This window comes from Strix uralensis, chromosome Z (assembly GCF_047716275.1).
Source record: "Strix uralensis isolate ZFMK-TIS-50842 chromosome Z, bStrUra1, whole genome shotgun sequence".
Lineage (NCBI taxonomy): Eukaryota > Metazoa > Chordata > Aves > Strigiformes > Strigidae > Strix > Strix uralensis.
The window spans coordinates 70,367,343-70,655,700 of NC_134012.1; the positions used below are offsets into that span (position 1 = coordinate 70,367,343).

Consider the following 288,358-nt stretch of genomic DNA (forward strand, 5'->3'; position numbering starts at 1 on the left):
GGTCTAAGTACAAGGCTAAAATTTTTGTGATGCCCTAATTCTCAGCATTAATTTGACCCAAAATAGGTTTTCTTGGATTTCAAACTTTCAAAACCATATCCTCTGTAGCAGTGTCACCAAAAATTAAACATATTTTAGAAAAACAGAAACGTTTGAAAATAAAAAAGAATAAAAATGAGGAGACTGCTTTTGCTGGTTGTAAGTAAAAAATGATGATGTAAATAAAATGATGATGAAAATACCAAATCTCAGAATAGATGAAGGGACTGAGACTACACCATTCAAGTCAGTAGGAGTTTTTTCCATTCACTTGAACAGGAGGAGAATCAATTCCCTGAAAACTTCTGTTATCAGTTACTTGAAACAAACTAATATTTCCGAGGGTCAAGAAGAATTTACTGTGAAAGAAATCCCTGAACCTGAAGAAGTGCATGTCATAGCTGTCGTGGTAAATGGTACTGATCCACACAGCACAATGGAACCTCTTAGTACTGACACAGAAGAGGAGGACTTGCCTTGCACTGGGAGCTGCTTCTAATTTTCTGGGGGAAAAAAGCTTACTTTGAAGTATTGTAAGCCTGACGTTTTTGGCAACTCACTTGAGGAAGTGCTGGTATGCATTTAAGTGTCTCATGCATCTACTCACTGCTACTCTGTTAGCTTTAATGAGCACATATGTATCTATCAAAATAGACCTTGACCTTGAAAACTTAAGCTAGGCACTTACAGAAACATGTCCTGTCTGCTCTGCCACTTCTAAACAATCTTTTATCATTGGTAGATGATATAAGTGAGCCTGACACCAAACAGGGTCAGATACAGTTTCAGGAAACTGTCGTATCCTTCTTCACGTCATTAATAATAGAAGGAGCATGCACAGCCAGGAAGCAGGAGCTGGGGCTGTTTTCATTATTACTCTACAGGACAGAAACATGGACTTCTCCGTTTTGCCAAACAACAACCATCCAGACAAATTCCTGCAACTGGAGGTGAAGTCTTTAGTGAAAAACTCTGCCTTTCTACAAGCCAGCCTGGCAAAATTCCCAGGAGCAGCTTTACCTGGAGTGCAGCAGTGGCACAACAGGGTCTATTTACAGGTAGGTAAGGTCTAAAAGAGGCTGACATTTTTCCTGACTTTTCTACCTTCTTTTTGGGATCAGGAGACAAATGACATGAGGTTGAGACTTCAGCTGTGGGTTCAGCTTCCTGCATCTCTGAATCTGCATCACTAATATCCTTGCAAGTTTTCGCATTGATTTCAGTGAGGATCAGGCTCTAAGAGAAGAGGCATTCTCTTCAGGGCAGTCTGCTGACTTTATTTCAGTATGTTAGGCATTCTACTGCTCACGGTAACATTTTCATAGCATTTCCCTGAAAGTCTATTGATGTCAAATACCAATTAATTTCACTAAAGAGGTGAATGGAACATGCTCTCTGAAGAAGTAAGAAATAAACCCAGATTTAAATATGAAAGCCAGGTCATTTCCCTCAAACTCGATGAAAAGGCACATTAGAGAGAGCATTAGAGATTCTTGCTAGTGTCTCGCAAGCTGTCTACGTAGTTCATCATAGCTTCCTCTTTATTTTGCCTTGTTTTTCTCATTTTCTCATTCTACCTTGACCTTCCTGTTATCCTGACAGACAGCTGTTGAAAGTGTGAAACGCACTGACTGTACAGGTTATTAAACAGAATATAATAGCAGCAGAGTATAATACAGAATATAGTAGCAGCAGTTTCTCGGTAAAAATGTAAATGTGCGCTGCCTAGTAGAGGCCCTGAAGCCAGCAGAGAAGTTCATGTCTGGACCAGCAGCAGTACAGCTGCATCAGCTCACACCCCTCTGGGCCCCACTTGCTGCTCCACAGCACTCCTTTCCTGTTGCCCGGGGAGCCCCTTGCCTTTCCCCACCCCTAGAATGAGCAAAAGCTTCAAGGTCTGGTTCTTGTCAAGGGATGGAGACGCACATATGCAGTTGGGGGCGGGGGGATGGAGAAGGATCTGCATCCTGAGGATCCTTAGGGTAGGGGTCCAACTCCCCAGGGGAATGAGGGGTGAGAGCCAAAAAACCATCACCCTGTGGGAGAGAAAGATCCTTAAAGTCTCCCACAGCTACTTCCAGTTGCACTTCTCTCTCAGATATTCTCTCCATCAGCTCCCCAAACCACTTAGCTCCCTCCTGGAGTCCATTCCAGTCCTCATTCACACGCAAAAGTCCTCTCCTTCCTGACAACTGCTTCCATGACACCCCCTTACCTTCCCTAGACTCTTCCCCACCCTGGACACCCTTCCCTCTGCCTACCCTAATGCCTCCAGCTGCCTCAGCTGGTATTGTATAATCTTCACTGGCAATTCCCCAAGGAGAGCTGGGAGGGGGGGGGCACACAGTCGCCTGTTGTCTCCCACGCAAAGAGCCCTAACCAGGGGAAGAAGACTGTGGGATCCCAAACAATGGGATATGGTGCAATGCTGGCCTCGCTCCCCACCCCACCTAAGCCCCTCTTTTGTGCAGGAGGGAGGCAGCCACACACAGAGCCTCCTCCACAGCAGGGATCCTTCTCCCCATTGTTGTTAAACAGGATGCACTGTCACTGAGCCAGGGCTGCAGAGCTGTGGAAGGATTAAGAATGTGTGGGGAGCCCTGTGCATTTTCGACTTGTGCTCTGCCCTTTGCCACCAGTGAGAGAGTTTTCCTGGAACTCTGTTCTCAGACCCAGGATGGCCATTTCAAAGGAAATGTCTGTGCTCACCATGTGTCCAGAAATGCAACTTGAAATGCAGTATGTTTTATAAATTTTAAACCTAGGGCACAACCTACAGGTTTAAGTGCAGTCATTAGTGAAATCAAGCTGTCCAGATAAAATTCAGTGTGCCTTATTCCCTCTCCCTTATGAGCTTGCCTCCTTTTTTTCCTTTTGCTGACAATCAAATAAAGGGAAAAGAACTGATGAGTTCCAGACATTAGAATAAACACGATGGCACAGTGGAGAACTAATGGCGCAGGAATAACATGTTTTGCTTTAAGATGAGACAGCTAATGGGGTTAAGGGTTAGTTAATTCAGAAACGGAAATGGGGCGGGCGGGCGAGGGAGGAGAATTCATTTCAGAACATATGTGCGTGACCTACAGACTCCCAAAGTCATTAAACCTTTAGAGAAGCCTAAATTCCCTCTTCAGAAATTCATTTTAAGAAACTGTTGCTACTCAGGGCTCCCTGTGTAAAGTGACTTCTCAAGTGGTTTGTGGTCTCTTCCAGACCTTTATTATGAGATCACTTAAATTCAAGTGCACTTAAGTGCTTATGTGTTTTCTCCACCTATAAGTTTTTTAATTTATTTCCATTATAAAAAGCAGCTTGACATAATGACAATTCCTATTGCTAACCAAAAAGTTTCTGCTCTTTCTCCTTACTTTCCTATTCCGTATCAGGCAAACTGAACAGCTTTTCTGCTTAGCATATATTTTCATTGTGTACTTTGAAGAAAATAAACCATAAAGCAGTCCAGGAATCATAGCCCTTCCTTGTGGAAAGCAGCATAAAAAGTACAGACTGTTTCTCCTGTAAATGACTAGCTACTGACTGCTTTCTGATTGCCCTGAAAATTTCCAGTCCCACTGGACTCTCTGCCTCACAATATGTTTTACTTCTCAGCATACATCAGATGATTAATTCCCTCTATCTGCTTCTGATAGCCAGGGTGCGTGTCTCCCCTATATTCTACCTGGTCATTTTCTGCAGTTCTTGGACTTCTCTTTTAGCTTGTATTTCCCTTTTTTCCTTATTTCTGGAAGAGAGCAGAGAGCATTTGGTCTTTGAATACCATGCTACTCCTTGCCATGATTTCTTGCTTAGGAATTCACAACTCCAAACAGATTTTGGCCTGCAGTTATTACAGTTATCATACTAACTGCACTCCCACCTGGTCTCTCATCTGACCTAATGCCTGTGTCCTGCCTTTGTTTGTTTCTCAGTGTACCAGGACAAGAGATTTTTTTTTTACCTATAAGTTAGGTGCTGCTTTACAGTCACTTGTTTGTCCCCTGTCTCATAGGTGCATTACATCTACTCTTTCCCTTATTCTTACCTAGACATCTGAAACTGGCCACAATCAGAGCCAGATGCAAGGCTGACAGGAGCTCTGGTCTGACACCATACATAAGTTTTTATATAATGCATTCAGAACCCTGCAGAACTCCATTACCAATGAGAGATAAATCACCTTTCTTTAAATAAACAATTCATTATGAGGACAGAAGTACTCTCAGCGCTGCACAATTAAAATAGTCCATATGAATGCCTACTTTTCTCTAAATATTCCTGTTACTTCAGCTTAAGTGTTTATAACCATCTACTGATCTCCTTCCTATCCATGTCAGGTAGCTTCCCAGGTTGCTTTGTAGCACCTGATGCTACTTATGTCTCTGACAAGCAATTCCGATGCTCTTCAGTTCCTTTGATAAGAAAACTTGCATTCTTAGGAATCCTTGAGGTGAGTTGTCTGCCCTACTGTCTTTCAGATCTGCTTACCTACCCTCAGTTACTCCTTGCCTTCCTGATTGCTTTTCCACAGCATCCCCTATGAGATCAGATTTGTTCAGGAAATTCTAAAGAGCTAGTAATTATTTATCCTGATAAATTAGTGCTTTTTATTGACCAAATGCCTAACAATACCTATACAGTTGTTAAAACTATCACAGGGATTCTTGGGTTACTACCTAGCAGATTTTTGTCTGTCAGACCTTTTGTCTGTCTTAGAAACAGGTCCCTACATCAGAAAAACACCCTTTCAAGTGCTGGGAGAGTCCTCCAGGGTGTGTTACAAGGCTTTTGCACAACAGAGGTTTATAGTCTTAAATAAATTACATGTAAATATAATAATCACCCTGCTTCCCACTTTCATTAGGATTGAGGAGGTTGTTACAAAACAAATCCTGCAGTATCTGGTGGCCCTAGGTTTCTTAAATACTCCCTTGGTTAAAATTTTTAGGTGTAGCTGCCCATCAACAGCATTTGTCACTTTCACTGAATATCTCTCCTGGAGGCAGCTGGAGACCATGGCTGGCCATGGAACAAGAGGAACTAACTCTCTTTGAGGAAGAATAAAGAAAAATTTGACTTCCAGGAAGTCAATTTCCTTAATTTTTTAGCCGTTTCTTTGATCTCTTCTTGCAGGTAAATGGGCTTGAGACCAAGGCCTAGCCTTAATTGTTGATGTCCTGGTTTTGGTGGGTGATTAGCTCGGTGTCTCACACCACAGTCTGAGGAAAGAACACCTAGACTCTCAGGTTGTTTCAGTGCTAACAACAACAGCGGGAACAAAAGGATAAAAATGGGATTAAAATGTTTTCTTGCAATATAGATTAAATCATAATTTTAATTATATATATTATATATTTTTATTTTATTTTATTATATATATTTATTTAATTATATATATTATAATATACCTATATCTATAATTTGCATTATGAAATAATCAGCAAGAAAAAACTGTGGAGTAAGCACATTTGACCCAGGGTTGGAGTTAACATAGACTCTATAGATCTTCAGGCTTTTTACAGAATCCTCTTTTTGTATGTGTCAAAGAGGGACAAACTGTTCTCAGTGAAACACAAGGTATAAACCATAACAGCTTTCTTGCTCATGAGCTATATGTAGATCCAACACAGTTATGGGTTTGCAGAGTTGAGCATTTTTCATCTTGTTAAACGAGTATTTTGTCAACACAGTTCATCTAGTTTCTTAGAGTTCTTTATAACTATTGCTGCTTTGAGTATTTGCTGTTCCCTCCTTCAATTCAGTGAATAATAACATAAATTGCCTGTGATTTGATCTGTTCCACCCTCATTCACACTGGCTTCTTAGATGCAGTGTATATCATATAAATTCAGTAATGCATATGGATACCTAAATTTATAATACTTTCCTCTATCTTTGAACATTTGCTTCATTAATCAGAATCAAAACATAGAAGTCTGTGAAAAATATTTTCAATCTTAAAAGAAAAAATACGTAGTTTTTGCTAGAATTAAAGCTAGCAGGCATATTTTTATTATCTAATCTCCTTCTGTTTCTTTGTTTCTATAAAAGCATATGTTTCACGCAATCTCCATATTTCTCTGTATAATTTCTTGGACCTAAACCTTTTTTTTTATGTGCTTCTGTCCTTCCTTTTCCCTAAATAGTCTCTAGGACATATCTACTGCAGAAGTTTCACAATCAAGCATTTGCCTGCACTCAAGTATATTCTCCCAATTATCTTGGCACTTCAATGTCTGTTCTCTAGAACTTTTGCAAACTATATCCTACCCCAAATTCCAGTCCAGTTTTCATGGTAAAATCCTGTTGCCCCTCCCATCCTATTCCCTCTCTATCTCTGCTCCATGCTACCACATTGTCCTGTTCTCATGACCGTGAAAAGGAAGGTACTCCAGACAGAAGGGACAAAAAGTTTTGCCACGAAGCACTCCCTTTATAAACAAATTTTGCATCATGCCATTTATTCCAAGTTTTGTAGCATTTTATTTAAAACAGCTTTAGAAATTACTGTCAAGTCACATTCTTTTCACAACATTTTAAGCCTAGGGAGACTGAGCATCCCCTGGTGAGACAGTTCGCATTCTTCAACAAAATGTTCTCCAAGTTCAACTATCTAGCAAGCCTGAGGGAAACATCATTAAAGTCAATGAAAATTTTAAGTAAGAAATAAAATAAAATAAAATAAAATAAAATAAAATAAAATAAAATAAAATAAAATAAAATAAAATAAAATATGCAGTCAGAAAGAAACTACAGTTAAAAGCACCAGCTCAGCTGAAATCTGTCCAGTACAAGCCAAAGAACTTCAGTGCCAGCTGTAACTGCAATGCAAAGAGTAATATTGTCAGGGGATACATCAAGGCTAAGGAATGACATATGGAAATTATGAACTAATTAGATGGACTGGGAGGGCACTGAGGATCCACCCACCTACTAATGGTAATTATTGATGGAAAACATGCTTAGTCACTTGTGCACGATTTAGTGATAAGAATGCCAGCACAACGCTTCCTCCTAGGGTTTCTTAGACAAAGGCTGTTGTTTTCTCTTCTCCACCTTTCCTTTCTGAAGTAAACCAGTCCTCCTGCTTCCTTCTACACCTGCCTACCCAGACCAACTTGCAGATGTCTATGGGCATGCACAGGCACCGAGGCATAGAATAGATGATGACATGTAGCACCTGACTTCCACTGAAAGTGGATTCACCAGCCCATGAAGGGGGCAGAAAATTACTCAAGCAAAAGAAGCCAACAGTTTGCTTAGGGACTTGCCCTGTCTGATGTGGGATCCAAGCAACTCCCAGAGCCACTGTGTGGGAGGTGGTGGGATCCCCTGGGCTCCCACCAGAAAGGTGGAAGGAGAAGCAAGATGTGCCCCTAGCAGCAGCGAGCCCTTTGGCTGCTGAAGTCCACCCAGCCTGTGGCACCTTAACAGCTAGAGATGTCAATACAAGCAAAATATCCTGGGAAAGACATCCTTCCATGGAAGGAAGTTTCTCAAGTCCCAGCCTCTTCATTGTCTGTTTATGATGTGCACTCATTTTATGGGAGTCTGGCAGCAGATGCTGCCCACACCTTTGTGATTTCTGAGGCTGGGAGAGGGCTGGGATGTGCTCCTCTCCCAGCACGCCTGTCACAGAGACACAGGGTCAGGTCAAGGCTCCCCTTGTCTCAGCATAAAGTTCCTAAGGACAAAGGTGCTAATGGGGAAGTGGTGTTTGCTAATGAGGAAAGCTGAATTTGCACTGTGATGTTTCTGTAGAAGCAATCCTGAGACATGGGAGAGCTGTTAGTGTGAGGCAAGGTCTCTGCCAGAAGCAGATCTCTCAGGAAGCCGACGCACTGCTGGAACCTCAGATCATTGACAGATTAATTCAGTGTCAGTGACACAAGGTTGTGGTGAACCAAAATTTTTAACAGCTTGACCTGGAGAGTTTGATTGCATTCCTCCATGAAATTACAGATCAAAAAATATGGTAATTACCATCTTACCAGCTCTTGAAGAGACTCTTAGTGTTGTGTTAAGCAGCAGCTTGTGAGTTCTCCAAAAATGTGACCCCACCAGGTTTGTTTGTCCTCCTTTCTTGCCACCCTCCTGTTCTAAAAGGTCTGATTTAATGATTGCTGTTGCTGGGAGACTGCTCAGATATATAATTACATTTGAGTTCTGACATTGCCTGAATTAAGGACTCTGCCTCAGTAGAATGAAGGGCCTCTTTGACATCCTGACATGGGTCTAGCATTCAACAGCGTGAACAGAACTGCTAATCACACCCTTGCTGTCAGAGGTGCAGCTCCAGTCAAGGCAGTCACTTACACACCATTACCCCTGTGCTTCATTCTGCTTTGTCCTTACAGCTCTGCTTCTGCATCACATGCCCCTGGCTTTCATCAGAACCGCATCTTCTACCACAGTGCTCCATGGCAATGTTTTGCTAAAGCAGAGGCTTTCTTTCAGCAGGCATTATAATGTCAGTTCACATTTGGAGAAGAGTTTAATGTTCAGATTGTACCCACATGCTTTCCCCAGGGAAGAAATCTGCCCAGAATGAACAGTCAGGCTTCCTTACTGCACTGTAGATGTTCACCAGAATGAGAAAAATTGTTGGATGTGTAATTTTAAAAATGATTCTGTTGTATTACAAATGATGATTCTGGAAGGAGGCCTGCATCATAGGTAAATGAAGATGAAAGCCAACTTCTAATCTAACTTGTGCCTTACAGAGAGAAAAGAGAAATGTCACTGAGCTGCCAGGCTTGGACTCGAATGGGGTCAGTCAAGAAATGATAGACAAAGCCCTTGGGAAACACATTACACCCATCACCCTGAAATCCACAATCAAAAGCAACCCCTTGTATAGTGATATCCAGGTGGATGATGACTGGGAAGAGAAGAAAAAGAGCCCTTCCTGGACTGTGCAAGACTATGACAGACACTCGCTACATTCTAACTTGGCCAGCCACATAAAGGTAGCGTACCGTTGCACTGTGTTTGAGCAAAGTGAATTGCTATAGCTGTGTGGTGTGTGCATGAACCATTGTGCAGCTCGCTTTTTCTTTTGGTGGCATTCCAGAAGTAAATATGGACGCATTTTCTGGTACAGAGATGACACTAACATAAGTCTGATCAGGAAAAGAAATTTACATATCTGGTTAGACTCCAGGAATTTCAGTTCTGCAGAACACGACCTCTGTGACTAGAGAAAGTCTTAAACCACAACACTCCGCAATTCAGCTTCCCCGTTTATATAGGGAAGATTTATAAATGAGGCACTTAAAAACCATATACCCACTTTAATAACTGCTGATAACATCATTCTGTTACCAAATACCATCCATTTTCTCAGTCTCATCCACACTATGCAGGATTCTGCCTGCCTACGGTTTGACACAAATCACTTTTAGGGTTACTTTTGTGAGTTTTTTTCTGCTGTTCCCTTTGGACTCAGATTTGCGTTTATAAATTGACATCTCTCCTTAAGAAGACAACATGGTGTCTTCTGGGTTTTTTAATCACATTTCAATGGCTGGTGTCCTACATTTGGTTCCTGGCTGAAAAGTGTGGGTTTAATTTTCCCCAGTGCAAGCTTTTCAGCATCTGGCAAGTAGCACAACCTATGTTCAAGTGAAAGTTTCTTGCATTTGTGTTGTGATGCCTTAAATTCATTAATCACTATCTGATGATAGCCAAAATACTTCTGGCTATGTTCTAATGACTTTATGTGCGAGAGGAACTGAGTTCATTTTCTGATTTTTCTTTTAGGAAAATCCCAATGATCTACAGTTCTGGATGGGGGATATTTATACTCCTGGGTATGATACCTTGTTAAAAAAGAAAGAGAGAGAAAAAAAGCATTCCAAATGTTGCCGAATCATACTGCTCATGGTACTAGCTGTTTGCATCCTGATTACCATAGTCACTCTCAGCGTTTTACTTACATAGTACAGCCAAATGATGTTGATGGGAATTTTTTCAATAAATATTTTTATTAAGCAATCCCCCTCCCTTGTTTTATTTGAATTCCATTTTTTGTCACAAATACAATTTGTTTGACATCATTATTTTACAATGTTCCTGTGCAGCATGATGAATTCTGCACTGCATTCTGCACTTCGGCCACAACAACCCCCAGCAGGGCTACAGGCTTGGGGAGGAGTGGCTGGAGAGCTGCCAGTCAGAGAGAGACCTGGGGGTGTTGATTGACAGCCGGCTGAACATGAGCCAGCAGTGTGCCCAGGTGGCCAAGAAGGCCAATGGTCTCCTGGCTTGTATCAGAAATAGCGTGGCCAGCAGGGACAGGGAAGTGATCTTCCCCCTGTACTCGGCACTGCTGAGGCCGCACCTCGATTCCTGGGTTCAGTTTTGGGCCCCTCACTACAAAAAGGACATTGAATTACTCGAGCGTGTCCAGAGAAGGGCAACGAAGCTGGTGAAGGGTCTGGAGCACAGGTCATACGAGGAGCGGCTGAGGGAACTGGGGTTGTTTAGTGTGGAGAAGAGGAGGCTGAGGGGAGACCTCATCGCCCTCTACAACTCCCTGACAGGAGGTTGCAGAGAGCTGGGGATGAGTCTCTTTAACCAAGTAATAAGTGATAGGACAAGAGGGAATGGCCTCAAGTTGCACCAGTGCAGGTTTAGACTGGATATTAGGAAGCATTTCTTTACAGAACGGGTTGTTGGGCGTTGGAATGGGCTGCCCAGGGCAGTGGTGGAGTCCCCATCCCTGGAGGTGTTTAACAGTCGGGTCGACGTAGCGCTGAGGGATATGGTGTAGTTGGGAACTGTTAATGTTGGATTGATGGTTGAACTGGGTGATCTTCAAGGTCTTTTCCAACCTAGACGATTTTGTGATTCTGTGATTCTGTGAATTGATCCTGAAAAGAGACAATTGCTCTGAGCACAGCACAATGTCTCCTTATGGGTATAATTTAAAAAGAAAACTATTAATATGCTACTTTTCTTAGTCCAGCCTTCTTTGGACTAGTGATTTGGGTCAACATGTGTGGTATCGTACATATAGTATGTACAGACAACCAGCTGACTATTCGTTCCAATAAACATCTACCACCCTCTTCATTTTTTTATGATAGCTATTATGGGAATATAGAAAAGTATGATAAAGTGGCATTCAAGATATCCCAAAGAATTCTAAACCAAAAATGTATACATTACTTGGTGACTGAATGCATTGCTGCAATGATGCAGGACTTAGTAAAAAGCTAGCCTAAATGCGTAAATGTTTTCTTATGTTTTTTCAGAGAAAAAAAAAACCAAAACAAAACCAAAAAATAGAAAACAAAAAATAGACTGCTGAGCTTCTATCAAAAGAATTCCCTGAGACAGGGATTCTTCATCCCTGTGTCATGTTCTTTGAACATGTAGCATCTCTGTCACCCCAAAAGATGGAGTGCCAATGTTTTTTTAATCTGACACATCAAAAACCGGCACAAAATTGGTAGAGTACTAGAGTCTAAACTAGAATTAGAACGCACCTTAAAAAGTTTAAAGTTATATAGCCATGCTGTGAAAATGGGTCTTTGTAAATGAAAGGACCAAAATTCAATATTAAGAGCACTCAAGCAATTAAGTTCATACACCTCAGAATAATTCAGGAGAGTTAAAACATGAGATAAAATGACAAAATAAAAAGTGAGTGAACAACTGCATACCTCTATATTAGGGTAAGGGTCTATGACTACTATTGAGATGGGGATCTCCCTCAGTCACCCAAGAGAACCTCACAGATGCATGAAAGCTGGAAAGTTGGGGTTATACTAGATCTACCTCTCTTCACACAAAAAAAATGCTTTGGAATAGGTCAGGAATTGGATCAAGGTAGAGGGTGTGTATTGCCCCCTCTGAATTATAGCACATGCCCTACTTACAGCAGCTTTGCAGTGCTTTAACACAGGTCAATATGAATTCAACTTCAACTACAGTGTAACAGGAAGAGAAGAGCATTTAATTCCTTCCTTCCTCACCTGGCCTCTCACCTGTTTGAATCTCATTTGTGCCGTTAACTACTCTAGCTTGTACCTTAGCTGGGTCAAAGACCCAAGCTAAAAGACCTTACTGCTTTAATCTGGTTTGCCAACAGCAAAAGTGTAGCAGCATTTTAATGCATTGGCATAAAATTAGTAACCCTGTCACAAAATTGAACACTGTTGTGAATATACAGGGGAACTCGGTCTCCTGGCTGGCTGCAGTTTCAATACAGACGGGTGTTCTTGTCTGAAAGATCAGGTCCATTCAGCTTATGAAAGTAAGAACTTGGGAGTATTTTACAGGACTAATAGCTGACATTATGACATAATTATTCACATTAAAACAACAATACTTAATTGTTTTTTCCAGCCTGAGTACATTTGTTTTAAGTGCATTGCATACAAAGCAGAGACGTATTTTTCTAAATTATTGAAGCCTGCAGGCGGGAAGCCTAAAAGCAAACGGCTCTGTAATTTCCAGGAAAACAGCCAATAATGTGAGTTTCTTAACTGCATTGCTCTCTGAAGGGTTTAGTAGTAAGGATAAAATCGTTTCGTCCGCAGGTCCATTAAGCCCATGAATCCGGCTGTTTCAATCTGTTTGCGCTGCTGACATCTAGCGGGGAGTCGGAAGACCGACAACGTTTCAGGCACGGAGGTCCCGGGTTGGAGTAACTTGCCTTCCCCCCCGCCCCCCCCCCCCCCCCTTCTTTTTTTCCTTTTTTTGAGGCGTGGGGGTGGGGTGGATTTCTTTTTATTTTCTGCTCGCGCCGTCGCGATGCGGACTCCTTTGCTGACATCTGGTGGCAGAGCGCGGCGGGCGGACGGGCGCAGAGATGTCTCGCCGCCCCGCGGCGATCAGAGTTGCGGCGAGTTGCTGCTGCGAAGTGCCGCTGGGAAGGGGGAGGGAGGAAAAGGCCCGTTCGTGCCCGGCGGGAGCCCCCGCCTGGCTTTGGGGGAAGGGGGCTCCCACCGCCGCCGCGCACTTGGGAGAGCGTTCACAGGACAGCTCGCTGTCTGCCGAAGTGTGAGCCGTGTTCTACGGTTTGAGAAAATAAACCGTCGAATACTTTGAGTGGGAGGAAAAAAAACCAAAACCCCAAACCCAGCAGATTGACAGACGAAGCCCTCTCTTCAAGGGGGCGTGGTGGAGCCTCGGGAACCTTTGTACGATGTGCTTAGTCTAAAAACAGTTCAGGAGACACCCTTTCTTTAATCACTTGATGCCACATTAGGTTACATGTGTTGTACAAGAACAGCTCTAAATTTTGGTTGGTAAGATTGCTTTGTGTTGCCTTTCCACGGTGAAATTTTTTAATTTTTTTAAATTCATGAGTGACAGGGACTGAAGAAAGGTCATCACGTAACGTTTATAAACTAGGATCAGTGTTGGAGTTTGGAGAACAGTATGTTCAGTGTATTTGAAAAGTGCTTTTAAAACTGGAGGAATAAAACTACTAGGTAATAACATTAAAACGGGACATAGGGCATTTTTTCTTGGTAGGTAAGCTCTGAGATCTACATTCATTGATCTCTTCCTGGCCTGAGAGAATGCTTATGCACACACTTCCTTTGACTTCAGTAAGATTTAAGCAGGTGCTTAAAGATAAGAAAGTCAAACCTGGATCAGAACAGAAACAAAGCTTAGCATGGGATTAAACTTTTTATTCCAGTGATAATCAGCTCAAATAGCAGCAAAGTCTCCTACTTAATAGTAAAAATCTTAACATACAACACCATGTTGATACACCAACATTTTACCAGCACCTACTCATAGTACAGGTATGTAACTATGGTAGAATACTACCTTTGAGTGGGAAGACTGGCATTTGTAATGACATGTAGCAGGAATTAGCTCTTAGAAACTGTACAGCTGCAACCTGAAAGCAAGTAAGAGCACTTGTTCACACAGATTCTGCCAATTTATAATTGCGTTGACAGTTACTGTATTTCACAAGTGATTTGAGGAAAATTAACTGCCTTCTTTCCAGCAAATCAGGATTAACTTTCAAAACTACCTGAACAATTGTACGTTATTTTTTATTGGCTTTCAGTACAGCTGCTTTCCCAAATCACTAGAGCATCTTGGAAAATTCTGATGAGGAAATTCCCAACCTTCCTCTTCCTTTTCCTTTGCTACATTCTTCTCTTCCCAGAAGTGTCCATAAATATGCAACTGAGTTCTCATGTTATTTGCCTTCAGCCTGTGAAGTTGCTGAACGTGGTCTCCTGCTTGGTGCTGGTGCGCCAACAGACACTATTTGGGGAAGTTAGGGCTAGCACTCCAGTAAAGTACAAGGCTGGCCTGTGGAGAGGATCTTCCAGGGCTTGTTGCTTTAGCAGGGTACGTGTTTTCACAACTTCCAGCCTGGTTTTTTTTCTTCTGCCAATGCACTCATTAAACAAGTTCTGAAAGAGTAAAAGGAGATGGAAAAAGACATTTTTGAGTTTATCAGGGGTAAAGTTGCCTTGGTCACATCAGGATTTGAAAAATGAAGATGCAGTGTGAGTTGTGAGATATTGTATATTACTAATTTCTCTGGGCAGGGCAGAAGTTACTCCTTCAGTTATGATGTGTGAGTGCTGAATTAATATTTATTTGAACAATAAAGAACCATAACAGCAGAACCTGTGTGGATGCTAAACATCTCTGCTGCCTATCGCTAAAAGATCCAGATGGTCCCGCAAAATTCCCCTACCCAAGAAAAGTGTCCCACTGGTTAGTTCAGAGATGTTTTGAAACAGATCAGACTACAGAATCCACTCTAAGAACCTAGTTCTGCATGGTTATGCTCTTGGAATAATTCACTGAAATACAAATTTATGGGGATACTAGTCACATGAACTAAGCATCAGACAACTTTCCAGCACAACAACTGTGACTATTGTCAACTATTTTCTTATGTGATTTTACTGGCTAAAAGATGCTTCTAGATTTAAAAAGCTAGAACAGCAGTTAGACAAGCAGCAGGTGTAACATAAGGCATACCATCATTTTGTTGCACAAAATTTTAAAAGATTTTAGCACCCAGTATTTTAGGTGTATTACACTTTTTGGTTTAACAACAGCACTTTCCTCCTATATAGGATCCTTTATAAAAACTGCTTTTTGCACTGTTTATTGATTTTTTTTTTAGGATGTCCTAGAAAGCTTTACCATGTGGTCAAAGAAGGATTCAAAGCCAGAGCACTTCTATGGATTCACAGTTCTGCTGTGACCTTACCTGTACAGCCATAACCTGATTATTTCATTGCGTAGGAATGCATTAATAAATACAGGAGAAAATCTTGGTCTGTAAGCTCCTGTTTATATTGAAAGGCTTTCTCAGTTGCAACTCTTACCTCCCATGACATTGGTTCAGACTCAAGCCACTGCTACATGCAGACTCAGGGTACTTGAATTCATGGGTAAGAACATGACATGTGTCATGGTTCAACTCATTTCTCAGTAGCCTGGCAGCACTGCAAAGCCAGAATTGTAAGTCAAGTTTGAAGGCCTTTGGCCATTTCCAGTCTGTTGGCTGGAAGGAGAACAACAGAAAAATGGCTTAGAGAAAAATAAATCTCTTAATGAAATATTTGTCTTTAAATCTGTGAATCTAATTCTACAAAAGATCTAGCTTGCAAGATGCAGGGTTTGGGGGCATTCTTCCTTTCTCTTTTATTTCTATTTTCTCTTGTTCTTTTTCTTTCCTTTCCTCTCCTTTCCTCTCCTTTACCAATGAGTTTTATTTGCAATCTTTCATTTAAGTTCCCTAGAACTGGGATTTGTGTTTCTGACGGGTACATGACCTATGCCATTGAGCTAGGCTTAAACCATAATCTTACTGAGCTAAATCTTGAAAATAGTCAGCTGCCTAGGTTTGCAGGTGCTCAGCTTCTCCGGCCATATCCAACTGCAAACAGCAATAGGTGATGACTACAGCTATCCACGTATAATCATTACAGGACTGCCCCTAGATGGATACTTCCCAAACACAAACACAATCCAGGCAAATTTCTAGTGGAGTACAGATGTAGTTCAAGTCTGAACTGAGGTGGAGTCTGAGTGTGTATGTGGTTCAGGTAAAGAGCTTTTAACCAGATCCCTCAGACAGTGTGACACTGATTTGTCCTTTTTGCAGCTGCTTTCCAGTGGACTTCTCCCTGGGAGCAACCACTCTGGTCAGTGATGGTGGTGCACGGTGACAGGCAGCCCCTCTTCCTGCCAGAGTGACTTGTCAGGATTTTCTTGTTGTGGAGACTGACTTTGTGAGTCTCTCAGCTAGACATGCTTTGCAATGATCCCAATACAGCTCTAATGCCTATCATAACACACTGAATCCAGGAGTCGGAATATTCAGTTATGAATTACATATTGTTAAGGGTTTTTTTCCCTCACCAGACCCAATATAAATCATCTGGTTGTGGAAAATAAACACTGGACATTCTCTCCTCTGATATATTCCATTCTGTTAAGGCAACGTGGCAGCAAAATTCCTGTACACAGTTATATTTTCAATGCATTACTGAAACAAGCCGGCAGACAGTGTTTGGGTTACATTGAGAGCAGGGAATAGTTAATTTGTAGCAGTATGACATGCTGTATTTTCAGAAGAACATGCAAATCCCAAGTTGGTGTGTGTTATTTTTTCCACCCACATATTTAGCTTCACAGACAACCCCACATATCAACCAGCCTTCCCAAAGAGGGCTTGTTTCCCTTTGGGGTTTCCTCTGTGCCATTTGTGCTCTTCTTGGAAATTATCCAAAAGGCCACTTTCAACTCAGAAATCAATTTGCTGCAGCTGCTGCAGTAAATTGAAACTCTTGTAGCTGTTAAGTGGTTCATCTGTGGGGACTCTTGTGTGTGGTAAGATTAGTCTACTTGGAGAAAGTGCTGTGTAGGCAAGGTGGAAGGCAGAGTTTTATGACAGCACACAGTTGTACTACAAGCACAAACCTGCTGTGTATCAGGCCTATTTGGTTCACATTTGGTGGACTTCTGTTTTTAAATACCTGTGGGTGTATGGTCTATGAAGTAAATGTTCAGCCTTTAAAGCTTCTCTCCAGGCACAACTAAGTATTGAAAACACACATAAAAATGTGCAGGCTGAAGCAGTATTTTGTGTTCAGCTGTTTGGTCTCTCCTAAATAACTTAGTGCTTCCTCAGAAAGGGTAGTGATAAAGATGATCCATAGTGAAGATGAGGGATGGTTTTGTTGTGGAAGATGCTTGCTTTTGTTCCAAGTCTGATTTCTCTTTTTCACAGCATTACCTGCTTTTTTGTTTTCTGAACTGGAAGCATGATAACCTTTTGAAAGTGCTTCATATATAAGACAATCTGCAGTTACAGATACAGAAGCTGTAAGTGAATAAGGTCCTGTGTGTGGCTAGCACTGTTAGTGGTAAATTGCTAAGGGAAAGACTGTATGCCATATAAAGTAGCTGTTAGGGTAAAATAAGCACAGGGTCTTCAACCTTAAAATTTGCATTAATTCTCTTTCTTTTTAATGAGCAATTACATAAATGCTGCCTCAGCTCAGTGAGAAGTGAGCTGAACCAAGTACTAGAAAATTGACATGTAGGTAATCTACGTAGTCAGGAGCCAAAAGTGCTGTTTCTTTTTAATTTTTTTTTTTAAGGCTGTTTCTTAAAATTAACTACACTGAATTTCAGAACCATTTGTGCTAGGTATGTGGGAAAAAATTCAAATCAGGAATCTGAAAGCTCTATTTTGTTATGAAATGGTCTGTATTGCTCTAAAGGTCTGACAAGTTATTCACCCCATATTCACCCCATTGCACCTTCACTGCATCCCATAAAAACTTCTGAGATACCTGCAATATCAAGTTACCATATAGCACAGTTTTCAGAACAATATAATGAGAGAGTCCTAATTTGTTAAGATTAAGCTGAGGATAAAGAGACAGCCATGACATTAAATCAGGCTTTGTCCCTGATTGAAATGTGACACAGAAAGAGATCTATACTTAGAACAAGAATAAATCCTGAACAAGTCATTTAGAATTGAAAGAACTGATACAACAGCAGCTCTGGCTTTGTGCATATATGGGTAAAAACATAAAACGTTAGAAGTAATTAGGTCTGAAGTACAAGATTATGCAAAGCTCAAAGCCAGAGAAGAGTGGGCTCTTCTAGCAAATGGAGTAAAGATACTGTTTGCAGCCTGGATGCCAGTGCATTAAATTGTAAAGTTGTCAAATCCCCAGGGAGTAGAAAACAAATGAGTAAAACCTAGGGTTTATAGCAATAATGTTGTGTGTAAATGAATGTTGCAATGCATAACACACTGCAGAGGGAGAGAAGAATTCGCTAAGGAGCTAAATGCATGTCTGACCTTGAAGTGAGAAATCAACTTCCTTGGGGTTTTCTTGACAAAGAAAAATAAAGTTATGTGATGGTAGGATCTATATATGTGATGCCTATTAAATTTTACCTTACTGACTACATTTAACTGTATGTGCCTTGGTCAGCTACTTTCCCCAGTGCTGGGTCCATACCCCTGTGACAAACAAGCGAGAAATCACTGGCATTGTTTTCCCAAGGTAACTCTACCACCAAAAAACCTGCTTCCATTTTGAGTGAGATCTCCTTCCATCAAGGTGAATTGTTCTCCTCTCCCCTCAGTTTAGACATAGCGATTGTTAGAAGCTGTGAATGTGCCTGGCCTTCCTCTCTGCATCCTGGCAGCAGGGAGCCACCAGCAACCTTTCCCTTTGTTTAACGCCTGTAACATTTCTCGAAGTCTCAGTCATGTATACCTCTGGCTTAAGGCATGCTGTCCAGTGCATTCCCAGCTGCTTTTCTGTTTGGTTTGTTTTTTTCCTTTAGGAGTGATCCCATGGCGTATTCAGACACATAACCAGTTTGTCTAGCCATGGATGTAGGGGCAAGCTTCACGTTCACTACTACCCAGAACAAGTGTCTGAACTTCCCAGGTTACAGTGCATTTTCCAATGAAGTTTGGTGATACATATGAACACATGAGTGTATATATATGTAGTTATGTGTATGTATACATATGTATCTATGATAGATACTTGTGTGTGTGTGTATACATGCTTGAAAAAAACATCAGTCCTGTGAAGCTGTTACCTCCTAAAAGGAACAGGTGATGTGTTTTTCCCAGTATCCAAAGCAGAAAATCTCCAGTGTCGAGAACAATTTTGTTTAAGAAGTTCTGAAGCAATAATAGGGTATACTAAGATAGACAAGACCCAGAGCGTAATACTTGTGAAACAGATGGCAATAGTCCCTTGTTACGCATTGCAACTGCTACTGGTCCTTCTTTGAGGAAGGTTGGTGATCAAGCAGCAAGGGAAGGCAACTAGGGTACCAGCTGGAGACCATCACATGACTTCAATTTGCTTGTTATGGATCTGTGATGAACATCCCTTTCCACTGGTAAGCCCATGGGGGAAAGAAGCTGTGAGAAAGTGGCCTTTTGAGATGTTGTACAGTATAACTCATTGGCAGCTGCAAACGAATCTGTGAATTACACAGGGGTCTGTGAAGCTGCATTTCCCACGCAGCTGCAAGTTGGGGCTGTCCAGGACACATGGGGGTGCAGGCACCCTGCCTGTCGGACAGGCAGCTTGGAGAAGGAGCTGGGCTGCTGGACATTGCAGCAGCTTGGCAGGCAGTACCAGCTGCCTCGGGAGTGGGGCAGCCCCTCAGCTGGCAGCCAGGGCCTGCTTGACTGGGGGGAACTGGGCAGGCAGCATTGGCCATCTAGTGGGATCAGCTCACTCCATAGGGATGGCATCCTGTCTCTTAAACAATGAAAAAGCCCCCTCAATTTCTCACCTGCAAATGTTTTTACAAGTTATGACTGGACACTGCATGCTTGCTGAAAAAACAACTTCCTTTTGCTGTTGTTTTCTTAATCCATCTTGCCTTCATTATTTAGCACAGTGATGTGGATGATAAGGGTGAGAGACAGTGTAAACTCACCAAAACCAAAATGGTATGTAGTTCTGTGAATTATCAGGAGTTATTTAGTGTTCAAAATCAGTTTCGTATCTAGTAATTAAGTAAACTGCTGATGAACACATGCTTATGAAATAGTGAAGAATAAGCTGTTACTGATCGTATCAGCAGAATCCATTTGAGGAAGCTGTTGATCAAATAGATGATGAGGAAGGCATCTATTATAAAGTTACACAAACTGAAAAGAGCTGAATTCTGTCCTTAATAGCACAGTGGTATACTAAACTTAATCAACAAAATTTACTAAAGCCCAGGAAGCCTTCCCTGCCTGCTGCCTGCTTTTCCCCTCTATTAGGAGTCATGCTTCTAGCTATGCCTTTAAAACTTGGTAAATTGGGGCATGTGTTGAGGATTCCTCCTAATGAATCAGAATAATGCCCTTCTCATAAAAATGTTCAGTGGTTTGTTTATTTTTCCTTTCATACATGATGTTCAGAGAGGATGTCAGGATGCCCAGGAAGTTGTTCATAACTTCAGCAGAGCTGTTTTTAGATAAGTCATCCTTTTGTAGTGTAGTTACAGGATTCTTCTCAAATTTCTTTTCTGTCACAAAGTTAGCTTCATCCTTACTGATTCATCCTGGTTATATCTGAATATGCAAACAGTGTATTTGGTTACCTGCAAAAGTTCAAGGTACAAAGACAGCCTACCACCACAGCCTGCTTCTAGCGCAAGCCAGTTTGCATTCATGCTGCACATTGGCAGTATGCAAGTTTGGCAAGCATGCTTAAGCTTCAAAATCATTCAGTATATTTTTGCAGCTCCCTCTGTTACCGTCTTCTCAGTGTACTGTATTCACACCACTGGCGACTCAATATTCTCCAATAACTGGCTTGCTACATTGAACTACTTCAGCCAGTCTTGCCAGCTCTTGTAGCTGTTGGTACATCTTACCTGCAGCTGAAAATTATCTACAGCTTTGTGTTTGGGCCAGAGACCTCAAAAAGTGATCATTATGTCTTTAAATAAACAGACTCCAAAATAAAGGAGTAAAGGCTGATGAAAATAGATAGACTCTGAAACACGATGTTGTCAGAGGCAGGATGCAGGTGGCCAGGTGCTGTTAAGCAACGGTCCAGGGCCACTTTGAGAAGCAGTGAGCTAGGACTCCTTGGGAGCTGGTGGCTCTGGCTCTTGCTAAATCCTCACTGAGCTCCTGAGTGAGCAGATCCTGCTCCTGAGCAATTGTAGGAATGCAGCGAGAGCTGAGAGCTGCCTGGCACTGAGACACTGCCTTAATTACCACTGTGCTGCTTCTGACAAGAAAGCAGTAGGTGTTTGTGTATTTGGGTGGGTTTTTTTTTTCCTTACACTCTGTAAAGAGGTGAATAATTTTGACTGCTTTTGCACTTGTCACTTTATGTGTGCGGTAATGCTAAAGCACAAAACACCTTACTATCCAATCCAGAAAAAGAAAAGAGTTCTGAGTAATTCAGCGTGATATTCATAAACAAGGATTTTGTTCTGCTTTAATTAGGTTGGCAGAATATGCCAAAAACCTAGATACTCCTATTTTTTTTCAGCAAGTGGCAGTGACTGTTCTGCATGGTTCTGCCTTCTAAGGCCTCTGGCTTTGGAGTTCCAAAAGAAAAGAAAAGGAAAGAAAAAATTATCTGAAGAATATACCAGTTGGTTTTATAAAGTAATTGACTGTAACTGCTATGCATTATAATTGCAGGGTTGGGTTCTAATTTACATCCGCGTTTTTCTTCCAGAAGAATATTAACACACCAAACAAGGCAATAAGATCTGTTATATTGGAAAAGGATTTTTCTGATGATGTAACATAAATATGCTTTCCACTTAGTATAATCTCTCCATCTAAGCTAGAATTCTCAGATGATAATTTATGTTAAAATGAAAAGTGAAGTCTTAAGTAAACAGCTATTCCCTTGATAAAAATACTGGCAGCAAACCAGGGAATATATGTGTGATTTCTATTATATTGTATAGTTTCTTAAAGTTTCTTAAATCCTTAAGCTTTCCTACAAAGCTTAAGTTGATGCCTTTTTTGGAGGTAGAAATAACAGAAGAACCAGGAAGAAGAATGTTAATCTCTAATTTTAGAAGGCTGATCTTTGATTTTATCTTTCCATTCTTTATATGAAAAAAGAAAAACAAAACAACCCTTAACAAGATAATTTAACTTTGTTATTGTAAATTAAACTTTTTTTTTATGAAATGCACCCTGACAAAACTTACTGCTAGTAAAACCTGCCTATATAAAACCAGTCCTTTCTCCTAAGACATCATGACATTGCACACCTCAAATAAAAATTTCAAAACCCCAGAACTTATTAATGGCTTTACTTTTAGAGACTGCTGTTAAAATATATTATCGCGAGCACTGTGCTTGTGACCTAGATAGGGAAATGGCAGACAAGGAAGATAACTTTTTGGAAATAATTCATTACTGTCAATGAAGCAGCAAATGCTTGCCAGAAATGAGCACAAGCACGTTTTATTGCACAGGCTCAGAGAGTGGCATGTACAGCATTGACATGGCAGAAAGTCACTTGCTCTGGCAGGGCATTAGGCCCTTCATATAGAGACCTCAACAGAAATCTTTGGAAAAATTCATCCAAGTTCAGGAGAGTGTAGAAGTACTACAGAGGTGCCCAGTGGAACTAGAAGGAGAAACTGAGGTGCCTTGAGCTTAGACAGAGAGCAGATGGAAGCTCCTGAGCAGAAATAAGGTGGAGGGCTTTTAAAGTAAAAACATCAGTGTAAACTCTAAGTTTTCAATGTCAGCCTCAGTAAAGGACCTGAAAAATCTGAATGGAGCCACAGAATTGGTGCTAAGAATAATATCTTGAATTCCCCCTGCTCTAATAGGATTTTTGAGTGATAGAACCAGAGACATCTTTGAGAAATGCTGATTTGATTATATGAAGCACCTTAATGTTTCAGGACATGTTTTTGTTGTTGTCAAGAACAAACAGAGATGGGGCAAGCACAGCCTCCTGTGCTCAGGAAAGCCCCCCGACCAGGAGAGCTTTCCACTCTCAGCTCTTGTTACATTTTTACATAAAAAGAAATTTGTGGTTTTGCTTCAGATTATTCTCTCTAGAAGCCATAGTTAGGCAAATTGATCAATTTTTAAACATCGAAGTTATATTGGTCCTGTTCCATTCTCTTAGTGTCCCACCAAACTCACTATTCTGAGATAAATTCTGGCTTTAGAGCTGCTTCCCAGTTCTCCAAGCATCCTAAGATGAAGCTTTTCAGTTTCAGCTGACCTTAGCAACACCTGACCTCTGTAAGGGCTGTCTCTGGTTCTTCCTTCCCTATTCTAAACTGAATTCTTATGTCTTTGGTGCTGATAGATTCTGTGTTATCAACCAGTTCACAAATAGCCTCTTCAGTGAAAATTAACAAAAAAGATAAATACGATGGTATTTTAAAGGAAAGAGAGATATAATGAGTGCTCGCATGCCCTCTGGCCTGCTCAGCTTCATTGCTTTCCTGACACACACTTTCTGTGTGCCTACAGGATAAGTTCTTGTTACCTCTGATACCTGCTGTTATCTTGCATCCTGGATGTTTGATGACATTTTCATCCTCGTATTTAGTAATTTTTCACTTTCTGCATGCTTCCTTCTTTTATTTGGGGCCATAAAGAATGCGCAATTAAGTCAGGCTGGTCTGTTATTGCATGTAATAGTGTGTGTACCAGAAAGACACATAACAGGAATTTCTTTCTCTTAGTCCTGGCACTGTTTCTTCAAGAAACTGCTTCTTCACTTCCTTTGCCTCCCAAGGGATTTTTGCCTGGCAGCACTCTGAGCTTATTCAAGCCTGCCAATTCTGTAACATGTCACTCTGCTGAAAACAGGTGTCAGTGGTGGGCTCTCTTCTAATTCAGAAAAATAAAGAACACTCCCCATGCTAATGTCAGCTCACTGGAAAGGAAACTCTTTTCCTATGTTGAATCTGTCAGCTAGTGTTTAAGCATAAATTAGCACACTGAGCACTCTTCGGTGTGAAGAGGCTCTCAAATATAACTCTGAAAACAGAAGAGATGAATCACTGAGTGTATTGAAGATGATGAGATGACTCTTCCCCCTATCCCTAAGAGTGAAGCTAAATAAATGAAAGAGAATGGTAAATCTTAAATCTTCAACAGAATCTATAATTTCCTGTCTGACATTGCAAGGGAGAGATAAGGAATCCTTTGCCTCCCCTCTGCTTAGGAAATCACACTTCAGGAAAAAAATGGAGTATGCAAAGTGTTGAGATCAGTACCTTTACATCAGAATAAGGAGGTCTACTTCTAGAAGGCAATCTTCTCCAGCAAATAAACTGTGTAGCCATATGTTGTTTAGAGAATGCTACTCTCAAGGTAGTAGCAGGGATCTTGATGTGTGCTAGATTGGTCTAAGGAAAAGTATTTATGAGTTATACTTACTGATTTATGTATCAATTGTTTTTGCATGTTAATCACCTTTCTTACTATGGCAGCAGCTAAAGGCTGCAAATGACAGGGAATGTTTTATTTGATGCGGACTTAGATTGCACTAGCTGCTGAATAGCTGAAATCTGTTTAAAATATTAGTAAGAGGAAAAAGTTGTTAGCTGACAAATATAAGCTCTAGCCTTGAAATTCCTAGTAGTGATTACCTGAATGAAAGAAGCCAGAAATAAGGAATAGTGATATAGACACAACAAGGGCAAAGGAATCCTGATTCCTTGCTTTCTTATTTACTATTACTAATGAAATAAAGACAAATATAACTAATAATAGACTTGAACCAGTAACTTTCACATAAAAATATCTTTAGGAGATGATAACAAGTGTTGTTTACTGTCCATGTCCCAGGAATAGGGAGGAAAGGGTTGTCTCTCCTCCTTTAATATTTTCTCCTTGTACTGCACAGCTGTGCCTTCAGGTGTATCTCCACTCCTACAAAGTTTGGTTTGGTTGGTTGTTGGTTTATTTTTTTTCCCTCTTGTTTTTTAAAAGAATTGATCGAGGAAAATAACAGAGGGTTACCAGATCCTTCAGAGCTCCAGCTAAACAGCATTAAACAGCACTTAAATCACTCTTCATGCAGTTCTGACCAAGACACTAACTTGGCTCAGAGTAAACCAGTCTTTTTGAACTGCCCTGCATTGAGGCAGAATGTTGGGGTATTATTTTAGGCAAAATAGACAGCATTCAGGGTCCACAAAGAAGGCAGTGAGCATACTTTTTGGTGTCTCCTGTGAGCTATGTAGGCTATAAAATTCAATTTTTAAAAAGGGAAACAAAGAGGACCTGGGGAACTACAGGCCAGTCAGGCTCACCTCTGTGCCCGGCAAGATCATGGAGCAGATCCTCCTGGAAACTATGCTAGGGCACATGGAAAATCAGGAAGTGATGGGTGACAGCCAACATGGCTTCACTAAGGGCAAATTGTGCGTGACAAATTTGGTGGCCTTCTATGACTGGGTTACAGTGTTGGTGGATAATGGAAGAGCAACTGATGTCATCTACCTAGACTTGTGCAAAACATTTGACACTGTCTTGCCCGACATCCTTTTCTCTAAATTGGAGAGACATGGATTTGTCGGATGGACCACTTGGTGGATAAGAAATTGGCTGTATGGTCACACTCAAAGACTTATGGTCAACAGCTTGATGTCCAAGTAGAGATCAGTGACGAGTGGTGTTCTTCAGGGGTTGGTGTTGGGACCGGTACTGTTTAACATCTTTGTCAGTGACATGGAGAGTGGAGTTGAGTGCACCCTCAGCAAGTTCACTGATGACACCAAGCTGTGTGGTGTGGTCAACATGCTGGAGGGAAGGGATGTGCCATCCAGAGGGACCCTGACAGGCTTCAGTGGTGGGCCCATGCAAACCTCATGAAGTTCAACAAGGCCAAGTGCAAGGTCCTGCACATGGGTCGAGGCAATACCAAGCACAAATACAGGCTGGGCGATGAGTGGATTGAGAGCAGTCCTGCAGAGAAGGACTTGAGGATATTAGTGGGTGGAAAACTGACCATAAGCCAGCAATGTGTGCTTGCAGCCCAGAAAGCCAACCATATCCTGGGCCACATCAAGAGAAGTGTGGCCAGCAGGTCGAGGGAGGTGATTCTCCCCCTCTACTCCACTCTCATGAGACCCCAAGTGGAGTACTGTGTCCAGCTCTGGGGCTCACAGCATAAGAAGGACATGGACCTGCTTGACCAGGTCCAGAGGAGGCCACAAAGATGATCAGGGGCAGGCTGAGAGTTGGGGTTGTTCAGCCTGGAGGATAGAAGGCTTCCAGCAGACCTTATAGCAGCCTTCTAGTACTTAAAGGGGACCTACAGGAAAGGTGAGGAGGGACTCTTTATTGGGAAAGGTAGTGATAAGATGAAGGGCAGAGGTTTTAAACTGAAAGAGGGTGGATTTGTATTAGACATAAGGAAGAAATTCTTTACTGTGAGGGTGGTGAGACACTGGAACAGGTTGCCCAGAGAAGTTGTGGCTGCCCCCTCCCTGGAAGTGTTTAAGGCCAGGTTGGACGGGGCTTTGAGCAATCTGATCTAGTGGAAAGTGTCCCTGCCCATGGCAGAGGGGTGGGCATAGATGATCTTTAAAGTCCCTTCCAACCTAAACCATTCTATGATTCATTCTATGATTCTATGATTTTGAGCTATATTTAAATATATTTAGGCTTAAGAAAATTTTCTTATTAAAAAACAAGTTAAAAGGGACATAATTTCAAACACATGCTTTCCATAATCATGACAAGCTTAATACCCATATTAGTGATTTGAAACTGGTGCTGCTAAATGTAAACCAGCACTTTGTAGCACCTCTAACATTTTCAAATGAAAGCCATTATAAAGCAAAATTTTGTGGCGTCTTCTGAATTTTATGCACAAAATGAACTTTCTACTACTATTACTACTTTTACTTTTAGATCTCTAGAATCTAATGTTCTATTAGGATTGATTCTATGCTAAAAATAATATATTCTCCTGAATTTGGGCCACTATGTGCTGGGTAACTGAGTAGCCAAAATACGCCACAAATTACTCATTAATCAAATTAAGGGAGGAAAGGAAATATGGAATAATTCTTTCTTTAACTGTTGTGTTCTCTTCAGCCAAATGCAGGTTTCAAACATTGCTAATCGAATCTCCTATTCCTGTTATAGGTAAATAATAGTAAAAGTCATGTGTGGTGGTGCAATTCTTACCCCCCCCCTCCCGCCCCTCTTTGTTGGGCTGCTTGGTGCTAGGTGCGATTCCACCCACATCCCCCGAGCTATACACCAATCTGTGGACATAAGGACTGATAATGTTAACGAGCCTGGCTCCTGCCCATCCCGATTGCTCGGAAATGGTTAAAATGGCCCATCAACTCCTAAGGGCCTGGCACACCTGTGCCTGGGATGTGGTCAAATGGGAACAATAACAGAGTTGCACATTAATCAAATTCTTTTGTAACTGCTGGAAGGCACCAGAAGGTATCTGACAAAAGTCAATTATGTTGGACCCTATAAATGGCGACCACCAGGGAGACCCTTTGAGCTCTCCTGGATCGCAGCGGGCCTGTGACCAGCATCTCCCCTGAGCTGGGACGCCTCTCAGGTACCAAACCCTTAAGGTGTTGTTTGCTCCAGACGGAAGGCCAGGGCGAAGTCCCCCGCTCGAGTCTCAATTATCGCCCGTTGAGGAATGCCAAGGCATTGTGAGTATTTGCTCTAAACTCGAGAGGGAAATTTTCTTTGAGCTAGCTTCTCTTTACTCTGTGTGTGTGTGTGTGGGTACGTACCCTTGCGTCTGTGTGTGTATGTCCGTTCTGTGTTCATTCTACTGAATCTAAACACCTTTGTTTCTGTATGTTTGTCCATTTTGTTATGTGCATGCATGTGTATATAAAGGTACCGTTAAGTAAGTTAGTGTGAATCTTGTCATTTTAGAATCTGAATAAGTCGCTTTTTTTTCTTTTAGTATTTCTATTATTATTTTATAATAATAAATTGCTGTTAGTTATTAATAAACCTAGATTTCTTACTAAATATTACCATGTCAATACTTTCATCCGTGACATCATGATGTATTTATTTCATATGATGTACTTTTAAAATAGAGCAACTTCCCTTGTAGAAGTTTGCTGAACTGATTTAATGGTTGATATTTCATGCACATACTTTTACTCACACAAACATCATACCTTTTCAACCAAAAACATTTTTTTCAAGTTGCTTTGAAATTTTTTTTTTCTTGATTGCAATTATAAAATGATAAAAATTCCCTATGCCTCTACAATATTTGGTTGATTGGCTGGCTGGTTGGTTGGTTGCTTTTTCCTCTCAAAATTCTAGACACTTTACATAAATTCGTTTATATTTTTGCCAAAGATACAATTATTTTGAAAAAACTTCTTCTATCAATAGCTATCTGCTCTTTGCGCAACTTATTCCAGCTACATATGGCAGGAAATCAGCAGGTAAAAGATAATGTTTTCAAAACTTTCAAAATTTTCAGCAAATAATTCAGAAAGCAAGCAGAGAAGCAGCTTCTTCTAAAGTATTTTCTAATAAAAGGTATAAAATGAAATGGGGTAATAATAACTTGGTCCTGAAGATAATTGCTTGATGGTTTGGATTACAATGAAATGCAGCCAGAAACCATCAGACTGCAACCACAGTATTGTTTCACAAGGTGGCACAATTACTCTTCATATTGTGCATGTATATTTTTCCTGAACTACCAATGAAGTGGTTAATATCTAACCAGCCTCCCAGCGTAGCTGTAAAAGGGCCTACCTGTATTCAAAGGCAGAAGGTGTAAGCAAGGTCTTACGTGTAAGCAAGCCTTCAGGCCCAGTCTAAGGCTTGTTGAAATCAATAAGCAGCTTTCCAGTGTCTTCAATGGGAATTTAATAGTTTATCCACAGCATGTTTAAACTCTCCTGCCAGGCTTTCTAATCCTGTGTGTGATTATCTACAGCAGACAACTTATTAAACTTCTCAGAAAAAATAAGCTCATAATGCTTAGCTCTCGTCTGGCTTTTTAGAAATCTTAGTACGATTACTAATAAATTCAGTTAGTAATAAGAACTAGAAGCTGAATTGACACATCCATAATCCTATCAAATTCAATGAGACTGCTTCTACATGCTGCAAAAGTGGGTTCTAATTAGAATTCTTGATATTTTGCTCTCTTAATATTTCAGTACAATTCTTAACATTCTCAATTCAAATTCTCAATTCAATTTTTCTTTTTAAATGACTTTAACAACCTTAAGAGTTTTTGGCATCCACTTCTCAAGCAGTGCCCTCTGCCTTCACAAAACAACACAACAAAGTATATGCCACACAGCCTCCTCACGTGTGTTGCATCAGCCTTCAGATTAACCAGTAAAGTATTTGTGTACAGAAAAAGATATGGCTATTGCTATTAGAAATTAATCTTGTATTTTACCTTCTTTTGTTTCCAAGAAAAAAAAAAAAAACAAACTTCTTGTGGCCAGGTTGATCAAATGGCAGTGTTACCTTTGATATTACAACAATTAGTAAAAGCTATTACAACAAGAACTTATTCTGCCTTATGAACACATTTTAAAATTTTGGAAGAAAGCACTACACAGGTTCTTTTCCTACTGTAGGTATTGTAGGGAAGTTATGTTAAGCAAGAAAGGTTTTTACTTTCAATATTAATCTTTCTCCTTATAGTCTGTTCTCAGAGTACATTGAGAACCAGTGTTTCTGCTGAGGTCTTGAGAGAATTTCTGTTGTGCTCCTTATGATTGTAGCTACCTCTTTACCAGGACTGATATACACGGCCTTCTGTCTATCCTAAGTGCATATGGAGGTGCAGCACATTGCTGACTTTCTTTCAAAGGGCAGAAATTACTCCGCTTATTCCTTGTATCTGCCACTAGAGTACTAGGCAATAAGTGTTAGTACAGGAAACAACACTGCATTCTCTAGTATCAGAAATGTGCAACAACCTATGAAAAACAGATTTCTTCTGCCAACAGTTTCCCTGGGATGAACAGGTCCTCAATTCCTCTAGAACCTTATTGAGATTCCCCTGCTTGGAATTCTTTCAGGAACATTATCCCAAGCCACTCATGTAAGGCCAAAGCACACTTCTTGGGACAACAGTTGCAGAACATGGTCCAAATTTGGAAACTTCCAGGTTTTGCAGGATTTTGGAAGAGTCTTTCTGCCTACAGCCTCTACCAGTGCATGCTTACTGTGGCTCCAGAGAATGCTTCCCTGCTTCCAGGTGAGAGTGTCTCTCTTGGCACAGGACTTGCCCATGCACTGTACCATCTCATCCTGTGGCTTCAAATGAGAAGATGCTGTGCCTGTGGTCTGGAAGGATGCCACAGTGCTCTTCAGACATGTGCTTGATCTGGTGTCAGGATCAAAGACTGTGCATTGTGTTACAAAACTATGCCTGCATTACAGGTTAGATGGTATGCTAGTGCAATGAACGTGCAATGCCTGGAAAGATGTACCTTTCCTAACTTACCTGAGTATTTCCTATGTAGGTCAACCCCTGTGGAGAGAAATTATATACAATCTCCCAAAGACATTAAAACCACTAGAGACTATACCTTCCATACAAGTGCAAGGCTACTGCAGCACCTGAGGAGGAAGAGAGTAAACGCTGCTGTCCACCACATAGGACTGTTTAATGTATCCTACATAGAGGTGGGAGCTGTGTATGGATGTCTCCTATACATATGACAGGGTGATTTAGTCTCATTTATTTTATTCTAAGATGAAAGGAAAAGTACTACAAAATACAGAAAAAAAAAAATAATTTGAAAGAGGAGCAAAATAAACCAGGTTAAATAAAATTTACATATAAATTGCCAGTGTAAACTTAAGTGTCATAATAATTCTTAATAAATAAATGTCACAAACATTAAATCTGAAAGGATTTTCATAAATATGGATTTCACAGCCTAGCCTATCATGCATATTATTTCAATATGGTTTCAATAAAAAAATAAATGACAGGAGTATGGAGTTCCATGTTTATCTTTCATTAAATTGCAGATTAAGTACATTTGTTTCACAAGTAAAAGATGGCTTTGGTAATAGTTGATGTTGCAAACTCATCTGGAATCTAAAATTCAAGTTATTGATGGATTTTCAGAACGGCATATAATTCTGGAAGATACAAAGGTTTTGCTTTCAGGAATGCCTGTTGCACTTCACTGATCTCAGTCTGAAGAAGGACTGAGTACATGGAGCTTTATAAGTCTGGAGCAGAAATGAGTACATGGAGCTTCAGAAATGTCTCTGTGGACAGTGGCGAAGGAGCGAGATACTGCAGTCAAATTCCTACTCCAGTATCTGTCATTGCTCTGCAAGTAAAAGGTCCAAAGGACCATAAGTGTGCGGATGTGACTGAATATACACAAGGAGCTGATCTCTCTTGAAAGAAAGGGCTATATTTATCCAAGATCTGGCTGGGTCCAGTGCCCAGTAAAATCAACAGAAAAGGCTTTAATTGAATTCTGTCAGATGGCTATGAGGGTTAATAGATTGGACCTAGAATTACTTTCCAAAATCAAACTGTATGTAGAAATGCAAATGGATATAGAATCAGATGTTACGATAATGCAGGCACAACATAACAATTCCAAGTTGTGAGAGACTGAAATGTCAAATGATTGTCTCAAAGATTGCTTGTGCGTGTGCTTTGAGTCCAAGGGTGGTGTAAGTAATGCCTTGAACATTCATCAAGGACCACCTGAGGCCTTTGTAGTTAGTCTAAGGAATGTCACCCAAGGATGCAGGAGTGTATTGAAGGATGCACCCTCCCACTCCCTTGCAGTTGTATTGACAAACTCCTTAGATAAGCCTCAAAGAGGGGGAAACATGGACCGGGTGTTTCCCATCAAGCACAAGAACCGCTGGTCACTGGCTCCATTGTGTAAGTCCGATACTTTGTGGCTCTATTGTGTACGCCAGATGCCATGCATGCCTTGCAAAGGACTTTGTGATTCCACCAGTGAGGAGGTGATAACAACTGATAAGAGGTGATCATTTTTGCCCCAGAAGCCAGATGATTGCTTAAGAATGAAGTCAGCAGATCTGTGGGAACTGAGGCAAAAACAAAGGTGGGCAGGGCGAGCACGACCACCTACGCAACTGGACAATGGGTGGTGCAACTCCATTGCCCCTCAGTGTATGCACAGAACCCATGCTCCACACTTTACCTTGTCTCTCATGGAAGTGAGTTCGTGGAATACTTGCTTCACTTTGCCTAGTACGCAAATCAGATGATAAGATGAGCTTAAAAGGTGACAGAGAACTTTGCTGTGTGTGCACCTACCACCGAAGAACTGAAGACTGAGGATCAACAGGATGCTGCTGGATACATGGTGGTGACTATTCTTGCGATTCTATTCTGGATGCTTGCTTGATTTCTGTCTTTTCCTTCCATTCTGTCCTATTGTTACCACTCTTCACTTTTAATAGTAAAAACTGTTTGGGGTGTACGGCATTAGACCTCATTTGTGTCTTAATCTCACTCTTAGGATCATATCAAAACCTCCCCCAACATTAGATTGGGACACAAGTTCAGCATAAACACCCTGGAGCTTTGGAACATAATAATAAAGACAATATAATTTTTTCTTAGTTAATATACTACTAATGCATATGATTACCCAGATGTATCAATGAATAAATATATGCTTATAAAAATGTTAAAGGATAGTTCGCAGTTACAACTACTGCTCCGTAAGTGATGTGTATATGCCTCCAAAATAATATTGAATGCCCAAGCGGAATTTCAAGCTTAATGTTTTCAAAAGTTTGCTCTACAAGACAATTGAAATTTCTTTGTCTTTTGCAGATCGCCATGCTAGTTCTGATGTGAGCCATTTTTGTGGGGTGGGCACATTACGATCTATCACTTAGACGCTATAAATTTTCTGTAACCTCACACAACGAAGAGGGAGCTAATCACTGCTTCCTGGTGATGTTTTAAAGAAAAAAAGTGAAAAAGCTGTGAAAAAAGTTTTGTTTAGGCCTCGAAGACTGAGACCCTACTGCAAAATTTTCAGACCTGTCTGATTAGAAACCAGAGGGAGCCTCCATCCCCTGCTAGTCGCAGGAGGAAACATGGTAACAAGCGATGAGGAAAAGGCTGAGGTGCTTAATGCCTTCTTTGCCTCAGTCTTTAATAACAAGACTAGTTGTACTGAGGGAATCCAGCCTCCTCAGCCAGAAGACAGAGACTGGGAGAACGACCCCCCCACAATCCAGGAGGAGATAGTCAGTGAACTACTGCATCACACAGACACACACAAGTCTATGGGATCGGAGGGGATACACCCGAGGGTGCTGAAGGAGCTGGCTGGGGTGCTCTCCAAGCCGCTTTCCATCATTTACCAGCAATCCTGGCTGACTGGGGAGGTCCTGACAGATTGGAAATTGGCCAATGTGACGCCCATCAAAAGAAGGGTCAGAAGGATGATCCGGGAAATTACAGGCCTGTCAGCTTGACTTCGGTGCCCGGGAAGCTGATGGAGCAGCTCATCCTGAGTACCATCACACAACACATGCGGGACAACCAGATGATCAGGCCCAGTCAGCATGGGTTTATGAAAGGCAGGTCCTGCTTGACAAACCTGATCTCCTTCTACGACAGGGTGACCTGCTTATTGGATGAGGGAAAGGCTGTGGATGTTGTCTTCCGTGACTTCAGTAAGGCCTTTGACACCATTTCCCACAGCATTCTCCTGGCAAAACTGGCTGCTCGTGGCTTGGATGGGCACACGCTTTGCTGGGTAAAAAACTGGCTGGATGGCCGGGCCCAAAGAGTTGTGGTGAATGGAGTTAAATCCAGTTGGCGGCCGGTCACGAGGGGTGTCCCCCAGGGCTCGGTTTTGGGGCCTCTCCTGTTTAACATCTTTATTGATGATCTAGACGAGGGGATCGAGTGCACCCTCAGTAAGTTTGCAGATGACACCAAGTTGGGTGGGAGTGTTGATCTGCTCGAGGGTAGGGAGGCTCTGCAGAGAGATCTGGACAGGCTGGAGCGATGGGCTCAGGCCAACTGGAGGAGTTTCAATAAGGCCAAATACCGGGTGCTGCACGTCGGCCACAACAACCCCCAGCAGGGCTACAGGCTTGGGGAGGAGTGGCTGGAGAGCTGCCAGTCAGAGAGGGACCTGGGGGTGTTGATTGACAGCCCGCTGAACATGAGCCAGCAGTGTGCCCAGGTGGCCAAGAAGGCCAATGGCATCCTGGCTTGTATCAGAAATAGCGTGGCCAGCAGGGACAGGGAAGTGATCTTACCCCTGTACTCAGCACCGGTGAGGCCGCACCTCAATAACTGTGTTCAGTTTTGGGCCCCTCACTACAAAAAGGACATTGAATTGCTCGAGCGTGTCCAGAGAAGGGCAACAAAGCTGGTGAAGGGTCTGGAGCACAGGTCGTACGAGGAGCGGCTGAGGGAACTGGGGTTGTTTAGTGTGGAGAAGAGGAGGCTGAGGGGAGACCTCATCGCCCTCTACAACTACCTGACAGGAGGTCGCAGAGAGCTGGGGATGAGTCTCTTTAACCAAGTAATAAGCGATAGGACAAGAGGGAATGTCCTCAAGTTGCGCCAAGGAAGGTTTAGGCTGGATATCAGGAAGCATTTCTTTACAGAACGGGTTGTTAGGTGTTGGAATGGGCTTCCCAGGGAGGTGGTGGAGTCCCCATCCCTGGAGGTGTTTAAGAGTCAGGTCGACATAGCGCTGAGGGATATGGTGTAGTTGGGAACTGTTAATGTTGGATTGATGGTTGGACTGGATAATCTTCAAGGTCTTTTCCAACCTAGATGATTCTGTGTGATTCTGTGATTAGTGATAGTAATAGCTCCAGTCCTTTCAATAATGAATATTTCAGTCTTGAGTTTCCCCTTTCTTGAATCAAGCAGATCCATATCTCACCATTTTTTTAGGCTGTTTTGTTTTGTTTTGAAAATGGCATTCATTGCTATTACTGTCTCTTAACTTCCTAAGAGAGCTAGAGTTGTTTGTAGTAGTTGCTACAACACAAATTGAAGCCATCCTTAAGGCTGGTTTTTGAATTCACACAATACGTTACCAACGTCCTCTTAAACAGAACTTAAAATAGAGATCTGAAATTGTTTTCCATTTCTGAAATTCTCTGAACCCGTCCTTAATACCTCGAAAGCTAAATAAAAAACCTAATTACACGTTAAAGTTGATTTTGGTCTGCCTTGGGGGAACTGTGCATCATATGACTTCTCTACCAACACACATACAAACAAAACTCATATGGAAAGCTGAGAGACTCATCATACTGAGAATCCCAAGTAAATGGTCTCTTAGCTGGAATGGCACTAAGCTGCTTTATCAACAAATACCATAACAGCTACTTGATCTTTGACATGTGTGCCTGTATTTATGTATATATTTAATCTTACTATTCCATAAAGCTCTCTTTAGAGCAAAACTTAGCACAGTTAAGGGTCAGGAGTTCTATCTGAAGTGACATCTCTAATACAACTGGAGCAATTAATTTCTCCTCACAATCACGCTTCAGTTTTCTTTTACAGCTGACATATTGCATGCTTTAGCAACTGTTTACTAATGAAGAAAAGAAATCTCACTGTTCTAACAGACCTATTTGTTTATGTAGGATATCTAGGGTTAAGCGAAATAAAGCTGGAACAGAATTCAGTTCAGTGAGCTCCTTTCTGAGGGTGGAATTAAATTGGATGCTTTTTCTTCCCTGTTCAGCTCTAATCTTCTCCTGGGCAATAGACAAAATATTCATCATGCACACTGTGCTACACCCTTGTGCTGTCAGAAAAATGAGATGAAATATCATTAGTTTATGATGCTTATTGAAGATAAAGGATGAGAGAGAGAGAAGAAGACAAAGGAAAATTTCCCTGCAGTCAATCTGTTTTTCAGAACTCTGGTTCTGTGATTTGTCCTCTCACTTCAGCATTTTAGGACCATAAGTAGGTATACTAGAGTTGAAAGAGATGTGGCAAATTTCCACCACTAGCATTACAGAATGCACAGCTAAACGTTTCCCCAAAGTAGTTACTCCAGCCACTGGCATGACATTATTTCAGGTCTGTCTTGTAATCACGCAATAACGTCTTCAACACATCTGTCTGCTTAGCTCCAGGACCTTAGATTAGGGACCTTCAGTGCAATGCTGTTGATGAACAGATGATGGCAGGAGGATCGTGCTTTTCATATGAGTCTATAACGATCTGTTTCAGCTGATCAACCTACACTGTTAAAGCATCCTTTCTTGAGATGACTGACATAGGACATGGGACCAGCAGGATCAAAGACTGTGCCCAAAGATATTTTCTCAACTTACCCTCAGCGTCACTTAAAGTGCAGCTATCTTTAGTCAGTGTTTTTCACCTACAGCTGCTGAGAAGAGATTGTGAATGGTGTGATCACTATCTTGGTTTAGATGCCCTTTACATGATAGGTACAATCCATAAACCGCAGCTCAAGTGTCAGCGTCATATTCAGATATCTTGGCAAGCTAGTTGAGTGAAAACATCCAAGAATGCACTTGAGATTTATCTTCCTTTATTTTCTGTCCAGTATGGAATTTGAACACTACCAGTAATTCCTAGCAATTTTTTCACTGGTGGCTTTGGACTTGCACCTGAGAAAAAAAGTAGTAAGACTACTACTAAGGCATAGGAAAAAAAGTTGGGGAAAAAACAGCTCTGTTCCTCTCTGACACTGTAGAAGTGTTGACCACCCCTTCAGTCTGGGGCTTTGTGCTTGTTGAAGACAAAATGGCTGGGTTCTGTGTGGCCAGAATGACTTTCAAAAAAGTAAAGTAAGAGTGGGAAGTTGATATCCACACATTTGAACTCTGGCTTCTGCTGGCATCGTTGTGTAAGAAAGATTGGCCACTTCTTCTAGAGTTAAAAAATATTATTTTAGTTTAAAAATATTACTAAGGGCAAGGATACACCTATGGTTCTGCTGTTCCTTCATTAAAGGACATGTGTGTAAAATGTGATTAGAGAGTGCAAAACTATGGGAATGAAATGGGAGATTGCATTTTTCACCTTTTTTTGCAAAAGAAAAATGAAAACTGTTAAGAGACTCCACTGAGATTATAATTAGAAACACATGGTATGGTGGACAGAGGGCAGATTTTCTAATTTCTAATCGAATTTTTGTTACTAAATTATCTTCCAAATTTTTGAAGCTATCACCTTGCCCTGGCCTCTCCCATTCCCTCCAAACACATTCAGTGTGACATTGATGTAATATTCTTGTCAAATGAATTATAACATGTAACAAGCCATCTAGTCATGAACTCACAGTACCAAGCTTGACAAGTTATTATAGCAACTATTTATTTTAATTGGAAAGGCATTCTGGGTTTCACTCCTTTACTGAACGCAGGTATTAACCACTAGATGCCACCGTTGCTCCTATAAAATACGTCCAGTCTGTGTCTTGGTCGGTCCATAAAAACCCACAAACCTTCAACAGATTTCCCCACGGTGTATGGAAATACTGATATAGTGTTGAACAAAAAGTATAAATGCAGGTAAATCCTTGTACTCAAATCCTTTATAAACTATCTTGATAACACACAACACCTTAAATTCCTTTTCCATCTTGGAAGTACGTAAAAGGCTTTATGGTCACCTCTCATGGGTCCAGCTGCTCTTTTTGTGACAAAAATAAGCCCTGTCAGACCTGCGGAGTTGGCATAGCTGACACTGACTGGAGGTGTTTCAGTGTGTGCATAAGCAATGGAAGGTGCTTAGTGTCACACATTGTACCTCTGCAACCCCAGCAAAAATTTTTCTGAAAATTTAGGGCATGGTAATGGTGGCGTTTTGTAGATGTAAAGGAGCCCTCACTGCTTGAGGTTGTACTGTCCATGACTTTCTGGAACCCAGCAACCCCCAACTGTTTGCAAGGAGCTGGGGGAGAAGAAGTGGGAGATAACATTTTTAAGTGGAAGACTCATATGGAAAGCTGAGGCACTCATAATACTGATCATTTCTAGCGCCACGGCAAAGGCTTTCTCACAGCCTTCCTGCTTAGCTTGCTGCCTGTTAGCTTGGTGAATACAGACCCATGATCTGCCACCTTGTTGCTCACAGAACATCTCCGGTGGTGTTTATGTGCCTGGACACATTGCCAGGGCTGTTGTTTTTAGTGGTGACAGCTGGAGTGAATACACATATGTGCCTGTTCCTAGTGCCTCGCTGCTTGGCCATTATAAATGCTCCAGCTTGGGTGTGCATAGGGAGGAAATTAACGATGGGCTGCTTTGGAAAGGATGCTCAGCCCTGGGGAAGCTAGAGGGTATGTTTCCTGAGCCTGATGCTCACACATCTCAAAACCACAAAGAGCACACAGCCTGCCTGCTGCATGTGATGGAGGCACAAGGAAAAACTGAAATTTACTTCAGTAAGTGACCTCTTCATAGCTAAAGACCATGCAGGGCAAGCTTTTTTCTTTGTTACGTGGGCAAAGTAATTTCTGGGTTTTTTTTGGAAAAAGGCTTGAATTTTATCTCTCGCTGTTCCCTTACTTTTGCTAGCATCACACAATACCAGCTTCCACACTCCTCCTCTCGCCTTGACATATGTGTCTGACAATTGATAAACTCATGTAAAGTGATAGACAATCGCACAGACTTAGCTACAAAAATGGGTGGTTTTGCTGACAAACAATTAAACGTATGCTACTGGATCTTCACTGACTTGGATGTATTTCAGTGAAATGACAAATGGATATGAGGAACAATTTATGGCTTTTGCTGGAGATGAGCATCTTGCACAATTAAATTAGGAATGCATATAAGTGTGGAGGATATGAGGGAGATCTTCAACTTCAGAATTAAAGCTGTCCCTATAGGCACAGTGGCCTGGACGTTTAATTTCCTCGTCGGTCATCCTTGGCTGTGAACAGCGCAGTTTCCCTGAGGTCGGGAGGATAAGGAGGCAATGGCCCAGCATCTTGGAGCTCGTGATAGTAGTAATACACTCAGGCTGTGGGAATCCATGCCACAGGAAAAGACATGGTCAGGTAGGGCTACAGGTCTTGGCTGCGAAGTTGTTAGCTGTGCGGGGCCGGTGAGCAGAGGGTAGAACAGGGGCAGAGGAGACGGCTTCCCTCCTCCTAGAACTGCACCCCTGACCTGCCTTTCCATGACCACCCGTCGGATCAGAAACCAGGGCATGACGGTCCCACCCGGCGTCCCCTGGCCGCCCCCGGGCGATGTGAAGCAGCGGCCGCAGAGGAGCCTCCGGTTTCTCCCGACGAGGCGGCGGCAGCGGGGCGCACCAGGGCCAAGCGGCGCGACCAGGCAACACCGCCCCACCGTCCGGCGGGCGGGCGGCCCCGGCCCTGGCCCCGGCCCCGGCCCCGGCCCCGGCGGGTGGAGCGGGGCGCCGGAGCATGGCGGGGCCGCGGCGCGGGGGATCCGCGAGCAGCACCGAAAAAAATCGTTTCCTTCCGGAGCGGCGGCGGCGGTGGCCGCCACTTCCCCGGCGCGGCTCGGGCACCGGCGGCGGCGCCCTCCGGGGTGAGGCGCTCGGAAGCCACGGAGGGAGCCGGCTGAGCGGCGAGAGCGGAGCGGGGGCCGCCGCCGCCGCTGCCGTGTGGAGGAGGCAGAGCGGTGGGAGGGGCGGGGAGGGACCAGCCGCCGCGGTGACAAGGTGCCAGCGGAGCGGAGGGGCTGCCGCTAGTGCTCCGCCGCCCTCCCGCCCGGAGAAGTTTGGCTCGGGGGCAGCGCAGCCGCCCGGGCCACCGCGGCGGGGCACGGAGGCGCGCCGGCAGTCGCCGCTCCCGGGGCCTCCGCGGGACGGGGGTCGCCTCCAGCGGGAGGCGGCGGGGGACGCCGGTGGCGGCGGCGGCAGCGGCGCTCCGGGAGCCGCCCCGCCCGCGCCATGGCAGCGCGGCCCCGAAGACCTTGGCTGAGCGTGGTGCTGGGGCTGGTGTTGGGCTTTACCGCCGCCTCCTGGCTCATCGCCCCCAGAGTGGCCGAGCTGAGCGAGAAGAAGAGGCGCGGCGCCAGCTTCTGTTCCTACTACGGCCGTTCGGCAGGGCCGGGGGCGGCCGGGGACGCGGCGGCTCCGGGGGAGCAGCAGGCGGAGGCAGCGGCGGTGCTGGGCGGCACGAGTTTCAGGAGCAACCCCTGGGAGCTGCCGCCGGCGGCGGAGGAGGGCACGGTTTCCAACCCCGCCGCCGGTGGGGACGGGGAGCCGGAGGAAGAGGAGGAAGGCGGCGAGAAGCGGAGCGGCCGGCCAGGCAGCAGCCACAACGGGAGCGGGGACTGGGGGGGGGGCCCGGGCTGCGCCAAGCCCCGCAACTTCCTCTACGTGGGGGTGATGACGGCCCAGAAGTACCTGGGCAGCCGGGCGGTGGCGGCGCAGCGGACGTGGGCGCCCTCGGTGCCGGGCCGCGTGGAGTTCTTCTCCAGCCAGGGCTCCGCCGCGCCCCCCGGGCTGCCCCCGCTGCCCGTCGTCGCCCTGCCCGGCGTGGACGACTCCTACCCGCCGCAGAAGAAGTCCTTCATGATGATCAAGTACATGCATGACCACTACCTGGACAAGTACGAGTGGTTCATGCGGGCGGACGACGACGTCTACATTAAAGGTGACTGGGAAGCGCCCCGCCGCTGGCGGGAGGGAGGGGAGCGGTGGCCGAGGGACCCGGCGGGCTCCCCCGGAGGTGGGGAGAGTCGGTTCCCGGCCGGGGTGGGGGGGGGGGGGTGGCGCAGAGGCTACCTCGATCCATCCCCCGCCCCGGCGGCGTTTGCTGCCAGCCCCCGTCGCGGGGCGTGGGGTGTCGTCCCGGCGCTGCGGCCCTGGCGACTGCTCCGATGTGCCCCAGCGGGGCCGGGCCGCCTCTGGGGAGGCCGAGGCGCGTTGAAGGCATGAGGCGGCGGGTTGGACCGCGGCGGGAAAGGTGAGCGGCCCCTGCGTGGGCGCGGGGTCCCGGTGCTGCGGCCCTCCGGGGCAGGTTCAGCCGTGGGCCGGCGGAGAGGGTCCGGCCCGGCCCGGCCCGGCGGGTGGCGGGGCTGGGCGTGGGCAGGGAGCGGCGGGGTGGTGACGACCCCGCGTCCCACCGCGATCGGCTGCGCGGCGTGAGGGTCTCGGTACCGCCCTGTCCCGCCGCCCGTACGCAGGCGGCGGGCGGGAGCGGTGGGGAACGCGGCCGGCGGCGGCTCAGCCCGGAGGCTTCGGTTCGGCGCTCCTCGGAAATGGTGTTTTCAGCGCTAGCAGTTCTGCGCTGGCTCGCCGACGCTTGGGCTGAGGAAACGCAGCTTCCGAAGACCACTTGGAAAGCTGCTTGTTCGCCTTTGCAGAGTGTGTCCCTGGAACGTCCTCGCCCTATTTCCATGCGAGTTGTATAGCACGTTAGGGAATGGTGTTCTGCAACCCTCTTTCCTCTGGCCCGCGCTTGTTGCAGCTGTTACCCGTGCAGTGTCCTGTTCTTAGGAAAGAAAGAGAGGCTGAAGATGTAAGGCTGTGAGCGTGGTTGCTCACACTGTTGCAGGCACTTTAAGTGGAGGTAACTGTGGACATCCCTATTTGTCACTTGATTTTGAGTCGTTTAATGGGCTGCTTGCTTGTCAGCTGTCTGTGAAATATGCGCACGCACACACGTGTGTATATATGTGTATGTATTCGGTTGCAGACATAAAAGTTGTCAGTGTTTTCTTTGGGCGCATTTTTGAGTTGTAATGAACCTGTCTTTAAGTGGATCCAAGGTTCTGAGCTAAACCTATCCAGAAACTTTTAATTTCAAGTAGATAGGAAATCACGATTTCTTAAATAGGTAGGAAGTTTGAAGAAGTGTGTAGACATTGTAGCATTGGAAATACTTTGGAAGGAGCCCGAATTTTACCTTGTTCCTGCAATGACTCTGTAATCAAACATATTTGTCTTGATTAATTTAGATTTGCTCAGGACTTTTCAAAAATTAATCCTATTAAAATAATACCCCCCCCCCCCAGCCTGGAACTATATTGTCAGATTGTCCTAGCAAGGGAGTGCTTTCCATCACTAAGGGCTGAGCAGAACAAGGTTCACTGGTAGAATGAAGTTGTTACCATATTCTGGCTTTTGGCTGAATGAAAATGTCCTTGTAATATTAATTAATTAAAAAAAAAATCTGATGAAGGTAAACTTGTCCAAGGATATTTTCAATTAGGTTTAGGATACTGCTTTGGAAGTGATTTCCTGTGATAGTCTCAGCTGCCTGTGTTATGTTTTAAAAAAGCTTGAGGTACAGGAAGAGAGATGGCTGGCAAACTAGCCAGAGAAATAACAGTAATCTTTTCTCTTTTTCAGGTGAAAAATTGGAGGAGTTTCTTCGCTCACTGAACAGCAGTAAACCTCTGTATTTGGGACAGACTGGTCTGGGTAATATTGAAGAACTTGGAAAACTCGGGCTGGAGCCTGGAGAGAATTTCTGCATGGGAGGGCCGGGAATGATCTTCAGCCGGGAGGTTCTCAGGAGAATGGTGCCACATATAGGTGAATGCCTTCAAGAAATGTACACCACTCATGAGGACGTGGAGGTGGGTAGGTGTGTCCGAAGGTTTGGAGGAACTCAGTGTGTTTGGTCTTATGAGGTAAGTGACAGTGTAAATTGCAATGTGCAGTTTGTTTACAGAGTTTTACATCTTGCAACCTAAGTGCAATCTCTTTCCACCATAATTACGTTTTATTGTGTGCATCAGAATGTAAACTGCAGAGTGTAAGGGAGATGAAAACATTCATGGTGTGTTGCTGCAAGCATATTTATTTCTACTTGTGTCTTTTAATTTTCATTGATGACAATTACTGCAGCCATGTTGTCAGTACTGCTATGCTATAAGTTGCTAAAGCATTACCTTGAGCATTTCTACATACAGTCCTTGACAGGATGCTGCTGTGTTTGACGTAAGCTCTTCAGGCTGGATCTTTTTAAGAACTTGGTTTTGACTAAGGATGTGGCATATCTTTTTGTTCTGCCTTTCAGGTTCTTAAAATATGTTGTGATATTTGAAGAAGAATCGCTTGTATTTTCTTATTTACTCAGATGTATTTTAATGGAGATCATTACTGGCAAAAGCAGAAATAGGGGTGGATTTTTTTTTCTTGTACAGAAATGAGATTTGTTACACTGCCTGTGACTGTGATACACCTTTAACAGTGGTTTTCTTAGTGTATAACATACAGTGTACACATACAGTGTAACAAATCTTCCTACGCTGAAGTCATTTTAGGAGCAAAGGACTTCATTCAGTAGTAGCGTTTTCTAAAGTAATGAAGATGTGTTGCAATACCCAAAAAGTCTGCTTGCAATGCCGTAACTAAAATTCAGGCCTATTCCTCTGGAAGTATTGTGGTTAGTGGCAAAACTATCTTTGTAGATAAAAATAGACTAAGCATGCAACTGCCAGGAAGGGTAAAGGGTGATAGCTAATATGATGGATATGATTTTAGTTATTTTCACTGGTTCTTTAATATTAATATACTCTTGCCCTTATGGCACTCCCTCATTAAGCAGGAAAAAAACATTTAAATGGGCCACTGAAAGAGGTTATGTGCTATTAACGACAAAAAGACAGGAAAAATAATTAATTTTGTGGATTAGTGTTTTTCTGAATGTCCTGGGGAAAGGTATCCATTTTAAAAATGGGTTTGGTAGGCTACAGTGCATGTAAACACATGAATGAAAGTAAATACTGAATAGTTGACACTAACTAGAAATCTTAGAGGTGAAAATCTTATCCTTTACTTCACAATAGAAAGGTACTTTTAGAGACTGTTTCAATAAACGTTGTAAATACCAACGTAAAATAATACACCCATTGCACTGGTAGAGCAGGGAAGGCTTTTATCATGCAGATGGGTATCAATGTAGGACTAGTTGTTCTTAATCAGACTTCCAAACTGCACACTACATTGGCAGCTTAATTTTACACTTGATGGGTTTGGGCTGTGTCTGTACAAGGTCGTTTTCAAATCCTTATGGGCGTGTGATGCCTGCTGAACTGTATCAGGTAGCAGAATTATGTCTCTGCCTTGACAGTCGTATCTTGGAAGGGGTTTTGATTTTGTTTTTCTGGTTTGTCTTGTTGGGAGGAAATCTGGGTAAGGGAAGAAAACTGATAATAGATAACATTATCACTATGGTTATAATTTATTTTGATGTTGAATGTCAGGAAATTCTGGCTCCAGGCACTGAACATAAGTGGTACAGAGCAAAAAAATCTTCTTCAGTTTTGGAGACTGAGTTATGTGACTGCCCAGAAGCTCAACTTTTCATGGTAGGATTGGGGCCTGAAAACATAAACTTTTTGGAAAAAAAGTATGTTTTTATGGGATCTGGAATAGAGTGACACCAGTCTTGACTGTTAGTTCCTCTTGAACTCCCTAGGTCTATATAATAAAGAATGGAAGAAAGAAAAAAATGTGTTAGGCACTGCAATAGCAGCTGCTCTTTTCTGACCAGTATTTCTGTCTGTTAGAAGAATCTCTGACTGTTGCCAGTACAGGAGATGTTTCAGAAGATGCAGATGACTGTTAAGATAAAGCATCTTGGGATGCTACCCCAGCGTTAAATCTGTGTGGAAGGGAAGGAGCAAAACAGGGTGTCCAGAGAGAGAGTTGCATTCGTGCTTTGGCATAGTTTGTGCTGTATAGCTGGTTGTTTCAAGCAGTCTGATATTGCATCTGAACAGATTGGTATGTTACGGACTGGTAAATTAGTTGGTGGCAAGGGGGCACTGAAACTGTTACTGTGTGCTTTTTCATTCCTGCCTTAGATCATCAACACTCTCTGTGTGCTAGAAGGGGAATCACTGTCTCGGATACATGCATGCAAAACCTAAGACTGGGGCCAGGACTTTATGCATACCCAGTTTAACTTTTGTCCTGAAGTCCTCTTGTTGTATGTAAGTATTAAACTGAGTCCTGCTCTGCTACAAGGTTTTTATGAACTTTGTTGCTTTTGGGAAGATGCATGACTTGTATTTAATATCTGTTGCTGAAGACTAATACAAACTGGAAACTATTCCATTAAAATTCATGGAAGCAGAAAAGCTCTAGAAGAGTTGAACCACTGCTGCATCATTTTTTACTGGATTTCTCCACTGCTGCATCATTTTTTACTGGATTTCTTTTCTAAGAAGTGTATCAGAAGGTCTTTTTTTGGTGAGGATGAAAGAAGTCAAAGAACAGAAAACCTAAAATGCTTGATCTTTCAAGCTTGTCTGGCATGGGTAAGACTGGCTGCCCGACAGGGTTTATCCTGCTACCATTTAGAGTTAGCTAGTAAGCTGTGCTAGTTTATATACATAGTATGCTTGCTGGCAAGGAGAGGGTTACAGCTTTGAGTTTTGGCGGGGGGGGGGAGGGGGTGGGTGTGCAATATTGTGGTGGGGTTTTTTGTTAGAATGAATGAGAAAAGAAGAGGTGTACCAGCCTGCAATGAGCCACTCTTATTCTTGGGGCTTTCTAGAGTTTAATTCTTGCTCTGCCAGATTTGAAATGAGGGCTCCCACATACCAAATGACTTAAGGCTGATGTGATGAGTCTCTCTCTGTCTCTGCTGATGGAGCTCCTCCACTTTAAATAAAGAATTAGTCATTGGGTTGCTGAGAGGGTGAATCTAATAACAGTTTTTAGGGCACTTCTGGAGGAGACATGGAGGAGACAAAAACCTACCCTCGGACTGCAGTTTGACAGTTGCTCTAAGCTAACCTAAATAGTGGCTTTCATCACTGAAGGGGGTTGCTCCTTTCTGTTGCTGTCCTGTTCTGCAGGACTTGTGCAGCCCAGTGGTGAGCTGGAGCAGGGGTGGGATCCACTTGAAACCTGAACCTGACCAAAAGTGTTTTCTTCAGCTGCATCAGTACTCAACAGCTCTTTTACCTGGGGAGTTTGGGCTGACTGCCCAGGGGTGTTGCCTCCCTTGGGATCATCTATCCTGGGAACACGTTGTCTTCTTGCTGCTTCTTGATCCAGCTTGACTGGGACTTGAGGAAGTTCATGGTGAGAAAACAGAGTCATCCCTGCTACTTGCATGTTATTGAGGGTCTTAAGCATTTCCCCAGGTGGCTCAGCAGGACTGCAAGAGTTGGATACCTTTCTTGGGGGTCTTTATTGTGAAGGATTGTCCTGGTTTCAACTGGGATCGAGTTGATTTTCTTCATAGTAGCTGGTAAACTGTTGTGGTTTGGATTTAGTATGAGAATAATGTTGATAACACACTGATGTTTTTAGCTGTTGCTAAGTAGTTTTTGTACTAAGTCAAGGACTTTTCAGCTTCTCATGCCCTGCCAGCGAGAAGGCTGGAGGGGTGTAGGAGGTGGGCGAGGACACAGCCAGGAGAGCCGACCCAAACTGGTCAAAGGCATGTTCCATACCATATGATGTCATGCCCAGTATATAAACTGGGGGAAAGCTGGCCAGGGACTGCTGCTCGGGAACTGACTGGGCATTGGTCGGCAAGTGGCAAGCAATTGCATTGTGCATCACTTGTTTTGTATATTCTAATTCTATTATTATTATTATCATCATCATCATCATTATTATCATCATCATTATTATTTTCTTCCTTTTTCTGTTCTATTAAACCGTGTTTATCTCAACCCATGAGTTTTACTTTTTTTTTCCGATTCTCTGCACCATCCCACTGGGTGGGGGGGCGTGAGCTATGGGTGCTTAGTTGCCAGGTGGGGTTAAACTACAACAGAAAATTAACTCTATCCCAGCTGAAACAGGGACAAGAACTCAGATGATATTACCACAGCTATCATGAAGGTCTGTGCCAGTGCACACAAGCCCATGGCAGTGGTCCACTGTGTGATGTCATATTAGCTGTAGAGCCAAGAGCTAAGGGGGCTGTTTCTCAGCCTGGTTAAGAGTTAGTTTCTCTTAGGTTTCTGCTTGTTTGCAGATTGGGGGCTGTGCTCCAAGAGGAAATACTGCTTGTGCCTTTTTTGAGTTTGACAGCTGTGTAATTCTGAGTCCTGGTGCTGAGTTACCAAGGCGCTGGAGGACTCTGGGAGTGTGTTTTCATGTCCATGATGTGAAAAATAGCGTGGACATACCTTCTTAATATATTTTCTTCTAAGATGCCAGCAGATACTTAAGTGCAGGACTATGTGGGCTAGCTAACAGCTTTCTAGTCTGTTTTGAATGTTTGTACATTCTTAAAGGAAATATTTCCAAGGTTTTCCTCTAAGAATAAGCTCTTGTTTGAATTACCAAAGCATCCCACAGACAAACAAAACAAAAACATTAGGAAAAATTCTTAAATGATTAAAAATGTGTCTTTAGTTCTGCATATGGGTATCTCGAATCATCTCTCAACCCATATGAAAATTAAATTTAAACATGTTCAACTTTTTTCTGATGTTTGCTCTTATTTTACTGGAAGCGTTTTCTCAAGATTTGTGCAATTGATATATTGGAGGTGGTATTTTCACAGAAGTCTAGTGCAGAAGTTTGTGCAAGTGTGTTTAAAAATAGCTTTCAACATAAGATGATGCAGTTGTGGCACAACTCTTGTTTAAGAGTCATCTCATTTACACCCATCACATTATCACTCTTGACAGTGCCTATCACATTATACAAGGAATAAGCTTGGTTTTTAAAGGGACTTACAGATGAAGACCTTGTCTGCTTTAGGGTCAACAGTGGATTCAGTGCTTTAAGTGAGTCCATGAAACAAAGCACAGTGAAACCCTGATGGTTTTACTTTTTACACTGAAATAGCTTTCTGTACTTTACTTTAAGTAAACCAAACCACATGGGAAGCATTAGTTTCTATAGATATTCCCAGAATTATTTTTATTTTTAAAATTTTGTCTTTCCTAGGTGTTTTGAAATAAATTTCCCTTTCACAGATTCGATTGTGGTTATTGGACATATTTTGACAAAGAGTTTTGTTAAACTGTCCTGCTTGAGCCTTTTTGAAGTGTTCATTGCAGATTGCCAGGTGAATCAAATAGTCTAGAGTTTCTCAACGTGTGTAGTCTTCTCGAAGACACTGATAGTCCACAGGTTGTCTCCTCCTGCTCCCTCCCAACCCCAGAGTTGATGGGTTTTACTTTTTCTGGACTGTTCTTGTATCTCTTGTCCCGACTTAGAAAATTTCCCAGAGGTTAACTTTTTCCTGACTTTCACTTTACAATTTCCCATCTTTTGATGAGATCAAAAGATGTGTTTCTAGTGAAATAGAAAATGTTCACAAAGAGGGAAGATGGATGCTGTAAACAAGGAGCATTACAGAAATTATTTGAAATAAGTGCTAATTAAATGTACTTATATTTACTGTGGTATTTCATTAGGTATCAAAACCAGAATATGTTTCTATTTTTAGAATAATCTTTCAAGCTAGTCTTCCAGTTCTGTATGTTTCTTGGGAGTTTTTTGCAATTAGATAAATAGGTATAAAGTGTAGCTGGATCATTTTAGGTCTTCAGACTATTTATTCTGTGGTGCTCATGAGCAAACTGATTTCCACCTATTTTCAGTTCTTATGTGAGAAGGTATGTATTAAGTCATTGTCAGTATATGCTGCTGTAACATATTCTCTAAAATATGTTTGATTTAGTTATTTGATTTCATTATATAACATGAAATATTCAAAGAATACATATGTTATTTACAAGAACTGCTACACTTTGAGGAGTTTATTCCATCTGACCAGTGCTGGCTAATGATTTAAGCTCAAGATGAGTGCACAAGTTGGTTACTCTTTAGTAGGTGTTTGGAACTGGACAGCAATAAATGTGTAGTTCCACCCTGGCTGCATTTCCACCATCTGCAATATTTTTGGCTTTCTGGGTATCACACTAAGAAAAGATTTTTGACCTGCTTTTAAGAATTCTTTTAAAGCATATATATACTTTAGGAAACAAATAACATCTTAAATTAGAGGTATAATTTTAGGAAATTCTGGAGGAGGTTAAGCAGCCTGGTAATGATACAGACTTCTTGAATGCTATTTTGTGTATGATTTAGTATTGAAACGAACCTAGGAAAAGGACAGTTACCTTTTCATTTATTTTTTATTGGTGCTTTCAAGACACATTTTCCACAGTTATTTTCCACACTGATTGAAGTTTTACCTTTAGTAAACTAACCTTTGTGGAAAAAAAAAAAAAGCCTAAAATAAGTCACCTCTGGAATGTGCTGGTTTAACCAGGCAGTTAGAATACTGAAGATTAAAACCAGAGGTACTGACTGAACAGATTGTTTATTTGTTTTTGTTTTTGGTGTTTTGGGGTTTTTTTTGTTTGGGTTTTTTTTTTAATTTTTAGTTTGTGATAAAATATTTGATTTAGAAACCTGGAAGTATTCCTTTTAATAATTTTCAGACAAGATTGTTATTTTGTGCCTTGTTTGTTTGTGCACTTCATAGTTCGAAGGATTTTGTGTTTTCAAGATTGCTTTAAAGTGCATTTGAGCCCCTAAACTTTTATGCTTTTTTGTTTCTTTATTATTACTTTTTTAATAACCATTCAAGGACAAATTAACATCTGAAGGACAATCATTTGATCGCCAGGGACGATGCTCCTTTTGGCAGCATTTGCTGGTATCAGAGGAGGTGTTTGTTCATGGGGCCCTTTCTGGGTGCAGCATTTGTGAACAAGCTCCTTATGCGTGGAAGCAGATGAACTAAAGAAATGCAGCAGTTGTTTAGTTGTATACGTGGCTCAATGCAGTGGAAGTATATGTGACCTTAACTACTACATGAGGCATACACTGTAAATCTGCGTGCATGGAAATGGGCATTTGTACGTACATATGCATATATTTAAAGCTTGTGCCTAGTTGATAACCAGGCTCCTAGGGCCATAAGTGAAGGTCCTTTGGAGCTTTTAAACTGTGCTTCTAGGTATTTATTGCAGTTTCTCTACTGTAAAGCTTAAGAATTTAGCTTTCAGCTTGTTTTTCATTTCTCTTCATAGCTATATCTGTGTCCTGCTGTTCTGTATATATGTGTATTTTGGTTTCCAGCTTCTAATTTAACATAGCTTTTTGGCTTTCCGTTTTCCTTGAAAGCTTTTTCTTTCCAGCTACAAACTGTAGCATACCTGTTATCATAATAACTTTTCATCACCAAAGGGGACTATCTTATGGACCAGCTCCTATCCTGCCAGAATTGCACAGCTTCCTATTACTGATCGTGATAAAACACAGTGACTTTTTCTGTCACTTTTTATCAGTTTTGGGAAAACTTTTCTCAAGTGGATGAGTCTCAGTTCCAGAAGTCAGGGAATTTAACTAGAACAGATGTAGCTGATGATAAAGTTTTTAGGAAAGTGCTTAACTCAGCAAATGAAACACTTCTGTTATAGGCTATTGATATTTTTAATTGCTGTTTTAAAATAATTTGTTAGGTATAAATCTGTCCTGCTAGAATGAATGAAAGCAGGTGCTAGTGTTTTGGATTCTTCTTTTCTGCTACTCAGAATTTTTGTGATTGAAGATATTTTTCTTGACGTGGTAGGGGGAAATAATTGCACCTGAGGGTAGTTGACTGTAATAGAAAATACTGTCAAATAGTAAAAAGTGTTTTTTCTTAATATGTGGCTGTAGTAATTTTGGGAAATGCAGTATTAGTGTATCCAAGAGGATCATGCAAGTCTATATACATTGCTTTTGTGGCATTTGATGCTTGAGGTTTGCTTAGAGTAGCAGAGCGTGTCTGTTACATCTTTGCAAAAATTGATTATTGTTTGTACCTTTAAGAAAAAATTCTGTACCGAAACTATGTATTGGGCATTCCTCTATCCTGGCCGTGGTAAGTTGGTGCTCACTTCCCTTTTCCAAATCTGTTAGCCTTAGTTCTTACTGTACTAAATTCCTATCCATGCTGTGCTGTTGGCATGTATACTCATGGGAGAGAGATGTAAGAGAGGTATGGTCTTTATGGGCAGAGAGCCTTGGATGAGTAAGGGCTGGTCTCCTTTCTTCAGTATGCTTATCAACTATCGCAACCCAGCCTGAGCTTCCTAACTCATCACTGGAAAAATGTTTTGAACAGCAGCGGCTTTATTATTTTAGCTGCACATAATGCTAGAAGCAGGAGAGGGAAATGCTGGAAGAAGGTAGGCTGGAATAACAGACTTGACGTGCCTTTGTTGAGTTTGGCATGTTAGAACACAGCTACTGCGAATCAGCTGCTCATGACTGGGAGTTGCATCCTCGCAAGTAAGACTTCGTTCATGAGTTTTTGTCTTAAAGTATGATGTGGTTCTGCTGTTCCCTGTGTATGTGTGTGTAGATGTGTATATATGTGTGTGTGGGAAGGGTGTATGAATATTTTTGGGAGTAATGCAGTGTATTGCCATTTGCCTTTTTGCTCCACTTTGAGCACTGAATATTCATAAAGATTGTTAAATGTATGTCATTTAACTTGTTACCAGCTGTTTCCGGAGACTGATGATTTTTATAACAATTCTTGTGCCTAGACCTATCTGGGACTGTAGGAACCTCACCCCCATGTGAGAATCCAGTGTTACAGTGTTGTTTTGTGTCTATTAAACATGTCAGTTATCTTCTATAGTATTCCTGTCAGTTATCTTCTATAGTATTCACCTACTGACTGTATTTTGCTAGTGCATTGCTCCCACATTGATCTGAATAGAATTTTCATTAACTGTGTATGCTGTTGATAAAATGCTGATAAACGTTCATTAATTCAAAAGGGGAGAAATCTGAGGGCCTCAGAAAAAAAAAACAAACATGTTAAAATATGTTCCTGAGTGTAGCTTAGTTATTGACGTGATTAAATAGGACCTCTCAAATGTTTTATATTTCTGGACATTGTGATATCTACCTCACTACTAGCATCCCTGCAGATAAGTCCAGAACTGCAGGAGCTTCCCACTCATCTCAGTTTAAAAGCACTTCGCTGTTGCTAATTGGAATGTTTAGTTTAGTACTAAACTCATAATTTTAGTAAATTACTTCATTGTTAATTTTCCATTGCTAAATGTCATTTGGAGAGCTACTGTTTTCCTTTGAAATGGCCTTTAAAAAGATTTATTTGGAGGTTCTGCTGTAAATCTGTGGAATGGCCAATGAAGACAAACTAGCTGATGGTTTTACCAGTTTTCATATCCATGTTACCTTCAATGTAGGTACAAGAAAATAAAATTCAATGCCCTGGGTTGGGGGAGGAAGGGATTTGTGCTTTTCTTGTTGATTTTTAGTATAGTTGTTTCTGTTTAGCCATAATTACATTAATCAGCTTGATTGAAATAAGTCTGTCTCTGCAGACTAGATACTACCCTGTAAAAATAAAGTAACTTTTCGTCTTTATCACTTCCATTATGATCATGTAGGTAGGTAATAAAAACAGTTGCTGGATTAAGTATTTCAGTTATATGGGAAGAGAAGCTTTAATGACTAGTACAAGGATAAAATCATACATTGTTGCTCTGTTGTTTTTTAAACAGTTTCAAATTTATTATGTCTTTTATAGTATCATTATTCTTTATTCACTGGGGATAAATAGTAATGAGAAATGATCACTAGAGTTTTTGGCATCTGTTCATCATTACAAATAATAAAACAGCAACACTATTGTATTTAGCAGGTTGATAATTTCCATTCATTCACACTTGAAGGAGGTATTTAAGGTACCTTTCACGCTTCCCATCATTCCTTTTTATAAATGTATTGAGCTCCATCTAAAACACTGGAGTTTTCCACTTTACCCGTTCTGTGCCACTGCAATACTGTTATAAAAATGCAACTGCTGAAATAAGTAGCTTCTTTACTTGTGCTTTTAACTTGTTTGAGGCAAATGTGCAGCCATTTGTTCTTCTATGAGTTGTTAATATTTACTTTAGAAAGCTCCTGTTTTGTTCCTTGTACTTACCCATCCATATGGATAAATACTACAGACCTTTTATTTGGGGAGGTACAAGAATCCATGCTTTCTGTTCCTCTTGTTCTCTTATTCACCCTTCTTTTATTTTTTTTTTTTTTTTTTTTTAATGGGTGATCAGGATTAGGTATGGCACTATCTATGGGATCTCATCTGTAAATTCTACAGGCCCTTAATGTTCAGCTTCACTACTGCAGCTCAGGATTACATTTACCATTTTTAAGGCTTCATCACACTGTAAATTCATCACTGTTTTGCAGTTGGTTAGTACTACTAGGTCAGTGTCATCTTCAGCCATTTTCACCTATTGAGCTTCTGGCTGGAAGAATATTTCACTTGTGTTAAAATTTACTAGTACAGTAGTTGCGTGTTTAATCCTGTGGCTATTGGAAAACTGTGCTGTCCTAAACATGATGTTGCAATATCAGATAAAAATTGCCTTTTCCTGTGTAAAGGCAATATTCCTCGTTAGCACAGTGACCTCCACAGCAAGGGCAGATGCTGTGGTAGTAGGAGAGGGAATGTGCTGTATTGCATGATCACGTCCCATGTGGAATGCTAGCTGTTGTTCCAAGTGTACCTGTACCTCTTAGCAGGCAAATGATCAGTGAATAAGAAAGATTTCATCTCGCAAAGAGCTTAATCACACATAATGTTAATTGTTGAGGGCTTTCATTCCAACTAAAGGAAGCAATTCAGTGCATCTTAGAGGAAAGTTGCCTTTTGGTCTTTCAACTTTATACTCTGTGATTTGACATTTTCTTTTTTGATGTTCAGTATGAAAGTACTGCAAATAAACATGTAGATTATCAGAAACCCCCAAAGGAGCTCAAAGGACTATCTTTGAACATTGGACTTTCTTTTTCAAGTCAGTTACTTGAATCCAAAGCTGAACATCTGTGGAAGACAAACACGCAGTAGTTTCCAGTTTTGCGCTACCACCATTGTAGCCAAGACAAATACTGAATGAATACTGGAGTCTGCTGTAGAGTTGATGTTTCTGGTTGAAGTGTGTTGACCTTGTGGTGCAGATCTTTTCATGCTATGACTTCATACCTAAGTTGGAAAAAAATAAAAATCCTGTGTGTACTGTTTATGAATGCTTTAATTCATGAAGAATTAAAATGGAAGTCTCCCATTAATTGTTTAAGGAACTAAAGCTTGAAAAAGCTTGTGTGTATATGTGTACATACACACACATGTACGTATATATATATGTGTGTGTGTGTGTGTACGTATACATACAAGAAACTTCTAGGAGAGCATGCCAGTACTTTTTAATGTGACAGCTTGGGCAATTCCCTTGAAATACCTACAATGAAATACAGTCTTTTAAAAGACGTTTTTGGATAGGTTGGAAAATGTGTTCCCATGAAAACAAGGTTTGCATAAATGCAAGGATTATTTCCAGCATTAATCTTCAGCAATAAGTAGTAAATTTATGTGTATTAAATCTTACATATATCTTTATTCCTTAGGCAGTTTAGATCATGTCTGTGTCTTGAGGTTGGCACCAGTCCTGCAACTAATATGAAACAAACAGCTCAGTCTTTCCATCATACAAGCAGTCTGCTCCTGGCAGCTCTGGGAGCTTTCTTGGAAGAGAGATGTCAGCTTTTGCAGAACTGAGGTAAAATTCCTAGGTAAATAAATTAATGCAAGTTGTAGACCTAAAACTGCCTCTGGAGGCTACTTGCAGTGACCTGTGTTACATGCTGCTACATCCTTAGGTATGAAAAAATCTGGTTTTGGTGCCCTTTTGGCATTTTAATGATGAGAAGAGGAGCCATAAAACTTCTTGAGGAAGCTCTGGGGGAACAGAGCACACACAGGCATTAAAGCTACTGTTTGTGACGGTGTGAGCTGAGGTGGAATCAGTCTACCTTCTCTCTGCACTGATCAGAATCCCTATTTTTTTATATCGTTTTCTAATAGCTGTAATGGGAAACCCGTGGCTTGTAGGAGAGATGCCACCCTTAAGTTTGGCATAGGCTGTAGCAGCTTTTTTGTGTTTCGCTTTTGGCGAACACAAAGTCATGTGCTAGCAGGAAACTTCACCAAAGTGTGTGGTTAAGGGCAGTCAGTCTTCACTCAGGGAAAGTTTGTCACCTCTCCTATATTAGTCCATTTGCTGTCTTTATACAGGGAGGGAACAGTGTTCATTCCTACATCTGATCTCTTTAGCCTGCTGTCCCGATCCAGTGTTGGGGCAGGTTTCGATATGATCCCAAGAGTGAGATTAAGACGCAAACGAGATCAAATGCCATATACCTAAAACAGGTTTTTATTATTAAAAAAAAATGTGAAGAGGGGTAGCGATAAGACAGAATGGAAGGAAAAGACAGAAATAAAGCAAGGATGCGGGATAGGGCTGCAAGAACAGTCACCACCATGGATCCAGCGGCGTTCTGTTGGTCCTCAGTCTTCAGTTCTTCGTTGGTGGGTGCACAGGGATCTGGCTTTGATGGTGGGTGCACACCGAGCAAAATTTTCTGGTGCCTTTTTAAGTTCATCGTATCTGCTGATTAGCATATCTGCCCACCTTTATTTTTTTTTTCTCTGTTCCCACAGGATTTGTTGCATCTGGCTTCAGGGCAGGAATGTTTGCCTCTTGTCAGTTCACTGGCAATGCATGCATGGGGTCTGGCCTACACAATAGAGCCACAAATGGCTACAGGATGGGGCCAACTCAGCACACCTCTGCCCCTTGGAGGCTTGTCTAAAGAGTCCAACAATGCAACCTCAAAGAAGTCGGGGGGTGCATCCTTCAATACACTCCCGCTTCTCTGGGAGACACTCCCCAGACCAATTCACAGGCCGCAGCAGCTTCTCTTGGAGGTTTGCACAGACACAAGCAAGCTTTGAGACAGGCATATGACATTTCAGTCTCTCACACCTGCTTTGTGGGAAGTCTCTTCAATTTAAAGTTCAATTAAATGTATGTCACATACTGAATATGGTGACTGACTTTTTGCCATAAAATTGCCTTCTTGCTCAGGGCTCACTCTCTCCATCTTCTGTCCTTTTCTGTGGCTTTGCCCTTCCTGTTCTGTTGCCACCATGTCCCGTTTACAGTAAAATTTTTTGCTCTGGCTCTTGTTTCTGCTTTTGAAGTGACATGAAAGCCTATAGAACCATGAAGAATTGCTCTGTGTTACTGTGGGATTTAAACTGTTTCAGTAAAAGCTACAATCTGTCTATAAAAAGAAAAAAATCTTGTTAATGAAATAGATGTGCAAGGCAAGCATTAAAGGAATGATGTGGGCTGTTAGAGTTTCATTCAGTAGTTTGAACATAACCTAGAAAGGGGAGATGTCATTTTCAGTGCATGAAACATTAATAACTTTTGGAGGTTACTGAGGAGGAAGTACATTTTTTCTAGTTATTTTTGAACTTTTTTTTCCTGAATTCTCAGAAAAGTAGCTCTACTTTCCTTTGCTTGATTAAATCAAGAAATACATGCATAGACACTTTGCAACTACATGCTCTTCATCAAATCTTCAGTTGAAAAAGCTTTTCTTTTAATCAATATGCACATTTTCCTAAGATACAGTTTCTATAGTCTTATCTTTCCAGAGAAAATCTTACAATTCCTTTACAGGGTTTTTAGTTTTGCTGTTGTAGGTGGTGACAACTGGGACATCATTCTCTGAGGCTGGGTGGGGAATATGTTACTGCTGTGTTGATCTGCAGTGCAGTCCATTCTGGAGTGGAAGAGTGTGAATCACCAGCTTTGTGTTCCTCACACAGTGATGAAGGCGTGAAAGATAGTGCTTGTCCTTCTTCCTTCTGTGTTACCCCATAGTTTTGACACCAAGACATATTTTGAGATAAACTCAGTTTTCTTGGGGCTTCCTGTACACCTCTGTCTTGACTAATTTTTTATTATTAATTATTATTTTTATTATTGGTTTTTATTATTACTATTTTTTACTATTAGTTTTATTATTAGTTTCAGTTCTGTTGCACAAAGTCATACAAACTGCTGGTGAACTCTTGAGGCCACATTGTTTATATGCACCCTTTCTGTTCATTCGTTATCAAAAGTTCTTCAGCTATTAAATATTCATGATACATAGCATTCTTCATCACAGATTTCCAAAAGCTAAAAAATGTGATCATCAGGGGGCATGTCTGCAAGGTTTTGCCTAAACTGAGAGAAGGAATAGCTTTTAGAAAGCATTTTTAGTGTTCAGTAATTTCATATGCATTAATACTGTAATGTTCTTTAGATTATGAAATCGCCCAGCAATAAAAATGCTTTCAACGTGATAATATGTGTTTTCTTAGAGTTTCTCCTTGAATGCCTGCAGCCATGTTCTATGTTCTAAATCTTTCAGATTTAATGAGTTAAATGTAGTTAGTTCTCAACATTATTTGGATGGGAGACTTATGGAAGATCTTAGATGTTTGAAAGAAATTATCATGCCAATACCTGGTGCAGTTCTTACTTTCCTGAAGCCACACTCAGTGAATGCCTCCAGACTGTAGTGAAGAGTGGAGTTCTTGGGCTAGTGCTTGTGGAGATGCTGTCTTGATAAAAGATACCAAGCTGTGGTCCTGGCAACTAATGACTCAAAGAGATCCCATGTTAATCTACTCCACAGCCTCTGTCTAACTTTTGTTGGTTTATGGTCAGCGTACATAAATCTCTTTGCAAAATGTTACAGTATTGCCACATGTTATTAGACAGCTCATTAATGTCATTTTTTTTAGCTAGATGAATTCTTGCCCTGTAGAGGAGCTGAACTCCTTGGACTTGTATCCAATACAAGTAATTACAAAATCTTTCCATTTTCAAATGGTTTACGACCTTCATGCAGGTGACTTTTCTTTCACTACGTGTGTGCTCAGTGAGCAGGTTAAGTAATCAGTGGTATGCAAAGCTGAACCAGTTATTTGGATTGTGAATTGCTAGGGCATGCCATTGGGTTGGCTGCAGAGTTTCTGTAACAGTATTGTAAAGGAGTCCTGAAATGTAGTTACAGAAAAAAATACATTAAAATGTTTATTTTAAAGCTTTAAGAGGATGTACACTCTCAAAGGATGAACAAACCCAATAAATTGCCTTTGAATAAACATCATATAAGTTAATATATGTATGTATATTTATGTACATTCACGAATGTATGTATATGTACATAATAAACTTTTCCTGAGAAAAAGAATATTTAAAGTAAACTTTTATGCTAAAACCTATGCAATATGTAATTAAATAATAATTATTTTACCAAAGTGATGGGTTTAGAAATAGTCATTAAACTGACAGGCACTTGGGTGATTTAGAAGCTTGTAGAGGAATCACAGTCTTCAGACCAAAAACTGTCTTTGCATATGTATTTACCAATAGTAGAGGTTATTCTCTATGCTGCTGAAAAATTGCAGGTAAGATGCAAGGAATGCTGTTGTTCCCGAAGAGTTCACAAGACAAGGCTGTGACCCAGGAGGTCACTTGGTGCTAGCAAAGCCCTGCAGCGGTGAAGAGCTGGGAGGGGTGGGAGCATCACATGCATGATCAGCACAGAAGACAGAAGTCAAGAAGGCAAGAAGATGGAAGACAAGATTGTGAGATGCTGTTAGTAGGCAGAATGAGGATAACTGAGCAGATGTTCCCTTGAAAAGTTTTCTACAAGCTCTTGAGAGACAAAAAGGAGAACCCCATGCAAAAGTCTCATCATCTTCTCTTGTGCAGGGCGTGAAGGATGTGAGAGCTTGAAAGAGGAAAGCAGAATAAGGAAAAAATGTGGTCATCTGGGAAGGGATAAAAGCAAGTATGTCTAGTCTAGGGCAACATGTATAGCTTTGGGGCAAGAGTTGGAAACAGAGGGAGGCTTTCTGTGACTGCAAGTCTTGTTTCCAGCAAAGGAGATCCATTTGTGGCTCTTGTAAGTAGGTGAAGAAAGGATAAATTGAAAGAACTACTAAATGCTAGTAACGTCAAAAGGCAGTCAGTTTAAAACAGTGGTAAAGGTGATAGGATGTTCTGAGTGAAATTAAAATTTCACTAGTTAAGACATGGTACGTGTTTGACAGAAGCAGCTAATGCGCTGTCTGTCATTCTTGAAAAGAGCCAGTTTATTAAGGGTTTATACCTAACATAAATAAAACTTGAATGAAGGGTTTAGTCAATTGTAGTTTTAATAACAAAAAGCCTCTCCCTGAGTAGCTTTAACAAATTGGAAATTTCTTTACAGCTCCCCAGGTTGTCAGTTTAGTTTATTTTCTTTTTTTCTTTTTACAGCAGAGATGGTAGGCACCCCAATCAAAGCAAATGAATAAAGCTGTACAAAAAAGCAATGATTCGCAAATGAAAGTAAAGTCTGGGAGCAAGTTTAAATGTATGAAGGTATGTTTTATAGTGGTTTTCCACTATTGCTGTTTTCTTTCTGTTGTTCTTTTTCTTTTTTTCCAGTTTAATGGATTAGTGTTGTCACTCAGGTATTCTTGGGACTATAAATCTCCAGCCTTTCACTATTATCATCAACAACAAGAAGTCATATCAGAGTCTGTGCAGTAGGCTGATGATGTTCATTTTCTTCCCTTTCGGAATGCACATGTGTATCTTGTGTACTTGTCGAGTGCTGGATTGAAACACCCTGTTGTAGCACCTGGTTACTTCACCAGTTAGGACAGACAGGACTGAGGGTGTTCATCTTACTAGGTCTGCCTCCAGTTAGGAACCTGATTTTTAGTTCTGTAAAATTTCATGCTGTGGGTCCAGTCTAAATAGGCAGCAGGGGGAAAAAACAAGTATTAAATTGCAGCTTTAGTGATTCCTAATCAACTTACGGCAGCCATTTCTAGTTAGAAGTTCTACTGTGTAGCCCCAATTTAATACCTGATAGGCTCATGTCTTCCTTCAGTTGTTGCTTTTCAGGCAACAGCAGACCTCTTTTTCCATAGTGCAAATGCACAGTCCAAGTCAAGAGCATCTCTCAGTCCAGAGCCTCCAGTTCCTGCCATTTCAAACAGGCTTCCCAGGCTATAGGGAGCAATATGGGGTTTGAGCCCAGGATTTTCAAAGTCACAGGTTTTTTTTCTCTCTACTTATTGGATGCTTCCCATCTTGTGTGCAGTAATTTTGTGTTTTCAGCCAATTTATTCTCTTCCTGTGAAAAATCAGAATAGAAAAAGAACTGGAAAATGTGTTCCTGTGTTTTCTGTCAATTTTACTGTTTTGCCTCATTGGCAGTCTCATTATGAAATTTCAGTAAATTTTTGACTCGGTGATATTTTGGGACACTGTGTTATTTTTAACCCAGTATATATTTTACGCTGCATACTGTCCTTTTATACATATTTTCAGTGGAAAATGTATACTTTGACTTCATTTCTGTCAACCGTTCAGTAAGCTTATAGAAAAGCAGCTCAGATTTGAATATGCTTCAGTGCAGAGCAACTTCTCTAAGTGAGAGCTGATGGTAAAATTCTGTCATCTTGGCAAGTTGTCAGTTTTTGTAGACTGTGTCCTGTGTGGTACAGAAGTAGAAAAGCAAACTAACTTCAGAACAGCTTTTCTGTAGAAATAGGTTAATAAGAACATAGTTGATCCCTGTCCCAGCACAGTTTACAGACTTGCAGGGTTTTTAGTAGGTTGTCTAAAGACAGTAGCTTTAAATAGTATGTAAATTATGTAGTGACTTATCTTAACCAATTTTTGCAATTCTTCTTTGCTTACAGGTAACAAAATGTGATTTCTTTCAAATGTTTGATAGCCAGATGGAGTTAATTTTTCTGTTTTCCCTCCCAACACCATTTCAAGGGAGTTATACTGAAGGTAGGAATCCAGAATGAAAGCAAATGATCATCTCATCCAAAATGAAAGCAAATATCCATCAAATGGCCTATAAGCCAAGGGAAGGCAGATGAATTCTGAATGTTCTGATTTTTCTCTTTTGCAGTAGTCCACAACACTCCATTACTGCTGTCATCTGTCAAAAAAAATCTCTTTGTAAGGAAACACTGTGAGAAAATTCTCCAACAGTGCATTTGTTACAGTGAGGAAGTGGTGGGAGACAAAGAGAGGGGATGGTGAAATACTGCCATCAGTACTTCTGCTGTCTGAGCATTGCAAAAGAAAAAACATGAGCCTTCCTTCATTTTGGCAGACAGAGAAGGGCAGGAACATGTTTTGCCTTTCTGGGTGCAACCAGCCAGGAACTGGTATATGGGAGGTACAGTTCAAGTAGTCTTTCTTCCCTTCAGCCCACTTACCGGCATTCTCTGAGACCCTCTGTATGCATGGGAGGGTCCTCACGTTCTGGGTGGTCCTTCACTTGCCATAACATAGGAGAAAAATAATATGTCCCTGTGTGAAGGAAGTGGGGAGGATCATAAATCGGGGCTTTTCTGAAAGCATTTTTTTTTTATTCTCTGACATTTGCCACTCCCAAGATTTGTCCTGTAAAGATAAGGCAGGTTTGAGATGGTGTGATTTGCCATGTGAAATGCCACCTCTGTAAGAATTAGGATTTTTTTAATTCTTAATTTTAATCTCTGAATATTTCAAAGTAGCTAGGATATATATGACACAACATGACCTTGCTGTCCCTGGCTGACTCTCAAGCAAATATTTTTATGGACATTCATTGGGCCTTTTTGTCCCACAAAGTTAAAAAGAAGGAGGCTTTTCTTAAATTGCAGAACATGCATGTTTCCCTTTCCTGGACTTTTCTTCTGTGCAGATCTGCCTGAGAAATACAGAAGGAAAAAGAAATGCAATTATTTGATCAATTGTAAATTGTGATGGCACATTTAATACTTTGAGCACTTTTCTGCTTCTTGATTAAATTATCAAGACTGTTTCATTCAAGGTTTTATTTGTATGTTTTATTTAAAGTTCATACTAATTGTAACCATGTCAGCATCATACTTACGAGTTCCTCCGACAAGTAAGCCAATGTCATTTACAAGATGCAGGATTTCTATACCAAAGAATGGCATCTATTTTATTTTGTGCAGGTGCAGGAGGGATATATATATTATATATATATATTTACTGTTTATGGAAAAGTGCTGCTGTAACTGCATGTATGAATACCTATTCTGTCATTTCTTCATCCAACTTTTTGCTCCAAAATTCCTTTCCACAGATTTTGTCTTGAACAAGTGTCATGAGATTTCAGATTGTTCTTCATTAAAAGTTGTAGTCCAACACTGTCCCTTAGCTAGTGAGATGCATTTAAAAAATAATCTGTATGGATGACAGGCTATATTGAAGAGTTTGTTACCACGTGAATAGTGTCTTGATTTCAGCAACATTATTGATAGATGAAACTTTACTATGTAGTTATCTGCTACTTTTAGAAAAAAGAATTGTTAAGCCTTTTATTAAAAACTAAACTAATATACTTTGTTCAAAGACAAGTGACGTGTGTTAACTGCTCTAGCTCATAGCCATAGCATTCATGAGTTGTACTACAGGGAAATGACATTGCCCCTGCTTCATACATTTTTTTTATTACTTCTATTGATCCTTGGGATAAAGTGTTGCAACTTTCCCTCTCTGCTGTTGTTAAGTGTTCCTTTTAGTTCTTAAATTCTAGATGTTCGCCCACTATGCTTAATGGTTTTGTTAGTTATCCAACAGCTTCCTAAGACTTTTTAAATGTTTGACTTAGAATCTATCAGAATAACAATTCAGGCAAGAATGAATACCAAGTAAGACTTGTCAGGTTTCACTTTTTACTAAATATTCCAAGGATTTATCAATATTTTATTTTTCCAGATGTTGATTTTTTAACTTGGTCAAAAATGAGGGATAAAATTTATTATTAAAATAAAAATAAGAGATTAGTTGACTAAAAGCAATATTTAGGCAATATAGTAATTGAAGTATGCATTAATTCACTTTTTTAGCTTTGCTGGAGAGACAACACATAGTCTTGAGCGTTCACCTTGTTGGTTAATAAACCTCGTCGTTTGGCTAGTATGTAGGGGATGAACTGGTAGTAAATTCTGTTGAACACTCAGAAGAGATGGAGATAGACTTTTTCAGTGATGATACATCTTCAGTGATGGTATCTCCTGATTTCTAACAGACTTCCTTAAATGGTCAGATTAATTCACTGGCAGTGTCTTAGCTGTTGTAATTAGATAGTTTGTTTCTGGTGCACTCAGTTCATAATTGATAAGTACCACGTGCCTTTTTTTCCTCTGCCTTCTCTGAAACAGTTGATGTTATGATGATGTTCTCTAAAAAGGATGATAAACAAAAGTAGTCTCTTACTATTTTGACTTACACAATCAAATACAGTTGAATAAAAAAGACTGATTAGAAGTAAAAACCTATTTAAGAAACTTGTATATCATTCTAGTCTCAGCTTCCCACCTTCTTGATACTTCACTGTACTCACGTGTTTCAAGACATGCTGTTCTATGTAGATGCTTATGTTCTGTTTGCAAGCACTTGTGTTGTATGAGCTCTGCTTCCTGTTGTTAGTTGTGCAAAGAAACCAGCTTTTTAATGAATATTTTTAAAGAAATACTTAAATACATGCACTACTGAAAAAGATGGAAACACGCTATGAGAATTTCAAAAGTGTTGAAAAAATTTGGCAAGATCTCCAATACAGACTGAAAGTGCCCTTTATGTCAGTATTCTCTGTGTTCAGAATGTAATTACAAGTGCAAATAATTTGCTTTCTCTACACCAGCGAAGGAAAAAAAAAAAGACCAAAGCTGGGGAGAGGCCCTCTTTCTTCCCAAAAGTCAATTAATGTTTAAATTGTTACCAAAGCATGTTATTTATAATGCCTTCTAACCTCTCGGCTGTACCTTTGTTGCATTCATTTGCTTATACGAAGCGAGTTTTATTTCAGTTCATTAGTATAGCACAACAGCAGGATGTATCAGAAAAAACTCCACTTTAAGTATTTGGTTTCAAGTGAGACAATTCTTACTTGTTGAAGGAAATACAGTAAAAACACAGGACAAAATCAATAGCAAGGACAATCTGTGTATTGTAAGTGGTGAAATTCATTCCAGTGGTGAAATAGTTTCAGGCAATCCTAATACAGACTGCAAAAACTGCTTTTCTGCTTTGAGTTCTGTGAAAAAGGCATTTGGTTCCATAATGCTATTAATTTGTCCGGTTTGCAAATTTAGTTTTGTTGACATTTTGGTTTTCTTGATTTCTTTCTTTTTTAATTGCTCATGGCACATTTAAATGGCACCTGTAGCTCAGGTATATGCTAATGAAAATGCCATTGTAAGGAGCACACACTCAGAAAGATGTCACCACCATTCTAGTAATAATTTTTAATTTTTGTACTCTGTATCTTATGTGGAAATCATTACTTTTTTGAAAGTGAGCCTGAAATGTTTTCCCTGGGGGAGTTATTTTTCCTTTCCTTTAGCCTTAAGTAGTTTTTTGTGGCTTTGAGTATTCTCTTTACTTACATACTAGGTTTAAATGTGCTAAATGTAAAAGGTACAATAAAAGGGAGATGACTGAATTTACCAAGGTGTGCAGAGCAGGAAGGAGTTCTCCAGTTGTGCTGGGATAAGCAGATGTTGCACGCTACTCAGCTCAAATCATCAGGAATGACTGCAGTATTTTCCGTACAACAGGCAAATAGCAAGGAGAACATGCAAAGGGAAAGAAGGTAATCAAGAAAAGTTAATGCTACTAAGGCAAGCAGTGCTTGAGCAGCCTTATTGCCTCTATGATGAAATGGCAGGCTTTGTGGATAAGGGGAGAGTGGTGGACTGAGTATGCTTTCACTTTAGAAGACTTTGATGCTCCCTTGTTATTCTGATTTGTAAGCTGAAAGTACAAGCTGGACAAACAGAGCACTAGGTGGGCTGAAGAATGCCTGGACTGCTGGACCTAATGGGTGTAAGTGATGGTTCAGTGTCCAGTTAGTGTCTCATGAAAAGTGGTGTACCCTCAGTGTCAAGTTCGGGGTGCAGTATTGTTCAGTATCTCTATGAAGACCCTGGTCACTGAGATGGAAAGGAAGACTGTACCCTCAACGTTAAACTGGGGGAGTGACACAGGTGGAAGAGGTGGGGTACAGTACAGAGGGACCTTGAGAAACCTGAGGATTTGGCCTTCAGAAACCTCATCAGCTAAACAGGAAATACTGCAGAATTCTACAGATGGAGGGAAATAGCCCCATGCTCTCTACAGTCTGGGAGGGGACTGACTGAGGAGCAGATGTGCTGAAGAGGACTTGAGGTTTCCAGTGGATGCCAGGTTCAGTCAAAAGTATGCTCACATTGCAAATAAAGCAAGCCACATGTTGGTCTGCATGGTCTGTAGTCTGAGGGAAGATTTGTTACACTCTGTTTGTTGCTGGAAGGAATATGTTGAATTCTAAGGGAAATGGAATAGTGGCCTTTTAAAATACTAGGACAGTTGCAAAGGTGATAGACCTGAGCTCTTCGCAATAGATCTAGACAGTATAAGAAGGGGATAGTTGTCACAAGCTGTGGCTTGGGAGGTTCATGCTGCACATTAGGAACTTTTCCACAAAGAGGACAGGGTAGTAATGGAACAGGTTACCTAGGGGGTTGTGCAGTCTAGATGGAGGAAGGCTTGGAAGCTGCACTTCAAGCCAGAGGCTGGTCTGGGTGATCCCCTAGACCCCTGCAAATCAACATGTCTGTGAAGACAGGATGCTCTGAAGAATGGGGAAGAAACAAGGCATGTTGGATGATGGTGAGATCTCAGCAAAGCTCACTTGGGTTACAAGTCTCTAATGCAACACAGTCTTAAGGTAGCTCTGAAGCAGAACATAGTAGTCTTTGAGCCAGTTCTGCTTGTGTAGTATCTAAAGTAGTCAGCCTCTAAAGAGTGACTATGAGATGCATTGAAAATTGCAGTCTTGTTTTTATATTTGCTGCTTCTAACATAAAAGAATAACAAGTTCATTATACATCTGCAAAATCAGAGCAGAAGCTAATTCAAACACCTACTAGTCTTAGTACATCAGTGCAATGAGATGGTTTCTTTTTCTCTGGAACTGTGTGTATGAGGAAAATGCTAACCTAATTTTTGGATAAAACTGAATCTTAATTCTGTGTTTTTCTCAATATTAAAATACTGTTAAGATCAGTTTGAAATTAAACTTCAGGCTAGAAACTGAAACAGGTTATGATAACTTATCTCTTAGTTTATAAGAATTTCTTTGTTTTATTTTTCAAGCCTCTATCAAAGGTGACTTTTTTGTCAGTGCTTGACAAAACTTACATGCTTGAAGTATTGAACTGCATAATTAATTGCAAGTATTTTTAGAATATGGTTTTGTGTTAATCTGCTGTGCTTGTGCTTCATGAGCTCTCAAGCTACAGCAGATTATATAGTTCACATGATGATAAATTATAGTTTGCATTCTTTGAATAAGAATTGTAATGCTTGTATTTGATAACGATAATGTAATATAGTTTCTCTGCATTCCCAGGAAGCCCATTTCTTCTGAAATCTCTGATAAAAATGGTTTTGATATTGTAACAGCAATTTCCAGTCTCTGACAAATATCTAAAGGAAGATGGATTTATTAGGCCAGTGGATTTCAACATGGTAATTTAGGTCTGTATGTAGAAGGCAACTTAATCCAATGCATTGTCCATTAGTTTCCTTGACCACAAAATTGCTGTAAAATACTGCTCTGGTTGGTTAAGGGATTGAGACTTGGTGAAGGGTCTGCAGGTCTGGTGGTCTAGAGAGGCAAAATGTTGAAAATGGAAAAAAATGTGTTATCGTTATCAGCTAGATTCCTGAGTAATGATATGGCTGTAGGAAGTAAATTAATCTGGTAAGAAGTGATTTTGGCTGTATGTGAAAGTAGGCTTGCTGCATATGCCTGAGGTAGATGGATGGGGAGAACAACAAAATAGTAAGAAAAAAACTGGAGAATGCTTGTATTGTAATCCTGTTTGAATGGAAATACTCTGGGTTAAAGAATATGCAGAAAAAGAGAGCAAAAATATGTACTTTTTTTTCCTTAATAGAAAATAGTAAGTAGATGGAAAAGATCTATTCTGTAGGTTGCAAATGCAGGCTTAGTATTTGCTATTTAACCAGTAAGAACTAGGAACTGAGTATTGTAGGTCACTGATGTTTGTTTTTATAGTCTCTGGGTACCAACTCTTTAATCCTTGACAGAGGAAAGACATGTGCTCTGGTTGATTGCTTACTGGCTTAACAATGTGTATTTCTCTGGTTTATTTACTGTGACCATACCTTTAGGGAAGGCAAATGAAATATTTTATATTTGTAATTTGAACAATTTGACACTAATCCTATTTAGTAATTTTATTTCTTTAATAATAAAAATAATATAATACCTTTTTTCCTATTCTTTTAAATATTATGGGCAGTAGTAGTGTTAAGTCTGTACATCTCAGCAGAGCATTGTCACCTCTGCAGTGTGTTCATTTCTTCCCCATTAAATGCTCAAGAATACTGTTTTTTAATTTGATGTCATGTCAATCTCCAGTTTTAGAATTTGTGGGATTGTGCTGACTGGACAACAGATTGTGTGTAGGAACTAATTTGATTTGTACCAAAAGGACACTTAAGATGATGACCCTTGACAGTAATTATGAATTGTTTGAGGGAAGTGTCATCACACCAATTTTATCTTTTGCAAGTTTGGATGACTCTGCTTTACAAACACAGCATACTATACAAATATCTGTGCAATAACAGGCATGTTTCCTTAATTAAGTACATTTACCCTTACAAAAAATAACTATGGACCAAGACAGGAATTACTTGAAGAGAAAACTATTGGAAAAAATGGATTGTTTTCATAATTTCAAGCACTTTATAACAATAAAGTTATGGCACCGGAATTTCCCAAGGCATTTAGAAGAAGTTTTTAGCATTCATATGCCAAAAGTAGAGAGAAAAAATAAGTGTGACATAAGTTTGAGAAGGGCAAAATTATGTAAGTCAGTAGTTTAAATACTGTTTTTAATCAGAGTGGAACCTTGTAAAAAACACAAATGGCATACATTGTGCAGTTGTATTGATTGGCCATTTCATTTTAATTTTCATAAATGAGTCAGGCATAAAGCAGGATTCTAGTACCTTTCCAATGCTCATATACCCACTGAGCCTCCTTGCTTCATATTTTTATCTCAAATTTGCTAATTTTCACTAAGGAAAAAGTAGTGTTAGTTGTATAAACTCTTCAACTTGCACATTTTGATAATACCAAATTGCAGCAATATTCTGTCTTTAAGGACAGTCCTTTAACAAGGACTTTTCTTTGTCAGATTGACCTTAAGGCATGGAGACTTGGGTTCACTTTTCTGCCCCTTACTTAGCCTTTTTTTCCTCATAGTGTAGAGAAGAAGCTTATTTAATTTATGAGATTATTAAGGTGGAACATGTTGTATAATACATTTAGCAAAACCAATTGTCAATATATGCAGTGAACCCAAATGTATTAAAATATGAAAATGCAGTTGTCATCAGAATAAAATTCTTTCTGTAATGACAGTTGGTAGTAACATGTACTGACAGTTAAGGTTTGTGGACTTGTAGTATCAATGATCACAAATTAGACTAACAGCTGCTGTTTCTTTTTTTAAAGACATGCAAGTTCTCTTTCCTGCAGATTGCAACAGAGTGTTGAGGGTAGTCAGAGACTTTCTCTAAGTGGGCCAGAAACTTGGCTGCATTTAAAACAAGAAAAAACGCAAACTCACAATTTTATAACAGAAATAGTTATCCTTCCTTTCTTTCTTTCCGATTATAGGAAGCATAATTCTTAACAGTTCTGTTAAGTATTAAAAAACTATGGCAGATGTTACATTAGTTTATGATAGAATTACAATCCACTTCTAAAGCTCATTTCCGCAAGTTTTTCGGTGATGTCTGTGTCCGCATCCTGTGTCCCATCTCCATCCTGTCCCCTCTCACCAGCTACATTCTTAAATCCTGTTGACATGATGCCAAGTGCATGATTTCTGTATGAATATTTCCTTGGCTCCTGTCACAAGGGATGTGTGTATACCATGTACCTTTATTAAAGTTTTGCACACTAATACTCAGAGAAATAATAATGTTGATAATATAAGTGAAAACTTCAAGAAAGATGTCTGCATATTTGTAATTGTATCTAGTACATAATATGAACAACCAAAAATACATGAACTGGACAGGTCAGTAGAAAAATGTTTTTCTTGTTACAGGAGCAAAATCTCCAAACATTAAATAATGTGTATACTTTGTTTCATGTGTATGTAGAAAAACCTCACCTGCCTGTTCTGGTTCTCCAAATGTAGTTGTTTTTCCTCTTTGAAGGAGAGGGGAAAAAAAAACCTAAACAAGCAGAAAACCAATTTTCAGGCATAATTTATAGCAATATTTAAGTTGAAATCTGTTACAGCATGATTTCAGACACTTATAAGCCTTGTGAGGGGTGAGTGAGCAAGAAAGCTGACTTTGTGGATGAGTCAGATTGCCTCCTTATGGAAATTTCTGTGTTACTTAGGTTTATTTATGCATTTTACAAATTAGCTGAGGAAGCAAAGACTAAGAAGGGCTTTAAATACAGAAAACAGCAATTTTAATGAAAATGTGAGTTATGTATATTTAGTATGTTGCTAGAAAATATTAATTAGTTGGAATCAGATTACTGCAGAAGCTTATGCTTGAAGCTCTTTCAAGGAGCACATCAAATCAGGTTTATCTTTTTTAGAACTGAACTCCTCTTAAACTGTTTGAAGCTGCTTATCTGTTACAGACATAAATATATGCCCCAGGTGGATATTGTAAATTCCAACTGTTGATTTTTTAAGTATAGGTGGCTGATACAGCCTCTTCACCATAGGATATTTTTCAAAGTTACTGAATGTTTGAGTAATACATTCTCTGTCATAAATTCTCTATTTTTTTATAAACCTTCACATTGTCCTCCATTGTCCTTTGGTGACCGGTTGGCTGTCTGGGACTTGTATGAACAAAGCTGCTAACCTGTTTGGCCACCATGCAGTGAGATGTTGGCCATCATCAGCTGGTGCCAAAGTCCTGAAGCTCCCTGGGATGGGCCTGATTCAGTGGTTTGGCCAGGTTCTGCGCAGTGTTAGCACACCATCTTTGTCTTATGTCTTTGTAGAAATTTTGGTCTGGCAAAGCTAGAACAGAACTGAATGCCCTCAGAACAAAAAAGTATGGCAATACTGGCCTGTATTTTAAAAATGAAATAAATGTAAATGTATGTATATCTATTATTGATTATAAGTTCCTGTCTGTATGAAATTTACAGTAAGTAACCTTAAGTGCAAATACACACGGAAGCAGAGATGTGATTCTTGTACTTAGTGCTGCTACGTATTTCAAACTTCAAGAAGTTTTAACACTCAAATGTTTTAAGAGCTGACTCTACTGAAGAAACGGAATGTATTTTTTTAAGCTTCTTGCAAATTGGAAGTTGTTTGGAAGTTACTGAAAGTTGTTTTATCCATTCTGATCACTTTCTGATCAGAAATGCAAAAATATGTTCAAATAAAATAGTATTTTAAATTGTTTCATAAAGGATGTTAGTAGTCTGTTACAACGACCCTGTTGCCTAAATATAGTCTAGTTACTGAGGATAACTCTGGTTAATTCCATTTTTGTTAGATCTGCTATGCGACAGGGATATACGTAATCTCTTGAATTAAGCAGACAGTACAATAGCTGTACAAACTACTGTAACTGTAATAGTAACCTCTCTCTAGAGTGTGGTGACAGAAGAATGAAATGGAGACTCTGCTGTGAAGCAACACACTTCTGAGGACAGTAAAAATATTAATAGGTTTTCTCCCTTATTATGGATTGCCTCTCCTATACATAGATCAATTAAAATAATCCTTCAGCATAAATGACATTAAGAAAAAAGACCATTTAATGAAATATGGTCAAGCAATATGACAACAATAAAAGTTACCTCATATGAAAACATAGAAGGAATGCAAAAATGTTTCAAAACTCTATGGTAGTTTATTTTTGCATTTGTATATTAAATTATAAAATCTGGGATCTTTTTAGGAAAGATACATCCTCAAGTATCCTGTTTAAAAAACTGCCATTTGCCATTAAGCAAGCCAATTATATGTCACTTTATGGGTCTAAAAGAGCAATAGGGTGATATGACTTGAATAGTCATTCATAAGAGGAATTCATAATTAAATTTGTGATACATCTTACCACCATGATCCAGCTCAGGGCTAGACAGTTCTGTCACCTGCTGATAAAAGTCTATAAAAGATGTCTTTCACATTGGTGTTTTGCTCTTGAGACAAATCTGTGTGACAAGGCTTGTGTTGTGTTGTGTTGTTGTGTTGTGTTTTGTTTTGTCCTGGGTTTTTTAAGCTCTGCACTAGATTCAGTTATCATGGTATATTTTTTAATTAGTGTCAGTAAAATGAAAGGAAACAACTAAGTGTACTTAATTGGACATCCTTCTGAAACTGTTCTGCGAACCTTGATTCTGGAAGCTGCTGAATTAGTTTTCTTTTTAAAATGATTTTCCATTTGGCAGTGAAATAAAAGCCTAGCTACAAAGCAAACAAAATCACAGAATCACAGAATCAACTAGGTTGGAAAGGACCTTGAAGATCATCTAGTCCAACCATTAACCTAACATTGACAGTTCCCATCTACACCATATCTCTCAGCGCTATGTCGACCCTACTCTTATACACCTCCAGGGATGGGGACTCCACCACCTCCCTGGGCAATCCATTCCACTGCCTAACAACCCGTTCTGTAAAGAAATGCTTCCTGACATCCAGTCTAAACCTTCCCTGGCGCAACTTGAGGCCATTCCCTCTTGTCGTATCGCCTATTACTTGGTTAAAGAGACTCATCCCCAGCTCTCTACAACCTCCTTTCAGGTAGTTGTAGAGGGTGATGAGGTCTCCCCTCAGCCTCCTCTTCTCCACATTAAACAACCCCAGTTCCCTCAGCCGCTCCTCGTACGACCTGTGCTCCAGACCCTTCACCAGCTTCGTTGCCCTTCTCTGGACGCGCTCAAGCAATTCAATGTCCTTTTTGTAGTGAGGGGCCCAAAACTGAACACAGTAATCGAGGTGCGGCCTCACCAGTGCTGAGTACAGGGGTAAGATCACTTCCCTGTCCCTGCTGGCCACGCTATTTCTGATAAAGGCCAGGATGCCATTGGCCTTCTTGGCCACCTGGGCACACTGCTGGCTCATGTTCAGCGGGCTGTCAGTCAACACCCCCAGGTCCCTCTCTGACTGGCAGCTCTCCAGCCACTCCTCCCCAAGCCTGTAGCACTGCTGGGGGTTGTTGTGGCCCAAGTGCAGCACCCGGCATTTGACCTTAATGAAACTCCTCCAGTTGGCCTGAGCCCATTGCTCCAGCCTGTCCAGATCTCTCTGCAGAGCCTCCCTACCCTCAAGCAGATCAACACTCCCACCCAGCTTGGTGTCATCTGCAAACTTACTGAGGGTGCACTCGATCCCCTTGTCTAGATCATCAAGAAAGATGTTAAACAGGAGAGGCCCCAAAACTGAGCCCTGGGGGACACCACTCGTGACCGGCCGCCAACGGGATTTAACTCCATTCACCACAACTCTTTGGGCCCGGCCATCCAGCCAGTCTTTTACCCAGCAAAGCGTGCGATCATTTAAGCCACGAGCAGCCAGTTTCGCCAGGAGAATGCTGTGGGAAACGGTGTCAAAGGCCTTGCTGAAGTCAAGGTAAACTACATCCACAGCCTTTCCCTCATCCAATAAGCAGGTCGCCCTGTCGTAGAAGGAGATCAGGTTTGTCAAGCAGGACCTGCCTTTCATAAACCCATGCTGACTGGGTCTGATCATCTGGTTGTCCCGCATGTGTTGTGTGATGGTGCTCAGGATGAGCTGCTTCATCAACTTCCTGGGTACTGAAGTCAAGCTGACAGGCCTGTAATTTCCCGGATCATCCTTCTGACCCTTCTTATAGATGGGCATCACACTGGCCAATTTGCAATCTGTCAGGACCTCTCTGGTCAGCCAGGACTGCTGGTAAATGATGGAAAGTGGCTTGGCGAGCACCCCAGCCAGCTCCTTCAGCACCCTCGGGTGTATCCCATCCGGTCCCATAGACTTGTGTGTGTCTATGTAATGCAGTAGGTCACCAACTATCTCCTTCTGGATTGCGGGGGGGTCGTTTTCCCAGTCTCTATCATCTGGCTGAGGAGGCTGGATTCCCTCAATATAACTAGTCTTGTTATTAAAGACTGAGGCAAAGAAGGCATTAAGTACCTCAGCCTTCTCCTCATCACTTGCTACCAAGTTTCCTTCAGCATCTAGCAGGGGATGGAGACTCTCCCTGGTCTTTCTTTTGCTATTGACATACTTATAGAAACATTTCTTGTTATCTTTGATTGCTGAAGCCAGATTAATTTCCAGCTGGGCTTTGGACCTCCTGATTTCTGCCCTGCAGAGCCTCACAGCGTCTTTGTAATCACTGTGAGTGGGTAGCCCCTTCCTCCAAAGGCTGTAAACTCTCCTTTTCTCCTTGAGTTGCAGCCAAAGGTCCCTGTTTAGCCAGGGTGGTCTTCTCTGCTGCCTGCTCCTCTTAGAGCACCTGGGGACAGCCTGCTCCTGAGCCATTAACACTTCCTTCTTAAAGAGCGCCCAGCCTTCCTGAACCCCTATACCCTTCAGGACCATCTCCCAAGGGATCCTGTCAAGCTGGTGCCTAAACAAGACGAAGTCAGCCCTTTGGAAGTCCAGAATGTCAGTTCTGCTGCCCCCTCTCCTGGTCTCTCTAAGAATAGAGAACTCTATTATTTCATGATCGCTGTGCCCTAGTCGTCCTCCAACTGCCACATCATCCACCAGTCCTTCTCTGTTCACAAGGAGGAGATCTCGCAGGGCACCTTCTCTGGTTGGTTCTCTCACCAGCTGTGTTAGGAAGTTGTCCCCCACACATTCCAGGAATCTTTGGGACTGGTCCCGCTCTGCTGTGTTGTATTTCCAGCAGATGTCTGGGAAGTTGAAGTCCCCCACAAGAACAAGGGCAAGCGATCGTGAGATTTCACCCAAGTGCCTATAGAATATTTCATCCACCTCTCTGTCCTGGGTGGGTGGCCTATAGTAGACTCCTACTACAACATCTGCCCTGTTGGCCTTCCCCCTGATTCTAACACAAAGACACTCCACCCTGTCTTCAGTGCACTTGTATTCAAGGCAATCATAACAGTCCCTAACATACAGTGCTACTCCACGGCCTCTCCTACCTTGTCTATCCCTTCTGAAGAGCTTGTAGCTATCAACTGGCGCGCTCCAGTCATGGGAGGCATCCCACCACGTTTCTGTGATAGCCACAACATCATAATTTTCCTGTTTCATCATGGCTTCAAGTTCCTCCTGTTTGTTACCCATGCTGTGTGCATTGGTATACATGCACTTCAGATGGGCTGGTGTTTTGCCCCCTTCCCCCTTCAAATCTAGTTTAAAGCTCTGTCAATGAGCCCAGCTAACTCCTGCCCCAAGATCCTCTTCCCCTTCTGGGACAAGTGCATCCCATCTAACGCCCAGATATCTGGTGCCCTGTATACCAACCCATGATCGAAAAAAACAAAGCCCTGATGGTGACACCAGTCTTGAAGCCACGAATTCATCTGCTGTGTTGTTTGGTGTTCATCCTCATCCATTCCCCCAACTGAAGGGATGGAGGAGAACACAACCTGTGCCCCCGACCCCTTGATCAGTTTCCCCAAGGCCCTGAAATCTCTCTTCATTGCTTTAGGACTTCTCCTGCTAATGTCGTCGCTACCTACCTGAAAAACCAGAAGAGGGTAATAGTCCTTGGGTTTGACTAGAGCGGGGAGTCTTCTTGTGAGGTCCTTGACGCGGGCCCCAGGGAGGCAGCAGACTTCCCTATGATGCGGGTCTGGTCTGCATATGGGGCCTTCGACACCCCTCAGAATTGAGTCCCCCACAATGACTCTTCTGGGGTTCCTTTCACAGCTGGTTTTAATACCTTTTCTAGAGTGACCTGGCCTTGGTGGTCCTTGGTCTTCCTCATTGTTTGTCTCATTCTCTTCCTCCATGTCTTCATTCAAAAGTTCCAGGGCCCCGAATCTATTGTGAAGGGGCACCATGGAGGGTGAGGGAGGTTGGGAGAGAATTTTCTTGCCTCCCTGAGCAGGGACCTGTTTCCAGTCTCCCTCATCTCTTAGGTCCCCTCCTTCTGCCTGGTAGCATGAGGGTGAGGGATCACCTGCCTTGCCTGGAACCTCTATTTGCTCCATCCAGTTAAAAGCATTAAGGTTGCTTTGTGAAGCACTTAAAACTTGAATCACCAGGATGCAATTTAAATACATCTTACTTGTGTTAAAATAGAATTTCTAGTTATAGACATGCATGTAGGTGTTCTTTCAGTGGATACATGTAAAATTTTGCTTTAAACGATAAATCATAGACAGGTGGAACAGTCATTGCTGTACAGTAGAATATACTGAACTTGATAAGGTGGCAGATTATGATTTCTCTTGTCTCTAATACACATCACAAATTATGACAAGCATCTAAATGGGGTAGTATGATGAATAATGAATTCTTTCTGATGCATATTCCTAATCCTTACAAATGTGTTTTGCAGCCTATAAAAACAGGCTTTAATAACATAGCTGCATACTGTAGCTTGCATTTTATACACAAGAGAGCAAAAAATTGGTAAGGTAGCCTTGTACTTTGTTTCAGCATGTGTGTGAAGTCAGAAGTATATCCTGATTTGACAGCATGCTAGACAGTTTCATAGTTTTTTAGTTAAATGATTGGGTGCATTTCTTCCAGCTCCCCGCTGTGTTGTGATATTAAGTTTCTAATAAGATTTATTTTGAAAGTCCTTAAGTTATTTCACTGAAACTTTAATAAAAGGAATAAAGGAATAGAAGGAGAGGCAGAGTGTGGCATGGGGCATTTTAATGAGACTATTAAAAAAAAGTTATGAGTGCAGCATGTGGAGGTGTGTCTGTGCTAACATCACCTAGTTCCCTGTGTAGCTGGCAGTGCAGATGCGAAGTGGCATGGAGCCCCATGCTTTTTGTGTGATCTGATATGTTAGATGGAGATGCATGATCTTGTACAAAACAGACCTTGCTCTGATTGATATTAGCTGGCACACTAATGAATCTGTAGTGAGTTCCTGGGTGGGTTTGAGCAGCTCAGGTTGCCTCTGACTTGATTATCAAGAGGAGAATATTGAGGTAGGTTAGAAAAGCCATCTGAGGAATGCTTCTGATCTAGTATAAACACAGTTAAAATTTTGGATGATTATTAGTAGGTAGTGGCTGACAATACTTCATGCTTGATGCCTTCTGAATGGGTTTTAGTAACTTAAGAGTCCTTTTGTGTAGGAAAATGTTCCTACTTCCCATCTACTTACTATATCTAACCTTTAATGGTGTTTTAAATGGGAGAAATTTAGGCCTATCAGCCCTGTTTTGTGGACCATTGGTTATTTTGTAGTCAACTGCATCTTTGAATAAAATAGAGAATTTGTGTAGTATTTCCTAAATATGTCCTGTTAATTGCCTGTTTGTTTCATTTGTTGTGTGATGAATCTGCACATTCTGTATTTCTTGGCTTTGAGCTTTCAAAAACATTATAGCTTTGGCAGGTTGATAAATGCAAAATTACATCTGTAGAAGTAAAACAGGCAATGCTTGCTGGCAGTGTAAAACTGAAGTGCTGTAGGTCTCTACATCTCAAATATGTTTGACTGCACTCTGCTTTGTCATTTCAGTTTACATTCAGTTCTACTGAGCTGCTCAAGATAATGCTTTAAAAGTTAGAGGAAAATAAGTATTGATTGTGACAGTAGAGTATTCTCAAGTGGCTGGAATCATCACTTCAAAAAACAGTATCTTCAGATATGTACAAATTTATTTATTTCATTTCAGAGTTCTGTCTGTGTCCGACTTGGAACTATAAAATGATAAACTTTTTGAATGAGGTTATAAGACAAGCATTATTCAGAAGAGTTCAACAAGATGAAAATACATTCTACCGTTTCTTTGCATGTGAGGTAAATTTAAAGATAATTGGCAAGGTTGGTTTTAATTTTGTCCTACTTTTAAGAGGTACTCTCAGCAGCCTTTAAAAACACGCAATTCTAAAGGAGAAAGTTGCTGTTATTAACACTCTTCTATGGAGGACTGTACAATGACTCTTCCACCTGGCTGATGTGACATGTGTTGCAGTGTTAAAACAAATCAGAACAGATAGCCAGCCATAAGGTACTTTTGAGGAATTAACAATTTCTCTGTTACTGGATGGTAGTTTAGGTATGAATCTTTCATTTAAGTAGGTTTCATCTTCAGTACAGCTGAATCACTTACTTTGGTTGTCTTTGGGACTGCATTAGTAAAATGAATTAAGAAAGTAGTACGAGCTAACACTACTGCCTTTAAGTGAAAAAATTTGTGTATCTTTTCAGCTGTGTTTTTATTGTTTTGAATAGCCTTGAATATATAATTTATACTTCTTAAAAAAAAAAAAATCTTTACCGTGAGCTGAAATCAATAAATTTTAAAGCTGTGCCTTCTATCCGTACAATATTTAAGACACTCGTGTTTGTGTCTAAGCATGCATGTTTAAGGATTAGTCCCCTGATTTCTTGTTTACTAAACCAGTAAGCGGTAATCATCCTGGGAATACTTTCATGTTCTTGTGAGACGGTAGTATGTCTATTTTATTACTTGAGATGTTTTTTTTCCTTCATGCCCTCACAGTGGTGCAGCTTTTTAAAGGATTATTTTGGCTACAGTTAAGAATTTAAATTTTTTTAAGGTTGATTCCACAAAAGCAAACTACTTTATCATAGAATTGTAAAATAGTTTGAGTTGGAAGGCACCTTTGAAGGTCATCTAGTCCAACCCCACTACAGTGAGCAGGGACATCTTCAACTAGATCAGGTTGCTCAGAGCCCTGTCCAACCTGACTTTGAGTGTTTCCAGGGGTGGGGCATCTACCACTTCTGTGGGCAACCTGTTCCAGTGTTTCACCACCCTCATGGTAAAAAATTTCTCCCTTATATATAGTCTAGATGTACCCTCTTTTAGTTTGAAACTCTTACCCCTTGTCTTATTGCAACAGAGCCTGCTAAAAGGTTACAGAATCACAGAATCATCTAGGTTGGAAGGGACCTTGAAGATCATCTAGTCCAACAGTTAACCTAGCACTGACAGATCCCAACTACACCATATCACTCAGCGCTATGTCAGCCCGCCTCTTGAACACCTCCAGGGATGGGGACTCCACCACTTCCCTGGGCAGCCCATTCCAACGCCCAACAACCCATTCTGTAAAGGAATACTTCCTAATATCCAGTCTAAACCTTCCCTGGCGCAACTTGAGGCCATTCCCTCTTGTCCTATCACTTATTACTTGGTTAAAGAGACTCATCCCCAGCTCTCTGCAACCTCCTTTCAGGTAGTTGTAGAGGGTGATGAGGTCTCCCCTCAGCCGTCTCTTCTCCAGACTAAACAACCCCAGTTCTCTCAGCTGCTCCCCATACGACCTGTGCTCCAGACCCTTCATCAGCTTCGTTGCCCTTCTCTGGACACACTCGAGCAATTCAATGTCCTTTTTGTAGTGAGGGGCCCAAAACTGAACACAGGAATCGAGGTGCGGCCTCACCAGTGCTGAGTACAGGGGTAAGATCACTTCCCTGTCCCTGCTGGCCACAGTATTTCTGATACAGGCCAGGATACCATTGGCCTTCTTGGCCACCTGGGCACACTGCTGGCTCATGTTCAGCGGGCTGTCAATCAACACCCCCAGGTCCCTCTCTGACTGGCAGCTCTCCAGCCACTCCTCCCCAAGCCTGTAGCACTGCTGGGGGTTGTTGTGGCCCAAGTGCAGCACCCGGCATTTGACCTTAATGAAACTCCTCCAGTTGGCCTGAGCCCATCGCTCCAGCCTGTCCAGATCTCTCTGCAGAGCCTCCCTACCCTCGAGCAGATCAACACTCCCACCCAGCTTGGTGTCATCTGCAAACTTACTGAGGGTGCACTCAATCCCCTTGTCTAGATCATCAAGAAAGATGTTAAACAGGAGTGGCCCCAAAACCGAGCCCTGAGGGACACCACTTGTGAGCAGCCTCCGACTGGATTTAACTCCATTCACCGCAACTCTTTGGGCCCAGCCATCCAGCCAGTTTTTTACCCAGCAAAGCGTGCGATCATGTAAGCCTCAAGCAGCCAGTTTCGCCAGGAGAATGCTGTGGGAAAAGGTGTCAAAGGCCTTACTGAAATTGAGCTAGACAACATCCACAGCCTTTCCCTCATCTAATAAGCAGGTTGCCCTGTCGTAGAAGGAGATCAGGTTTGTCAAGCAGGACCTGCCTTTCATAAACCCATGCTGACTGGGTCTGATCATCTGGTTGTCCCGCATGTGTTGTGTGATGGTACTCAGGATGAGCTGCTCCATCAGCTTCCCGGGCACCGAAGTCAAGCTGACAGGCTTGTAATTTTCAGATCATCCTTCTGACCCTTCTTATAGATAGACGTCACATTGGCCAGTTTCCAATCTGTCGGGACCTCTCCGGTCAGCCAGGACTGCTGGTAAATGATGGAAAGTGGCTTGGCGAGCACCCCAGCCAGCTCCTTCAGCACCCTCGGGTGTATCTCATCCGGTCCCATAGACTTGTGTGTGTCTGTGTGATGCAGTAGTTCACTGACTATCTCCTCCTGGATTGCGTAGAGGTCGTTCTCCCAGTCTCTGTCTTCTGGCTGAGGAGGCTGGATGCCCTTAATACAACTAGTCTTGTTATTAAAGACTGAGGCAAAGAAGGCTTTCAGCCTTCTCCTCATCGCTTGTTACCATGTTTCCTCTTGGATCTAGCAAGGGATGGATACTTGTTTGTCCCCATCTTTCTTATAAGCTCCCTTTAAGTACTGAAAGGCCACAGTAGAGTATCGCTGGAGCCTTCTCTTCTCCAGGCTGAACAACCCCAACTCTCTCAGCCTGTCCTCATAAGAGAGGTGCTCCAGCCCCCTGATTGTTTTTGTGGCCCTTGTCTGCACCCACTCTAACAGGTCCATGTCTTTCCTGTGCTGAGGACCCCATAATTGGATGCAGTATTCCGGGTGGGGTCTCACCAGAGTAGAGTAGGAGGGCAGAATCACCTCCCTTCAACCTGCTGCACACACTTCTTTTGATGCAGCCCAGGATATGGTTGGTTTTCTCGGCCGCAAGTGCGCATTGCTGGCTCATGTCCAGGTTTTCATCCACCAGTACCCCTAAGTCCTTCTCTGCAGGGCTGCTCTCAATCTGTTCATTGCCCAGCCTGTATCTGTGTATAGGATTGCCTCGACCCATGTGCAGGACCTTGCACTTGGCCTTGTTGAACCTGGTGACGGTCACATGGGCCCACTTCTCAAGCTTGTCCAGGTCCCTCTGGATGGCAATCCGTCCCTCAGGCTTGTCAACCGCACCACTCAGCTTGGTGTTATCTGCAAACTTGCCTGAGGATGAACTTGATCCTGCTGTCTATATCACTGAAGAAGATACTAAACAGTACTGGTCCCAATATGGACCCCTGAGGGACACCCTTTGTCACCAATCTCCATCTGGATGTTGAGCTGTTGACCACTACCCTCTGGATGCAACCATCCAACCAATTTCTCATCCACTGAAGAGTCCACCCATCAAATCCATATCTCTCCAATTTAGAGAGAAGGATGTTGTGGGGGACCATGTCAAAGGCCTTACAGAAGTCCAGATAGACAACATCCATAGGTCCATTGTCCGTTGGTGTAGTCACTCCGTCACAGAAGGCCACTAGGTTGGTCAGGCAGGACTTGCCCTTGGTGAAGCCATGTTGGCTGTCTCAAATCACCTCCCTGTCCTCCATGTGCCTTAGCATAACTTCTAGGAGAATCTGTTCCATGATCTTCCCAGGCACAGAGGTGAAGCTGACAGGTCAGTAGTTACCAGAATCCTCTCCTTTCTACCCTTTTTAAAAATGGGTGCAATGTTTCCCTTTTTCCAGTCACCAGGGACTTCACTTGACTGCCATGACTTTTCAAGTATCATGGAGAGTGGCTTAGTAACTACATCAGTCAATTCCCTCAGGATGCTGGGATGCATCTTGTCAGGTTCCTTAGGCTTATGTATGTTCAGGTTCCTCAGGTGGTCACAAACCTGATCTTCTCTTGCTCCCCTAGTCCCTGTCTTGGGGTCCATCCACTCAAGAGGTGTGGGAAGAGAGGTTGCCAGTGAAGACTGAGGCAAAAATGTTGCTGAGTACCTCAGCCTTCTTCTCATATGTTGTTACCAGTTTGTCAGTCTTGTTCTCATCAGTTTTCTTTCTTTTTTTTTACAATGACACCTTACTTGCAGCCCAAGTCCTGTGAAACAGTAAAATTTTGGGCATGTCCCTCTCTTAGGTGTTTCATTTGGCTGTCTTAATCAGCATACTGAGGCAGGGAGAGATTTTTAGATATTACCTGCAGGGATATTTTAGATGTTACAGTTCTTAATTTTTTTTTTCTTAAACTCTGTGCCCTTTTGATGAAGGGAATTTCACAGGGTAATTTGGTAAAACTTGTACTTTAAGATGGCAGAAGCCCAAGAGTTAGGCACTTCTATGCTGTATATCATTATGTGTTAATATTCTTTTTTTGCATCTAATTTGGAAAGTGTATTTCTGGAAACCTGGTGACTAAAGCCTGATGTGAAAACAATTCCTCCAAGTACATCCCTTGTCCTTCCTGTGTACATTATTCATTGGCACAGATTGCTGTACAGCTATGTTGTCCAAGGGTAAGGGATCACCGAGATGGAAGGTGACAACTTCTGGCATTGGAATGCAAGTCCTAAAGAAAAGAGCAGTTAAAAAAGACAGAGAACACTGCAACAGCCTTCTGCAAGGTATGAGACAGAAAACTCCTGGGTAGTTTTTCCAGTAGGGTAAGAGACGGAAGAAGCTATTCAAAATGACAAGATGACTAGGCAGGTTCAGCATGACATGGACTTTTAAACCTGGCCCTTGATGCTGCTCATCAAGTCTTGCAGAAGTCATATTTGTTTGTAACATACTTGTTTTTCCTCCAAAACTTTTATTTTGTTGCTCTTCTAGCAGTGTGTTTTAGTCTGTTGTCTGTTATCTAGATTGTAGTTACTGTTATTTTAAACACTTTTTAAATGTGAAAGTTTACTGAAGATTGTGAAACATAGGCTTTTGGTTTTCCACATTTACAGCTACTCCTGATGGTGCTTCCACAGTTAGTCATGTATTTTGTTGGGAAGACTTACATTTCTCATTTGCACCTCTTCCATGATGCGTTTTACGAAGTTCTTAATACCTGGATGTGTCAACTAGATACAGTCTTTTAGATAAGCAGGCTCTAAAGCATTGACTTTTTAAATGGCAGTCTTACAGCTATGTCTTGTGACCAGTGCAATTACTGATTGCTTGTGTGATGTTAAAAAGTGGTGTGTGTATATCAGAAATACAGGAGGAACTGGCAAAAACCACTGAAAGAACATTAAAGTTGGTTCATGATACTTGAAGGCAACTATTGAGTAACAGTGAATGAAAAGTGTCAAATTTTAGCTGTTCCTAAATTGTTAGTGTAGAAATGCTGACACAGGGGAAAGGAGGAGCAATTGAAATGAGTTTCTTCTGTTGATGGCTACTTCCTGGATGTGATTTTGCCCTGAAATACTAAGAATTTTTTATTAAATGAAAAATTTTTTACTCGAGTTTTGAACTACTGTGTGATTTTTTTTTTCCATTGAAGCCTTGTGCTTGCACAGGATTAATTTCTTGTAACATATGTTTGTGCTCTCACTCTCGGGATGACATTGGATACCCATAAATAGTGCAGGGCTTCTGCCAGAAGACCATGAAACTTGGCCAGAAAACATAGGTCCAAAGCAGACTATTTTTCAAAAATCCATTACATCCTTGGATAAAGGATAGAGGAAATTTGCATAGGCCAAAATTATTTTAATCTTGAAAACTGGAGACTCTTTGGACTAGAGGAGACACTTTAAATTGGAAAAATAAAATATTTTGTCTTTTACTAAGTACCATTTGCCTTGATGTTAAAATAGAAGTATTTGTGGTGTGATTTTGTAATCACAGTAGTACAACAGAGTGCATAGCTGGTACTGTTAATTCTACTTATATTTTTTAAAATAAAATTTCATCATGGAAGGAGGTTTAGAAATGTGGATTTTTTGGTAACCTTTAATTTTAGTCCATGCTAGATAGTGGGGTATTAGAGCACACAAATTTTAAGTCTAGCTGAAGACTTTGGCAAATTAGATTAGTATACAGTTATGGTAGATGAAAATTGAGTTTTTCATTTAGCTCAAGAAAATAAAAATTCAAACCTTAAATTCTGCTCTGGGTGTATTAGCTTTTTTTTTTTTTAATAAGACTAAATTAACTTCTGTTTAATTAAAGATAAATATATTTAATGGAGATTGAAGATGTTTCTGAGTTTTCGTGTAGGGGTAGGATTTTTTATTTTAACAGGAGTAACAGATCACTCTTCTGCTTGGATTATGGTAAAGCATAGCTGTCGACATAAAGGGATCACAAGTGTGATCCTCCTGTATCCTTTTTCACAGCATATGATGTAATTTTAATTCAACATGTTGTTCCATCTTGTGATACAGTAACAAATTAGTAATGATTGTCAATTTTTCAGAAAACTGCATGACTTTTAAAATCAAGATTTCATTTCCAAAATACAACTTTTTTTCAAGGCTTGGCACTTCAAGTGTAAGAAGTAAAACTTACTGAGATCAGTTTTGTAGTTGGGGTGAAGGCATAGGTCAATGATAGATTCTGCATCCTTTATTTAGTGCTTTTATCCATGTAAGAAGCACTGCAGTGTGGCTATTGAGAATACAGAAAAAACTAAAATGAGGGGGTTTTTGTTCAAGCATTAAGGCAGAAATTTATGTAATGCTGTATTAGAAATATAGTTTATAGAATCAGAATATAGATGTGAATTGATTTGCAAAACAGGTTTTCTTATTTTAGCTCTCATGCTGGCTTTCAGCATTTGTAGAGATATGAGTTAACTGTCCCAGATGAAAGGATAGAAGCATGAATAGAAGATCTCTGAATATTTGTCTGACAGCAAACCCGCACAGAAAACACTGGTACTAAGTCTGTCTAGCTTTTCTCAGAATTTGTTAAGCCATCTCCCTTGTCTGTCCCTGAAGTACAGGTTTTCTAATTCCCACTTGGTTAAATAGAAAGTTTTGTTTAGATACTAAGAGTAATAATGACTAACACAGGAATTGGTGTTTGGTCTGTTTCAAAATTTTATTGTTTGCTTTCCCTTGAACTTTATTTTGCAATTATAATCTTGCCTGCTGCTGTTGATGTATAAACAATTATGCTACAGCTATGCCTATGGCATTTCTCTGAGCAGTGTGTCAGTGTCATCTAAGACAAACTGTCCTTGCTTTAGTCTTACAAATAGTTGCATAGAAATAAAGAGGTTAATTGTTATTAGGCATTTCCTTGATTGAAATAATTTCCCTTTTATTGTAATTAGTCATTACATTCATTAAGGGATTGCTTTGAATTTTAACAAGCATTAGTAGCGTTTGTAGCAAATTTTATTACTAAAACTTGTGTGAATGACTGCAGCATTTATTATGAATGTGAAAAATAGCATCATTTTTCAAAAGCATAAACCATGTTAGTAATAGGTTCTATTATTTGATGTAATTGTTTACTTGACATAATTGTTTATGTGAATATCTTTGCAGTGCTATTTTTTTTTTTTTTTGGTATTACTAGATATAAGACAGTTATCATTTCTGCATTTGGAGATGAAAAATGGAAGTGTTGTCCAAAAAGTAGATTTGTCACCCGATGTGCAGTAGGTCAATAATCACACACTCAGGAGAGACATTGCTTCTTTATTTTAGGGTTGCACAAGCCTGGGTGTTCAGTGGTTTCCCACAAATCAAGCACACCAGTGGGACTTTTTGCACTCTGTTTATACACAAAACTAGCAGAGTTAGTTATTTTTCAAGTCCATCCTCTCTACGATGATTAGTTAGTAATTTACATACAATTATAATACTGCTGACACCATACTTCTATGCATGCTCAGGGGAAGGGTCTTCACCTGGGCAAGGGTCTTCTTGACCTATAGGTATGATTTTTAGTATTATAATGAGGGTAGTTCAGCTAAGGATACATGGGCCTTGAGTTTGTTTGCCAAGGTGGCAGTGTACCCTGTCCAAGGTCTAATTGCTCTGGGATGTCCTTGCTCAAAGAAGGATATCAACTTGTTCTTCTGATCAGGGATGCCTTTGGCTTTAACATATACAAATAACATCTTTCTTGGCCTAAGCATAATATTGCTACGTTGTTCTAAAATTTTAACCCTCAACAATAGAACTGAAGACTAACCAGAATGAATGCTATTACATTCTCTTTTGTATAGAAGTGTAGTATATAAAGGCTGGTAAAGAGTTAGTTCTCTTCATTATTTATTTATTCCCTTTGTCAATGTGTTATGCTAAAGAATGGTTGGGTTTTTTTTCTTGTGATGTTTTATCCTTTGGGATGGGGTTGGATTGGATTATGAGAAAGTATTTTTCTTTCTTCTGCACTATTCTCTGTTATTCAGAAGAGAATTTTGAGTGACTGTAATGACTTTGCTGCAAAGGATCCCCTGCAGTGGCAGCTCACTGTACATCAGTAGTCTGTGTGTTTGGAAGGTAATGAGAAGGTTAGTGTTTTGAAAGGTCCCTAGGCAGTGCTTGTAATCAGGTACTGAAGAGGTGAATTCCTGTCTTACTCCTCCTCACTTTGCTGTCTGGAAGGCAACCTGAGGGTATTGTCTACACCTCCTAGGCTTAACTCTCTGATCTTCTGCTCCCCATTTTTTCAGCCTTCTGACTCCGTACTTTTCTCTCCTGCACTGTCTTTCTTGAGAGAATCTGGTTAAAAAGAAGTCCATTGCTTTCTCTAGCCTGCTGCATCTCTTTAAACAGGGAACTTCAGGTCTCTTCTAGCCTGTGTTGGGTAGCTTTGAGTTATCACTGGTCACCTGTATTCAGGAGAATGGAGCATATCTTTCAGCCAGTACACTAACCACATCTTAATTTCTTCTGTTCTCTTCCCATGTGTAGAAATGATTCAGCTGTTTTTATCCTCATGAGCCTTTACCTTTTAACTGTGTGTTGTATTTAGAGTGGAGAAGTGAATATTCCCTGGGTATTTATGTGTTTATTTTTATTAAGTAGCTACTGCAGATTCTTTAAAGGAACTAGACCTTCCCAGCATCTTAATGTTACCCGTTGGTCACGGCGTTTCCAGTTTCAGTTGTCTCATGGATTAAATGATTCTGTAGCTAAGTAGTCTTTTCTTAAAGAGCAACGAGAGATATACACATATGTATAATATTTATGTTTTTTCATTCCTTCTAAAGTTTCTCTCTTTTGGCTGTCTTTCCCTCCTTTTTTGTCCCAGTGATCAGCCCAGCACTTGGAGTGCTCTCTAAAATTTGATCAGATGTATTTTAGGTCTGGGAATGTGGGATGATGTTGTCTGAATAGTCTTCATACTTATTCCATTAGATGCATACATGAAGTTTCTTTTGCAACTCCATTGTGTGTATTTGATACGTACATTTGGATTTTGCAAACTCTATCAGTTGTATTTTCAGGAATCCTAAACACACCTGAGCTGCTCTCATTCATTGGTTATGTGATCTGCATCTTTTTCTGCTGCAAGAATGGTATTCTCCTTTCCCTTTAATGGCCTTTTACAGATTCCCCTGTGATTGTTATGTACAGTCCTTGTATCCAGAGTTATCCTGCTTTAAATTATATCAAGGGAAGCTGGTGTTTCCTTTGATTTTCCAAATTATAAAGGGTATAGATGTGGCACGTTTTGATTGTTAGTAGTATAGTAACTATTACATGTTACTTCTCTGTTGGGTTTTTTTTCCTTTTTTTATTTCCTTTGAATGCTCCCTAGATGGGTTAAAGAATCTGGTTATTTTAACCAATCAGAAAATAATTTAATTTTAATTACATTTCATAATTTTGAAATATTGTTTCCTGAATATTAGTGGCTTAATTCCTATTTGGGTAACTCATCAGTAAGGGAAATATTTAACAGAAAAATGTATGAAAACATTGTTAAATATAACTAAGTAATGCTATAAATATAATTAAGTAATGCTCTTATTTAATCTTACTGCAGGTTAAACATGATGTGGAGCTCCCTTCTGACACAACTGTACAATTGCTCTTTTTTGAGCATCTGAAGATTTAGATCAGTACAAAACTGTATTTCTTGCAGAGCAATGTAGTATATATTGCAAAATTATGGTAATGACATTCCTATTCCATTCAAGTACATTGGTATATGGGTTTTTCTGTACTGCAGACTTCAGGATAATAAAAGAGTTACATGAAATAGCTTAGATAAGTTGCAGAAGGCATGGCAACATGGAGTTTGCATGCAGTCACATAGCCTGCATCACTTGCGTTTCAGTAAATTATTGGAGGATAGCATACAGCATACTGTAACTGTGGAGCTCTAAGCTACAGAAAGCCTGGTGCAAGGTCTAAGTAGATTTATAGTAAAATAGGATAAGAACATGAGCCCTTGAGAAAAAATAGGATAAGTATTTTTTATTCTTTATTCCTGTGATGATTAGTATTTAACTTCTGTCACCTTCTTTCACAGGCAGTTTCAGGACAGGGAGGAGAAGGAATTGAGATTCCTTCCCTGTGTTGTCAGCAGTAGTGAAAGGTGTGGTAAACTACAATTTACAAGCCGTTATGTCTGTAATGATACTGGTTCATCTATAATTGAAGGCATGAAACTCACTACAGTTTAAAAACAATCCTGGTAGACCTTGTGGACAAGTCACTGACAAGGGATCCCCTAAATCTTTGGTTTGTTGCAGGGTATGGGGTTGCAGTTGCACAGAAATGCGTAATGATTTGTCTCCAAAACTATTAGATCCAAAGCAAGATTAGACTTTATTAACTTACTACAAGTTGTGAGAAATTTTTAATCTTGGTAACAAGTTCTTAAGGTGTAATTGTATTGTTCAGAATTCAAGCGTAGTGTTTGGACGGGTTTTTTAAGTTCAGCTTTAAGAATGGAAGTCATCATCACTGAAGTCCTTTTATCCTCAAGAAGCTGCTGATTCTGGTAGCCTCTAAACCTGACTTAAATTTGTTCTCAGTAGGTTCATGTTGGAAACGGGGTATCACATCTTGCAAACATTTACTGTTCCATCAAGATTGACTAAAGTGAGGCTGTTTTAGTAACACTTTGTATGTTTCTTTTTCCTTGAGCAAGTTTTAAAGTTTTTTTCCTTGGTGAACTCATCTGTCACTTTCTAAAGCTGCAGCTCAATGTAATGTTTTTGGAAACAGAAGACTTCAGAGAAGCCTTAGAGTTAAGAACTGACAGTCTGATCTATTTCTGCTTCCTCTAAAAAATGTGTATCATGGATTGGAGCTTCTGCATCTAAAACCGATGCTCTCATCTGTCACTTCTGTAATTGCTTCCAGAAGGTGAAGTTTAAAACTGCAGGCTATCAGTGCCTTCTTCTGTGCCTTTTTACAGACTGCCTGGAATTTAATCCTCTTAAATATGTACCATCAGCACAGCCCAACAGTATTTTCTGCTTAGACTGTAGCAATAACCTCTTGGAGCCTTCTTCATTATTGTATAAACAATATACTATTAAACATGACTAACTAGAAGTTTCAGTCTCTCCTTTGTGGTCTTCACTGAACATAAAATGAATTTTTTTGTAGAATATTTCTCTGCTGGTCATATAAGTTGCCTATATTTATTCCAAATGTGTTGCACACAGAAGGGAAAAACATTTGCTAACATTACTTTGCCCTCTTTTGAGTCAAAATCCTAACACATGGGAAATAAGGAATATCTTGTTCAGGATAAACATAAACTTTCTGGAAACATGCTAACTTTTTATTGCTGTTACCTTAATTATTGTTTTATGGTACTCGATTTCTTTTTCTATCCAAGCACCCATATTATTATCTGTTTCCCATGATACCACTCAATCTGTTCACATAGATATTTAGAATGGGAATAATGTACATACATATTTATACTGTTATATGATAGAGACAGTGTGAAGCATATGATGGTGTTTCTTTCGGGAAAGTATTATTTACAGAATTAGGTTTGATACCTTTTGTATCCTTCAGGAGATGTAATTTAGTCTGTAATACATTTATTTGAGAGCAGAGACAGTAAAGGTCATGCTTTTTTCCCCTTGAGCCAGAATTATTCTATTTTTTGTACTATAACAAATCTAGGGAATTTTGTTCTGTTCAGTGTATTAGTTTCATGCAAATATTTTTGTTCAAATTACTTTTAAGTTGTTTGGATGTTTAAGTGCTTGTTTTATCCAATAGCTTTTGGAGTCAGTAAGATGATCTGCAGGCTGCCCATGAAAAGTAGTTCACAAGAGCTATGTAAGGATGCCCTTTTTAGCGACCTTCCACAGACTATTCAGTGGTCAGTGTAATTTCCAGGGAGAGGAAAAACAATTTTTCCATGGACATACTGCATAAGCATTTTAGGGAGACCATGTCACTGTTATAAACATGCAGCACTTCAGAATATTCTCATATTGAACAGAGTTGTTTGGCACTTGACACCTCATTCTTTTTTTGTAGTATACCTCTTTGTGACACAAGCTTTGTTCTGTGGAAAAGTAATGGAAGGTAAATGTACTTTTACAGCTGCTCTTCTTCACTGACAATGCTAAGGAACCATTAATTTTTTTCTATTTCTTTAGTAATGTGTGTTACTAAAAAGAATAATCCACTCTACAGCAATTGTTGGCAAAGTTAAGGAAAAAATATATGTGGGTACCTATGGCATAATGTAAAATCTTCATTGGATTATTGCCATGGCACCTAGTCATCCAGTATACATAGATGTCTATATTATTGGCCAGGCTGCAGGTGTCAGAGAAAGGATTATGTCACTCTGTGATGTAAGCCAGGAAAGCTTCTGCAAGGAGTCAATCACATGCTGCACTGTACTGCCATAAAAGTAAGTTCCTCTGAAGACAGATAAGCAAACAAAGGCCTCATCTGCTAAGGTCTGGGACAGTAATCAGATATTCTGAACAGAACAGAAACTGACAGTTTTCTGAAGCTTAGCCCTTTTTGACTGAAGAACTGCTTACAAGAATGGCTAAATTTGTTGCTATTGATGTGATAAGGCAGTAAGCTGTACAAGATTTCTGCAAGCAAGTAACTAGCCCCCTGGTCAGGTTCCTTATTTGTGGACAAAACAAGATGAGCTAGAGATTTGCTTGAGCTACTAAAGAAAGTTACTTATTTTTGTAAAAATACTGAATTCTGAAGGAGGTATAGGTTGAACAGGAGAGCTAATTCTTAGTTGTGAATTTGTCTTTTCCCCCAACCTTCCAGTTCTTACTTTTTCTGTTTTCTCAAGTAATGTCACTGAAGTCTACAACTCAGTGTTGTCATCATCTGCTTCAGCATTTGGTTGTACAGTGTTAGGGTGTACCATACATACTAACTTGAGCAACAGTATAAGGATTGTAACAATTATCAACCCAAACTTAATTAAGGATAGCCTTTGTTAGATTGGGTGCCTTAAAATTTAGATCAAAGGTATGTAATTTTACCTTAGTTTACATTTGCATAAGGAAAGTGTGTAGGTAAATAATATTTTGTACAATATTTTGTATTTTCCATATTTTATGTATTATATAATACAATCCTATGTCAGAATGTTGTCTGCTTTGTAGTTTACTGACACTAGTATTTGTATATAAATATTTGCATATGTAGTGTAAAGTGTGGCATACAACAATATTGACCTTAAATTATATGAAGCCTGTGGGGCTGAACATTTACTTTAGAGCTGTTTAGATCTACAAGGATGGAGACTCTGCCGCCTCCCTGGGCACTCTGTTCAAGTGCTCAGTAACCCTCACAGCAAAGAAGTATTGCCCAATGTTCATACGGAACCTCTTGTGTTTCAGTTTGTACCCGCTGCTTCTGGTCCTGTCACTGGGCACCAGTGAAAAGAGCCTGCCTGTTTTCTTTCACCCTCCCTTCAGGTAGAGCTTCACACCCTCTTTTCAGGTATACACGTTGATGAGGTCCCCCCTGAGCCTTCTCTTCTCCAGGCTGAACAGTCCCAGCTTGGTCGGTTTTTCCTCATAGGAGAGATGCTCCAGTCTCATAATCATCTTCATGGCCCTTCACTGGACTCTCTCCAGTAGCTCCATCTCTCTCTTGTACTGAGGAGCCCCAAACTGGGCACAGTACTCCAGTAGTGGTGCATTAACAGTGATGAGGAGGGGAAGGATCACCTCCCTCGATCTACTGGCAACACTCATGTTAATGCATCCTTGAACACCACTGGCCTTCTTTGACACAAGGACACAGTGCTGGCCTATGTTCAACTTGCTGTCTGCCAGGCCCCCTGAGTCCTTTTCTGCAAAGCTGCTTCCTGGATGGACAGCCCTGGGCATGTACTGGTGGCCACTAGTTAGCAGCCTCCAACTAGGCTCTGTGCCGTGGATCATGACTCTCTGAGCTCTGCTGTGCAGCCAGTTTTCAGTCCACCTCACTGCTCACCAAGCCCATACTTCAACAGCTCCTCTGTGAGGACCTTATGGGAGACAGTGTCAAAAAGCCTTAATGAAGTCAAGGTAGACCATATCCACTTCTTTCCCCTCGCCTACCAAGACAGTCATGGTACAAAGTTACTGGGTTTGTCAAGCATGACTTCCCCTTGGTGAATCCATGCTGACTACTCCCGATCCCTCTTTTGTCCTTCATGTGCCGGGAAACAGTTTCCTGCATTAGTTGTTTGAGCACCTTCTCAGGGATTCAGAAGCACCTCTCCCAATTACCATGATTATTCAGAGATTATCAAAATTTGCTGCACAATGACATCAGCAACTCCTGAGTTGTTTTAGGGTCATCCTTAAATATATGATAAAGTTATTTCCTTAAGTTAAAGAGATTAAGTTTATTTTTCCTTAAAAAATGCAGGAATACTGTATTTCTATTTTTCCACTAGAATTAGGTTGAAGCCATTAAAAACAGTCTTGTGTTTTATACCATTACAGACGTAAGTATGTGGTTGCACATTTGCACAGCTTGAGTTGAATGGTCAACTCCCTGTCACCGTAACAGGACAGCAGTGCCATCCCCTCCTGGTCCAGCTCATGTTCCTCTGAGTCAGAAGCTGCATCTGCTTACTGAAGCAGTGAAGTAATAACCCCAGAAACACAAATATTTTGAAATGGCATAGTGGAGTTCAGTTGGCTTACCTTCTGCTTGGAAGGACATCAGAATTGGGCCAAGGTAAATGGTGGGTACAACAGTCAAGAGGTGAGACTGAGTTGTGGAGGGGAAAAGAAAGAAAGAGCCTTTATGTTTGATGGCAGAAAACTGTTAATTCGGTTCAGTAGTATGAGTGACAGGATCAAAACAGTTAAATTTAGGAAAGAAGAAGAATATGTATGATTCAGAGAAGAAAAACAAATTTTAAAATCAGTAAGTGAATTACCTTGACAGTTCATTGAATATCTTTTAACTTATTTGTGTCTTAATAAAATATAAGACAAGTATGTGAGTATTTGAGCACAGTAATAGTTTCAGGTACATTTCGGTTAGTTTTGCTCGGAAGTCTGTATTTAATTTTATTTTGACAGTGTTTAAGCATTGCTGAGATATGTTATAAGCGTATAATTTACTATTTAATGAAGATTAAATAAGTTTTTTTTGTTTAATATTAAGCCAGTTTTCAGGGTTACTGCTTTAAAAGCCGCTTGTTGTTCACTGTCTACACAGTGCATCATAAATTATTGGCACATTCTGGATATGCAAATCTTCATGGCTGTGCTTGAATTTGCATCAGAACTTGAAGTAGCAGCTCTCGCAAGTATTCTGGTTTTGTAATGAGATACTGGTTCACTTTGTTGTCATTCAGTTTTACAGAGCATTGCTTTGTTCATTCAGCGGTTTAGTCTCTTGCCTGCCAAGAAGATCCTGATGAGTTCCAGTTTTCCTTTTGAAGAACAGAAGCACTTGAACACTGCAAAACAAACATGCTTTCGAAATGATTACCACTGACTGCTGTCAGGGAGTTTGTCTTCCTTTGTCTGTTTCACTGCAAAATAGAGGGTGTTTATACAGAAGGTTTTTTTATGGTAGCTTTGTTAATACCAAAGATGCAGGTAATGTTTAATAAATGGCTTCTCCATTTTGCCACACCTGTGAACCTCTGTTTTGAAGAGAGGAGTGCTTAGATCTCTCAGAGCACTGTCACCTCGGACAGTATTTCAGGCAAATTCTGCAGCTCATGGAGCACATACATAGTACTAAAGATACTCAGTTCTAACAATACAAAATCATTGTATTGGTCATGAAGTCATGAAGATTTCATACTTTTTGTGTTGTAGTGTTGCTGGAGAGGATTTTGTACAAACATGAGATTACATAACAAGATAAATCTACTGTGAAACTTGAGACTTTGGCAATTGTAAGACAATGTAGCATTTGTGTTATTGCTTTACCACATAGTGAGGTTTTATATAAATGAGCAGTAAACACAGAACTTGGTGTTATTAAAGGTGATCAAGTCAGTGCCACCATTGGGCAAATATATGTAAAGGTCAGTGTAACATTAGTTTAAATGAACCTTATTTTACAGTCCTTTAGGTTATTTGCACAAGCACACTTACTTCCTTACTTGTGTTATGCAATAGTATTTGATTTATGAAGGATTTTAAGGTTTTGATTATATTAGGCACACTGGGATTCTTTGGTGTGTATACTGTCAAAAGGAGCTGGCACTAGACGATAAAATAGATCCAACTAAAATTACAGAAACAATGGTGTTGGGTTTTTTTTTCTATTTCTCCAAACTAAAAAACTGTAGTGAGGTCTATAACACCAGGTTATGGTGACTTTCTTGACCAGTGCTTCCAACTGTTGCTTTAGGAAGGAGTTCGTGAACCGCTTTAGTCTCACAGTAATCATGAACACAGGGAGCTCATTCTCCATCATATCACAAACAGAAATATGGCTCTGTGTCTGGAGGCAACACTGTATTTTGAAAACAACAAGATATTTGTGCATTCCCTTGAAGAAGAATGCAGTTGTGTATGAAATAATTATGACAATTATATTGCAGTTTGTTTTCAACGTTGAGTTTCTTGGTAATGCTGTTTCCCATATAATCTGTAGAAGCATATATTATTCCTTTAATTTCATCACCATGGGATGTCACATGCCACAAGAAAAATAAAAAAGGTAAACTTTAAGTAGTTTCTGTTGTGTTTTATTTCTCCAAATGGTATTTAAAAATAGCCATATACTTAGACACAGAATTGTGGTAGTTTTGCAGTTTCATAATTCTGAGATTATAGGTGCCTGCTATGTATTTGAAGTGATAGGTGATCTGATTTAATTGATAATGCTTTCTCTTTTGAAGCTATGCTTATATTCTTTTTTATGCATTATGTTTATTTCAGTCTGCTCATTTATTAACATTTCTGTCTAAGACAGAGGCCAACACTTTTATTTCTATAGCATATGTTCTTTCTTCATCCATTTCTGTCATGTAAGCTAAGTGTGTTTCTCTTACCTAATACCATTTTCTAACCCTTTCATTTTTTGTCTGTGTTCAGCTGTGGTATAATAACTATGTCCATGCTGACTTCTGATACTATTCTTCTGTTTTAACATATTTGGAGGTCTCTTTAGGTCCTCTATGTATCCTCCTTTACATTCTAGTTCTGCAGGTTGCTTTGGGACTTTATGCCCCTCTCCGTTTTCACTCTCAGTGTTCATCAAGTCATACTTGCTATCCATCTCTAAATGATCCTTATTGTTTACGTCATTGTTTTACAATGATGGATTGTTTTTGTCCATTATTGCTTTCTTCTACGTAAAAACATAACCTTTTTTTTTTTCATTTGGAGAAAGCAATCCTTTTCCTGGACCTTTTTTTTTGATGGTGATTCGTTACTGCAATCGCAAGTGCATTTGGTATTGCATTTGTCACACTCTACTGTTTTTTTCAGAGACTGATGTCTGGGAAGAGCTGTTCAAAAAAATTTTGCAGGTGTCCTTTCTCCAGTCACTTTCACATTTGTATTAGGTATTACTTTCCCTATTAGTCTGTGTTTATTCTTTCGCTATTATTTTTTCTGTAATTTTGTTTTTCTTATTCTTTCATATTCTGTCAGCCTTTGTTAAAAAACCTTGTCAGTATACAGTGTCTTCTAATTTTTCCTCTCATCTTTCTTTATGTTGTGTTTTGGTATATTTTATTTCTTTTGAGTTAAAAAAATTGCCATTTCGTATTATGGCGCTGTTTCTGGTGGTCTCCATTAGCATACATTCTGTTCAGTTCACATTCTAGAAGGTGTGAGTCTTCTCTGATGGTGTCTGTATATACACCTCTAATTCTGAGCCAGGGAGCAAAAATGAAGCAAAGATCTGTTCCATCTGTGATTTTTTTCCTTTCCTTTTTTCCCGTTTCATAAAAGGAGAAGATTTTCGATAACTATTTAATACAATTTTCATTCGGTATACTGACTTGAGACAACACATATTCTTAGGCTATTTTTTATTCCGTGTTTTCCTAAATCCTGTGTACTCTCAAGAGTCTTCTTTCAGTTCCTTTCATATTATTTGTTAAGATCTATTCTAATTGTGATTATTTTATCCTTCTATCAAGGTCCTTATTTCTACCTATGATTCCTCTTATTGATGAAGTCATCAAAGTCCCTTCTGGAATCAGGGGCTATCTTGTCTTCCACCTGTTATGTCCTGCAAAGTGTGTGCTTCTTTTTGACAACTGTTTTTTATTATGTGCTTTTTTGAGTAACTATCTCTAGGAAGACATTTTTCTTTTTCTTTTTTTTTTTTTTTCCTCTGGGAAAATAACCTCTCCACTAAGTCTGCTTCTGGATGTTGTCCACTCTAATAATATTCCTTCCATAAAGTTAATGCGATCAGGAAGTGATTGTAGGTTTTTCACACCTCTCTTGCAAACCTTTAATAATGTATTTATTGTGTGACACTGACTGAGATTTAATAACGTGTTTAAAACAAATTCTAATCGCTAGTTGTTTATCCACGTGCTTTTTCCAACAGGAACTGGAATTTTAGTTAAGGCTCTGTAGTAGGTTGTTGCAGGGCTGCTTCTTTTGGGGTTTTGTTTTTAGTTTTTTGGTTTTTTAAGCTGTGCTTCATACATAATAGTAATTTCAAGTGTTGAATGTTTTTAGTTTTGCTGCCTTCCTTGTGGTGATTATCACTGTTGGTTGCAGACACTATCTTACCATCTGTAAAATGTTTGTGCAAAAGTGTAAATTACAATGAAATGGTATTTTTACCCAAAATATATTTTGATTATTCTTTAAAAAAATCCCTAGAGTTCACACTGTAGCTATGCAGGTATTTTGGGTTAGTGTGTTGATTTTTTTTTTAAATCTTAGCTCTGACTCGTTAGAAAAATATCATCTGGCTGGCTCTTTCTTTTAAAATGTAGCTATGAGACTATTCATGGTCCTGGTCATATGTGAGAGACAGAGTGATTTAGTTTTTAGGCAGCCCCATTAAGCATTCCATTCCACCTCCTTCTTGAGTTGTCCCTTTAATCAGCTCTGGCAAACTGCTGTTTAAGGGAACTGAATCACAAAAATGTTGGCAGTTTTTCTTCCAGGGGCTTAATCAGGGTCATGTTCTTCCCAACTAGCTCATGTCAGAGGAACCAGACAAGAAATTTAATAAAGATCAGGCTCAAAGTTGGTTGCACAGATGCTTATTGAACAGGACCACTCCCAAGGATTTTAAAGGAGCTCTGAAAAGCTCCTCAGTCTGAACAACACACAACAGGAAAGTCATGGGTTTTTAAGAGTAGTTTCTAAATATTCAAATAAGTTGTTAACAGTGATTCTACAGACTCTTAACACAGTCTTCTATCATACATGATCTAGTTTATTACCCTGTGCAAGATAATGTAATTATACAAAAATTCTGTCACTAGCCTAGGAAAAATATATGTACATATAAAATACATACATATAAAAATTAAACCCATTACTAACAATATGTGGTTTATTGAGAACTGTAGTAAATCAGAACTGCTGAAAACTTTGTGGATGTGAGCAAAAAGCAAAAGTTTCCTACTGTTTCCTATTCTCTCCATCAAGTTTGGATTGCTGAAATATTTTGATACTTAATGCACAATATAGTATTATATTGCTCAGGTATTGTTTAAGTAGAAAAAAGAATCAAAATTGTAAAGATATACTCGAAATCTCTTTAATTAGAAATGTATTAAAAATTTGAATGTTCCACTGAAATGTTTTGAATTTGATTTCGTATAATTTAGTGAAAGCTATATTATAAAAGTGTTTTTTAAAGGTTTTTTTCTAACTGCCAATAGCCTTGAGTTTTAGCAGCAAAGGGCTTTATACTGAGGCTTTTATTGAATGGAAAAGACTCCCATAGATGTATTTCAGGGAGGAAGTTTTTTTAAAGTTTACTTTGTACATGTGTTTTACACAAATGTAATTTTGAGTGCTATGTCTAGTGGAAGTCAGATTTTTACTTAATTTTCATTGCTGGATATTAAGATACAGCTAGATATATTTTTTTCTTCCCACTATATTTGGTTGGTTGGTTATTTTGTAATGATTATTATAGAGTAGCTTAATTGGCAGCTGTGAGATGTGAGATGGCAGGCATGAGGGTCAGTGCTAAAACAAGCGCCACATTGTTCAGGTAGGTAAACACCATCAAGGGAGATGCCTACTCAGAATTCTCCTTAAACAGTGTGTAATTCATTTCATGGAGTTGTGAGAGTGAGCCTCTAAGCTGGGTTGGGGTGCTCCTGAATAGCTGCAGTTAGTCATCTAATATGGTTTCAAATCTTAAGAAATATTATGCTTAAGGTAAAATTAAGGAACTCTTTCTACTGAAGAGTCTTCTGAACAGTATATGTCAACATTTGTATTTGTACCTATTCTAAAATTTGTGGTGCCTGAAGATTCTGTGCTTCTTTTTTTCAGCTATCAGAGCAGAGCGGAAACTGCAATTACTGTTAGGTCATGGCAAACATCTAGTCTTTTGGCTTCATTTTAAGATATGCTTATACCTTGAACAAATGGTGAGAGTATACTAGTCCTGGTTTTTTTTAAAAAAAATTTTAATTTTCATGGTATCTTTTAAATCATGTGACAGGAAGAGGAAACAGAGAATTAGAAAATGTTTTAGAACAAATGAAGTATCTGTTTGAATCCAGAAGAAATAGTTTTGAATGTTAAGAATGCTCTGCTTAAAATTGGGAAATTTCAGAAAAAAAAAATTCTCACTAGTTTGTTGGAAACGTTGAAACAGAGGTGGTTTTGTTGTTTTGATACAGTGTGACAAAATCCCGATGAACTCAGAAATTGATTTGCCGTAACTTTTCTTATTTTTGATTGCTGAAATAGTTTTACTGGGAAATTTCCTGGAATTCTACTGAAAGTCAAAGGCTATTCCTTGGTTTACTTTTCTTGACTTGAAGCTTTGTTGAAAGCACATCCACATCTTTGATAAGTGTATTGGAATGTCCGCTAACAGTTGTCTTGTTTGTGTGGACTCCAGTATTACTTCTGAAATAGTTTGAAGATTTTTTATTTCTCACACTATATTTGATTAATTATTGCAGGATTTTTTAAAGGGCTTTTTTTCAAGGTACTTGTTACTTGTTACTAAAGATGAATTGAATCTTCCCATTTAGCCTGATACGTTACATTTTGAGAACCAGCTTGGCTCTTTACATGGGTTGCAAAATTACAAGGTTGAGGTCTGGGCTCTGTTCCATACCTCCTTCTGTCTAGTATATTGCTTTAGTCAGATCATCTCATTTCTTCTAATTAAGGTACTTCCTCTCTGGAGAATTATGTTTCATTGTAAAGGGTTTCACATTTTCTCTCTGTATAAAACAGTTGAAGTATGACTAAATTAATTTTTACGGTATTTAATAATTTTAATTTCCTTTGCATCTTAAGACAGTATTTTAGTTCCAAAACGAACAGGGCTTGAAAGTGAAGCTTGTCAGAAAGTGTGTGGTTTTGGTTCACAGTTCCTGGAATATGTGTGATGTTACCAATAAGAAAATACCGAAACTTGAAACTTAATATGCTATTGCTAATATTTGGTTTTACATACTTACACCAGTTCTGGACAGAAAATACCAGTTGGGGTAAGTGAGACTTTTTATATGGTTAAATAATAAGCTTTGAATAAGAATATGGTTGTGCAACTGAAGTCTTTGATAACAGAGCTATGAAGCCAGAGCCTATAGAGACTATTGTTGCCAGCAGTCAATGATAAATAGAAGGATTCACTGCACTGTATGCTGGAAAACTGAATATGGACTTCATTATTTGGGATAATTATCAATCAGCAATCCGTTTCTAATACTAATAGTACTACTAATATCAATCAGTCAGTATCTAATACTGGAGCTTGTTCTGTGCAGTCTTACAAAACCAAAACCAACCAACCAAAAACTATTTTATACTTGATCTATGAAAACAGTGACAAATCTTTAAATCAAATATGTGACGTAATAAAAGTTATTTCTACAGAGATTATAGAAAAAGTTGCATTTTGCCACATAATTTGTTTCACTGTTCTTTGCCAATGTACCCTGCATAGATTTGCCAACAATTTGCATTTCATAGCCTTTCATTGCATGGCTTTATTTGTTCATGGTTAGCTACAGAACAAAATTACATATATTTCATTATTTAGAATTAGTTTGGAGAAATTAACTCCTCTCCAGGAAATCAGAAGTTTCCTAACAGTTGTATGACTGTGAATGCTATTAAAAAACTGTCTCGTTTTGTGTTTGCATTCATTTAAAGTATAAAATAAGCAGCTAGTGCTACCGTTGTTATTTTGGTGTTCTCTTTAGGGGTGCAGTGTTTAGTGCATGGGCCTCTGGTTAGCTATGACAGGCTGCACAGATATTTAGGATTTCTGCTATTCCACATTTCCATACAGCCAGTATAGATGAGCACATATGCACAGAATCAATTTAAGGACAAAATATTCAGAGGCAGATCCAAAATCTAATAAAGCGTATAAAATACGTTCACCTCCTTTTGGTGAGATCCAAATTAAATAAGCAATATTAGAAAAAAAAAGAAATACCTTCACAATATTTCTTTTTCATATCTTCTGTTAGTTTGGCTGGTATGTTAAATAAAAAGCAATTTATAAAGCTCTCAAATCTATGTTATTACTTGGTTCTGGTCTGTTGAAGAATAATAAGCAGAAGTACATGAATTTGTTTCAGGGCAACTGAAGAAGTCTGTAAAGTGTTGGTTCATGCTTTGAAGAAGTTCTGAAACTTCAATTTAAATACACATTTTAGAGAAAAATAAGGAGAAGTTATTTCTTTCCTTTTTAAACAATTATTACAGTATTTTTGCAAGTTAATAACTATCCAGGTAAGAAAATATTTTCCTATTCTTTCTCCTATCAGTTTATTTTTGTTACAGTCAATTTCCCTCCAGTTTCCGCTGTCACTTCTGTTGATTTTAGCATGTGGTGAAATCTGAAACCCTTTCTTCATGCCATTATGTGAAATTAATTTTAAAATTTGTATTAAGATTTCTCTATTTTTCAAATGCAGCCCACGAGTTTGGTCAAACAATTATTTAAAGCTTGCAACCCGATTCACTGTGACACTGGGAAAACCTTAATGAATAGCAAGTCAGTGACCCTGAGAAACTTAATGTTAGCTGCATACTGCTTTCCACAGGAAATGTCCTCAGCAAACAGGTGTTCTTTCTGTCTTTATTATCATCATCATTAAGTTATTAACTTAAAAATAGGTGCTTGGTTTTGCAGAGGCAAAACAGATTGAATTTACTGAACAGTTCTGTTTAAAAGTCTGGGATGGAGCAAAAAACTGTTAAACGTACATGTCGTCTCTGTCAGTATGGCTGTACTGTAAACGAGAAATGAACTTTAACTTGGAAAAATCCATGTATCATGGATGTCAATAAATAGGAAGTTTCTCTGTGTGAAGCTCTCTAATTATTGTCTTACTATCCATTAAAAAGTAGTATACGTAAAAACCTTTTGACCGTATCTCTTACATCACAAAACTCCTATTCAGTGATACTTGTAGCTTAATTTTGTTTTGGGTTGTGGTAGCTTAGTCCTTCATGTTAACTGTGTGGAAGATACAGTAAAGTAAGAATTTGCATTTTCATTTTCTTAAAAGAAAATGTGTGAATTACATAGATCAAAGTTGGAACTCTGGATGCTTGGTGGAAAGGGGAAGGGGCAGCTGCTAGATACTAACTATTTGAGCAGGGTGTGTAGCCTCAGGCTTTAAGAGCTGCTTTATCCTGATTGTCTCCAAATAATGTGTCAGGAAATGTATACCAGAAGTTTTTAAAGATTGTATAATTTATTTACTTGCCTGGATTTATTTTTTTTCCCCTGAAAACTGTAGTTAGCCTCCTGAGCTCTTACCCTGCAGATCATTCCACATCAACTTGGCAGACTCTTTACACTGACAGAGCTGCATAAGCTGCACAGTTGCATTTATTGAATTATATTGTACCTTCCAAATGTTTCTGGGGTTTTTTGAGGAGTGAGTATTATTGAGTTAGGGTTTGTGGTTTTTTTAGTGTGGATAGAATTTCAGAACATTATCTCTGAAATAGTTTCTTTAATTAAGTTCCATTAGGAGTTGGACTGCACATTTTGCATTTGAATTATGCTTGAATTCTATTCTGCAGAATATTGAGCATGAGTTTAAACAGTTCCTATGCATAATACTCTTTGACAATTTTGCCAGTTTAATTTGGAAACAAAGATATGATTCCTAATTGACAGCATTTGTAAAAACCTTAAAGATGATGAAAGATAGTGCATCTGCTAGTGAAATCTTAGAAAAGCAATGCAGTAAGAAATGAACATAATCAGAATCAGATGATAAGGACTATACTAGTAGTAGGGTAGGTATATAGAAATATATTGTATATTAGCCCACCTTGAATCTCACTAGCTATTCATACTCTTATCTGCTTCTAGTTGTGGAAAAAGATACTGTCTCGTTAAAAAATTAGTTCTGGTTGTTTTAGAATTGGGCATGGCCACACTACTGAACTTCCCATGGCCACACCAATGGCAATATTTTCTACTGAACTTTCTATAAATAAAAAGATAAAAAGGAAACTCTGAACAATTATTTTAAATTTAGCTTTTATATTTTAGCTTTTCCTTGATACAGTACTAGTTTAGAAGATTAACTGATGTGTATTTAGTGATCCCTCAGCCCAACAGTTAATAAACTTTAAACTTTATAATTCTGTCTTGGATTTGACAGACTTCCAGATAAATACAAATCAACAGTTTCACTTTTAACAGAAGAAAAGAAGCTCCTCTTCTCTGACTTATACTTCTGAAAGTAAACCCAGGTTTTCTTACCTATTTCTGACCTTGTTCGGAATTTCGAACCATGAGTTAGGTAACGCTGATTATATCAATCTGTCTTTGGAAGAAGAATACGGATGTTCATTATCCATGTATATGGCAACTGTAGAGGGTTGACCTGAAGAGAGGGAGACTTGATGGTGGGGGTAGAAAAATTCAGTATCTGAAGGTATGGTTGCCCTCTATTGCCCTGACAAGCACTGTACACCAACCTTCTTTTTTTTTTTTTTTTTTACTTTTCTTGGTGTGCATGGAATTTCTCACTACTGAGACTTTAAGCAACACATTATCTCTGAAACTGTTTAAACCTCCTGTACACACCACACCCTCTTGCTGTGGCAAGGGCAAGCCCCAGCACAGTGAGCAGAAGGACAGGTGAACGAACCATCACGAGATGTCTGGACTCTGCTGGGCCCTGGTTTCCTCCCTTGGCCACCTTACAGAAGAGTACAGGTTGTGAGCAGTCCACCACTGTTCTTGAAATCTCAAGGGAGTATAACTCGGTTTTGACAAAGAAAAAGCCCAGCAAAAAATCGGTTCTTGCAGTAAGGTAACAGAAAGAAATGGGTGAGTCCTTTTAAAGTACACAGATTCATTCATATGATCAAGGCTTCCCCCCCCCCCAGCACATACACAGCATCAGCCCCATACATAAAATAATGTTAAATAGTTAAATTCTTTCTCCCATAGGCCAAATGAGAGTGAAAAAAATGTTCTTTATGTTAAATACTTCCTAGGTGCCCTTGTAGATGCACAGGGGCCATACAGGTATATTGGTTCACAGTTCTTGCTGTGTCTACATTGTGTACTGTGTAAGGAAGGGATAAGCTGTTTCTTAAACATTGTCATTTTCAGCAGTGAAACTGTCCTCATGTTCCCAACAGGAAACAAAACATTTCCATCCTACTTGTATTTTAATTAAGGGTGTTTTAATATTAACGCCAGTAATTTTTATTCAAGCCATGTTTTATTTTTAAGAATGGCCTGCATTTTTTCAGTAGTCTGGTTTTGTCACACTTTTCTTTCCCACAGAATGAGAAGTGAATGTGGAGACTGAATGGAATCTTTTTAAAAAATACTCATAGCTCTGTGGAAATGAGTTAAAAAATCAAAAAGAAAGTTTCTAGAAAGAAAAAGGAAAGGAACCAAAACATTAAGATACTAGAGGAAAAAGGAAAGTTAAAAAAAAAAAGCCACAAAGCTACACCCAAACCCAGTATTCAACTGAGGAGAATTAAATTACTTCTTATGATTCATTTCAATGGTAAAAACCAAGAGTGCTAATGAAAAAAAGAGGAATTTGCAGTATTTTATTCTAAAAGGGGTAACTAAGTATCAGTTTGGATCTTCATAGCAGTTGTCTTATTCAAAGGAATAGTAAATCTTTTTGATAATTACACATATATGTAAGCTACAAATATTAAAACAGACGATTTGTTCATAATAACTTTGATAGTGATGTATAGTTTTTCATAGCTTATTTTAGGAGAAAAATGCTTTTTTAAAAAATATTTTTGTTTCAGCTTGATTGACTTGAATAATTTAGCTGCTTCAAGATATCTGAAAAAGGTTTGTTCTGTGAAACAATATTCTTTAGGAATCAGCAGGAAGCTGAAGCAAGGCTTTGATTCTGTCAAACAGTCTGGAGGATGTTGCTCAGAACTACTTTGGGGAACAAGTTGGGATCCAGCATTTGACAGAAAAAAAATAAAAACCTTGACAGCAACCTTCAAATGCTGCTCACCCAGAGAGAGAAAATTTTTGTATTGGATCATGAACTTTTATCTTTTTTAGGAAGTGTGTTTTGCAGTTTCTGCCTCTTAAGTTCTTGGCCAATGTGCACAGAGTCAAACATTACAGCAGGTTTTTTCTGCTTCCTTCTGTCACTGTAGCTGTCACAGACAAAGTTCTCACTTCTACAGAACAACAGAGACTTTTAAATATCTGTGTAGGAGTATGTCATAAATAGGATGTTTAAATAGTTTTTACAAATGTGATGGAATAAGTTGTTTCAAAAAAAAATATTTTCTTGAGTCTTAGCATTGTTGTCTTGTAAAGAGTCTCAGCTCTAACGGAACGTATGAAAAAAGAGAGATAGAAAACCTTCATCTTCAGATAGAGAAATCACATTTAGAAAAGCCTTACTTGTTTTACCTCTCCAAGTGTTGATGTTCATTACCAGTCCCTGTGTTGAGACCTGCTAGAAAAATGGAATTTTATTTCCAAATTTACATTTCATTAATGCTTTGTTCTGCAGCTTTTAATTGGAAGAATCTTAAAAAACTGAATTATAATATTCAAATGAGTTTTTTTATAAATAGTATTTATAACCATTGATTTTAAAAGACACTTAGCAGCTATCTCTGGTTTAATTCTGGAATGAAAAATCAGATTCTGTGTTTTATTATTGCTAGTGACAATCTATCCTGCATAAAAGGTGTTATAATATGAAGCAGAGTCATGACAGAAAAAGTATAGCAGTACAGTAAAGCATATTGTTCTGATCAATGATACCTTGAAAGTTTAATTTATCTCTCTTCAAAACTCAGATTTGAGGGTTCAGCTAGCTTTTGCAGCTTTGACAGATTCCCCTCTTTTATTTTCCAGCTCAGAAACATTAAAATTTTATTTCCAACTTTATAAATATTTGTATTTGAAATGCTCGATGATGCCAGCTGCTAGGGTTTGTTCAGTTTCTAGGTTACCTTATTCTGTAATACTGTTGAAAAGATTTAACAATAACTGTGAAAAAAAGTCATAACTTCCAGTGTGTTTGGACAGTGCCCAGTTCAGTGGAGTTCCAATCTTGAAGGAGATCTCTGTGTGTTACCAAAAATTACGCAGTCACAGGTCTAGTTTCAGAGTGTATGGGGGTGCTTCATAGAACTGCTGTCTCCTGCTGAGTTTCAGTGAGTGTGGGTGGTAATAAACAGGGAGGAGGGTGGCACCTGTTAGCCTGCATATGTTTTTAAAAGTTCAGTGCCTCACTGTAGGGGTAAGAAAAAGATATTTTGTAACCTTACTCTGGAAATCCTGGTTAGCTGCAAAATGAACAAAACTCCTTTGTCTTAACTGTCAACAGCTAGACTAAGAAATAGAGCTTTTGATTGCACTCTTTGTTGCCGGATTGCTAAAAGTAAGACGGTAAGGATTTTGGTATGAGGAGAATTATTAGAGTCAGATGTGAAAGAAACCAAGGCTCTTCTTAAAGTTCAAGAAAAGAGGCCTGTCAGACAATCAGAATAATACAGTTACAGAAACTAACAATCAAACGTGAAGATTTTGATTGTGCCATGTCGTATTCTTAGTGTTCATTCAGCAGACTAGCAATTTCAGTTTTCCAGCATTTAGAATCATAAAATATTTACCATCCTAACTTATTTGCTTGACTGTTCAAACTTGCATTATACTGACCTCAGCCATTCATATTATCAGTATGCAAGACAATCTGTTTTTTATTATGCTTTAATCTCTCTATCCCCAGAAGTTAATATTTTTTTCTTTTTATTTTCAGGAATGCTATTTTTAATTAACATTTTAAAATCTTTATTTTCTGATTTGTGATAAAAGTTTTAATTTTATTTTTGGCTCCAAAATGATTCAGTGAACAAATTGTAAGGAATGTGTTCATATACGTGTTGTGCATATATATATATGTATATGTATATGCACTAGTTTACCAGCTTCTAGAATGAGGTTGGTTGTTAGTGTACCACACAGATACTTAGGACTGGAAATGGAAAAACAACTTTCCATTTAAAAAGGAAGGCTGTCTGGTGCTACAGCCTGTCTTGGTACTACTTGGGAGCTGGGACTAGGGTGCTAGGTTTGTTAGATTTAAAAGAGAGATGGCATGAAAGGAGAGAATCTACCTTTTCATTAAATCTGCTCTGTAGTTGGATCAGACACACCATAGATATACAGACATACACAATGTAGAAATTGAATATTAGAATTCAATTTGAACATAACCTTGAATGATGCTTACTGTTGATACAATTTAGTCAGGCTTTAGTGGCATACTTGAGTCTTAATTCCTGACTTTGACATCTGTTCATAGATGATATGTGATTTCATTATTTTTCTGTTGTAGCCAGTTTTTGCCACACGAGTATTAACTGAAGAAGGCTTGATGGTGAGAAGGAATCCTTACATTGTGGATATATGTATCTCCTTATCCTCTTACTAAAAATGCTTTGGACCTTCCTCCAGAGAAAGTGAGATTTTCAGGATTCAGATTCAGGTTCACAGTTAGTAATGCAATAAGAGAAGCAGCAAAATGGAGTTCTCTAAAGAACTTAATAATATTGTGTGTACATCTGTGTGTATATATATACACATTAATTAAAATTAATTAACAATTTTTTATAATCCATCCAAGCCAATTCCTGCATCTTAAAACTGATTCTTTCATTCCTTGTTGTATACATCCTTATTGTTTAAAAAAAAAAAAAATCAGGTGTTCAGTTTTTACCTTTTAATATAATTTGTGAGTGAAGATGATGCTTAGGTACGAAATATTTAGCACAGAAATGACAAGCATTTGCTGGTGCGGAAGGAGCATAGGGAACAACTTATTATCAAAGCAAGAACCTATATTCAATGAAGCTAAATCTCAGGCTTCACCATTTTTAAAAGAAAAACCTGAAGTAGTTCTTTCTCTTTCAAACAAGTATCCGATGTATGTCAATGAGAAAGGATCATTAGCACAGACAATTCAACAGTTACACTGTTGTTTGTAAGTGTAGAATGAAGATTCTTCCAGACATACTGTGAAACTGACCTTGGAAGTCAACAAACAGGATACTGAGCAATTTCTGTGAAGCTCAATTGCCTCAAGCTACTATTGTGTTGCTTCTGTTGAGCCATTCTGTAGAGATTCATGCAAAGTATAGATACTTCTGTGAAATTTGATGAGTGTTTGCCGAACTGTGTGGAAACGTTGCAGTCTCCTATGAATAGTCTGTAAGGAAAAGCAGTTTGCATAAAATGTAGGCTGGAGTTAACTGCATTTTAGAGAGTAATCTGCAAGATCTTTCCTCTGAGGGCCAGGGCTGTGACTCTGTGAAATCAGCACTGGTTTATACGTTAGCTCATGACAAAAATAGCTGGCAGTCTGCTGTAAGATAGTAAAGCTTTTGCTGCTTTTCTGGCCTTGGGGTTCGTCTCTGCTGTTTTTCCAGAAAAGCAAGTGCCTGCCTGTGCTCCCGCTGTAGTTAATGCCCTGTGAGTTTCTCCCTTCGAGGTGAAGAGCTGGGTCAGTGCTGCTGGTCCCTCAGCAGTGTGAGGGAGTTACGGAAACCCTCTGCCACATCAAGTGAGGCTTGCAGACCTAGCAGAAGCCTTCTCTGCCTCTAGCTTCAAGAAGTGATACCAAAGTGAAGCACAAAACCGCCTCCTTCAGATAAGTGGTAGCATTTCTTCTATGTATCAATTGGATCCCATGCTTTTTATTACATAGGACCCATTTCAGCAACCCTGCTGCATAAGCCTGTTCGATGCTTTGTTGTCTCAGGGTGAGTGCATTGCCCCAGAGATGACTGAAGAAACTGTCTGCTATCCCAGGCATCATATAGCAATAGCTGACACAGGAGTATTGCTGATTCTCCATCCTTGAAATGCTGAAATGTGGTGTGTCCATGTTCCTAACACAGCGACTGAGGAATTTCAGAGGGAAGTGATAGAAAACTCCTGGGTATTTTCTGTGTAGAGAAGTGTGAAATGATAGGGTGTGTCTGTGTTTTAAGTCTGAAGAAACCATTATTGAAATCTACTAAAATTTTGGTCAAGAACTGGTTCCAGAGTCTGTGTTAAGCCCATAAGTTGTGATTGAGCTAAACTGAATTGTTAATTTCAGTTGTTCATTATTTTTTCAGAAGCACTTTTTATGAATGCACTTCATGAGATTGCATGGCTATAGTTTATGACTTAGGTTTATTTTTATCCTTGGAGTAGCCTGCTTATTCTCAAGAGAGATTAATGTATTTGATGGCATTCCAGGAGGATTAGAATTCATTTCATGGTGACTGTCAAGCGTTTGAAATACAATTTTGTTCTGCAGATAGAGGTAAATACCTAAAAATGTTTCAGAAAAACAGAATTGTTTGGAGGTTTGACTGTATCTATATTACCTCAAGTATGTAGTGACTGTTTTGCTGCCCAGTACCTGTCATCTTTTTCTGATAGTGTCTGTAAATGTCTATTATATATAATATTATATCTATTGTAATAGATATATTACAATATATAATATTATATATATAAATGTCTATAGTGTCTAAACTTTTGTAGGGGGCATCCCCATCCATGGGCATGTACACAACAGAGTGGAAGAGAGGAAATATAAGATCCCTGTTAACTGTGGACATTGATTTGAACTAGGCACCATATGAGTTTGTGGTGTTAATTATGTCTTTAGATTCTTTACAGAGTCATCTGTCCGGTTGTATTGTTAGAGTACCATTATGTTTTAAATATCTGTGGTTAATACATTGTGTGAAATTTGACTGTAGATTGACCAGTAAATTGTCAATATCTCAGATGTTGGAGTTTTGGTAAATATGTGAATCATAGGATCATAGAATCATAGAATAGTTTGGGTTGGAAAGGACCTTTAAAGGTCATCTAGTCCAACCCCCCTGCAGTGAGCAGCGACATCTTCAACCAGATCAGGTTCCTCAGAGCCCTGTCCAACCTGATCTTGAATGTTTCCAAGGATGGGGCATCTACCACCTCTGTGGGCAACCTGTTCCAGTGTTTCACCACCCTCATGGTAAAAAATTTTTCCCTTATATCTAGTCTAAATGTACCCTCTTTTAGTTTAAAACCATTACCCCATGTCTTATTGCAACAGAGCCTGCTAAAAGGTTTGTCCCCATCTTTCTTAAAAGCCCCCTTTAAGAATGGAAAGGCCACAGTAAGGTATCCCTGGAGCCTTCTCTTCTCCAGGCTGAACAACCCCAACTCTCTCAGCCTTTCTTAATAGAGGAGGTGTATCTTTTATGTAAGTTGCTTTCTAGCTAGCTACCTTGTGTAGTTAGTGTGATGTTTTGAACTGGGTCAGGACTGTCTACCCTTCACCAGATTTAGCACCTGGTCTAAACTTTATTTGCAGAAATTTAGTTAATGCCTGCTATGGTAAGCTTGTAATGTTTTTTTTTTGTGTGTGTTTGTGTAATCATGACATGTTATTTTGTGAAAATGGCCAAGAGAATTCTGAAAATCCCTCCTCCACCTGTACTTGGTGTCCTGCAGAATCCTACTTAAGGCAGGAGATGATCTGGGTAGTGGAGAGGCACATCTTCAAAGTTGAAAATATTTATATTAAAGGGAAGCTGAGCATGGGGAGATCTTTCCTCCTCATTTCCCACTTACCATTATGTTAAGAAGACAAGAGGATAGCTTTTGGCTACATTAGAAAAGCATCATCTCCATATTTTTCTTTTGACTGCTTTATCAATTTCCAATTATTATGAAATTAGGTCTGGATTATTAGAGAAATAAAGACAAAAAAACACCCCTCTTTAAATGAGGTTGAGGTAGCCTTGTGGACTGAAGCATCTTCATTTTGAGGAAATAGTTTGTTAAAATTATATGTGCCTCTTGATTATTGCTTAAGATAACTGTCCCAAAACAGTGGACAAAACAGACGTATGCTGTGTGCTGGCCAGAGACTGGGCCACATGAAAGCAAATGGTTACTATAGCATTAAGAACCGTATTTGGGTTTTTAGGAAGTCGCACAGTTTTGGTAAAGAGAATTGAAATATCACTTGTTCCATATCTGCAGGAAAACTGAATACTCTGTAAGTAGGATAATGAAGGATATATATTTATTTAGCAACTTGACTGTTATTAAATAATTTTTTAATTTAGTTGTCTCTCATGTAATTCAGTTTACCTAATTTGTAAGTTTAAAATCAATGGAGTACTACAACTAGCTTTTAATGTAGCCATGGAAGTTAAATGTGCACCCTGGTTCAACAGTAAATACATACTTTCTGCTTGGAGTAAGGGAAGGCTATGATGTTGAGGTGACCAGAGGAGGAGTAATGTGCACAGCTGCTGATAGAAGTGGGATTGGACACTTGGGACAGGCTAAAACAGCCTGGACTCAAGTGAGCCTAAAATGACACTGTGTTGCAGACAGTGGGGAATGCATTTACATGGGCTCCCTGACTGTTTCACCAATTTTATCACTCTGCCACTTCACACTTTTCAGTTAACTATCATATGGACATATCACTGTAGCAAATTAGCTGTGAATAGATCAAAGTGCTCAGGGAAGCTTGTTGTTTTGTTTTGGTTTTGATATAGATGGTACAGATTTTATTGTTGAATTAGACCTAAATAAAGAAATCATTTATTTAGGTCAATCCTGTTAGTTCAGCCAAACTCTGACTCAGTGGATGTTACATGCTCAGGCCTTTGAAATCCAAATTTAAATTCCCTCTTGAAATGTAGTTGTTCTAATGTGCATAAGCTATACTGATAAATTGAATTAGTACCTTCCTTTAACAGGTCTTCATGGACTGTCAGATTTTTGAATACTTTAAATGCACTTTCTTATTCATGATATGAGGATACTTTTATCCTTTTCACTGTTGACACAACCTTTGTGTAAACCTGTAGGTCACTTACGAACTGTGATGCCTATGCACATACTGTATTCTCAGAAGTATTGCAGAATTTCATCTCCCTCAAAATACTGCACAGGCCTGTTACAGAAAATATAGCATTGGGCTTTTAGGTGGAATTAATCAAGAATCTTTTAGGATACCTTCAAGAGAATGAAAGTAAATCAACTGAAGTTCCAAGTGAAGTCGATTTAAAGTAAAAGAATGAGAGTATCCAGGGTTTTGCTAAATGTTCATATTTCTCTAGTTGTCTACAAAAATGTTCTTAATGTAAAAGGAAGATGGAAATACTACCTTGCATGAAGTCATGGCCAGTAATTGTAAAACTATAAATGAGTTGGTTCATATTCTATTCATTTATTCAGGCTTCTAGAATTCTGAAAGACAAAGGCTGAACTGAGAATAAATAAAAACTATATACTTATTTTATTTTTACTTTTATAATCTGTATCTGAATTAGGGATATCTGCTCCGCTCAGTTAAAATGCTGCTCTCTAGAATGAATTTTGATGATGCATAAGTAACAGGGGGTTTTTTGGTAGCAAATGGAGAAGAGTTTTTCCTGAAGTATGACTGAAATTCATGCAGTCTACTATGTTGCATCATCATTTCATTCTCTATTAAAATGATTTGTGAGGTCCATATTCATTCACTTGCTACATTAAAATTGTATTTTGAAATCTGTAATTGCAGAACTCTGTAAAACTCTTAAATGCTCCATGAATAGGTGTCTTAATTCAGCACATTTCTGCATGCTGTTATAGAACAGATGTAAAAAATCCTTGTGAATGTGTGTTTTCTCAAGCCCAATAACATTTCTTTTGAGTTTATTACAAAGATTTGCAATAAATTTAATAGATTTCAGGTTGATTGCTTTTGCAGTTTTCTTTAAATTGGATAGGCTTTTGCTTTCTAAATTTATAAATGCCAAAAAACAGTCTCACAGATTGTGTTCAGTTTGATTTTTAAGGATCAGATATGAGAAGACGCTTTCTGTAAGAATTCTAATTTTCAAAGTTACATTTTCACCATTCTAGGAAAGCAGTAACAGGACACTCATTATGTACTATATACACTTCATTCTGTGATTAGTGAACTGATTTATGTGGCATTTTAGATTCATTACCATTTCTTTTTCTTAGTGACAAGTGATTTTTTTTTTTTTAACTTTAAAAGACCTACAAGACAATGCTTTATGTTTCCCAGAAGTAGTATTCTTACATCTGTAGAATGAAAAACATTCAGAAGTAATTAGGATAAGATAAAGGTAATTTTGATTGAAGCACATTAGATGAAATGCAAAAATGAATTTTGAGACATCCATTTACAAAGCCATTAACTGCACCCACTCAGTGTATTGCTGAGTAATATATGCTTCTATTCTCAATCTAAATCTGTAATCAGGTTTAAATTTTAAATGGTGCTCCTTCTGATGGAGATTACAAGGAGCAATACAAGTACAGAAGCTGCTAACAAGATATTACAACACTATATATAATATGCTTAATGTATTTAGTGAATCTTTTGTAGTATTTCAGCTATTATGTGATATTTGTTTATTTCTGAGGGAATGTTAGTCTTTTTCAGTAATTTCCTTTACCAGCATTTAATGATAGATCAAAACTAATCAACTGGTGTTTCTGTGTTTCTCCCTACAGTGATGATTGCAAAGATTTCTCTGATGTTTTCTTGTTGTTGGGGGTTTTTTTGTATTACATATTGTCCATAAAAAAATTATATATGCAAAAAGTGCCCATAGAATAAGAAAACATGCAACACTGCAATGAGCTTTTGAATGTTTATAACGCTTATCCTTTTTTCTTGTGGAATCTATCACACCATCTTTATATACATGTTACCTAAATAATATTTATCACAACAATAATATTTATCCGTGGAAAAAAGAGAAAGTGAAGATGAGTTTGGAAACTGTGTAAGAAATATGTGCACAAACATTCAATATTCATGTAAGAATATTTGCTGTTTGAAGCTTTTCTGTTATAGTTAACTAATGGAGCTCAACATCCTGTATTTCACAGTGGCAAACGTACATCAGCACTAAAAGTTTGAATAATAAGCTTCATGTCATGCTTACAACTCTGCATTTTTTTTAACGTAGAGTGTAAGTTTTTATCAATGTAATCAACACACATGCCTAAAATCCTTATCTGGAATTGTGGGAGTGGAATTCTGGTCCAGCTGTGGAGTTGAGAGCAAAACTTCAGCTCACTCCAAGGCAGAATTTAATTGTAAATGCCAAAGACATGCACTCAGCAGGCTTTTTAAATACTCTTAGGCATGACTGCATGAACACTGCTGGCAGGTCTGTTCACATGCTTGAAGTCAGACATTTTAATTATTTAAAGGCTTTGATGTTTTTAATAAGGACAGAAAGAAACATTATGGAGCGTTAATGTTTTAAATATATTTTGGTGTCAACCACTATTGTGTGTCCAGTAATAATCAGTGATATTGAGTAGAACGATACAGATTGCAATTTTCTATTTTTTTAAGTGCCTGTAAAATTTTTTTTCACTGAAATACACCAAATTATTTTCCCCAAAAACTCAACCATAGTCACATATTTGTGAGATACCATCCCTGTGGTCAGACTAATAAAGAAGAGAAACAGGTCCTTTGGCAAGACTTATTCTAAAGCTGGTCTTGCCCTATGACTCCATTTCCCACCTTTTCTTAAGTGAGAATGAGTCTAAGCATCAAATATTGCTGAATTAAGCTAAAAGTTCTCATAATTTATATTTACTATTTTACCCAGAAATAAAATATGGTCTGATTTATGCTAAGAAATTTTAAGCAGTGTGGAAATGCACCAGGCTATGAAATAGAATCAGTGTAATGTAGCCTACACTACACCTTGACTTTGAGTGACGCTGTATAAAACTGTTCCATTTCATTTGTTCAATTGTTCCTTTTCAGCCTAATTAATCAACCTCTGATTAATAGAGGGCATGTGATATTCGATATTCTTCAGTATACTACCTCTTATTTAAGTATTTTCTTCATGTGTTAATCAACGCATGAAAGGAACTTTGTGCAAGTGGCTTCACATTCTGCATTCCAGAGTATTAGCACCCTGATTTATCCAATCAAAAGCACACTTGGTTTTTCAAGGTTAAGACTGGAACAAGGGCCATTTTAAGATGAGGAGGCTATGCTATTTAGATAACTGCCATAGGGGAGCTGTTCCCTTTTTTATGAGCATCTGCGTATGTCAGCACTGCATCTGAAATGAAGCTACTTTGTTCTCAATGTCTAGAAGAGCCAAGCAGTAATTTAGTTCATGGTTATCTTATTTTAGGTCAAATGTTGCCATTTGAAAACTTTTCTTCATGGTTTTCAAGACCTTACTGGACTGTTATCTTTTTCCTGAAAAGTGTTGCTATCTTGAAAATCCTGCACTTCTGTGCATTTCTGGGCATGTCCTAGCTTCACTGCACTGAATACTGTTCACTGACCCAGAAAGCCTTTGGTGGCAGCTACTGGGCACTTGAAGCAAACTGTCTGGCTCCACTCGTTAAAGCTGTGCCCCATCAAAGATGAGAGAGGAAAGCCTGACTGGCGTTCCTGCAAAGATAAAGGATAAAAGATACCACTGTGTTGCTTTCTGTGTTAAAGGCTTCTTTTCCTGCCTCTTTTTTTCCACAGCTGTTTTTACTAATGTGTTTGGGTTGGGCTAAGTAAAGTAGTAAAAACAGGCACTCTTTAATATAAGGAACTATTTGATGCATGTGAATGTTTCAGTGACAGTCAAAGCTGGTACTTTTAAAGTCACATGGGCTGATAGGTATTCGTGCTTAATAACTTACTAGAGTATTTAAATGACTACATAGCAACAAAATAATAGTATTAATCATCACAGAAAAGTATTTCTGCTGTCTTTTTGCTTGTGGAAATTAATCTTACCATATCAGTATTAGGAACTTGAGCTCTCCTTTCTTGGAAACGCCCTCTCTCAGACACCCAGAGCCATATTTTTCTACTTATTTTATTGGATCTTAATTGTGAACTGCTAAATGCTTGATTCCTCCACTCTGTGGAAAAGCATACTCTTCAATAATTTCAGCTGAACTAAGGACAGGTCTGTGGGATACACTTCCACTTTGCACCTAGATTTCAGCTTCTCAGTTTCTACTTACCTTATTTATAGTACTTCATTTTTAAATTATGGATTAAGTATCCATAATTGTTAAAAATATAAATAAAAGTGATGCTATAGCAGAAACTTTACACTGCCATACCACAGCTTCAGCCCTTGACTGCATGACAGTGAAGCTTTTGGGGTTCTTGTCCATGTTTTCTCTGTGCAGCTTCTTTGAGACTGGAATATACTGGTTTTAAAAGGAAAGTTGAGGTTTTTATAAATATATAGGCTGAAGCCATTGCTTCCTATTGCCACTTTCATTCCAGAGAAGGTCACTTCTCTCTGCAACTGTTGTCCCTTCAATTGCACCCTGTCCTGTTTTAATGAAAATAAACTGGCTTCATTTAAACATGAATTTAACTTAAGTAGCCTGAATGGTAAATCAAGGGTCCAGAAGTCTCTGGCAGTGGTAGGCATATTGAAGTAGTATTACTGTCATGTTAGCTGGAATAGCAACCTCTAAAAGGAATCTGTGGTCCAACCCTAAGCAGGCCATTAGCTTGGTCAGTCACCAAATACTGAACATAAAAAGCACAAGGAATGGATACATTTAATTACACTGTTTTACAGGGTGAAACTGTTTAGCAGATACTGATTTTCCTTTTGCCAGTGGATAAACTTTAAAGGTTTGTGCTTCCTAGAAGCCGGTGATATTGTAGCTGCTAATTTTTTCAGGTTAGAGCAGACAACGAGAAGATTTTGAGACTCACTTAAAGCTCATTTAGCCTATAAACACTTCTGTGGACTGTACCACTGAAAAATTTCTGTGGAGAGATATTACATATAACTTGAGGCCCAAAACAGCAACATAAAATTAAAATCATTCTATAAATCATCTCTGTAATAGAGCTAGGGGGCTTAGATTTATTATAACTGATAATAAAACTTAGATTTGCCTACTAGTTTAAAGAAAATTGCAATGTAATATTTAAATATTTTTCAGTCATGTAGTATAAAACATTCAGGAAGGAGAGGGCATTTGTTCCTTCAGCCGTTTACACTGTGAAAACGTCTAACGTGTACATTCATCAAATGGCAAAGGTGGTTTTTTTTGTTTGATGGGCAATGCTTCTTTTATGGCTCTAAGTTGTGCTTTGATGTTAATTTAGAGTTGGTTAGTCCAGGACAGCAATCTTTTCTCAACCAGTATTAACACATGTAAAACCCACTAAATTGATAAAGTAAAATTTCACAAGTGTATATATAACTGTGTCTTGCTGCTTTGGTAAAATAAGATTAGTATTGTCCTTTAAAATATTCATGTGTTCTTGAGAAGTTGATCCTGAGTTTTACTGAGTTGGAAATTTATACTTCAGACTTCAACTGCTGCAAGCAGAATATTAAAAAAAAAAATGAAGTAATTAATTTGACTGTGTAGATACTATATTCAAAACTATGTTGCAGAGTCACATTTTAAAATGTGTCAATGTGAAGACTGACCATACCAGTTTAATTTGTTCCCTCCATTCATGTGCATTATGATGCAATTCCAGTTTATACCCATGTACTTTTTTACCTGGATATGGGAAAAATAATGCTTAGGAAATAAATAGATGGAGCTCTTGCCAGTGGAACAAAGAATAGCACATAATGAGTGACATAAGTGATTACAAGTACAGAATAGGTTTATACCCAAAATTAATATAAACCTTATAATTAAATTTTCTGCCATAGTTCTTCCTTTTTAAAAGAGAAAATTATCAACTTATTCTCATAAGGCATATTGAAAAACTGCAAATTTCCCCATTGTACTTGCTGAGAATAATGTGGTGTTGGTTAATAAATGTGGTTTGAAAAAAATAATTTTAACGGTGTACCAAATTAATATATATGATTATAAATATCAAGAGTCCATTTCCATGTTGATAAACAACAAGAGTTTCTATCTTCTGACTCATCACTCACATCTCAGTCAGCCTGAATCCTCCCAACAGTGGTGTTGCCTTGTCAAGGAGCCAGATTCCTTATGTATCTTCAGATTTCTCCTTTGTACATAAAGAGACCTATCATCCCCTCTTCTTTCTCCAACACCTCCCCTTTCTTCCCTGTTTAACTAATAGCAAATTACTTGGTAATTCAAGCCATGAGTGGATGGGGTAGGGGGGAAATTTGAGGGCTTGCACGGGTGGTGAAGGAAGGGAAGGATTCTCCACATAGGAGCTTCAGGAGCTATGCAGGACACGGAATAGATTTGGGAAGGTAGAGCTGTTGTTGCATGCCCTCAGCTGCTTATGGGGAGAGGAAAATATTTGTCACAGATTTGCTTGCAGGTGAACTGTGGCTTGGGAGTGTCTTTAGAGATACTTTATAACCTACACTGGGACAATAACCTCCACTGTTGGTTTTTTTCCTCTGATTTTATTGTTTGCTTTTTCTTCAAAAGCTAGCTATTCTTTGGTATGTGTGAAACATGCTAAAATGGTCATTTCTGTTGTGTGTACAGTAGTGTAAGTGGACCCTGAATGTAGCTGTGCGTACTCCAGCAGTAAGCATGTTCTTCTGTAATATATCCCTCAGCATATAAAATGCACGAACATTACTGATGTATTTTAAAGCATGACAACCCCACTTTCCAGATGATCAACATTTGAGTGCAGTTGGCAGTCTTACTATGAAATATTCATAATTGATGTTTTAACGGAAGATAAATTTTAATGAGTTTAGAACATGGCCAAGAAGAGAGTGGTAGGGTTTGGGGGGGGGGGGGGGGGGGGGCAGGGGGAGAAGGTTTGGGGGGTGGTGTTGTTTTCTGGGGTTGGGCTTTGTGTTTTTTTCCATGAAAAATTTCTTGTCCTGTTTAATTACATAGTCATTATTTATTTTATCTCACTTTCTCTGATTCCAACTTCTTTTGATAATTATTTTAAGCTTTCTGTTTTGTAGAAATAGTGATAGCTTATTAAAGGAGAAAAATCAGCTGATAGTACTGCAAAGAGAGAGGTTCAGAAGAACATGTGACTGAATTTTACTTTAGCTGTCCTGTAAGGGTTTCTTGATCATGAGATATGAGATACTTGTATCACTAGTTGAAATTGTGAAAATATTTCTTTAAGGTCTGCCTCTTTGTACTAGATGAGAATATTGTTTAAGTCCTCTCCTGTTGTTTGAAGAGGAAAATATTAATTATATTCGTGAGAAGTTGTATAATTTTATTCGTCACAAAGGTATTTGAGTTCTGCATTCCAGAAGTCATTCCTACAGAGTTGACATTTATGTGCCTCTATATGTGGGTTTTAACAGAAAGGCAAATTTTGTACATACTATTCCTTAAAGTGTTATAAGCCCTCTTTATTAAGGTATTTTTAGTCTTGGAAATGAGCATAAAGCAAAGATCTCTGATAATATAAACCTGTCTTTTTTCTCCATCCTTTCCTATCTGGAAATAGTTTTCTTGGGTTTCACTTTTTGATGGCTAGGTTGGAATGTTGTGCTAACATACTATGCTAGGCCCACACTCTACTGAATTTTCCATAAGATTTTTAAAAGTTGAGGTACAATAGGGAAGTACACAAAGTAGGAAGAAGAAATACAACATGTAGTAGGCATCAGAATTTATGTTATGGAGTATCCCGAGTGGTTTTGGGCAAATAATTTTTTTTATGGCATATATAAATTACATAAGGAAAATAATAGCTGGCTTCTTCCCAAGTACATTGTTAGACTAAAAAATAATGTGTATAAAGTGGTTTAAGATCCTCAAATAGAATTAGCAGGTTACATGCAAGTAATGTTAAAAGCAATGTCTGATTTAGTTCTAATGTAATTAACCTAGTAAGATTGTTGGTCAGTGCTGTCTCTGGTGTCAGTAATGGTCAGTGTCCTGCTAAAGTAATGTGTATTTCTCGTAAGCATATCATACTCAAGTGCAGATACTCTCATTAAACTGCATTTTGGAAGCTCTGGGTACGTGTTTACATTTGGAGCTAGATCATAGAGACCAAGAAGAGAACTATGCTTTATTAGTTGAAGAAAAGGTGCGTTCTTGGTCTAGAAATTACAGAAATGTTCTCTTCCTTCTTTTATTGAGAAAAAGCAGTATTTGCCATTTTCACTCTCAGTTGCTAACACCTTTATTTGAAAAGAAGTAGAGTTCATCCCAAGTTGAAAAGAAGTTGAGTTCATGCCAAGCCCTAGCCTGAGTTATAGGTATCTTACAAAAATAAACCGTCTTGTAGTGCAGTTCTGTTAACATACTCAGGTTTTCATTGACAGTGTTTTGTTGCCATTTTGAAATACTCAGTTGTCTAACTATTTTTTAAACCCTGTTAAATAAAGTCTGTAAATTATCTGTAGAAAATAGCCTTTTGTTTGGGGTGATTTCTTTCTTCTGTTTTATGAAAAACAGGGATATAATGTCATGTAATAAAAATGGTGTGATATATCCTATTTTGTTACCTTGCAAATGAAACCATCTTATGAGGTGCAGAGTACTGAGTGCATATTATCATATATATCATGATTATGTATGTACTGAGAATAGTCAAAGATCTTGCATGATGAGACCATAATGAAATTGCTTTATAGTTTTAAGATACTTATATAATTAAGGAGTGAAATTGACTTGAATGTTACGTGAAATGAGAAACTCACATACATGAGCAATTCAAGCCTTAGCAAATTCATATTATAGCCAGATATGAGATCTTGCTAACTTGGCCAAATAATTCTCTAGGAACAGGCGACCTTCACAATTCTCCCTTCAAGGTTATGTATCTTTCTCAGGACTTTGTGTCACTTTCAGTCTACAGTAATAGACTTTGAAAGAAGTCCATCTTTCTGTTTTCTCTCTCCCCTTGCACCTGTTTCTGCTCCATTTGTTTTCTCTTGCTTTTTCTCGCTGCCATCCCAAGCTCTGTAAATACACTCTTCATAATGGCAGATACTGGTCTTGACCAGCTAATATTTTTTGACACTTATCCAAACTGTTCATCTGTAAACTTACTTTCCCAGCATTCCAGAAGATCAGATTAGCCTCATTCTCCTTCTGCTTTCTATTGATGTTGTGGAATTGATCAAGGAGATTGTTTTATATGGTATTCTGTGTTTCTTAATTACTATAATTTGTAACCTCTCTTGAGTTACTTCCCTTGGGATTCTTTCCTTCACTCTCCTATCTTCTGATACTGGAGTTGATCTCAGATTTTACTACTTATTAATTACAGCGATTATGTTATTAATTCTGCTATGTTCTGTGGGCTATGTTGTCTTGAACAGTACATCAGTAAGCATCAGCTGGAGACAGGGAATGATGACAGCTGGGGCTGACAATTCAGTAATTATCCAGTACCTGATATCTTACGCTACTTTTTTTACAAGTAAGCACTCTCCCATAAAACTTTCAAATTTACAATACATTTTCAAATTATATATTAATAAATGTCAAATTATATATTGATATAATGAATTGTATATTATTGATATATGTTATTCAAATGATATTTTAATTAAATGCTATATGAAATGTCTCGAGACAAGAGACTATTTTCTTGGGAGGCGAGGTAGAGGGCGCTATGCTGTGCAGATCCTTGCTGCCAGATATGAAGGAAGAAACGTGTCTTCAAGGATATCCATTAGCTTTTATGTTAACTTCACACAACTGCCTAAGACTCTAGATTTCATTTAATGCATACATTTTTCTGTTCCAATTTTAGTGCATAAATTTCATTTCATGTTGTATTTCCCAAATTATTTGAATGCAAGAATGAAAGATTTATTGCCATGGCCTCTCCTGAAAGAGGTTTAATTGCTGTCAAAGCAGTGCATTTTTATGTTTGAACACATGTATTCTGATGGGATTTTTAACTTTTATTATGCTAAGTATGTTATTAGAATGAATAAACATGATCACTTTGATGGATTAGTCACCAGTTGGCAGAATTGTATCCCAGGGCAAGTCATAAATGTAAGGAGTGAATATTCAGCTGCAGTTATTTAGCTTCACAAGATTTGATTCTTGAGTTTCTCATGACAGCTAATTTAATCACTAATTTAAAATACTACTTGAATTCACCAATATTAAAAAAAAAGATACTAGCAGTTCTCACTCTTGTTGAAGAACTTTGTGAAAGGCATTTGCTGTCACATGTACACGTGAATATGCCTGAAGAACTACAGTGCAATAGGTAACCTACCATTATAATGCACCTAGTAACAAGTCTTTTTCCAAAGGGTGCTAGTAATACGACATCATGCTCTTCTAGTGTAGTACATATACTACACAGGGTGGTTTAGATGAGATGCTGGGGGATATGGTGTAGGGGAGAACTTTGTAGAGTAGGGCTGATGGTTGGACTCGATGATCCCAAGGGTCTTTTCCAACCTGAATGATTCTATGATTCTATATACACATTTTACAGATTTTTGAACACTTCTAGAAATCTGTAAGAACTTTTTTGACATGAATTTGTCTTTGTCTCATCTATCCATTTTGAAAAGTTCATTTGGGAACAAAGGTCCCCAAACACATGCTTTAAACTCAAAACTTACTGATTTTCTCTCTGAATAGAAATTCTTCAGTTTTCGAGATGTGACTTTCTTTTTTTTCCCCCTGTGACTGCTTTAAAAAAAGAAACAAGGATTGAAAAAAAGAGGTGGTTCCAGTTAACATCATCTGGATAATTGGAAAAGTGAAATATATATAATCATACAATAAGGTTATTATTTTTATTTCAAATTATAAGTAAACATGGCATGATTTACTGCAGGCAAATCCCATTAATTCAGTTGTAGGGATAGTGATGCTTCTGCATTCTGCAACCCAAAACTGCATCTGCAAATATGCTTTATGCAATTATATGCATATATAACTTTCTCCTGCTGCAGTCCTATGGTGTTCAATTTTTTATTTAATTTTTAGTATAGAGTAATGCTTTCATCAGTTGATAACTTTATTTGAAAAGCTGTCATGCTAGCTGAAATAAAATGGTGGAATTCAGTGAATTTGAAACATAGTGCTGTAAGTTCTTGAAGATTTGGTGTATCTATCTACAGCTGCCACATGGATTTAAAAGTTTAAGTGTCTAATATAACTAGGAACTTGTTCTACAAGAATTGAACTAAATTGTGTGATATTTGAGATTCACAGTAATTTATGATAGCAGAAATATATCAGAATTCTATACTACACCTTATTTCTATTGTGTTCAAAATCAGTTATGTAAATTCACAGTTGCTTTATTTTCATTATAACCAAATGTTTAGTTTCTCCCTAATACCTACCTCACCAGCTGATTGCTTGAAATGCTTGTTTTGTTTAAAGACATGATTATGCCATTACTTTTGGCATCTTAATTGCATAGTGCAATGTTGTCTTGCAGTTGTAATATTTCTCAGAATTTTGCTGGAGTAGTCTTTGGAAAACTTGCCTTTATATAATTCAGCATACTAAAGTCATTGAAGTAGACTGAAATATCTTCTCCAGTTTTATATTAATTTTTAAGGTTCCCAAAACCTTTTCAGAGAATACATTCTTAAGAATATTTTTCATGCTACAATGTAGTGTACAGTTAGTAGTACATGGATTGTACTATCACTATTGAATAAATACAGGCTTTGAAATATTAAGAGGAAAAATACTTATTGCTAGAGTTGTACCTGTATATATGGGCAGACAGTACACTGAAGGCTTGCTTACTACAGCTCTTAAGGCTGGCTTTTTCTGTCTGTTATTAACAAACACTTTTATCATTCACTAGAGATTGAACCTTGTGTATTAGGGCTTCTAAACATAAATGCTTAAAATTAAATAGGAATTAATCTGGACACTGTTCTATTTTTAAGCAAACACAAACCATGATGCTAAACAAACAATGAAGTTTATACTTCAGGATTGTAATCTATACTTACAACTCCCTCATATGTTCCACAGTTTCCAGTAGTACTGTGATATTTTACTCTCTGATAAATTTTGCTCACTTGTAACAGTTCTAAGACACCTGTAAATTGTGTATCTATTAAAAAAGAAAAAATCTTTCAAGTTCTTAAATCCTATTTGCAGTCTAAAAATAGTTATCTTCAAACTAATTTTTTTCTTTAGTTTTTATCTTATCTTCTCTGTTTGACTTTCTTCTGGACAAGTTCTGTACAAGGAGACGTGTTAAGTACACCTGTACCAATTTTACATGACATGACAGTGCTCTGTATCATTAGCTTACATTTAACTGATTTTTGACAGTTACTAATATTTGTATGTTTAGTGATTTCATGCTAGAACAATATGTATGTTTAAGCTACAAATCTACCAGGTTGAGATAATGTATTCTGCTGATAACAAAATACATGAGAATTTGACTTTCACACTTGATAGTAGAAGGTTTGGAAAGAACTTACCTTTTTTTTCTCTCTCTTCTACATTGTTAGATGGTTATTTTTTGTTTGGTGAAGTACTGCAGAAAAAATACTGAAGAAACTTATAGGTGGAATCATAGCTTTGGGAAATGCAAGTCAGGGGTTACTGGATTATGTGGGAACAGACATACGACTAACTTTGACTCACCTGGTTACTAAAATATGACAGTTAATTAGAAATGCTTTTATAATTTTTTTAAAATTTAATACAATAAATGATGATCTCTATGTATTTTTATTTTAGAACTTCAGATGAAACCCAGTCCAACCAGCAAATAACCCAGCCAAACCTAAATCTAAGTGTTAGTCTTCCTCAATTGCTTTTGAATTGACTGCACTTTTTCTATGCATCTAGGACAGTCAACAATGTGTTGCTTCAGCAAACCTTGCTGCAATGTTTGTATTGGTAAAAAGTTGAACAAATTATTATTAGTATCCAAGAATCAAGGATTTGTCATTATTGCTTCTATTCTAATGTAGATGCACTTAGGTATATGTTAAATAAGACTTCTGAGATTTGCTGCATTCAAAATAACTTTTTTCAATAAACAGTCTGTATGATTTTAGGTAGCTTGATTTATAGGGTCATCTACCAGTAATGTAGAACATACAGTGAAATAAAGCTTCCAAAACACGAGTTTTAAGTACAGTTTCTTGCTATGTGTAAAATCCTTGTACAATCTCAGGAAGGTAGACATCAGGCAAGTAGAATAACCCTTAAGGAATCCTTTTTTTACACGTCCATGTTATGTATAAAAGTCACGATAGTAATAAGGGGTTTTCTTATTTCTGAATGCCACTTAAGAAGTCTAATGTGATTATGTTCTGTGTTGAAAACATTTTACGAGAGAAGATTCACTGTAAATAAATTTAACAAATGTTCAAAAATCAATCTCTGTAGAAATATGGAATTGTTGACTAAAAAACTACATGGCAAATATCTCTTGTATGGAATTTAAAAAATATTTTCAGGTGGAAGAAATGCCAAATGTCAAATCTGAATAAAGAAATAAAGAATTCTGGTTTGGTACTGTGAATGATGTCATTGGATTAATACAACTGTGTTGATGAATGAATATTTTCCCTTTCTTTGCAAAAACTAGAAGTTACTAAATTTTAGGGGATTTACTACAGCTGTAGTGATGCTTGAAGCCAGCCACTGTGCTGGACTAAATACACACTGGCCCAGCACACCATGAAAGGAGTGGGGATCACAAAAACAACAAATAATTCAGTGGTTTAGGAGAGACTGAAGACAATGCTGTATGCAATAGCTGCATTTGCAGATTTTCAGACTTGCAGTGGTATCCTGGTTTCGACCAGGATGGAGTTAATTTTCATTGGAGTATTTCATACCATGTGATGTCATGCCCTGGGAGTTAGGTGGGCGGGCCTCTGTCTCTGTCTCTGTCTCTGTCTCTGTCTCTGTCTCTGTCTCTCTCTCTCTCTCTCTCTCTCTCTCTGTCTCGCTGTCTCTCTCTCTCTCTGTCTCTCTCTGTCTCTGTCTCACTGTGTCTCTGTCTCTCTATCTCTGTCTCTCTCTTGCTCTCTCTCTCTGTCTCTCTGCTTTACCCATTTTCTTTTTGGACTCACTTTTGTTACTGTTGTTCTCCTGTTATATTTAGTAAATTCTTTCTTTTTATTCAACCTACGAATTCTATTCTTTTTGTCGGAAGGTGATCGGCCGGCCATCTGGCTGCCGACCAAGTTCAAACCTCCAGAACTGGGAACTGATGTATGATGGTCAACCTTAACATACAGTTTCTTCAGTATAACACTAATACCAAACCATGTTCTCTCACAGTTTTGTGGCTACATTTCTTTTCAATGCAATATTCTGGGCTGTGATTGGTGGGGAGTAGGTGAGGACATGACTGGTGTTTTCAGTAACACTTTAAAATTGAAGCACTCCTTCCTTTTTTATCCTTTCCCTCCCCTGATATTTCCATTTTAATTATGTCTGTCCTGTTAAAAGGAAAGGAAAATATGGAGTCTGCATATAAGAACTAAAAAGGTGAATGAGTAAAAATAAATGGAAGAAAAAATGGTTTATCAGGTACTTGTCCTAATAGAGGAAAATCTGATAAAGTAAGTATCAGAGATGGAATCTATCCAGGTAGAAATAACAGTGAAAGTAATTGATAGTGATCAGAACAAGCACTAATCTGAAACAAGAAATCTGAAACAGAGAGAGTAGCCTCAGAACAGGAAAGAAAAGTGATGAGAATAGAGAGAATCCAATTAAATCAGAGCACATCTAATGAATATAACAGGAACTAGTGCAGGATGAAGGTACAAATAAATACTAAAGTAAATATCTTAAGATGGATTTAAATAGAATTCATAATGGTGAAAGATACAGTTTCATTGCTATATGTAAACATTTGCTGATAGATATATCTACTGCTGACAGAGATGTTGTCTGTCAACATAAACATGCCAGTCCAGTATTTATTATCAAGTAAATAGTTTCCTATTTATACCATTTGTCCTTTCATGTGAGAGGATTTTACAGCTGTCATACACTGAATACTGCAATATTTTACTGTTATTTTAGCTCAAACAATAGTCAAGCTCTCCAGCATAAGGTGTGGGTTTGGGGCTTTTTTGAAAGATCAGTGTAATCTATATTTTCTGAAGACAATGAAGTATTTTTCATTTACAGTATATTAGTTACATCTAGAGCTGCCACTGTTTGATAGCTGAAGCGTTTGTCTGCACTTTGTTGACATTCTAGTAGTGATGGATATGAACTTGATGATCATGTTTAGCACCATTTACTTACAGATTGCCCAACATACTCTTACAAACTCTTCAGCTACTTTACATGAAAGGTTTGTTTGACAAATTATAGTTTTAAACTAGCACTTTCAAACTACATCAGCTACAATGACCCTCATAGAGCTGGAGTACATCTATGGATGATTTCAAGGTGATGACCCCTGGGTAGGAGATTACTGGTGGGGAGATTGCTGTGGAAACTTCTAGGTTTTATGTGGTTACTTCGGTATTAAATTTGATTTGTTCAAAAATGATTGATGGCATGTTTGTTGCAGCCTCACAGGACACTGGAAGTGCACGTTGACTGTAACAGTGGAAGGCTCTTACCTTAGATATAGGGGAGCCCATGAGGAGTGGAACTTTACACAACTTGCTAAAATAATTCATTTTTATTCTGTTTTAGTGGTGATGGTGACACACAGTGACAGCATGGTGCAGTGGAGGTTTAAGAGAGTACTACTGCACAAAACAAGAATGGTGTAAGTTTTTCAGCATCCAAAACAAGATGGAAATAGCTGTTATGTGTTTGAGAACAGAAAAATTGATCAATTCTGTGTAAAGCACCTTGTGGCTGTCTCCTGCATGGCTCTCTCCAGGTTCAGCCTGAGCTGACACAGCCCATCTCTCCAAGCTTGGGATTGGCAAAGTTCTTACTGAGAACTGCCTGTCAGGTGCAGTGTTGTTTGTTGTTTGCTGTGAAAACACATTATAGCCTATGGAAAGGACAACCAAGGCTTGTCTGTAGGAACTGTGTTACATAGGTTTTTAGAATCGATTTATCTGGGCACCATGCAGCTCAGAGAAGTCTTGCTAGTGACTACCCTGTACTGTTCTTCTCTTGGGCGGTAGCGTCCTCTTCTGCTGCCAGTTTATGCCCGTGCACATGGACATGCACCCACACACAAACCAGCTACAAAACTTTCAGCTGAGCTCTCCACCACTGGAAAATTAGCTCAATCAAATTAGCTTTCAGTGCATGGAAACTAAGGCCTGTTTTTTCTCTCAGTATCTTCTGCAATTTGTTGCAACCAGCAATTCAGGGTAGTCCCGTTGTTGGCATTTCCTCAAGGGATCTCTTCTGTCTGAAGTGGATGTTCAGTTTTTATACTTCAATGAGCTATGCACATGAGAAACTTGATACTTTTAATGCCTCATTTCAGAGCAATTCCTGATTAATGATTTTCAATAATTTCATATTTTAGCAGGACAAAGTGGGATGAATTTCAGGTAGGCAACTTCAATAACAGAGTAGGAGAGATTCTGTTGTATATTTAGCTATGAATGGATTATATCAATATATTATTAGTTATAATAATAAGCAGACAATTTCAGTAACTGTATGCAGATCCAATTCCTTTGTTGTCCAGTTGCTGTTCCTTTTAAGAAAAGCAGGCTAATAGGAATTCCCTGGGATGCATTTATTCTGTATTTGGAGACATTAAAATGAAAATGTTGAGATTTCTTTAATATGTGAAATAGCTATAGAAGTAACTGCGATTTAAATACGTGGTTTGGTCTATGGGACAAGCCTGGAAGATCTACATTAAGCCTAAAATTGTGGGAAAAATCTTCCTGTGGTAACAAATCTTGATTACATGTCTATGATTAATAGCAAAACACTTATTGTTGACGTTTAAAACCACACTCCCATTCCCCTCCAGTTGGCATTTTAATTGTGGGAAGAGTGTGATTTAAAGTGAATCTTCTAGTCATGGCCACTTACTTCATCATCACTCTTCTGATGGAATAGATTTTCACTTTGGCGTCTAAATCTGTTTATGATTTGTTTTTCACAAAGTACGTGTTTTTATATGAATATTTAGATTCTAAATATCTGACATGTGTAACATAGTTTTACCCCACTACACTATGTACAATCCTTATAAAAATTGCAGGTACAAACTTCTGCCTGTGAATGCTGTCACCCTGAGGTGACAGCCTGAACTTCAGAGGCATTTTGATTACCAGGCCAAATCATGGCATATTACTTTTTAGGTCCGACAAGCCTGTAAGTCGAATATAATATATTGTCCTGTAGCACACAGCCAAAACGAGCTTTATGTTGAGTAATTTTCAGCTGGTTAGCTCTGTGCCATTGCCACAAGCTTTCCCATTGACTGAAAGCTTGAAAAAAAAAGGAGAGTTAAGTTATGCTTAGTGTTTCCATAGTGTGAGTTTGTCTGCTAAGACCTGTCTGGATTTTAGATGGTGTAATGCTGCAGCTGGAAGCAAAGCACAGAGACGGCGGCAGGTGGGTGTAGTTGTGGTGCAGAACAAGAGATGTGGCAGCAGAGTAGCTTCAGTGGCTTGAGCAAAGCACAAAACCTGCTCTTGGACACTTCTCAGCTGTGCAAAAGCCAAGTAGCAGCAGACCAGACAAGTGTGACCACTCTCCATGCCTACCCCTGTATCTATAGACACAAGAGTGCGGTTCTTTGAGTAATGGGATTGTCCACAGATTGGAAGCTGAAATTGGTTTATTAGAGCACTGTGTGTCATCGTTCTGAATAAATCCTGTTGATCTGTGCAACAAATGGTGCAGTTTTACAGATCTGTAGATTCAAAATATTTAGAATTAATTATTATTGTGGGGAAAAAAGAATGTAACTAACATGTCTAGTTAAAATACCAGCACAAAACATTAAACTACAACACTGTATTTTCCTGTGAATGTTCATCCACAAAACAGTATTTATGCTTTTCCAAAAATACTGGTGTCATTTAGAAGGTGATCATACACAGAATGCCTGGGGATCTTGTATTCTTGACCTAGAAGAATTATTTCTTTTTGTAAACTAGTTAATTGCTTTTATTTCTTTTTTTTCCCCCCTCTATAACCCTGTGATGCCAAACTGATGAATTCTGGTGAAATACCAACCAGAAGGTATAGCATGCACTGTTTCAAAGGGACTAGCCACTCACAGTGATTACAAAGATGCTGTGAGGCTACGCAGGGCAGAAATCAGGAGGTCTAAAGCCCAGCTGGAAATTATCCTGGCTTCAGCAATCAAGGATAACAAGAAATGTTTCTGTAAGTATATCAGTAGCAAAAGAAAGACCAGGGAGAGCCTCCATACCCTGCTGGATGCCGGAGGAAACATGGTAACAAGTGATGAGGAGAAGGCTGAGGTACTTAATGCCTTCTTTGCCTCAGACTGGGAGAACGACCCCCCCGCATTCCTGGAGGAGATAGTCAGTGACCTACTGCATCACAGACACACACAAGTCTATGGGACCTGATGGGATACACCCGAGGGTGCTGAAGGAGCTGGCTGGGGTGCTCGCCAAGCCGCTTTCCATCATTTACCAGCAGTCCTGGCTGACCGGGGAGGTCCCGACAGATTGGAAATTGGCCAATGTGACACCCATCTATAAGAAGGGTCAGAAGGATGATCCAGGAAATTACAGGCCTGTCATCTTGACTTCGGTGCCCAGGAAGCTGATGGAGCAGCTCATCCTGAGTAGCATCATACAACACATGCGGGACAACCAGGGGATCAGGCCCAGTCAGCATGGGTTTATGCAAGGCAGGTCCTGCCTGACAAACCTGATCTCCTTCTATGACAGGTTGAACTGCTTATTGGATGAGGGAAAGGCTGTGGATGATGTCTATCTTGACTTTAGTAAGGCCTTTGACACCGTTTCCCACAGTATTCTCCTGGCAAAACTGGCTGCTCGAGGCTTGGATGGGCACACGCTTTGCTGGGTAAAAAACTGTCTGGATGGCCGGGCCCAAAGAGTTGTGGTGAATGGAGTTAAATCCAGTTGGCGGCCAGTCACGAGTGGTGTCCCCCAGGCTCGGTTTTGGGGCCACTCCTGTTTAACATCTTTCTTGACGATCTAGACGAGGGGATCGAGTGCACCCTCAGTAAGTTTGCAGATGACACCAAGTTGGGTGGGAGTGTTGATCTGCTCGAGGGTAGGGAGGCTCTGCAGAGAGATCTGGACAGGCTGGAGCGATGGGCTCAGGCCAACTGTAGGAGTTTCAATAAGGTCAAATGCCGGGTGCTGCACTTGGGCCACAACAACCCCCAGCAGTGCTACAGGCTTGGGGAGGAGTGGCTGGAGAGCTGCCAGTCAGAGAGGGACCTGGGGGTGTTGACTGACAGCCGGCTGAACATGAGCCAGCAGTGTGCCCAGGTGGCCAAGAAGGCCAATGGTATCCTGGCTTGTATCAGAAATAGCGTGGCCAGCAGGGACAGGGAAGTGATCTTACCCCTGTACTCAGCACTGGTGAGGCCGCACCTCGATTCCTGGGTTCAGTTTTGGGCCCCTCACTACAAAAAGGACATTGAATTGCTCAAGTGTGTCCAGAGAAGGGCAACGAAGCTGGTGAAGGGTCTGGAGCACAGGTCGTACGAGGAGCGGCTGAGGGAACTGGGGTTGTTTAGTGTGGAGAAGAGGATGCTGAGGGGAGACCTCATCGCCCTCTACAACTACCTGACAGGAGGTTGCAGAGAGCTGGGGATGAGTCTCTTTAACCAAGTAATGAGCGATAAGACAAGAGGGAATGGCCTCAAGTTGCACCAGGGAAGGTTTAGACTGGATATTAGGAAGCATTTCTTTACAGAACGGGTTGTTGGGCGTTGGAATGGGCTTCCCAGGGCAGTGGTGGAGTCCCCATCCCTGGAGTTGTTTAAGAGTCGGGTCGACATAGCGCTGTTGTAGTTGGGAAACTATCAGTGCTAGGTTAACGGTTGGACTAGATGATCTTCAAGGTCCTTTCCAACCTAGATGATTCTGTGATTCTGTGAAAGAAGCTGGACTTCTTTCAGAAAAAGAAAAAGAGCTAAAACCTCTTTGTCCTCCAGAAGGAAGATATGAACAATTTCTGGAATCAAATGCCAAGGTCTTGGAAGCACTTCACTGTAAGACACCCAGCAGGAAAAAAAAAAAAAAAAAAGGCAGTTTATCAGCTGAAGAGTAGGACACAAGTTGTTTGCCTCCATCTGCCTGTTTTCTCCCTAAACTGAAGCTTCTCTGAGGTGCAGTCCTCAGCATGTCAGAAAGCAGAAAATGGGTTATGTTTTGTATGTTCACTGTGCATGTAGGTCTCCTTTGGCAAGTTCTTGCATGACATATTGTTGCAGATAACTGTTTCTGGCTGGATTAGAGAGATTTGAGTTAGATCAATGGTTGGATGATCTTCAAGGTCTTTTCCAAGCTAGACGATTCTGTGATTCTGTGATTTGAATACCGAACAGAATAAAAAAGATGGAACAGTCTCATCAGCCTTCACTGTTAGTCCACATAGAGGAACAGTGTTCACTGAGGCTCAAGGAAGTCTGTTGCAGGTAGGAACAGGTTTCTAGAACCAAATGGCATATTCAGTTTGGCCACATCTCACCCTTACCATAGCTGAACACCTTTCACAGAATCACAGAATCACAGAATCGTCCAGGTTGGAAAAGACCTTGAAAATCATCCAGTCCAACCATTAACCCAACATTAACAGTTCCCAACTACACCATATCCCTCAGCACTAAGTCAACCTGACTCTTAAACACCTCCAGGGTGTTTCCTAAAACTTTCCTAAAGTTTTTCCTGAAGGACCTCTTTTATACATCAGCCTTAATGGGAACTGTTGGTGCTTAAAATGAGTTCTCATCTCTATGTAAATTTAGATAGTGCTGAGACCAGAGTGATAGTCATTGTTTTAATTTTAGCTTTGTTTGATCCTAAATGTGGAAAGCAGGACCTGCTATCTTTACACTTAGGTCAAACAAGTCCCCTTTCTCTGCAGGTCATGGTAACATAGAAGGGCAGCTGGAGCTAGCAAGTGAAAGAGGATTTACGATCACTTAGAAAAACCGTTTTGAATTAATTCCTCTAAAAGTTCAGGCAGCAGTTGCTTGCTAAATGATTCTAAGACAGCATAGTCATAATAGCCTTATCTAAATTGCCCCAGGTAAAAGCTACATTTCAGACTTAGTGTGTTTGGGTGCAGCTCTGAAAGATTCACTGCTGGTTTATTAATATCATCTTTAAGTGCTTTGCTATAATGGCGGGGTGGGGGGGCAGGGGGGGCGGAAGGAAGCCTGAAGACACATGCTGGGAAGAGTCTCAATTGGCTTTAGGAACTATAAATTGTTACAATGTATAGTGCATAATCTGTTTCTTCTTTTCTTCAACTAAATGTACTGGAGTCAGATTGGTTTACAACAGCCTTCCCTTGAAAAACATCTTGCATAATAAAATACTAAATTTTTTAAAGAAACCTAAACTTTCATTTTCTGATGCTGTAAACTACATGTTGAAATCCATACAGAAGAGACAAAATTCTTTTATTAGTGATGCAAAGTGGAAGATGGCAAAAAATCACTCCTTTAAAGTGATATTTTATCCCATTTATTCTTGATGTTATGTTACTTATTGACATGTTTAATTTTCTGTTTTCTGTAAACCAAAAAACTGTTCTTGGACACACAAAATCCAGTGTCTCACCAGCTCTTTGCAATATTTTCTCCTGTACCATCTTCGTAATCTGTCTTGCCAAAGCAGTAAAACTATTCTCTTTCATACTCTTTCATAAAATTTGCTTTGTCTGGGGCACCTACTTACAACTGATTAGTTAGTAAAATATGCTGATATCATGAAAGGCCTTTTAAAAATTATTATTACTATTATTTATTTGTTATTGTTTATTTATTAATTACTTTTTAAAGAAAGAAAAATAGTTTCCTTCTGAGCCAGAAGGGTGATAACAGGAGTTGCAGCTGCATATTATGCTAGAGGAGAAGAAATAACTTATTGAATTTAGCATTAAATATATATATAACTAGAAATCTGTGTATAACTTATTCTCCAGTTTTTCTTGCTTGCTAATTAAATCCTTTAGATGCCTTATAGCTGGGCAGAGACATACTTTGGAGTATAGGTAACACCTTAAAATTTTACTACAATCAGACAGTGTTATTTTCCTGTGAACAGTTCCAGAATAATTTTCAGTGTCTTCACATGTGATCTTGTGAATCCAATATTCATTAATAGCTTTCCATTCCTACTAATTTTTATATCAATATTTAATTGCTTTCAGTATTCGAGGTCTTCATGGTAGCTTATTGCCTGTCAAGATACGACTTAAATATAGTATCTTTAAATGGTACATGCAAGCTACCTCTTATTATCCACATATTTGTCTCTTATTTTTTGTGTGTATCTTACTTAGCTGTGAAGTTTAAAAGTGAGTTGATACTGGAGGCCAAATAAATCAGTGCGATTAATGGTGCCATGCAAGTTTTAAGTAGTGTGATCTTTTAGGTGAACACTTTAAAACAATGGCTTATGTACCTTTTGTTCTTTAAAAAGTGCAGAAGGATAGGCTTAATAAGCAAAGAGTTAACACCTTCGAAGATGGAAAGGTATAGATAGTAATTTTGTGGACACATACTTATGAGTCTACATATCAGCTTACTGCATATCAGCTTCATCAGTCCATCTTCTTGGATTCTTTCTACACTGAATGGAAAAAGATGCCTCTATCTTTTTGAGGTGATTCAGGGAGGGAGGCTAAATTAGGTTCTTCATTTAAACAATTGAAATGTTTGTCTTCCAGAGCCAAATGCTTTTTCCCTTCCTTACCATTGAGGTTTGAACTCGGCCAGCAGCCAGACACCACATGGCCGGCCGTTCACCTCCCCCCTCCCCGGTGAAACAGGGGAGGGAAAAAAAGGATAGAATTCGTAGGTTGAATAAAAAGAAAGTATTTACTAAATATAACAAGAGAACAACAATAGTGAGTCCAAAAAAACGGGTAAAATGCAGCAGCGGCTTACCGAGTGCGGCGACCACCGCCCCCGCAGCAGCTACCAGACCGCACCAGAAAACCGAAAACGTTGCATCAGAGAGCGCCCGTGTCCACGTATATACACTGAGCATGACATCACATGACATGGAATGCTCCAGTGATCTATCGGGACCTGGCCCTCTAGCTGTGCTCCCTCTCAACCCAAGGAAAGTTAACTCTATCCTGGCCAAAAACAGGACACTTACGCTCCTGTTCTACCAACTGTATAAATTATAATCTGTCCAGTCAAGGATGACAAAGAATTATATGCTGGTGGTATGTCACTGACCTGTGACAGACCCATACTGTCCCTTCTAACTGCTTCTGGGTCTGTCACCTCCTGTTCCAGCCTAGGGGCTTGCCAGAGTAGGGGCTTCACACAGACAGGCTTTGCTGTACCGACATCCCATTTCTGTGGGGCCTCTTAAGGCTCTTGTGTTATGTTGTCACATAGATAACTTTATAACAGATTTTTGAAATATCATCTAATTAAGAGGAATCATGGTTTTCTGAAAATATTTGGAGAATGCTCATGTAAAGGGTTGTACCCATAAATGGGATCTATACAGATTTAGGTAACTTGATCCACAAACTCACAGTACAAATATGGCAAAATGCTATTTAAGTGACTTCCAAACCATACTGCATTAGACAAATATGACAATACTGGCAAAATTTATTACTGCTGTTTCACAAATCTTCTCTTAGACCTAAAGAATGGCAAGGTCTGGCATCTTTGTAGTATGTGGCCCTTTCCTGTAGCTGTCACTCTTCCTTGTGTGGTGCAGAGCTGAACTGCTGCCAGAGTTCAGTGTGTGTATACATTTGTACTGAAATCGTGGGAGGGTAAGAAATCTGAGGCCTAGTGGTGTTTTAGTTAAAGTGATTTAAGTTGTTTAAACCAGTTTAAGTTAAGCTCATGGAAGTTCCTTTACAAATGTTTAATTTGGTTGTAGTGTAGTTCAGTTTCATTTAGCCTCTGTTAATAAGGAATTTATTTGGGTAGGCTGAATTCCTGTTAGTATTTTTAGAAATTTAAAGTTCTACTTTTAGCCAAACTGTTAAAATTTACTTTTTCATAAACCATCTGCTTCTTTAAAAAGTGGAGTGTGTAATGCAGTCTGAATCCATTCCCATCTCAGATGAATGAGCCAGTGAGATGTCCCCTCTGACAGTAACCATGCCGGTGAAAACAATATTTTAGTTAGGTGTAAATCCAGATTACCTCCAGGGCTGTAGGTCACATTAGCCATGGAAGTGTGCATATATATATAGTTAAACATTAACAAGACAAAGACACGTCTGAGACAGGACCTTTCTTAGCCCACTCAAACAGTAAATTGTGTGTTTCAGAATGTCAATATAGGGATATTGCTCCCTGCTGCACATTTCACCCTGCAGAAGCACCAAGAAACAAGCTTTCCTGCTTGTAGAGTTTGCAGCATGTATGTGAGGTTGTGCATTCAATAAGAAATACTGGTTAAAAGGCATAGTCAAGACTTTGTGCTCAAAACCAGCTCTGCAAACACACATGATAAATGTTCTGCTGTCAGACTCTCCCTGCAGCCCATCTGCTGGGCTAGCATGCTGCACACCGACGTGCTAGCTGGGTGCCTGCCCTGTGTTTAGATTCAGGCAGCAGGGGCTTTAGATGAGTAGCTCTTCAGATGAGTAGTCAACACAACCACTGTTTTTCTTCAAATTTGCAGTTGCTGATGTGGTTGAAACTTAATAGCCAAGCCCAGACTGATGAAAAGGATTAACTGAATGGTGCATAAATTTTTATATAAGGGGGAAGCTCTTATTACTTAATCTATTAACTGACAAATATTCAAGCGGATGATGCTCAGTGTTTCAACTTCAGAATTGTATTTCTTTCCTTTCCTGCTTTGTTACCTTTATATGTCGAATATACCTCTATGTATTTTAAGAAGGGAATAATGCTTTGGGTTTAGGAAAAAAAGTAGTGAGGCAGCAAATACAGTTCTGAGCGAAAGAAAGGTAGAGAAGATGAGAGTGGGAAGAACAGTTTGCAATGAGAAAGAAACAGGAGAGTGACTAAACTTACATTCAAAAAAAGAGAGAACAAGACTAGTGAGGAGGAATAGTGTGAAAGCAGTACCCTCAGCATTGCTTACTCAATTTTATAAGATATTAGAGTGAATAAGTGATCAAAAAGTTTACACAGATACAAGAAATAATAATTTGTCTTCAGAGTATTTTTAAACAGCTGTCCTCTTTCTATTCCAAAAGACTTAGTCTTCAGTAAATGTTCTAGTCATTATATGAGAATAATGTCACTGAGCAATTTTTTAATGTGTTTTATTTTAAAATCATATTTAAAACCTACATTCTTATTTATAGTCATGGAATTTTATTTCACTTTTCTCATGATCACAGAAGGTTTGATTTTGCCTACCTGAGTTTTCATAAAGACACTATAATATCCTTGACTTTGTGATCCATCTTCTTCTAAGTACCTTATGCCATACGTATTTTATTTATGAATGGCAGAATCCTCTGCTAGTAATTCCTGTGGTGGTTTTTTTTTCCTTTTTCCATGTTTTCTTCATTCACATTCCTTATAACTACTTCGCTCATTCATCTCCTCCCTTCCTACCTGTTGTGTGTTCCCCTTCCCTTCCATTCTGCTATCTCCTTTTCTAAATTTATAACTAGAGGAAGGCTGGAAGAGCACTCACTGATGAGGATAGTGAAAGTTTCTATTTTCTCTATCCTTGTCCTTTTAGTTCTTAAAATTCTGCCTGTTGTGTTTGACCACAACCTACTACTGAAATGAAAGTTTTATTAGAATACCTATTAAAATGCCCAAGATCTTGTTTGTAGTTGTTGGTCATTGATTAACCAAAGCACATAAAGGCTCTTTTCAGAATGATTTGAACATTGCATGTTCCATGGTGAGAGACAATCACATTATGACATTGTAACATCACCCTGAAAACATGGATAAAATGGCTGAAACTTTTATTCATTGACAATCTGTTCATAAAAGAGCTGTGTGGAAGAAACTCAGAACAGTGTGTCATTATGAACCCTGAGTTAGAGTGACAGTGGCACTGGAGAAGAGTGGAGAAATTAATGAAACAGAGAGACTGTAGTGCTGATTTCAGAGGTGGGATTTCCAGGTATGCATGTTCAAGTGGACATGTTTTTCCCCACCCAAATTGAATTTAACAGTACCTCTCTGAACATGAACTGCAAAGAGCTCTGATGGGGTGTAATCTCAATCCCTGGAAGATTGCTGCTTGTCCTTGACATTGTATTGGTTCTTTTCAGCCCTCTGATGTTTTACCAGCAGAAATGTGTTGAAACATATCACTGCTGCCTACATGCTGGAGAGCTTGAGCTCTTCGAGGCAATGTAGTGTTAATGCCTTTTTGCCAATTGATTATGAATGAGTTGCCACTTGTTGTCTGTCCTTGTCCTTTTTTAAAGAAAACTTTGCATTTTTCCTTTTTACAAAGCAGTCAGTAAACAGGACTAAAAAAAGCCATGGGAGTTATGAAATAAACTTTAGTGCCTCTGAGCAAGAAGTTTATAGTGGTCTTCAGGAGGACAAATTTAAGGGAGAGAGACTTTGTTCTGCCTGACGTATAAAAGCTTTGATAGTTTCAAGAGTAGATACAGGACTTCTCAATTAGTACATGAAAGGCATTCTTCTGAGGAAATCATGAATGTTTTGACCCATCTTTGTATTTTAGAGTCAAACAAAGTATAGCCATTGAGTTAGAATAATTTTTTTATTGCTGAGTATTGGGTTTGAGCAATTTAGAAAGCTCCAAGGTTACTGGAAGTCCTCCACAAAGGATACGGTATTTTTCCAGATAATGATGGTCCTACTCAGACCTTATACCAATCATTCACAGGTTTGGGGGGTTTTGTTTTGGTTTTGAACTATTGTTGATACTATTTAAAATTCAGAAGTTTTTGTAAAACTGTATCTGTATAAAAGTAGATGTTTCTGTATATAAATTATTTCATGACTCCTGAGACATTTTTACAAAGGATCATTTTTTAACCTAGTTCACTGTTTAAAATATATTTAATTTCTGATTTGTTCCTTCTGATATGGGTACATATATTTTTAATGACTGAATTTAACATGTGGGTCTAGCTTTTTCAGGGATATTTAGACACACAGAAATATAACTATGTCATCTGATCATCTGACCTCAACTGATTCAGGTCACTGAGGCCTGCTTAAGTTTACTTATATAAATTTAAGAACATAGAAATATGTTCTTCAGAGTCTCCCAGGTAGGACATACCCTGCTTAATGATGTCATACTATCCAGTGTATGTGTAGCTAAAAGGCCTGTTTCTAATGTGCGAGCAAAATAACCTTGCTGCAAATTGAATCCCATTCCTCATATTCTTTCCCTGGAGGCCCAACAGACATGAGGAGAAGTTCATAACTACATTCTTGATAGTGATTTTTTTGAATACCTGAAGGTTGCTACCTTATTTTTGCTCATTCTCTTTGAGTTCTGTTTTCTCCAGCTAGATCGTGTTTCCAGAATGAACTGGTTTTGTGCTTTCCCCAACTTCCGTAGATTGGTGATATCTTCATTAACAAATATGCCCAAAACTGAAGATAATATTCCAAGGTAAGGTGTCACCATACCAAATATGTTTCAGAATGGTTTTTTTAGATCCCTTTAGCTTTATTTCAACATAATGGTCAGCATACCACATGTGGTCTGTCTTCTGAAAGCTGTATCTGTAAAAGCAACAGCATCTTAGGCTATGAATAGGCTAAATTAAAAAAATACTATTCTTTTGTTGTTTTCTTAAATAAGCAACAAGGATTCTGTGTATTATCACTTCCTCCATGAGAGACAATCATCACCTATATTTACTGCTATTGGCCTTGATAGAGGAAGCTCTTAACATTAAGTCTTGGAAAAATCAGGCTTGTGCAGATCTAATAAGATCACTTAGTTCATGCTTGCAGGATCAATTCCTGTGTTATTCCAGATAAATTTTTGCTTAAGTTCATTTTAGAAACCTTCTGCGAGGGACATCCCATAGGAAGTCAGTATTAACCAAGGTTCCTTTCACTACCTTTTTTCTCCCTTCCTCTCTCATGCTGCAGTTTAAATATTAATACTTGCTCAGTCCACTGTGGAGACAAGGAACATCTTTTTGCATCAAACAGCATGTTTCTCCTTGGTCTTTTCTGAAGTAGTGAAAAAGTCTTAAGGAATGTCTCTCTCAGCTAGGATTTCTGATGGTGTTTTCTGCAGAAATCGTTTTCTACTCTTTCACATTTAGGCTTTTGAAAGATTTGTTGGAAAACAGTATTATCAGTATTATGGAAGAAGTAGTTGATTTCACCTGGATCTCCAAATTGCTTGTTGCTTTCTTGTTCCCTTTCCAGTCTATGAAAAGATTAGACAGTGGCTTTTAGTAGTGATAAAGAGGAATGATGATGCATTGACCTCATGTTATATATTGACATTTCTTCTCCTTTTGATACCATGTCTGTATAACCTCTTCTGTTTCTCCATCCTCTCCTCTGGTGGATGTGTACTACTGTTCTCATTTGCATCCTTTGTTATGACTTTGTGTTTACAACAAATACAAAGTACCTTGTCATCATTCTGTTCCTACTGGCCTATGTGATTTTGTTAATGCTTTCTGATGTACATTGACTATAGCATCTTGAGAAGGTGAAACCTGATTTTTGGACCTAGCTGCTCTCTGCTTTAGGCTTATATTAAAAGAAAAAAAAATATTAAAAATGAAGACGCTGTGTACCCCTCACTGCTCCCAAACTCTGCATTTCATCTTGGTATCTTCATATGCTCTATGATCCGATTAGGTTCAGGCAATATACAGCTATCCTGTGTTGGAAAGAAAAGAGTAGGGCATGTTTCTCGGGTGGTTTGCTGTTGGTTTGGCAGGTTTTTTTTAAATCCTTTGATGGCCATTATGCACCAGTTGTTTTATTAGGTCTAGAGCATTGAATGCATATAACCATTAGAGGATTTTTCTTTTCTACTGTTTTGGAGGTGTTTAAATACCAATACTGCTGAAGCTTGGCTGAGTAAAAAGCTGTTTTCTAGAAGAATTAAGGAACTCTGTTAGTTTTTTATCTGTCACCTTCTGTCATTGAATTTTGTCTCTGAAGAATGCTCTATAGGTTTGCATATCTCCAAGATGAGAACGTCAGCCATCACTCAAAAGGCGTATTGTACAACATGTAGACTGAATATATATCAGCTACATTTTTTGCTAATTAGATTCTATTCTGTCATCCTAAATTGAATGTTGCATTATCATTTGTCCACTAAGCCAGGTACTCAGTGGGTTGTACTTTGTTTTAGTTATGTTGGGAGAAATCTAAGTCGTCGCTCAGATATAGCTGTTGGCCACAGTCTTATGTAGCTTATTAAACCTAGGGTACATTCAGAAAGAGTTTTGTGCTGGTGCAGTCTGGAATTCTGGATTCGAGCTTGCTTTCAGCTTACTGGCTCAGTGTTCTTGTCAATATGTATCCTGGCAGCTCTCTCCAGAGAAAATTAGGAAATTAGGTCATGAACAGGCCTTGTGATGAAATATATTGTTGTGTCTGGACTGTAGAAGTTTTTCATGCCAAAGTAGTGTTTGTACACTATTGCTCTGGTTGTTCCCTTTGTAAAACTGAAAGCTGCTTGTTAAGCATTGTAGTTGGTTAGCCTTGCTAAGGACCCACCAGCTGCTCACTCACTCCCCTGCCTCAGTGGATTAGGGGAGAAAAGATCAAAAAGGTATGAAGGTGTGCTTGATTCTGTGCTTAAAAACTGGGCAATAATAAACTTATTTTTACCTCAACGTACAGGTTATAAATTGATCTAGAGGGTTTCGTGTATTCTACTAGCTGTGGGATGGGAATTATTAGGATTTTCTCCACCAATATAATTACTAATAATCCTATTAAGGCTCATTACTATCTCTAAAGCACTCTGTAAGCCTATTTTTTTAGGATTCTTTTACAGTGTTTTTAATAGCTTAAACTAATTGTTGTTAATAAGTGCAACCTGATTTATTGAGCTCTCTGTTTTCAGTGAGTTGGACCTCTACTTTGCATTGGAAGGCCTTTGCATCTTGTGGAAGGCAGATCAAGACCTCATTTTGTCTCTTGTTTGTTATTTTAGTTCATTTAAATAATTGAAACTTCCATATCCTGACTGGTTTTTGGCTGAGAAGCATGTAGAGAGCACACTGAAATAGTCAGTGCTTGCTGCCTATGTATTGTTAGAGCATGTTGTCATCTACTGCCAGGATCTGCAGCAACAGCAGCGGCTGGTCATTCCCGCGGAGCTGCCTGCCAAGATGAATGAAACGGTGAGGCAGGAGAGCTGTGAGTGACAGATGCCTGAAAAAGCAGAGTAACAGTAGGATTACAGGAGTTTAACTAAGCAGCCCCTATGCTGTGACATACAGTTGGCAGATGTATTTAATGTCATAGACACATAGTGTGTAGGGTGGGAGGATGTTACATGCTCTTTAAGCCACTTCAGTTATCCATGTGAACATCCACTCCTTGCTCTGAAATCAACTAATTTGTACCTGAGAGTGGAGAAATGAAAAACACATGGGATAAGCTGCTACTTATCTGTTGCATCGGGAATTATCTAGGGGAACTGTATATGCCACAAATATTATGTGGTTTCTATGTTTAAGAAATTTCTGTTTGCTTAGATCATCTACTTGTGAAATAATTGATTTTTGCATAAGTGATGGGTATCATACTCATCATGTATATTGACAACAAAGCAGATGTGATGGGTTTGACATTGAGTAAAAAAGCCGATCTCATTCCTCTTACAGTGATGCTATGTATTGTAATTCTATGGCTAAAGTACTCCTATATATTTATTTATACATTTAGGATTCTGGGAGCTCTTGTTTCTGGAAAAGAAGCAATGTAAAAGAAGGTCATGTGTATTTTTTTCCCGTTTGAGATTTGAATCTTTGGTGCCTAATGATGCTACCATAAAATCAGCAGCTCTTTCTCTGTGCTTTCTTACCACATTAGCTATATTGTTATAGTCAAATATTTTTAGTAGACTTGGATTGTGTGATAAGGTGAAAAGGTTAGGAAGTTGAAAAGGTTAGGATATAACCTAGTCTTTTAGAATCTGAAATCTAACCAATGCAGAAAAGCAACTGATTATGTAAAGATTAAATTCTCTTGAAAGAAATCTGGATGAAACAGTCAAATTAATGACAGTTTTTAGTGGGACTGAAAAGTAATCAGTGCAGAAAAGTAAAGCATTGGGGGGAAAAGACAGAATTATTTGTTGCCATAGTCTCTGAAAAAGAAATAAAATATTTGAAAATGTGTGTTAGAGTATATTTATGCCTTTGTCCTTGTTGGATACTGACACCTCTGGAAGTTAGATCCAGAGGAGATCAATTATCCTGAGTTTTAAACCCGAGGAGATTTATCTACACATTGTGGCTAGAGAGAACATTTGGTGGTAAATTCAGGCAGATGTTGGCCTACATACTCCTGTTCTATTTATGAATAGGGTAAACCAAGAATGATAGATTTGCCTTCAATCTTGAAAACTCTCTTGGAAATGGAAATAAGCTCAATAATGTGACAGTGTTTTCATCCCTTTCCAGAATATATTTTTAGGGAACCTGTTTATTTTGCTGTCCTTGTTTTTTGTGAAGATTGTTGCATACAATCTTAAGACCTTAATATCTTCTTTATTCTAATATGTGTGGGTTTGTATTATTCAGAGATGTTTACATAATGTGCCGTAAACGTTAATCTGGCTAAGCAGTTGTTGACTTTTTCTTAATGCTATGTTCCTTTGCCCTTGACTCTTTTTTCTTTAATGTCCTTACTTGTTCAATTCCTCCAATCTTTTCTCATTAAATTCTCAGAATCTTAAGTGTTCTCCACCTCTATTTTTAAGAGGCAAGTTAAAGGCAAAAAACTGTAAAATATACTTTGTAGATGAATCAGTTGTATACTTCTAAACGTGCAGACACAAATAGCCCCATATTAGGCTCAGTTTCCTGAGTTCAGTCAGTTGTGATCCCTGTGTTATAGCCACTGGTGACAGTTTATGATATGTTTAATTTTTATGACTTCCAGTCAATGCTATATGTAGTGTACTTGTCAGTGGAAATGATTCCTCTGATATAACATGAGTTGCACAAACACTTACTAAATATCCTTTTTAGGAGAGAGTGGCTAGTATGTTAGAATCTGTTCTTGTGGTCACTTTGTGAGACCCCTGGCAGGGTGCTTGCTTGTATGATGACTAAAGGTTATCTTTTGAGTCACGCTTTTCTGATAAGATATTATCTGATGAATATATTCCATGCATTTCATGAATATGTATTCCCGTTTTGTGTAATTACAGTGTAATTTATTTTAAAAAAGCAGTTGGCTTTTCTGTCTTCTCCCAACTAACATATGCAGCAAGCACTAACTGTATTTAAACCATTTATAGTGGTTTGTTTCTTTTTATTTTCCAGGTAGTACATATCTCACTCTAGTACTTCATTATGATTACTTGATTATATTTTACTATTTTATAGTAGTCTGTGAATTTAATGATGAACTGTAAAATTCAGCATACAATTTCTGGATACACTTTAGTTACAGACTTTTTGGTAGTATGCTCACAATAGTAGATTTCAGCCAGGAGTTTCAAGCATTAGCTCAAAAATATGATGTCATCTGGTAATAGGATCTGCAACTGTGAAATTATGTAATTTACTGTAAAAGCATAGTTAGACTATTTGATTATTTTGGCTGCTGGCCTCAGTCCGTTATATTCAGACAGAAGAAACTTTGTTCACTTTGGAGGTTTCACTGTTGCAATCCACAAAATGCATATTATCTTCTCTCAAGTTGTGACCATTCTGTTTGGTCTTGTCTTTATAATTCTCTGACCTGGATATTTTGTGATAGTTCTTCAGCAAAAAGTAAGAGAGTACTGTGCTTGAGACAAGCTCAATGTTCTCAGTATTTCCTGTAACCTTGTAGGTGGATTCTGTACTTAAGGGGGATAAGGAGAGGGAGAAACTTTGGCTGAGATGAAAAAGAGTGATTTTCCTTTGAATTTTTTTATCAGGACTTTCATGTCTCTCTTTTAAGGAAAAAAAAAAAGAAAAAAAGATGCCATTAGGCATGGAATTGAAGTGGTGTGGTAAGACCTTACTTTTTTTTAATTAATAATTTTATGAAATATTTTACTGTATTAGATCATATCATGCCTGTCATAGACTGGGACAGCTGTTTTGCCGTTGCCAGGTAACTTTCTTATATGTTGCTGGTGATTTCCTCTCTGCACGTCCCTAGAAAGATTGTCTCGCTTTGTCCTTGTGTTGTGGAATGACACTTGGGAATCATGTGCCCTGCAGCCTTTTCAGATCAAATTAATTTCAAATTTTGGTAACATAAAGGAAATGGCTTGAAGGTAGCTTGTTCTATACTCTATTTCAGAGGGATTCTGCAGGCCCACACATTGGCAGCTCTGAGTCCCTTTTTGCTCCTTCATCATGGATTGCACTTCTTCCAAAACTTGTTTCTGTAAATTCATTTTGGAAACAGATTAAAATCTTGTAAATTCAGTAGCCCACTATTAGTTGTAATTTCTGGAAGAAAAATAAGTTAGAGTTAAAAATGAAGAATGTAGTTAATGTTAATCAGAACTGTTACATGGAAAATAAAAACTGTCATCCAGAATTGGTTGCATCCCTTGATGAGATTCAGGTTTGCTTAATAAAGATAAACTATGTAGAACTAACTATTTTTGTTAGCTGTTTAATACTTCTTAGTGTAATTTTTCTTAATAACATTGTATGCTATGAAGAGAGTACATGTTAAAGCCATTAAGATACAAGTAACAGCGTATTGATCTAAAAAAATATTTGTCAACTGGGAGACATCATGAGCAGTTGTTTCTAGGATCTGCATTTTCTACTAGACCTGAGACAGATGGTGAAAAGCACAATTGAAATATAGGTTAAAAGAGAGGGAAGTGTTGGTAAATTTGTCCAGTGTATGCATTTAACCAAAGCAAGTGAAGAGTGAGTGCTTCAGGAACTCATGAAAAGCAAACGGTTCCTATGAAATGTGACAGGACGCTTTTTTTCCTTGAAAACGGCTCCATACCACATTCAGGGATCAGAGCAGAAAACACTGAACCTGAGCTCACAGTGTGGCCACCAGACTTAGTGAAATACCTGAAAATGAGGAAGAATTAAACAGAAAAGAAGTGGTTTACTTCTACCGGGAAAACCTGTGAATGTCACCTGAGGGTGTATAGAATTTGCATTTTGAAAAATTAGAATAATTCAAGAGAACCAGAAAACTGAGGAGTTTGAGAAAATGTCAGTGGGGGCAAACAGAGGAGTTCAGTGGTTTAGCGTGTAGGAAAGAGATGGAGACATGGATTACTTGAACACAGAAGTGAAAAAATTACTGGTACTAAATGGTTCTTTTTCTTATCGAAATAAACAAAACAAAAACAAAGGGCTGAAAGATGCAAGCAGACAAACTCAAACTGAAAATTTTACAATTTTAAAAGGAACTTGTTTAATTCCTGGATCAACAACTGAGGCACACAGCGGATGCTCTTCCCTTTGATGCCTTCAGATCAGGGCCTGCCTTTTGGAAACCTACTTCTTTGCCAAAGATAATACATAGAATTTAATACAGGGCTTAACTAGAATGTATGTAAGGGCCTGTGGTTTGTAAGCTTGACTGTGTACTCTAATTGATATTCTAGTCTATTAGTCTGTTTATTAGCGCATGAAAATGGATGACCGTTGTTGGCTTACTTGTTGCCAGTTTGCTCTTGGATGTGTTACCTAGTTAAATTGCATTTCTGATATCTTTCTGCAGTGAAATTAAGAAAATGACAATGGCACAACACCTCCAAGAATGATGGGAGAGGAGACAGAAGGACAGCATGCATGATAATGTAGAAAATGAGAATACAATGCTGGCACTAAAATGGAGTGAATTGTGAGGGAAGATGGGGCTGAGGAGCTTGGGTGCAGTGGTGGGGAGGCTGGTGGCCTTACAAAGGAAAGAACTTTGAGAACTAGACTGAGTTCTCAGAAGAGGTGATTAAAAGAATGCAGAGGTAGCTACTGATATTTTTACTAATAGAAATAAACAGGGTGATAATATTAACAACCAAAGGAGCATATTAAACAACTCAGCTGTGTTACTGTAGCTTCGTGGTGGGCTAATATAATACGATAATTAAAATCAAACAAAGGTTTAAAACTGTCAGCACAAAGGAGAAAAAAAGAACAGACTGGCACTTGAAACACAAGGTAACTATTGTTTGATCAGAATGAAACAAATAAGGCATGGAGAGATCTGAGACTTTGGGAATGAGACCCAAATAGATGACATGACATGTAAGAGAAAATGTAGGGCAAGATCTGTCCTTTGGGTCTTCTGTGTGGCTGTGATCACCCAAGGGCAGCAGCAACACAGTTCTTCAGTTGCAGCAGTAAATCCAGTTTTGTACTGGTACCTTCTTTAAGTGTGTTGCCCTGGGTTTATGAACAGCAGCTGACATTTGTGGTATGCTGTTCACTGTTCCCACTCTGAGCTACAAAGAGCATAGAAGAGGGAATGTGAAGGTTCAGTGAGCAACAAGGTTAAAAGGCAGTAAAAAAAAAAAAAAAAAAATTTAAAAATTGAATAGATACAGTAGAGTTCAGCCTTTCTGTTCTAGGTACAGTTAGGAACTGCTCAAATTTAGTGCAGTCACAGGAATATGAGAGGCATCCAGTAAGTAATAAAAATAGACCCTGGGTAGCAATAATGTTTTCAGTCATAAAAAAACCCAAATAAACCCCAACCCTAAAGAAACAAACCTTTAGTTTTTTAAGAGCACATTGTTCCAAATCAGAATAAGTGTGCATTTCAAACTGAGATGACCATTTGAATTAATGAGATTGCTTCATTTATCGCAGCATCTTTTTTGGTTGAAAAGCATTTTACCAGACTGAGGTCCAAACGATCTACAGTTCAGAAAATATACAATAGAAGGACCCAAGCTAAGAAGTTAGTATATTCGTTATGGCACTCCTGTCATTCTTTTCTCAAAACCAGTGCAGAAAATAGGGAAGTCATCCCTCCCTTACTGCCAGATTTTAATGCTGACTTCATTTCATCTCAGGAGTTCTTCACTGGTTTCCATACCACATGAAGAGAGAAACATGTCAGTTTATATACATCTAAAGGTGAGAATCTATGGGGTTTGCTTGTCTGTGCAGATAGCAGATCTACAAGGAAATGGGTGGTCACCATTGTATGTGCATTTTACCTAAGCAGTCTTACATTTACTGTTATTTTAAGTGATGCTTTGGAGCGTTAAGACACTGTGGTTGGGTTTGTAGAGAAGTTCAAATTCCTGTAGGTGTTCTTTCACTAACCATACTAAGAACTTTTATATATTATATATTACATATAAACTATTTTATATATTATATATACAATTTTCTATAATAAGGCAATAAATCTTTATAAAATACACAAAATACTTTATGAGTAGGAATTCTTTCATTTGCTTCTATTATCCACCCCGCAATATACAAAACCTCTCTCTTTTTCCTGTTCTGTGCATTAAAAGTTTGTGTTTTCCATAGCTTTTCCTTTAAGGTCAGGGCCCTGTAATTTGTTATCTTTTGACTTAAGAAAAAAACACGTGATGGAGAAAAGTAAGCAGGTATTATTTACAATGTCTAAAGCTGAATTTTGTTTTAACACCTGCTAATCTTAATTACAGTTTAAAAAGATTAAAGGAATTATGTATTTACTAAAAATTCAGAATATCCAAGTGTCTCAATTAAAGGCAGAAAACACAGAAATGTCTTGCTCTGTCAATCCAATTTTCTAAAGACAAAATTCCAAGAAGAGACAGTTTGATTTTCCTGTTATTTCTGTGACTGAGAATCCAGAAAAATCTCTTCCAGAACAATAACACAAACCTTTCTAACTTTTTCTTTATAAAATTGAGGCAACAAGGGGTTATTTTACTGATGAAATATCCAACTATAATCAGGTTCACAGAAGCTGGCAATTCAAATTTTGACACCTTTTTCTGGAGTTATATATTTTAATAGAAAACTTGATGCTGAAGGTGCTATATGTGAAAAGGAACTAAATTGTATGGACTGTTGAAATACCAATGCTAAGTTTATGCTAGTTGAGTATCAAAAGATATTTACTTCTTAGATACCAATGCAAAAACTTATTACACATTATTGGAGTGATTTCCAAATTGGGTCACCTTGAGTTTCTTTGGCCTTTGAAAACTAGAAATTCCTAAAGAGACTAATGATTGAAAAATACTAGTTAGATAAAATTTTCAGATTGTTTTATTTCTTCCAGTACTGGCTTGGCAAGGAAAAATAACCAAAACTGTAAGTATCTTAAAGTTTTCCATATTCTAGTTATTTCTCTGTAAATTGCATTTTTTTTATTCTGGCCTGTACTGCTTTGTAATAATATTCAAAGATTGTCTTTTTCTCTGAATCTTAAGATGCTAAGAATGTAGAAGAAAAACTAATTGTTTTCTGTGGAAGAATAGAACAACAGACAGTTCATGTTTCTTATACCAGCATCTTAGGGAGAAATAGGAACTATTTAAAAGGAAGTTATTTTAACAGTTTAAATATACTTACTTCATATATAGAGATTATATTGCTGCTATGTTTAGAATTTCTATACTGTCTATACACTGAGAAAATCTAAAAATAGGGCCCTTTGCTTTTCATATTTGAAAGACAAATGCAAAGTTTCAAAATAAAGAGATATCAGGCCCAGCTATATTCTGAAAACAAAAGACCTGCCACCTTATCTAGCAAGACCAAGATTTTGCATTTTTTTACAGCTTGCTCTGTTTTCTAGGAATGGATTAATGTATTCTTCTGAATGTCTTGAAGGATATTTCCAGCTTCACCCATTGCTGTTGTCCTCCTGCGTTTCTTTCCCCTTCTCTTGAGCCTAATTCCTCTGCCTGAGAATAACGAGCATTTAACTTTTTTTTTTTCAATTTCCGTTCCAGGTGCCTATCTGTCTTTGCTTCTTTTCTATTCTTTTGTCCTCTCTCTCTCTCGTTCCCTCTCTCACTCCCCCTTCTCTCTTTCTCCCTTTTTCCCTCCCTCTCTCCCTTCCCCCCCCCCCCGCCTCCATTGACATTGCCTTTCCTCACTTCATATTGCTGCCAGGTACCCAGTCTTGCATGTTGCTTGTCAAAACTCTGAAAAATAATGCTAATTTGAGAAGCCAATGATAGCATTCAGTTAATATTCTGTCATTTGGGCACTATTGGTTAACCTAGATTTGAAGTCTGAGGCAGTATTTTGTATAAATATTTGATGTTTAGCAATGTATAGGGTCTGATTAAAGATTTCATGAGACTCAGGAACAGTTGTGGCATTTTTTATAGTGATCAAAATTTATCCTTTTTTCTGGTTTGAAAATGTGGAGGCTTGTTTCCTTATATTGCTTCAGAAGATGGTAAAACACTGAAGACCAAAATACTGCCTGAATCAACCTTGGTCTTTGATAAAATTAAAAATGTGCTGCATTGCTTCCAAGTAATCCCTTTGAAGGTTTGATTGGTTCTGGGCCCTCTTTAAAGCTGTATTAGTAAGCTCCTGCAACATTAAAGTCAGACTGGTTTTCTGCCTTTCAAATTACTGCTCTGTATAGTAAAAAAGGCAGACAAAAGGAGCAGTTCAATGGTAGAATAATGTATAGCCGGATCTCCTATAAATACTGTGAATTGTATACTCATGCGAGGGAGAGGAATAGAAATAGCCACAAGTATGAACAATTAAATAGAAAGTTGAACACTTCTGGTATACAGAAGAAATTCCTCTCCCTTACTTTACCTATGCACTTGTCCTTCCCACTCTCAGAATGTCCAGCACATTCAGTTGTTTTAAGTATATATAAATAATTTGCTAAAAGACACATATTTAAGTCATTCTGGGTTGAAACACTGGAATTCCACAAAACTACCTCCATTTTATATTTTCCAGGCATTCTTAATCCCTTTTCATATTGCAGATGTTGCATGGGTAGGATGTTTTGGTTTGGTGAACACTTTTTAATCCAAAGCCATTGCAAGCTACGAAAGCAAACAAAAGTTTAAACAAGATAGATTTAGAGAAGAAGCAAGGCACAATGCTTAGTAATTAGGGCAATTAACTTGAAACAATTTATGAATATGTATGTAAGCTTTTTCTCTCCAGATCTTTTAAGATTGACAGTCTTTTCAAAAGACGTGACAATCAGATTTTATAGGGTTGTTTCAGGAATTTCAGCATAAAATGTTGTGGAATATGTAATACAGAAACTCAAGGTAAATTACAATAATGGTGCTTGCTGACTTCAATATCTGTGAGCCTACTGCAGGAGGGGATGAAGAGGAGCTGCTGAAGACTCTCCTACTAGACTATTCAAGATACCATCTTAACAGGTTTCAGAAAAGTGGTTCCTGGATCTGTTTCCACAATTGATCATGGTATATATTCTCATGTCCTTCCTTTGAAGTGCTACGTGGCTGCGTTTCAAAGTTCTTCAGCATCTGATTTGAAAACCTGTGGCATTGTCTTGTTCTCACTCCACTCCCAAGATGACTGTCAGTGATCGTGATTACATGATGGTCAGGGAGATTGCTGCAGCTGGCCTTGGAACTGCATATTAAATCACAGGGAGAACTACCTAGAAGGGTGCATGAGAAAATGTCAAATACACTGTTCCAAAAAAAGGCTGTTTTGTTAAATACTGTCAGACAAACTGACCTAGAGAGAATGTATGAGTTTGGCCTATGCCAACTGCTGCAGATGTACTGTGAAAGCATGTCCAAGTGTTTAGTACACTTCAAACCATTGGCTTATAGAGTCTTCTACCACATTAGAAAAGTCCCATTAATTTCTGGTGGTAACTGACAGATTTCCTGTGCTTTTAAACAAGTCTTTCTATAATACACTGCAAGAGTAATTATTTATTCTACATATGATAATTCTGGTAGACTAAATGAGCTCAGAAATTCAATTGTATCAGTGTGATTGATCCTCTCACTGAAAAATACTGAGCAGTCATACAGGGTTTGGGATTTCAGCTACAGAGGCTTGTATCTGTCAAATAATTGCTACTTAAACACTTCATTAAAATACAGAAAGGAGGGAAACAACTAAAGCATTTGAAACACAAAGTTTTAGGGAAGGTTTGCATTTTTTACAGTCTCCTTTATTTTGTTAACTGCAGAGAGCTGTTTTTAGTGAGAGACTGCTCTTAGCATTCTTTTGGAAAGTTTTGGAGGTAGAAGGGAATGAAACTTTGTTGAATGGAGCTGTGTGTTACTCTTACTTCCATGAATATCCCTTTACTCTCACTTTCAGAGAAGATGCCAGAATGACAAAGATCCCTGCACAATGGGAAAGAGAAAAACAATGAAAGACAGGGAAGGGATACAAAAAAGAAGTCTCATATTCCTGGAGGTAGTTTGGATTTAGCAGAAACACTTGCATGAGTTTGAGCTCATCAGATCTTTGGGGGTCAGTCCAGTGACACCCAAACAATAACATGATGCATCTAGAGATGTATCGGTATTTGCAGTTGATGCCTGTTGTTGCTGATGTTATTTAGACACTTCATTGAATACCTTTTTTCAGTCGGCACTGCTCCATACAAGCACACCAGGGCTGGGACAAGTACCTGCAAGTATTGCCTTGGGTATGCAAGCCTTAGCATAAGCTTTAAAACTAATTTCAATGAGACTTTGGATTTTAAGTGCCCAAGTCTCTGTTTAGTGCCTTCTTGCTTGTGTCCTTTAGTTTTTTCATCACAACTCAAAGTGACTTGTCTCAAGTGTCACCAGTAGATTTGTAGTGGCATAAGGAACTGAATAGAAATTCCTCAAACTGTAGTGGCTGAACTGCCATCTTATTCCCTTTGCTTAATGAACATCTGAGGTACAATCAAGAGGAAGATCGCTATTTTTACAAGTGTTATATCAGTACATTTCTGGGATGAATACTTCTAGTTTTCAAAATGATGAAGACACTCTTTTTTCCTGTTTATGAAAAAAAAAAAAAAAAAAAAGACAACACTCTATGCACCCATTAGGCCATCTATAACAATAGATCTTGCAGTAATAGATTTTTGTAGACCACAAAGGTTTTGCCATCAGGTCTGCTGCCTAAAGCAAACGAAAGACGTGACTGACTCTCTTTACGAAAGAAACAGGGGACCAGTAGGGAGTATGATAAAATGTGTTAGCATAGCAGCAAGGTTCCGTATTTTGGCAAGCATTCTGCAGCTGCAAGGTATTCCCTAATAGAAACTTGAGGTTAGTAATTCTTAAGCAAGTTTGGCATGCAAGTCAGATGTGCTGAAGAGTAGCTCCAGAAAAAGCTAACCTTAAGTAGATGTCTTCTGTTAGAAAGGCAGCAGGGAAAAGCTGAAGTGTTCTCTTTCCAGTGAAAAACTTATTAGTTTTAAGCTCAATGTGATGGTTTTTTCCCCTTGCAGAATCACTGAAGCCCTTCCTCTGTATATGATTTTGGCATGTCAGAGTAGGAGTTAGTGTTACACAATTAGTTATTTTTCTATTTTTTGTGACACCCAGTGTTAGGGTCCTGTGGGATGAAAAGGCAGAAGGTAGATGTTTATAAGCATTTTGGGGGATACAGATGGTTTATATGTCTTTTCCTGCTGGAAGTGTTACTAGAAATAAAGCATCTTGTTTACAGTACAGTAAAACACTATGTGGTTATCTGTAATGGAAATAAATTTCCAGATAAATTCTAAAGGACGTTTGAGAAACTCTGTGCACAAACACTTTATATTCTGCTCTGTGTTGAAAAACCATTTGTGAACTGTAATAGGATATGACAGCTAGAACAGATATCCTCGTGGTGAGTTTGGTTCTATGTATTCTGCATTTTTAATTGTAAAAGAGCCATCTTCAGTCTAACAACCATAATTGACAGCCATCACCTCCTTAACTTACCTAAGGATGAGAGTCTATTAAAATATACTAGCAGCTGGGGAGAGCTAGTATTTACGAAGTATTGTTTAACACATTTGGAGGGAAGAGTGATAACAGAAACTGTTCTGAATAGTATTTCTGCAGTTTGAACACCTCAAATAGATACTGAATTATACTGAAAAATATATTTGCCCATCATTAGCTTATTTTAGTGCCCCATCTTGATGGTATAGATAGTTGAAGAGTAGAATTACTGCAGCAAACTAACCAGGAAAATTTAACAAGTTCCCTCTGCAGCATAAATGTAACTTTGAATTGGCAGTTGACAGAAACACCAATCCTTAGGATTTTTTTCCTGATTCCTATTCTTTTTTTTTTTTTTTTATGGATTCTCATCAAACTAGTGATGTTTCATTTAGAAATTGGTTTTGTCTTGAAAACTGGAATTTGAGTTTCAAAAGACAAGTCATAAAGCTTTTGATTCCTTTCTTTCAGTCAATGACATAAGAAGTATTGGAGTAATCCAGAAAAGTAATAAAAGGATTAATTCTCCTTTTCTTCCAATCCACCACATATGTGGAGGTGATTCTAATTAAAGTGCAGTGAGTGTGCTGCTACAGTTTCATGATGAAAGCCGGTGGTAAAATAGGAGGTAATGGGACCCAGACTACTGTATGCCCATGGTTGCTCACATGAAAACAGGACATTTTTGCTGAAGAAAGGGTGCGCAAGTGCTCAGAAACTCTGCAGAATCATTTCACTCTACTGCTGCCCAGTGCTTCAAGTGGGCTGTGATTTCATCCGTAATGCTTCTCTGGACAAAGTCAACCTATTTGCCAGAGGAAAATACAGTGTTTGGCCCTGCAGACTAAGACCATCTTTTTTTTTTTTTTTTTTTTTTTTGGTGACTCTTGAATGATTTTATGATTTGAGAGAAACAAGCCCCAAGCATGTTTCCTTCTGAGATTTTGTGAGTATCAGTAACCAACTGTCCACGGTTAGGCTGTCAAAACCAAATGTTTAATAAGCCATGTTATTTTTTCAGGCTTGAAGTGTAATATATCTGTTAGATTTAATACCTCTATTAGGTATATCTGAATATTGAAACAAAGGGTGAGGTACTCTTCTGTATGAGGCTAGAAATAGTCACACAGGATCTTCAAACCAGAAACTAGCAATTCTTCGTAAATAATCCTTATCCTTTAGTGAACGTAGCAAACTCTAACACTTAATGGAGCTATTGTAATGAGATACTGATTTTTAGCATACTCCTTACATCAGTTTTTCAATATAGGACATGAATTCCAGTCTGGTGTCACCATTACATTTATTTTTTTTATTATTACTGGAAATAGTTGGAAAATGAATGTAACAGCAAATGTGTTTCTTTTTTGCTTTAACATGAAAACAATTTTCTGTGGAGCAAAGTATGTGTGAAGCAAAGGACTACTGAACACAAGGAAAACAGTTTTGTAAAATAAGTTGTGTTACTTTGTGCTTACAGATAATGGTATTGAAGAACAATTGTGTTGTGAATACAATCAACAAGATTGCTGTATTTCAATTTATATTTGCAGTACAATAATAATGATTGCTATATTGTTATAGCAATATAGTGTCAACCATCTTATAGCTGAAAAGAAAATTCAGTTTGCAGAAAACTTTTTTTTTCTTACAATGTTTTGCATGTGAGAAACCTACAAAACAAGCTTGGAAGAAGCGTGAGGAGGTGGAAGAATATGATGATAAAATCAGGTTTTGATCACATTAGGGAAATACCACTGTGTATCAGCTCCCACAAAAGTATTGCAAAGAAGTTTCACAATAAGCCATGTTTGTCAGTAACGTGGTATCATCATATTTATAACAAGGGAACTAAGTGAAATACAGCACAGTGTTTTAACCATAATACCTAAAGATATCTGAAGGTGTCTAACTCAAATGGCAGACTTTGTTTTGGTAAGAAATGGGCTGTTTTCATCAGTCAAAGTCTTTTTGTACTTGTATGTGTATGTGTGTGTTTGTGCAACTTAACATGGTCTGTGCACGTATTAAGCCAATCCCCTTTAAAGTGCAGGACTGCTTAGTTTTCTAAGTTTATCCATCCAACTTTATAATAAAAGTAACCAGTATCTTAGGCTTCCTGCAGTGCTTATTTTGAGATATTCCATCAAGGATTCATTAGGTTAGGGAGAAATTTATAAACAGTGATGTTTGTGACCTTGGGCATAACCATCTGTTACAGCATTGTCGGTTGTTCATATTTATGTTGAACATACCGTTCCAGCAGATTACCAGCTCTGGTTTTCTGACTTGATGTTACCAGAGTTTATATAATAAACCAAAATAGTTCTGATGTTGCACACAGCAATGCCCCCTCTTCAATTTTAATGATGTCTTAAATTGCAATTTTCTTTTTAAGTTTTTTAACAGATGAAAGAAGAAAAGGCTGTCTAAAAGGCAGCTCAGTTACAGTAGCCATTCCAAGTCAAGGCAAAGGCAGGGAAGTGACAACCTGTGATGAGATTCATAACTATCTAGTATTTCCAGATGTGATGTTAAAGCTTTATCTTAATCAAATCTCATATTTATCTTCTACTCTGAGTGGAACAGTTTCAGATTCTTTGAATTATTTTATTTCCTGGCATAAAATACTGATCTTGGAGAAAAAAAACACATCAAAACCTTGTTACGATTGATTCCGTCTTCCCTTGTTTAGGGTTTCATGTCAGCATTTTATGCACACTTGCATGCTCCTCCCTCTTTCTAATTTTATCTCTTGAAAGTTTTACCTTTGATCAAGCTACAGTAATTGCAGAAACTATTTTAGCTTCTGTATAGGGCAATGTAGGAAAAAAAAAGAGAGAGAAATGCATGGTTCTATGTAGTAGTCTGTGAAGCTGTCAGATTAGCTAGTCTACTAGACATTATCTTAAAAAAATAGCTGCTGGTATAAACTTAATGCATGTGTTGGTAATATCATTTTAATGTCATTTGCATTATTTGGAAATCTAGTCCTACATTTAGCTGCAAGTAAGTCCAGGTAAGTCTCAGGTTATTCTCTGTGTGGGCTATACAGTGCATATCTCTTTTGAGAGGAAAAAGGTGTTAAACATTTGGTTTACCGGGATATCATTATAGAAGCAGTGTTTCTTTGTGACTAGTTACTAAAACAGTCTCAGTAAAATCTGGAATAATTGTGCTCAATCACCTTCTGAGACTCCTGTTTTTACAGAACTTGATCTGAGACACCTCACCATTGTACATATGGTGTGTCTCACCGCATGTCTCTGTGGTGAGACATGCCGAGTTATATTGGAATTCTGTAGCAGTGGTCATAGGTGATGTTGTTTACATCTGGATGTTTCTGAAATCTTAGGGTCTGAGAACAGGGTGTTGTATTTTTCGAAACATATTGTTTTCTTGGATCAAACGCTATTTAGATCCTCCTTGGAGCAGAGGGATGGCACAAAGGTGATCATGCACTCTTTGAAAGTAATATCTGGTTTTCTCAAAGGTTTAGATAATTTAAAATTCTGTACAGGTTAAGAGGAATCTTCATTTCTGTGTAAAAACATCATACACAAGGCAGTGAGCTCATCAGTTGAGGTACACATAGAAGGAAGGGTTTCATATACATACCAATAACCTGATTTTTTGTTTTGAGGGACAGGTCCCTAGATTGTAGGAATTCATCAGATATTAATGCTGTGAGTATGCAGTCACAAAAAATTAATGTGCTTTTGGCAAAGACACGGGATAGTGAAACTAGTTGAAAAGCTTGCCTTTGTGAGATAGCATGGACCTATAGTGCTTATTCTCACTTTCTATACGTATGTACACTCCTTTATAAGTAAAGTAAGAAACATTTAAAAGCCATTGGCAAACACTGTGGAAGTTGCAGTAGACACAGCTACACACAAGAACACGAGTAATCACTTCTCCAGTTATCACACCAGAAAGATCAGAGGAATCACTTGCACTTTGCAGCTGGTAGATTCTGTCATTTCCATTGCTCAGGCAGCAACCTACAAGGAACACACCTGCAAGTTTTCATATACACATAAAAACACCTTTGGACTTGGGTTAGTGGTCTACAGTCCTTCAGAAATCAGATTTAAAATGGTTACTGGAATAAATGGTGCTTCTGCAACCAACAGGACTCGATTGCTGCAGTACATGGTCTTGTGTGATATAGGTGGTGCAGCTGGCTTAGAGGTCATCTTCTCTGTGCTCCCAGCTCTCTTGCAGGGTTCTCACTTGAATTAATCAAGGCTGCATTATTTGAGTTGCAAATTGAGTGGGACACAAACCCGTACACAGAGATGGTCCAGTGGCAAGCTGGCTCAGGGCAAGCGGGGTGTATTTGCTCCAGTGCCAGGTTCACAGTTAGAGCCCTGTGGCTCCCAGGTGGAGAACTGGTACAACTGCTTCACGGCAGCACAGTGCTTGGGCTGATAAACCCGCAGCAGGCAGCACATAGGCCCACGCAGAAGCATACCTACACAATGCCACTGGCAGTTCATTCCCATTGCTAATAGCACGTGATCCGTTTTATCCCATCATCGCAGGAATCCTCTTTCTCCTTTCTCCCCATTACTCAAGATAACGAAGGTGGACTATCATTGGTCTTGCCTTTAACCCATTTTCTGTACAAAAATCCTTGATTTAAGTGGTGATTTAAGCTAATGGCAGGCAGCCCAGGTCACAGTGTGGAAGGGGACCCTAAAACCCACACAATGCTGACAACTGAACAGTAATTTGAGGGAGCTATGCAACCTGGAGTTACAAAAGTGCTTGAGATCTCAATCAATCATGCTGGCTTCAGTATTGCTTGATAGGATGACTGCTTTCACTTGAACTAAAGTAAGGAGAGTAACTGAGGTATAATGACTTGAGCTAAATGCTCCCATAAAGCATACCTAACTGGTATGAAAGCATGATCTTAATCTAAAATTAAGATCAAGCTCAATAAACTATGGTTTTGAAATTTTTCCTTGGTAATGATTACAATGAAATGGATAATTTAGTTAACATAAACCCTGTGTCCTTGGTCAGGGAGGCACATGTGCAATCTGTTAGTTCCTAGCGAAGGATCTTCTCAGTTGATTCTAATAAAATGCTTCAGCTGTCATAAAATGGTTAGCAAGTTCTTGTATTTCACAGCAGCTCTGATATAAATTAAATGCAGCTGCTGTTTAAGAAGAATGATAGCATATAGTTTTTGCTTTCTTCCATCTCTATTATTATATCGGTGTGACTATTACTAGGTCAAATGTAAAAGATGCCTTTTTGGGGGTACAAATTGATCCCATTTGTATCAGCGTGTTGAAAAGTTACATGCATTCTTAGGACTTTCAGAATTTGGATTGATATACATATTAGCCTGTGTCAATACTACTGCTTTTCTGCAGGCTTTGTACATCATTTTGCTGATACTAGAATGTCACCATTGAAATGTAGTTATTTCTCGGCAGTTACTCTTGGAAATGAAATGATTTATGAGCCATAGTGATAAAAGCTTATGATGTTTTACACTCCATTTGGTTGGAAACATCTCACGGGTAGAAAAAAACAGGATTTAAAAAAAGATACTGGAAAATATTTCATCTGTTAAAGCAACCATGCTAGTTTTCCTAATCCAGGTGATCAGTTCTAAGGAGTTAACTACACCATTGTCCTGATTTCAACCAGGATAGAGTTAACTTTCCCTGGGCTGAGAGGGAGTGCAGGTAGAAGGCAGGTCCCGATCAGTCACTGGAGTATTTCATCCCATGTGATGCCATGCCCAGGGATACAGGTGGGCGCGGGCTCTCTCTGGTGCCGCCGTTTTCAGGTTCCGGTCCGGTCACGTGTTGCTGTGGGGGCGGTCACCGCGCTCAGTAAGCCACTGCTGCATTTTACCTGTTTCTTTTGGACTCACTATTGTTACTGTTGTTCTCTTGTTATATTTAGTAAATTCTGTCTTTTTATCCAACCTACGAAGTTTCTTCTTTTTGTCCCTCCCCTATTTCACCGGGGAGGGGGCAGGTGAACGGCCGGCCACGTGGCATCTGGCTGCTGGACGAGTTCAAACCTCAGCAGTTTTTGGCACCCAACCTGGGGCACTGAGGTTTATTGGGATAACAACAAAATGGATAAAATGTTGATTGTTTGGCTCCTTAAGATCTTATCTCCTCATTTGCAATACATGTTTCCTATGCTGTTGCTCACCTTCCCTGAGAGTTGGGTTAAGGTTTTGTTTCTGTTGTACTATGTGATGCTCATCTAAGATAGCGTGCAGTCATTGGCCCTGGGGCTATTTACAGCTGTGTTTGAGAAATTTGGGGAGTTCAAATATCTTTGGAATGTTGACATAAACATGGTTGCCATGCTGTTAGGAGCTAGTGTGTTCCTGAATGTGGTTCTGGTTTTGTTTATGGTTAAGCAACTATTTAAGAGTACCACTTGGAAACCTACCTCAAGGTTGGGGAATTATGAGTGGCTGGGGGTGTGGAGTAGCATGGGCAAGTACCTACAACAGTTGGAACTTCACTCCTGCACAGGTGCAGAATCCTGAAGAACTAGTGAAATATTTGGAAAAAGTATGTTGTCACCTGGGTAATTCCAGAGAGGCAGAGCTCACTGCAACATGCTGGGGCCTAGCCCACACTTAGCGAGTGCTATTAAACACTGTTCAGCACCCTCAAGAGGAAGAGAAGGGCTCTGCACCTGGTAACCAAGTAACAGAAACTGCAGCCACTACAAGCCCGAGGACATGTGCTGCAGCTGAACAAGAGAACCAACCCATGACAGTGTCAGTTGCTCCCATACAAAAGAAGAAATACACAAGAAAATCCCCTCGCCGGTGTACAGGGTGATGATGAACCAGGCCCATCACGAGAACAGGAGGAGGAGGCAGAGCCAGTGATAGTCACCCAATCCTTTTACCTGAGTGAGTTTCAAGACATGGAGAAGGATTTCAGCTGCCATCCAGGTGAGCAACTCGTTACCTGGCTGCTCCGGTGCTGGGATAGCGGGGCCAGTAGTGTGGACTTAGAGGGCAGGGAGGTGAGGCAGCTGGGATCCCTGTCTAGAGAAGGGGGTATTGACAAAGCCATTGGAAAGAAGAAACAAAATCTCAGTCTCTGGAGGCGACTCCTGTCAAGTGTGAGGGAGAGGTATCCCTTCAAGGAAGATTTTGTATGTCATCCAAGTAAGTGGACCACTATGGAAAGAAGCCTTCAATACTTGAGGGAGCTAGCTGTGCGGGAGGCAGTTTACTATGACCCAGATAATGCACAGCTACCCACAGATCCAGATGAGGTCCAATGCACCCGGCCCATGTGGAGGAAGTTTGTATGGAGCACATCATCATCATATGCCAATGCATTAGTACTAATGGGCTCGAGAGACGAAGAGGGACCAACAGTGAATGAACTGGCTCGCCGATTACAACAATATGAAGAAAGTGTCTCTTCTCCCATCATAGCGGCTGTGGAAAAAATATCTCAAGATTTCCAGCAATTTAAAGAGGACATGTCCTACTCCCCACCTGCACGGACCAGAATCTCGGCTATTAGGAGCCATCGTTTGTTTACTGGAGAGAACCAGTACACACCACAGGGGAAGCTGTGGCATTGCCTGCGTGACTATGAAGAAGACATGAAGAAATGGGATGGAAAATGTACCTACCTCCTAGAAGAGCGGGTATGTGAGCTGGAAGGAAGAACAAGTACAAAATGGGGTTCTTTAAGGAGAAATGCTGCTCCAGTTTCCAGTAATCAAGTGCCCAAACAGAGCAGAAAGGTCAACTTTGCTCATGATCCTATGAGAAGAACTTCTGATTTGTATTCTCAAGAAGTGAGTGATCAAGATGAGACTGAAGCCCGTGCACACCACACTAACCCATTTGTCATTAGCGGGTGTTATGACCAACATTAGAGGGGCTCTGCCTCCAGCCAGGCGGAGGACAGGGACAACCAAGTTTACTGGACTGTGTGGATGCGATGGCGTGGCACATCTGACCCCCAGCAGTATAAGGCTCTAGTGGACACTGGTGCACAATGCACCCTAATGCCATCAAATTTTAAAGGAGCAGAACCCATTTGTATTTCAGGAGTGACAGGGGGTCTCAGCAGTTGACTGTATTGGAAATCCTAAGTGGAAAAGAGTGGGAAAAACACCCCATTGTGACTGGCCCAGACGCTCCGTGTATTCTTGGTATAGATTATCTCAGGAGAGGGTATTTTAAGGACCCAAGAGGGTATCGGTAGGCTTTTGCTATAGGTACCTTGGAAACAGAAGGAATTAAACAGCTGTCTGTGTTACCTGGTCTACCAGAGGATCCTTCTGTTGTGGGATTGCTGAGGGCCGAAGAACAACGGGTGCCAATTGCCACTTCAACAGTGCACTGACGGCAATATCGCACCAATCGAGACTCTGTAATCCCTATCCATAAACTGATTCGTCAGCTAGAGAGCCAAGGAGTCATCAGCAAGATGTGCTCCCCCTTTAACAGCCCCGTATGGCCACTGCAAAAGTCTAATGGAGAGTGGAGATTGACAGTAGACTGTCATGGCCTGAATGAAGTCACGCCACCGCTGAGTGCTGCCGTGCCAGACATGCTAGAACTTCAGTATGAACTAGAGTCGAAGGCAGCCAAGTGGTATTCCATGACTGATACTGCCAACGCATTCTTCTCCATCCCCCTGGCAGCAGAATACAGGCCGCAGTTTGCTTTTACCTGGAAGGGTGTCCAATACACCTGGAATCGACTGTCCCAGGGGTGGAAACTCAGCCCCAGCATTTGCCATGGACTGATCCAGGCTGCACTGGAACAGGGTGAAGCCCCAGAACATTTACAGAACATTGATGACATCATTATATGGGGTAATACAGCAGAAGAAGTTTTTGAGAAAGGGGAAAATATAATCCAAATCCTTCTGAGAGCCGGGTTTGCCATAAGCGTGGTAAGGTCAAGGGACCTGCACCAGAGATTCAGGTTTTAGGAGTAAAATGGCAAGATGGACGTCGTCAGATTCCAAAGGAGGTGATTAATAAAATAACAGATATGTCCCCACTGACTAACAGAAAGGAAACGCAAGCTTTCTTGGGTGTTGTGGGTTTCTGGAGACTGCACATTCCAAATTAGTCAGATTGTCAGCCCTCTCTACCAAGTGACTCTGAAAAAGAATGATTTTATATGGGGCCCAGAGCAGCGACAGGCTTTTGAGCAAATTAAACAGGAAATAGTTCATGAAGTAGCCCTCGAACCAGTTCGGACAGGGCAAGATGTTAAAAATGTGCTCTACACTGCTGCTGGGAAGAATGGTCCTACCTGGAGTCTCTGACAGACAGCAGCAGGGGAGACTTGGGGTCAATCCCCGGGGTTTTGGAGTCAGGGATACAGAGGATCTGAGGACCGCTATACTCCGACTGAAAAGGAGATACTGGCAGCGTATGAAGGGGTCTGAGCTGCTTCAGAGGTGATCGGGACTGAAGCACAGCTCCTCCTGGCACCCTGACTGCCAGTGCTGGGCTGGATGTTCAAAGGGAGTGTCTCCTCTACACACCATGCAGCTGATGTCACGTGGAGTAAATGGGTCACATTAATCACACAACGGGCTCGAATAGGGAGCCCCAGCCGTCCGGGAATACTGGAAGTGATTACAAATTGGCCAGAAAGCAAAGATTTTGGAACCAGAGAAAGAGGTAGCACATGCTGAGAGGCCTCACCATATACTGAACTACTGGATAATGAGAAGCGATATGCCCTGTTTGCCAATGGGTCCTGTTGCATTGTGGGGAAACATCGAAGGTGGAAAGCAGCTGTGTGAGCCCCACACGACGGGTCGCTGAAGCTGCTGAAGGAGAAGGTGAATTGAGTCAGTTTGCAGAGGTGAAAGCCATCCAGCTGGCCTTGGATATCACTGAGCGAGAAAGGTGGCCAGTGCTCTACCTCTGTACTGACTCATGGATGGTGGCAAATGCACTGTGGGGGTGGTTACAGCAGTGGAAACGGAGCAACTGGCAGTGCAGAGGCAAACCCATCTGGGCTGCTGAATTATGGCAAGATATTGCTGCTCGGGTAGAGAATCTGGTTGTGAAAGTACGCCATGTAGACGTTCATGTACCCAAGAGCTGGGCCACTGAGGAACATCAGAACAACCAACAGGTGGATCAAGCTGCCAAGATTAAGGTGGCTCAAGTAGATCTGGGCTGGCAACATAAGGGTGAACAATTTATGGCTCACTGGGCCCATGACTCCTCAGGCCATCAGGGAAGAGATGCAACATACAGATGGGCTTGTGGCCGAGGGGTGGACTTAACCATGGACGTTATTGCACAGGTAATCCATGAATGTGAGACATGTGCTACGATCAAGCAAGCCAAATGGTTAAAGCCCATTTGGTATGGAGGACGATAGTCAAAATATAAATATGGGGAGGTCTGGCAGATTATGTCACGTTCCCACAAACTCGGCATGGCAAACACTATGCCCTTACAATGGTGGAAGCAGCCACCGTATAGTTGGAAGATTACACCGTGCTCCATGCCACTGCCCGGAACACCATTTTAGGCCTTGAGGAGAAAGTCTTATAACAGTATGGCATGCCAGAAAGAATTGAGTCAGATAACGGGACACATTTCCAAAACAACCTCATAGACACTTGTGCCAAAGAACATGGCATTGAGTGGCTATATCACATTCCCTAGCATGCACCAGCCTCTGGGAAAATTGAGCGATACAATGGATTGCTAGAAACTACACTGAGAGCAATGGGTGGTGGAAGTTTCAAACACTGGGACGTGCATTTAGCAAAAGCCACCTGGTCAGTCAATACCAGAGGATCTGCCAAGCAAGCTGGCCCTGCTCAATCAAACCTCCTACATACCGTGGATGGGGATAAAGCCCCCATAGTGTGCATTAGGAATATGCTTGGGAAGACCGTCTTGGTTACTCCTGCATTGGGTAGAGGTAAACCCATGCATGGGATTACTTTTGCCCAAGGATCTGGGTGCACCTGGTGGGTAATGCAGAAGGATGGAGAAGCCCGATGTGTGCCTCAGGAAGTTTTGATTTTAGGTGAAAACAGCCAATGAACTGAACTGTCAAACACTGTTATTGCAATTGGTGCCTCGCAACATTTCCATTGCACATCCAAAGCCTCCTGTTCCACCGACTGAGCCAACTCACCTCATTCCTCCAGCCTTAAAGACTGTCATGACAGATGGAACCTGAAGTTACGGACTAAATGAACTCAGCAGACATTATGGAAGGATGGCCCATAGACTAATATCTGTAAGACCTGGGAAAAAGGGGTGGTGATTCCTTAGGATGTATTTGGAACCTGAGCACAACATCAGTGGTATGGAATAAAGGGTGGAGACTGTCCTCATTTTGACCAGGATAGAGTTAACTTTCCCTGGGCTGAGAGGGAGTGCAGGTAGAAGGCAGGTCCCGATCAGTCACTGGAGTATTTCATCCCATGTGATGCCATGCCCAGGGATACAGGTGGGCGCGGGCTCTCTCTGGTGCCGCCGTTTTCAGGTTCCGGTCCGGTCACGTGTTGCTGTGGGGGCGGTCACCGCGCTCAGTAAGCCACTGCTGCATTTTACCTGTTTCTTTTGGACTCACTATTGTTACTGTTGTTCTCTTGTTATATTTAGTAAATTCTGTCTTTTTATCCAACCTACGAAGTTTCTTCTTTTTGTCCCTCCCCTATTTCACCGGGGAGGGGGCAGGTGAACGGCCGGCCACATGGCATCTGGCTGCTGGACGAGTTCAAACCTCAACAACCATTTTCCTAAATTTTATATATTTATGTACGTAACCTCCCAACTGTGCATTGTGAACTGAATCAATCGTACTATTTCTTTATTGTTGCTGTATTTCCTTATGACTATTTAAGCACCTGTGATGTTTAGACAGGGCTGTGATAAAATCTTCAGAATATTCATAACAGGACCCACATATTTTATGGCTTTACCAAAAATAGTCACATTCTCAAGGGGGAGCGCTGCCAGTTTCTCTGTATGTGCAGAATTACATCAAAATGAGAATGAGTCTGTCCATGTTTTAACTGGAAATTATACTAATTGTATCTTAGTGTTTACATTAAGAAGTGACAGACTTTTTCAGAGACCCTGACATAGAGTTTGTGGATTTGCAGAGACAATTGTAATGCAATTCTGGGCAAGCTTTATGCAAAATGAGGTGGAATTGGACATTGAATTATATATGTTATTTTGTCTCACCAACAAAACTGGTTTTTACAATTAGCTGATAAAATATAGGGGCTGGTAAAGAGAACTGCAGTTACAGTTCTTACTCTCTGCAGTTTGTTTAGTTATTTGTGGTGTTTGTTTAGTTATTTGTGATGCCATGTCCTATCTGTGCTGCCTTTAAAAGATGCATCATCACTTCCATAAGGAAAATGAAGTTGTTTGCATTCCTCACTATAGACAGTAATTAAATATACAGAGATTGATATCTTACTAAAAAGGGAAATAAATCAGTAATTAAACTGCACAGATGGAATAGCGATAATTAAAATATATATAAAAATTGGCTTTACAAGCTATAAAAAGAAACCCATCTGTTTTAAAATAAAATATAACCAAGTATAAAATCAGCTTGACTTGTAATTTATTTCATAGCTCTTGAACATCTGTGCAAAGCACTTTGCTAGTGTCAGTGACGGTAGTTTTGCTTTTATCAGCAAAGATTTCATTCATACGAGTAGAAGGCTATAAATACAGTACACACACTACTGAGCCTGCAAGTGTAAGTTGGACCGCTTCCATCAAAGGTTTCTCAAAGGGGTGCAGCAGTTCTGCTTTGAGGCTTTTATTAGTGCAGGCTCCTGTCTCCCCGTGTTGCATCCTCCTGAAAGGTTGTAGAAACAGTCATCATCTGCATGATCTTGTCTTCTGAAGAAAATAGTATGTAGGAATTCATTCTGTGAAAGAATTTCTTGCATTACTCTTTCTTCCAAATTTTGGATATATTCATACAACACTATATTGAATATTGCCTTTCTTATTTTTATTTTTTGACCTTTCAGAATTTAAACTTAATCTGCTCCATAATCCAAAGAGGTCCCCTTCCATTTCTTCTTAACTTAATTGTCAGATTATGGGTTTTTCTTCTACATTTTCAGCATAATTCAAATCTGTGGTGATACAAGAAAAATCCTTGAACGTCAATTGTGTATTTGGTGCCTGCCGTACCCCCATATTCATGATTCTGCAGTACCCAATGCACCTTCGGCTAGTTAGGAAGTCAGCTGAAACCCACTATGGCTCCTCTCAAAAAATGCCTGGCCAAAAATGAGGAGACCTGTAGTTAGCTGCAGTGTCATGTCCAGATAAAATAATTCTTTGGGGATAAAAAGAATATTGAAGAGCCTTGGGTAAAATACAGTGTTTTCCACAACTGGAAATCTGAAGGAGGAGCTGCAAATATTAAACTTTAATTTTTTTTACTAGCCACAAATATAAAAAGTATTAGCTAATCTCATCCAAGCATACAGCAGCAGTTTCCTTCAAAAATAATTAACTTTTCAAATAGAGGGAAATAAATTATGTATTTTCCTACCAAAACTTTCAAAATCTCTGATATGAAATGAACATTAGATTGATCTAAATTTTGGTTAGTGCCAGGCCCGATTGCTTGTATTGATGGGGAAAAAAATCTGCTATGACTGTGTTTAAAAGATGATACAGAAATAATGTAAAAAGAGAGAACCATATGTAAGTAAAATGATGAAAAATGAATGAAAAGTTCCAATTTTTTAAATCTTAAGCAAAATATTTAAAATCTTTACACAATGAAATTAGTACTCAGCTGCAAATCTAGCCATAAACCATGAGGAGGTGAACTCATTTATCAAGCACAGATACTAGAGTAATAGAAGTGATAGGAAATTTTGGATAAATCAGAATGAACCACATAAACATGCCTGGACTTCTGATTAAAGACATTTGTCTTTCGGTTTAGTGAGCAGAAGGGAAGTTTAATTCTGTATAAGAAGCCCGAGGTTCCCCCTATTCTTCTACAGAGTATATGTTATCATTTAGTGTAACCTGGACTAATTGTGCTGCTGCTAATTACAGCCTGCATAAATCTTCCTAGAAGAGGGCTTTATTTTCTTTACTTGTAATTTTGCCAGATTTGAACCATTTGATCTGAATTTTTCAATGCCACAAACAGATTTGTTTAAATTTTGAGAAAAATGTTGCTGTCCTTTGAAGAACAAGATTAGGGAAACTATATTGCTGATCTGTATTAAGAAAAGCAGAAACGCCTTCTTACTGATAAATTGCTTCACATTCATGCTTGGGAGTGACTACTTGAAAGTTAACAGGCTGGTGTACTTACCATCACTGTGAAAATTTACCTCCAAACTGACTGTGGTTTTGTAGGAAAGATGGAGACAATGACACTCTCCAAAGATACCATCTACTGGAAGGATGTTTTGCCATCTGATAGTTCCTGTCTGCCAAAAAGATTAGTTACTCATCATGCCACCAAAGCATGCCAGTGCAGTGACTTGAGGCCGTGAAATAGAAACATACTTGTGTGGCAGGGAAGAGTGGGGGAGAACTCAAAATTGCATGGGAATGCGGATAGGAAGGGAACAGTGGAGTGGAGACTGCAACTGGCAGAGAAGCACTGTCCAGGACCAAGGCTTTAAGGAGAAAATACACTAGGAGTGATTACAGCTACTGAGGGGACAGAGACAGAAGAACCTGTAGGTTTTAAAGCATGCACCTTTTGGAGCCGACAGCAGGAGTTCTCATTTCTACACTCCTTTTTGTTCAGCAATAGCTAAAACCAGACTGAAAATTTTTGACTGATTTGCCTTCATTAATTCAGAGGATGAAGCCTGTACTGAGGGTCTAGGAGACCAAAATGATTTAATAGTAGCAGCGAGGCGTCAAAATGGCCTTACCTGGCTATTTCTGGCCCAGGCTTGAGCCTTTGTGCTTTGAACCCTCTAATCTTCCAGCCCTAGGCTGCCATGTCCCATACCTTTGATCCTGAGCTTTCCTGTGAAGTCCAAAATTGGACACGAGCAATTATTTATGTAGTATGGATGGGATAGCAGGTACTTGTTTTTAATTTTTGTTTCTTGGCAAGAAACAGGAAAATTGCATCCAGAATTTAGTACAGAGGCACTGAAATCTCCTACACTCAGAAACTGGTCAGGCTTAATTCTTTCATTGCATCAATGCTTTTGAGAAAAGGTGTGTAGAGAGACATGATACTGTTTATTAGACCTACTTGATATAGGTCAAAAATAGAATTTGGACATACAAGCCCTCTTCAAGCCTGCAATACAGCATCAATTTCCAACTAAATACGATTTGAAAAGAATCATTATATAAAATCACTTAGATCATCTGAGGAAGAACTGCAGTGAGTGGGAGGAAGTATTGACAGGGTTGGAAAGGTAATTGAAGTAATTGATTCCAATGGGATGATTACTATAGGTGATCTTTTTGCTTGCAGAATATGGGAGGTGACTTATGTTTTAATCCTTTTAAAATACAGTCACTTAATATTTTTCTAAAGGGCCCTGTGTTTTCTAACTTCTCAATCTTAATTTGCAAATTTGAAATTATTGTAAATTTGGGTTGTAATTTGTGTAGTGTTTCTGGGAAGTGCATATTTTAGCTACTTATATTTCCAAACACTATTTATTCAGGTTCTCATTCTTTGCAGCTTTGTTCACTTGGGGATATCGAGCTTATTGAGTTTATAATCTATCTCTGGAAGGTAAATGCATAGGTAATGAAGAGGGTTTTGAGGGTGTTGACATGCTTACTGTAATTCTCAAGTGACTGTCAGCTTTAGAAGAATAGTGTTGGTATCATGAGATTTAAAGTCAAGTGTTCTGAAAACCTATTTGATTATGGTGAACAGCCTTTGCTGTGATGTCTGAACTGGTAACTTCTGCGTCATTTTCACTGATCCTAAATTGGAAAGTTACTCATGCATTTCACTGATATCTTTCATAGCCTTTATAAAAAGAAATGTATAGTGCTTATTTGAAATTAGAACAATAAACATCTATGTCTTGTATACACCTAGATGTAGTAGAACTGGCAAGCAGATTTGTTGCCTGTACATACAATAAGCATGTAGAAAATGTTTTCAAAGACTAATGACATTACATTAACAATTAAGTATATTACTTCTCATCTTCTGTGTTTAGTTATAGTCAGGAGTAAAGCTGTCTGGCAGACAGTATCAGTTAAACTAGTCATGTTACTAGCCTATGGAGGAATGGGAGGTGATAAAAAGAAAAGGAATCAAGTACAAAACCAGTTCAATTTGTATCTTAAAATACAAATCTTCCTTTAGCATACATTCTAGCCTGTTTACAGAAAATGAATACCTTAGTGAATCCTGCCTTCTTAGTTTTGGTGGATATGACTGGTGTCCAAGACTAAGGTAGTATTTGTTTCAACTGAGAAATGCTGATCCACTGTTTCTCTGAACTTATTATATTAAAGTTGTCTTATTTTTTGGTGTTTGCTGAGTTGTTATACTTATCTTTTTAAAACTGAAGGCTTTTTCAAATTCTAAGTGATGACTTTTGAGGCCAGCAAAAGCAGGGGCCTGTGGCTCTCCTAGGTTAACAAAAGTCACTTAAAATCACTTAAAAAAAACTACTGTGGGCCAGCTTCCCGGGAAGTATTAAATAAGATATTTCAATTCCTTAAAGGGAGAGTTATATGCCTATGTTTGTGTGCATTTGGAGGTATTATACAACTGTTATTCTAGTATCTCCGGAAACAGTCTTTAATAAGAAGTAAACAGGTTTGGGTCATTTTGTATTTTAAGTGGTTCTGTTTATATCCTCTCATACTTTTAATCTAAGTCGACTGTATGAAATAAATAGATCAGACCGCACCAAAAATATACCTCCTGTGCCAGAAATTGCCCATGTTAAAGCAGTGATTAAACATAATTGTTTGTGTATGCTCCTTGCCGTGTGTGCTGCATCCAGCTTTTGCTTTCTCTTCCAAGTCTTGCATGAGAACGATTTTTGGGAAGGAAATTGATGAAAATTCAGTGATTACAGTTTATGATTTTTTTAAATACAAAAATATAATTTATGTCATTATGTGTTAATGCTTCTAATGTGGTCATTTTAAAATTAGCAGTTGGTAAGGAATTACTTTGTAGACACCTATCTTAGAAAGAGAAGTGAGGACCAGTTCATATGTCTATAGTTTCTTTAAGCTGAATGAGAGAAAATAACATTGTAAAATGGGAAAAGAGGTTTTTCAGTTTGATTCAAGTATAGAAATGTGTCGATGCAATTTACATGATTTCTAATTATGTAAATATAGAAAGATGCTTTTAGTTAGATGGGGTTTTTTTCATTGTTGTGGTGTTGAGCTGTTCTGTTGCCAGTGTAACTATAATTCAGACTGGTAGTGATTGAAATACATTAACATATAGCAGCTGTTGCATAGCTAGGCTAAGTAAGTATAAAACAGATTAAATCTGAATTACTAACAGCATTATTCTTCCTTTTACAAACAGATTAAATACAACACGCCTATTTGGTGAAAGAGGTCACTGCAATTTCAAATGGTGTCATATCTGTATATTTAGACCTCTTTTTGAAATAATCTCCTGTTGGTGATATCTGTAAGGAAAATATGTTGAAAGATGTTTTAAATGTTAAAGAACCCAGCTGACACTAAAGAGAAAAAACCAAAACTAATTTCCAAAGTGAAGATAGATGAATTTTCTGCTTGTTTGCTAAAATCTTTCAGCAATTGATCAGTTCAGCATATTCGCAATAGTAGTAGGAACAATAATGAATTTTGTCTCTAATTCCTAATTCAGTGCATTTTAGCTTATTAGCAGGAAGTTCCAAAACATACATTCTTTCTTTCTTTTTGATAAGATTTGTGAAGTCCATATATGAGTGAGCTCATCTGTACCTTACAGTATATAGTTTTTCTCAGAAGGCAAAGTCTGTCTGGTTTTAAGACAGATACAGTGACATTTCAACCCATCCTCCTAAACCCTATCTCAGTGTAACTTGTGTCAATGCACTTTGTGCCTTACTGTTTGCATCCCCACATTCCACTTCTGTCTTAGTCACAGTACAGGAAAAATAATTTTGTTGCTGTGTTTTTGAATGAACTTATTCCTATTATCATCCCTCTCTAAAGTTTTTTGTTGTTTTCCCCATTTCTTTTAAGTGTTTTAAACAAACGTCTGGTTTTACTCTTCATAAGAATTGCTAGGCACGATTGTAACAAAAATAATAGCTGCCTGTAGGTATACATCCAAGAAAACAAATATAATAATCCTGTTAGGTGGGTTTCAAACAGCTCTGTAATGTTTTTTCAAGCTGATCATAAAATGAAATTCTGTGAGAAGAGTTTCTCTTACTACATGGTGTCTCCATCATTACATAACAGAACTATTGGCCGCCTTGACAGAGGAGTCATTTTCTTAATATTCATCCTATTAAAAATAAATGTAATGTTATCCTCCAGAAATAGCCACAGCTCTCTATAGTTCTGATCTCATTCCTTCAAGGTATTATAACATTTTACAGTGAGAGACAAAACGAACTATTGCACTTTTTTTGATTTTTACTCTCCTTTCCCTGCTCTCTTTTGCCCTGTGTCCTCCATTCAAAACACAAATCAAGCCAACCATAAATTTAATAAAAACAAGGGCCAGCTAATTTCTGAATGATTTAGGTCAATTGTATTGGTAAAATCTGAAGTCCTTTCTTTTTTTCTGAACTGTTTTCACCAGGAATTTGCTTCTCTTAAGTATTTCTCCAAATATATCAATCCTGGCCACTTGCTGTACCCCATTGCACTTCCCCATTTGTCATCCTTTTTGTTTTGTTTTGTTCTAAAATCTTTATGGTAAGCATTTCTAGAACTGCTTTCTGTATATTTGATTATGCTATGATAGATTTGGTATAAAACAGAATGACGTGATATAATGTTGTAGAAGACACACGATTACCTCACTTAATGAGTTAATCGCCAAGCTAGACATGCTTTTGTGATCTGTAAGAAAATTGCTAGAGTTTATTGCTGAAGAGCCAATGAATGTGGAGGTCTTCTACTACTTGAAAAAAATTAGTTTTAATTCTATGACTTGAATTTGTAATTCCCATTAGGAGGGTCATAACGTAAATCTTCAAATGTGTCTTAAAACAGTAATGCTTTCAGCCATAAAGACATATTAGGCAGTATAAAATGGAGTTTAAATTACCACTCTGTAGCTGGAAGACTTTTTATTAATCAGCAGCACTTCCCAATTCAGAAATCCAGCAATGAAGTATCTTGTTAAGGATATTTTATAATACTGGGAGGATGAAGTCACTGTTCAAATGCAACATCTCCAGTCCCATGAAGCATATAACTCAGTAAGCTTGGATTTTGTTTATGTTTAGTGTAAAACTAATTCTCAGTTATGTTCTAAGAATACATTCATGTTAATAAATGTTGTATTTTCATTCCATCCAGTCAGAAAACGCAGCTATGCCTGTGGAAAAGTATAATGGCATTATAATAAGGATTTTTTATAAGAAAAACATTGTAACAGACATCCTGCCATGCTTATGTTATTTTAATGGGATGTTTAGCTCAAGGGCAGTTCATAAGTCTTAATGGCTCAGGAGCAGGCAGTCCCCAGGTTCTGTAAGAGAAGCAGGCGACAGAGAAGACCACCCTGGCTAAACAGGGAGCTTTGGCTACAACTCAGGGAGAAAAGGAGAGTTTACAGCTTTTGGAAGAAGGGGCTAGCCACTCACAATGATTACAACTGTGAGGCTATGCAGGGCAGAAATCAGGAGGTCAAAAGCCCAGGTAGAAATTAATCTGGCTTCAGCAGTCAAGGACAACAAGAAAAGTTTCTATAAGTATGTGAGCAGCAAAAGAAAGACCAGGGAGAGCCTCCATCCCCTGCTAGACACAGGAGGAAACATGGTAACAAGTGATAAGGAAAAGGCTGAGGTGCTTAATGCCTTCTTTGCCTGAGTCTTTAATAGCAAGACTAGTTGTACTGAGGGAATCCAGCCTCCTCAGCCAGAAGACAGAGACTGGGAGAACGACCCCCCCACGATCCAGGAGGAGATAGTCAGTGACCTACTGCATCACACAGACACACACAAGTCTATGGGACCGGTTGGGATACTCCCGAGGGTGCTGAAGGAGCTGGCTGGGGTGCTCGCCAAGCCCCTTTCCATCATTTACCAGCAGTCCTGGCTGACTGGGGAGGTCCCAACAGATTGCAAATTGGCCAATGTGATGCTCATCTATAAGAAGAGTCAGAAGGATGATCCAGGAAATTACAGACCTGTCAGCTTGACTTCGGTGCCCGGGAAGCTGATGGAGCAGCTCATCCTGAGTACCATCACACAACACATGCGGGACAACCAGATGATCAGGCCCAGTCAGCATGGGTTTATGCAAGGCAGGTCCTGCTTGACAAACCTGATCTCCTTCTACGACAGGGCGACCTGCTTATCGGATGAGGGAAAGGCTGTGGATGTTGTCTACCTTGACTTCAGTAAGGCCTTTGACACCGTTTCCCACAGCATTCTCCTGGCGAAACTGGCTGCTCATGGCTTGGATGGGCACACGCTTTGCTGGGTAAAAAACCGGCTGGATGGCCGGGCCCAACGAGTTGTGGTGAACGGAGTTAAATCCCGTTGGTGGCCGGTCACGAGTGGTGTCCTCCAGGGCTCGGTTTTGGGGCCACTCCTGTTTAACATCTTTCTTGATGATCTAGACAAGGGGATCGAGTGCACCCTCAGTAAGTTTGCAGATGACACCAAGTTGGGTGGGAGTGTTGATCTGCTCGAGGGTAGGCAGGCTCTGCAGAGAGATCTGGACAGGCTGGAGTGATGGGCTCAGGCCAACTGGAGGAGTATCAATAAGGCCAAATGCCGGGTGCTGCACTTGGGCCACAACAACCCCCAGCAGTGCTACAGGCTTGGGGAGGAGTGGCTGGAGAGCTGCCAGTCAGAGAGGGACCTGGGGGTGTTGACTGACAGCCGGCTGAACACGAGCCAGCAGTGTGCCCAGGTGGCCAAGAAGGCCAATGGCATCCTGTTTTGTATCAGAAATAGCGTGGCCAGCAGGGACAGGGAAGTGATCTTACCCCTGTACTCCGCACTGGTGAGGCCGCACCTCGATTCCTGTGTTCAGTTTTGGGCCCCTCATTACAAAAAGGACATTGAATTGCTCGAGCGTGTCCAGAGAAGGGCAACGAAGCTGGTGAAGGGTCTGGAGCACAGGTCGTATGAGGAGCGGCTGAGGGAACTGGGGTTGTTTAGTCTGGAGAAGAGGGGGCTGAGGGGAGACCTCATCGCCCTCTACAACTACCTGAACGGAGGTTGCAGAGAGCTGGGGATGAGTCTCTTTAACCAAGTAATAAGTGATAGGACAAGAGGGAATGGCCTCAAGCTGCACCAGGGAAGGTTTAGACTGGATATTAGGAAGCATTTCTTTACAGAACGGGTTGTTGGGCGTTGGAATGGCTGCCCAGGGCAGTGGTGGAGTCCCCATCCCTGGAGGTGTTTAAGGGTCGGGTCAACGTAGCGCTTAGGGATATGGCGTAGTTGGGAACTGTCAGTGTTGGGTTAATGGTTGGACTGGATCTTCAAGGTCTTTTCCAACCGAGATGATTCTGTGATAATTTATCATAAGCTTTAATGTTAATAAAATCAGCTGGAAGGAAGGTATACTTAATCTCCTTGATTACACCATAAAAAGTAAAATCTTAATTTGAACATTCCTTTTTTTTTTTTTAATTTAACTGACAGAGCAAGAAGGGAAATTGACGTTGACAAGGAGATCATGCTGTTCGCTTCCTCAGCTGAGTAATGAATCAATGTATTGGAAGTGTAGGAAAATTAAATCAAAAAGATATTAAATCTGGGCTATCATGCAAGCTATCGGTATGCAGAATGCTGAGCAGCTTTTATGTCAAGGAAATGGAGAAGCATGACAGAAAATCTTACTGTATGCATTTTGCCTGTTAGGGAGAATTTTGACTTTTTGGGTGCTCTAGTTCAGTCTTTAATTCTCCAGTGGTAACTTCTGGGAAACCACTTTTAGGTCTACCAGTCACAAGAAGCAGGTTTCAGTCATTCCCAAATTTGTAGAAGTTGCTATAAATTTTATGTTTATTGTAAGAAGGGAGTATTTATGTAAGAATGGAGTATTTAGTCAGCTGAGATACAATAGAGAGCCTTGGTCCATACTAGGTAGGTCTGCTGATGCTTCTTTTTTCTTACTTAATGTAAGAGTTGAAAATGGGACTTTGCAATATGTTTAAGTGTTCCCAAGATGTGCTTACCAAGTTAAAAAAAGGGAAAAATTCTTTTTTCACCAGTCCACATTTATTGTTTTGTTGTCCAAGGGTATTGAAAATCCCATTTTCAGTATGTTAATGTGATATGATGTATATGATAGTGGTTAAATTCTCATTTTTTACTAAATACATTTCTAATACATTTCTCTGGGAAGAGTTATTAATATTGCATTCTGCACGCTTGATCATTGCAGTGAGTTCATGCTGACATCTTGCAATGGGCTGTTATTGAGCTACCAAATTGCTTTTGCCCCTGAGAGCAAGGGTTCTCACTGCTCGTGTCCCTTATAATGTCATCTTGGATGTTCTTATTATCTGTATGTTTAACCTTTAGATTCATACTAAGTTCTGAGCTTTAGTAATGTTAAGAAGCCCTGGCTCCCCTAAGTACTTTATCACACACAGACATTTTCCATTTCTCCATTTTACAGCTGCTCATTTTCTATCTTTTGTCCTAGTAAAAAAGACTTGTCTGATTTCCATTATCTATTATTTGTAAATTATTCCTGTGTTAGTGTAGTTGCATGACAGTATGTTTCCTCTGTAAAGTTAATATTCCTAGCGTTAGAAAATCTGGCTGGAGGCAGGTTTTAGTTCCAGTTATCTTCAGGGCTCTGCTTCCAGTGCAAAACTCAGTGACCTGCCCCTGCGCCCAGGCACCTCTGCTTGATGGGAATACAAAGCCCCACCATTAGTGGAGTGAGCAAAGAGGGGAACCTAGACTTAGGGCTCTGTAAATCTCCTTTCTCTTGATGATAAGGTGTCGCGTCTCAGTGAACACTGTATTCACACCTACATACCCAAAGGTGAGCCTAAAAGTATAAAAAAGGTCTGGACACAGCAGGCAAACCCTGTAACATAGCCAAAGACAAGTGGAAGAAGAAAGATTTCCTCCCTCTTACCTCATGCACCCTGAATGAGGCATTGCTCAGTGGCTTGCTGTAATGATAAAATTTATGCCTGTTTTTTCAATTGTATAAGAAAGGTCAAGATTATTAGTCAGCAGTATTTCCTGCTGTGGGCAGCCCTTTTATCATAGCTCTAAGTCTCCCAAACAACTTCCATATACATGTATATAAATAAATAAAGTCATAGCTGAGTGCTTAAACACACTTCAGTGTTTTTGTCATCTGTCATTTGTCTGTCAAGCCTAGATATATTGAAATCACATGAAATGGGATGACATTCATGGTCTCATATCCAGACAAAGGTGTGCAGAAAGGGCTGTAGCTTCTGCCAGATTTAAAAATTTTGTTATGGTTTGTGGGGGGTGGGGTTTGTTGTTTTTTTTCCCTCTGGATGCTGTCTTTCAGGACTCCTCTGCTCCAGCATTTCCATAACTGAACACCTGCTCCACCCAGTAGCTTTTGCAAGGTGCCAGACTTTGAAGGCAGTTTGAATGAACATGCAAGCTTCAAAGCAAATCAAATAAATTTAATGCCCTCAGAGTTTTAAACAGAAAGTTAGTGCTCTGCTACAAACGCTGATTTTTATGAGATTGCCTGTTTGTCTTACGTACACCCTAGTCCTGATCTGTTTCTCTTTTTAATTTGCCAATTTCCATCATCCTTTATTCGTTTTGATACATCAGATTTTGTCAATATGTTGCATTCATTACCAGAAAGAAATCCAAACATCATGGCCTGAGCTTGAAGTAAGGAAACTAGTTGGATATCTAAGGTGTCCAAAAAGCTTCCAGGCAGCTTTTTAGGTCTCTTAAAGTTATCTTCCCCTGGAAGCATGTTTATATTGTCCTTTTATGCTAGTTAGTTTTAAAAACATATATTACCTCTAGCTCACATTTTTGCCTCTGTCCTTAGACCAGCACTTACATAAAAGATAAGCAATGAGTTTTTATCTGATGCTGCCTGGCTGAGTGTAATTTAAAATGGATGCTGCAGATTGAATTCTTATTTTCCATCTTTAATGATATAACCAAGCATCAGTGCTAGGCTAGGCTTTTAAGTTTTTCAGTGACATATGTCTCTTTCTAATGCTTGGCCTTTCTTTATTTTGAGTGGAAAATCTATCTAAGTGAGGTTAATGGACTGGGGAATTGAAGTACTTAAACTATGTGAAATATTGATAATTGTGAATAAACAAAGACATTTGATGCCAGGTGTTTTCCTACACTTTTTTTTTTTGTTGGTAGGTGTTTAGGCATTAATGTAAACAAATGTAATATATTCAGACAGTTGATTTGTTTGATGAAATATTTAAACACAGAATTCATGGTGTTAATGGAAGTTACAGATGCTCTTCTTCATACATAATTTCAACATGATCTGGTCATGCTGGAATAGAAATCTGTACTTAATTGGTTATGTAAGCATTTATTGACTTCTGATAATTAAAGGCTTTAAAATCTTCTTTAAAGAGTAAAACCAGCAGTTTTCTGAAGTATATTTGCAGTAGAGTGATAACTTGTTAAAATAAAAGAATAAAGAAAATTGTAGTTGGTGAACAGTAGAGAAGAAAACAAGCTGCATGCCTGTGCTTCAAGAGAAATAAAATTCTAGATGCATAATTACGGATTCTGTTGAAATACAGATAGAGTTACCGGATTTTTTCCAGCCAATCTCATTTTTTCCTGAGGACCTCAATGACTTCTTAAACAATTTTTCTCATTTCAGTGCTTGAGTTACTTTTTTATTACTAATCTGATTTGTTATTATGAGTTATGAATATTTTCAGATATGAAAACACTTCTTTTCATATGTGCCTATACTGACAAGAAAATGTCTCTAGAAATAATCAGACAAGCAACAGCAAAGGCAAATACAGCATTCTGTTATATTTCTTCTTTTGCAGATCTGTTCAGATCAGACATCTGAACAAAGTCCATGCTGAGAAACTTGACCAACTCCCTTCTGGTTGGTTGCAGTCCACGGAGAATAGCAAACTTTAATCTCCTGGCATTTCAGCCAGGGACCAGCACTGCTCTGACTAGCAGTCACAGGCCCCTTTCGGGTTGATGCTCTGTCTAGCAACCCTTCAGTATTAGAAAAGCTGCCTTTTTCATGAACCTGGTGCTTATTTCTCATGTTGTCCTGTAGCTAAATCTCCTAATTCCAGCTGTGTGAGCGTTCCTTGTACGGCTTAACTTCCCAGTGGGAGGAGATGGGTGTAGGCAACACTTACACTGCAGTGGTGTTAGAAGCACACCATTAGTATTCACTTGTTGACATGAAAAATACAGTTGTCTGACACAGCAAGCCCTGTGTGCAGTTCCCTGCCTTGTCTTTGCTGTTCAGAAGCATTTTATTAGCAGAGAAGAGATCTGCTGGTGCATTGCATTCTTCTGCATGGCGCAAGATGTTTTCTGATTGAGAAATTCCTTCCGGTGTATCAGACCTTCCCAGCTCTTGCTCGGTCATTTAAGTGAATTGGTCCTCACTGCTCCCTGGTATAGGTTGGCATCCTTGTCCTCTTGTGATGTTTTCTTTTTTGACTTCTTGTTTTGACTTTTTAAAATGTCTCTTTCTTACTAACTTTATTCTCACCTTCATGGGCTTTTCAGAGAACTTTAGCAAACTGATTTTTATGCTCAGGCAGTACTTTTTACAGCTCTACTTTGACCAAGAAATAAGTATTGAGTATTCAGTACAAAGCTGAGTATCCTCATTTGCCATGTATCTAGATGGTAGACATGCATACAGTCTTGCTAGCAAAAAAGAAATACCATATTCTTCACAATATGTTATGCAGCACCCATCATGGCATCAACCGCATGCTACTAAAATATCAGCCAGCTTTTTTAAGTTACATGGAAGTTCAGATGATGGAATTGCCATTGGTGTCATTTTGTTTAACTGGCTCTGTACAGTACTTTTAGTTGAGACTATGTACTTCATATTCAGGAATTTTGTGGTACTCTTCTCATAGGGCTCCTGATACGTAATTCCAGGTCTATATAAACTATTTCATTTTAGACTTACTGAGGAAAAAAAAAAAAAGACAAAAAAAAGAGACTTAGATACCTGATTCAATTGAGGTGTGTCAACTAAGCACAGGAGAATGATTATTTTTTGCTGTGTCTAAATACCTTCCAGAAGTCTGCAGAAGATACTCCCAAGAAAAAAGGTGGGTGAAAAAATTAACTGTGAGTAAGATAAAGGGAAGAAAGGATAAATGAACATAGGCAGTAGCATCTCATTAAGGCTGAGTTATTCCAAAACATTTTGAATCCTGCTATATGTTTGCCTCTGCATATGTGCCATATAACACAGATCATGTATTAAGTTAAAAATACTCTGAATTGTCAGGTTTTCCAGTCTCACAAAGCTTATATTTTTGTGAAGGACTTTTGGAGGATGCCAGGTACAGATTCCATAATACTGATAGTACGGTAGAAATTTCTAACACATGTTCCTCTTCAAATTATATTTCATAATATCAGAATACCTATTACTATAGAACTGTAGAGTCATAGAATAATCTAAGTTAAGGAGACCTTGGAGATCATCTGGTCCAGTCCAGAAGCAGGATCAGCTTCAGGGTTGAAGATCAAAGTTGCATCAGGTTGCACTAGAAAAACATTACCTCACAAATTCCCAAAACTCATGTTTTTGCAGTAAGTGTTTGGGGGTGACAGAATGATGTGGTAGAATGCCTATCGCTGTGCAAAGGCAGTTTATATTAATTAGCTGTTAATAAATAATTGTGATTGCTAAGCTTAAAAGGAGGTCTTTTTTGGTGCATGGCTTGTATAGATAAATCCTCTAGTTACAGTAGAGGCATTCCTATACTTTATTTTAACATTTATGGAAAGTGAAGTGCTGTTTCCAAATAACTGTGGACTTTGGGGATCATAGGTCTGTTTGGTTTTGCGGTCTTTTGTATCACAATGGATTCTGCAGAACATTAGGTAAAACTTGAGGTAAAAAGCAATAAAAACAGCTTGAAAAAATATTTTTTGCTTTCATTTTAGGCTCAAAATTTAGCCTCAAACAGTAATACCCAAACAAGATAAGTAAAAAGCTTTGTGTCCCAATAGTTGACTGCACCGACACATAATACCTCAGAGCATTTCCCTTTTGTAGGCTGTAATGATAAATATACTGTGAACATTAAACACAAATAATTTCTTTCACTTAGAACTTTTCATTTAGCTAGAAATGTAACCAACTAAAGAGACAGAGAAACATTTCTACTTTGAAGCAGTTTACCTCAGCACTTAGATTTCAGGGTTTATAGCCCTGAAGCTTGATTTTTTTAATATTATTTTTTTCAGATGAATCAGAAAATTATAGTGGCTTTTTCTCAATGTTTTCTTCAACATTTGAATGGCTGAATTATTTCAAACTTAAGAATACTCGTTGTGGTTTGAACTCAGCCAGTGGCAAATTGCCACGTGGCCAGTTGTTTACTTCCCCTTCCCCTCCAGTGAAATAGGGGAGGGACAAAAAAAAAATAAATTTGTAGGTTAAAGAACAAAAATTTACTTAGCAGAAGAACAACAGTAATGATAGTAGTCCAAAACGGGTAAAATGCAGTAGTGGCTCACCAAACGGCGACCAGTACAGAGCTCGTCCCCAGCAGTGATCTCAACCCACCAGAGAAGCCCACCCAGCCGATCTGGAAACCGAAAACAAACAAACAACGCCCGCCCGTGAGAGCACGCCCGCCTGTATGCTGAGCTTTGATGTCACATGATATGGAATACCCCAATAATCAATCAGGACCCAGCCCTTCAGCTGTGCTCCCTCTCAGCCCAAGGAAAGTCAACTCCATCCTGGTCAAAACCAGGACAATACTTACGATTGAATCAGTTAAGGAAGACCTTTCGAGCTCCTGCAGAGCAATGTAAGATGTACATTTTCTGTAGTGGGTAACAGGTTAAGTAAGGTACAGGCATGCAGATTCTTCAGTTAGATTTATTTTCCAAGGGAAGTCATAAATACCAGGGAACCCTTTGTGTCAGGCTGTTGTAGTTTGCAGAGATGATTATCTTCCAGTAAGGAATATTGTGCCCTGTAAAATATGACTACTGCATAAAGATTTTTCATGGGAAAGAACGTCATACTGTTTATAACTAGTGTTGTTACTGAGGTGGGGGCATGGTTTCTCTTGCTCTATAAAATTGTTTTCTCCCCCTGTATTAAGATTACCCTGAGGACCTGAAACATAAAGGCTCTAAAAACATTAAATTTTCATATTGTACTGTAAAATTGAGACACAGAAGAAAATCTCCCCATTCTTTATTCAGCAGTGGAGATTTCATGCACTGCACGTGGCAGGGTTGTGAGTGGATGGAGTTACTTTGCCACGTCAGGAGATGTGACAGGAGTGCAGATCACGTGCTGAGCCTCTGTCCTTGTATCAACTTGTATCATAGGAGTGAAGTCATGGAGTGAAGCACGGCCAGGCAGCATGGCCTCAGGCCTTACAGGATGTTAATTCCCCAGCCCCAACCGCTGTTGATTAACATAAAATGGGGCTGGGTGAACGAAGGCTCTCAAACACATCATATGAGAAGATTGGTCTCTATAAGTGAAGAACAGAAAGGATGCATTACAGCTATGTTTTTTCAGGAATAGCTCCGGCCACGTATCTATGAAATATTGTCCCATATACCTTTGTGCAATCATAAAACAAACTACCCTCTGGTGTAACACTGTGGAGAGCTTCAGCCTTCTTACTGTGATGAGTACATCCATGCTAAAAAATGTCAAGCATGCTAACTGTCAAGATTTGGAGGGTTTCTTTGAAAGTCCTTTTTTTTTTTTTGTAGGAGGGAGGGCTGTTTGGATGAGCTGAATATAAATATATGAGCACTACTGGGAACATGAAAATGGAAAGGATAGTATGCATTCATTTGAGATTATTGGCAACACTTTATAGGCAAACATGTATCAGTTGCTTGATGCGCAAGGGTCCAGAGGACATCCACACCATGTGTCACAAGCCACAAAATGTTCACTAATTCTCTGTAATAAAACACAGGATCAGAAAATCAAAAGCCTGAAAAACCCAGCTTGTCGTGAAAATAATGGACTTGCCCATGACCTTTGTCTGTATAATGAAAGGGAAACTGTTCAGTAAAAATTCCTTCTGGGGTAATCCTGTAAAATGGGGTATGTTACTAGTCCAAATGTGATATTATCCATATAGCACACAAAAAATCAAGTTCCCAGTTTCTATATAATTTGTATATGTGGAATCAGCTTTTGTGCTATGAATGAACTTACAAGAATAATTACAGTATTCAGATCTTTGATGAGATACACAGATGCACAACTCCATGTTTTAGTAAATTTTATCATTAAATAAATACACCAGCTCATTTCACAAAATACTGAAACAATTCAGAAAAGATAGTCATCAGATCACCATTTCATCTTTTTTCCAAATTCCAAAGAATAGAATTTGAGATTTCTGACTGAATCTGAGACCTTTAAAGACTTTTTCTATTTTCTTCTGATGCAAGTGTTGGAGGCTAGTAATTTAATAGGCTTTAATGGTTTTGCCTGTGTATTGCCAAATCTGTCACACAGTGAGAAAGGGACAGTTTAAGACCAAGAAGTAAAAATAGTTACACACTTAAAAATACATGTATTATGTAATAGAGTTAACTGTAACTTTCACTTACTTCGATACATAATTCCATCATCGTGATAAAACTTTAATTATTATTATTTTTACTAACAAAAAAATGTGGGTTTTAATTTTATGATGGAGCGATGGTTGTAAAATACCTTCCAGAAATGATCTACACATAAGGATAAGATGTTGTCAAAGTAACTTTCCTCTTCTTCTGCTCCTTGAAGTTAACAATTAAGCATTTTTCTCAATGGCATATGAAAAAAAGTGTATGTTTTGTAGTTAGAAATATTTTTAAATGCTCTGAATAAGTGTTGTGTGTGAACCTTCGGGAAGTTTTAGTGACTCATACTGCAGATGTATTTTTCTTTTCCTGTAAATGATTATGGATCACTTCTGTGATTGAATTTTGCAATGCTTTTTTAAAAAAATATAATATGAATTCTGTAAATAATAATGCAAGTACAGAAAAAAGCTAGTGCTTCTTGTAGAGTGTAGTTGATAAAGAATACAGGCAACTAGTAGACCATCATAATGACATTAAGCATGCTATTTTAATGATGAAATATTTTAACAACTTAATACAAATGCTGAAAGAGTGCATTATTATTATTGTTTTTAAAACACTGAATTAAAGTTGTGAAATATGTTTAAAATTTGTGAAATACTGCTTATTGATCAACATTGCACCTGTCTCATACTGCATATCTAAAAGAGAAATCATTGAAATCTAGGTCTTAACATTTGGAATGAAGTTTGATTTTCTTAACCTTGATCACAGCAAATTATTTAAAGACTTGTCATGCGACCATTTTACTGTACTACTTGTTGATGCTAGAACAATCATCATAGCATTTACAGTCTGAAGACAGAATTTCAGTATGTAAAGAATCGTATTTTCTGAATTATTTATATGGATACCACTGTAGGATGTTACACAGCTTGAAATTCTCTGAGTTGTATACAATCTATTAAAAGGACATCTTGTTTTTAGGAAAACCCCAACCAAAAATAATTGATTGGGAATAAATGTTAACTGTCAGGAAGCTCAAACAAGAAAACAACATTTAGTCAAAGTCAACACCTTTGACACAGTTCTTCCAGATCTGATTTTTTTTAGCACTCACTGAAAAGTAGTGAACAGCTAGCTGTCAGCTCTGCTTTCTCCCAGAGGTGTACTCAGAAACCAAGGCAGCGTTCTCTTAAATCTTCCAGCAGGGTACCAGCTATCAAATACTGGGCATCTTTCTTTACTGTGGGAATAAAATCAGAATCCCTATTTCTGGGAGAGCTGACAAAGTACCTGACGCACAGTCACCACCAGTGAGCGAGGGGCAGAGCCCAGGGGAAGAGGAAGTGTACAGGGATCTGCAGCAGCCTTTGCAGCATGACAGGAACCTGGGTGAGATCCAGTTGGGCACGTTCAGCTCCCAGGACTCACGTTGTAAAATGTAGCTAGTCCCAGTGCACTTGCCAGTGTCTCCTTGTATAACTCCATGAGAATGTGGATGTGCTTTCCTCTCCTGAGCTCTTCTCAATAACGTGAGCATGTGGGAGCAACCACAAGCCTGAAGATCACTGAATTACACAAAGCTTAAGCTATGATAGGAAAATTAGTTATACCTTCTCTGTTATCAGTTCTCCTTTTTTATCCAGAAGAGAGAATGAGTCAGATCTTCAGTATCATTAAAACACATGAGTCAGTCTTTTCACTTTCGTATGCCAATGGAAAGAAGACTGGCAGTGAGTGAGGGGCTGTTCATTGTCACTGTTGCAGTATTACCAATTTGTTAATCCCTCACCTCTTCCCCTTTACCTGTGGTGCTCCTACTCTGAAGTCTGGTTTGTGCCAAAGAAGGAAGTTAGTGACACCAGTAAGACCAAAACTGAGCAAGCTGAAAGAGTAACAGCCTAGTTTTCTTAAACCTGTTGACTTTTGAAATGCAACCGTTTCCACAGTTGTTCCAGTGAGGTAATGCAGAGGGTAATTTAAAACATTTTGCTGTTTTCTTGCATGTATGCTGCTGTACTTGCGTACCAGTGCCATTTAATTGTCTATTTATAGGCTAAATTACAAAAGTTCAATTATTTACCATCCTTTTTCTGACATATGCTTATTTTGCCTGTACAGATTTGTTGGATTTTATTATGTTGTGTGCTTGGTACCCCTATAGCAGGATAGTTAGAATCATACACATAACAGCATGACTTTATACGTCCTTCTTGTATTGTCTGTCCTACATTGCAGGAAAACGTTGAGATTTCAAGTGGGGTTTTTTAGTGTCAAACTATAAAGAGATGAGATGTCAGAAAAGTCTACTAATATTATTAGAGCAGCACTGTTTCATGAGCACTTTATTTTAGCATTTCTTGGTATCTCTTGGCTTACAGCATGCTGAGCTGATTTCAGTGCAATGGCCTGACTAATGTGAGAAAGGAGGTGGGGGAAAATGCTCCAAAAGTGTTTGCTATTAACCTTTATTTATTAATCTTATTAAAGTGAGGGCCAGCAGAAGAGTTATAAATAATTAATGCATAGTTCTACTTCTAAAGAGTCTAAAAAAATTAGCTGTTTTTTATTTTGATCACTACATATCATACCTAGCTAATCTGTAAATGAGAAGTTAGATCCCTTTCTATTGAGTGAACTTTTCTAATGCTGTGGAAACTATTAATTGAGTTTGTGGTGTGTGCTTGTAACTTTTCTGCTTACTAACCCCTACATACCAGAGCTGGAATCAATACATCAAGTTTTGTTCATCTTGGGAATGATGTCAGCAGGAAGACTGTTGATTCTGGTACTTAAGTTATTTAATGTGTCTGTTAATGATGTGTGAAACAGAATAGTATTCAAGCTTTCTCCTGTGGCTATGTTGGCTCAAACTTATTTCTCTAGGAGGAATTAGCAGATATGCATTTATTTCAATGTGCAGCATGACATAACTCTTGTATACCTGGCATTTTACTGTCACTCATAGATTATAATTACAGTCCAGCTTTCCCTGTTGCTTCTGGGTGCATCGTATGCTAAAGTGATGGCACAATATAAAGATAGCAGCAGGTATTAATCCCTTACAGTAATTTGAATAGTGAAACATGGATCCTTGGTCTGGTTTTGTGGCAAAAAGCTTCACAACTTTGTTACTCAGATGCATTATAAACTGTAGACAAATGGTTGTGTTATGAAGTTATATATCATCATTTTTACAGATATAAAGCTGGTTTGTTAGGTGTTACACTAAGTGGAAACATAAGGAACTACTGTTGGCTGAGGACTGTGAATAGAAAGAAGATGTTAGGTATTTTCAATGTAATGTCTGTTGGTACAAACAAAGGTGGAAGGTGGGCTGCTGCCAACTAATAATATGTAATTAATTCTTACTAAAAAATGAACACTGTATCATTAGGAAAAATGGAATGGATCTTTCAAGTCACTGACTCCCCTATTTATAAGCAATCTAGTTTTTTATAACCTGACTGAATTGTATACATTACTTCTATTGAAAATCTGATCTAAACCCTTCTTCTGACACATGAAAATTTTCCTTTAATTTCCTGCCCAGGTAAACCTAAGGCTAGTTTGCTTTTGTTATCTCTGTCTTATTTACTTAATGTATTTAGAGACAATATGATTCTTATCCTTCATTTTGCAAGGTTAAACAAACCAAATAACATTAACATTCTCATAGGATAGTTTCTGGTCCTGTCAAATCTCTTTTGCATTGATTTGGTCCCACACATTTGATAAAGATGCAGATTCAGAATTATGTGAAATGGTCTGTGTCCTTCAGAAATATTCTGACTGATGCAACACAAAATCTTGTTTTTCTTTTCTGTGGAGGATTCACACTGATGTTTCATAATCTTTCTATGTCATCTTACTGTCTGCTAATATTCTTATGTTGTCCTTACTTGTCAGTTATTTCCAGTTTAAAAGTCAACTTTCCTAAATTAGTCACCTACCTCTTAAAACCACAGGTGTAGGATTATGTGTGTTGTATTATTATAACAACTGAATTTCTTCAGTATTGCTTCTCCAAGTTCTCTGGCTCTTCTTGTGAGGTGTCTTTTCTTGTCTCTTCATGGTGTCCTCAACTTTGTGTCGTGAGTAGTGTCCCAGATTTTGTGCCATTGTCACTAGGTATGATATTGTTCCTCAGAAGCTTCTGTAATGACTTCCCTCCAAACTGATAGCTCCCCATTTAAACATAGCAGATTACTGCTTCTCAGTTATCCAGTTCATGCACATTTCTTATTCCAATCTTAATCCTTACCTCGCCAGACTGGCAGTTTTTCTCATAGCACCATACCAAATGACTTGCTGAAATCTGTTTTCTTGTCCAGAAACTTATGATCATCCATAACTTAGTGTTGCATTTTGTTATACAGGACATCCTAATGTGCCTGTAGTTACCTGAGTTATTTAATTTTTTTTAACTCTTCCTTTGATTAAGATACTCAGTTTATTGCTCTTCAGCCAAACAGTATCTTCTCGAACATGGTGGGTTTTACATGTGTTCTTCATATGGAGGAAATGCCCCTTGAAGTCACTGGAAATAGTGAATAAGTCTTCATCTTTAGGAGAGCTAAACTCTAAAGAGCAGGATGAAGAAAGACCAGGAATAATTCCTGTTCATCTTACTTCTATATTTATTAAAAGTCCAGTTTAGATAAATTGGTCAACAGTTTAGTAGTACTGTGGATTTAGGAAAAGCTAGAGTGAATGAAGGATTAAGTTCCATGTCTTCTCTGTTAAATGGGAAAAATTGTTCTTAAGGCTCAAAGAAAAATTGTGTTAATTTAAAAAGCACCATTTGCATTCAGTCTTTTAATATGTGACAGTCTTGCAATAATAGGTTGGTTTGGGCTTTTGTGTATATGTATTAAGAACTTTCCTTTTTTATTACATCAGTAAATAACAGAGATTACAATGATTTCAGAGCTTGCAATGCAAATTACATTGTGCTTACGTATTAGCTATTGTATTTCTCTGCCACAATAACAAAGCATTGTCTTTATTCTAATTTGTTTCTTCTCATTTTTTTATTCCTGCTTGCAGTTCAGAGCTCCTCAGAGCACAATTAGGTTATTCACATTTCTTGCCAGCTTCTAATTTCAGCTGGTGTGAAAAGAGGCAAGAAGTCCTTGCCAAGTCTTGTGTTAGTTGTCCTGTAAGAATTGTTCAGAAGACGGCAAACTTCATGAAAGTCACAAAATCATGCCGTATGAAAAAATAAAATGTTGTGCGTCCATGTGTTATATTGAACTGAAGACATCTTCTCCCACTAACTGCTTTCAATGAATATAAAATGGTTATATCATGTCAGACTAAATATTACTTTGACAAAATGTCCTCTCTCTGCAGTAACCAGTAGAAGAAGCTGAGGCAGGTATGTAAGACAATAAAGACATACTGTGATAAAGCCTCAGCTGGGGCTCCCGGTGTCTGTAGTACAGCAGTGTTGTGGAGAAAGCATACCTTTGCATTTAACATAGCAATGTAAACTGTTGGCTCATTCTTTGAAGCTGTGCAAAATTTTACGATCAGAAGCTTCCTGTGCCAGTAAGTTCTATGGTTGAGCTACATGAGTATTTCCTTTTCTGTTTTTGAGCCTTGAGAGCATCATTGTATGTGCCATAGTTCTTTATGTGAGAAGAAATGGTGATTACGCTTATCCATTTCCCTATGGTGCTACTGACTTTATAGTTGGGGTTGGCCCTCTTTGGATTACTCCCTTTCGCCCTCGTCATCTATTCATCTAATGATCCACATGTGATCATCTGGTGGTCTTGGTTAGTACCCTTCTACTCAGATGTATATTAATTTCAGGTGGTATATCACAATATTGACAAGGAACCCACAGCCTTCAAGATTCAGGTGCACTGTGAACACAACCATATAATGATGTTTCTGATTCACTCAAGACTTGCCCTCATGCTATTTGCTTTTTCTATTCTCACTACTGAACATCAGCGTGACATTTGTACAGAACTGCCTACTGTGCAACTAGGTTCTCTTTCCAGAGTGCTAACAGCTTGCACACAGTCTGACGTTCTTCAGGTATAATTAGGATCACCTTCTTCACATGTACTTTGCATTTATCTAGACAGAATTTAATCTGCCATTTTATTACCTAGCCATCAAAATTATGAGAATTTTTGCAGACAGGTTTACTTTTAACCACACTGAATAATTTTAATTTATATTCAGTAAATCTTGCCACCTCCCAAATCACCTCCTTTTCCAGATCACTTATGACTGCATTGACTGATTCAGGCCCTTGTACAGATCCATTCTCCAGGAAACTTAATCATCTTTCCCTTTGCCTTCTAGGTTTGACTACCTTGCTTAGAAATTTCAAAGAAAAGTTAGGATCACATTGAATTGCTTTCATCTATATGTTAATGATTTGAGTTGTAAAAAGACATTTTTGTCCTGCAATATTGAAAACAGATTTCTGTATGGCACCAAGATTAAAACCTGCTATCTTCAGAAAGAGTTTATGATTTCAGTGTCATATTTGTTCTGAACTGGTTTGTCTGTATTCAGTCTATTAAGTGTTCAGTAACATAATTTAAAATGGATTAATACAGTTTTGTATATGTGTGATAATACTGCATTACTGAGTTGATTCAAAATTTTTTTTGATTGCTGCTGTTAATCTGTTGTTGATTATCAGAAGCAAAATCATTAGTATAATGGAGTACATCCTCTTGCTATGATTTCAGTGGAGCTTATCTAATAAAGCAAGGCATCTGAAATTGGAATGTAGGAAAAATGTGGTATTTATGTTAATAGAATATTCCTCTTAAATAAGCACTGCTAATGAATGCTGTGAAGCTGAGCTTGTAATCAGTCAAGGGTTACAGAAGAATTTGCACAATAGGAGGGCAGCATTTAGTTTTACAGTGATAGTTTGTCATTTGTTAAAAATCTCTTGGATAAAATACATTATATTACTTTAAATAAAACTTATTTGTGAAAATTCAGGTACCATAAATTAAATGTGTAAAGGTAGTTAATGGTTGTTTCAGTTATACTCAAATACGGTTCTTCATTGTGGATGATGAAAAACTCAAGTGATTCTTTATGATTAGAGGATTTAGGAGAGAGTGGAGTGTCAGGGTTTGTGGGGAAGAATTCCGGCACCATTCAGCAACCAGCCTTCTTTCTTTTGTTTTCAAAGTTAGACATTTTCTTTTTCTTTATTTTCCTATGAGGGGATTTTAATGTGAAATTCTAAACATAAAATTCATGGATTCAACTTTTTCCAGAAAAAGTGGAGAATACAAAACCACAGTCACCTTGCTGAGCACACAGTAGACAGCTTTAAATAAAAGAGGCCAGGAAACGGGTGTGACTTAAAACAGAAGAGATGGAAATACCACCTGAACAGCTGATCTTTTTTCGTTATTCAAAATGTAAACTGTAGAGGGAGAAGGGAAAATTATTCTTCCAAAGAGCAAATATCCTCACCCAGCCCTTTCCCAGGAACTTTTCTCTAACTCAATCCCTAATCTCTAATCTGCTGTCCTGCCAGTGTCCATCTCTTGTCCTCAAGAAAGCCGTATTTCGATTTTTCCATCACTGCTGGTTAAATGCTGACTCAGTACTGATGGTGTTCATTCCTGTTCTCTATGATAGCAAGGAAATTGCCCAGAACCTCCTGTCCCTGTTTCATCTCATCTACGTGAGAAAATACCCACCTCCTGAAACAGAACAAATGTGGTCTGACAGCTTTAGGTAGGAGTTCTATGAATAAGGAGTATTTGAGTCATTTTGTAACTACGTATGTTTTTTCACAATCACTGTCACTTTAATATAGCAGACTTACCTGTTTTGTTAAAGGCAAATTTAAGATAGCTTAAGGTAGTTCTCAGAATTGGGCTGTTGCTTTTCTCTCTGTTATACGACTCTATCCTCAAAAATGCTGACATGACTAATAGTAGTAGCAATGTTTGCTCAAGTAGAGTCATTTGGGGTCTGAATGAGGTGGGAGATGCCAGAAATTTTGTATTAAAATTCTGTTTTTCTAAATATGACAATGTGTATTTATCATACATGTTAATGGGTTTTGAATAATTGTCATGGCTCTTAGCTTTGTTAGGAGTTATTTTACACTTATAGCCCTATGCTTAATATTACTTCTAGAAGCAAAGATTCTGTTCTAGAAAGAATTGCAGTAAAGTAAGCTATGTGTTTTGAGTCTGAGGCACTGTGCCATGAGACCTCACCTCTTGATTTCCTGTGTATAGAAGACAAACTTCAATACCCATCTCAAAATCTGATTATAGCTCAAGCTCACAACACCTTCCTGTACAACGTTTTCTATCTAATTAGCACATGCTCCTTATGTATTAATTATAGTCCAGTCTGTTTGCAGATGAAAAAGAGCAGCCTCTTGTACTTTATCTGCTACTCATGGGAAATAATTCTGTTTCTCTGGAGTTAGTAGGTGTTAGCTTAGCAAAGAGCAGTGGGTCTTATATGTATTTATGATGATAATATTTTACTCCTCCATATCACTTCCTATTTAAGAATAAATAGGCATCACGTTAAATTGTTAGGGAGCTAAGTTTTCTTTTAGGAAGGAAACTAAGTCAGAGAAAGTTTTATGATTTGCTCATAGTTTAGCTGTTAGCACAGTAAGGTGTAAAGGACAGATACTTTAAATCCTAGACCTGCACTTCAGCCATAAAATGTATCTCTTTACTATTTAGAAGATATTACAATTACAAATTTGACAGAAGGAGAATGTTTTTTCTTGCCACAGAAATACATTGATAATTACTCAGGGTGAGTTATACTAACATGATCTATAGCTTAATTGACGTACTGTATTGTATGTATCCCTCAAACACACATATTCCGATGGTTATATTTCAGTCATTGAATTCTTTGTCGGCATGGGAAAAAAGATAGCTTTGTTGAAATTAAGTGCATTCAGTTTTTGAATGTTAAGTAGCACTATCCATTTGCATGTGTCTGTAGGAAATACAAGCAGTTTTGTGCTCCTGTCATGGTTTGGGCCCAGAAGGCAACTGAGCACTACACAACCCTTCACTCAGCCCTTCTCCCCCAGTGCTCAGAAGGAGAAAATGAAGGAAAAGGCTCAGGAATTGAGATGAAGACAGGGAGGGGTGTCTCATTCATTACAGTTACAGGCATAAGACAGACTCATTAGGGAAAGAAAATTTAATTAAATTAATTAAAAATTTAATTCAAAACACTAAGAACAACACCACGTAACAGACAGAGTGGGACAGTGAGAAGCATTACCACATCTTAAAAACATCTACCCCCACTCCTCCCTTCTTCCTGTGCTCAGTTTTATTCCCCATATCTCTGTCTCCTCCCCTCATTGGCACAGGGGGCAGGGAATGGGAGGTGCAGTCAGTTCACAGCTTCTTTCTGCTGGCAAGTGGGGGGAAGCACTCCTTTTCATTCTTCCCTGGTCCATGTGGCTCTCCTCTCATGGGAGACAGTCCTCCATGAACTTTCTCTGACATGAGTTCTTCCCATGGGCAGCAGCCATTCCTCTGCTGCTCTGGCATGGGTCACGCCCACATCTTGCAGTCCTCTCAGCACCGAATTATAACAGTGGGGGCTTTTTTTCTTCCTTCAGAGTCCTGGCCTCCTTTAAGCACAGCCATGTGCTCCGGTGTGAACTCCTCCACAGGGTGCAGGTGGGCATCTGCTCTACTGTGGTCCTCCATGGGTGGCAAGGGGGCAGCCCTGGCATCTCACCATGGGATACAGGGGGGCTCTCTGCTCCAGCACACCTCTATCCCTTCCTCCTCCTTTGTTCCTCTGACCGTGGTGTTTACGTATGTGTTCTTCTTGTAACTCCTCTTCACAAGTCCAAACCTCCTCCCAGGTTCACCATCTTAAATACGTTATTTCAGAGGCACAGTCACCATTGCTAATTGACTCAGCCTTGGCCAGAGGCAGGTGCAACTTGGAGCCAGGGGAGCTTTGAGAAGCTTCTCACAGGGGGCCACTACTGTAGCCCCCTCCCCTGCTACCAAAAACCCCACTACAGAAACCCAGCACAACTCCATAGACATAAATCCAAGGTCCTCTTAAAAAAACATCATCAGTGTTGCTAACATTTTAGTAAGGATCTTGCTAATAAGGGTTTAGATGTAGGTGACGACTTAGTGTTTTGTGCATAGCAGCATTCAGCCTTGACCTAGGAACTCAGAAATACTGCCTACAGACCTTCGGTTAAGTGTTTCATTTAGTTTTGAAGTTAGATGAAGTGAAGATAAACCCAAGATCTGCCCTTGTGTTTAGTTAGATAACAATATTTGCTTACTGTGGACAGTACTGAAACTGTCCAAAAGACCAAAAGAGTGTAAATAATTCCTACTGAATACTTTAAAGTTCTGTGCCCAAAAATAGCCATGATCTATAATGAATGGTAATGATCAACAGTACCAATGTAGGTTCTTTTGTCCATGGAAGCACTTCCACTTACTGTCTTGTTTTTTCTCCTCTGTCTCTTCCTAGATGCAGCAATTGTTCCATGAAAACTATGAACACAACCGCAAGGGTTACATTCAAGATCTTCACAACAGCAAGATTCACACAGCTATAACACTTCATCCAAACAAAAGACCAGCCTACCAATACAGGCTGCACAATTACATACTGAGTCGCAAAATTTCTGAACTGCGCTATCGGACCATCCAGCTCCATAGAGAAAGTGCCCTGATGAGCAAGCTCAGTAACAGTGAAGTAAATAAGGAAGATCAGCAACTGGGAGTGATGCCATCTTTCAATCATTTACAGCCCCGTGAAAGGGATGAAGTCATCGAGTGGGAGTTCCTGACAGGAAAATTTCTTTTCTCCATGATGGAGAACCAGCCACCCCGTCAGAGCCTGAGCAGCGTCCTGCGGGCTGCGCTGGATGACACCGTGATGCAAGTCATGGAAATGATAAATGAGAACTCTAGATCTAGAGGAAGGCTCATTGATTTCAAAGAAATACAGTATGGCTACCGCAGGGTGGATCCTCTGCATGGAGTGGAGTACATCCTGGATTTACTGCTTTTGTACAAAAGGCACAAAGGAAGAAAAGTTACGGTTCCAGTGAGACGTCACGCTTACCTTCAACAATTGTTTAGCAAACCTTTCTTCAAAGAAGCAGAGGAGCTGGATATAAGAAGTCTGTTGGAGAATACCCACACTGATGCTCAATCTTTCTCTTTTGTTTCAAATACTTTAAAGATTTTTTCCTCTTCGTTCCAAGGCACCAAAGACATTGGGGGACGCAGTGACAAGAAAATACATATTCTTGTCCCTCTCACAGGAAGATTTGACATTTTCTCAAGATTTATGGATAACTTTGAGAAGACTTGTCTGATTCCCAGGCAGAATGTAAAGTTGGCAATAATTCTTTTCAGTTCTGAGTTGGGCCAAGATGCCAGCAAACACGTAGAACTGATGAAAGAATACAGCATTAAGTATCCTAAGGCAGATATGGCCCTGATTCCGATGGCAGGAAAGTTTTCTAGAGGTTTAGGTCTTGAAATGGCCTCATCTCGATTTGACAATGGCACTTTGCTGCTGTTCTGTGATGTTGATCTGGTATTCACATCAGACTTCCTCCAGCGGTGCAGAGATAACACTATTCAGGGAGAACAGGTTTACTACCCTATCATCTTTAGCCAGTATGATCCAAAAATAATATATGGAGGCAACCCTCCAGCTAACAGTAGTTTTGTTTTCACAAAAAGAACTGGCTTTTGGAGAGAATATGGATTTGGAATTACCTGTATTTACAAAAGTGATCTACTTACTGCTGGTGGATTTGATACCTCAATTCAAGGCTGGGGACTTGAGGATGTAGATCTCTTTACTAAAGTGATAACATCTGGCTTGAAGGCTTTCAGAAGTCAAGAAGTAGGAGTCGTCCATATTTTTCATCCAGTTCAGTGTGACCCCAGTTTAGATCCAAAACAATATAAAATGTGCTTAGGGTCCAAAGCAAGTACATTTGCCTCTACCATGCAGCTCGCTGAACTCTGGCTACAGAAACATTTGGGCATCAGGTACAATCGAACTCTCTCCTGACATCTCAGCCTATTTGGCCTTGTTAGAGGAGTTTACCTCATTATTGTTATTATTATTTGATTTTGCTGTCATAGTTTTAAACTCCCTCCGCGTTGTCTTCCAAAGACTGTTGACCTCAAATGGAATGAGTCTGCTGTTCACTGATGTTTCTTATACCTACTGAACTGGTAAGGTGAATTCCTTCATATTGTGTTTATTTGAAATTCAGTCAAGTCATGGCAATTATATGATCCCATGGAGCACATCCATCACAAGAGACTGCATCAGAAGAATGTTCTCTTTCGGCTCTGGGATGCAGTATCATCTTTGTTGAATTTCTCAGATTTGATGTGATACAAATACTTACTGGTGAAGGTACCACAAAAGTGCTTTATGCTTCTTCTGGGGATGGAACTCTATAAGATAAACTTGAGTTTTATAATTTATATGAGAACTTATATGTATAAACGCTACTTTTCTTCATCTTTAGAATTTTTAAAGTAAATGAATAACTATGATTGTACCTTTATTTTTAAAAAAAAAAAAAAAAAAAAAAAGAAAAGCTGAGGAGCTACTTGCAAATACAACTGGTACTGGCTACCAAGGTCCTTAAAGGTCTTATTATAACTAACTCTTCACTCCTGTTCACTCTAAGTGTAAATGAACTTTATTTTCACGAGGAACAGGATTTAATCCAATGCTCATGTATGCTTTAGAAGATTCGTGAACCAACGTCCTTCATTTGCAAGGCAAGAAGAAACTATGACTTAACATGGTCATTTATGATAAAGTGCAGGCATACAGTATTCTTTTTTTGAAACACATAGTGTAAGTTGTGTAAGTTGCTGTTTCTCTTTTTAGAATGAGATTCTAATACATTATTTTATTTTACATTCCTTTCATAAAGCTGCACTTGATACAGAGTGTTAGAAGTTAAAGCTGTATCTTTTTTTTGTTTTTACATTTTCGATGAATATTGGTACTTAGTAGCTATTTGTTGTTAAAATAATTATAGAATAATTATTTAAGTTTCAAAATTTACTATTGCTGGTCAAAGTTCCTTGCCATATTTATATTAGTGGAGGTTATAAGACTGAGTTAAGATTTATCTCTGGACAGCCTAAAGTTGTCATATCGTGGATTCATGGAGTAAAGTATTTAAAATCATACCAACATAAGAAATAATAAAATAAATTTCTGTACTTTAGAGAAATGTTTATATAGGGATATATATGTGCATGTGTGTGTGCGTATATCCCTATATATAGCTATATATAGAGAGAGAATAATTTCAAAATATGTTCCTCTTTTCCGTTCAGGCAACGATTTGTTACAATCATTGTTATTTTTGCCACATGCTTGGAACGTTTCATGTTATACTGTGGTAGGAGCTCAAAGGCATCCAAGAAATCATCAGTAACCTCAGTACCCTTGATTTCAAACTATATTTCAAATAGAGCTGGACAAGAGAAAGTAAGCAGTTATTTAAGTTTGCAAGTTTTTCAGCTGTAACTGACTCCTGTGTTTCCTTTCAAAAAACAGCTAAGAGATTGGAATTCATTGACACATCTATTTGTATGAAGATATCCTGATAAATTTCCTAAGGCAGTGGAGAGTGTGTAGGTCAGTTAATGTATTTTATCTGCAGTTCTCTGTTCCGGATGTACCATGCAAGGAAAAAGGCATCCCTGAAAAGAAGTGAGTAAAGTCATAATTAATGGGCTGGCCATAGCTTTTTTATGCTTTGAAAAAGGCCATCCCCGTTGCCTTGAGTAAGATAGTAATTGTGGCAGATGAGAATGGATAGAAGGTAACTCACACCCTCCCCAAGAAGAGCTCCTGGCTTGCTATTTTCCTGGAGGCTCTTGCCTTCCTAGCCCGGTATTGTTAGCTCAAATGTCTGGAGACAGTAAAATTTAGTATTAATTATTAAGTAAGTCTTGGAAACTGTTCTTTAAATTGGGTGCAAAGGTCATGCTTTGTTCAACAAGAGAGCCAAGAGCAAGGAACATAGGATTTATTTGATTAGTCTCTACTAACTGATGCATCTCAGATACCAGAAACTGAATGCCTGTTGATAAATGTTTGTGATAATTTCATAAACATGGAAAAAAGAATTATTTACAAAGACATCTAAGGAAATCATTGTGTGCTGAAACGTATTCCAGTGCTTATTTCAATTACTTAACTTAGTGGCCAGGAAGTATTTGCTCAGCTCGAAGTAAAATAGTAGATTAGAACAAGAAATGGAACCAATCATTCAGTGGGGATAAAGATGTATACAGAGGGCTTGCAGGATCAGGTCCTACATGATACAAGCAAAATGCTAGTATTTACCAGTACAAATATTTATTTAGTGTCTGACTGATTCATTTGTTTATATGATGAATTACTTTGTTAAAAACCTGATTATAAATGTTTATTATGAAATACTGCATTGTCTTTTGAAATAACTATCCTGAGATAACTTGAGAACTTGTGTTAGTTTGTTTAAGGAATAATATGCCTTCTAAGGAGATCATATTAAAAGAAAGAAAAGCACAAAAGTGTTGGAGTAATGTTATGGATGTATAGATTAAGATGGGAATGTCTGTGCTTTTGTCTAGTCTGAATCATAATCTTAATTGTAAAACGAAATTTCTATGTGTATGATGACCCTTTGTAAATGCGTAACTAACGAATTCATGACATAACGACCAATTTTTCCCAAAACCTCCTTACCCTGGGAACGGGTTCCCTGGTTTCATTCTGGGAAGTGTGTTGCAAACTGCTCACACTCTGGCTTTTCAGACACTGCCTTTTTTTAAAAGAAATCTCAGCAATCCACACACAGAAACCTCAGAAATCCCCACACTACCCCCCATCCTGACATGTTTTCCCATTCACAGTGTGTAATTTAACAGAACATTTGCATCTTCTGGATGAAAGAAAAACATCAGGTTGGGCTTCCTAAGACTTGCTGAGTATACTCTGCATCAGGGTGCCAGTTCTCAAGCTGGCGAAAGGTAGAGGGTCAGGGGGAGATGTGAGGCTCAGCCATGGAAGTTGGCACCTTCTGCCCACCTCACCTCCTTGCTGCCACCGGCGCTGCCAAATGCCTCTCCATGGAGCTGGCAAACAGGCAGCGCCCGCCAGCGCAGAAGAGTTGCGCTTGCTGCCACCAGCTGTTTTTGGGAAGCAAAAGGGCCTTGGGAGGAGTGAAAGGACGATGCCGAGCTGATGTTTCATTGGGTTGGGGTGGCGGGGTATCTTGTGCAGATCCTGTGTCTCCCTGTCTCTGGGTGGAAGAGGAGTCTGGTCCCACAGCGCTTCCCTGTTTTCTCTCAAGGGATGTTGTGAGCAAAACCGTCAGTCCTTCCACTCAGTGGGGCTAGTGGGCCTGGACCACGTACTTGGAGTCCCACCATATCATGGGACATGAGGGGGAAAAAGTCCAAATGGTCTTCCCAAAAAGCAGTACAGAGAGGCACCTTCTGCAGTCACCAAAGACTAGAAAGATGTGACCAAAAGTGCCTTTTGGAGCCTTTGTACCAGTGTGTGCTTAACAGTGCCTCAAGACTCTTGCAAAAATTGTCATGCTGTTAAAATGGCTCATAGGAGTGTACTGCGGATCCTGAGGAACTGTGAAGGCTTCCAAGGACCATGAGTTAACAACTGCTTTCTTTAAACAGAGCAAATAAGCAATTTAAATTCTTTTGGTTTCTTAAGAAGTCATTCTAATATTAAGGCTAGTTTGCCACACAGCAGATTTTGCTCCAAAGAACAATGCTTGCTATAAGATAGAAACAAAATACATGTGCAGTCTACATCCGATTTTCCTGCAACTTGAAATTGGGTAAGATTTTTGGAAAAAATTATGGACTAAGAATGTTCGCTGACTGAACAGAAGTTTTGTGTTTCTGCTCTATTTTTAAAAGAGAATCAGATGAGAAGAAAACAAAAAATGCCTATAGTAGATACACACAAAAATCAGCCATGATGTGAGGGTAGTACTGATGATTATGGTCCTAAACTGTAGCACAATGAGATGTGCTTTCACAAAAGACTAACTATTTACAATAACTGAATATCACTGAAGGTTATACTCTGTCATAAGTCTGTAAGTAACATAAAGTTGAATCAGTCCATTTTTAATTCTTTCATTTCTTAGAATAATTTTCTTTACATTTTATTCTGTCAGCATTTATTCACTTGATTAATGAGCTGTCTTTTCATGACTCACTCTTTCCTTCCAATTTTTCTTTTCCTTGGGTCTTACCATTTGCAGTATATGTTATTACAGTATTTGAAACTCTTTGAGCTAGCATGATATTTCTGTTATGGTTTTATTTTGTCACTGCCATATAGAACTGCTGAACTAGAGTATTTTGCTGAATGAGTTTCCAGTCCTGCTTCAAATTGTTTCCTTTTGCCTGTCACTGTAAGTTAAAAGTGTTTTGAATATTAGTACTTCATCCCTTCTCTGGTCTCCTTTGTACTGGAATCCTACTGAGGCAAGTAAATGCAAAAACTTTCCAATCCTTCAGTCTAGGAAAATTAACAGAGTCTGTGGATTTTCTTATCTCTTTTGTTTGTTTGTTTGTGGGGTTTTTTGCCTTCAAATCTAGAATTCCAGAAGCATATTTATCAGTTCCATAATTTTCATAAAATAAATAATCATTATTAAGATGTAAGACAGCACATATATGGACTACAGGATACAAACTGTAATTTTACATCCTTATTTTCTAGGCACCTAATTATTCAACAGATGATTATAGGAACTTTGAAAATAAATTAAAAGCATCCTTGCTGATTTAGTGTTTATTTAGAATTAGTGGAAAGCTTAACCATGTAGGCAGAGGTCAAAGGATGTGCTATATACTGTAGCCTGCTGGGTTTTGTTTCTTCTGTAGTGCTGGTGGGAAGATCTCCTCAACTCTGCATAGGATGCGTGCAGTGTGGTAGTGTTCTTCACAAACCAGTCATGTCTAGCAATGGTTTTAAGTGACTGCAAAGCTATTGGCACAGCATTCAGCTTCATGCAGCAGTCAAGACTTACTGGATTTAGCTAAACATGTGAGAGACTGATTCTTCAATTCAGAGGGACTCTGGTGTGGCATGATCAGATGGTAGGTACATAGGTCAGACTTGCTGCCACAACTTCTGGGCACACCCTCTGAAGGCATCCCTTTAAAAAGGAGGCCCCAGCAATGCAGTGGGCTTTGTAAAAATATTCCTAAAAGATATTCCTAGCTAATGTAGGTGCCAAATACTTTTACTTAGACCAAGTAAATTGCCTTTAGGTGATTTCATTTAAAAAAAAAAAAAAAGATAGAAAGAATAAAACTAATGATGAAAAAAAAATGCTTGTGCTTGAGATCATGAACATTTTTATTATTGATTATTTGGGACCCTTGCTTAGGGTTATATGGAGCAATAAACCATGCTTATTTTACACATTTGTCCATATGCTGCTACTGAAGAAGAAGATATGAGCTGACTAAATGCGTTGAAGGTAGAACCATGAGTGACCAGAGAGAGAACTATTGAGCATAGTCCAACCTCAAAACCAAAAATCAGATCTGCTCCTAGGACAATTCTCCTAGCCAGCTGCCTTGGGCAGATGTAAGTAGTAGAAGCCTGAATTTGTACAAAGCATCATGGTATCCAAGGATGCTTCATGCTTCTAGCATGCAATTGCTGGGAGTAGGCACAAAGTCCAAACACAATACTACCACCAGTTGAAGAAAAAAACAAGGAATGCAGTTAAGTGAGGAATGCAGTAGAAAGTGTTTCATGGGTGACAGGATGGATAGGAATGATGTGAATCCAGGAAGGTGTGTGTGTCTTTATTATATTAAAAAAGTGGAAGACAAAAGTTGTTTTAAAGTAGAACCCAGCTTTCCTTTCTTCCTGAAAGCTTTTCACCTTGCTTTGCATTCCACTTGTACACGCAGTGACAAATGCTGAAACCATCTGGACCAATACCAAAACTATAGACGTTTCACGTCAGAACGGTTTGTTCTGACCAGCATGCCCAAGTTCACTGAAGTGATAGTTTAACTGGCAATTATGACTTTTTCCTGTTCTCTTTTTAGACTTGACACACTTTATTGTTATTTAACTGGGAGTGAGATCTTTGACAACTTTGCTCTATTTGTGCCTAAGATGCTCTAGTCTTTCCATTGTAACGTCATATATTGCACTATTATGTGGCACATCACTGTTTTAAATGAGAAAGAGTTTCTTTAAACAAAGGCTTCTGGACAGTTGTATATAGCTGCTGTATCCTTGCAGCCACAGCCACATGGTGGAAATAAAGTATGTTCACCTGTGTACTTTTATTTACTGTGTTGATGCAATGGTTTTGCTTGGCGAGAAATCTAGAATGAATATGAGTTTTGACTGAATATTTTCTGTTGACAAAGCTGATCAAATTTATTGAAATAGCTAGGACCAAGTGACGAGCCATACACCCAACATGTGCTGATACTGGAGGATATACAGAGACTATAGGTGCTTTTAACAAAACAAGTTACAGGAAGATGTCTCTGGTAAAAGTGAATGAGAAATGCTGTTTTCCACCCCTGAACTGCAGGTAGCAGAAGATTTGTATTGCTTCTAGAGTCATAACTTCTGCCATGACCAACAGGTGTTTAAGGGAAGGACACAAAGGCAGATCCCTGGATATTGCCCTCATGTACAAAAGAGACCAGAGAGATCAAGATTTAGCCTAGAACACCCTTAGAAGAGAGCCCAGAGAGAAGCATGGGACTGGGCAAAGAAGGAAGCATGAGAGAAACCAAAGAGAAGATTCCTTTTCTTCTTTTTCTTTATGTGTGACATGTTGCTGTACTCTGCAGGGAGCTACCAGGTCTGTCTGGATCCAGCTCGGCACCAAGTGGGGAAGCCCCTTCATTAAACTTTGTGGGAAGAAAGCATAAACGTGGTATATGTGACCAGAGCAGATACTGGTGGGCGATGAGAAAGAGAGTGCATGGGAAATTATATAAGAACCCAATAAAATGGATTTTTTTTTTTGCTTGTGAAGTAGAAATTCAGTCTGTGGGTAAGCAATTTAACTAGCCTTGATATGTAAGGGTAAGAGCCAGTAATAGAGAGAAATAAGAGCACATAAATTTGAAAGGAAGGAGAAGATACAGACATAGTGCAGAAATTCGAGTACCTATATAAACCAAAATGTAATTAAAGTAAATGGGAAAAAGTAGCACAAGAAATAGAAGAAAAGAAACTGCAGGAAGAAAAGATGAAGAACTTAGACAGATTTAATAAAAAAACAACTGAAGGACTAGTGTAGTTGTAACCATTAAGCATGGGGCAGAGAATGCTTTGCAGTACTGTTTGAGAAACATGGGAAACATGTTACAGGAAACATTTCTGCAGCAGTGCACCCCGCTGCTTTACCTGGGTGTGGCTTAAGGAGAAAATGCCAAGCTAATATTAAAATATTGTTTACTTTTGCTTACTTTTTATCCAAGCCTAAAATACCTGCCTTTGTTTTCATGTTGGTTTGCCTCCACAGTGTGTGGTAAGTATCTATTTCAATGCTGTGTTACTGGGATTTTCTTTTTCTGACCAGAGTAAATAAGATGGGAGAGCTGTCTTTAGTACTAACAGTTGAAGCTTAGTGGTAGAGAAATGTCAATACCAATGCTATGGTAAATCTGAAAAAAAATCTGTTGGGTTTTTTTTTTATATTATAATCCTCTAATTGCAGAAATCTGGCACTCAGAGGGAGCTTCTGCAGTTTTTCCCATCTTCCTTTCCCTTCCTCTTCCACCTTCAGTTTCTGGCTTCTGCTGTACTTCGGTAGTAATGACAAACTTAGATGACTAAGGAAATCTATCTCCTTTTTAGTATCACCATAGCAAGGAGTTAAATTTTTGGCACAAGTGTGGTTATGAGCTTAGGCATTTAACCCAAAACTGTATATTCCAGGTAAAATTATTTTCCAACACCTTGGTAGTTTATTCATCCAGATATGATTAAGTTAGACACTGTAATGATGTCACTGCTGTGTAAAATTGCTGAACTACAGCACTTTGTGGAATTAGTTCCCAGCTCTGTTGCAAACCATTTCCATTTGCCTGTCACTTCTCTTTAAACTATCCTGAATTTTATTACCACTTCCCTCAGTCTCTTCTCCTGACACCTTGATTTCTTGCCAGAAACAGGAATACAAAACCTTTCCAGACTTTAAAATGCATCTGCAAAATTAGGGCTGAAGCATACAAAAGTTGCTGATTCAGCAGATGTTAAAGGGCTCAGTGACACAGAGAAGCGAACCCTTGAAAATGGAGAGACAAAATGTTGAAGAAGGAGGAAGTGCTTAGCTCCTGAGACATGTATCAGACTTTGTGAGGTCACATTTTTATAGTATTCTATTTCTTGCTAACACTCATGACAACTATGTTGCTTTATTACAGACTTAACTGCTAAGCTTTGTCTGACAGTAGTATTTGTGAAGTAAATTAAAATGTCAGGAATGATGTTTGGGAGAGAAACAAGAAGGAAAAATGCACCCGTACTTCTCTACTGCAGGTCTGGTTCTGTTAGTGCTCCCAGAGTGGTGGAGTCAGCAAGGTCTCTGGAGGGCAGTCTTCCTTCCATAGTGGAGTTGGGTTGCCTGAAGATGAATAAGCATCTTACTAAAAACGCTTATGCTTGTGTACTGCACGTTTTTTACAGAATCACACACAATCACAGAGTGGCTGAGATGGAAAGGGACCTCTGGAGATCATCTAGTCCAAACCCCTGCTCAAAGCAGAATCACCTAGCACAGATTGAACATGAGTGTGTCCGGTTGAGTTTTGAGTATCTCCACAGGTGGAGAAGCTACAGCCTTAAAGGGCAACCTGTGCCCATTTAACCAGACCCACTGGGCACTACCAAGAGGAGTCTGTTGCTGGGCACTACTGGAAAGAGGCTGGCTCCATCCTCTTTGCAACCTCCATTCAGGTATTTATATATATTAATAGGATCCCCCCCCAGGCTGCCTCTAGGCTAAGCAGTCCCAGCTCTCTCAGCTTTTCCTCACAGGAGAAGTGCTCCACTCCATCATCTTTGTGGCTCTTTATTGGACTCTCACCAGTAGCTCCATATCTCTCTTGTACTGGAAAGTCTAAAAGTGGACGCAGTACTGCAGGTACCGCAGGTACCAGCACCAGTGCTGAGGAAAGGGAAAGGATCACCTCTTGACCCGCTGCAACACTCTTCCTAATGCAGACTGGGATACCATTAGCCTTCTTTGTCACAAAGGCACAGTGCTGGCCTACGTTCAATTTTGTGTCCACCAGGACCTCCAGGGCCTTTTCTGCAGAGCTGGTTTCCAGCTGAGTGGCCCCCAACATACATTGGTGCCTGGGGTTGATCCTTTCCAGGGCAGGAATTTGCACTACTCCATGTTGAACTTCATGAGGGTCCCGTCAGCCCATTTCTCCAGCTTGTCAAGGTCCCCCTGGATGGCAGCATGACCCTCTTGTGTATCAGCCACTTCTACCAGTTTTGTGTCATCAGCACTCATTATGCTCTGCCCCATCACTGAGATCTTTAATGAAGATGTTGAACAGCGCTGGACCTAGTATAGACCGCTGAGGTACACCAGTAGTTACTGGTCTCCAACTAGACTTTGTGCCACTGATAATCACCCTCTGGGCCTGGCCATTTAGACAGTTTTAAACCCACTTCACTGTCTGCTTATCCAACCCACGTATCAACAGCTTGTCTATGAAGGCAAACTCCTGAAGGCAAATCTTAACAGTGAGATGTAGGCAAAGAAGTCATTGAGTAACTTGACCTTTTCATGTCTTTTGTCATGATGTCTCTTGCCCAATGCAGCAATGGACCTGCATTTTCCCTTCTATTTTCTGATGATAGACCTTTAGCAGCCCTTTTTGTTACCTTATGCTTCTTGCCAGGGTCAACTGGTGGCTTTGGCTTTCCTGACCCACAGCGGCATGCTGGGACAGTGTCTCCCTATTTCTTATGGGTTACTTGTCCCTGCTTTCACCTCCTGTATGCTTTATGTTTAGTTTTGTTCATCCATGCAGGCCTGTTTTTCAAAAATGGTATTTAGGCGGCCTTCCGGTAGAAACCACTGATTTCTCTCTGAGTTAGTAACCTGAATGTGTTTTCAGGTGTAATTTGTACTGCTAAAAACTCTGCTGGATTGCTAATTGAAAAACATCTGTAGAGTGAATATATAGGTGCAAAACAGTTACTACAAGCTTCTATCCAGGACCCACCTTGTTCTGCAGCAGTAGGTAGGATACTCAATGATACAAAGACGTCACAGGGAAAAGGCCTAGGGTTGACCAGGCAGAAGAGATATGAAGCATCTCAGGGAAGTTTTCTATTGATATTTCTAAGATAAACTGCAGTGCTGCTGTTATTAAGAAGGCAGTTACCTGCTGAGGACTGAACTGAGACAGTAAGTTGACCAACTTGACTACCATCATGGCCAGAGATATTTTTTTAAGTGCTATGATACTGTATTGAGAAACTAAGGCATTGCATATTTGGGATTTGAAAACCCAGGACTGTGAACCAACTACTGTTAAATGGTGATTTGTCCCTTTCATGTTCTTTTATAAAAGTTTGGCTTAATTTTTATTCATGCAAAACTAGTTCAAAGCACAAAAGAGTAATACTAGTATCCTGATTAAAAAAGAAAATGTACTAAGCTGAGTGTCACTGACACTTAAAGGAAATGTTCTTTATGTATTGCTATCTGTTAGCATTATGGAAACAAGAGAATCTGTGATTTGTCAGTTCTGGAGGTTTTTTAGGCAGTGACATTTCCTCCAATGAGGGGTAACAAATGGCTCCTTTGGTTACTGCCCTATATAATCTTTCTTTTTTGTCTAACTCTTGGTTGCTTAAACTTGCTAAATGTGTTGATCATTAATAGTGGCAACAAATATATGCCAAACTGGTCTCATCATAACAGATGAGACATCAAAACAGATTCATCCACAGACCAATAAAGGTAAAATCTCTTGAGAGCAGCAAGCAACCAATTAAATTATTGCTGGTGGCATTTAACAGTTAGGAGGAGGAAGAAATTACTCTTTTGTGACACTATTAAGAAATACCTCCAAGACTGGAGCATCTGTTAGAACTCAATATAGAAGTGCTCTAAGGTTTCTTCTAACTAAAAAGCAACTGAACCTTTAACAGCAAGCTGTACACTCCAGATTACTGTAGCAATTTCAGAATGTACAGAGCAATACCAGTAACACAGACTGTGTGTTCTACATGTCTCTGGAGTTAGAGGGTTTTTCCCTGTAAAGATACTCAGTGGCATATTCACACCATCTTTTTTGGCTAGTTCACTTATCTAATTTTGGCTTGAGTCACACCACATAAAGCTGTAACCTAACTTCCAAACAGTCTTTGAGAGCATGCCAACACTAAAAGGGGAGCATAAAGCTAATATGATTCCTGCCCAACATTCAGCATCAGAGAGTGTAGCACACAGTTTCTGCTACTTGACATGCAGCTCAAGTGATATCACAGTAGTCTTGAGTTTGCTCAGAAAATAAGAAGAATGGATGGGTCGAGAATGGCTTGACACTTGTAGACAGTGTCAAGAAAGCCACTCACCAAGATCACATTTGGACAGCACTCAAGGTCTGGTTCTCTATCTACCTTCTAATGAAATAAAACTTTGCTTAGGAAACAAGTCTTTCAACACTGCCAACAAAATACGTTTAGGTCTTCTACCTGTCTTATTCTTGCAAAATCTTTTCTTTATTTTCTTTCTTTATTCAAAAATATTTTTAAAAATTAACTCATGATTATTTAGCATTTTGCTGCCATCTTGTCTTCCAACAAAACTTGATGTGAACCAGTTTCCTGTCCTTTCTCACGCACATCGAATGGATGAGATTGGAGGGGGGTGGGGGGATGATACACAAGGTAGCTGAGCTACTTGCCTTTTCTAAAGGCTTCTTCAGTTCCTGAGAACCTGAAAAGAAGTCCTTCAGAGCAGGCTGTTTATCCTATTTTGATACAGAAGTGAGCTTCTGTATCAAAGAAGGACTGTATTAAAGTGAAGCGATTCAGAAAGTGCTTTTGCAGCCAGATAGGATTAATAAATCAGACTGATAAAACAGATTGCAGTAGGCCATATTCTACATAAACCATATTTTTGTGATGCAGTGTATAATTTTTTTTAATAAATTAACTTTTAGAAAGGATTTTTGAAATCTGTACCACTTTCATTCAGCCGTATGAGTGAATCATATGGCCTCTTCATTTGCCCTCACTTTGAGAGTAAGACAGAAGGAATTTCTGTTATTTCATAGGCTGTTCATAAATGAAGCCATCTTTACAGAAGGCTTTGATGGAGGATTTTAAATATTTTCTGCAGCGAGTTTTTTATTAAAATTGAATTCTGCAGGGAAGAGGAATAGAGTGAAGTAAGAATGTCGTTTGGATGATTAAACCTACACCAGACATAATTTGAAACTCCTAAATTGTCTCAGAAGATTTGCAGTGTCTTTGCTGTTGTAGTGAGTGTTAGATTGGCTTTTGGAAAAGTGGTGTAAAAAACATCTAGGAGAAAGCAGATAATGACAAATGCCAAGGGTTGGCATTACTGGACAAAATTATACTGGAAGCTGAAATAAGTTTAAAACCAATTTTCTTATGAGCTATATCACTCTTTATAAAGCTTCAGGTAAGGGGGCGTTGATTGCTGAGGTTACAAAAGGCTGCACCCAGCTTCAGGAAGAGGGGAGACATGTTGCTTGAACTGAACAGGTTTGGAAGCAGCAGAAATCCTGCAGCTGTTGGAAGAGAAGGGTTGTGAACTATCCACTCAGGTAAGTTTCATTACTGAGACTACATCCATACCTTAAAGATTTTAAAAAGGAGAAAGCACGATTGGCAGTGCAAGTGTCTGTAGAGTGAGAGAACAGGAATGATGGCTGTCAGCAGCCCACAGTTGGGCTGTGAGAGGTTGTTAGGGCCTATCTTCATTTTTTCCTGAATGGGATGGCGTTAGCAAAACCCTATGAAGACACTGATAAAGGATTGCTATGCTAGTCTCACACAGCTGGTGAGCACACACTGCAGCAACCGTACCCCTGCTCTAATTTATGCTAGGACAGGTTGGGTCACATGAGATTAACCAATAGTCGTTACTTGCACTGTTGATACCCCACAGGCAACTATGGTACTACATTTGCAAATAGGCAACTAGTGCTTTCAGGCCTGGAGGAAATACAGGATGTCTTGAAGGAGCACAGGGTGACAGAGAAATAACTGCTGTGGAGGTGTTGTGCCACCTCTTCCTTTACCTAGAGAAGAAAAGGATTATTTGATATGGCCAAATGTCACACAAAGAAAAGGTGGTCTAGCTTGCACATAAGGGGATGCAAGAAAAAAAGGAGAGTAGAAAAGATGCTGGAGGTGTTTTGAGATTAAATTCCCAGTGGCTGGAGAAACATAATGATAGGGTGCACATAGTGCCTACCTCTGTGAGGTCCATGCCCAGCCCCCCTGCAGGCTGTGGTTACTCTGGAAAATAGGTTGTTAACTTGTTCACACGAAAGGTGAGGATCCAAACATCACTGAAGCTAAGGAACTGTTTGACAAAGCCCATGCTGTCAGAGCTGAAATGGATCAGAGGACCTTGCTGGCAGAAGGTGGTGGAAAACTTCTCCAGTCACAGGAGTTGTTCTTGAACTAATGCCAAAGGAATCAAACGTGACTCATGTTGTCAACTAGTATATTTTTGATCATGGGAACAATTGGTTTGCAGCTCAAAGTTTAATCAAAGCAATGCAATTTGACAACCTGCTAAAACCTATGAGTTCAAGATGCCTTTCCCAGAAATAGGATGCCATTAAACATCATCATCACCATTGACCCTTTAGAAATCCTCCCAGTTTCAGCAGTATCAATTCAACTAACAGTAATGGTTTGTGGAAGGTAGCTGTCCAGCTTGAGTAAACTTTGACTGACTGACAACACATGCTCCATTTTGCATAATGCAGTTTCCTGAAGTTTTATTAAAGAGATTGTAACTCAGATGAAATGTACATTTTTGACAAGTGCAAATATATTTATTGTGTGAGGAAAAATTTGGCAATGTCCTTATTTTTTCCTTGACAAACTTAATAAATTCAGTGGAAGCCATGCTAGAACTCAAAGCTAGGATGAGAACCTTTAGAAACCCAGGCAAATCCAAAACAGAGTATGCAACATTTTTTTTTTTTCATTATGTACTTTGAGTAAATATAAGTTAGGAACTCAGCACCATGTCAGCCAACCATCTTCTGTATTCCCTAAAACAAATGCTGCTTTTCTGCACTTCTGGAGCTGAGTTCACCTCCATAAACACCATCTCTCTTTCATCATCAAGGTAAGATACCATTGCGGAAGTTTGTGGTTATGTTTTTAAACAAGCATCTTACATAGGTATCTGAAATGAATTCTGCTTGTCATAACTGACTAATACATCATTTTGCTCCCTTCCTCTCTTATATGACACATGGCTAGTAGGCCTCTGAGGTCTGTTCTACTTCTTGGCCTGTGCTTGTACTGTGTACAATAGGCCACCAAGTCTGTTTGTGGGCTTCAGTGTGCCTCAGTAACAAAAAAGCCTCATGTGATTTTTGCCTTATATCATATTTGTGCTTCATCCTTTAATAAAATTATATACTAATTTAGGGTCTTGTGAGGCCAGCTTTGCAGAGATAATGCTTTATCTATAATATGATAGCATACAATCTATTGCAAGGTATGGAAAAAATAATTGTAGAAATATGAACTTGAACATTACAGAAATTTCTGTTACAGTAACTTCCAATCTCTTCATGTATAAATGCTTCAGTAGGTAGAAATACTAAATAACAAAAAATGACTGAACAACTATACATACCTTTTCAAAGAAACACACGGTTTCTTATCCACACAATCTGCATTGAGATTAATGAGTTCTGCAGCTAAGTCCCCTTGTAACTCGTAGTTCAAATGAATGATTCTGGATTTAGAAGTTTATAGCTAGAGCATTCAGTGGCAAAAAATATATATTCCAGACAACTGTTCTGTGTCTCTGCTTACAGAGGCTTACCTCTACCAATGTGTATATGTTCCACTAAGTGCCCCTCTGTCAGGCTAAAGAGTGCAAATAATTTGGTCATATAAAATCTTCACACACTTTTGGTTTTGATGTTTCCCCCTGAAAAAGGGAGAGAAATAGTGCCAGTAAGAGGGTATTTGTCTTCATGGATCGGTAAAAAAGAACAGAAAACCCAAACCCACAGTCATCTTTAGATAGGGTCACCCTACCTTTTAATGTACTTGAAGTTATTCTCAGAACAATATTTGTGTTTGTAACTCTGTTCAGCATTTTGCTTTTGTCAGCTGGGAGTGAGTGAAGTGTATCACCCCCAGTCCATCCCTGTAAGTGTTATACAGCTAAAGACTATTCCTGCCAGTCCCATCCTTGTCTTGTCTCCCACACATTTTCCATGCTTTGTAAAGTGAAGAAACGACACAGATAGTGCAACATAGCACATCATCATTGTGTTGTAGTTCTGGGCACTGTAAGCAACCAGAAATTCTGATGGCCCTTCATTATGAAAACTGGTGGACTACAGTGTTCATCTTTATTTGCATGAACCAGTAACTTTCCTCCAGCTTTCTTATTGCTCTTGCAGTGGTGTTTGAAGCCAGTAAAAATGTAGTTGCATTTGACTGCTGGTTAATTTTAGGAGAACAAAGACATAAAATCCCTCACCATTTTAGCACTGAAGTTCATTGAGCAGTATCTGACTGCATAAAAATGAGGGAGCTCTTTTGTTGTCAGTCATGTTCATCTTTTTTTTTCAAAAATTCTCTGTCTCTGTCAAGAGATATGTATACTTTGGCCCTACTAAGAGACATTCAAGTATGGGAGGAGTATGTCTGAAAGCTAACCATACAGTATTGAGACTTGAATCAGGTACCTAGACCAGGTGAAGCAAAGCTAATCTCTATTGAAATCAGTGGTCTTCAACATTTATTTTAGGTTTGATTCTGACCCAGCTTACACTCTGGGCCTTTGGAGCATCTCCTAGCTCTGGAAAGACATACAAGCCCTTTCCCAGAACCCAGTGCAAACAAGATTTTTGCACCCAGTGGTTCCACTTCCTCCCCCACCTACCAGTGGGTGGGGTGAGCTATGGGGCAGTCTGAGAGGGTCCCTCCAGGGACCAGCTCAGGCTGTGATGTGTGCAGGGAGAAGAAACACCGAGTGCAGGGCTCCCCTTTCCTCTGGTCACCTTACCACCTCTGTGAACACAGCAGTTACAGCTGGAAACAGCACTGGTGCCCTCTGCTCTACCCTGCATGCCTTGATGCTTTATCAGTCTTCATTTCAGCATTCATTTAAAGCAGTCGGGAAGGCTATCCAAAAGTGGCTAGCAATGAAAATATGTAAGATTTTCTAATTCTATTATTTTTATATCCTTTCTTAGCTATTAGGGTTTTAGTTTAAGCCATGGCAGCTTCAGCTGAAGTCTTGATATGAAGGTGGGAATCTCAGTGTATGTTCTTCCATTTGATTTTACATTTTTATTCCACACATGTTCAGTATACTGTTTCTGTGACCACTCTGTAACTAGTCCTGAAATTATTTATGCTTGTGCGTTCATATGCTAGTCCTAAGTGATAATACTGTGTCATATTTTGCTCACAAAATGAAGAATTACCATACTGATTCAGGCAAGTAACACTTCCAGTACAGTCCTTGACTGACCTCCTTGAGGGGAGGCTTCAGAGCTCCTTGTAATAGGAACTAGGGAAAAAATAGAGACGTAATTGTCTCTTTAAAATTCAGAATGTCCTGACAAACCCTTATAATCTGACAAATACAAAGTTACCTTTTTCCATTTTAGGAATCTAACTGTAATTATATTCAAGGCATTGATATGTAATTTTCTAGTTAATAAGCACATAGGAAAATGTGTTGAGAGCATTCATTTGCAAACTAGATTGATATATCCCTGCTCTCTTTGACTTTGACAGGAATGCTGTGAAGAAGCCTATGCAATCGTTTCATCATGGAGCAATGCATTTAGCAGTCAGCACATACTAGACGGTCTGGAAAAAACCCAGTATTCCCACATGAAGGATAAAAACATGTAGCTTGAAATGGGAAGGACAAAGGATGACAGAAACACATGCTTCCAGAGTTGCCCTTGTTGCTAGAGTCCACAGTCCCTCTTCATTTTAAGAACAACGGTTTGAGGAGTATTAGCTCTCCATGTGCTCATCACCACACTTCTTTGTTTGACTAGAGTAACGCTCATGGCTCAGCTTTCACGCTTTTCACTATATTACACTGTCAGAATGCAGTGCATAGTCTTACTGAATTGAGTGATGGTCACATTTCTAAACAACGCTGGGTTCATTTTTAGGCCTCAAAAGAAGTAGATAATGTGACTCAAAACTCATCCTTTTAATGCTTGAAACCCCAGGGTAAGTAATTCTTAATGAAAAACTTAACAAAATTAAGTAATAAGGTTAAGTAATTAAACAGATTTAAAAATAAGATAAATCATCATAATACAAGCTATGTTTATTTGCAATTCCATTGACAAAAAAAAAAAATCAACAAAGCAACCCAACCAACCTTACAGCTGCTGACTTGAGTTCAAGTAAGAAAGTGTAGGCAAATAGATAAGGGGGTTACTCAGAACTGATTTTGAGTGTTCAACAATCTTTATGCCTTTTTCTTGGAGGGAATGGCTCTATGAGAGAGTTAAAGGGAACTAAATCACCTGTCTGCTTGTAAAAAAAAGAAACTAAAGGGAGAATTTGTGATCAAGAGAGCAGGAGCTTGCTGCAGTGGGCTTAAACTCTGAGTACTAACAAACAGAGGCTTCTGACATGTATTATTGCAGTCAGGGACTTCATATGTTAATTTCACTTTTGCCACATTAGGAAAATTTGAGAAAATCTAACACATTATGAAAGAATTTTAAATTAATCTCCCATTGTTTAATTATTATGAATTATTGCATACCATGCAAGAGAGAGTACCTGTGGAAGGAGTAATGTTGCTTTACTTTTTTTGTGTTGCCTTCACAATATTTTATCTTGCTTTCATATTTCTATTTTCCCAACTGTGTACTCTGCCTTGATTGTACTGAAAAAGTGGCTTTGTACTAAGATGTGTTTATATATTAGAACAGCCAACATATACTCTTAGAATTGCTGGGATACTCCTGCTCTCCATCAGGTTTTACCTGCCTCAAGCTGTATACTGAGGGTGCACATGTTTGGGCCATGCAGAGCAGGAAAAGCTGAATTTCCAAATTCAGTGGAAGAATATCACAAAAGAGAAGATTAGAAGAAAATATCAACACATGTATAGCTTCCTCAAACTGTAGACCCTGAAACCAATAAGACTTATTATTTCTACTGCACATAGCTGAAAACCAAGGGATTAACCCCCTTGCTCTATTATGGCTGATAGAAAGTTGATAAACCAAAAGTAATACAGTCTAATGACCTAATTACTGTCAATTAATTTGGTCTCTTCAGTTTCTCAAGTTCAACGTAGTCTACAGTCTTTCAGCCCATGTGAGATGTCTCACTAGTCTTGCAGGTATATCAGACATCTTCAGTGTCATATCATTCCTGAACTTTTGTAAACCCTCATCCTTCCTTGATTCAGGGCATTTTTTTAGTTAGCTAGAACTGCCTCAACTACTCCGTCACAGCATTATTACTTACAAAGATTAATGAAACTCAGGACCTCAAAAGGGATGCTAGCTTAGGTGAAATGCCCTGAAGTTTAGATCCATATCAAAGTTCTTTGATTGGGAAATTGGTCAGAAAATCTCCTCAAGAACAGACTTTATCCTGGAAGACTTCTAATTTCTGTGTAGGAAATGTTATGGCATCGTGTTGTCTTGCTATATTTCATTATCTTAATTTCTCTACAATCAGGTATATGAAAATGGACATAATTTACAGAGACTGAAAGAAATTATTTAGAATCACCAGTAGAAAAAAAGGATAATAGTTCATTGCAAAAATCAGGTGCAACCAGAACATCACAGAATCACAGAATCAGCTAGGTTGGAAAAGACCTTGAAGATCATCCAGTCCAACCATTGACCTAACACTGACAGTTCCCAACTACACCATATCCCTAAGCGCTAAGTCAAATTTACTCTTAAACACCTCCAGGGATGGGGACTCCACCACCTCCCTGGGCAGCCCATTCCACTGCCTAACCACCTGTTCTGGAAAGAAATGCATCCTAATATCCAGTCTAAACCTGCCCTGGTGCAATTTGAGGCCATTCCCTCTTGTCCTATCACTTGTTACTTGGTTAAAGAGGCTCATCCCCAGCTCTCTGCAACGTCCTGTCAGGTAGCTCTAGAGGGCGATGAGGTCTCCCCTCAGCCTCCTCTTCTCCACACTAAACAACCCCAGTTCCCTCAGCCGCTCCTCGTACGACCTGTGCTCCAGACCCTTCACCAGCTTCGTTGCCCTTCTCTGGACGCGCTCGAGCAATTCAATGTCCTTTTTGTAGTGAGGGGCCCAAAACTGAACCCAGGAATCGAGGTGCGGCCTCACCAGTGCGGAGTACAGGGGTAAGATCACTTCCCTGTCCCTGCTGGCCATGCTATTTCTGATACAAAACAGGATGCCATTGACCTTCTTGGCCACCTGGGCACACTGCTGGCTCATGTTCAGTGGGCTGTCAGTCAACACCCCCAGGTCCCTCTGTGACTGGCAGCTCTCCAGCCACTCCTCCCCAAGCCTGTAGCCCTGCTGGGGGTTGCTGTGGCTGAAGTGCAGCACCGGGCATTTGGCCTTATTGATACTCCTCCAGTTGGCCTGAGCCCATCACTCCAGCCTGTCCAGATCTCTCTGCAGAGCCTCCCTACCCTCGAGCAGATCAACACTCCCACCCAACTTGGTGTCATCTGCAAACTTACTGAGGGTGCACTCGATCCCCTCGTCTAGATCGTCAAGAAAGATGTTAAACAGGAGTGGCCCCAAAACCGAGCCCTGGAGGACACCACTCGTGACCGGCCACCAACGGGATTTAACTCCGTTCACCACAACTCTTTGGGCCCGGCCATCCAGACAGTTTTTTACCCAGCAAAGCATGTGCCCATCCAAGCCACGAGCAGCCAGTTTTGCCAGGAGAATGCTGTGGGAAACGGTGTCAAAGGCCTTACTGAAGTCAAGGTCGACAACATCCACAGCCTTTCCCTCATCCAATAAGCAGGTCGCCCTGTCGTAGAAGGAGATCAGGTTTGTCAAGCAGGACCTGCCTTGCATAAACCCATGCTGACTGGGCCTGATCATCTGGTTGTCCCGCACGTGTTGTGGGCACCGAAGTCAAGCTGACAGGCCTTCTGACCCTTCTTATAGATGGGCATCACATTGGCCAATTTGCAATCTGTCGGGACCTCCCCGGTCAGCCAGGACTGCTGGTAAATGATGGAAAGCGGCTTGGAGAGCACCCCAGCCAGCTCCTTCAGCACCCTCGGGTGTATCCCCTCCGGTCCCATAGACTTGTGTGTGTCTATGTGATGCAGTAAGTCACTATCTCCTCCTGGATTGTGGGGGGGTCGTTCTCCCAGTCTGTGTCTTCTGGCTGAGGAGGCTGGATTCCCTCAATACAACTAGTCTTGCTATTAAAGACTCAGGCAAAGAAGGCATTAAGCACCTCAGCCTTTTCCTCATCGCTTGTTACCATGTTTCCTCCTGTGTCTAGCAGGGGATGGAGGCTCTCCCTGGTCTTTCTTTTGCTGCTCACATACTTAAAGAAACATTTCTTGTTGTCCTTGACTGCTGAAGCCAGATTAATTCCCAGCTGGGCTCTAGACCTCATGATTTCTGCCCTGCGTAGCCTCACAGCATCTTTGTAATCATTGTGAGTGGCTAGCCCCTTCTTCCAAAGGCCGTAAACTCTCTTTTTCTCCCTGAGTTGCAGCCAAAGCTCCCTGTTCAGCCAGGGTGGTCTTCTCTGTTGCCGGCTTCTCTTATAGCACCTGGGCACCGTCTGCTTTTGTGTCATTAACACTTTCTTCTTAAAGAGTGCCCAGCCTTCCTGGACCCCTATACCCTTCAGGACCATCTCCCAAGGGATCCTGTCAAGCAGGTGCCCAAACAAGTCAAAGTCAGCCCTTTGGAAGTCCAGGATGTCAGTTCTGCTGCCCCCTCTCCTGGCCTCTCTAAGAATAGAGAACTCTATTATTTCATGATCGCTGTGCCCTAGTCGGCCTCCAACCGCCACATCATCCACCAGTCCTTCTCTGTTCACAAAGAGGAGATCCAGCAGGGCACCTTCTGTGGTGCTTTAACTACATACTAGATCACCAGCTGAGAAGATCCTAAATTAGTTTCAGCATTAATGCTCAGATGTAAACAATAAATAAAGTGACTAACAAGGATACAAATTCACAGACATGTTTGTATTGCTTGAAATTAATGTTTCTATTGTTGATTCATGGAAAATTGGATATGTTGGGAGAAACAACAGAGGCACACCCATTTCTTTATCTTATCAGTGAACTCAGTTTACTAATGAGGAATGTATGTTCATTCTTTTGCATTGAGAAAAAGTATGTGATCCTTCTTCTCATATGTCACATCAGTTACATCAAATGGAACATTTGTAAACTCTAAGGCTCTGAGGAGCAAGTTCATACTTATGCTGTAAAATAACATCTATATATTGTTCCAAGTAGGACAATACCAGAAGTATTGTCTGGCAAAGAACAGATCCTGATTTCCCTGAAGGTGTAGAAATTACAAAGGAAATCTCTTAATTTTAATTGCTCTGGGTCAGACAGTGAAGACCTGTGCTTATGACGTTTAAAGTTTAGGAGTAAATTTTCATGGTAGGTTTTTATACACAAACTCTCACCAGCTACAAATGAAATATGGGATACTCCAGATTTGATTTTCTCAACACTAGAACTAGCTGGGAACCCAAAACCAAGGTGGTACTAAGATGTGCTTCCCCTTGTAACAAAACTTCTACAACAGTCTTTTGTTGAAATGAGGTTTACTGTCCTTTCTCTTGTACAGTTTTAGTCCTTTACATCAGTTAATTTCTAATTACTTTCTGTGTAAGGAAACACAGTAAAGTGTGAAATAGTTAGAGGTGTGTGACTGACATGAAGATTTTGCATTGGCTGCTGGTGCTCTCATATTTACAAGATCTCCTAATCTCACAGCGAAGTCTGACTACTGCACTTCTTTTTATGTATAAGATCATTTTCATAAGGCTCTCCAGGTAGCACATTTCTGAGCCATTTGACTTATGCACCCCTGCCATTCAGTGCTACTGCAGGCTTGTTATATTTGTTCAGAAATGTGTTTCCTGATTACTGATTTATTTCTCTTTAAGATGTGACACACATTGGTTTTCCTTGCATGCAGATTTTCTTGTGCTATAAACAAAATCAAAATTAAGAGTAATGGAAATGGGAACCAAGAAGGGAATGTTTGCCAATGTGTGCTCTTAGTTTACAGAAGAGCCAGACCTGAAGTGATGCTTCCTGTGTTTTTCCTTTGTAGTCATTATGGGCTGTTGAGGAATGAGCTAATCTCATTTCAAAATACTAGGAGGTACTCTATTATATATAAAGTGTTTTAAAGCCATCTTTTGGGACATTGAATAATAAAATACTGCAAATAAAAGCCTCAGAAAAAAGGTGTGCCACTTAAAAATAATATGACCTATTGTGATGACAAAGATTTTAAAACTGTATGTTTCCATTGTTTGAGTTCTTTATACCAGTATAAGGTCACGTGTAAAACTCCACCCACACAATACTATGTAAAAGCTATGACTCAGCTGTTGGCTATATTTGTACAATTAGAAAACATCATCAGAATCCTAAAGAAGAATATTATCAAAAAACAAATTTATTTCTATCATCGTATTGGTAATTTGTAGTTAATTTCAGTCCTCAAAGATTGCATATCTTCCTTTGATTAAATTGTGTGCTACTTTATAAATATTTGTCAACTTTGAAAGACTGTGTTTGTGAAAGACCAACTTGAGTATTTAAAATCATTGGAGGGAAAACATTTCTACTTTAACTACACAGAGAGTAAAAAGTTTTATGGTGTTTCTAGGCAAGTGCTAATGTGCTCCAATAATTTTGAATTTGAAAGAAGGAGATGTCACCCATTCATCCTAACCATTTGTGCTAGAGGATTCATCATTTGAATATTACAACAAAAATGTCTACTTTTTAAAGGCATTTTTTGGTGGGAAGTCTGTTAGCATGCTGGCAAATCAATACTTTTCCTTCAAGAATTCATCACCACATGTGATTTTTTAAGTAAACACAGCAGGAAAAAGATAAGTTTGCTCAGAGGCCTCATATTATATGTCAGAAGTACTTTCTAGAGCTTTCAACAGTGACCTACTCTGCAATATGTAAAGAAATTTTAATCCAAAATCTCATATGCACATTTGTTAGCCCTGCCAATTTGTTAAGAAAAGTCTGAAATGTGTATGATTCTGTTACAATGACCTAACTTCCCAAATCACCAATAATGTCAGTGAGATAAAGAAATGAAGCACTGCATCACAGCCGGCACCTGTTGCTGGAGGAAGAAGACAGGTGAGTGTGAGGTGCTCTATAGTTCAAGAGCTCTGAAATGACCACTGTGAATTGAGGAGGAGGAGTAACATTAATTCAGAATTCCATGAGAATCTTTATAATGAAATATTTAGGCTTAAAGGATGACAAGTGGCTTAGTTCAGATGCTGTATTGTCTTTGAATCATGCAAAACATGATGTGGGTTCATGTGGCTTTTTCTTTAAAGACTGTCTTTTCTTATGTTTTAAAGCATTATTCTTTCTTAGTGTAAAAGATTCAATTAAATGGCAAAGGAACTGAATAATTTATTGGTTTATGAAGACAAGCTTATTAAATTCACTGAATAAACATCAAGTAAAATGATAAAAGCTCTGTAATATCCCTTGGTTTTAGCTCCTCAGTGTGAGAAGAAATGTGCCAGAAAAGTAATGATTCACATGTCTGCCAGACCTTTGCAAAGTGGTGCTTCCAGGTACTCTCCAGGTATATTTCTTGGAAGTATAAGTAGCTTAAGCCCTTATGCTCCCAATGCTCTGTAGGGTTTGTATTATTCAAACTGAACAGTTCCATGAACAAGAGCAGTAAATACTGGATGAGAAGTATTCTGTATTTTTGAATGCAGCATCTTAGTAGATTCAGTCCTCATTAAAGAGCTACCATGTCTTTCTGGGTACACATCAGAGGCTGTTTGTATGTATCACTGATGATATGATATTCACAAGCTCTCCAAATCTGTTAAAACTAATTCCAATCTGAGATGACTAAAACAAATCAGCCCTAGCTGTTGGTGGATTCACACCAATCAGTGCCTAAGTCCAGCACATCCTCATTACCACTATAGATTCAGATTCTGGCCATTAACAGCTTAAGGACTCTGGAGTTGCAAAGGAGCTAAAATCCTATTGAACTTAGAATGTGAACTGTGGGATTCACAGGCCTGACTATTAAATCATGAATGGTTCTTAATGGCAGGCAATGATGATTCAGGGGAACATTTCAGAAAAATTGATATAAAAGGAATGAGTTTACAAAGGCAAACTTACTGTTAAGATAAAGTAGAGCAGGGAAAAGATAGTACAGTTGCTCATTAAGTGTAAAAGGACAAAATGCTAGTTATTCACAGTATTCATTCACCTAATATTTAAAAAAACAGTACAATGTGATGAGCAGTCTTCAGAAGAAATACAGAAACTAACTATCCCATATTTGTCCATCTTCACATCATTGTTCAAAGCTCTAGGAAACTGTGCAAAGTTTAGCACAGACTGGAAACCCCATGAGTGAGGAAAGTGTCACTCTGTAGTCCTCACTTAAACATCATTCCTCTAATGAGGGGACAACCTGTGGTTACTGCCACAAGGGAATGGATGTCAACCTCTACATTATTACTGAATTTGGCAGTACACTGAATTTCATAACTGAGGTATGCTCTAGGCTATGCTTCTATGGTTTCCATTGCAGATCTGGTGTCCAGGGCTCAACAAATGACTTGAGACCTCTTAGAGGGTATCTGCAAGGTCATAGCCAGGTACTGGATGGGCTCTCTTGGGGTTCTTATGCACAGAAATGAATGCCTGATCTTTTACAAGTTAAATGTATGAAACAGAACTGTTAATGAAAAACTGACCTTGTACTAATATTTTGATAGCACAAATGTATTGGGTATCTTGCCCTTCAATATTTATTTGCTGTAACAAAATAGTCTGTAAAGGAAATTGAACTCAGCTGCTAGACATTTTAGTGCAGCTGGATCACTCCCCTGAGCAATACTTTAAGGAAAGTTACCCTCTTTAAAATCTTTCCCTTTGAAAAGATCCTAAAATGAACACTTGCAAGGCATAAATGGCAACTCGTCTGCTAGCTAAAATTTCTCTATAATGATAATCACAGAATCACAGAATTGTCTAGGTTGGAAAAAACCTTGAAGGCCATCCACTCCAACCATCAACCCAACATTAACAGTTCCCAGCTACACCATATCCCTGAGCGCTATGTCAACCCAACTCTTAAACACCTCCAGGGATGGGGACTCCACCACTGCCCTGGGCAGCCCATTCCAATGCCTAACAACCCGTTCTGTAAAGAAATGCTTCCTAATATCCAGTCTAAACCTTCCCTGGTGAAATTTGAGGCCATTCCCTCTTGTCCTATCGCTTATTACTTGGTTAAAGAGACTCATCCCCAGGTCTCTGCAACCTCCTGTCAGGTAGTTGTAGAGGGCGATGAGGTCTCCCCTCAGCCTCCTCTTCTCCACACTAAACAACCCCAGTTCCCTCAGCCGCTCCTCGTATGACCTGTGCTCCAGACCCTGCACCAGCTTCGTTGCCCTTCTCTGGACACGCTCGAGCAATTCAATGTCCTTTTTGTAGTGAGGGGCCCAAAACTGAACCCAGGAATCGAGGTGCGGTCTCACCAGTGCGGAGTACAGGGGTAAGATCACTTCCCTGTCCCTGCTGGCCATGCTATTTCTGATACAAAACAGGATGCCATTGACCTTCTTGGCCACCTGGGCACACTGCTGGCTCATGTTCAGCGGGCTGTCAATCAACACCCCCAGGTCCCTCTCTGACTGGCAGCTCTCCAGCCACTCCTCCTCAAGCCTGTAGCCCTGCTGGGGGTTGTTGGCCCAAGTGCAGCACCGGGCATTTGGCCTTATTGATACTCCTCCAGTTGGCCTGAGCCCATCGCTCCAGCCTGTCCAGATCTCTCTGCAGAGCCTGCCTACCCTCGAGCAGATCAACACTCCCACCCAACTTGGTGTCATCTGCAAACTTACTGAGGGTGCACTCGATCCCCTCGTCTAGATCGTCAAGAAAGATGTTAAACAGGAGTGGCCCCAAAATCGAGCCCTGGGGGACACCCCTCATGACCGGCCACCAACGGGATTTAACTCCATTCACCACAACTCTTTGGGCCCGGCCATCCAGACAGTTTTTTACCCAGCAAAGCGTGTGCCCATCCAAGCCACGAGCAGGCAATTTCACCAGGAGAATGCTGTGGGAAACGGTGCCAAAGGCCTTACTGAAGTCGAGGTAGACAACATCCACAACCTTTCCCTCATCCAATAAGCAGGTCGCCCTGTTGTAGAAGGAGATCAGGTTTGTCAAGCAGGACCTGCCTTGCATAAACCCATGCTGACTGGGCCTGATCATCTGGTTGTCCCGCATGTGTTGTGGGCACCGAAGTCAAGCTGACAGGCCTGTAATTTTCTGGATCATCCTTCCGACCCTTCTTATAGATGGGCATCACATTGGCCAATTTGCAATCTGTTGGGACCTCCCCGGTCAGCCAGGACTGCTGGTAAATGATGGAAAGCAGCTTGGAGAGCACCCCAGCCAGCTCCTTCAGCACCCTCGGGTGTATCCCCTCCGGTCCCATAGACTTGTGTGTGTCTATGTGATGCAGTAGGTCACTGACTATCTCCTCCTGGATTGTGGGGGGGTCGTTCTCCCAGTCTGTGTCTTCTGGCTGAGGAGGCTGGATTCCCTCAATACAACTAGTCTTGCTATTAAAGACTCAGGCAAAGAAGGCATTAAGCACCTCAGCCTTTTCCTCATCGCTTGTTACCATGTTTCCTCCTGTGTCTAGCAGGGGATGGAGGCTCTCCCTGGTCTTTCTTTTGCTGCTCACATACTTAAAGAAACATTTCTTGTTGTCCTTGACTGCTGAAGCCAGATTAATTCCCAGCTGGGCTCTAGACCTCATGATTTCTGCCCTGCATAGCCTCACAGCCTCTTTGTAATCACTGTGAGTGGCTAGCCCCTTCTTCCAAAGGCCGTAAACTCTCTTTTTCTCCCTGAGTTGCAGCCAAAGCTCCCTGTTCAGCCAGGGTGGTCTTCTCTGTTGCCGGCTTCTCTTATAGCACCTGGGCACCGTCTGCTTTTGTGTCATTAAGACTTTCTTTTTAAAAGAGTGCCCAGCCTTCCTGAACACCTATACCCTTCAGGACCATCTCCCAAGGGATCCTGTCAAGCAGGTGCCCAAACAAGTCAAAGTCAGCCCTTTGGAAGTCCAGGATGTCAGTTCTGCTTCCCCCTCTCCTGGCCTCCCTAAGAACAGAGAACTCTATTATTTCATGATCGCTGTGCCCTAGTCGGCCTCCAACCGCCACATCATCCACCAGTCCTTCTCTGTTCACAAAGAGGAGATCCAGCAGGGCACCTTCTCTGGTCGCTTCACTCATCAGTTGCCTCAGGAAGTTATCTGCCACACATTCCAGGAATCTCCAGGACTGGTCCCGCTCTGCTGTGTTGTATTTCCAGCAGATGTCTGGGAAGTTAAAGTCTCCCACAAGAACAAGGGTAAGCGATTGTGAGATTTCTCCTCAGTGCCCGTAGAATATTTCATCCACCTCTCTGTCCTGGGTGGGTGGCCTATAGTAGACTTCTACTACAACCTCTGTCCTGTTGGCCTTCCCCCTGATTCTAACGCACGGACACTGCACCCTGTCTTCACTACACTTGTGCTCAAAGCAATCATAACAGTCCCTAACATACAGCACCACCCCACCACCTCTCCTTCCTTGTCTATCCCTCCTAAAGAGCTTGTAGCCATCAACAGGCGCACTCCAGTCATGGGAGACATCCCACCATGTTTCTGTAATAGCCACGACATCATAATTTTCCTGTTTCATGATGTCCTGGTTTAACCAGGATAGGGTTAAGTTTCCCCAGCAGTGGGGGGGGAGCTCTAGCCAGGTTATTCAGATACCATGCGGACGTCACATCCTGGCAGGTCACATTTTCCTGGCGTGGGAGCGCGGTGCACTCGTGGTTTTGTACATCGTGCTTCTCACTGCTGTATTTGGTAGCTATTTTGCTCTGTTCACTGCTATCACTATTACTGTTATTGTTATTGTTGTTGTTTGTTGTGTTGCTATTGCACTGTTGTATTAAACCTTTCCTTATTTCAGTCTTGGGGCTTTGTATTTCACTCCCTTTGTGGGGGAGGGGTAGCGGCCGCGTGGTCTCAGACCCCGGCAGGGGCTAAACCACCACACATGATGGCTTCAAGCTTGTTACCCATGCTGTGTGCATTGGTATACGTGCACTTCAGATAGGCTGATGTTTTGCCCCCTTCCCCCTTCAAATCTAGTTTAAAGCTCTCTCAATGAGCCCATTGATAATGATTCATTTACCAGAAAAAGCCATTAAAATTAATGTGTTTCTCTATCTCCTTTTTGCCCCACCCCCCCACTTTTATGCATTTGCAGTGATGTCAGAAGGCAGTAATAACCTGTTTTTCTTCTCTTTACACCGCTGGCATGCACACAACTGCAGTGTGCTTGAAGAAGAAACATTGTTGGATGCTCTTGCTGCTCTTACCCACAGCAATGCCTTTGGATATCACTCATGTTAATCAGGGCCAATCCCACCTGTTTGTTTTTCTGGCTGTTTTCTTGGAGCAGAATTTTTTAAGACTCCAAAACCACTCCAGGGAAGGCTCTAATATTAATTCAAAATGTGGAACAGATGGTTAAGAACAAATTTCACTAACTGAAACACAGACTGATTTTGCATTCATGTCACAGTCAAAATTCAACTTCTACAGAAGTTTTTCTAGGTTGTAATTTATCACCAGATTTCATCTACATTCACACCTTCTAGTTTGAAAGCTTTATGATAATAGGCCTTCTCTAAAGGGAGATCAAAACTCAAAACATCCAAAGATCCTAACTGATACATATTCAAGCTTCTCTTAATCTTTTCATATATGCTTGTTTTTGAAGATACATATTTTATTTGTTCTGCTTTTTTCCCAATCAACTATTCTGGTAAGTATATGCTGGTTTCCTATTTCCCATTGCTTTGATTTCCTTTCTTCTTTCCCTTCTCTTGTTGTCTTTTCTCCAGAAAATATTTTGGCCTCCAATCACTGACTTTCTGCTTTATTGCAAGAAAGGTATTTGTATTCTACATGTAACAGTGAGACCTCACTCTTCCCTTCTTTCCTCCTGCAAAGTGCTGTAACAAGAATACTTGAGCAACTATCCAGAGTTAAATTCAATTTGCATGTCCTGCTTGCTGGAGCACAGAGGGAAAAATTGGGAATATAGTGAAAGTTTCTATATTCTAGTGCAGTATAGCCTTTTTTTTTCACAAACTCAAGCAGCTACACATTTCTGCCTTTTTCCCTATTATAGCAATATTCTTCTCAAAAGGCATGCAGTCAGTGACCATCTTGTGCTATGTTCATATGTGATGTGATGTGCCAGGAAATGATACTGAGCTGTAAATCAGTGTTTCATAAAATAACTGCTGTATATCACTTTAGACTACCTCAGGATATATAATAGACTATTAAATATGCTACATCCTGTCTGAAAAGAAGAAATTGCATTTAGTCTTCTGGAGAGATGCAGCCTGTAGGGCTGGGAGAATGGTTTGGAAGTGGGTTAAATATGTAGCTTCATAGTATATTAATGGATCTGAAACAGAGCCTCGAACAGTACTAGATTCATCTAAAGGCCACCTGTTGGAAGTGTGGGAAAAGCAAAACAGTGAAAAATCTGCAAAACACACATTTCCTTAACACATGGTGCCCAGAACAAACACAGGACGTCATGGAGATCCAGTGATTTGTGTTGCCATGGCACCAAGGAGGAATGTGAAGCGGGGTGGAGGCTGCGTGGTCCTGTTCTTCCACTTTTCTCAAGGAATATTTGACGTGACTATGAAGATTTATCTCCTGCTCTTCCACTTCTCTCAAGGACTGTTGTGCAGTACTCTGTGGACCTTATCTCTCATTATTCCTCTTTTCCCACAGAAACAGTGCACACCTTGCACCAAGGAATGTGCTGTGTCATTACTCCAGAAACAACGGCTTGGCCACAATCCCACCCACTCACACAGACATACTTAGATAAATACTACCCCGAGTTTGTATCTAACTCGGAGGGACAATAATCTGATACCAAATCGGATGCACAGATCAATGGGTTTGTGCTCCTCACCACCACCACCCGGAAGGGACACCTTTTGGTAAGATTTGGCCCTTCAGCTACGCCGAGTGATTACCCGGGAATTAAGTGGGTGTGATTGCAATTGTTTTTTTCTGTGTAGTGCTATATAGCCAACCTGCAGTCTGTGCATTTATCGTAGGCAAAGAATCTGTAGATGTTGCATAAGAATAAACCATACTGTTCGTGAACTTGAATGCAACCAGACCTGCAGCATACGTGCTGTTCATGTATCTCATGTCAGTCAGGCCTACAGTTGTGGCCATAACTGGCATATCTATTATGAGGTAAGTCCAACTGCCCCGAGCGCCTCTAGAAAGCAAGGGGATACATCTCTTACAAATTAATTTATTACCTTAAATGCAACACCACCCAAATGCCTTGTCTCTTTATCCTTCCTTTAAAAATATATTCCTCTTTCAGTTTGGCTGATGCAGCTGGCATGCCTTAATTTCAGTTGAATGTCTAGAATCTGTCTAAAATGCTCCTGTAATTATTTGAGAAGATTTTGAGATGGATTTGCAAGGAAGAGTCAAAAGCAGCTGCCGTGACTTTGAGACACTGGGATACCCATTTGCTGAGTAGAGACCGATGCTAAAAAGCAGTATAAAAAGCTAACACCTGTCCCATTGTGCTCTGTCTCTGACTAATGGCATGCTTCTGTAAGTGATTTACTGTCTGCCCGTGGCATTTCACTTGGGTAGTGGAGGTGGAGCATCTCTATCCATCTTGGCCTTACTGGACACTGCTAATATTTGCTCTTTGAAGATGGAGTATGGGGCAAGAGGAGGAGCTACAGGGCTCCTCTATCATTACCTGTTCTCACGTCCTGCTCAGATGAGGGAGATAAGTGACTCAGATTCACAAATCCCCAACAGAGTGGACAGCGGTGAGACAAGTCTCAAAGTCTAAACATTTATTAACTTCCCACAATGTACTAATTGGACACACGATAATTGGCTAAGTATATAACGAGTTGTGGCAAGCAATACAGTATGCCTTGCATTGCTTAATGGTAGTGAAGGAAAAGGGGAAAAAGGAAAGGAGGGAGATGGAGGGAATAGAGGAATACAGATCACCGGTCTGGGTTTCTGCGTCAATCCCGCCAGCAACGTTTCAAGGAGGCATCTGTCTTCTTCACTTCACTTCACTCTCCGGGCCCCCCCCCACCCCCCCCCCCCCCCCCTTTACCCCCCCTCGATTTATACATACTTTCCTTGGGTCCATCCCCTAGGTCGACCCACATACCTACGTATCCCATGTATAGGGAGGGGTAAGGTGTCCATGGGATGATGTAATTAGCATGATCTTGTTAGTCTTTGTTAGCATATTCAGGGGTGTTTAATATGCATTTCGTGGATAATGAAGCAAAGGACAGATGGCTCTTGAAATTTGACCAGGTACACTAGAGCAGAACCTGTCCTGTCTCCACAGGGTTCCCATATCCAGCTGCATCCTGTGTTATTGGGGCAGCCTTATCAGCTTTGACCTCCACACCATCTACCCCATGACTATATTTTCGTCTTGTGTTTGAGACATTCCTTAGCTCGGAGAGCCTCCACTCCCCCTGCTAACTTTTATCTCTTTCTCAGGCTGTTTTTCTCAGTGAGTGTTTCTCGCAGGCCTGTTTTTACAAGTCGTCTCTCACACCTGTCTCCCAAGAGAATGAAGCTGTTGATAAGGTAGTTTAGCTTGCAAAATTGGGAGAGGCTGGGCATACAACATATTTCTAGAAAAATTTCAGGAAGCTCTTTGGAAAGGCAAATGACTTTGAGTTTCTTTTTCTTTTCCCAGTTAAACAAGCACTGTGATGAATGAATAGATGATGCAGCAGTCTGTGAGCTGATTAGCTTTACCAATACATAGTAGGGGTTCAGGAAGAGAAAGGATGCAAAGTGTAACACAGATGTCAGGAGTTTGTTTGGTTACGTATTTATTGGCTAGTCTCTAAGCTTTTGCTGTCACTCACATGCCTCTGGGTAAGCAGCACATCAGGACAAAGGGAATTATGAATTGGAAAACTAAGGTTTTGTTCAGGTGAAGAACAGATGATCTCCTAGTTTAGACAGAATTTTCTGTGGTCTGTACGATTCCTTCATGTGGTCGTGTTTTTTTCTTCTCAAAACTGCATGTTAAGCTTAAAAATGAAAATCATCCTGCTGTTTCTTTGTTTAGTGAGAGTATAAATTAACTATGCCATCATGGGAAGTCTTCAGTACCTTTAATCTCATATTTTTAGTAATTTCTTTCCACACTCTCAGCTGGAATTTTTTTTAAAGAGGAAAAAAGTGACATTGCTAATTGTTACAATTAGAGCTACTGCTGCTAAAAGAATTATCCCTATAAATAAATAAATAAAAAAAAAAAAAACAAAAAAAAACAACAAAAAACCAAAACAAATACAAAACAAAACAAACCCCAAATGTCATTAACATTTCAGTTTCAGCAAGCCAAGAAATAAAATTCACACAAAGGCTGCTACTTTATCCTGAAGCTGCACCTTTGTATGTTCCATGAAGATTCTGGGGGTCTGACATTGTTCACTGTCACCGTCCACATCTTATCCCTGTTGAAATGAAAAGCCAAACTCTTATTCACTTCACGGAGAAAAGTCTATTCTCTGCCTTAATTCCTTATATCTTTTATCACAGTTTATTTCAGATTTTTGTTATCACATAACTTGCATTATTAATGATCCAAGATCTCCAATTTATTGTGTTTTGTTGGTTTATGTGATGCTGATAGTTAATGATATTGAATGTGGCTAAGTTGATGGATGAAACTCATGTGAATCACATAAACTGTCAGTCCTGCACTTACAGACTTGCAATTTCACAGCATCACATAGCGGTTGATGCTGGGAGGAACATTTGGATATTGCCTAGCCTACCTCTATTGTGCTCAAAGCAGGGTTGCCTAGAGCAGGTAGCTCAGGGCCCTGTCCAGTTGGGTTTTGAATATTTCCAAAGAGAGTCCACAAATTCCATGGACAACCTGTTTCAACATTTCACCACCCTCACAGTAAAAAAAAAAAAGTATTTTCTTGTGTTTGGAATAAAATTTATGGTTTGGTTGTTTATTTTTTTCTTTTTGCCCATTGCCTCCTGTCCTGTCAGTGGGCACCACTGAGAAGAGTCTGCCTCTGTCTTCTTTATTGCCCTTCATCAGGTATTTATACACATGGATAAGAACCCCATGAGCCTTCTCTTCTCCAGGCTGAACACTCCCAACTCTCTCAGCCTCTTGTTGTATCTCCAGTCCCTTAGTCATCTTTGTGGCCCTTCACTGGGCTCAGTCCAGTGTGACCATGTCTCCCTGTTCTGGGGAACCCAGAACTGGACCCAGAGGTGTCTCACCAGTGCTGAGTAGAGGGGAAGGATCACCTTCCTCCTACTAGTGGCATTAGTCTTCTTAATTCAGTGCAGAATGCTGTTGGCCTGCTTTACTGCATGGGCACATTTTGCTGGCTCACAGTCAGCTTGTTGTCCACCAGGACCTGAGGTCCTCCTCTGTAGAGCTGCTTTCCAGTCCTGGTCAGATCCTAGTGTGCACTGTTGCCTGGCATTATCCCTGCCCATGAGCAGAACTTTGCATTTCCCTTTTTTGAGCTTCATGAGGTTCTTTTTTGTCTGTTTCTCCAGCTGTTAATGTCCCTCTGAATGGTAACAATTTTGTATTAACTATTTCTCCTAGTTTTGTATCACCTGCAAACTTGCTGAGGGCACACTCAGTCCCATTGTTCAGGTCATTAAGACGCTAAACAGTGTTGATCCCACTAGTAACCCCTGAAGTACACCACTAGTACACCACAGACTGGACTTTGTGCACTGATCACCACACTTGAGGCCCAGATGTTCAGCCAATTTTCAATTCACCTCACTATCCATTTATCTAACCCATAGTTTCTCATGGTGTCTATGAGGCTGTTATGGGAGACTGCAAAAATCTTACTAAAGTCAAGGTAAACAGTATCCAAGCTGGTCACCTCATTGTAAAAGGCTATTTCATTAAGAATAATTTCCTCCTTGTAAATCCCTGCTGACTACTCAAATCACATTCTCACCCTTTCCTGTGCCTGGAAATGATCTCCAGGATTAGCTGTTCCATCAGCCTGTAATTCCCTGGGTCTTTCTTCTTGCCCTTTTTGAGTGATATTTGCTTTCTTTCAGTCCTCAGGCACCTATACCAGTTGCCATGATTATTTAAAGATTATCAAGAGTGGCCTTGCAATGAAATCAGACAGCTCCCTCAGCACCTATGTGTGCATCCCGTCAGGTCCATGAACTTATCTATGTCCAGGTTTTTTTAAGTGCTCCCCAGCATGGTCTTCCTCTATGAAAGCTAAGTTTTCCTTGCTCCGACTTCCCCTGTGGTCCCAGAGACTTGGGATTCCTGAAGGCCATTTTTACTGATAAAGACTGAGTCAAAGAAGATGTTGAGTACCTTTGAACTTTTTCCTGTCCTTTGTCACCAGCTCCCCTGCCCCATTCACCAGCAGGCCCATATTTTGCCTAGTTTTGCTTTTGGTGTTTATATATTTGCAGAAGCCTTTCTTGTTTTCCTTCACATCCCCTGCTACCTGAGGCAACTCCAGGTTAGCTTTGACTTTCCTAACCCCATTCCTGCAAAATGGGACAGCAACTCTATAATCCTCCTGGGCCACCTGCTGCTACACCTCCTTTTTATGTCCAAGTTCAGTCAAGAGCTCCTTGCTCATCCCTGCAAGTCTTCTGCCACATTTGCTTGACTTCCTACTTGATGGGATGGACCATTTTTGATCCTTAAATATCAGCTTCTGAAAGGCTAGCAGGATTTCAACAAAAACTGAGTCCATATGAAAAACCAGATCAGATGAGAAAACTTATGGTGAAACTAAATTGGGCTTACAAAGGACATGTTTAAAGTTGTCCTTTATTATTGTAGTTCACAGGCCAGTCCTCAGCACCGAGTGGGAAAATGTTTTTCATGCAGTGGTGTAGTGGTTTTTGATATTTTAAAAAAAGCTATTTCCATGACTTTTTAACTTTTTTAGTATGATCATTTGGTAACTTATCCTGAAATAGCTGTGACAGAGTCATCTGATTTAACGCATAATCATTTACTAGGCAAATGCTGAGAATGTCTGTATAAAAAAAAATAAAGTTTCCATTGAAGCTAGAGTGGGCAGGAAATCCTTGTAAGATCACACATTGCTCACTTCTCTCTCTTGTCACAACAGCAGTAACACTCTGACATCCCTGTCCCTAAACCATTATGTTTTGCTCCTTCCAAATACCCACTCTATTCTTTCCCTGTCAGGCAACCCCATTCTTTTCTTTTTTATTCCACCAGATGTATGCTTATTCAAAACTGTTCAGATTTCAAAGGCATGACTTTTCTTGCCAGAATAATTTTTCTCAAATTTACTGACTGTATAGTGCATAGTATAAGCATAGACTGAAATAAAGGTTTTCTAATATAAGATTTTCCATTGAATATTCCCCTTATGTCCCCAGTGCAGTCCATCTTTCCCCAAACCTGTGTTCCCCACCATTTTCTCCATTTTTGTACTATTTCATCCCCAAATATTTGAAAATGAAGACGACAAAACACCGTGTGCTGAAATATGAGTCTGGAATCCATACAGACAGGATTTATTGCAGGTTGCCCATGAATGAGGCAGGTAAGATGGCAAAAAGCAGAAAAGAAAGAAAGAAAGAAAGAAAGAAAGAAAGAAAGAAAGAAAGAAAGAAAGAAAGAAAGAAAGAAAGAAAGAAAGAAAGAAAGAAAGAAAGAAAGAAAGAAAGAAAGAAAGAAAGAAAGAAAGAAAGAAAGAAAGAAAGAAAGAAAGAAAGAAAGAAAGAAAGAAAGAAAGAAAGAAAGAAAGAAAGAAAGAAAGAAAGAAAGAAAGAAAGAAAGAAAGAAAGAAAGAAAGAAAGAAAGGAAGGAAGGGAAAGGAAGGAAGGAAGGAAGGAAGGGAAAGGAAGGAAGGAAGGAAGGGAAAGGAAGGAAGGAAGGAAGGAAGGAAGGAAGGAAGGAAGGAAGGAAGGAAGGAAGGAAGGAAGGAAGGAAGGAAGGAAGGAAGGAAGGAAGGAAGGAAGGAAGGAAGGAAGGAAGGAAGGAAGGAAGGAAGGAAGGAAGGAAGGAAGGAAGGAAGGAAGGAAGGAAGGAAGGAAGGAAGGAAGGAAGGAAGGAAGGAATTTCATCAGCCAGGAAAAATTCCCCTTCCAACCTGCTCAGGACTTGGTAAAAGCACAAATGACCAGAATTAAAAGACAGGGTGGAGCTGGAATTGATATTGTTAAGTTTAGGGTATGCTTGGTTCCCAGTAAAGGAAAGTTCCATTTTATTTCAGTTTTGATTTAGCCTTCCCTGTTATAAATCCATGCATGGGGTTGAGATGGGAGAGACATCAGAAGAAGACTAATAAGACATCTCTAATGCTACTAGACAACTCCATAATAAATGTACTTGATATTTATTTTCTCATGTTCAGACTTATAAATTACAACTATTGTACTGAGGGCATGCTCTGGGAATAACACAGCTCAGAAAATCTGCAACAGGCATCACTAAGGTTATGTAGCCAGATACTTCATTATTCTGCCAGGTTGACAAGGGAATTCTTCCTTGTCACTCTCCTTGAATTGTCTTGCCTGTTGGCTACACAGACCTCAGAGGTTTCTAGTGCTGCAGTACAGCTGGAAAGAATCCTTCTCCAGCCTTTCCCACACTTCTCCATGTTAAAAAGCACACTTCTTTAATATGTTCACTTCACCAGATCATAAGAGCTGGTTTACGAGAGGTGGCTATATTCAGTAGCTCTGAAATAACTTTAATCTGCTAGCAGGCTGAAAATGTCCTCTTCAGGTCTAGACATGGTCTTGTTTGTGTAGGGAAGACTTGAGAACTTTGGCCCAGCTCAGGATCAAGTGAGTTGGAAACGTGTTCATGCAGCTCTAGCCCTGCCCCATGGTCTTCCTCCTGTCTCCAGCAAACCCGGAGAAGGACAGTGAAGGGGAGGCATCTCTAGAGAAATGTGTTTAGTTAAATTGGCTTAATGTCTTTCTTTGAAGTAAATGAACAAAATTACTTTGCACTGTAAGTAAGCAGATTAATTGAGGCTGGCAGATTAATATGAAAATAAACCAGATCCTTTTCCCCTAGGAATAAGAGAAATATCCTGTCAGGTCAACTGAGCAGCTCTTGAAGAAAGGAGAAAGAGAGAGAGGGAATTCATTGATAATTCAAGGTGCCAGTCTCTCTGACAGCTCAGGAGCCTGAAGCTACATGGTTAACCTTGGAAGAGAAACAGCTGGGCACAGCCATGCAGCAGCAGTTTGACAGTCAACCAGTAACGCCCAGGGAGCATTTTGCCTCCTGTGCAATGATCCTGAGGGCAGCATTGGAAATGTAACATCGAGTTGTTATGTTTCAAAATACTGTAAAGATTGCTAAATAATCTCTTGGAAATTAGGAACTATGAGAATTAAAGCTGGCAATATAATTGATTCAGAGACTCTGCCTTACTTTGAAGTGCTATCTTCCTGATATGGTTACATGTTACTTTTTTTTTCCACTGGAGCCCTTTCCACATTTCTCCATGCATTTTCTTGCAATTTTTAAAGCCTCTCCTTTCACCTTTTCTACTTAAAAAAAAAAAAAAAAAAAAGAAGGAGGCAGGAGAAATTTGCATGTGCAAAAATAGAAAGAGGTAAAAAGTTGTAAATAAATACAGTCAGATAGTCTAAGAAATATATTTGTAAAGTTTGAATGAAAGAGTGAGTTACCTATTTCCCTTCTAGCAACCTGTCTCCCCCACTTGGTGGGATGCTCTGAAAAGCAAACTCAGTACTTATTTCTAAGTCTACAATTCCAGTACTTAGACATATGGGCACTCTGAGTCTTAGAATGTTCGTTGTTGTGTGTCATTATTTTCCCATAAGCAAATCCAGTGTTGCTAGGGTAAGATAACTGATTTCAGTGAAGGTCTCAGCACCCAACCTGGTTTGTACCAGCTGGTTTAGGCACTGAGGTCAACCAGTACCAGCTCAGTTAAGAGAGCAGAGTAGACCTGTCTTATGTTAAGCTGGATGCTTATCAGATGAGCTGACCACTTTAAAGCTGCTGCTGGAATGTGGAGATAAGAATAATATAGTGAAGCATTCACAACATATAAAATTATTATCTTGCCATTTAATTTTTTTTTTATTTTGTCTTTTTTGTTTTTCTGGTAGAAGTTTCAGTTTTGTTGTATTGTACTATGGTTCTTAGAAATTTTTGACACATCTTCTGCAGTTCATTTTGTATACGAAGCAAAATAAATCATTGTGTTTTCCCCACCTCTTATAAAAGTGGACAGTTTTTTAATTACTTTAAATTTCATATTAACTAAAAAGAAAAAAAGGAACAAAATAAAAAAAGTCTTTAATGGCTAATTGCTTTCCAGCAAGTACTGGAAAAATTAATGTGAATCTGTCAGAAACACTGTGGTTTTGGTAACATTTCATATTCCATTAAGTTAATGAAGGTCCTTCTTGTTTACAAAAGGGCTTTTAAATCTGTTAGATGTGTGCCTTTTACTTACTGCGTGCTTTTTACCTGCTGATTGATTCACTTTAGTGTCAGATCAATCTGTCTATTTTCAGATCAATCTGTCTATTTTATAAGTGGCAAGAACTTCCTTTCTTTGTGAAGAGTGATGAGGTTGTTTGGAGTAATTAGGCAATGTTAATGATGTAAAGTCTTCTTTTCTCCTTGAAATCTAAAGAACTATTGTGGTGCTGAGTGGCACTAGCAAAGAACAGGGTAGACTCTGGCCACATAATATGTTAAACTTTGCAGTAGGAAGAAATGGTTTTTTTGGGAGTAAGGCAGGATAATATGGGATAACTAATATATTTCAGCAGTCCCATTAAAAATTAGTAAGAGAGAGAAGGCTCTGTACTTCTTGTTCATAGCCAGAGCTATCCAGAGATGAGGTTATGGTGCTGTCTTCTTTTAACTTTCACATAGTGAAAACTTCAGTGTCCCGCCTTGTTCTTATAATGCTGGGTGATAAAGGTGATAAAGTCCAGGGTATAATCCCCTCAGGCCAACACTGTATTTGACAGACTACGGTGATTTGGCAGACATGCCACAGAATTACTTTTTCTGGAGGTTAACAAATGTTTCCTCACCAGGGAGCTGCAGCATCCGTCACCACTGCTAGATGGCCTAGGAACAAACAGAGCAGTTTTAAAGTCCTTGTGTTTTAATTGTTTTAAGAGTAGCCACAGAAAGGATGCAAGTGTAGGAGAATGCAGGAACAGAAAGGAAAGGAAGAAAAACAAGGGGGTTATTTGGTTGTCTATTTCTTTATTTTGCTGAATCTTTTTAGGCTTGTCTTAAATCAGCATTTATGACACCCTATTAGAGCTGTGCCTACTTTAAGAGATGTGCTCATTGTGACATATGAGATGCCTTTAGAGCCTGAGTACTTTCCCTTCACTATCTATTTCTGTATAAATTACAAATAACTGAGTGAGGAGCTAGCCAAGCTGCTGGGAAAAAGTTCACACCGCTTCCCTGCACACAGGCCTGTTAAATGGTGCCCACCACAGTTCAAACCAGCTCCTTGCAGACCTGAATCCAAAAGGGAGCTTCCCTCCCTGAGATGAATATGTTATGGTGGCATTAATACTGCATTGCCAGTCTTCTAGTTGCCATGTCTTTTAAACAAACTGAGCACTGCCAGGACAGCACAAGTGCTGGGGAGGCATGTCTTGAGCAGACCATTTTTGGGGGCTTAGTTTGTATCTGAGTTTGCTGCTAAATGGTTGGTGCTGGCCCAGAAGGGGGGGAAGGAGAGAACCATGGGGACATACCCGTTCCTGGGATGGCAGGTTGGCCGCCAAAGTGGCACTTGATTACCCATAATTGTGAAGATCCTCATGGTGAAAAACAGTACTTTATTTTTCCTGGGCTCTTGTTGCATCAACATTCAGCTAACTTGTTACAATTTACCTTGCCACTTAGGAGTTAATTGAGCAGTGCAAGGGAGCACTGATTATACTGGTAACGGATGTGTCAGGTGGAAGTAAATGGAAGAAGAACACTTCTAACTTGTTATTGTAATTATGGCAGTGATGACAGATTTTGGCAGGTTATTAAAGTCAAAGAAATTTGTTTTCATTACCAAATTCTATTGAGGCAGTAAGAAAAAAAAATATTTCCTCAAACATATGAAAAGGAATACAGAGACTCAGTTCAGATCATAATGATCAGTTTGTCAAACTCTGAGACCCCCATGGAGAAAAGCAAACCAATAACACAGGGACCTGAGAGCCCCTGAAGAGCCATCTCGCTTATATACCTCATTTAATACTAGTTGAAATCTGGTTTTTGATATTCACTAAGATCCTTTCCACAGAAAAGTAGAAGAAAGAAAACAGAGGAATTCTACCAAAAGAAAATTTATGAAACTGGTCCTGAGCATATTCAGATGCACTGAAAAGTGAAAGAGCAATAAATACAGAGAGCCAATTACATGTGCCTTTAATTTACTATGTTTAGTTTCACTGAGTAGCCCAGCTGCCTTAGTGACTCAGCTTTAACTGTGAAAATTGCCTTAAGGTCTGCACACTAGTATATTTGTTTCCAGCATGGCTCTGGTTGGCTTACCACCTTGCAGTATTCTGGAATATGTAAATTAAAACATGAATGAGTTACATTTTTCCAACCTCATTTCAACAAGTTTACAGCAGAGGTCTGAAAACAGGAAACTGAACACTGCATAGCAATTGAATGCCCATGTTTCTTTGGACAATGTCTTAAAGCATCTTGGTACTTTTCTTGGCTAACTTTTCATTGCAACTTTCTTCTCTTTGTTGTCAGCCTTTATTTCTTGGGTCTGTGACAATGAGTTAAACCAAATGTGCTGAAAATATCTGATCCAAAAGTGAACACTGTCTTTTGCTGAAAATTCAGTGTAGCTCCCCTTGTTCTCATTGCTTGTCAGATTTTCTGTGAATAGTTGTGGTGAGATTTAATTCATAGGGTGATATAATTATTCCTTTGAATTGCTTTCAGCCAGCTTTTGCAGTTCTTCATCAGAGGCTGGCTGGTGCGCCATTAATGCAAAGAGCCAAAGACTATGCAGTCTGTTCTTCATCAAATTCCTATCTAAAATGTCTGAAAAAACATTTCTATTTCTATTTGTTTACTCATAGAATCTCTTTAGAAATTCCACTGGATCATCTAAGACTCAGTGAGATGGCATAATAAATTTTTTTTGTTTTGCCTGGTTTTCCTTTATAACCAGTCATTTCCTTCCTTCCCTTGATGTCACATTGGGATTTTGCTGTAAACAAAGCTGATAAGAAACAAATCTAAACTTTCACACTGTGGTCCCTAATTCTGCATGACAGATAATTACAGAAGTTTCCCGAATGAGTGTCAGAAAGTATACCTGAGAACATCTCATGCAGCTGGGAGGTATGAACTAAGTTGATAACAATAAACTAAAAGTCAGGCCAAGCAAGGAAGTGGAAGCATTAAAAAAACATAAATCACATTTTGACATTTCCTCAGAACATTCTTGTACATTCACCAGACATTATCACAGGGGTAATCCTTCCCCATCTGAAAGTCTTTGCTGAACACTTATAACACAAGGAAGGGGTAAAATATCCCTCTCCTTCTTGCAATTCAGGACTTTATACAATTTCAAATTGTAGGATAAAGCCTTCTCAGTAAATGATGATCTTCAAATTCCTTCCTCTGTGGTTGTTGCACCTTAATTCTGAGGCTATAGTAAGCCATCTACAGGTTACTGGTCTGACTGCTGCTTCCCTAAATTCTATTAAATTGTTTGGGATTTGGGTTTTGGCATTTTTCTTTGCATACAACACTTCTGAAGCCAAATAGCTGACCTGACAATAATTAATTTGGTTTACCTACGTCATCATTATTTGTCCAAAACAAATTTCCTGAAAACTCTAGTGGAAGTCTACATTGGGTACTAGACATTGCAGCAGAGTAGCAATAGACAAATTCTTCCTCGGCTCTACATGTCTGAGGTTTTTAAAATTTATGGGAGGAGATGGAGAAAATTAAAAGAAAATGAGAGGAAATGATTTCACTATGTTTTGTTTTGAAATCTATTTGTTTGTGTTTTTTTAAATAATCCTCCTGCTTGCTAAAGGCTCTTTGATCTCATAGCTCTATTGGGAGAAGAAAAAAAAAAGATGGAGACTCTAGGTCGTTGACAGACTTACACCTTTCCACCTCCCATAAAACTGTGGTCTTTCTGAATTTTGTTAGGTTGTGTTTGCTCCATGAAGCTCAACACCTCATGCTTCTCCAACCAGTGAGCACCAAGCCTGAAAATGCCTTGAGTCACAGAGAAAACCTTTGTCCATGGTGAAGCAGGTAACTTAAACAGTTATTATGCAGAAAATGATACATCCTTGATAACAGCAGTCTCTATGAAATAAGCTACCTTTCTTTTTATTGGAGTTTCTAGTTTCTGAGTAATGGGTTTGTCTGATCATGACATTTCTGTTTGGCATGTACAAGGAGAGAAATGTTTTCACTGTCACATACCTAAAAAACAACTAAATTTGCTCATACTGTAAGAAAACATTCCTGTTTTAAATAGAGACTAAGTATGGGAAATGCTGGTCCCAAAGACATGTGTTAGGAAAAATTAGGAGAAACTGAAAAGGGACAGCTAGAATGAAAGTACTCCTTAAGCCTTGGTTGCTGTGATCTGCTTTAGAGCAATATAATGGTGTGTACAAAAGAACAATAAATATATATTTTTCATTTATGCGTAGGAGAACTAGTCTTCATCAGGCTACTGTACTTTATGTCAATGCATTTCATTGTATAACAAAGAACAATAACTGTTTCTGTCACAGAATCATAGATATTGTAACAGAGGAACAAGACTTGTGTGATTATAGTTTTAATCACTATGTGACTATAGGGTTTTCACCTGCAGTAAACAGAAACTGGAACAGCATCAGTCTCCCAGGTATGAGGACATGCATTGTGATTAACTTACAATGAAGAAAACTTCATATGATGATCTGTTTCTTTTCTTTTCAGATTATGTTTAATATTACATAAAGTTATGTGAAGTGTGTTATAAGACTTAATGCATTCTGACAAGTGTATTTTCTTCTGTCAAAGTGCCGCTGTGTGCATTGTCTTTGTCTTTATTAGAATTTCTTCTGTTATGTGCTGCCCTTAAGGAACAGCTCTTGACACTGTTCTTGTTCAGAATATTAAAATGAGGTGAAAATGATGATTTAAGAGTGCATAGATGTCGCAGTAGAGACGGACACGACAAACATCAGATTGTGTGAAATGACCAAAATGGCTGCAAAAGCACCTTTATTGTTCTAACAAGCCTTTTTATAACCTTCTTCAAAGTAGGTGTTCATACAGGATTGGTTTACTTTAGTAACTAAGAGTTCACGATTGGGTGATAGTTTCTCGCCTGAATCGTCAGGACAGTTCTCTTTATCTTAGTTCTCTAATCTTGTTTCCATGGCACTTCTCGGGACTTTCTGGCCTCTCATGGATACACTAGAATCTCGTCAAGGTTAAATTCTTCTTCAGTTAGACTAGAGGCAGACCCGCTGCCTCCCCTGACACACAGACTGCTTGAAAACAGGAATTACAGAAACATAGTGGGTTTGAGTTTGGAAAGAACCTCTGGAGATCATGTATTCAACTCCCTGCTTAAAGCAGGGTCAGCCACAACAGGTTGCCCAGGGCTGTGTTCTGTCAGGTTTTTCATATCTCTGTGCAACCTTCACAACCTCTCTGGGAAACCTGTGCCAGTGTTCAACCACACCACAGTAGAAAAGTGTTTTCTCATGTTTAAACAGCTTTTCCTGTATTTCAATTTGTGTGCCCATTGCCTGTTTTCCTGTCAGTGAGTACTACAGAGAGGAGTCTGTCTCTGTCATTTTCATTCCTCCCATCAGGTATTTATACACACATATAAGATCCTTCTGAGCTTTCTCTTCTCTAAGCTGAATAGTTTGGGCCCTTTCAGCCTCTCCTCATATGGAAGATGCTCCAGACCCTTAATCATATTCATGGCCCGTCACTGGACTCTTAGCAGTTTAGCTCCCTGTTTAGTTTGTGCTTCATAAGTTGATCTATGAGGATGTTATGGGAGACACTATCAAAAGCCTTACTGAAATCCAGATAAAGAACATCCACTGCTCTCCTGTGGTCCACCAAGCCAGTCATCCCATTGTAGAAGACTGTCGGGTTGGTCAGAGATGATTTCTCTTTTTTAAAATGCGTGCTGACTACTCCCAATCACCTGTTTTCCTTCATGTGTTTGGAAACAGCTTACACGTTTTTGTCGCAACAGCTTCCCAGGGACCAAGGTTCCCTGGGTCCTCCTTGCTCTTTTTGAAAATAGGAGTAACACTTGCTTTCTTGCAGTTCTCAAGAACCACCTCCCTCCTCTGATCCCTGATCACTATCACCTTTCAAAGAGGATTAAGACTGGCCTCATAATGACATCAGCCACCTCCCCAAGCAGTCATGGGTGCATCCCATCCATGGGCTTATATATAAAAATGCCTAATTTTTTTGTATGTTCCCTAACTTGATCCTTCTACATTGAGAATAAGTATTCCTTTCTCTAGACTTCCCCATTGATCATGGGCCTGAGATTCGTGAAAGGAAATCTGATATGTGAAGGTGTAGACAAAGAAGGCATTGAGTACCTTGAGCTTTTTGATATCTTCTGTCACCAGATTCCTTGCCCCATTCAGCAATGGACCCACATTTTCCTTCATCATCTTTATGCTGCTGATATATCTGAAGAAACCCTTGTTGCCTTTCACATCACTTGTCAGGATAAAGCTCAGGTGGCTTTAGTTTTCCTAGCCCCATCCCTGCACCCTTGGACTCATGTCTACTTATTTCTCCTGGGTCATCTGTCCCTGCTTTTAGCTCCTATATGATTCCTTGTTATGTTTGAGTATAGTCCTCATTCATCCATGTAGACCTCCTGCCACTTTTGCTTGATTTATTGCTTGTGGAGCTCTTGAGCTTGGATAAAGTGATCCTTGAAAATCAACTAGTAGCATGGGATAAAGTCCTGGAGGAAAGAGGGGCCCAAGAAAACTGGTTAATATTAGGATCACCTCCTCCAAGCTCAGGAGTGATGCATCCCAACAAAGAGGAAATCAGGTAAGAATGCCAGGAGTCCTGCATGAATGAACAAGGAGCTCCTGAACAAGTTCAAACAAAAAAAGGAAGCCTACAGAGGGTGGAAACCAGGACAGATAGCCTGGGAGGAATACAGAGAAACTGTCTGAGCAGCCAGGGATCAGGCTAAGAAGGCCAAAGACCTGAGAGAATTAAATCTGGCCAGGGACATCAAGGCCAACAAGAAATGCTTCTATAGGTACATCAGTGATAAGAGGAAGACTAGGGAAAATGTGGGCCCTCTGTGGAAGGAAACAGGAGACCTGGTTACCCAGGATATGGAGAAGGCTGAAGTACTCAATGACTTTTTGCCTCAGTCTTCACTGGCAAGGGCTCCAGCTACACTGCCCAAGATGCAGAAGGCAAAGGCAGAGACTGGGAGAACGAAGTACCACCCACTGGAGAAGATCAGGTTCCAGAATATCTAAGGAACCTGAAGATGCACAAGCCCATGGGACCTGATGAGATACAGCTGTGGGTCCCGAGGGAACTGGAGGATGAAGTGGCTAAGTCACTATCCATCATATTTGAGAAGTCATGGCAGTCTTGTGAAGTTCCTCTTGACTGGAAAAGGGGAAAGATAACCCCCCATTTTTAAAAAGGGAAAAAAAAAAGATCCAGACAACTACAGGACAGTCAGTTTCACCTCTGTTCCTGGCAAGATCATGGAGTGGATCCTCCTGGAAACTATGCTAGGGTACACAGAAAATAAGAAGGTAATTGCTGACAGACAGCATGGCTTCACTAAGGGCAAATCATGCCTGACAAATTTGGTGGCCTTCTACAGTAGGGTTCCAGCATTTGTGGTTAAGGGAAGAGCAACTGACGTTATCTATCTGGACTTGTGCATAGCTTTTAACACTGTCCCACATGACATCCTTGTCTCTAAATTAGAGAGACATGGATTTAATGGATGGACCACTCTGTGGATAAGGGATTGGCTGAATGGTCACACTCAAATGGTTGTGGTCAGTGGCTCAATGTCCAGGTGGAGACCAGTGATGAGTGCTGTTCCTCAGGGATCAATATCAGGATTGGTGCTGTTTAACATCTTTGTCAGTGACATGGACAGTGGGGTTGAGTGCACCCTCAGCAATTTTGTCAATGACACCAAGCTGTGTGGTCCAGCTGACACACTGGAGGGAAGGATGTGCCATCCAGAGGCACCTTGACAGGCTTGAGAGCTGGGCCCATGCAAATCTCATGAAGTTCAACAAGGCCAAGTGCAAGGTCCTGCACATGGGTTGAGCAATGCCAAGCACAAATATAGGCTGGATAAGTGGATTGAGAGCAGCCCTGCAGCGAAGGACTTGGGGGTATTAGTGGATGGAAAACTGAATATGAGCAAGCAATGTGTGCCTGCAGCCCAGAAAGCCAACCATATCACGGGCTTCATCAAGAGAAGTGTGGCTGTTATGCTCCCCCTCTACTCCACTGTCATGAGACCCCACTGGGAGTACTGTGTGTAGCTCTGGGGTCCCCAACTTAAGAAGGGCATGGACCTGCTCGAGTGGGTCCAGAGGGGGCCTTATGAGGACAGGCTGAGAGAGTTGGGGTTGTTCAACCTGAAGAAGAGAAGGCTCCAGGTGACACTTTATAGTGGCCTTCCAGTACTTAAAGGGGCCTAAAGGAAAGGTGGGGAGGGACTCTATCAGGGAGTTTAGTGAGAGTATGAGGGGTAACCATTTTAAACTGAAAGAGAGAAGATTTAGATTAGATAAAACGAATAAATTCTTTACTGTAAGGGTTGTGAGACACTGGAACAGGTTGCCCATAGAAGTTGTGGCTGTCCCCTCCCTGGAACTGTTCACAGCCAGGTTGGATAGGGCTTTGAGCAACCTGATGTAGTGGAATGTATCTCTGCCCAGGGCAGGGGTGTGGCACCTTGATGATCTTTAAGGTCACTTCCAACCCAAACCATTCTATGATTCTATGACTCTGAACCTTCTGAGCCCTCATGACCATCTTCCATAGGATTCTTCCAAGCAGATCACTGAACAGGCCGAAGATTTTTCTCTTGAAGTCCAGGGCTGTGATCCTGCTATTTGCCTTTTTCCCTCTTCTCAGGTTCCTGAACTCTAGCCACCATTAGTTTCTGCAGTCCATGCTGCCCTTGCATCCCTGAGCAGTTCTCCTTGTTTGTAAGTATCAGGTCCAACAGAGCACCTTCCCTCATTCACTCCTCAGTCACCTGTCTTGGGAATTTATTAATCAATTCAATTCAGATTCCTATAGGACCACTTGTGTCCTGGTGTGTTGTCCCTGCAGCAGATTGTCTGGGTGGTTCGAGTACCCCATGAGGACCAGGGTCTCCAAATGTGAGCCTTCTTCCAGCTGGCTGACAAAGCCTTTACTTCTTTCCCTGATCTGCCAGTCTGTAGCAGACACCCACCACAATGATGCCCACACTGGTTTGTCCTCTAATTCTGACTAATAAACTCCCAGCCAGCTAACCAGCCATCCCAGGCAGAGGTCTATTTGTTCCTGCTGCTCTCCACATTCAGGGCAACTTCCCCGTCTCGCAGTCCCAGTCTGTCCTTTACAAAGGGCCTGTACCCATTCGTTGCAGCACTCCAGCCATGTGATTTTTTCCACTGTGCTTCTGTGATCCCAGTGAGACTGTAGCCCTGCAGTGGAACATTCCTTCTGTTTGTTTCCCATCCTGCCTGCATTAGTGTGCAAGCACTGCAGAGAGGCACCTGGTCCTGATGGTTTCTCAGATTAATTGTGAAAACTTCACTTACATTGCTCTGCAATTACTGTAAAAATAGTGAAACAAATTAAAAACATATTTGTTTTTCACTTAGTCTAGAGGATCACCCTAGAATTTTACTTATTAGTATGTATTCTAAATGTTGCTTTGAAAGTTATACAAGTTATTTTATGGAAATTAATAAAACTATCTCTTTGTTTAGATAAAAGATATTCAATAAAACATAAGAGAAGTAACTCTGCCTGCTTGACAGTCTTCAGGGAAAAACAATTTTGGTAATTATCTATATGTATATATGTATATTTTTATCCGTAACACACACACACACATCACAGAGTCACAGAATGGTTAAAGTTGGAATGAACCTCTGGAGGTCAGCTGCTCCAATCCCCTGCTCAAGCATGGGAACCTAGAGCTATATACACATAAAAGTGTTTACATATCTTTGTTCTGTCTTCTGATGAAGCTACTTACATGGTTACTGCATTTAAATTATAGAAATGAGAGATTAGAAATGAAAGCACTTGAGCAGATTATGACTAAAATTCTTATTCTACAGAAAATCCACTAGCAACATCAGGGAAACAAATCATTAGGATAGTGATAGAAACAGGAATTGTGTCTTGGTATAGAGTGATTTACACAAAATGTTACCCAGACTGCTGATGGATTTAACTTGTGTATCTGATTTTTCCTGAGTAATATCCTTCCTTATTACGGGAATGGAATGTACATCATGGCGCCACAAAGAATAAAAAAGACGATAAAGAGTGTAGATAATAAATAAATGAGACAAAGAATGATTTTCCAGTGACTTCTGTAGACGTTCTCTCAGATTCATGAAAATCCTTCATCTGTTGGGTTCAGGACCTTCATATCCAGGAGATCCAGGAGTTATAGCAAATTCAAATACAAATACAAAATACAGATTTGATAACAAATGTTTATATAACTTTCTAAGGACTAGCTGCAGGGATGGTTGAAAGGATGAAGAGAGCATAGGGCTTTCTTGGGAAAGAAGAAGAGAATAGGTTAATGGTTGGATTAGATGATCTTCAAGGTCCTTTCCAACCTAGTTGATTCTGTGATTCTGTAATAATTAAGTGAAGAATACTGTGACACTGTATACAACTATGGGTCCTACAAGCCTAGGTCAAAATCTTCAGTCATCAGGCTGTGGAGGGAAAGAGTACAGAAGAGTTTGGAATAGCACTCAGGCAAAGTATTGGAGGACAGATATGTTAAGTATCATGTGTCTGGATGTATCTGTAATTTCCCAACTGTTAGAGCCTTGGAAAATACACTTTATGCCTCTCCGTGTAAGTCACACGTTTTTAGACTTTTTCCCAAAAGTCATTGTGTTCAGAGGCAGGATATGGTAGAACAGTTCCTATTCACAATACCTCCAGAACTTTTTTGCCTCACATACTGAAGTGGGAAATTCAGTATTAACTCCTCAATCAAGAGAAGGCCAGGTATCACACTATCAGCCCACTTTTTCCCCTCTTCCAAAATACAAGGTCTGTACATTGTCCTGCAGGGACAGACACATTTACCCTCTTTGTTATGTCAAAAATTAGGTGAGGGACTAGAAGTATACCTGTGAATAACTCCTCTTTCCTGCAGGAGAGAAAGGAAGGGCAGTTAGTTTAGAAAGCACTGTAAAACAAAAACCAGTACATCAACCATATATAATGAAGAACATATGAGGAAAATGTCTATTATCACTTTAGCAGGTTCTTGTGATGACAAAAAGATGAGATTTCAAGCATTTTTATTTAGCATATTTATTTCTTCCATGGCTTCCAAGTTAGTTTTACAAATTCCTTCCCTAAAATGTCACATTTGTTTCTGAAATGGCTTCGATGTGGAACATTGTCTGGTTGGGTATTTTTCTGTATTATGGTAGAGTACTTCATTTAAGGTAATTGCATCTTTTGATGTACTGTTATTTTGCATAATTTTATTAGCCACAGAGTAAAACCATGGAACTAAAAAAAAAAAATGACTAAAAACCCTTTGTGAGTGCATCTGACTGCTAATGTTGTATATGGAAGTTATTGGTATTTTGAACATAATACCATGCCTGCAATGTTCTGCAATACAGATTTGTATTAAAATGTTATGGATTGAGCACCAGAGAGCAAATGAAGACTTGATCCACTTCAATGCAGATTTTAAAATGGTAATGAAAGAAAATATTTTTCTGACCTGCTCATCTGAAAAACAAAAAGAAAGATGTGTTGGGGCATTAGAGTACTTAATACAATACAACACAACACCTAAGTGATTGTTCTGTAAAGGACATGGCTAAACACTATTCAGATGAGCAGACCTTGCAGAGGAAATGATTTTTAAAATTCTTTGAAGTGTAGTTCTGGGTAAGTAATGTCCAGAAGGATTAGTGGATGCTTAGTAATTTAGAGTGTAGGGAAAATAAGTAAAACAATTGCGGTTCCCTATGTCTGTGGTGTCCTTGCTAGCATTTTGATATTTCATTCCTATTTTGCACTAAAGAGTCCTAAGAAATGGAAAAAGAAGCTCTTTAATATATAGCCTTTGCAATACAGAAAGGACAGAAAAATCTCCAAACTGCTACCAAACCCCTTAATACTCTGAAAGTCTTTCAAAATGTATTTTCCTAGCAAAACACTCAATTTGTGTTTCATTGCTGTCCTTTTCACCCCAAAGTCATACACTGCATATGAATACCTCTTAGAGCAAAATTATGTCCCCAGGAGACTGGCATTCTCTGCAAAGGAAAGTTTCACTTAGTTACCATATATATTACTCCTTCACACCATCTATGTGTTTGGGGCATCTGGGAAATCCCGCAGGAGTACATCCTGAGCATTTTAAAGGCAATGCCTAGTGAAAATAAAAGATGTGCTGAGGGTAGATTCAGTACACATTTTTTTAGTCTCTTACCCTTTAGAAATCCAGTTTATATCTTATGTTATGTCCTGTAATGAGCGGCATCCCATATATAACAACTTTGTGCACATTTGGCAATAAGACTCTGAAACAAGTGACTCTGGCCCTCCACAGCTTTGCAGCAGGATGCTAAGCCATCCAGGCAGACTGCACTCACTTTCAAGAATCTTAGCATCTAGAGTAAGCAGCATAGTTTCACACCATTAGAAAAGAGATTGGTTTCTGCACATGAAATCAGGTCATTTTCTATACCTGCAGTTACACCTGGCTGTATCTACAGCAATAGGCTGATAACAGAGATACTGAAATGTATCAAAGTGGAAATAAAGCAAAACTCCCTGAAGTGCTGTGATTAGTGTTACATATGAGTAAATAAAATTTAACTGAGAAATTTTAGGAAGATGCCATCTCTACAGCTGAAAAAGTCTTTAGTTGTAAGAAAGGGACAGATCCTGGAGATCTAGCCTTAACATTGATTTAGAAGACAAATTTATACAGATTAGTTATGTGCAGCTTCATAAATATTCAAGTGTTCAAGTGCAGTAGCAGTTCCTGTCTATAATTTTGCCAAATAAATTTGTATAAAAGATATACAAATGCAGCGTATAGCCCTTGGCTGTCTTCCTAGTGAAAATCTTGGACATTTGAAGTACTGTAAATTCTTATACCTGGGAAAAAGCTATTGTTCTGAGACCCTTACAGGAATGCCAACCTGGGCCAATTTATTGCAAGTTTCACCTGATTTGGTGGGTTTTCTTCCTTCATCTGCCATTCATGGATTCATGAATATGGGGGGCTTGGCAACAAATTAATAAGAAATTAGGTTTGCAGCCAACAAAAAGAACCACAAATATACACGAAATGCTGAGTTGGACAGTCCTGCTTTCTAATGCTGGATCAGACCTTTGCTATATCAGTCATCAGTTCTCACTGAAATCTTTGTGAAATTATTCCCACTCCCGGTGAAATGGGGAAAGTGAATGTATGTGAAAAGTTGTGTTTCCCTTCTTGTCTTCATTAGTGCAGTACATTGTTCGCCTTTTCCTTCTGCTCTGTCCTAAGTTGTATGTTCAATGTTCCATAAGAAACAGATTTTACTGTAATATTCAGCTCACATTTGGTAAACACAGAGAGTAGTTTACATGGTTGCCTGTTTATATGATAAATAGTAGTTAATTATCACCATAAATTTCATTGGTGCTTAATGGTGTGAAACAACTACTCCTAGTTTTCACAGAAAACAAAGCAGAGGCTGGAGCATGACGATTTAACAAGGCTAGTGCAAGCGTTGAAAGGTCTGAAATTTGTACTCCACTGATGCAGTCTTCGTTATCTAGCAAATACCATTTATAACTTTGCCTTTCCTTTCTTATTCTAACCTTTTCCTCGTAAAGCTTTGCAAATTATAGCTTCCATACCATAATATAAGAAAACAAATTCTCTCCTCACTCAGTGGAGCCACTCAAAATCTGAGACCAAGTATTTTGTTATATGTAAGGAAGGAACTTTATCACAGTTTGGTTTCTATATGAAGTAAAAGAATAGCTGCAGTGTATTACAGGACTGATGTCTTCACCAGTTAAGTGTCTAATCTAAAGTAATACAATATTGATTTTCTTCTTACTACTGTATTGAATTTTTCCTTATTTGTACATGCTTATAGCAAATTAGAGTCAAACAAGTAATTGCTAGAGATTTTTTATCATCCCATTCACATACCTCAAAGCAGTTAGGTTAAATTGCTATGTATGTGTCAAGGATAATCTATACTGTTTGAAAGCACATTGCAAATAATTTCCAAATAATTTCCCCAAGCTCCATCTAATATTCAAAAGCAAAGTGTGCAGGTGTATATAGCTTGTCAGCTAGAGGAACTGCTGTGAAAAATCCCTGTATTATCAAAGTCCAGGTCAGAATGATTTTATAATTGCAAAAGGAATAGCACATTGACCTAAATCAGTTTAGTAACAACATAATATCCTGAATGTTTAAGACACCTTGGATTTTTGGGAGAATCAGGGCCTTTCTACCAATCCTAAGTATTTTCCAGTTTCAAACTGGTAGATCAAATAGTTTATTTTCCAATGGAAGAGCAAGCATATATGCAGTAAATAATGACAAGAACTGAAAGAAGACCTTTTGTCTCAACAGTCTGACCAGTCCCAGATAGGAAAATGAGATAATCTGTTTTTATTAAAATCAGAGGGCTCCATTTGCAGTGAAGAAATTATTAAATGGAATAAATGACAGTGCTTCAGGCACCCTTGTTACTCTTTGAAAGAGAGAGTGTTAGGTCTGAGAATGGTGTAAAATCTTCACATGGCTAGCTCAGGACATCTAGAAAATATTATAATAAATATTATAAAAAATTACATCCGTGGGGGTTTTTTCCCAGCTTAGGCAAAATCGGACCGCTGTCTTGCAGTGATTTGAGATCACAGCAAGGAACAAGTTTCCTTTTCTCTTTCACCACACAAAATGCCCAAACCCCAAACATATGTGCTTATTTTGCACTTGTGGCCACTGGTGAAGAAGGTGGCAAAGCAACATGCATCATCAAGGATTTGTGACCAGTAACCCCACTTACAGTCTCTGCTCCTCCTTCCTACTGCACAGTGAGTGAACAACAAAACAGAGACCACACACTGCTCATTTTGGAGGAGTGGTGGGGACTGATCATGTATGGGTTGCACTCTGCTATGCTATGACCCTGCTGTCCTTCTGCCCTTCTGGTCACCTGTGGCTGTTCTCTTCTGGTAATTTATTTGGTCTAAGGGGATTATATGTTGTTGTAATATACAGTTCACAGATGCAATAAGGGCAGAAACCATTAAGATTTGAAGCATCAGATGTTGTATTTGAAAGACTGTTAGAGAATTCAAAATAGTGAGAACGTTAGCAAAGATTTCCCTTTTGCATCCCTTGTAGTAAAATAAGTCATGTGGGGAAGAAGTCTATTTAGGACTACTTAGGATTTAACGCCAAACAATTTAATTTAAAGTTGAAGCAAATACTTCAGCAGCTGTTTGAAGATTAATCTTGCTATAGTGCTTACCTGAGTGTGTGTGTACACATTTCATGCTCTTCTATAAGCAGTGGAATAACAAAAGCAGGGGAGTTTTTAAAATTTCTTTACCACCAGTATCACCTAAACAAAAATTTGATTAATCTCTTTGTACTTATTAGATATGCAAAATAAGAGAACAGATAGTTTAATTATTGCAGTCATACATATAAAAGGTATTTTAATGCTGTCCCTGAACTATCCTAAAAGGCAATAGACTAAGGCTTGATTTTCATTTTCAGATGGTTAATTTTACGCAAAACATAAATTTTTTACCATTTGATCTGTTTTATGTGGGGTCCCTAGGTAACATATTTAAAATTATCCTTTGGACATTTACATAGAAAATTAATATAATTTGATAGAAAGTAAACCTTGGAGAGAAAAGAATTCCAATTTGGGCCAATTATGCCAAATATCATGAAAGATATATAGATTTAACATTTCCTTATGAAAATGGAAAATAAATAGATGTTTTCCTTAAAATAGAACAAAATACGCTGTAGATCAGAGGCCTGAGCCATCTACAGTGACAGCAAGATTTCTGTCAACATTCAGAACAATATGATAAAATAAGGAATTTGCCTTCTTCCTCTTCATTTTATTTTCTCAGGTAGACATTTATTTAACATGAAATACTAGTCCAGGCCATGTTACAACTCAACATGTAACCAGCCACTGGAACAGCATTCAAGTTCTGAAACTCTTCTAGGAAGAAGTATTTGATTTAATGTCAAGAATCAGCTGTCTTCTGCAACATCGCATAACCATTCAAAATTTAGTCAAAGCTTTGCACTGACTGATCTTTAATTTTGGGTTTTTTTTTATGGCAGATGCCTAGAACTGCAATGTTGAAATACAATATACAGTATTGGAAGTAGAGAAAATTATATTTTACCCATCATTGAGCATTAAAATCTTAAATAACAGAAGATTAGCATAATAACAAATCAGTATTTACTCTCAGTTACACCAAGTTATCTAGGACACAATAATTAAAACCCATGACATCTGCAGAAGTTTCCAGATAAGTGTTGCATCAGTGTGTTCCCCTCTCCCTGCCCTACTTAAGCAATAGTCACCAGCAGTGGTCAGGATGGCTGCATCCAGCTTAAGGTGGACTCTGAGGAGACAGATAATGACACAATAGCTAAGGGCCATAAAACCTGCTCAACAACGGAGGGCTAGTTGAGCATGCGCCAACCAAAATACAGCTGCTATGCAAATATAAGTCACCAGTCATCTTAGTCCATAAATAGTGTACAGCCCAGGGCCCATTAAAGTCTCCTGTATGGCAACAGGCTACATGCCAGGATCTCCCCTTGAGTAGAGACACCTCTCATGGTTACTCCTCAAGGCTGAGGGAATCTTATTGCATTAGATACTCAGTAAGAGAACTGCGAGTAACAGCACGGAAACTTTGAAATCTTAGCTAAGTGATATAAAGGATTGACTATGCACATATAATCCTTTAGACATAAAACATTGGCCAAGTCTGGATCCAGACGCACATAAAATACCCTCTGAGAAGGAGTTTAGAATGCAAGGGGGTCCTTTCTAACTCATAACTCAACAAGAGGATCTCCCTGACAGTTTTGTCTGACATTGTCCTCTATGCAGTAAATACTCAAGTGAACCTTGTCATCGAATCTTGTTAAACCACTGTCGAATTTACTATCAAACTTCGTTAAATTGCTCTTTTATATCAATAGACATAGTGCCACATCTCTCTTATGACTGAAGTGTGTTGCTCCATCCATGGCAAGTGTTCACAGAATCACAGAATCACAGAATCATCTAGATTGGAAAAGACCTTGAACATCACCTACTCCAACCACTAACGCAACACTGACAGTTCCCAACTACACCATATCCCTAAGCGTTATGTCAACCCAACTCTTAAACACCTCCAGGGATGGGGACTCCACCACCTCCATGGGCAGCCCATTCCAACACCTAACAAGCTGTTCTGTAAAGAAATGCTTCCTAATATCCAGTCTAAACATTCCCTGGCACAGCTTCAGGCCATTACCTCTTGTCCTATCGCTTGTTACTTGGTTAAAGAGACTTGTCCCCAGCTCTCTGCAACCTCCTTTGAGGTAGTTGTAGAGGGCGATGAGGTCTCCCCTCAGCCTCCTCTTCTCCACACTAAACAACCCCAGTTCCCTCAGCCGCTCCTCATACGACCTGTGCTCTAGACCCTTCACCAGCTTCGTTGCCCTTCTCTGGACACGCTCGAGCAGTTCAATGTCCTTTTTGTAGTGAGGGGCCCAAAACTGAACCCAGGAATCGAGGTGCGGCCTCACCAGTGCGGAGTACAGGGGTAAGATCACTTCCCTGTCCCTGCTGGCCACGCTATTTCTGATGCAAGCCAGGAGACCATTGGCCTTCTTGGCCACCTGGGCACACTGCTGGCTCATGTTCAGCCGGCTGTCAATCAACACCCCCAGGTCCCTCTCTGACTGGCAGCTCTCCAGCCACTCCTCCCCAAGCCTATAGCCCTGCTGGGGGTTGCTGTGGCTGAAATGCAGCACCCGGTATTTGGCCTTATTGAAACTCCTCCAGTTGGCCTGAGCCCATCGCTCCAGCCTGTCCAGATCTCTCTGCAGAACCTGCCTACCCTCGAGTAGATCAACACTCCCACCCAACTTGGTGTCATCTGCAAACTTACTGAGGGTGCACTCGATCCCCTCGTCTAGAACATCAATAAAGATGTTAAACAGGAGTGGCCCCAAAATCAAGCCCTGGAGGACACCACTCGTGACCGGCCACCAACGGGATTTAACTCCATTCACCACAACTCTTTGGGCCTGGCCATCCAGACAGTTTTTTACCCAGCAAAGCGTGTGCCCATCCAAGCCATGAGCAGCCAGTTTCACCAGGAGAATGCTGTGGGAAATGGTGTCAAAGGCCTTACTGAAGTCAAGGTCGACAACATCCACAGCCTTTCCCTCATCCAATAAGCAGGTCGCCCTGTCGTAGAAGGAGATCAGGTTTGTCAAGCAGGACCTGCCTTGCATAAACCCATGCTGACTGGGCCTGATCATCTGATTGTCCCCCATGTGTTGTATGATGGTACTCAGGATGATCTGCTCCATCAGCTTCCCAGGCATCAAAGTCAAGCTGACAGGCCTGTAATTTCCTGGATCATCCTTCCGACCCTTCTTATAGATGGGCATCACATTGGCCAATTTCCAATCTGTCGGGACCTCCCCGGTCAGCCAGGACTGCTGGTAAATGCTAAAAAGTGGCTTGGCGAGCACCCCAGCCAGCTCCTTCAGCACCCTCAGGTGTATCCCAAGTGGTCCCATAGGCTTGTGTGTGTCTATGTGATGCAGTAGGTCACTGACTATCTCCTCCTGGATTGCGGGGGCATTGTTCTCCCAGTCTGTGTCTTCTGGCTGAGGAGGCTGGATTCCCTCAATACAACTAGTCTTGTTATTAAAGACTGAGGCAAAGAAGGCATTAAGGACCTCAGCCTTCTCCTCATCACTTGTTACCATGTTTCCTCCTGCATCTAGCAGGGGATGGAGGCTCTCCCTGGTCTTTCTTTTGCTGCTCACATACTTATAGAAACATTTCTTGTTGTCCTTGATTGCTGAAGCCAGATTAATTTCCAGCTGGCCTTTTGACCTCCTGATTTCCACCCTGCACAGCCTCACAGTGTCTTTGTAATCATTGTGAGTGGCTAGCCCCTTCTTCCAAAAGCTGTAATCTCTCTTTTTCTCCCTGAGTTGTAGCCAAAGCTCCCTGTTTAGCCAGGGTGGTCTTCTCTGTTGCCGGCTTCTCTTACAGCACCTGGGCACTGCCTGCTCCTGAGCCATTAAGACTTTCTTCTTAAAGACTGTCCAGCCTTCCTGGACCCCTATACCCTTCAGGACCATCTCCCAAGGGATCCTGTCAAGCAGGTGCCTAAACAAGTCAAAAATATTCTCCTTTCTACCAAAGTGAGTACATCCCAAGAGGCATTTTGTCTTTTCAGTCCTGGGACTTTGATTTTCCAATTTGGTCCAATCTTTGAACTGAAATGCCTTATTTGTGCAAGAGAGATTAGATTTTATTCTGCCTTTAAGAAGCTGATTTATATATATGTATATTTGCACACACTGTGCACAAATGTACATTGTACATATACATATGTGTCCTGATTTCGGCCAGAATAGAGTTAACTTTCCTTGGGCTGAGAGGGAGCACAGCTGAAAGGTTGGGTCCCAACTGATCATTGAAGCATTCCATGTCATGTGATGTCAAGCTCAGCATATAGGCAGGCGCGTGCTCTCTCACGCATGTTTTTTTGTTTTCTGTTTCCAGATCAGCGAGGTGGGATTCTCTGGTGTGGTCGGATCACTGCTGGGGATGAGCTCTGTACTGGTCTCTGCTCGGTGAGCCACTACTGCATTTTACCCATTTTGGACTACTTTTAGTGGGGTTTTGTGTTAGTATTACTAAATATTTTTTTTATTCAACCTACAAATTTCTTCTTTTGTCCCTCCCCTATTTCACCGAAGGTGGGGGGGAAGTAAAGAACTGGCAACGTGGTGATTTGCTACCGGCTGAGTTCAAACCACAACAATATGTCAATGTATGTATGTAAAAAATGTATGAAGATAATTGCTCTGATTCTTTATAGTTTTTTTTGGCATAAATTGCAGTAAAAATGTGTTACTGGTTGCTTTGTGTATATTTCTGTTATTAGACGCTGCCTTTGGATTTAAGAAACATTTCTTAACCATTTTTAACTATGGTTTTTTTTCTTTGGGTTTTTAAAATACTAGATATGCTGGCCAACGTTTCTCCATATATAAAAGCATTATCTGTGTATAGCAACTAGGGACAAATGCTCTTCATCTATGCAATCTCATTTTATGTGCTACAGCATAAAGTGCATTTGGCTTAATTAGAATTCCTGTTATTGCTAAATGCTTTATTATGGAGTTGTATATCAAAAGTGTTCTGAAAATTAGTATCTAACTGAGACTTGGGAGCCCTGACAAGGAAATTTTTCTGTCCCTGGCTTACCTCCATTCGTATTCAGAAATCTGTACGAGGAGCTGCTCAACTTAAAATCCAGCAAACCAATCCACCTGAAAAGTCACCACTCTCTTTTTTTTCTTTTAAGGCTTGATATTCTTTGAATTAATCTGTGTGACTGTGTGATCTTGCAAAAACTACTGGTGGCTCATGAGATGCATGGCCAAAGTGACAAGGGACAGCAAGCAGTGACCTTTCTTGGGGCTTTTCATGGGTGCAAAGCCAGTCACGATACCCTAGTTTGCATTTTTGTGATTTGGAGTGGATGGAAATGCTTGGGTGATGGGACATGGCCTCTGGGAGTGCTTGCAGACTGGTGGCTGCTGTGTTGCTTGGTGGAGGTGGACACTACATGCCCAAACATGGTGCAAGCACAGCTTGGGAGATTACCTGCCTTCTTTCCCCATCAGCCTTCCCTGCCTCATGCTTGCCACCACAGCACCCCTTTTTGGGAGCAGGGATGACCTGGACCATACTGTCAACTGGTGGCTTAATTAGGCCACGTGGATGGAAACCAGGGGTGAAAACTGCCAAGATGCCATGGGAGAAGAGGGCTGGAGCAGGATGTGGGAGAGTGTAGGGCTGGTACCACTTCTCCTCTTTGTTTTTGTATGGTTGTGTGGGTTGCAGCATATTGGTTTGAGAGGTTATCTGGCCTAGAAGTGGGATAGGAGCAATTTGCGTTGGAGAGTGTAGGTTAGGAGAAGTGGCATGAAGTGTCTTTCACACCTCTATGAACTAGTGCTTGAGTAAACCAAGCCTGTAGCTTGCAGCAAAAGCCATAAAATGTGCAACATGTGCTTTTGGACACAGGGTAAAGATGAAGATATACTGGAAGAAAACAAAAATAGAAGTGAAATACAACTTCTGCTTTTCCCAGGTTTGGTAAAAGTGCTTTCCTTCTCCCTAATTCTTCCTTCTGGTAAGAGGTTGTGCCATGAGTGGGTGTTTGCAAAGCACAGGGCACTTGAAAACCACAGGGCAGCTCAGTGGCTGAGCTGAGCCCTGTCCTGATTTATTTTTCTGTGTGATCAGGGTATATGATTATAGATTCAGAATTGTCTTGTGTAAGGGGGTGGGGAGAGTTTTTGACAAAGGATGATCTTAATAAAATATCAGTAGGCATATTAGATCTCATCAAAAAAGTGGTTAAATCTTCTTATAGCCAAAAACTTCAGAAGAAAAACTGCTTTAACTGTCTCACATGCTCTTCACAAAAAGCATGACACACATTTAGAAAAGCGCATGGGTGGGAGAGAGGAGTCAGACTGCTCCCATAGCAAAATCTAAACAGATGATTAGCATTTACTTAGGTAAGGAGTAATAATATTTGAATATTATAAATAACATTATAATTGCTAGTGGTACTCAATTCTTAAACTGATAACAGTTAACAAACAGCATTTCTAAATACAATGTTGTTTTGGTGTGGATTTTTTTTTATTGTGGTTTTTTTTTTAATTATTTTCAATCAATGGGCCTTGTTTATTATATCCAATTAAGACAAAGAACACCATCTTTGAAAATAATTATTTATCTAATTTTTTTTTTTGATGGCTGAAGGGTAAGCTAAAAAAATACTTGTGATGGTAGTAACAAATCATAGATTTGTAACAGCAGAATAAAGCAAATCATGACTTTTACCTAATGGTGAAAGAAAGGATGGGTCAAAACAGTGTGTTATGGAGAATGGATTATTCTTTACAGTCTGATTTTAGAGTGAGTTTTCTGTATTTCTTCCTGCATGTCATGTCTCTTACAGTCTTCCTAGGCATGTCAGTCACAAAACATCACCTACAGACATCACAGACTGACTGTATTAACTACATTTACAGCAGGAAGTTCAGTTACTATCAGACTGTGGAAAAGTTAAGGCACATCCTTGTTTTGTCCCTTGATGATACACTGAACATTTATAAACATGAAATAACATTTATAGAAGACTCATAAATACTTCACAGGAAATACGTTGTGAATATGACACATCCCACACATCCTGCTTGCTCGGGACACGCATTTCTTCGGGAATCTTTAAAACTTTTCTGTAAAATTATTGTTTAGTTCAGAGTATTAAATACTCTTTAATCAACAACTGCAATTTATTCTTGTGTTGTTGGATATTACGATTTCAAGATGGTAGGTCTATATTTATATACACAGACATATATATGGATATATAAAGGGAGAAATATTTCGTATAAATGAGACATAATAAAATCTACAATTTAGAAAATATCTATGAATAGGTTTAGACCCTTTCTTTACATGTTTTTAGTGCCTGACTTCACAAAAATAACAACTGCTTTACAAATAGGATCATAAATTTGGGTTCAGATCTGGAATTTTTCTTTTTAAAATGTGAGCTTGAGTCAGTGTTCTTGTATGTAGAAAGATGGGCAAACTGCAGTCCTGCCTAAGCATTAATAATTCCTTTCTCTTTTCCAAGGAGTTAGTAGATAAATATGCTCCTCTGCAGATTGGTTTATGTTAATAATATGGGAGGGTTTGTCTTAAGTGAATATGACATAATGCATTAGCAGTTTTGTGACTTGATCTGAAATTCTATTATTTCATGGGTTTTTAAATTAAAAAATTACTATGATTTTATAATTTAAAATATCATATTTGAGATAACTCTGGAAAAAATAGAAATACATTTTAGTTAGTAAGGAAGTTAAATTTTTATCCCTTCAAATTATCAAAATATCTTTGCATAATCCCCATTTGAATGCATAATCCCCATTGCACATTGCTTTGCTTTGTGTTGTTCAGTGGCTCTTAGAATAGTATAGCTCTAAAGGCAAAACTTTTTATTTTAGGTTGAAGCCACACTCATAACAAAGTGCTATTCTGGCAGAATCTTTTTTACAGAGACATCTGACATCACATTGGGAAAATAATTTGTGTGCTTGTCTGGGTGATGTCTTTGGCAGTGATTTAGAATGTTTTTCTGTTACTCTATGCTGTGTTTCTGCTCGAGTTGGGGATTCCCAGCTCAACTTGTTCAGGTGACACCACCTACAACTGCAATGGCTCTGGGTCCTTTTCTCCATTAGACAAGCACTGTTGAAAATGTAGGTTATCACTTTCTGTTAAGTGAATGAGATGATGTCTTAGAAAATTTAGTACTCCAGAGAACTTTGGGTCCAGATAATAGATGACTGAGGGACAGAAAACACAGGCTCCACAGGCTATTTTTAGGATCTTTATGAAAGAGAAGAAAACCAGCCTGCCTGTAGTTTTGTCCTCACTCTCCATTTTACACCCTATAGGAACTGCTGGGGAGCCCACAAAACAAGAAACGTCGGCAGGTATTAGTACAGGACTTAAACCTCATGTGACATCTGTGATCAGATATAACTTTATGTTCTTTTTTTAAGAAAACATTATCAATTAATTCAGCTGTCTTTTAAAGATACTTACAAATTGTTCAGGCACTGACACTCTGGTACCTATACATAATCATCTACCGACACTGGAATCAGGAAGAGGTATGTCTCACTGAAAAGCTGGTTCACCTAGTAATAGTCATGATCTGGTCTCTACTATTTTTATTTTTGTCTTTCATTCTGTAAATGCAATTCTTGCATTCTGCTGGTTTTGTCTCCTTCTGGTAGAGCCCTAAAGGCAAGCCAGGTGTATCTTTTCAGTTCCCTCTTTATCTTCTCAGAAATAGGCACACGTTTGGAAGACTACAAAGTTCTGCTTCAATAGAGTGCATTTGTCAATATTTCATGGGGTGTTTTGGTTGTGGGTTGTTTTCCATTTCCTTAAGGAGTGGTAGAGTTAGAAATCAATCTGAAGATTTTTCTTCTTTTTTGAATGATAGATATGCTCCTATTTTTGAAAGCTTTTCAGTTGAAATTTGAAGAGAGTGACTAGATGACTAATAATTCAGGATATTTGTTTGCTAAGCACATCTATACTCAGGAGCTTTCCTCTCACAACCATTATAGACTGCATTTCTACTAATCCCCAAACTGACCTGCAATAGTAGAAAAAAAACCTTGGCCTTCCAGACTTCCCAAAATTGCTTTTGCATGTAGGGACCCAAAGGGATTATCTGCAGCACTGCAAAGATCCCAGCAATACTTATTATATTTGGCTGAATTCAGGCTGAACTAATTTCTTATTTTAAAAGTTGCTATGTAGCTAGTCTAGCAAAAGAGAGTGTTAAATTCTTGAGTATAAATTTTGAAACTGTTTCATATAAAAAAAATAATAAGGTCCTTCACAGTGAGATCCCTCCTTTAGCTGGAATAGGGCAGAAACTGCCTGGCAGGGTGTGGGGGCAGAAAGTGTGATGAAAACCTACCTTTTCTTATCCTTCCTGTATTTGTGGTGGAAACACTTTTCTCTCTCTCTCATGTCTCCTTCCACAGAGCTCTCCCTGGTTTTACTGCTGGGCAAAGTGAATGTAGCAGGAGGCAGACCCACTTTCTGTTTGTTCTAGGAGTTCACCCTCATTCTCCTCTGAGCATCACTCAGCAAGTTCCTCCTAGCTTAAAGACCCTTTATGCTGTCAACAGTATTTTCAAGATTGTTCCAACACTATAAATCATGAGAGAGATTCACCATATTTGCATCTTATTAAATTGACAACTTCTACCTTGCCATTTTTCCTTTGTACAGCTCATGTGTAACATAGTTATCATAAAAATGCCGTATGTGTCATTTGAATTAATTTTCTAAAGATACCTACTCTTTTCCTACCCATCCTGATCAGGACGTCGTAAAGTTATATTTTGTAATCTTGGCCTCAAGTTATTAACTGAAATTAATATGAACTATTATCACAATTTAAAACAGAATTTTTGCTTTAACATGAAAAAGCAAAAAACATAAATGCAGAGTGCACTTATTCAAAGTATCCTCTACAAAGATGCTCCCCTTGCATTTCCAGCTTTATTGTTAGAGATGAAGTTAATTTAGTCTGTCACTGACTTCAACTTTTTGTCATTGAATTAATTGAACTTGTAAATAGATAGCTTAACTTCACTGCATGGCTAACATTTCTGAAGTGCAAATGTGTCTTAGACTTAAGAGCTAAGCAGAGTGTATCACTGTATGTTTCCATATTTTCTAGCAGAAAGATGCTCACCAACAGGTCTGGCAGATGGGTCAGTTTCCACCTGTGATGTTTATCTGTCATCCATAATAACTCTTGACATTCTGTTCTGAGTTGTTTGGTGGTTTGGGGTTTTTTTGGGAGTGAGGCAGGACAGTGTTTAATGCAAACAATGCAAATTCAGTTCACAAATTAGTTATTGTATTTTCAAGACCCTAAAAGTACTGGAAATAAATAAACTTAGATCCTGGAAAACATATGTTTGGGTAAGAAATATCAAATACTTTTTTTTTTAAACAGCAGCTGGCATATTTTGGTTCTTTTTATTACTTTGTTTTAAACCCTTGCTCTCAGGCATAACTGTCAAAGCTGATAAAGCATTCTGTTTATTGATGCTACCAAAACCAGTGCAAGCATTAACAAAGTGAAGCCCTTAGTCACATGAACACCAGGGACAATTAAATTTCAATGACAGTCAGTCTTATCACTGAAAGGTTCATTTTTCAGCTGTTTTTAAACTCACTGCTCGAAGGCCAGCATGACTGAATTAAAAGTGCTTGTAATCTTACAATGATGCATGCTGTCTCTCCTGATCTGGTCATACTATACTCACTAGAGTGCTTCAAGGATATTAGCAGATTAACATTTAAAATTGATGTATCACAGAGCAAATCTCTAATAACCACTGTACTTGGATACTGTAGGGAATCATAGTTCCAGGCAAGGTGATAATTCTTCTATTATAAAACCATCAGTTTACTAGCGTTAATTTACTTTTGTGTTACAATGAGTTAGAAAGACATAGTGTCTAAAGAGAAAGGCTTGTTAATGCTCAGGGATTTCTCAGCTTTGTCCCATTGGGGACAAAGGCACTCAGCTCTCATAACATGTCTCTTTTTTGTGTTTGCTTCTTGTAGGAATTGGACAAGTGTCATGGTGAAGGTCCACCTCATGTAAGATTATTAAATTTATACATCATCTTGATGTATCAAAAAGTAGTCATGGATAGCTTTCTAATAGCTCGAATCTCTGTGCAAATTAGATGCCAAATTTTAACATGGAATTTCTGTGGTTCTCAGGCTGCAGCCTGCCAGAAACATGACGTCTGCCTGCAGTGAGGGTTGCATGGTGGTGTGCTGTTCTCCCAGGAGCTATTGTATGACCCTGGTGGTATGTGTGTGTCACCAGAATTAGGGATAGGCTAATGCACTTTCCAGGGCATGTGACTTTTACAAATGTCTATAGTGGTGGTATTTGGTCTCCTGGAGACACCCCTCTAGTGCACCTCTGCCTTTACAGGTAAGCAGTACCTCTTCCCTGTCAAAATCGTTCTGTGCAATATTTTGATATAAATATTGAAGTGGGGGAGGAGTAAGACAGATACTAATAGGAGTCTTGCCTGCTTATGTAAGGTGCAGCTGGACAGCTTTGAGGGGAAACTGTCTTACAAAAGGATTATGCATCAGTCCTCCAAAAGAACCAGGCATATGCCTCCTTCTGCTGCTCACACAGGAACAGGAAATTATGTAAATAAGGCAAAGGTATAGTTGGGGAAAGACCTTTGCTTCCCTGCTCCTGAAGACATACTTTTTTTTGACACAACCAAGACATGAATTATTCAAGAATAATTAATCTTCTAGAGATATTACTGATGTGATGTAATGCAATCAATGGTATTATATCTTTTTTTAACCACTGTCATTCTGAATTGATGATAGTCAAAAAGAACTTGATGTGAACAAAATTCTCCCTCTGTATTTGGATATTGCATAAGAGATAAAAACTGTTCAGTGTCTTCAGAGAGATTATGCTAAATTTGTACAACACATTTGTATTTGAGAGATAAAATAATTCTATAAAAATATACTAATACAGATTTATTAACCCCTATCAGGCTTAATTAAAACATTTATTAGCATTAACCCATCTTTTTCTTAAGGACACAGTAAACACAAATTACACTGTCAGTCTATGAAGCTTATTGTTTTCTCTACAGAGTACACCTTGAAATAACATTGCTGAGACTAAGATTAGAGCATGTACTGAACAAAACCACATGATTGTTTGCCTAGATGCCATGGATGGAGGATGCTGAGTGTGCTTTTTTTTTTTTCCTCCCTCTGGTCTCACAGAAAACCAGTTTGTATTAGCTCAAATGGACTTTCAGCAAGATGACTGTGGAGTTATACTGCACATACCAGGTGGTGAACAGTTGGGTACTTCTGAATGAATCATTCACTTTACAGTATATCTGCTCAGGATTTAAACACCAGTCTTTTTTTTTTTTACTTTTTTTTTGTGGGAAGTATGTGAGGTTATCTATCAGCATTGCATGTTTATACAGTGTAAAGCAAAATCAAATAATTGTTTTGGTGTTAAGACCTGAGGAAATATGAGGCATAGCAAAAAGGGTTCTGTGAAAATGAACTGTGTGGTAGGTGTGTTCTTCAGCTTGTCAGGATGAATAAACATGAAACAGAAAACACAGCTAAAATATGTATCTGAACAAATGTAATCACTTACACTCAGACACAAAATACTTCATGCTTCCATAGCCAAGTAGAAGCAAAGTGATCGTTTAATTTTAAGCGACCTATCAGACTAGAGTTCAGTGGGCTTCTTGGCATTGGCTACCATGTTTTCTTCCCTGCACAGTCCAAGGGCAGGGTTATGTTGTGCCTGCTTCAGATAAAAGGTATCTAAGTATGCAGTGCACAGGCATATTCTAGCCTCTGTAGTCTGCACCAGCCACTTGCTAAACTGTTAATGAACAGAGGACAATAAACGTATTCACATACAAGCCAAAGAAATAAAGCGAATTCATTGACTTTACCTACATCTGTTTCTTTAACATATGCCATGCAGCATATAAAGTTGACTGACAAAATAAATTTTGCTACCGAAATTATGTCATCCGGATGCAGTTGTAGGGAAATTACTGTCTACATTCTCTGAGTCTGTAGTCTGCAACTGGGCTACTTGGGTATAAACTGTGAAATATGGAGGCAATTACCAGTGTTAAAGGCTTAAAGAAAACTGATAGACGGTTATAATGGCAGCATCTTACAGGTAAGTCTTGTCAAGTCAGGCTATTTTAGTACAATCCATTCTATGTAGTATCTCTTAACCACCTCTGCTTCATCAACTAATGGGAAATAAGATTTACCGGTCCTTGTTCCGGTATATTCTGTAAATCTCTTTTAGCCCCACTTTTGCAGTTAAAATAGGTAAGTCTTGACTGAATCTTGTGGTAAACATTTTTACTGACTGTAAGTTTTTAATATACACTTTTTTCAGCTGAATGGAGGAGAACACTGGTTAAATCTATTGTGTAATCTCACTTAATAGCAATATTTTATTCCTAGCAGAGGTTTTAGACCAAAAATCAGCTTAGATTTGGCAATTAAAGAAAAAAGTTACTGGTTATTTCTGCCTTTTGTTATATTTTCTTCTTAGGGTTTGTTAATATGAAAAGGGGAAGAGAAAAGCTTATTTTTAGTGTATCATAAGGTTTGTCATTTTATGCAGTCATATGTCATGACCAGGAGACACTAGGATTCTTTTCCTTGCTGTAGCTTTTACTATGTATGCCACAGGTAAGAGCTTCCCTAAAGCCACAAAAACCCCTTTGCCTTCAATACATGTAAGTCTTTCACACTTTTGACACTTCAGCTTTAAAACTTGGGAAGTGCATACAAAAGGATGAGTTACCTGCTTGCTGATTTCAAGACAATTTATAATCTCTGTAGTTTTACACCACAGAAACAACAAACTACATTGTAGCCTGAATCTACTAGGCTCGTGAGGGAGATGCTGGTTCAAATCCCAGCCTTGTCGGGGTTTTATGTTTCTTTGTTTCTTTCTAATTATGTGGATGGTAAATCAAACCAGATTGACATCCTCTTCTGACACTTAAATGCTTAAACCATCCACAGATTGCTTTTGTAACCATCAGGGCTATGGATAAGCAAACTGTGTCAGCTACATGGTCTCAGTGCCTGAGCTTGTCAATCCTGCTGGAGGGCAGCAGTGACAGCACCTGTGTGTGCTGTGATCAGCTGGATGACCTGCTCAGCCTCATGGCGGAACTCAAAGAGCTTGAAAGATTAAGAAGTATTAGGGAGTGTGAAAGGGAGATTGATTGGTGGAGTAGCACCTTAGCACCCCTGAAGCGACAGGAGCAAATGGAGGCTTCAAACAAGGCAGGTAATCCTTCACCCTCTTGCCACCAGGCAGAAGGAGGGGACCTAAGAAATGGGGGAGGCTGGAAACAGGTCCCTGCTCAGGGAGGCAGGAAAATCCTCTCCCGACATCCCTCACCCTTCATGGTGTCCCTTCACAATAGATACAGGACCCTGGAACTTTTGAATGAAGTAGAGAAGGACAAAGAAAATGAGTCTAACAAGGAGGAAGACCAAAGTCCACCAAGGCTGGGTTGTTCTAGACCAGGTATTAAAACCAGTTCTAAAAAGAACCCCAGAAGAGTCATTGTAGTGGGTGACTCCATTCTGAGGGGTGTCGAAGGCCCAATACGCAGATCTACTTCATAGGGAAGTCTGCTGCCTCCCTGGGGCCCATGTCAAGGACCTCACGGCAAAACTCCCCACTCTAGCGACACCTAAGGACTACTACCCTCTCTTGGTTTTTCAGGTAGGTAGTGACGATGTTACCAGGAGAAGTCCTAAATCAATGAAGAGAGATTTCAGGGCCTTGGGGAAACTGGTTAAGGGGTCAGGGGCACAAATTGTGTTCTCCTCCATCCCTTCAGTTGGGGGGATGGATGAAGAATACAGGAGAACTTAACAGATGAACTTGTGTCTCCAAAACTGGTGTTACCATCAGGGCTTTGGATTTTTCAATCACGGGATAGTATACAGGATGCCAGACCTTTTGGCATTAGATGGGAAGCACCTGTCCCAGAGGGGAAAAGGGTCTTGGGGCAGGAGTTAGCTGGGCTCAATGAGAGAGCTTTAAACTAGATTTGAAGGGGGAAGGGGGAAAACATCAGCCCATCTGCAGTACATGTATACCAATGCACACAGCATGGGTAACAAACAGGAGGAGCTTGAAGCCATCATGAAACAGGAAAATTATGATGTCGTGGCTATTACAGAAACATGGTGGGATGTCTCCCATGACTGGAGTGTGCCAATTGATGGCTACAAGATCATTAGGAGGGCTAGACAAGGAAGGAGAGGTGGTGGGGTGGCGCTGTGTGTTAGGGACTGTTGTGATTGCTTTGAGTACAAGTGTAGTGAAGACAGGGTGCAGTGTCTTTGCGCCCTCTACAACTACCTGACAGGAGGTCGCAGAGACCTGCGGATGAGTCTCTTTAACCAAGTAATAAGCGATAGGACAAGAGGTAATGGCCTCAAGTTGCGCCAGGGAAGGTTTAGACTGGATATTAGGAAGCATTTCTTTACAGAAGGGGTTGTTAGGCGTTGGAATGGGCTGCCCAGGGCAGTGGTGGAGTCCCCATCCCTGGAGGTGTTTAAGAGTCAGGTTGACATACTGCTTAGGTATATGGTGTAGTTGAGAATGATCAGTGTTAGATTAACAGTTGGAGAAGATGATCTTCAAGGTCTTTTCCAATCTAGATGATTCTGTGATTCTGTGATTCTTGGTAAATGTTAAAAGAAGTAGCCTAGTGGATTCTCCCCCACCCCACCCCATATCTTATCCTTGAAAGACATTTGTGAAAAGTGTGTTCCAAAGAGAAGTGTGTGCACATCAAGAGATAAAGGTGTTAAATAGGAAGTGACAGGATGAAGAAAAGGCAGAAGACATCTCTAAGGTGTGATGGAGAAATTTGCTGAGAAGCTCCTTTGAGGTAATGTTTAAAAGAATTGATTTACTGATAGAGTAAGCATTCTGCAACTGGATGTGCAGCAGAGGAGTGAGGGTCATAAATCACATTAAGTGGGGTTTACAAGAAAAATAATTAAACTAAACAATACAAAATCACTAAAAGCAATTCAGTCTGGAAATAAACAACATAGCAATTAGGGACAGAAAGCACGCAGCAGAAGTACTTGTACTTGTTAAATTAAACTGCACATAATGGAGTTTCAGATGGCCCTGCTTGGCCTTTTTGTGAGAAATGTTAAAACCATTTCAGATCATGTCCTTTCTAGCAAGTTATTATAGCGTGAAGGTGCTAGGCCTTTTGTAGGGCACTTTTAATGTTGACAGGAATTGCGTTCTGTTGAGGGGGAATATACTTCTCCTATGTTTTAGGTATAGACAGCTAAAGAAACACTGCTAGCAAAGCTATTCTGTAGTGGCCCTAGTACAGCACCAGTACAGACATAACAAAGCCTCTGAGTATCAACTCTTCTCTATCTAGTTCAGCATATTATGCTTTCATTTCGATGAGGGATTGCAGAATCAAGTCACTGCAGGTCCCCTGGATTTTCTACTATGGGAAGGAAATGCTGCTGCTGTTCTGGCAACCTCTGGGTTTTTGAGAGGCTCTGAGGCCGCATGTGGCACTGCTGGCTCAATGTCAGGTGCAAAGCTCTCAGAGTCACACCCCAAGACAGTTATCTGGTAGCTGGAGGAGGAAATCAGGAATCAAAGCTGAGGTCAATAAGGACTGGGAAGGCCTCTGGAGGTGTGGAGTGGGTGGGCAGTACTTTAAAATGATTGACTCTGAAACATTTACCTTCCCCATAGTATCTTGCATGTTTTAATGCTCTGGGGCTTATGCCTTTTTCTTTTCCCAATTTTTCTATGACTAAGACATAATTGATTAATCAGTACAATGCAATAACATTATAGAAACCCCTTCTGTGTAATAAAGAAAAAAATTTTCCCCATGAAAATTTTCATCCAATAGTACCAGTTAAAAATAAAAAAGAAATTAAAATTATATTGAGTGTGAAATATAAGGGGGGGAGTATGTATAACATGAGTGATAGGAGGGGAAAAAATATTTTCTTAAAAGTAACAGGAATTCCATTATTATGGAATTTAAAAAATAGATGGAGAAATTTTCTTGACAGTATTCAATTCATTCAGTGTTAGATGATTTTGCATGTACCCTGTTAGCAATTGTTGTCATGACTAAAGGGCTCAATAAGGCTTTATAGGGAGTTCCCAAAGGCACTTGTGGGAAATAGCCCCCCAAATCAGCAAATCCCAGGAAAATGTGGATATCCCATGTTCTTGCATTGTGAAAATTCCAGGTGTCAGATCTGTTTCTTGCATGGACACAGGTCCTTTTGGAAATGGAGCTAGGGGCTACAGTACCTCGAAAGGAGGACCTAAGGTCTCCTTTGTTTAGATTTGAATATCACAACTGCACTGCCCAAAACAGCAGCCTGGTATTCAACAGCTGGTTTTCATAGGTAGGAACACGGTCCTGAAAGAAGTTGTTTGAGGTCTGTGGAAGTACAAGGCATTGGGTACTTGTTAACTAACACTTAGAAGTTTTGCAGAATTTTCTAGAAAAGAAAGGATTTGCTGCAAAATGTGACAAATGCATATAAAAACTGATGTGATTAACATAGCTATGGATTACTTCCAGTTGAGCTGAATCTTTACTTCTCAGTAACACTTAAAAATGCTGTGCTTCTCATTTAGTAGTTAAAAGCCACTTCCTCCCCAGGTGGTTCTATGCAGTTTTAAATATAAGCATAATATCTTCCACCAAGAGAAGTGAAAATTCCTTTTCATTGTATCGGCTAGGTTAAAAGTTTTGGCTAGATTGTAAAGAAAACATTAGTAAAAAAACAAATTGTGTCTGATGGAGGGTGGCTTTTCCTGAGCAGTAACTAAAACAGCTGAATACATGCAGGAAGTATGTGGGTTACTGTTTACAGCAGAAAGATGAAAACATCTTTCTTTGTGAAGGCTTTTTATGAAAGCACATTTGAGCTTGAAGTTGGACACCAGATCCAAAGTTTATTACTGATCAACATGAAGATTTAGGAAGTGGTAAAGGTTGCATGAAGGTGAAACTTCTCTCTCACCCTTATGGACCGCCTATTTCACATTCCCTTAACCTTTCTACAAAGTGTTGGCTGAGCAATTTCACAGGAACCACAATTAAGGTTCATCATTAAATGACATAGAAAGGGATAATATTTCAGCTAAAAAAGGTGATGAAGTTAGTAGAGGCCCAGGGGGTAAATGGTTCTTTCTCTAACTAGGGTTTTGTGTTGATTAGGCCTTTAATGGGGCATCACATGTGAAAAGTGACAGGACTTGTGTGTAGCAGGCAAAAAAGTTCTTTGCTGAGGCTTCTGGACATAACCAGGATTTTGTGACTCCTTCTGACTTGTAGTTTCTTAGATTAATGCTTGGGTAACTCCGTGGCAAAGACTGTCCCTAAATTCACATGCAGTCGTAAAGCTGGGTGTGGACTATGTTTCCAGGCTCACGATATTACCTGCTATTTGGAGATCATCAGTAGAAAGCAGAAGGCAGCTAAATACTGTTATGTTACAAAAATGAAGATTGCAAGTGTGGGCTAATCTGGTTTGTTTGTTTGTTTGTTTTCGGGGTTTTTTTTGTTTGTTGTTTTTTTGGGGGTTTTTTGTTTTCGTTTTTTTTAAATCCCCTAGTTGATGACCTCTGAGGACAATCTCAGTGAAATGTACCTTCCTCTGAAAAGGACTAGGTTAGATACAACAGAGTGTTATCATCCTTTAGTTCACTACGTTTAGGGCTTCGACTATAGAGCTGCAGAACTTCATAGACATTCAGCAGAAACTACACGAGGAACAGATTAAAGCAGCTTTGTCAAAAAAGAAAAATAAATTATACTCTTAAGAAAAAAATCTTAAGTTTAAATGCATGTCAAAACTGAATTCATTTATTTGGAAATAAAACTACCTTAACTGCAAAAAGATCTTATTTTAGAAATGGGCATGTGTGTTCTTTGTAGGCAAAACTGGCTATGCATGTAAAAGTGAGTAAAAAAGGATAGTTCCCATTTTTTGACAAAAGATTGACTGGATGAGTTGGTGAGGGAGAACAGTCACCAACAGTTTGATATTCATTGGCAACTTTTTTCTTCCCAAGAGAAACTATTCAGCCTGGGATCTTTGTTTTTGTATTTCCTTTCCCACAAATCCCACTCAAAGTTCCTCGTAGTACTGTTAATCCCAGACAAAACTTTACAGATGATCTTCATTGGCACAGTTTAGCTGAGAAGACACTGCAGTTAGAAATCACTTAGGTGAGGGAAAGGCAAAGCTCTAAGATAATTATTTCTTGTCCTTAATCAGCGTGTCCCACCTGCAAGATACCTGCCATGGTGATCTCGGCATTAGCAGCATATTGAGCAAATGCTGAGAAAATAAAAGGGTACACTTTCTTTTATCAACAGCCTTCTGCCTTAGGAGCTGGCAATCAGCTCAGTGCACTTGGAGCAAGGCCCTATCATCTCTCTGAGTATTCAGTGAAATTTCTAGGAGCTCTGCTGGATTCGATGTAGCATGGTTCATGGAGTGAAAAGTTACATCTTCTGGTGATGCGTGAAGTGGATTTTGTCCTGGTTCCCCTATCAGTAAGGGTCTATCAGCTCCAGGATTGTCCCTGTTGGAGGCTCCAGTACTGAAATCTGAATGGACACAAGGTCTGAAATGTAGTTCTGCCTCTACAGGGCAATTGTAGCTGCATAATGTAGAGAAGCCACAACAGGCGTGTGGTGCCTGCTTATGAGAGCAATAAAGGAGGTCCAGCTCGATCTATCTCCCACGTTACCAGATGGTCCATCTTTGTGTGTGTACAGATCCTACAGTGAACCCTTTGAAATAACACGTAGTATTAATATTAGTTGTTACAGTGTAGAAATTATCTCAGAAATTTAAGTATACTGTTATTTTGCCATGCTTTCTTCTCCCTCACAAAAATCATTTGATCTAATTTTTACCCCAAGATATTTTATATAAAAACCCTGTTAAACTGAAAACTGCTAGCAGAGAAACGTAGCAGACAGTGTATGACTTGCTGATTTCAGCAGCGCTGCTATGATCATGATGAGCACTTCTCCTTTGAGATTAAATAACCACATTAGAATTTTAAAAAACGTAAGTGAAGGTGGGGGTCTGTTTTTATTTTTAGCATGAAGTGTGCTTTATTCTGAAATCTTCTGACAGCCATGTTTCATGCGACCTTCCAAAGTGATAAACAGTTCAATTAACTGCTGTCCTGAAAGTCATTCAATGCAAGAACAGAGCATTCATCTCTATCTCACCGCATTTCCATAATCCTTTTTAGCACCTAACGCATAATAGAAAAAAAATTAATATTTCAAACAATTTATCTAGTCATATAGCATTCACCCCTTCCTTTCTCCTTCTGCTCTCATCTTGCTATTTTGCAGTGATGATTTATCCTCTAGATGAATGCCTTACTCTTTAATTACTTTAGGGGGATCTTAACAGAGATATGAATAATCCAGCAAAAAGATAGTTCCATTCCTACAGCTACTTCTTCTGTTGTCAGCATCTGATTTGCTAACACTTGCCAGATGCTTGCTGATGAGTATATGAATAGCTAGTTCTTACTGATGTCAGAAGAAATTTAAGGAAGCAATAATCCCATGGTATAACTTCTCTGTCTCTATAAGCACCAATTTACTACAGCTTTTAAAATGAAAACTTATCTGCTTCCTCATTAAATACATTATATGACACCAAAGGAGACATTTCATATTTGCTTTGATATGAAAAGCTTCCAGGAAATGTGTTCAGAGCAATATTGGGCAAGTCCATCCTCTAGGATAAAGCTTGCCTTTAAACATCATGGTATTTTATTCATAATCATCTTAAGTTTTGTTATTTAAAGATGTTAAACACAAATCCACAAAATAGTTCGAAGCATACATTCCAGGAAGAATCATCTGTTGTAATTAATAAAATTCAAAAGTCACAGACAGACAGAAAGAAAAAATTATTTATGTTTTACCGTGAAATAAAACTTGATTACAAACAGTTGAGATTTATGTTAGCAAGCAGAAAACTTCCACTTAGAATCACAGAATATCCTGAGTTGAAAGGGACTCATGAGGATCAGTGATTCCAACTCCTGACTCCACACAGAATGACCTAAAAGTTAAACCTTATGTCTAAGAATGTTGTCCAAATGCTTCTTGAACACAGAAAGGCTTGGGGCCATGACCATTTCCCAGGGGACCTTGTTCCAGTGGTTGACCACCCTCTCAGTAAAGAACTTTTTCCCAATATTCAATCCAAACTTCCCATGATGTGGCTTTAGAGCTTTTCCATTGTGTCCTATCACCAGACACTAGCGAAACATCAGCACCGCCCTCTCCACTACCTGTCTTGAGGAAGTTGTAGACAGCAATGAGGTCACCCCTCAGTCTCCTCTACACTGAACAAATCTCATATCCTTACCTACTCTTTTTAAATCATGCCCTCTAGTCCTTTCATCATCTTTGTTGCTCTCCCACTCCACTACACACTGTATACGCTAGAAGAGTCAATGCTTTTGCAGCCTGAGGTTTTTTGTTCAGTTTGTTTTGGGTTGAGTTTTTTACTTGCCCATCAGGATGACTGAAATGCAAAACTTGTACTAGCAATGATCATTTTGCCTTTGATGCCCTTCAAATAACATGAAATGCCTGAAATATGTTGCTGTGTGCAAAAGGAGTATTCTGAAGGTAATCTGTGTGTTTAATTATATCTATACAACTCTATAGTACAACTATATATATTAATCCAAATAAATAAAAATTGATCTAGAATTTGGTCTATTTCCTTTCTTTTTTTTTTTTTATTTCCAAACTTTTCCAAACCAAGATACTTATCAGCAAGTACTTTGCTGTAGAAAGCTTTACTTTTTCAAGTAGGTTTTAAAAAATAAAATCAAAGAAACATTCCTAGAAGTCGTGATACTTTTATGATTGGTTATCTTAATTCAAACCCATAGATCTCAGAGTCAAGAGAGTTGACAGTCTTGAGGAAATTTACATTTATTCTATTTTTGTTAAATCCCATTCCTATATAAGGCCACATGTAAGACAATGAATATTAACAAGCATCTTAAAACACCAGCCCACACAGTATTTTAATGTATTACTTAACTTCCATCATATTACTGTTTGTGTCCTACTCTCATTCTTAAGAAAATCAATAACACAACAAACTTCCAGGGCTTTTGAATAACTTGTCAGCATTACTAAATTTTGGTCACATCTCTGTATCCTGAATTCATCTAATAGCAGATCTGCTCATCTGCTGAGTCTGGGCTTATGCAATGGCTTACACAGGTGAACTAAAGGTTGTATACTAGTTTTATAGTTCTATAGTACTTCTATACTAGTTTTAAACAGAGATAAATAATTAAACGCCTCAGAAAATTTTAAATCTTTAACTGGAAGTGTTTATTATAAGCCATAGTAACTGTTTATATGCTGAAAGAAGCACCAGGCATTTGGTATCTCCCTCATATTAAGAACTGCAAAATGCTATATTGTGTACATAGGTAAAGGAATCAAATTTTTATTTTGTAAAAACTAACAAGTAAATTGGTTCTTTCAGTGGAAAAATTGTAGTAGGGCAAAAACTTCTTTCATTCTTCAGCTTACATTTCCCAGGATTTAACTTTCTAACATTTGTTTCTCTGAAAAGTCTGTGCTTTGCTTTCTAAATTACAGTATCTCTGATATGTCTCTTGAATATTGGTCCAAGATCATCCTGGCAGATCATCACTCTTGATTTTCCCTCCAACTTTTGCCATCATTCTGAAAATACCACCATTTTGTGTCACCACTGCACACTGAATATCACACTCATTTATCTCTCTCTCTTCATCATCTCATATGGACTATATCTGAATCTTCTACTTTATTCAGAACATTTTAAAATGTGACTTTTTCCTATGCATTACATAACTAAAACTCAAGACACCTCACAACTTCATGTTTGCAATGTCTTCTTATCTTGCCTTAATGAAGGCAGTCAGGGTAGTACTGGGAAAGAAGCACTATATGAATTTAATATAACTAATTTATTTAATTGCTCAGTTCAACTCTGGTAAATTCTGATTATTGTTACAACTCAACAAATGACCAAGAAAACTACAGGGATGTCATTATTTTTTGACATCCAATTAAAATTTAATCTTTTCTGCCCTGTGCTAGCCTATGCAGGTGTTTTTCCTCTTTATACCTCCTCACCAAAACAGATTTCTTGGCTGTAGAGCATCCAGCATAAAGATCCTATGAAATGTGAGGGCATATATGGACACTAGTGCTTAGCCAAGGGTACAACAATAGTATTTCTCGCTATCTGTTTCCACAAAGGTGGACCTTCAGTCATTTTCTTGTCTGCTGCTGTATGAAGCACTAGAAGTGATGAAAGCTGGTGCAATTTACAGCTGCACTTTCTTTTCCACTCTGAGAATCATTATGGCATATAAGTAATTGACAAAAATCTACATGCTACAACCAAGCATGTGACACCCCGAAGAGCTGAATGGTGTTTCAGCTGCACTTAGTTCATGTATTACTTCAGCTCACTTGAGTTCAGGTTTCAGGCACTGACAAGGGAATCGCCTGGTCCTGATAATGCTCTTGTCAACAGGCTGACTACAACAGTGAACATCAGAAGAAGGATCTAGTAACATGACATCTATCTACTCTAATGAGATGAAAGAGATGTAGCAGTGAGCTCTGTACTGCTGTTGCTAACTCTGCCCTTTTAAATGAATTAAAAAAGGTGCCTCATCCCTTTTGACTGGTGATGCTAACACCACTCCTAACTTGACAGGACAGTAAGTTCTCCCAAGAACTTTCGAAATGACAGGTTAAAATTCTCAAAGCAAGTCACTACCATTCCACAGGAATTTTACACATAAGATCTTGCAGATGTGACATGCCAAGCATTTTGTATTGCAGCTGCAATTTATAAACTAGGGAATCAAAAGATGTGAGCTGTGAAACAAATCCGTATTACATCACTATAAACCTAAAAAAGATATGATACTTGAAAGAAAAATTTGATATTTTTGTTGTTGTTTTCTTTCTGTTAAATCAGCATTGTTATTCTCATTCTCAAACTGGTCTTAACAGCACCATCAATCCAGTAGACAAAAGTGCTCAATTTAAGTACCTAACTATACGTGCATAGAGAGAAAAAAAAGGCTCATAAACAGATGCCACATTATATAGGTTCAACTGAATAGAGGTTTTCAGCAAGAAAACCTGTGCCCTTGAAGTAAGCCCTTTGTACATAATGTCTACCATATTTATCACATATGCTTTTCTTTGCAACATATTACCTTTCTGCCACACTTACCCCCTAGATTATGTCTTAAGAAAATGCCTATTACATAAGTGAAATTTGCCTGAAGGGTTTATACGCTTGATGAGCTATATTTTTTCTGGGTTGGTTTGTTGGTTTGTTTTTAATTGCTAAGTTCAGCTTAACTCTTTAAACTTTCCCTTTCATGCCTCTTAGTTCTGCTTACTTTTTTCTCTTCAGAAAAGAGCTGAAAAACTGAAAGCAGACCAAGGATCTAACCTGCTAAACACAGATTTAATGACATATGAAGTTTCATGTTCCATTCTATTTGACTTACAAATCTTGGATTTAGTATCTGGGGTACTTTTCCCAAAGGAATCCAGCTTGTTACTTTCTATGTACTTGGAACATGCTTTGTTGCAGTGGACCCATCTTGTCCTGTGCACTGATGGGTCTATCAGTTTTTCCATTCCAAGGATTTTAGCTTAGGGGTTTCAAGCTCAGCTATAAACCATAGTTCGAGAACACAGCCTCCTCTCAACTCATTTATCAACTTATCTTTTGTAAACTTAAACATTGGAGAGTGATTTAGATTGCTTTTATTATTTTTTAAAAGTATATTCCAGGGTTCTCTTTTATTTTTTAAGCAACTTCATTTCTTTAAATTATGTTTTGGACAAAGGTAGCAATTATTCTGGTCTTACATCATTTGATGAAGGATGACATAAAACAGTGGAGAACCTGACTGTTGAGTATTTTATAGATACTGATGGCTTCAGGGTTATTAGTCACAACATTAAAACGAGACAGAAGTCTTACTCCATTCTCTTATGGGATAAATTGATTCTATGAAGGAATTCCTAATGTATGTATATGGAATTATTATTCTGCAATAGTTTATGAATAGTGCATGTTGACCTTGTTAATTGTAATAGTATGTATAGTTATCTTCATAAAAGTGTTGTCAGGAGGAAGACAAAAAGCAAAAGGGAAAGCAGTGGCCCAAAGTAAGTCTGAATCAAAAAATGAATTGTAAAAACATATACTTAACTCTTAGCCATCAAAAAATTTTGTGTCAGTGGATATGAATATTACATATTTACATGAGGTTCAGTTCCACAGGCAGCTAAACCAAATTAACAGCTTATTGCTTCCAAAGTGGTGAACTCTGTACCCCACACAAAGCTTCACAGTCTCATTCTTTCTCTTTTACTGGCTCTTGTGTTCAACAGCAGTCAATGGAAAATCTACACCAATTGGAATAAAACCAACATTATCACCAAATTTGTAAGATATGTTAAAGACTGTAACTGATATGTTAAAATAATTAATTTTCAGTGAGTTTATTAAAGTTTAATTTCATGTGAAGAAGCCTAGTGGCTCAGTTGGAATTAATGTTTAATTTTATTTCAGCCTTCCTACCTACATGAATGCACTCAAAAATTCTCATAACTTGAATGATTATTGGTATTTCAACTAAACCCTGAAAAATCAGATATTTCAGTGTAAAAGCATGATCACTTTTTGACAGACTGCAATTTACTCAGTTATCTCTATGTGGAATGGACCCCTGTGCATTTTCATTCTCCATTGCTGCACTACTATTGCATACAAAGGAGTAAAATCACTCTCCGAATTCTGAATTTGGTTTTGGTGGTACTGTCAAGGTTTCTGTTTTAAACCTACCTCTTTTACAATTATGCAAAACTTTCTTCTTCAAATATTGAGCTGGGAGGTCCATCCAGCTTTTAACATGCACTTCCATGGGGCAGTTCTGTCCAAATATGATGTCAAAGAAACATTCTCGTTTCCTCTCCAAACATCATAAAGTCATCAATTAACATTACCGTAATATCTACACATTAATCTCTTCTCTTTAAAACAGCAGGAAAGATGGATGCACAGGAAAATGATCTTAAATTCTCCTGAATCAAGTAGGTTATCCACCTGGGAAACACTGGTCTTTACAGTTTCTTTCACTTTTCTCCTCAGAGTTATTGTGCTTCTAGTAGGATGGGGAAGATTTTACCCTTTGTTTGCATAATCACAGTAGATAAGAAAGCATAACCTATACTCACCACTAACACAATCCATTCCTTATTGGGACATTATGTTTATTTTTATGAGGTTCAGCAAGTCCTAAATGGTGCATCAGCTATCCTGTCTGAAGGGCAAACCCTAATCAGGATGAAAGTGATTTTTTTTTCTGTGCATGCCAGAAGTTAGGTTTGTTTTGCAACACTACACTGTTTTCTGAGCAGACTTGCTACCAGTAAGTATCCATAATATACTGCGCATCAGTAGCACTCCATAAGACGATAGTCTGGCATTTAATTAGTTAGCATTTATAGAGCAATCAGCAAAACATTACGAATACCACTCATACTGCATAAGAAGCAGAGGATGACACTTACTATTTCAAATAGTCAGACAATCATATGTCTTAAGACAGGAGGCATCATAATTTTACATATGTGGTAGCAATTTGCATGAGAACCTCCTCTTGCTCATTAAATTACTAGGAGAGGTCATTGCTGTGGTCATTTTTGCAGATGAAGTAATTAAGAAAAAACAGGCAGTACAAATTATATTAATCATAAAAACATCCAATCTCCAAATGGTTGCCATTGCCTTTGAGATAATGATAACAGCTATGGTTGGTTAGCTTTTGATTTACATTATGTTTGTCCAATTATTTTACAAATAATAACCAGGTTTTGTTTCTTGATTTACCTATTGAATTTATTCATAAAATAGATGGGCTTTAAACTATTTATGAGCTTTTTGAAATGTCAAGTTTATATTTCAATAGCAATCTATCTACCCATCCATCTGAATGTGGTTTTAAAAATTTGAAACAACTACAACATATATGATAAAGAATAGAATAACAGTGAAACAGTGAGCAGTTCAGAACTTACTTTTATTGCCTAATCATTGATGAATATATCAAACAAATGCTTACTCTGAGCTTGTCAAATGGTTAGGCCTATTTGGGATCAGAATAACAATTTCTCCTGCATTTGGTTATGTAACCCATATATTTAAATCTTTTTTGATATATCTTTTTAAAGCTAAGTATAATACATTCAAAAGAATGTTTTCATCTCCTATGTACATTGATGAAATATTCTTTCTTATGTTGTATTTAAAAAATATGATAAACAAATGCTCAAATACTATCAAGACCAAAATATGTAAACTGTCAATAATGAAATAAATACCAACACAGGAAAAAATAGTCAATGGTGCAAAGCACAGGTTGCAGAGTTTGCTAGCATTTCATCTGGAACATGCATATAATGACATGGGTAAACTGAAGTGCTGGGCAAAAGAATAAAAGAGAGTTGTTCTGAACTTCTCCTTTCTCAGAATATCCATATTTTAATGTGCTGAAACAAAATGTAGAGGCTTATGCAGAATGATCTATGGTGTTACAGATAGAGGTGAATTCACAGTCTAGATTGAAGAGCAAAATTTTAAAACTTTCCTATTTGTGTGTAGTTTCAGCAGTCAGAGAAGGCAGAGTGAGGAGTTGAAAGGATAAATCTTTCTCAAGTTCCTTGTAGAAGCCAAAGCCCATAGGAAGTGATTGCAACGTCTGCTGTTGATTGCTCTGCCAAGGTGTGTAAAAACCACTTTCCACCAAAATAAATAGAAAACAAAACTGTTTAAGTTACTCTTCATTTCAGATGAACATGCCCATCAGTCAAGATGCATGAGGGCTGTGTCTACAGATCTGTGAAAATGTTTACTCTTTATTCCGAATTGTCAATGTCTGGTCCAAAAATCAGAAACTGCAATAAGCTCTGAAAGCCTTCCATTTGCTACACTTAATCTGTTACCTTGGTCATTAAATTTGTCTTGTTGTGGTCTTTTCAAGGAAAGGAAAAAAGACCTGCATCCTGGATTTCTAAATCCTTGTCTGGTCATATTTGGGGAAAAATGAAACACATACTAATGGGGTTTCTATTTTCATTTCAGCTTACCATCAAGGTATCCATTTGAACAGCTATCGCCCATTCTTAGACTCAAACAAAACAGGCCTAAGAAGATGCCAAAGTGGCAGTATATTCAGAAAACTTGGTCAACTCACATTACATCTTCACATCTATAAACCACAAACTCGGTATAGCCCTGAAGCACTTCAGGGCAATTCAACTACATCCATTACAGCTTATTTCACATGTTCGGATGAAACAAATATCTGTCCTTGGGTAAGCTGCAGGACAAAGCAGATTTCCTCAAGATGATCAGCAGATGTTTAGCAAATTTAAAATCTTGGGTCTTTTTATCTAATAAAATACATTGAATACAGCACAGTAAATTACCTCATTGCTGTTGCTTGTTATCATCTTTTAAGTGCTCACCTACCACAAAGTCTAAATAATGGAAAATGCTGAGAATTAAGGTTTCCAGCCAAAATCCTTAATGAATCTGACATTAGTAAGTTGCTGAAATGTCCTTCCAGCCTTACCACTGCTTTCTTGTCATATGAGTTTTCACATCCTAAGAAAGCTTAAAAACTTGGATTGTTATTCTTGAAACCAAGACACATTTAGAAAGTCAGGATATTATGAGATACTGAAGATCATTTTGTTCAAGTGGTTGTGATGGACTGTCTCTGACCTAGGCAAGTTAGGGTGGGAGAGCTGATACATGTACATTTTATCTACCAGATGTCAGTACCCACGAAGTTCATGGATTTCTCTGCTGGATGTTGCCCATAAAGTCCTGTCTCACTTCCCTGGATCACATCATTAAGACATTTATCCCAAATGATAAGATCTAAACTGTCACAGGATTTTATCTTTTTAAAGAGTGAAATTCCAAATTAAAAATGCTAGAGAGACTAAAAAGTGTTCAGGCAGAGAGGAACAGCACAGAAATTAATTAGTTATGCCACCAAATGATGCATAATATCAGCACCTTTGGAGTGGGTTTTGAATTGTGCATACACTTCTCTAAAAGGTCTTTGATATAGTGAGGAATAAGCCTTTTTCTCCTGAAAGTAGTGTGAACAGGATGGCTGATCTTCCCTTTTCAGAAAACCACCAGCTCTGGAAAGGACTCACTTAACACCTAGAGGTGTTCGATGTTTTCACTTTATCAGAAGTTTGGTATAACAGTTCACACAGCTTTTGTAGAAGGGCTGTAGAGGCTTCAAACAGAAGACTGGAATAATTCATCAAGACTTTCTGTAAGATCTTGAGAGGATTTTCAGAATGAGGAAAACATAGCAGTCAAAGGCAGCTTTCTTGGCCAAGCACTTTTGGAAATCATACTGCTGAGGAATTCAGTGAGTTATTAATATGACTTTAAATGTATCATCCAAAACCAGCCTTAAGTCATCAGCAATGCTTTTTCCTTCTCTTCCCCTCTTAAATAGCAATATTTATAAAGATGAGACTGCAGATATTGTTCTGTTGCACCAGTGACACTGTGACTCCTCTCCTTCATGTGAATTACAATAAGGATTTTTTTCATTATCCTTGTGTGAATTCTCAAAACCTCTTGAAAGGCAAGGCCTCTAGAAATGATACTTCCTCCTCTTTGACATAAGAAGGGGGATCAATACATTTGTTTAAAATTCTACTGCAAAACTCACCTCTGACACCCAACTAATTATAATCTGTTTTCAATGCACAATGCTTCATGTGTGACAAGTGGCTGACAAGCACAATCTTCAAAAATCCTTGAAGTCTAAAGCTGTAATAAAATGGGATGATTTTCAAAAGAAATCAGTCTCTTATTGACAGCTCCCAAATGCAGCAAAGTAATAATCAGCATGTTGTTAAAGCATTCACTCATTTGCTTCTCTAACTTTCAAATTATTTTTATGTTATATTTTTAACAGCAATTTAAAAAAAAAAAAAAAAAAAAAAGGAACAGTGGAATATGTGATTTACTACTTGCTATAGTAAATTCCTACTTGCTATAAAAATAGTTCAGAGCTTTAGTTCTAAAAAATACCATTAAATAATTGTCACTTGGGCACAGACATTTCTCAAATCTAGGAGGTTTATCTATTTGTGAAACTGCCTTTCTTTCCAATTTGAGTTTGTTCATGCTCCCTCTGCAATGTTGAAGCTGATTCAGTGATACTACTTCTGAGTTTGAACAAGAGGATATTGAATGGACAGATGTATTGAGAAAGGAATTAAAAGAGATGAAAAGCTCTGCAGTTACTGGATATTAGTGATCATCACAATAAATATTGTTGTTGCCCTGCTCTAAGCTTTTTTTAAATGTTCTTTTTGCCAGTAAGAGCAGTGTTTTATAGGGCCCCAAAGTGTAGTAGGAGCTTTGCACAGATACTTAGAGGTTTTAGAGCTAGGGACTGTAGACATTTATTTGATTTCAAGTAATAACACACAGAGGAGTGATGGTCAAGATGAATCTGGGGGAACTGAAGAAGGCTGAGGAGGGTGGAGGTGGGGAAGCCAGCAGAACTAGAGACAAGAGTTTTCCATAGGTAAAGACAGAGAAGGCAGATCTGCCTTACAGTTTATTTCCTTTGTGTGGATTGCTTGTGAATTTGTATTTGTGTTTCTTCTGGCCAGACTTTTAAAATTTTATTTTCACTTCCAATGGCACCTCCTGTTTTCACAGATACAACTCCTCTAAAACTGTGCTTTTCATTCTGATTTTCAGATGACATCAAAATAAAAGAAAGCTTGAAAGTTCCTGCATATTGCTTATTACAGTCTACCTGTCCTTATGTAAGGGTATAATTTAAGAAGTGCCAGTTTGTTACCTGATCTTCCTGTGAATCAGAGAGCTCAGATAGCTATAATTATCTAAGTACTTTACAACCCCTTATTAATTTCCAGGATGAAGTCAGTTTGTTAATAGGAAGTTTAGTCTCTCAAAAGGTTGAAGCAATCAGTGAAAAAAAGATCTCTCTACCAATCTCATCTGACAGGTCATTTGTCACTGAAGAATGCCTCTACAGATGGAAACAAAGCTCAGAAGAGTCTTTATATTTTCTTCTCTTTTGGATAACAACAATAAGTTGAGAAAGATTCTCCATGAAAGAATCTAATTTTAAGTGCTGGTTTCTACAATGAGATATAATAACATCTTTCAGTCTCCTAGCTAAATGATTTTGTAGGCTAAATCTCCAGCCTAATATGATATTTTTTCAAATGATTTAAGAACCTGTCTGCATTTCTAGGTATACAATTGGCAGCTAATTTCTTGTAACTTTTCCCTGATCATATTTTAATACTTTCTTTTAAAATCTCTTCCCTCTGCTGCCAAACATATCTGTCATTTTAAAAGTTCCAGTCCTTATGACACCATTACTGACATGAGTGACCTGAAAAACAGTCTTCGGACTCCAGCATGATACTGGATCTCTCACGCTTGTAAATGTTGTGAGTAGCACCTGAGATTCCAGTTGGACCCCATAACAGGTTTTGACTGTTTATGAAGACATTAGGTGCTTACATTGGAAATTTAATTTTTAATTTTTCTTGAATTTTGGGTATTTCATTTCCAGGTAATTTTCTAAATTGGTGACCAGGAATATACATAATGTTTCTTTCTTTGGGACTCAAGAGTGTTTCTATGTCCTGTCCTTCCACTGAGTGGTCAAAATCCAGTAATTTCATTTCTTTCAGCTTGGTTTCACTAAAAAAAAAAAAAAACAAAAAAAAACAAAACAAAAACCCAAAACATCAACAAAAAAACAAACAGTTGAAAAAAACAATGTTTAGAACACTTATTAAGTGATTTAAGCAGTGCTCAACAAAACCTACCATCTAACATAAGATGATCCCATATTTTTATTATAAATACAGGGCATAGCAATCTGTATTTTGTACAGTATTACTCAGCATCATCAACAATAATTTCTCTAATTTCAGCCAGGCATGTTGAATTCACATTGCTCTTCAAATAAAGGCATGTTTGCTATTTTGTCCTGAAATTCTACTGAAAAAAAAAACCCCAAACTTCTTAATGATTCAAATGTCACTGAATTTGTTGTAAGAGGTACTTTTTCGGGTATCTTTTTCAGGTATCATCCTCTTTAGATGCCTATGCCAGATCACATTTTTGCCAATGGAATCAAACTTTCTGCTCAAAGTGAGGAGCAGATTTATCAAAGGAATCTGTGTGTGTGCTCACTACAAAAGCCGATTAAAAAAGACTACGTGAGGTCAATCCACAGGAGCATCAGTACCTGAACTCTCTCCTTCTCACTGGTCACAGAGGAAAAACTGTAAAATGAGAGCCAACATAGTACTTCTAGAGTAAAATTCTAGTTTCCATCAATCTCTGTCTCAGCACTCTCTGAGATGGGAGTTGTAGCCACATTCAATCAATTTAATACCTCTGTGGTTTTCCACCATTCACTTACCAAACTGATGATTAGCTGACTTATATTCTGAAATCCTAAGCACACTGCAGCAGTGAGTTTCACATGGTAACCATATACTTTCTGAAAAAGAACTTCAATCATTCTTTCTTCTCTCCTTCCGGAATTTTTAGATTTCTGTCATAATCTTCCCCAACTGCCTCTTCTTCAGGATAAGAAGTCTTTGTTTAGTTGCACTTTATATGGAAATTTTCCCAAAAGTCTAATAATTCTGGTTGTTCTCCTTTGTACCTTTTCATTTCTAATGTATCCTTTTGACATTAAACAATCAGATCTGCATGCAGAATTTAAGATGCAGATGTAACTGGAATGTATACGGTAGTATAATTTTTTTGCTCCCTGGTCTTTTCCTCTTAATTCTTACGATTTCAGTTGTGTTTGATTACTGTAAAGAAATGAGTAGATATTTTCAGAGGTCTCTAGATCCAGTTTGCTTTTTTGTTTGTTTGTTTTTTTTTTTTCTTCGAGTGATATTATCCAGCTTAGAAGCAATTGTTACATTTTTATGGCTGGAATTGCTTATTTGAAAGGGAAGCTAATAAATAAAAGATGATGAATGCAATGGAAGCACCTACAAACCTCACAGTATCTTCAACACATTACCTTAGATGCTTTCACCTTATTTTCCATGTGTTCTATTCCACATGCATAACTAGGTATTATATCACTAACTACATGAAAACACAATTGTACGCTACCTAGCCACTTCAGCAAGTATGGACTCACACACATTTCCCGATATTACAACTTATATTGATCAAAAATAGGATTGATGAACAACATGGATGACACAAGTGTGTGTTGCTTGCCTGTTGCTGGAAGTGTGAGAAAAGAAAACAGTGAGAAATTTGTAAACCACACATTTCCTTGACACAGGGTGCCCAGAGCAAGCAGAGAACGGGATGGAGGTCCAGTGATTTGTGTTTGTTGTGGCGCCAAGGAGGAATGCAAAGCGAGGTGGAGGCCGCGCGGTCCCATTCTTTCACTTATCTCAAGGACAGATTTATCTCCTGCTCTACTCCCTTCTCTCAAGGGACGGTTTTTGCAGTAGCCTGCTGACCTTGTTTTTCATCCTCCCTCTTTTCCCACAGAAACCAGTGCACCCCTCGCACCAAGGAATGTACTGTGTTGTTACTCAGAAGATAATGCTTGACTACAGTCCCACCCACTCACACATACATACATAGGCAAATACTACCCTGAGTTTGTATCTAACTCAGAGGGATGATAATCCGATACCAAGTTGGAGGGACAGATCAATGGGTTTGTGCTCCTCACCCGCCCCCAGAAGGAACGCCTTTTGGTAAGATTTGAGCCCTTGGCTACGCCAAGTGATTACCCGGGAGTTAAGTGTGTGTGTGATTGCAGTCCTTTTTCTTTTGTGTGCAGTGCTATATAGCCAACCTGCAGTCTGTGCATTTATCGTAGGCAGTCTCAAAGAATCTGTAGATGTTGCATAAGAATAAACTGGACTATTCATGAATCTGACTGCTTCTCTTGAGTGCAACCGGACCTACAGCATACGGGCTGTTTGTGCATCTGGTGTCAGGCCTATAGTTACGGACCTAATTGGCATACCTATTAAGAGATAAGTCCAGCTGCCCCTAGCCCTGCTAATCTCTGAGGACTGGCTAGAACACATGGGGATTCATCTCTTACCAAATTCATTCATCGCCTTAAATGCAACACCTGTCATATATGATATTCGAGGTAATGTCTCAAATGTTCTGGAAAACAAGTTCAGAAATCCAAACCTGTCCTTTTAAAAATGTCTAATATTAAAAAAAATCTCCTTAAACAATCTCCTTATATTAAAGAATTAAAAGGTAACTTCCCTCTTAAAACAAAAATAGGGTGTAATGTCAAAAATATATTTCATGCAGAAAAATGTAGGTTTCAAAACATATGTGCAATACCTTTTATAAGCACTTATTTCCCCCTCAATAGACAATTCTGTCGTGTGTCATAATGCAAGTTAATAGAAAAGACATGTGTAGTTCTCTCGTTCAAAGGAGCTGTTTTTCATTCCCGGGGTTATGTCACTAGATGTTGCTAAGTCATCCTACTGGCACTATGGGCCTGTGAACTTCCATCTTCCACTTAACGGTGCTTTCTTTTCACAGACCTTGTAGCAACCTTCTCAGTTTGCAGGACTGGGAAAACACTCATCTATGGGAGATCAAATGGTGCCATCTTGGAGAGAGAATATTGATTCAGGAAGGTTTGCAACTGACTGGTGAGGTCAACTGTGAAACTGGGGGAGACTATATTGCTTTAACTTTGCTATAGCTAAAATTAAAGAATAAGAAAGAAACGGGAAACTAGTATAGATAAAACCCCCGTGTTTTCTTAGTACTTTGCTGCGATATTTCAGCAAGCAGACAGCACTGAGAGGAAAGCAAACACAATGAAAATTAAACAACACGATTGAGTAACAACTCTGGTACCCACCCAGAATCTCTAGTTGGAGCAGCAGTCCATAATTAACTTTTTCCTTGAATAATGAATAGCAATTTTGAACATCTGAGTACATCTTCAAACTAAGTTTCTACTTCTTACATGCAAAACTCTTCACAAATATTAATAAAGGCCTCATTGACACTCCCAAAATTTGCTACCTGTTTATATTATTCAATGAAACATTTTAGGCAGGTGTTGGAATTTAATTTACAAGACAAGTAAATTTAGGATTTGGGAATATATATTGCATATGTCTGAAGACATGCTTTAGAGATATGGTGAACTAAAGCATCTGAGATAGTCTTACAGCTCAGTGGAAAGAATGGATTCTTGACTTGTGTAAATTCCCCTGTTGTCTTTAAAGTTAATGATAAGAACAGTAACAATTTATACAATTTGAAAATCTGATCTCATTGAATTAAATGTATTTGTCATACCTCTCAGAAAGAAAGTCTGGGATGAGATGCAGTCAGCAAAGTTTTTTGTAATTGCAACTTTTCCCAGGAGAGAGGGTTTAAAAGAAGTTGTAATCTGGTGTTCAAATAGCAAGTTTACAATGAGCATTTAGCTTAATCTCAACGATTTACCTGTGTGTATCCAGTCATTTACACACATTTTACAGCACTCTAGAGCCTCATTGCTTATCTCATTGATTTACCACTAATCTACATTCTCCTTTACCACATATGTGAATTGAGACTACATTTCTCAAGAAATTCTAGCAGCAAAGTATTTAACGAAACCGGCTAATACTAAATCCTGAATGATACTTGCTATAGAACACTTCTGGATTATATGAATTAATATTAAATATCAAATTTAAAAACCAGAATGTGGCTCTTGTTTTAAAGCTGATTAAATTAGCACAGTGCAGGATTGCTTTTTGCCTAGCATTCACACATCAGTCTTCGATTAAACACCAGCCAAAACAATTCTTCTACTGCACTTTCTCTCTAGGGTAGTGATTTGTCTTAACTAATAATTTGGGGTGAATAGCCCTCATAAGGAACCCCTCATTAAAATACACTGCACCTCACCCTGGTACATCTTTTGCACTCGAACACAGGAAATTAAGCAAGGATCAAAGCTGAACTTTGGGTTACTTCTGAAATAAAGGCAGTATCTGAGCTCTCTTAAAATTTCCTCTGTGAAGACAGGTGTGATAAGTTACAGAATTCTAATTCAAGGAAAACATTGACATTAGCTCTTATAAATCCTTAGGCATGTCTTATGGATCGTAGTGTGCAAGATAGATGATGGTATATATGACAATGTAATACATTCCTTTAAAAACAAGGGTTTGTATATAATAAATACAGCTACATTTGAAAGGATTAATAACACCAATTTACTTGTTGGCTGCGGAAAACAAGTAGTGTATGGAATGTTTTTACAAACTGCTTTGCACTCAGCAGCTTAATCAGCCCAAATTAGTGAATACTCTGTAAACTAATCAAATGATTTATGTCTGTATAGTAGCAAGGTAATTCACACCATTTAAGGGCTATTAGCACAGCATAAAATTCTGCATAATGTTACCGACAAAGTTATATTATTCCACATCTTGCGTATGCTATTTTTAATACCTCTCACTCCCTACCGATTTGTAATTTCTAAAAAATACATTCTCTGTCTTTTTTAGTTCTTAATCTTGGGGATGATTTATCAATGACTGGAAATGTACAGCAAAAAAACAAAGCAGTGATTCCTCATGTGATTTCATCCCTTGGTCTACCTGAAATTATCATCTAAGTAGTAGCTTTATTAGTGCTCCACATGGTACAAACTTTTCCCCCAGTACTTTCACCTAAATCTATACAGAACAACTAGTGTAAAAATTTTGGAGGTTCTGTGACGAATTTGTGCTGCTGCCCTAGAAATGGAAAAGTGTCTTTTCTTCTATAAAGAGCCTTTAAATTCAATGCTTGCACTGGGACTGCCTATTTCTGCATGTTATAAATAAATATGGAACAGCTAAATAGAGAGTTCTACAGAATGGAGATAAGACATTGTTTTTTCAAGCACACATTGATATTCAGAGGTTTTTCCCATCATTAGATTCTCTTGTTCACAAGCGTTATTTTATTTATGTCTGGTCCATGAGTCTAAGGATCTACAGTCAGACATATTTTTAATGCAGTTGCCAGTAACCCCAAGACACCATGACTGGTGTGCTTTAGTCTGGGTCTGGGTTTGCTCTGCTACTGGGGAATGGAGAAATGACTCATTCTGGATCCAGATCAGTTTTCTGCAGCTCCCATGTACTGCTCACTGTCACAATCTCTGACGGTGACTCAAACATTTTTGGTTTCTGAAATACTTGCACTAAAAATGACCATTTAAAATATATAGCTGTAGCTTAGTCCAGTGTGTTTTCTTGCTTTTTCACTCCTTGCTGGAAAATCTGGTAAACATGCTGAGAATGCTTAGCAAAGAGCTGGCATGTGTTGTCTTCCATTCCTCAAGATTTTTATAACCCTATTCATTGTTTCCAATCAAAGTGCCTGAGGAGCATCAGTTCCCACAGATCACGCAATACTTGCTTTCCCATGACCATATGAAGAATTAATACATGTTATTGAGATTTAAATTTTTTATCTCTTTGAAGCCAATGGGAGTCTCACTTCACTGGGACCATACTTTCTGTCCCCCAAAGTCAAATCAAGCAATTATGTGTGGGCCTGAGGAAGCTCTAGCAGCTTCTAATGAGCGTGGCCAGCTGCCCTTGAGTCAGGGTGTCTGGAGCCTTTGTTGCAGGAACCCCCTGGTTAGGGAGGGTCAAGCACCTTTTAGCCAGTGCTCAGCAGAAGCATACGCAAGAGCCAGGCCTAGAGCACAGCTCATGAAGACAGCCAACAGATGCAGCAGTTTGCGCAGAAAAGCATAAAGAAGGAGGCCTCAGCTGAATTTGTACCAGTGTAAACTCTGTCAGGTGCAGTGGTTACATGCCACAGGGCAGTTTCCCCAGCAAGTGTTGGAGCAGCTGTTCCTGTCAGGGCAGACACTTTGATGCAGGCAGAGCTTCAGATGGCTTAAGCATCCTTCCAAGTCCCAGGCTTTAGAGAGTGCCTGGGGCCACTCTCTGACACCATAAAGGATGCCTTCTATCCTGCAGGAGGTATACCATCTTGGAGGAGCCGTGCCTCCAAGTAGAGGAGCTATGGGAAGAAGTGAGCAGTCTGCACAGCATCAGAGAAGATGAAAAGGAGGTAGACAAGGATCTTCTCTGAGTTGCAACAGCTTGAAAAGCCCTGGAGCCCAACCACTATTGAAGTGCAGGCAGTGTCCATCTCTAGTATAAGTGCAACCTCTGGAGAAGGTGAAAGATGGAAGTTGGTGACTTCAGGCACAAAAAGGAAGGTCCTGCCCTAACATGGGCTTACAACTCCAAAAGAAGTTCACTGCCCTCAGAGTTGAAGAGGATCCAGATGTGCCTTCAAGCAAATGAACTACCTGACACTAAACCTGACAATATGACCACCATGAAAAAGCAGCAAGTGATTGTAATTGGTGTCTCCCTGCTGCAGGGGACAGAGGCACCAACCTGCCAGCCTGACCTATCATCTACAGGTCTGCTGCCCGCTGGGGCCCAGACCCAGGGTGTTCTGGAGGGACTGCCGAAACTTGTCTGTCCCCCTGTTTTTTTCTATGTGTGTACCATTGATACTGCCAGAGGCAACCTGGACAGTATGAAAAATGACTTCAGAGCTCAGGGAGAGGGCAAGTAGTCAAGG

At 39.3% G+C, this 288,358-nt stretch overlaps 2 protein-coding genes across 2 annotated transcripts; both read left to right on the forward strand.

Annotated features, from left to right (window-relative positions):
• Positions 1–872: 872 nt before the first annotated feature.
• MINAR2 (membrane integral NOTCH2 associated receptor 2) lies at positions 873–9,981 on the forward strand. Its single transcript, XM_074857201.1, has 3 exons — positions 873–1,097; positions 8,763–9,008; positions 9,802–9,981. The coding sequence occupies exons 1-3, from the start codon at positions 873–875 to the stop codon at positions 9,979–9,981; spliced, it is 651 nt and encodes a 216-aa protein (XP_074713302.1).
• Positions 9,982–39,890: 29,909 nt separating this feature from the next.
• CHSY3 (chondroitin sulfate synthase 3) lies at positions 39,891–197,670 on the forward strand. The gene is made up of 3 exons (XM_074855434.1): positions 39,891–40,599; positions 42,300–42,583; positions 193,460–197,670. The coding sequence occupies exons 1-3, from the start codon at positions 39,891–39,893 to the stop codon at positions 195,023–195,025; spliced, it is 2,559 nt and encodes an 852-aa protein (XP_074711535.1). The 3' UTR covers positions 195,026–197,670.
• The last annotated feature ends 90,688 nt before the right edge of the window (positions 197,671–288,358 follow it).

Excerpts from the sequence above, each read along its gene's own strand:
- MINAR2 (XM_074857201.1), top strand. The coding sequence starts at position 873 with ATGCACAGCCAGGAAGCAGGAGCTGGGGCTGTTTTCATTATTACTCTA. Across the intron at positions 1,098-8,762 it reads ACAACAGGGTCTATTTACAG|AGAGAAAAGAGAAATGTCAC; the intron begins GTAGGTAAGGTC and ends TGTGCCTTACAG. Across the intron at positions 9,009-9,801 it reads ACTTGGCCAGCCACATAAAG|GAAAATCCCAATGATCTACA; the intron begins GTAGCGTACCGT and ends TTTTTCTTTTAG.
- CHSY3 (XM_074855434.1), top strand. The coding sequence starts at position 39,891 with ATGGCAGCGCGGCCCCGAAGACCTTGGCTGAGCGTGGTGCTGGGGCTG. Across the intron at positions 40,600-42,299 it reads CGACGACGTCTACATTAAAG|GTGAAAAATTGGAGGAGTTT; the intron begins GTGACTGGGAAG and ends TCTCTTTTTCAG. Across the intron at positions 42,584-193,459 it reads AGTGTGTTTGGTCTTATGAG|ATGCAGCAATTGTTCCATGA; the intron begins GTAAGTGACAGT and ends GTCTCTTCCTAG.